This window comes from Miniopterus schreibersii, assembly GCF_964146895.1.
Source record: "Miniopterus schreibersii genome assembly, chromosome: 4".
Taxonomy (NCBI): Eukaryota; Metazoa; Chordata; class Mammalia; order Chiroptera; family Miniopteridae; genus Miniopterus; species Miniopterus schreibersii.
Genome location: NC_138105.1, coordinates 61735149 through 61978516, shown reverse-complemented (window position 1 = coordinate 61978516; position 243368 = coordinate 61735149). Strand labels below are relative to the sequence as shown.

General features: G+C 38.9%; 3 protein-coding genes and 2 pseudogenes across 20 annotated transcripts; 4 read left to right on the top strand and 1 right to left on the bottom strand.

Annotated features, from left to right (window-relative positions):
- Nucleotides 1-6013: 6013 nt before the first annotated feature.
- Nucleotides 6014-44516, bottom strand: FBXO16 (F-box protein 16). 10 transcript variants are annotated; one of them, XM_081135571.1, is made up of 11 exons: nt 44436-44516; nt 44087-44130; nt 40347-40482; nt 34412-34447; nt 26503-26547; nt 25566-25772; nt 23860-24024; nt 19341-19570; nt 16256-16358; nt 6874-6899; nt 6014-6379 (listed from the first exon to the last, which is right to left on the bottom strand). In XM_081135571.1, exons 3-11 carry the CDS (start codon nt 40443-40445, stop codon nt 6370-6372), a joined length of 921 nt encoding a protein of 306 aa, XP_080991697.1. In that variant the 5' UTR covers nt 40446-40482; nt 44087-44130; nt 44436-44516; the 3' UTR covers nt 6014-6369. The 10 variants fall into 10 exon arrangements, with proteins under 10 accessions (XP_080991697.1, XP_080991692.1, XP_080991690.1 ...); XM_081135566.1 differs by lacking the exon at nt 6874-6899 and having other exon boundaries at nt 26503-26544; XM_081135564.1 differs by lacking the exon at nt 6874-6899 and having other exon boundaries at nt 6015-6379.
- A 3268-nt stretch (nt 44517-47784) lies between these two features.
- On the top strand, nt 47785-115064 carry FZD3 (frizzled class receptor 3). Of its 2 annotated transcripts, XM_081134630.1 has the most exons (7): nt 47785-47930; nt 55719-56248; nt 69849-70045; nt 75823-76840; nt 102117-102265; nt 106213-106446; nt 112471-115064. In XM_081134630.1, the coding sequence occupies exons 2-7, from the start codon at nt 56060-56062 to the stop codon at nt 112682-112684; spliced, it is 2001 nt and encodes a 666-aa protein (XP_080990756.1). In that variant the 5' UTR covers nt 47785-47930; nt 55719-56059; the 3' UTR covers nt 112685-115064. The 2 variants fall into 2 exon arrangements, with proteins under 2 accessions (XP_080990756.1, XP_080990757.1); XM_081134631.1 differs by lacking the exon at nt 47785-47930 and having other exon boundaries at nt 55781-56248; nt 69849-70041.
- A 6025-nt stretch (nt 115065-121089) lies between these two features.
- LOC308555884 (FUN14 domain-containing protein 2 pseudogene) lies at nt 121090-124403 on the top strand (annotated as a pseudogene). Its single transcript has one exon. The product of its transcript is annotated as an FUN14 domain-containing protein 2 pseudogene (transcript).
- A 9730-nt stretch (nt 124404-134133) lies between these two features.
- Nucleotides 134134-137181, top strand: LOC308556277 (large ribosomal subunit protein eL29 pseudogene; annotated as a pseudogene). The gene is made up of 3 exons: nt 134134-134185; nt 134359-134887; nt 137152-137181. The product of its transcript is annotated as a large ribosomal subunit protein eL29 pseudogene (transcript).
- Nucleotides 137182-145170: 7989 nt separating this feature from the next.
- On the top strand, nt 145171-242905 carry EXTL3 (exostosin like glycosyltransferase 3). 6 transcript variants are annotated; one of them, XM_081135851.1, is made up of 8 exons: nt 145171-145278; nt 207457-207715; nt 209820-209912; nt 211487-214112; nt 223828-223955; nt 231455-231599; nt 237048-237176; nt 239749-242904. In XM_081135851.1, the coding sequence occupies exons 4-8, from the start codon at nt 211965-211967 to the stop codon at nt 239956-239958; spliced, it is 2760 nt and encodes a 919-aa protein (XP_080991977.1). In that variant the 5' UTR covers nt 145171-145278; nt 207457-207715; nt 209820-209912; nt 211487-211964; the 3' UTR covers nt 239959-242904. The 6 variants fall into 6 exon arrangements, with proteins under 6 accessions (XP_080991977.1, XP_080991976.1, XP_080991979.1 ...); XM_081135850.1 differs by lacking the exon at nt 207457-207715; XM_081135852.1 differs by lacking the exons at nt 145171-145278; nt 207457-207715 and adding an exon at nt 182548-182566.
- The last annotated feature ends 463 nt before the right edge of the window (nt 242906-243368 follow it).

Here is a 243368-nt window from a genome sequence, read left to right as displayed (position 1 = left end):
GGTTTTTGTAATGCATGTCAGTTGTATAGTCATTTTCTTTCTTGAAAATTGTCTTTCTTTTGGTTGATGGAATGAAATATATCAGAATTTCACCATGAGCAAGTTAGAGAAAACACCGCACTCCTGAGTAAATACTTTGGCCTCTTAGTCAGGGTTTTTCCAACCTTATCACTACTACTCCCCTTCATGAATCCCTGACTTCAAAGTTGTCTAATCTCTGTTCACATTTGATTTTTTTTTTTCTTTGCATAAACCATTCTGTCTCCCTGGAACTTTGTCCTGGCTCACGCCCGTCCATGCAAACCCCATCCAGCCTTAAAGGGCCAAAGCAACTCTCTAGTGGTGAACACTTCTAAAATAATGATCTCTCCTCTTCCAGTGGCAAGTGCATGGGGAAGGACAGATTGGTATACAGCACTGTTCTTCAGACATCAGAGGGTGTAAGAAACACCTGGAATCTTTCCAAAATGCAGAGCTTCGTGATTTGTTTGTTTTTGGTAAGAACATTGAAGTTCTACTCTCAGAAAATTTCAGTTGAACAACACAGTGTCATCAACTATAGTCACCATGTTATACATTAGGCCCACAGACCTTATTAATCTTACAGCTGGGAGTTTGTACCCTTTTTCCAACTTCTCCCTGTTTCCCCCAACCCCAGCCCTTGGCAAGTACTTTTCTACTTTCTGTTTCCATGAGTTTGATTTTTCAAAAGAGATTCCACATGGCCTTGGCCAGGTAGCTCCCTTGGCTAGAGCATCATCCCAATACACCAAAATTGTGGGTTTGAACCACAGTCAGAGGACATACAAGAATCAACCAATGAATGCATCAGTAAGTGGAACAACAAACTGATGTTTCTCTCTCTCCCTCCCTTCCCTTCTTTCTCTAAAATCAATTAAAAAAGATTCCACATATACGTGACACCACGCAGTAATTGTCTTTCTTTCTTTGCCTTATTTCACTTAGTATAATGCCCTCGAGGGAGATCCATGTGGCCACAGATGTAAGGATTTCCTTCTTTCTCATGGCTGAATAATATTCCATGTATATACATATATCACATCTTTTTTTATCCGTTTATCTGTTGATGGACACTTCATTTGTTTCCATATCTCGGCCATTGTAAACAGTATTGCAGTGAGCATGGGCATGTATATCATTTCTTCGGTATCCTTTTTCATTTCCTTTGGACATATACCCTGAAGTGGAATTGCTGGATCATATGGCAGTTCTATTTTTTTGAGGAACCTCCATACTGCTTTCCTTAGTGGCTGCACCATTTTACATCCCCACCAACAGTGTATAAGGGTTGGCTTTCCTCCAGATTCCCACCAGCACTTGTTCTCGCTTGTCTTTTTAATGGTGGCCATTCTAGCAGGTGTCAGGTAAAACCTCATTGTGGTTTTGGTTTGCATTTCCACCTTGTACCATGTGTCAGAAATCCCTTCCTTTTTGAGGCTGAATAATATTCCATTGTATGCACGAAGTACTACATTTTATCCATTCATCTGTCCATGGATGTTTGGGTTGCTGCCACCTTTTGGCTACTGTGAATAATGCTGCACAGATGTTTCTGAGTCCTTGCTTTCAATTATTTTGGGTTTATACTCAGAAGCGGAATTATTGGAATATGGTAATTCTATGTTTAACTTTTTGAGAAACCACCATAGTTTTCTACAGCAGCTGCAATTTCGCATTCCCACCAGCAACACACAAAGATTCCAATTCTTCACACCCTTGCCAACACTTGTTAGGTTGTGTTTTCAATAATAGCCGCCCTAATGGATGTAAAGGGGTTGGTTACTTTTTAAAATATGTCTCTTCCTTAAACTGTGAGTTCTTAAAAAACACCACACAGGTCTAGCTATCAGGGCCATACAAATATTTGTTTTATTGATTCGAATGGAATCAAAGACCTGAGCTGAATAAATATTTCCCTAAGGGTGCCGGTATAAATATTCAGAATTCCCCAAAGCCTCTCCCTCATAGCGCTAAGTGTTTTCACCAACACCAGTCATGTCTGAGTTTTCAATAGAGACCTAAAATGGGCAGAAAGGTTCGGTGCTCTGGGCTTAGATTAGAAGGAAAGGCGCGCCCTCCTGTGTCCTTTCCCTGCCAGTGTCAGAGAATAAAGAAGCCTGCTGAGAAAAGAACATTTCAGATCTTCCGATGACATCCCAGTGACAACGCTCAAACTCCAGTCATGTGCCTACTGCATAAAAGAAAATGTGAAAATGTGGAGAGAGTGAGACTGGTATCCTTTGAAGAATTCCAAATCTAGAAGAGATGGGGGAATAAAATGCATACAGAAATAACAACTATAAAAGACTACGGGTAAAATGGGTAGATTACTATGTGAATACAGAGGATTAAGACTTCGCAGGAGATAAGTAAATATTTACATTCAATTGTAAATCTGGCTGGTTAGAAAGAAGCTCGCGTTGGCACTGGGCAGCCTCCATGTGGGCACCACACAGGCCTAGCTATCAGGTCTCCATCGCCCCTCCTCAGGTTGGAGCTCACCTGAGCACTCCCTGCCTTTTGGAGGGAGGCCCTGGGATCTCATCCTGTGGCCCTTTCTCCCCTGTAGTGTCCTTCCCATCACTGCCTATCCTGGAGTGTCATCTCCCAACCCTCCTTTCCCTAAACCGGCTGTTGACTGGGAGTCTGTCTCCTCAGCTTCCCCTGGCTTTGGTGCTCGCAAAGATAGCTACATAGGTCCTCTGGCTTTAGGGTTTCTGCAGGTATTATCAGTGTGGGGACCAGTTACAAAGGATTAAGAAGCTCTCTTGCAATCCTTGCTCCTGGAAGCAGCCTTCAGCTGGCCTCTTAGAGCCCTACAGGGGGTAGAGCCCTTCCCTTGGTCTGCATCTTTTTCGAACACTGAATAAAGATGGGACCCAGGCAAGGGCAACGGATGTGACAAAATATCCAATCAGGTAGAAACTAGCGCCCCTTAGGGAAGCAGCACAGTGGAAAGAGTTCTTTAGGGCCAAACTCACAGAGCTCTGCCGTGGCCACCTGCAGCGAATACTTCATCCCTCATTCTGCAGCTACAAAATGGGGTGACAATGCCCACTTACCTACCTTCTAAGGTTCTTGAGAAGATTCAATAAGAAAGCACATAAATCATTTAGGGAGTATCTAGTACTTTCTTCCCCCAAACCCCCTCTTAGCCTGAAGTTTCTATAAATCTCATGGCTGTGCCCGAGACATCTGGGCCAGTGGCACAGCAACTCAGATTTTGAGGTCAACAAGAGCTGTATGGGGAGCGGAAGAAAAGCTGCTTTGTTTGTATTCTCGTGTAGGGTGGTGTGGGGAAGGGATTTCCAAACCATCCTAATGACTTCCCAAGACTTTTTCCAGTTGCCCAAACCAATAACCTGGGAGTCATCGTTGATTTCTCCCTGCCTCTCACCTCCCACACCTCTGTCTCTAAGTTCTGTTCCGTCTCCTTAAGATATCCTAAATCCTCTGGTTCTCGCCACCCCCCTCCATGATTTTACTTGAAGCCACCTCGGTCTCTTCCCCGAAACTGCAGTGGCTCCCTAACTGGCTTACAGTACTGCCCCTCTTCTTAATGACACAGCAGATAGAGATCTTTTTCAAGGCAATTCTTAACAAATCACTCCCCCGTTTAAGATCACCTATTGATTGCTCAACTATTTCCAAGGTAGTCTTAACCTCTTAGCTGGCTTGGTTCCTCTTGGGGCTCCTGCCTACTCGTCCACCTTGCTCTCTCACCAGTCCTGCCGCAAGCCCAGCTCCTTTATGCTCCAGCCATGCTAGTATTGAACACTCCACAGGTAAGGCATTTCCTGGAGGTGGGGTTTTTGAATGTTAAAACCAGGACTGTCCTGGGAAACCAGGATGGTGGTCGCCGTAGTTTTGCCTTGGGTCTTCGTGTATCTTATACTCCTCACCAAAACGTTTCCCCTTGTCTCTCCACCTCCTATTTCCTGCTCAATAGGACTCACCCTTGGTTTCTGCTTGGACATCGCTTCTGCAGCTCCCTATGGAGTGGTTTATTTGTCCCTCTAGGAGTTGGCAGAATCCTGGAGCTACAGGCCACCCGGCTTACACAGCTGCTCCTGGTCCCTGGGAGCCACATGAGGGCTCAGGCTCCAGGGAGAGGAAAACCTAAATGACAGCACCTGCTTTGCCCATGGAAAGATCACAAGGTCTCATTTGGGTGTGTTTTCTTTCTTCTCTGCCCCCAGGGCACGTGAGCTTCCCCCTGGTGGTGCAAACTAATCAATTGTGAGATGGTCATGTTTTGCCCTCCACTGACCATCTAGTCATCCAAACCACCATCCTCTACCATTGTGCCAGACCACTGTTTTAAACCATTATATGTGTGTGTGTGTGTGTATTACAGTATGTAGTACATGAACATAAGAGTTCAACATTACATGGTTGACAAACATTTCTTTTTCTATCATTTCTACCTTACTTAGGTAAATAAGTATCCTAGAATAATAATTCCTGGGACCTTGAAATGGTTATAAGACCTTAAATGGTTTAGTTTAAAATGTTTGACTAATATTTTTGCAGCTAAATAACATTTTATGTTTTCCAATAACTCTTTAAAGCCTATCCGTTGAATATCAATCATAATCCCACCTTTGGAGATGTACATATTTACCCCACTGTGCTGGGCATTCTTCGCTGTCCCGCTCACAGCCTTCCCTTCCCGACCACTCCTGGCCACAAGCCTCAGCCCCACTACCTGCCTCGGAGGCTGACACAGAAGAGCTGCATCCCCTGGGCATCTTTGTTGTGGACTTTCAGATGACATTGACCAAAGGGAAGTGCCAAAGGCTGGGGAGAGAGAGGGACTGAGTGTTCTCTCTCCCCGTCTCCTAGGCTGTGTTCCCCACCACATGGCACACATCCTATTGGGGGGCCTCTCCCCTGATTACAGCTCTCTCTGGGCTCTAGGAACAACATGTCCGTTCCCTTCTGCCTCTTCGGGCCAAAGGATGATAAAGGCTTCTGCAGTTGCTACTTCCTAGGTGCTTCAGCATCTCATCTTGATTCTCTTAATCCTGCCCAGTGTGTGTTATGGGGTGAGTTGTGCCTCCCCCCAAAGTTCCTATGTTGAAGCCCTAACCCTTAAGATTTCAGTATGTGACTGTCTTTGGAGATAGGGTCTTCAAAGAGGTAAGTAAGGCTCATTGAGGTCCTATGGGTGGACCCCAACCCAGTCTGATTTATGTCCTTATAATAAGGGGAGATTGGGACAAAGAGAGGGCACATGTGAGGACACAGTGAGGAGGCAGCCGTCTGCAAGCCAGGGAGAGAGGACTCAGGAGAAAACAGCCCTGATGACACCTTGATCTTGGACTTCCCAGTCTCCAGAACAGTGAGAAAATAAATGTCTGTTGTTTGTAAGCTGCCCACCTAAGGCATTTTTGTTATAGCAGCCTGAGTGGACTAAGACAGTGCTGCTTTGTTATGGAAGGCCTAGCAAATTAAGACACTGTGATAATTAGCCCCATTGTTAAATTGCTCAAGCAGCCTTGGAAGTGTGCTGAGTGCATCCTCCTGGGGCCCTACCCCATACACCTGATGTTACCAATGGTGCTGTTACTTGTCCCTTTATCAACCCCAAGGTACCTATCATCACATTTTCATCTACGTTTCTAAATATGCCAACATTTATGCCATGAATGCCTTTTGCTGAAATACTATAGAACTCACTTTCACAATAAGGTTCCTACACTGACAGTTCCCCCCTCCCTCCCTCCCTTCGACTTTGTATTGATTTTTAGACAGAGAGGAGGGAGAGAGAGAGAAACATCAATGTGAGAGCCAAACATCGATCGGCAGCCTCCTCCACACCTCCTACTGGGAATCAAGCCCAAAACCCTTCAGTGCATGGGACAAAATCCAATCAACTGAGCCACACCAGCCAGGGCCACCGACAGTTTCTATAGAGGAGCCAAGTAACATCAGTGCTCCAAGGTGTGGAGCATCTTGTCATTTTTATAAAAATCTTTTCACATTTTTTTAAATCCTCACCCAAGGATATGTTTTTATTGATTTTTAGAGAGAGGGAAAAGGGGGGAGAAAGAAAGAGAGAGAGGGAGGGAGGGAAACATCGTACTCGCCCTGACCGGGGATCCAACCCCCAAACTTTCAATGTACTGGATGAACTACAACCATCTGAGCCCCACAGGCCAGGGCTCTTTGCACATTTTTAAATCAGCTTCAGCTCTGGAGCCTGCATGGATGACCGAAGGCCAGAGTGTCTCTGAAGATGCTGCATGAGAACTTTCCTTGTTGCCTCGGTGGCTGGGAGCCCGGCCAGCCGATGAGGCCAAGCGAGCTGAGCCGGGACTTGCAGAGGGGAGCTGGGTTCTGCACTTAGGGATATCTAGGGAGGAAAAAGATATCATTAGAGTGAGCGTCATTAAAACATCAAAGGAAGCTGTGTAATTAAACTTATTTTAATGATGTAAAACAATTGTATAAAATCATAGGACTGGATGGGATTTATTGAGACTTCCCATTTTCACCACCCCTTATCCCCATGCAATCTTCACCTTGAGCTGCTAATAATAACTTCTTTCGTCTCCAGAGTGCTTCCATAACCATAATTTCATTTGAACCTCAGGGAAATTCTGCAAGGTAGGTAGGGAGGTATTAACACCTCCGTTTTACAAACAAATGAAACTGAGTAACAGGCAGGTTAAGTGCCAGCCCAAGTTCACAGAGTAGAAAGGCGTCAGGGCTGGGTCTGGAGACGTGTGATTCTTAGACCGTATGAGTACCAAGTGCCCATATTTTATACTCCCTACTAATTTGCACATGCACACATTCTTTCTAAAAAGGTAAATGTCACAGGCTGACCTTCCAACCAAAACTCACAGTGAGAAAGAATTTCTCCTTGACATCTGGCCGTGAGCAGGAAAGGGAAGGAGAGAAATAACATGAACTGAGCTGGCAGGGAACTTGTAAGTTCACCCTTATTTTGTCTCCTACTGTGTGCAGAGACATAAGGAGAATTGAGCAGATACACAGATCTGTAGCCTTCCCTGAGCACAACCCCCCTGCCATTACTCCAAATTCAGCTGGCAAGTCTCAGCAGTCAGATCATTTGTTACATCCCTCTAATGCTCTGAGATGTTTGCAACACACAGGGTCTCCATCAATCTGGGGAAAATTAGAAATTGCTTCAGCCAGTGACTGCTGTCTCCTCTCCTCTTCTCCAGAGAACCTGGCCTCTCTTATTCCACAAAGATGCACCACATCGACTGGGCCTGCCTCACGTGCTCTCTTCATTCCTTCTCTAAATATAACCTGTCCTTTGAGGCCCACCTTCTGCAAGAAGCTTGAGTGTCTTGACCCTCGGGGGTTTCTGCCTCAGCTGGATTCCTATCAAGGCCTCTGACTTAAGCATTGAACATATATATATGCTCTTGGCACTTAGTATTTGTTTCTGAACGTAATTATTTGTCTTCTGATGAAAACACAGGCTCCCTGAGAGCAAAGCTCGAATCTTCTACCTACTTCACTGAGTCTTTGGCTGCCTGCCTACAGTACATAGATCCATACATGGTTACTGATTTTTCTGGGGTTAAACATAGCAAGTCATTAGAATTGAAGAGGAAAGGGGAAAGAAATGGGAGAAATAATCTTTCCTGGGGTTCAGTGTTGAGATCAGCCCAGAGTAAGCATTTTCAGTGTAGTTCTAAGATCACTGTAAGGTAAGAGAACAAATAGACGTGCTCCTTTGTGCTATTTTAGTAACAATGAAAGTAGAACAATACCTGCTGCGTGAAGAAAAACCTAGCTCTCTGTGATTCAAGAATGGGCTAGTCACACCTCACCTGTAACAGTTTCTATTTTAATCCTATTACTGTGCAAAACTTATTTATCACTGCACTTGTGGAACCCCTTTTTCCTAAGCCCCCCAGGGAAGTTCACAGGCCCAGGCAGGCTCCTCAAGCTCTCCTTTGGCTCTGTGGCAGGTCCCAGGGACTACCCTCCACCTCCCCTCCTCTTAGTGATGGTCACCGCCTATCCAGATTGTGGGGTTTCTCTTCCCTTCAAGATGGGCGCAGGGAAGATGGTCTCCTTACGTCCACACTTCCCTGCTGTCGCCGAAAGCAAGTTCGTAAACCCTCTTCATTGTAAGTCTTTAATGTTCATCATTACAAGAGAAAAGACAAGAATTAAGGGGAAAACAGGGCACAAATCTGACAGTCCTGGATCTTGGTCTAGAGCATTGGACAATCTAGAAATAACTGGAAACTTTTTTTTTACCAGTGTTGGGTACGGGCCCCTGGTTCCTGGCACAGAGCTCCTAAAACCCGTGTGCATTCCTAAGTGATACAAATCAGTGCTTAAAGAACTTCCTCAGTCTCCCCGTGGTTGTAGTATAGGCCATTTAGAGAGGAACCATGCTGATAAATATCTGAGCTGTTTCCAATCTTTTGCTCTGACCAACAATGCTGGTATAAACAATCTTCCCATATGCGGAGGTCTGTCTGCTGTAGCCTGTTTCCTGATGGCTGATGGTGACAGCCGAGCAGTCTACCAGCTTTCCTAGTACTGGGGCATCATCACAAAGAGCGTTCCTTTCTCCAACCCATTCCTATGAAGAGGGGAGAACCGGGACATTTAAATATACTTCTCTTATCATTTCAACTTACTGCTATTCTTCTAGAGGTAGTTACACAGTAATGTCTCTACATGTTGTTATGTCTTTAAATGGAAGGACACAGGAGAATAGAAATGTAAGGCCATGCTTTATACCCAAGAATTCTCCAGGGTTCTGTTCTTGGCCCACTTCCTGGGCAGTCAGTGCCTAAATCTTCAATTGCTGGATATCTCTCTCTCATCCTGCACTCCTTCCTGAGGTCTTGGTTCATATGGTTAGCTCTCTTTTGACTCTGTTACCTCACACCTAGCATGTCCTGTTGTGTTTGTAGTCTCAGTAGTGGTGGCAGGAACATTAATACAATTGCTTAACGCAGACACCTAGGAGTTACATCCCCCCCACCCCCACCCCGCCGCCTGTAAGCATCTGGAGGGCAGAGACAATCTTGATAAGGTTGTACTCCTAGTGCCCAATCCATTGCTTGTAAACTACTTGTTGGATCAATGAGCAAACATACTAATGATTCCTCCTTTTTTCCATTTCAGAGCAATGGCTGAAACTACCGTGCAGGTGGACTTTGAAGCAGGGATAGAAAATTCCTGCCTTCAGGCTGGGTATCATTTTATTGTGATAATGGTGAGAGGCTGCTGACACTGACTGACCCAGGAAAGAGGAGGCTAGGGTCCAGGAAGGGCTATCAACAGGGCACGACTTGTAGGTGCCAGCTTCTAAGATACCTGTGTCTGTTACTCCCCAACTGGATTTTTTGTTATTGTTTTCCATTCATGTTATTTGCAGAAATTTGCAAATGATCATTGATACAAACAACACCATTGGATAAACCCATGAATAACTTAAGATCATAGATTAGGTAAAGGAGCATGTGGACATGAAAAAACATAAATACAGTATCAATGATGACAGTCCCTGCAACACGCCCCTTGTGCTTCTAGAAACACTGCCACCATCACCAGTAATAACTGCAAGTATCTGACTGCTGGGCATGGTACAGAGTCATATATTCATTCTTTCATTTCATCTTCCAAGTCTATGATATGATAAAGGAAGGGAAAGAAGGTGACAATCTTCACTTTGCAGGAGACTCCACCCAGGTCCCCCTTTTAAAAAAATCTACCCTCGACACTTTATTATGACTCTCAGTTCACGGGTGATGTGGTAAAAACTGTATATAAATATGGATTATTGGGTTTGCAAATCATAAAAGTTTGCAAATCATAAAAGTTTGTTTTGTTTTAGTCATAGGAACACAGCTTCAACTCACCCCTGTAAACTGCCTAAGCTTAGGCGGGGGTCTGCGTAATAAGGGCCACTGGTGGGGATATAGGCTCAGAGTACAGAGGAGATACCTGGGGAGGGCCCACTCGGGGGGTTTCCTTCTGAGAGGACAGTCTAAGAGGGGTGCCTACTCATCCTGCTTTCAGTAGAGTGGATGCTTAATCCCCAGAATGAAGCTGCTTCATGGACTTTCCCATCGGGGGATTCTGTGAGGAGGTTCCCTACCATCCTCCGCCTGCCTGGTAGCCCACCCAGTCACCCTTCCAGGGGGTCCCCTGCGTGAGTCAGTGCCTATGGGGGGGTGCTCCCCTTTCCCTTAGTTCACTCTGCTTCTGTGAGAAATAGAGGAAAGGTGTTAGGGAGAAATGATCAACACAGTTTTAAAGAAGCCTCAGGCCTTTGTTGTTGGTTTCTCATTTAAGTAACCTTGCGGTAAAACTGTCAGCTGTGGGGGAAGGCTAAGCAACTCTAGGCAGGGTTCAGAAACTCAAATCCAAGACTATGTGATGGACCATCAAGTAGCAGTGCGTTGCAACCAGAAAGCTCAAATGGTTGTTTATTAGTAGTGATTGTGAACTCATATTTCAAAACATCCATGTCTCAAAAAATTGCTTTCTACTATAGTTTGTGGTGAAATACTATATTACTAAATGTTATATATACACACACATATTCTACATACATACATGTACATTTTAAACCCCAGCAGTAACAGTGATTAAAATATGTCATAAATAATATGTATATAACAGATAATACGGCATAACTCATAAACAAAGGTCTCTTCTGGTAGATCCTGAAGAGAAGCCAATTTGTGTCAAATATTTGGTGTTTAACTCTTAAATAAAAACAAGTAGCCATTTGGCCCCAGTCTAAATATTCAGTGAAAAGAGAAGCAGGTACCATCACCCCTGTTGGAGACGCCAGGGTAATTTATTATCCTAACATGATAAAAAAGAGGCAACAAGACAGAACAAGCAAACTGGGCCCTTACAGACAGAGAAGAAACGCAGAGACTCTAAGTGGGGTGCTTCCCGAGAGTTCCTTTTGCCCCTGGGATTCTTAGCAGTTAGGCCTTTTCTTCTCTGAGGAACCAAAAATTAAGAACAAGCACTGTAGCTAGTAAGCAGTGGGTGCACAGGACAGAATTCATGGCACTGAGTCCAGCACCCACTCACTGTTGGCTGTAGATGACGTAGAAATGCAGGAACACACACACACACACACACACACACACACACACACACACACACACACACACACACCCACCCCCCCCCCCCCCCCCCCCCCCCCCCCCCGGCACAGGACAGTACAGAGGCCAGGCAGGAAAAGACAACATCTGGCTTACATTTCACACAGCTATGGATGCAACCGTATTTTACATAGTGGAAACTATGAGAGAGAGAAAAGACAAAGGGAAAAGATCAAGAAAACTGGGGAGCCCGGCCGGGCGTGGCTCAGTGGTTGAGCGGCGACCTAGGATCCAGGCGATCTGGGTTCGATTCCCTGTCAGGGCACACGCCCGGGTTGCGGGCTCGATCAGTGACTCTCTCATCATTGATGTTTCTATCTCTCTATCCCCCTCCTTTCCTCTCTCTGAAATCAATAAAGATATATTTAAAAAAAAGAAAAGAAAGAAAACTGGGGAGAAGTAAAGGCAAAAGCAAGAAAGAGCAGCTGATTCCGCAGGCTGGAGCCGCCTCCCGGCTGCCCTCTCAGTTGTCACCATCAGCCAGCTCTCACCTTTCCTGGTGTCGCAGCCTGTTGACCCGGTGTCATTCTCACTGTTGAGACTGCTGCTTTTTCCGCTACTGGCTACTATTTCCTGAACGCTTACTTTGAGCTGGGCACTGTGCTAAATGCCTCCCTCCCAACCCTGTGCGGTTAGTGTTGTTACTGATGCCGTTTCACAGATGGAAAACAGAGTTAATAACTTGGCCAAACTCACAGAGCAACTAAAATTGTGGTACTGGGCAATGAACCTAAGCTGTTTAAGTCCCAAACCTGTGCTCTTGGTCATCAAAGTGCAAAATAAGATGGTATGTCCAGAAGAACACAAAAATGTATTGTACTTAATATATACCTGGCATTTAGTTCTGACGACAATCATTATTCCCATTTAACAGATGAAGAAACAGAGGCTCAGAGAGGTTAAGTAACTTATCTAAAGTCGAACAGGTTAGTAAAAGAACCCAGGTCCCTCTGACTGCAAAGCCCATCTTCTTTCTTAATCTTCCTTCCCAATGGATTTCTCAAGAACTCCTCTGATTGAACTGAATAATTAAAAACCTCTCCTACAGATATTTTTAGTTCTGCACATCCAAAACAAACAAATATGATAAAACAAACACCTGGGGAGTTCACCGGAAATGGAAGTCTATTAAAGATTGCCTGCAAGGAAACCACTGCATCGTTTGTTTTGTAAATTCTTCTGTTTCAATTAATTATATCTTCTAAGGCTCAAAGAAAAAGATGAGCGAGAGGAGCCTGTTTATACTGCTTTATAAGTAAGAGTCATGGAATAATGGATCCACCTGATTATTCTGTGTAAAGTCGCCTCAGTCATAGCTGTGTCCCTCAGGTATCAGGAGAGAGGTGAGTGAATGTGGTAGGAAGCTGTGGGGTACATAGATCAGCTGTTGCCTGGAATGAACCTGAAGGATGCTGGAATCCGACTCTCATTTTATACACAGGAAAATGAAAACAGGAACCAGGAATCACCTTTGAGTATATTCCTTTCCCTCCTCTTTTGACCCAGAGAGGGGGGAAAAAAAGTGAGAAAGCTTAAAGAAGCATTTTAAATAATCAGAATCAAGTGATCCTGGAAAGAGGTGAAGAAGGTAAGTGCAGAGGCTGGAACTGGCAGGGCACAGGAAAAGATAAGGTCTTATCTAAAGCAATTAGAGTAAGCAGGCAATTAAAGGCTTTTGTTACTTGTCTTACAGTGAGTGCTCTGAAGCAGCAATCTCTGGAAATCCGTGCCCAAATCAGAACCTCGAAGTGAAGACGTCTTAACCTCCAAGCAAAGCTCAGTGAGAGACAAAAGGTATTTGTTTTTATACTTAACTTGGTAGGAAAAAGAAAAAAAAGGAACAGGAAACGAGATGTCAGCTGGGGTCCTCTGACTCCCATGTCAGGGCCTGGGAAGTCCAAAACCCTCAGCACACTGCCCCCCCCGCCCCCCCCGGGGGGGTTTTGTGAACTGTCCCAAAGGGGCTTTTGTTTTCGTGGCCTTCTAGACTTCTGAGGTCTTGCTTCTGTGTGTAAATTGAATAGAATTTACTATAGAGACGGAAGGCAGGGTTTACTCCCCAGCAACAGCAAGTGAATTTGATGGGAACTGGTGGCATTGCTATCTAACACCTTCCCACTCTCTCTCCTACCTCATCTCAGCCTCTCACCGTCAGGGGGCTTCTCTCTCCTCTTTCCTTCCCTGTCCATCTGCTCCCCCTCCCTTTCCCTCGCAGGAGCCAAACCCGACAAACCTCCCTAATCTCCAGCAGAGCAGGTTTCCCCTCCTCAAGGTGTCATCTCACTTTACTTGCTCATCAACAGCTCTCCCCCAAGGAGACACTCCTCCTCACCCCTCCCAAAGAGGAATTGTGGGGCCAGCTGTTAGGATTTTTTTTTTGAAGTTTTTTTTTTCACACCTTTACATGAGATGGGAAGATCTCTGGAGTTTAATTAAAATGATAGAGCTGAGACTAGACCTGGTAAACTGGCTCTACTGTGGTGTTTATATTTTTAAATTCCTTTGCTCTATATGGTATTTTATAATAATGAATATTTGGGCACTTCTTGATATGTATAGAATTTTAATAAACAATGTTCAAAATTGTAAAGCATTAGTGAGAAGATCTAGGCTTTATTCCTATCTTCCATCAATGATTCACACCAAAAGGTGGTTCAATGGAGCCGCTGCAACGAGGCAGCACTAGAACTGAACGCCTGCGAGGAAATCAGGTATCCTTTTAAGGGGTGGGATCTCAAAACTCAAACCTATGAAATAATAGAAAACATTATAAGCTCACAGCAATACTTGTCGATTTGAAGCTGTTTCCCTCAGAATGTTTCTCTTTTTAGACAGAACTCTAATATTGGAAGGCTCTAAGTCCTGAGAGGGGAAAAGTGAAGATGGTCCCGGTGGCCTAATAGCCACAGTCCTGGAGAGATGGCCTAAGGAATATTCTTTGTACTTTTACACTTCTGTGCTTTTTTTTCTCTTCCACCCTTTACATTCACAAAGCTTTAACTTCTCCAATATCACGTGCCCCCTTTTCTATTTATGGGGTGAGGTAGGGCAAGAAATACTCAGGCTTTCAGGTCTCAGGAACCTCTTGGGCAGACTTTGGGGGTCTGTCCCTCTCGTCTTTGCCTTTTAATGTGTTCTCCTAAGTTCTGCCTGTTCTCTAGTTTCTCTAGTCCCTCCTGAAATCCTCCTCAATACACCTGTCTAAATGCTATGAGAACCTTCTATCAAATGAATATGTAAATGTTGCCGTTGTAATGACATCTTGGCTGTAGAGTCCACCAAACTCTACAGCTGCAGTTGTCGGAGTTTTATTTACTCCCTACTCTCCTTGGTCCCCTACTTGAGTTTCAATATCCATTTCTTCTTCAGGCCCCACATCCAGAGTTTCTTCATTTTCTCAAGCATCTTGCACCACTTAGGAGGTTGCTTGTTTCCTAGGAGGTATGGGGCCTGCGGTGAGGACAAACTGCCACCTCGTGGAGAGGGGGCCTTGGCCACACTCACCCTGTGGCCCAAACAGCCAGTTATCACGGGAATCAGCATCCAGTCAAAGGTCCTCGCATACTTTTGGAGGGTTTAATTATGCCTATGTTTCTTAGCAAAACTACTAAACATAAATAGTGATTGTAATTAGTATATTTACATAAACAATACAAGTAGATCAATACAGTCACGCACTTCATTTATTAATAGCTTAATTGTTCTTTATCATTGTTTAATTTGTTCTGGTTTCCCTTTGGGCTTTAATTAGCAGTACAACTTGTAAAGTTTTTAATTTATAACAAATATTTTAACTTAAGCAAGCTCTGCTAGTATGTGACAGATGGTTAACGTCAAAAGCCCAAGGAGAAGGCTTCTGTTTAGCCTTTGGTTTTTGTTGTTATTGTTTTGCTTCTTAAGCCAGAGGAACGTTTGACTGTGCTGATAATTCATAAGCATATATCACCGTCAACTTCTATCGTCCTTCAGTCCCCTGATCTCCCCCAGATTTCTCTCCTACTCCTGGCTTCAGAGGGGCTAGGAAACCAGACAGAAGCATGCCTGAATGGCCTGTGTGATAAGCCTCATAAAGTTATTTTTCTCAATTAATGGTTTTCACTGACAATTTTACTGCTCTGCTTTAAGCATTCCCATTCCCTTGGGCATTTGTACATCTGCCTGTGATAAGCCTCATCCGGCCCAACAAAATTGGTCTCTCAGAATACAAACTGCCCTATTTTAAAAAGCTCATCTCTCTCTCTTTTTGAAACTAATAACACTTGAACATAAATTTAAACAGAAAGTAATAGGGCCTTAAAGCAGAACCATCAAAGTGATTTACTCGTGAGTACATACGCATTCTCCTCCCAGTCGACATCCATTTGATGTTCATTTTCCTTGCCTGTGTATCCTCAGCTTTTTTTCTAAATCTTTACTAATAATACGAACTTTTTATTCCACTCTTATTCCCTTCTACTTTGCACTAAAGACTCATATGTACTCAAAAGGATCCATTGGGGCCACAGAACCACAGTTTGGAAAACTTGGCTATGAAATGATAATGCTCCCTCGACACAATTACTGACTTTATTAGGTCGTCAATTAGCTATTTTTTTCATTAGGGAAAGAAAAGTTCTGAATTCACTTTTTCTGAAGTCACTTGAAATGCGCTGTTTTGATCATACTCCGCTGGTAGCAGAAAAGACATGGAAAGCGCACCTTTTTCTTAGGTCAGTGGAACCTTCACTCTATAGAGAAGTAATTTCTGTAGAGAGGTTTCTATAGCTCCTTCTATCCCACCCCCAAAAGGACTCGTAGCAGAATTAAAACCAAGTGATAACAATGTTCCCTTTCTATTGTATAGGTCTCAAAGCAGAAGCATACACATCAGTTCATCTAATCATTTCTTTTTTACATAGGTGAGAAAACGGGGGTCTCAGAGAGATTAAATAAAGGGCAAATCCAAGGTTACACAGCTTGTCAGTTAGTTTCAGAGAGCAGGATTTAAACCACCGCTTGATGATTCTGATTGAAAAAACAAATTAAGTTTCACAAATAGGATTAGAGGCCCAGCGATTTTCATTAACGTTATGATGGGGAATCTTGAAAGCAATACTCACCAGTGACTGTGCTTTTCTGAGCTTAGATCTGCCCTGCAATTTATTTCTCTTATCATGTGACTGTCGGCTGGGATCTGGGGTCATTTCTTGTCTTTTCTTTCTTCTGTAAGTTGGAAAGCATTGGAGAAATGACAAATAATCCTTTTAAAACTTTGTCCATTTGATTGTTCCTGTGATTTAAAAGATTATCTTCACTAAACTGGAAACAAGCCAAATGTCTATCAATAGAGAACTGGTTGAATAAACTCTACACCCACACAATGAAGTGTTATAAACTGTAAAAAGGAAGGCAGAATATTTCTAAATACAACTGTGGAGTGGTCTCCAGCATATATTGTTACACAAGAAAAGGAAAAGTGGATAAAGTGGTATGTACTGTATACTACTACTTATTTCAAAAAAGGGTGTGTGTGTGTATTTGTTAATTTTTTTCAAATGGAAGGATTACACCATAATGTTTTAAAAAATGGTTACCCATAAGTAGAATTCCCGTGTGACCCGATCAGGCACAAGGAACCGTATGGAAGGGTAGGAGCAGAAGCTAGACTTCTCCACACGTACTTTGTTTTGTTTATTTGACTTTGGAACCATCTCAGCCTTTCTCAAAATTGTAAAATAAAATGAAGGATGAAAATCTCTAAAATTTGAAAACAAAATGAAACGAATGATCTTGTCTATTGAGTTGGTGGCATTAGCACATGGAAGACTTACTTCCTGGGGCTTTAACACAGTAATCTGTCTGAATATTTTTAGTAGAATATATCCTAAGGACAAAAACATAGGCAAAAGAATCTTAAATTGTTTTCAGTAATCCTATTGTTTGTATTAATATTTGTTTTCTAAAACTATTATATATATTAGGATAAAGTAGGGATGAGCAAACCATAGCCCAGAGGCCAACTGCAGCCTGATGCCTATTTTTGTAAATAAAGTCTTATTGGAACATAGTCATGCTAATTTTTTGCCTATTGTCTATGGCTGTTTTCAGGCTACAATGGCAGAGTTGAGCAGTTGTGACATATGTTCTTCAAAGCCTAACATATTTGCTGTCTGGCCCTTTCCAGAAAAAGTTCACCTAAAGTAATGGATCTAGGCAATGATCATCAATGGCCACTAAAATCACAAAAAAAGAGAGACGAGAAATTATGTTCCTCATGATGGGAATACATGATCAATATCTACTCAAGCCTCTAGATCTTACCACCAGTATTGACAAATACAGGAGACAGAGGAACATGTGGTGTTGGGAGTACAATAGCAAAATTCAGAAAGTGAGAAGCTCTGTAGGATAAATGACTGATTTCTATCACAAACAAATTACAAGAGAAAGAAAGAAAGAAGGAAGAAGAAAAGAAGAGGGGATTAAAAAAAAAACACCTAAGTGACACATGGACCAAATGTAATATGGAGACTTTATTTGAAACCTGACTAAACACACTAACTGCTTAAAAATATGCACCCCCTATGTTCATAGCTAAGATCTGGAAACAGCCCAAGTGCCCATCAGTAGATAAATGCATAAAAAAACCTGTGGTACATTTACACAATGGAATACTATGCAGCTGTAAAAACGAAGGATCTCTTACCCTTTGAGACAGCATGGAGGGACCTGGAGGATATTATGCTAAGTGAAAAAAGCCAATTAGTGCCCGGCCGGGCATGGCTCAGCAGTTGAGTGTTGACCTAGGATCCAGGCGATCGGGGTTCAATTCCCTGTCAGGGCACATGCCCGGGTTGCGGGCTCAATCCCCAGTTGGGGGCGTGCAGGAGGCAGCCGATCAATGACTCTCATCATTGATGTTTCTCTCTCTCTCTCTCTCTCCCTCTCCCTTCCTCTCTCTGAAATCAATAAAGCTACATTAAAAAAAAAGAAAGAAAAAAGCCAATTAGAGAAAGACAAGTATCACATGATCTCACTCATATGTGGAATCTAATGAACAAAATAAACTGATGAACAAAATAGAACCAGAGACACGGGAGCATGGGACAGGTTGACGAATCTCAGAGGGAAGGGGGGGGGGGCAAATAACTTATATGCAAATATGCATAACCCAAGGACACAGACAATAGTGCTGTAGGCCTGGGGAGGGGGACAGGTGTGGGGTGGAAGGGGGGATATATGTAATACTTTGAACAATAAAAAAATTTTTTAAAAAAAGAATCGTGATGCCAACTGAACGATAAAAAATATCACTTATGAGACATTCAAGGAATAACTGACTTGATATTTAATTGATTCTATTAAGAAATCATTCATTGATTTAGATGTGATATGGTATCAAGTTATGGTTTTTAGGCAGAGTATTTTTTAAGGATATGAATTGAAACATGTATGAATGGAAAAATATGACATTTGGATTTGTCTCAAAAATAACCCAGGAAGGGCAGAGTGGGTGAAGAATAAATGAAACCAGATTGGTCACAAGTTGAAACCTGTTAATGGCTCCAGAGTGTACACACTGCTACTATCCTACGCTGCCTTGATGTTCGTCTGTTGAAATATGTTTTCATTCATTTTTACAGTCACCTAGTGCTCCACTGTGTGAATGAGCCATACATAATTTATTCAACAGTCTCCTATGTATGAGCATTTAAGTTATTTCCAATATTTTAAAATGATAAACTATGCTGCAAAAATATTCTTGTGCAGATATGGTATTTTCCAGGTTGATTCCTAGAAGTGGGATTGCTGGGTCAAAATGTAAATACATATGTATTTTTGCTAGATATTGTCAAATTTCCCTCCATAAAGTCTGCGCCAATTTCTATTCCCACCAGCAATGAGTAAATTCTATCAGCGTTTGCTCACAGCCTCACCAACAGAACACAGTAAAAAACTTTAATACTAAAAAAATACTAAAAGACACTGTAATGTTAAATCATTACAGCTATAAAATAAAATAAATCCCAATGAACAGGGTGAATTTACCAATTACAGTTCATTTACTTTTCTATTACTTTTTACTTCTAAGTATGGAAGAGCACTCGTATATTCACAGTAAGTTCTATTTTCATCTTTTCATATGGAAGCGCCAGCAAGTTGTTTCTAAAAGCAAACAAGTGAAGAAGGACATGGAGCTCTCACCCTTGCCAGGTCTGCTCGAAGGGGTCACAATTGTCCAGGTAATTGAAGCGAATGATATCAGTGGGATGCTTGTCAGAGGACCGCCAGGGTGGGAGTTCTTTCTCCCCTGGGTGATTCTTCTTTCTCAAAAAGGAAGATCGGAAAGCTGAGGAAGGTGACTGCTTTTCCTCTGGAGAGCTGCCAGTCACTGGTTGAACATCAGCAATCACAAATCCATCTTTAGGAGGAGTCTAGAAGGAGAAAATTAGTTATTTCTGTTCTTAAAACAAAGAATATCATGATCATCGTCATACCCACGATGGCAGTGACAATGGTGACAATGATTACAGCAGCCATCGACCCAGGAGTCCTTGCTCTGTGTCAGGCACTGTCTTGGGAAGTTTTCATGCATTATTTTATTTAACCTTCATAATAACTCTAAAAGGTAATCATTATTACTCCCATTTTATTTTTATTATTTTTTAAAATATATCTTTATTGATTTCAGAGAGAGGGAAGGAGAGGGAGAGAGAGATAGAAACATCAATGATGAGAGAGTCATTGATCGAGCCCGCAACCTGGGCATGTGCCCTGACCCGGAATCGAACCCCGATCACCTGGATCCTAGGCCGACGCTTAACCGCTGAGCCACGCCCGGCCGGGCTATTACTCCCATTTTAAAGAAGAGGAAACTGAAGATAGGATAAACCAATTAATTGTCCGGCTACTATATAAGTATTAAGACACAGGGTCAGAATTTGAATCCAGGACTGTCTTGACTCAAGTTCACGCACTGAAGCTGTCTATCGGCTACTGTCACCTCCTCTCCCGCATCAGTGTATAGTTTTTCCACAACTGTAATTAATTTATCCATTAAAATGTATACATTCAAAAAAAGTACTCCAGCCCTAATTACCTATAACCCATATAGACAATTTCAAGTTATATAGGGGTGGTCTATAGATTTTTATCAATTACCAAAACCTCATCCACTCCCCCCAAATACTTTTGCTTTAATTTCCTAAATTGAAAGTCTATTTTTGTATGTGAAATTCACAAGGTTTTATGGGGGTGTAGCCTAAGGGAAATGGTATTGGTATGTTGAGAAGCCATTAAAGGCTTAATTTCTGTTCTTTAAGAGATTAGGAAAGCTTTGCTTGGTGAATTGGTTTGTTTGAATTGCTTGTGAAAATTAAGAAATTCCCCAGTGCCTCCAAGCAGAATCAGTTAGTTTCTTATTCTTGTTTCAACTGCTCTTTGTATATATTTCTATTACAGGAGAGCACTTAGTACTCATTTATTTGTCTGTGTCCTAGGTCACTAGACTAGGCTCCTTGGAAGCATGGTTGGGATCACTGTACTCACAGCACCCAGAACATAACAGTTTTTAAAAAATATTTGTTCATTTAATGAATGATTATAGTCTGGTAGATTAAGAAGAGATTTTATATTTATATAACTGATAGCTCATTATTGGTTTACTAAGTAGTTTGTGCAGGTCTCATTTTGAATAAACATTTATTCCATTTCTCTGAGCTTATAACTGCATAAAATGTCTGCTTTGGCTAAAGGAAGTCTAGTTTAATACTACTGGGAATAAATAATACATGATAATAAAAATCAATTTCAGGGGAAAACATCAGGCATAAGTGATAGTGATTACATATAAGTAAACATCATTAATTCTGAAAAATACAAAATGCTTGACACTTTAACATAATGGGTAATAATGAAAACTGTGATGGCTCTTCTGTGTTAAGTAAACAAAATTTTTGTTCACTTAGTCTTTTTGAGAACTTTTAAAATCATGAATGTATGCTGATTTTTTTTGTTAAATACTTGTTTGCCTCTACTGAAATGATCACAAATCTTTTTTCTTTTATTCTGTGAATTACATTGATTGATTTTTTTTTTTTAATGTTTTACAGATTTGTGTGTCATCCTTGTGCGGGGGCCATGCTAATCTTCTCTGTATCGTTCCTATTTTAGTGTGTGTGCTGCCAAAGCGAGTATGATTGACTTTGAACATTGTGCCAACCTTACTCTCCTTGGATACATCCCATTTGGTCATCGTGTATTATACATTTCTGGATTTAATTTGCTAATATTTTAAAAAGATGTTTATGTCTGTGTTCATGAGGGATATGGTCTGTGGTCTTGTTTTGTTTTCTTGTAAAATCTCTATCTGGTTTTAGTATAAAGGTAATGAGTTCAGAAGTGTTCTCTTTTCCTCTATTTTCTGAAACAGTTTATGTAGAATTAGTATCTCTTCCTTAATGTGTGATAGAGTCTACCAATGAAGCTATTTGGGTCTGTAAGTTTTGTGGAATTTTTAAATTAAGAATTCAATTTTTAAATTGAAAAAGATTTGTTCATGTTTTCTACTTCTTATTGAGACTGTTTTGGTAATTTGTGGTTTCCAAGGATTGTCCATTTCATCTAGGTTGTTGAATTTAGGGACACAGAATTGTTCTTAATATTCTCTCATTAACTTTCTAATGTCTGCAGAATCTGTAGTGATGCCTCCCTCTTTCACCCCTGCTCCTAGTAATTTATGTGTTCTTTCTTTTTTCCCTTGATCAGTGTAGCTAGAAATGTATCAATTTTATGTTTTCAAAGCAGCAGCTCTGTTTTCATTGATTTTCTCTATTATTTATCTACTTTCCGTTTCATTGATCTCAGCTCTTTATTATTTCTTCCTTCTATCTACTTTGGGTTTAACTTACTCTTCTTTTTCTAGATGAAGCCTTTTTGAAATTATGTTTCTTAGAGCAGATAGTGTAGCCTTACAGACAGTTATAAAGATAATTCTAGTCCAGTCCTCTCATTTTAAGGTTGGAGTAACTAATATTAACCACTACCATCTACTTTTAAAATGTTTTGATGCCAGGTACAAAGTATTGGGGGGAAGGAGATGGTGACGGTGATTGAGGGAAGATAAATGATACTCTACTCTAGTGACTGACTGCCTGTGTGCACCATCAATGGAACAACCTCACAGGGAATTACGCAAATTATTCAAGTGTAGTGCTGCTGACAGTTGATTTTAAAATCATAGTCAGATGACTTTATTAACATTAGTCAGACGGTTTTATAACCTTAGTCTTTCTGACTAAGAAATAAAAATAGAATTACTAGCTGATTTTATTAACCTCTGTCCTTCTAATTTAGGTTTATTTCTTTAACAGGAAAACTAAAGTTTAATATAACTAAGTATTCCCTACAGAAATTTAACACTAAGCAAAGAGGTGGAAATTTTCTTGCATCAGAACTAGTCATTATTTTAAATATAGTTATGCAGAAATACTTTGTGGAAAAAGAGTTATTGCTGAAGACAAAGTATTGAAGTCAGTTTTATATATAATACTCAAAACCTCTTTCCATTCTACAAGTTGGCTAATCACTTTTCTCTCCTCTGCCCCACAACAGCCCAAGCTGCAGCAACTGAATGCCAGTCCCTGCCCACAAATAAAAATGAGAGTCAAGAAAAGCCTCATGAGAAAAGATGTCATAGCTACGGTAATTTTGAAAATAAGTTTTCCATCACTACAGTTTAAAATAAAATTTTTTAAAGAAATCCTCATGGAGCACACTAATTACTTAAATTAGAAACACTAGTTTTATCATTGCAATTGTGACAATATTAATTATGCATAGTTTATTACTATATTAAATGTAAATGGACTCTACTTTCAGAAAACACAATAAAACTAACCTAAATGGACAGTTTAGGGGTTGACTATTTGTATTTCAAAAGGATTCTTCAATTTTAAAAGGATTCACTGCAGCTTTATCATAGAATATGATACTCCTGTGGTTTTAAAAATCATTTAAAAATTTAATTTACACACAATTTTTCAGGAACTCATTTATTGTACAAAATGGTGCACAACTCTGCATGTGTACAGACCATGCCATAAATAAAAGGCTCATAAAAATTTTCCATAAGTTACCTAATTAACTGTGACTATAAAAATAAATATAAACACTGGTTATAATGCATAGAAAACCACTAGAAAAAATATTCTTGGATTATTTACTTTTTATGATTATATGTAGTGCTTTACATTGGTAGTTTCCAGCTTAGAAAGAACTTTAATATGCCCATTATCCCCTTCTCTAATTACAGATTTACTGGAAAACTTTTCCTCATAAATGATACAAAAATAAACTTCAGCTCACCTAGAAGAATCATAGAAAATTTGAATAAGTAGAAGTTGATGACCCATACACAACAAATACTGCACATTACCCACAGAATCTAGGTGTCAGAATTGTCAGGGGTGTGAGAGGCAGGGATATGAAAATCCAGAACCTGGACAGAGTGAGGAGCCCCACAGTCCTAACCTCCTGAGTGGAACTGTGGTTTGGGAGAGTCAGATGAAGGCTCTCAATGGACACAGATATCTTGACAAGGGCTGTCAGGTTCTCAGAAAAAGACCATTTTGAAGTCATAGTATACTGTGATCATTTAGTCTTAGTTCTTGAATTCCTAGATAGCTGATGCTGGTAAGTTTGTTGCTTTTTGCCCCACATTTACCTTAGGCTTGGTAACATGAAGTTCTTTCACCATTTGAATATAGTGCTTCTTCCATATACCCTGCTCAAAGGGAGTTGGAGAGAAATTGATGTACCAGTTAAACCGTAAACATTTGAGCATCCAGAGCTGATCCAGCTCAGTTAAATTCTTCCAGTGCCAGCTCACCTGGAAAAACGACAATTGGGGGGGACCTACTCAGTTTACATGTCTACTTTCTCTAGGTTTTAAGCTGTCATCCTGGACCCTAAATAACATTTTTGATATTTTCCTCCAATTTACAGCTTAAATAGTTACCTCCAACCTCAAGTGCTTCCTACCCATGCAAAATAATTTTCTTTAAATTCAAATTCAGACTTAGAATCTGAGGCAACATATATTTATTGAGCACCTAATAACCATCCTTATAACGACCTAAGGAAATAAATATAATTATTACTCTCATATTGCAAATGAGGAAACTGAGGCTCAGCTAGACTTTGGAATTTCCTGAAGGTTCCTGAATTTCATGTGGAAGTTATATGAGGGTTATAGAAACTCAGGTCTGCACATGGTATGCATCTGTTTTCCCTCCATTCTTACGATTTAACTAAATATAAATTTTATAAACAGAACACAAATATTGTTACTATATGGTGTGTCCCACATAGATTTTTTTAAAAGATTCCATAGAACACAAAATATTCGTCCTTTACATTCCATTTCCATAGCATTATGGTCAATCTCACACCCCCCACATATAGTAGAGGTGACTCTACTGTATGTAGCAGTATTTACAATAATTTATTCTAGGTTTTTAGTAAGTCTTGCTGGAAACTAGGGTCAAGTTCATATATAAACTTGAGACTAGGCATCTGTGTCTTAGCTATAAGAATTGCAAAGATGACTACTAACCTTCAAACCCAAATTTCATCCTTGGAAAACTGGCTACTTTTTCAAGATTAACTAAGTAATCATTTTAAACACCAAATAAATACATAAATAAATAGACAGACAGAACATTCTATAACGGGTCTTGCTATCCACACATCCATTTCTCTATCACCTCTCTTCCCCCCTCCCTCCGTCCACCACGCATTGAGTTCCTACTATGTTTAGCACTGTTTTACGGGCTGAACATGAGACAGGCAGGAGAGAGGAGGGCACAGTTAGAAGAAATAAGAGGTTCAGGGCTGGAAGAAGGAGAAGGGTTAGAGGACCTGATAGAGCCAGGCAGAAACAGAATTCGCATCCACTTTGTCCAACCCAGAATGAAGCAGCACCAACCTTAATCCCTATATGGTTAATTCACTCAGGAGTCAACGGAGAGGTGAGGTTTTAGAAGGAGGGGGTGGGGAGAAAAATTCCTGAATTGTTATTTTTTTCTTAGGTCGTATTTAGACTGGGGTATTTAAGCTAGGCTCCCCCCCCTCCCCCAAGCCGATAAGGTTTTTGTTTGTTTTTTTCAGGTTGAGGAATGAGAATTGAAAGGTAGATAGGAGCTTTCAAAACTATAAATAACACTCCCCCCCCAATATCTCTTTTTAAATAGCTCAAAGCTCATTGATATAAACAAAAGTTCCTACAGCATCTCATCAACATTATAATGAAGCAAAGTTACACAAAGTGATGTTATTTGAGGACCCGCTACATGTGCTTTTCTTCCCCTTAAGTTGCAGGGTTTCTAGGCTGTCCTTACACAATGCCCTGCACCGCTTCTTTGCCTTTACCTGTGCACAACGACAGAGGCTTCGGGGGTCCAGGAAAGAAAAGATGTATAAGGATAACACCCTTGGAAGCTTCGTAGTAAAATCCAGAGCTTCTGCTGGAAGCTTTTCCTGAAGCTTTCGACAGCAGAACTTTTGCTGTGACAGGGAGCAGCGTTCTAACAGGCCAGTCAGGATTCTTCTCCTTTGAGAGTCTGTCCATTTGTCAAACTGGGGGGGGGGGGGGGAGACAAAAGAAAATAAAAAACTCCACGTTTAATCTGACACCAGGGATTCATTATGAAAAAGAGATAAAAATGACAGAGAAGGTGAGTTTAGTAATTTATTCCTAATGAATAGCATGTATTTCTTTCCCTAATTAGTAAATTGCACATTTTGCCACCTACATGCCCTTTCTCACATTTATATGTGTGAACCTGTGCAAGATCTGAGTGTGCACAGAGTGCACTTGACCTCAGAACGTGCAGTTAATTAGAACAGTAGGTTGGGAGCTGGCGATATTCATGAACTGAGAAAACATATATTTATAACATAATTGTCAAGAGAAGGTGCCTGGGCAGCCCCTCTCCTCCCAAAGAGTTGTGTATTAGCTGGTAAGAGCTAAACTCAAAGACCAGAAACAAACCTTTGCATTCACAGTTGGAAATAAGGTATTACAATGCAAATATCCCTGAGAAGGGGAGCATATTGGGTTGAAGTCCCACTAATGTGTAAATGATTGATGTGATTGGAGAGGAATTAGCAATAAGAGGACCTGGATAAAAAGAATTTCAGGGACAAGAAGTAGATGCCAAAGTAAGCGGGGGCACACCAAACGTCGGTTACTTCACAATTTTCCCCAGAGATAACCCTAAATCAGTCCCAAGATCAGTGACTGATCAAAGATAAGAACTTGTGGGTTGGCTAAAACCCAATAGGAAGGCTCTACGGGAACACCTACCAGCTGAATGAGCCACTTTACCGGAGTCCAAATCTCTCTTTTCTTCTTTTGCCCATTAGAGAAAATAGAGAAGTTTGGGGTTACTTGTATTTTGTATACTATTGCATTTCACATATTTATTACAGCTATTATCAAGTAATCAGAATTTTATAATGAACTTTAGTTATACACTGACTAACTAAAAAGGCATATAAAGCAAAAATGTTGTAGTCAGCTTCATTCTAGCCATACAATGTATTTTTTTAATTAGTAGGAATACTTCTTGATTTAAACTATTCACTATTATAGATATATTCGATGACCCACAAATCTCACTTGTGAGACTATAATTCAAGAGGGGGAAATTCTAAAGTGAATCAAATACCAAAACTTTAACTTACAAATAAATGAATAAAATGTATTCAGGTGTGTTTCCTGATTTGTCCTATCCGTTTCTGTACAGTCCATATCTCCAACTTCTTTCTTTCGGGGTGGATTATTGGAATGAACAGAGAGAAGCCAGAATAGAATGGCTAGCGTCAGGGGAAGAGCCAGGCCCAAGAGGATGCACTGATCTATAAAATGAAGAGCCAAGGGGAGGTCAGAGGAGACAGAAGAGCTCTGGGGTTTGGCTTGTTGGGAGTTTGGGGATTGGCACTGTTGTTGCCTTGATAGCAGTTATAGAGTGTGAGTGAACTGAGGAACAAAGGAAGGAAATCTGAGAAGTATTAAGAGTTTTGAACTGGAAACTGGGATTTTTTTCATTGAGAGACAAAATGAAAATTGGAATTTTTAAATTACTTTCAGACAATGCGATGTGGCTCTGTAGAAACTGAGCTTCATGGGGACACAGGATGATTGCGGTTACAAAACAGTTTCCCTGAGATATTATCATCAATGCAAGAAATCAGAAAATAACCCAAAATGCCTAAAAGTAGGGGATCAGCCAAGCAAACTAATAGATCAATGGGATAAAAGAAAGTGTGGCATTAAGTTGATGGTGCATTTGGGAATGAGACCACTGGGTGTCTTATAATCTTCTGTTATATCTAATACTCATTAGAAATAAATTACTAAATCCCAGTTCCATCACTAACAACCTCTCTCAGCCTCAACTTCCTCATTTATACATTAATAATAATTATATCTACAGTGTAGGGGTATTGTGAGAAGTAAATAAAATAATATATGTATACAATTCCTAATAGAGCGCCTGACTCATTGTAGACGTGGCAGATATTATAATAAACTATCTTAGTGAAGTTAAAAATAATAAGTATGCAAGCTAAATCAATGTAAAAAGAAAACATATGCAAACAATTAAATTAAAAAGCATAAAATTACCATGTTCGTACATAGACAAGGATGGGAAATACATGGAAAGTGGCTGAGGTTTTCTCATCTACTTTCATTGATGCCCATTGAAAGAAAATGGGCTTAAATTGAAGGCGTGATTTAAAATGAATATAAAAGAACATTTGGATTATAAAGTGATGATGAAATCTATATGAGAAAACATGAAAACATTTTTCTTTAGAGGCTAAAAAGACAATTACTTTGGTTTCTCATTTCCCTGATTACAACAGGTCAAAGGTAATTTAAATTTGGCTCCAGTAAGTGTTCTTTGCCTCGAGGGATTTTCCTTTCTAATTGTGTTTGTTTAGGCGAACAGAAAACGAGTTTGCATTCCTTGAACTCCTACCAATTGAAAGTGATGACTCAGAAGGATGCTTAACAGTTGGGGAAAATCCCTTTGGCATTTAAAAGGTACTAGAAATAATTCAAAAAGTAAATAATCCATGGTAGTTAACTGTGCAGCAATTTGGTAATCTCCCACATCTCTTGCACCATCTCTCAAGGAAAAATACCCATAGCATAGTGGCCATCGATCCAATATGTGAGACTGGGGAACAGCTAGGACCATTTTCCTACCCTGGTATCATTTATGGTACCTCATTTCACACTTCACTTTTTACATTACATTATGTTATGTTATGTTAAATCCTATTTATATTTTATAATTACTTTAATGCCTTTTTAAAGGGCTTTCTTAACTCAACAGAACTGTGAAAATCCTATTTGCGTTGTAGTGGGAGTACTAGAAGGATTCTTGCTGCAGTTTCTGGAAGTGAGGACATTTGCTAGAGATGACATCCATTTAGCTCACACTGAATGGCAAGGCAAAGTTCATGGGGCGTGAGGGACTTTGATAAACTCCTCAGATAAAGAGGGAGGCTTGTTATTTTCTGCTTGTTGGTTATATTATCTTAATCCGGTTGAGTTCCTGAGGCCTATTGTCAAAAACTTAATTTCACAATTAAAGTATGAATATATTCTTGTTTTAAAAGTTTCAAATAGGTACGAATATAACCAAACATGAAAATCCTATTTAACCACTCCTCCTTATTAATTTTCACTCACTTCATTCCCCAGAAATAACTACTGTTCACAGTTTGATGTTTGTGCATCTCTATGCATTTACTTACACATATATCCATCATTAGGGAAGCAGTTAGATAAAGTAGAGTATACCCATTCTGTGGAATACTACACAGAAGTTCAAAAATCAAACAAAATATAGCCACAAGTAACCTGATATGTAATGAACTCCAGCGCGTATTGCTTTCTCGCTCATTCATGGTAGGATGGATATGCGATGATCTATTTACTCACTTTACTGCCAATATCATTTAGGTTATTTCTGATACAAAACCAGAACAAAACAAAACAAAAACTCTGCAATATCCTAGAACATGTTTCCTGTGAACATTTCTCTAGTACAGCTAAATGGAAATAGAATTACAGATTCAAAGGATATCTGCATTTAAAAATTTAATTGAGTCTGTCAAACTATCTTTTTTTTAAAAAAAAAGTATCTTTATTGATTTCAGAGAGAGGAAAGGAGAGAGACTTGAAACAACATCAATGATGAGAGTCACTGATCGGCTGCCTCCTGCACGCCCCCTACTGGGGATCGAGCCCGCAACCCGGGCATGTGTCCTGACCGGGAATCGAACCCTGATCGCCTGGACCCTAGGTGGATGCTCAACCACTGAGCCACGCCCGGCCAGGCTGTCAAACTATCTTTTAAACGTCTTTACCATTTTTATATTCCCTCCAATTGTATTTAAGCATATCCTCCTATTCACCAGCGAACCTTACTTGGATATTATCTGTCTCTTTAATTTCTGCCACATAAACATAGAGAGGAATTGGGTATCTCATTGTTTAATCTGTGCTTCTCTAATTTTAGTGGAATAGAGCATCTTTTATATGCTTATTGGCCATTTGTATATTGTCGTATATGTCTCATTCTTCTATTGGCCTATTATTCTGTATGAGTATTTGTATTTTTCTTATTGATTGTAGGAACTCTTTATATCTCCCAGATATTCATTTTTATCTAGCATGTAATTTGCAAAATATTTCCCAGTTTCTCTTTTGAATTTTAACTGTGATTATGTTTGCTTCTAGCAAGTTCAAAGTAATGCCATCTACTTTTTCAAATTCTTTATAATATTTCTGTTATTTCTGTTAACAACACAGAAGCTGAGAAAAATGTGAGATGCTTTCTTTTCAACTAAAATATTTCTGCTGTTATTTTCTGTTGAATGGGAAGCAATTTCTTTTCTAATGGATTGAAGGGCAGAGATTTGAGATAAGGGATTAAGTAGTAGCACGAATAGTAAAAGTAGAAGAGCCTTTCAGTTTCTTCTAATTATTTTGTTTGTTACTGTACAGATAGGATCATGTGCAAATGTGTGAACAAAAATGACATTCAATGGCCAAACAGAAAATACTTTTGCATTGTCTATCATTAAATAGGTTTCGTATTACACTTTACCTCATAATGTCCAGACTGTTTTTGAAAATGACTTTACTTCTAACACTAGATTGAGCTTTAAAACCAATACCTGACTCTTACAATGAAAATCCCAAGTAATGCTAAGTAAAAAGAAAAAAATTGGTATCCTTATTTCTCCATTCTTTTTTTTGAAAATGTATTTCTTATGTTATCAGTCTCTTATGGTGTCCATGAAATACACAAACAAAAAATCTACATGATCTAGTGAATTTAAAGAATAAGTTTGTTCTTGGGGGAAAAAGAAAAGTACTGAGTATCATTTATTCATTTAGATAATATTTATTAAATGCCTGGTAGTAACAAGGAATAGAACCATGTCTGCCCCCCATAGATAAGTCTACTGGAGAAGATAGATAATTGGTGATATTTGCAAATGTTTATTTCTATTAGTTATTGTAAAAGAAAAAATAAATAAGATCTTTTAAAATGTTTGAAGATCTTATCCAGGGTGAAATTAAAAATATTTAATAATTGGAAATGCCATCAACCAATCAAAACTGACAGAAATTAGTCAGCCACACCAAATACTGGCTGAACATTAGCCCTGGTTATATCAATTTAGGAATTTCCACTAATAGTAAGTGGAATGATGGCTGGTGTAAAAATAGTCATTCTACATAAGTCTCTTTTTAAGTTGTTGGTAACAGATGTAAAGTTAATTTAAAAACACATATAGAATACGAGAAAAACTCAGCGACATTTAAAATTTTTGATATTTTTAAAAATCCTTACAAAAGGACATGCTTAGGAGAGGTAGGAAGAGAGGGGGGTGGGGGGGGGGGAGAAAAACAGGTCAGGGATCAAACCTAAAACCCATGTATGTGCTCTGACTGGGAATCAAACTGGCAACCTTTTGGTGCACAGGACAACGCTCAACCAACTGAGCCATTCAAGCCAGGCATAAATTTTTGGTAATTTTAATTTCTTAACTTATTTAGTAAAGTTTTATTATTGTTTTGAATAGGTAATACATTCACATGATTAAAAATATCAAAAAGTGTGAAAAGCTATTCAGAAAAAAATTCTCTTCTATCCTGCTCAGGCTCACAGTTCCCTGTCATGGAGGAAAACAATGTTACCCCTTTTCTCGTGAATCCTTCCAGAGACATTCTATGATTTTTTTTTTCTGCTTAGGTTAATAAATATCTTTAGACTGAAGCTTGTAGTCCAACACAGATAAGAACTGGTGACCAACTAAGATAAACAAGAACAGTAAGAAATAGTACTTTATGTTAGTCTTAGTGCAATGGACTGAATGTTTGTGTCCCCCCCAAATCCATCTGGTGAAACCTAATCCCCAAGGTGATGGTACTAGGAGGTGGGGCCTTTGGAAGGTGATTAGGTCATAAGGGCAGAGCCCTCATGAATGGGACGAGTGTCCTTATAAAAGAGACCCAAGAGAGATCCCTCACCCCTTGGGCCATGTAAGGTTATAGTGAAACGGCAGACGTCTGTAACCCAGAGAGTGGGATCTCACCAGACACCGAATTTGCCAGGGCCTTGATTTTGAACTTCCTAGCCTTTAGAACTGTGAGAAATACATTTCTGTTGTTGATAAGCTGTATATTTTGTTATAGCAGCCTGAAAAGATTAAGACACTTAGAAAAATGAGTTTCAGTAACTCACAGGAAAGAACATACTGCCTACTGTTATATTCTGGGTCAGAGATGGTCCCTTAAGGAAAAAGGCTTTGTATGCTTTAAAGATGGACAGTTTTGCCTGGTCAGTGCGGCTCAGTTGGTTGAGTGTCCACCCATGCACCAAGAGGTCACCAGTTCAATTCCCGGTCAGGGGACATGCCGAGCTTGTGGGCTCGATCCCCAGTAGGGAACGTGCAGGAGGCAGCCAATCGATGTTTCTATCTCTTTCTCCCTCTCCCTTCCTCCCTCTCTAAAATCAATAAAGACATATTTTTTAAAAGATGGAATATTTCAAGTTTATTACATATATCAAGAATTAAAAATTCAAGTAGTTTTTTTTTAAAGAAATCCTGATTTATTTTTTAAATTGAAATATAACTCACACGCCATAAAATTCAGCATTTTGAGTGTACAATTCAGTAGTTTTTAGTATATTCACAAGGTTGTATAGCCATCACTATCTAATTCCAGGGCAGTTTTATTACCCCTCAAAAGAAATCTTGTACCCTTTACAGTCAATCTCTCTTCTCCTTGTCTTCTAGCCCCTAGAAACCACTAATCTTATTTTCTGTCAGTATGGATTTGCCTATTCTGGACTCTTCATGTAAACAGAATCATGTATTATGTGGCCTCTGTATCTGGTTTCTCTCACTTAGCATACTATTTTCAAGGATCATCCGTGCTGTGCCATGTATCAGTACTTTGTTGCTTTTCCTTACCCTTGCTTTAAAATGTTTTTGGTAAAATATACATGGCATAAAATTTACCATTTTAACCACTGTTAAGTGTAAAGTTTAGTGGCATTAAGTACATTCCCATGGTTGTGCAGCCATCACCATTACCCACCTACAGAACTTTTTCACCATCTCAAAGTGAAACTCTTGTACCCATTAAACAATAATTTCTCATCCTTTGGTAACCTCTATTCTATTGTCTGTCTCTATGAATCTGACTATTCTAGGTACCTTATTCAAGTGGAGTCATGCAACAATACTTGTCTTTTTGTGTCTGGCTTATTTCACTAAGCACAGTGCCTTCATATTTCACATAGCTTGTATCAGAATTTCCTTCTTTTTCAAGGCCGAATGATATTCCATTGTATGGATGTATCACCTTTTGTTTATTCATTCATAAGGTGATGGGTATTTGGGTGTTTGTAATTTTTGACTTATGAATAATGCTGCTATAAACATTCCTGTACAAGTTTTTGCATGACCATCTGTTTACAATTCTCCTAGGCTGTAGAGACTATGGGACTGTAGAGTAACTGGATGAGTAATAAACATTGCCCAGAGATAAATACTTTGATCATGACTCAGGGATGGACAATGACCACTGGGACTCAGTTTCTCCTTTGAGGAAAGAGTAAGAAAGTCTTCATTTGTATAAAGGATAGTTGTATCTTGTTAGATAAAAGCATAAAGTTGTTACTGTAACAACCTGAAGCATATGTATAAGGGTGTATGTGAATGCTAAGCAGCCACATGGATGAACTGTGTTGGTTATTTAGTTGTCTCTCAAATCCAAACTCACCTTTCTGCATTCTACCTTGTGAGTATAGAAGGCTGACTGACTCCCTGTTAAATGCTGCCAATGGGGAGGGCCGTCCTAGAGGAAAACTGAGGTAGTAAAGCTTTACTCCTTTGTTTCCTTGCTGTTCCTGGCAGCATCACCCTAACTCTTCACCCTGGCAGCAGCTGTTGATTCCAGTGTCTAATTTTTTCCACACTCACAGAACCATGGCACTTCCTCAGATATATAAGAATCAGCTGGCTGCTATTTACTTTATTCTTCAGAAGTCTGGGTTCCCAACAGGGCTGGCCCCAGCTCCATGAGGTCCTCTCTCTGAGGTATCAGTAAAGCTGGAAGAAGTTACTTCCTGCAGTTCTATCTCCATGGCACCTCACTGTTCCCTTTTTGTCTTTTCTGTTTTCCAAGGTTGTTTAACCAGTTCTATTTATTAAATTTAATTATGTCTGGGCCCTGGCTGGGTAGCTCATTTGGTTTAGAGCATCATTCTGATATGCCAAGGTTTCAGGTTTCAGGTTTCATCTCCAGTCAGGGCACATACAAGAAGCAATCAATGAATGCATAAATATGTGGAACAACAAATTGATGTTTCTCTCTCTCTCTCCCTCCCTTCTCTCTCTCAAATCAATAAATAAAAATTAAAAACAATAAATTTAATTATGTCTATTAAAATTACCAGTATAATTTCTATTTTCCTGATGACTGTAACTGTACAGAAAGTATCAGTAAAGCTTCTCAGGCTATGAGCAATTATCACTGATTACCTTATGTCCAAAATGAATTCTTTGGGCTCTATGGCAACTTAACATAATATAGAAGTAAGTATATTTTATCTGTTTCAAATATAGAACAACCAACAGCCAGGGCTAGAAATAAGTATATTTCAAATGGTTACCCATTTTCCAAGCAGAGCTCTTCTTTCTTCAAATACCTACAATAAATTAAAAAGAATGGAATGATTTCATAATTCATGGTTCAAAATACCCATTACAAGAAAGACATCATTAAAGTATCAATATATAAGTAGTCTTTTCCTTGTGCCAACTGAGTATAAAAAGATTACATTCCTGAGAAGGTACTTTACCTATTTTTAACTTGGGCAATGTATCTTTTTTCTCAGTTTCTGCATTGGAATAATTCATCTTAAAGCCATACTTTTTTAAAGGCAAGAAATAAAAAAAGAATGAAACTGTAAAGTAAAGTCAACTTTAGAATTTGAAAGGAGATGAAAAAACTGACAAAGAAAAAACAGGAAAATGGAGATCCTCCCCCCAAATATTTTCGTATCAATAGTTTGAGAACTTTGTGAAATTTATGAATTGTTTTTATACTTTGGTATATACACGTATCAGTGGGTATACATGTACTTATATGTTTGTAGGATTACAAATGTTTATGTGTGTGCCTCTGGGCTTACAATTCAGTGTTTATCTGTATAGGTCTGTTGTTATATGCTCTTTAGGACAAAAACCATGCCTTACACACCTTTCCATCTCCACTATAGAGCATTGTACACAGCATATCACAGGTACTCATGTTTGCTGGATTAAATGAATGTGGCAATGGATATACTTATGGATATACTGGTACACGTGAGTTATTTACCTGTTGGTGTAGAGGTGCTTTTCTGAGCATCAGTCATATGTGCATTTGAATGAGTGAGGAAGGGAAAACCAATGTGAGAATGTTTGGCACGGGAGGGAACTATGGAGAGAGGAAGCAAGAGAAAGCAATGAACAGATGTAAGTGTCTCTCTCACTCCCACACATACACTCTGTGAGCTTTCAAAATTGGAATAATTTTGATGGCTGCCAGATGAGAGGGGGGTAGGGCGATGGGTGAAAAAGGTGACGGGATTGAGAAGTACAAATTGGGAGTTACAGAAAGTCATGGGGATGTAAAGTAAGACAGGGAATATACTCAGTAATATTCTAATAACTCTGTGTGGTGTTAGATGGGTACAAGATTTATCAGGATGATCACTTAGTAAGTTATATAATGTCTAATCACTCAGGTGTACACCTGAAACTAATATAAAATTGTATGTCGGCTGTAATTGGAAAGTAAAAAAATGATTTAAATTTAAAAAATTGGAATCGATGTTTTCCCCTTCCTCTTAGTACTGCGTACATTCTCGAGCACTGCAAGAACATTCCTACTTGAAGAACAACTCAGGCCTATTTCCTCCCTTTTTGTGGAGGAGGGTGAGGAGCTGGTTTTATGCTTCTAACAGATTGTGCTTTCCTTCCTTTTTTTACACTCTCAATTCTAGTTCCAAAGGAATATAAAATGAGATTGAAATAATTGGTTCAACAACAAGCTTAAGGCCAGCAAAATGTCAGTTTTGTTCTTGGCCAGAGAATCTCACACATCACAGGTAGACATTTTTTTCACCTTAAAGAAGGAAAAAAATGCCCTTCTCTCCCTCCTCCCCCCTAATTAACTGCCACCTGAGCTACTAGGACCCTCAAATAGCAGCAACAGATAAACTTAGAATTTCCACATGAAAATAGAAGAGAATCAGATATTTCCTGAACTCCTCTCCTCTGTCTAACCAAATCCAATCAGTCATCTACCACCCAAACCAAGTTGTCAGCACCACTTTCCTGATGTCCAGGGACCTAGCTTCCCCCAACTCAGATACCGCTCATATGTGCTTACAGCGCACGCTCACTTGGTCTCTACAGGGTTTGCTAAGGCTCTCTAACTGTTTCTGTTCATTTTATCTTCCCATGGAGATTACAACCATTTTTCTCTACAAGCTCCACAGGTTCTGTGGCAGGACCTCAAAAAACACCTATTAACTGAACAACAACAAAAAAGCTTCAAAAGTCATAGGATATTAGATCTCAGAGAAATCCTAAAGATCTTTTTGCTTCATTTTCTTGTTTTAGAGAGGTCAACCAGAGGCCCAGCACGGTCACATTTATAGATTTTTAAAAATCACTGGTTGCAGGCTATCTGTTCCGCTCAACTCTGTACCTGGCTCCTCACTAGAACCTTGGTCTCCCCTAGCCCACCTTCCCATCCGATGCGCTTTGGCCTTACAGTGGGAGAAGAAAACTTTAGACCCCAAGACTACAATCTCCTTTCAAAAGGAGAATGGGATGACCATCATGGTGGCCAGTGACAATATGGACCACTGGAAACGAAGGGGCCCTGACTGGAAGCGGGGAGGAGAATCAGCTAGAAGGAGCAGGAAAGGAGTAAGGTGGAAGGTGAGGAGTGTTATTCAGGCTAAAACGATAGTTTTTAGAGGGCCAACCACCAAGTCTAAGCAGGGTCCAAGTGATAGTGGAGAAAATAAAGGGAATCAAGATTGCTAAGAGAGTCCCTGAGAACAGAGTCAGGAGGCTGTGCCTCAGTCCTCAGAGCTGTATGTATGTTGCTAAACCTGCTGCTAAACTAACCTCAAGGCTGAGTGATGAACATCCTGAAGCCACAAACATCCTGGGACAACTTCTACATGGACATATACGGACTTCACTTCCTTCCTTGTAGTGTCTGCCTCCCCCATTTGCATTCTGGAACTAACCAATCCCCGTGACCCTGCCAGCAATCCTTCATCTGCATGAAAGGGTTACATTTTGCAGTTCTCGCCTTTATAAACCCTTCCTTTGCTTGCATTCTCGAGTGCAGTCTGGGTTGCTACCTGAATCTGTGTCTATCGGATTGCAATCCTTTTGCTCAAATAAATGCTTTTTGTTCAGAAATGTTATTCAGGCTAAAACAATGAGTCTTCAAGGGGCCAGTGATCAAGTCTAAGCAGGGTCAAGCAAATCCGGTTCTTTATTAAAAAGCATCTAGACCCAAGTAGAAATTGACAGGAGTGAAGGGGGAGGAAAAACACTAAAGGAGCTGAGATCTGGTTCTGACTCTACCATAGACAAGAAATACAATTTGGGACAAATTATTTAATTGTCAGGTCCTCAGTCGGTCTTATATTCTCTGGTTTGGAGCAAGCCTTCATTTTAAAGATTTGCAACCATGTTCGCCTTAAAGAGCTAGAAGACAAAGGATTGATTTGAAATGGAAATATTAAAATGGATCTTCTTGCCCTGTAGAATGTTTCTAACACAGCTCGTTCAGAGCCTGCTGTTAAATCAAAATCCTACGTTGTTATTTCAGGCTATCGACACTGCCGTTAACATATTTCACTATGTGGCATCATTACAGTGTAGGAGTAAGATGTTAGGGGCTCCCAAATGACGACTGACTGATGGTAACTAGGTGCTTTTTCTCAGAACACCCTTTCAACATGTCCTGTACTACATCTGTGAGCCACACTAGAAAAGAAATGTTGGTTACTTTCAACTCAAATGCTAGATGGCCAAGAAATACATATACTTTTAAAACATTCCCCCTCTCAAAATTTACAGTGCCTGAATTATTTTGAAATCTGTTACATTTGCCTATATTGATGATGATGCTTTTTTAGGCAGCTGGATTTGAATTCAGTCTTTCTGTTTAAAGCCTTCAATGAAGGTAAAATCCTGTGACTCTTATTTTAGTCTGGGATGGTTACATATTTCATGTTTTACTGCAGAATAGAAGAAAATTAAAATGAAAACAAAAAACAGGGCGTCAAAATTACACTGATCATTGGTGACAAGTGCCCTGTTTTAGAACTGTAGAAAACCCCTTGAAATTATTGTATGGACACCTTCAGACCAGCTGTATCCTTGGCATCTATTTTTAATCTCTTTCATGTAGTCAGAATGTTAGGTCTGAAAGGGACCTTCAAGGTCATCTGATCCAACCTACTCATTTCATAAAGGAGGACAGCAAAGACCAGAGAAGGCAAGGGACTTACTCCAGTCATATGGGAAATTATTGGTACAGCTGATCTGGAACCAGAATGTTCAATTCCCAGAGTTGCTTACTGTTCTTTCTTTACTTGTATTTATATTTGTTTTTAGAATTATTTTAAAATTTGAAATTTTATTGCACTGTATAAAGTAAAAAATGAAAGCTCTTTTCTACCACTTCCCCTAATGATGTCCAACTCTGGTTGAAACCACTACTAACAGTTTGGTATATGCATATACAAACTCTGTGTGTGTGTCTTATTTACATTTATTCATATGCGGGGATTTTTAAAAATAATTTTACTCCAAACTAGAACTTAACTAAACCAAAAAATAAATTTTGGGGGGATAAAATTGGAGGTCTGAACGACAAAATAAATATTTCCAGAAATTATCATTCAATTTGAGGAAAGCTAGTCAAGAACCAAGATAAGACAATGCAATGCTTGCTGTAATATACTGCCCAGAATCCACTCCAGGACTGAAGGATTTATTCCACCCACCCCCCCCCCACCTGCTGGGAGTGCTACTGGCTGACAGTCATGAGCTTGAGAGATCTGCCTTGTCCAGGATCTTTAGGGTGGCTACAGGGTCAATGGAGGCCTTATTGAGAGTACATCACAGCTCAGCTTCTTCCTCTGCCCCAAACCTCCTCCCCTCCCCTCCCCTCCCCTCCCCTCCCCTCCCCTCCCCTCCCCTCCCCTCCCCTCCCCTCCCCTCCCCTCCCCTCCCCAGTGCTGATCTCCAAAAGCCCTCCCCAAGGAATACCCTACATGCCAATCTCAGAGACAGCTTCTCTAGCAACCCAGTCTACAGTAGGCCATCAGGCAATTAAGATACTCTCTTCTCTATAGCTCCTAAATTACTTAAGACTTCTAATTTTTCAAAGAAAATTTCTGAAATTCAAGGCATCCAATGAATATGTATTTCAATTTAAGTCACTTTTTCACACATGTGTAAAGCCTTCACCATTCTATGGGAAAACAGATTTCAAAACTAAACATTAAAGTTCTGGGTGTGGGGATGGGAAGCAGAGAAGCTGTTATATAAATTGTTGGAGAGCTAAGAGCACTGCAAACAGGTGATCAACAAATAATTGTTAAGCTGAATAAAAAAGACTTTCAATAGACCTATATTGTTCATGGCTAGATGACGGCTGATTCTCTCTCTTTCTCTCTGCCTTTTCTTTTGTTTCTCCTGGTCTCTCCTTTTCTATTCCTTATTTTTCTTTCCTTTATCATTTTTAGGGAACTCATCATAGACTACCCTCTGCTCTCTCATTCCTGGTGGTTCCAGCAGAGAAGCAGTGATAGAAGAAAAAAGGCATTTGGAGTGAGAGAGAGGAGCAATGACTGGAGGAAAGAACAAATCTAAGAAAGACATTTTCATCACAGGTAGCGACTCTGTGTCTATTGCCAGCCTTGCCCACGTAGCAAGGGCTCAATTAAAATTTTTTGAAAAAAACCCTTCATTTTTCATCCATTACACAATTCTAAACAATCACTGTTCACATTTTGATAAACAAACTTTTAATGCATTTATTTATTTATTTATTTATTTATTTATTTATTTATTTATTTCCATTGATTTTCAGAGAGAGTGGAAAGGAGGGGGAAGGGGGAGAGAGAGAGAGAAAGAGAGGAGAGAGAGAGAGAAACATCAATGTGAGAGAGACACATCGATTGGTTGCCTTCCTCATGTGCCCCTATCAGGGGCCAGCTCACAACCTTTGTGCAGGCTGATGCTCTAACCACCAAATCACGCCGGCCAGGGCTATTTATTTATTTTTTAATTGATTTTTTTTCTTGAGAGGGAGAGGGGGAGAGAAGGAGAGAGAGAGAGTTATTGTTCTACTTATTTATGCATTCCTTGGTTGATTCTTCTGTGTCCTGACCAGGGATCCAACCCACAACATTGGCATTTTGGGACAACACTCTAACCAACTGAGCAACCAGGCCAGGGAAATACCTTTTTTTTCTTTAAAGCATGGATGCAACTGATAAAATAGCTCTGGTCACTTACCCGGTCATTCAAAAGCTGATGGTTTAAGGGTGTCCAGGTACTCATCTTTGTCTGCATTTTGGGACCATCTGTGCTTTTTGGAGGTGCAAATGCCATCATGAAATAACTGGGTATTCTTCCATAAGAAAAACTATACCTATCAAAAGAAATGAATCATATAATCTTCAGACTACTAAAAATACTAATACCATATAATCTTTTAGTATGTTGAGAGAAACTGAGGGTAAGAACATTTATTGGGAGCACTTCATATGTCTGCTCAATTAAAGTTCATAACATTCTGGTGAGGTGGTAGCTTTTAATTCATTACATAGATAAAGAAATTGAAGCTTGTTTAAGTTACATGCTCTGCTCAAAATTATACAGACAGGAAGTGCTAGAACTGGAAATCAGACCCAGGTCTGTTTAACTCTACTTTCATTGGACCGTGGAGGGAAATCCAGAATTACTCCTAGCTAAGAACATACCATATTGGCCAGAAAGAAGAGGTATTTTATAATTTATAAAATTATAGTGCAATGTTAATCACTCCATCCTTGTCTCTTGTGACTTTCTTCCTCCCCCCTTAACTTTCTGATGTCCAGATTACACGGATTCTAGCTTGATACCATATTTAAGAAGTAGAATGATATAATATACACCACCAAGCCTTTGGAGATTGACAGATTTGGGTTTATTGGGGGAAATGTGCTATTTTTAAGTGCCCAGTATATGTCTGCCTTCATTTGAATAAAGCACTATAATTTCCATGAGGAATTACTTTTCCCTCATTGTTCAGAGTTTTCTGGGTTGATTAATCAAGGTGGTCTCCCCTTCCCCGGCCAAGAGGTGTTCACATGATGGAGGTAGGCCATTTGGACCAACACTGGCTTATCCTTACTTTACAGCTGAAGTGGTCATTGGAAGTAGCATTGGTGCTCTGTTAAGTTGTTCCTGCTGCCTCATTCCGCAGAAGCCTCTTGTCTTGTCCATTTTGTGAGCCACATGATATCCTTGCAATAAATTTCTTTTTTTGCTTCTGTTAGCAAGGATCTGTTTCTATTGCTTAAAACTAACATTTTTTACCTTGACAGGTTTGATCCTGGCTGTACAACTTAGTAGCTATATAACTTTTTGCAAGTCATTTAATCGACCTGAGCTTCAGTTTCCTCATTTGTAAAATAAGAATGTATATATCTACATTCAACTGCTGCTGTGAATATTAGACAATAGGGATCCAGGAGACTGCCTGACAGACAGGTGGCCTCAGTAAGTAGTAACTTCCTTGCAGCCTTTCGTAGAACTTCCTATCATTCACAGAGGGCCTCAGTACCTGTCCTTTAGAGAGGGCCATGACAAAACAGTTTAAGGTGGAAACCACTTGAAGCAGATTGATGGTAGTTCCAATGTATATCCTCCGTGTTTCTGCCTTCCTTCCTCTCTGAAGGTGGGTTTCATAGTGAAAGGCAGTGGTGATGACTAAGGGGATCAGGGCTTGCCTGCCTGATCTATGGGTTCCAAAAATTACCCTACAGTAGCAAGTATTGAATAATTTTAAAAAATAATTATTTTTTGGTTGATACGGGATTCCCCCAAATGCTAGATCTGAAATCTTTGAGGCTCTCACTTGATATGTAACATTATCTCTCAGGTTTAAGTTATAGCTGAAGATAAAGCCAATGTTTTCAAACCTCAGTGGCATCATTAGACAATACCTGCTGCCATAATACCACTGGAATAAAGGGGGCTCAGATTAGCCCTCATGTTCTTCTCGCCCCCCCCCCAACTGCTAATTATCTAAGTCACACATATTTAGCTAAGTTACAAAAGGCATAAGAAATTATTTCATTGCAGTATTACTAATTGGCAGCTATAAAAGTACATGTGAGCAGGAAAATTATAGATACAAAGCCTGGTCCCTGAGTCTAGATCTGCTCAGTTAAAAACTACATATTTCTTTTGTTGTTGTTATTTATTTACATTTGACCTTCCTTCTTATTAAACCCATTGTTTTAATTTTTTTTGGAGGGCCAAATAACTCTTTGAGAATGTGATGAAAGAGATGAATCTTGTCCCTAGAAAAATGCACATGAACATAAAATTTTGCTTACCCCAGGTTAAAAACTCCTGCTGTAAGCTGAGAAACTCTCTCTTTCCACTTCGTGTAGGAAAAGAGCTAGGCAAAAATGTTGAATTAGGACAAAGAAGCTTCTCTAGGGCCTCCCCAAGGGACCCTGCATTGGTTTTTGTTTTGTTTTGTTTCCTGGTTCCTCAAAGCTAGAAATAATTTGAACTAAGCTTTCTTCAAATCAACTTGAGGGAAATTGGTATCAGGAGATGGGCCTGGTGAGGAGAAACAGCCCTCTTGGTAATAAAGCCCTGCTGAAGCATGAAAATGGGGTGTTCTACCCTGTCTTTTGTCTTCATCCTTTAACAACTTTTCCCTTCTCCCTTCATACCAGAAGTTAGGCAGTGTGCGTATTTGCATGCACACACATGTTCACGGATAGACCACTCAGGGCTATTATAAAGACAGACACTTTCAGATAGTGTACACAAAAATAATTGCCCCACTCCATCAACAAGACAAAGCAAGTTGTCTCCCCCTCCTTCCACATACAAAGCTGCTGTTGCTTTTTTTGTGACCTCTTTCCTCCTTCATGGCTGTTCCTGAATGTTTGTCTTTAATTTTTCTTTGGATAAAAAGGAAGAAAGAGGGCCTATGGCTTTAGCTCCCAATGTATGGTTCTATTTCCATGTTTAACAGCAAGGATGGGTCCTCTGGTAAAGTTCCAGTGGCCATGCATCTCTAATTCTATCTTCCAAGCCATTCTCCACACATTACTCAGCTTTGCTTAGGACCTGTTAGGCCTGTATTAGAGGTACAAAGGCAAGAGTTTCTGCTTTAATGGAGCTTACTGTTAGAAAGTTTCCTTTCTTGACAAATAAAAATTATATGTATTTAAAGTGTACACAGTGATGTTCTGATATATGTATACATTGTGAAATGAGCTATCAAACTATTTAATTATTCCATCACCTCCTATAGTTACCATTTATTTGTGTGTGTGGTGAGAATACTTGAGATCTACTCTCTTAGCAAATTTCAAGTATACATTACATTATTATTAACTATAGTCACCATGCTGTACACTAGGTCTCCAGAACTTATTCATCTTATAACTGAAAGTTTGTACTCTTTGATTAATATCTACCCCCGCCCCACCTTGGTAACCACCATTCTACTTAAGGAGGTATTTTTTTAAAGACCAGCCAGTTGATCATGTCCCTTTTCAGCTCCAAACCCTTCAGAGGCTTGCTAACGGATACAGAATATCCAGGCTCCTGGGCATGCAATCTAGGGCCACTATGAATTTACCTCAATCTACCTTTTGAGCCTCGTTATCCTATCTCTCCCTTCCTGCACTATCTGCCCAGACGCACCGAACTTCTGATGCCTCAGACAAAAATAAATAAATAAAACTCTGATGCTTCTTTGCTTATGTGGTTTTCAGCTGCTCATGTGAATCTTAATCTCACACTACATAATAGATGCTCAATAAATATTTGTTAAATCAATTGAATGAATGAATGCAACAGTGGAGGGGATAGTTTAAGGATTAAAACCAGTGGAAACGTAGGGTGAAACTCAGAACATTATGAATTGAGCACTGGGATTATACTCAGGCTTATCAGTGTTTCGTTGGAGTTGACAGAGCAGCATAGAATTGAGTTTCTCTGCTAACATACAACTCACTCACCGTACACTGCAGTATCATCAGAGAAAGGGAACCTCAGATATTATCTGGAAAATACCAAGCAATAGGGTATGGTTAGATTTAAATACGAATTCATCTTACAGTCAACTAATTAGAATGCAAAAACTATAATACAATAAAAAGAGCTAGTGCTTGATAGGCACAGACATAATGATTTGTTGGTTGTTAATTTCCTAAGTATGAAGCACCTGGCACTTTCCCTGCAGCTGAAACGGAGCAAAATAGAATCCCCAGCAGCGCCGACAAGGCTTGTGAGAGACCCAGGAGGCTCTGAGAGTGAAGCTCGGGAAAGGGAGTCTCCATCTTTTCCATGCACTACCCACGGCCTCACCTCTGTTAGCTCGACTCCCTCTTCAAGCCTCAAGCGCCGGCGTTGCCATAGCTGCTTTTTCTTGGACTTGGCCCAGCCCCCACCCCCTGGCTTCCATGAGTCCAATCACCAGCTATAAATCCTTTCCCTGGGATCCGGGGTCTCTCAGGCAACAATGTGTGATCTCTTGATTGGCCAGGAGATCCGGGAGGGCTGGCTCCAAAATTAGGCTCAGGGATGTAACGAAAAAGTGCGAGCGCCAAGGTGGGAGGAACCGCAATCGCCCGAGGTAACGCCAAGGCGAGGAGGCACCCAGTCCTGACACCGGCAGTACCGAAAGCCCTCGTGCAAGACATATTTGTTTTCCAAATCAGGCCAACCTCCCGAGCATGCCCGGTTATATTGCTCCGGTCACTCCAAGCCTCGGAAAAAATAAACTCCGCTTTTCCAGGTTTTAAGAGTGGCCAACAGGTAAAAGAGGGCTGGAGGAAAAGGACTCCGCGACCGGCTCGGGGAAAGAACAGCACCTGCCACAGGAAGTGGGCGGACGTGGGAAAACCGGCAAACACGCCGACTCGCAAATGCTTCAACGTGAATTTTAATTGATCGGATTATTAAGGAATTCAGGCTGAGTGACAGATACATCGCGGAACCAGCAGATGGCATGCCTTAATAAGAATAACTCCTAACGTGGGAAATTTTACAATCCGTCGACTTTAATTAAATTTATTGAGAACCCGCCACGTAATCAAGGGCGGAGAATGCAAGGATTATAAAAAAAAACAACAAACAATCTAATGAGGAAGACTGGAAAATACAACGTGTAAATAATGTAAGGCCCCACAGTAATAACTGCTGTGATAAAACTATAAAGTGCTGGAGAATAACCCAAAATTCAAAATTTCAGACAGCCCCTTTAGTAAATGTAAAGCAGTTCTTATGGGCAGCAGCTAACAAAAAACAAAACAAAACAAAAAACACCCTCCCCCCAAGAAACAAAAAAGGCTTTCCTCTTTAAAATAGGTAAGCATATACTCTACTCCAACTTAAACAAATGTAAACCTTATGTTTGTATTGTTCCAGTTTTAAAATAGGCAGTGTTTGTGTATCTCCAAGTTAAAAAGAAACAGAAACGTGAAGCTCATAGAGATGGTTTATTTCCTTGAGTTAACTAAGGATCTCTAAGTGGCCAAACTGAAATTAGAAGCTAGGTTGTCTGAATTCCAGTGGTTTTTTCACATAACCAGGCTGTATGTATATGAATAAACAAAGGTGGTGGAGGGTGGCCTAGGGGAGGTATAGCGCTGTAATACTGAATTACCCTGTATTGCCAGTTAACATTTATGGTTTCAAAACGGGTTCATCCAGAAAGAGACCAGTTTTAACAACACACTGTAAGAGTGCTTGCTGTTGTCCTCTGTGAAAGTTCCCGCTCACTAAAGCCTTTCTATAGGTGATTACAACATGGAATGAAAGAGAGATGGGATCAAAGAGAGCATCGCACTTTATCCCTGTTGGATGTTAATATTTTTATCCCTGAAAGTAAGGTTCCTTTTGTCTGTCCTCTCAGCCAGCACCCTCTGAGCCTCCTCTTGTCCAGCACTTCATCAGTCTGACTGCTCGTCCCCCACACTTACTCCCCAGTCTGAATGACACCATTCACGCTGTGCTCCTTGTGAGCACGCCAGCTCAGCGTCTGTGATACTTCAACAGTACTCTTAAGCGAAACATTTCAAACATAAAATTTAGAGATTTGCATAAGAAAAACCCTTGTATTCCCACCAAGACTTTTAAAAATATTAACCTTTTTGTTTCCTGTGTCTGATTAATAGTTGAAACCCTTTTTGTGCACTTTCCAGATCTCATTCCCCTCGTGACCTGCCTAGAGGCAACCACTGTTATGAGAAATTGGTGTGTAACCTAATTGTCCATAAACAAGAGGGCTAGGTGTTCTTAAACAGGTATAGTAATTTACATATCTTGTAATTTGCTTTTTTCACTCAGTGTTATATTTCTGAGATTCAGTCATGTTGATACATTCAGTGATAATTTCTACATCTTTTCCACCTCCTCTTGTGAGCTCTGATATGTCCTACACCTGACAGTTTTCAAGACACTGTAAATTGCATAAAAATTCATATAGCTGCACATTTCCACAGGCTCCACAGATACAAGGAATCTGGAAGTGTATAAAGCAGGCACACATGGTTTTTCACATATGATATCTGCCTCCTCACTCACCCTCGGTAAAGGCAGTGTTGGCTCCACAAGACACATTGGCTTACTTAGAATCAGCCTAAAGATCAACATTACTTTAAAGGAAAAACAACTGGTACTGCACAAGTATATGTTTATTAGGAAAATTGAAAATGTCACTTTAGATCTTTTATTATGCTTTTCCCCATAGCTCACCTTTTGATGGGAAACTATACTTAAGGCTAAGCTTAATACTCAATATTTGTTTATTGAAAAATTGTGGTAAAATATACATAACATACCATTTACCATTTTAACCATGTTTAAGTGTACAGTTGAGCAATATTAAGTACGTTCACGTTCCTGTGTTACCGACAGAACAAAATGGTGCCTCTGAAGTCTAGGTTGAAAAGGGACACGAAAAGGAGGAGAAAGAAAGGTAGGTGAAATAGTGTAAAAGAACAGCTTTGGCCTTGAACGAATTCTAGGCTGCGTGGCTTTGGGTAAGTCATTTCATCTTTCTGGGCGTTCTTCTCCTCGTCTGAAAAAACGAGAGGTTGGATTTAGATGATGTTTAAACACATTTTCAGCCCTATAATTGTTTAGGTAGAAAATGAGAGGCGAAACATTTTCTAAGGCGCAAAAAGATGGGGAATGCCATCAATGACCACCACCTCCACCTGTTCACTAAGGTCTTGGCAAAGGGCCTGTGCACTGTCCCAGGGCAGGTCCCCTGCTGGCCGCTGCCTGAGCCTGGAGCTCTGCAACAAGCCAGCTGCCCACCTCCACCTGCGCTCGGCGCCACCCGGCGACCCGCCTCCCGACCACCTCCGACGCCCGAACCCGCGGGCCGCACATTTGTTCCCAGAACAGGTTTTGGCGGTCTGGCAATAACAGCATCACAGGCTGGGTCGGCGAGAGTCTCCGCGCTGTCTCAGCAGGGAAGAGAGGGGAGGCTCTGCAGAGAAGGCCGAGCACATTAATAAAAACGCTTTGCAGAGCGGCGAACGACTCCCCGGAGTTAGGACGGAGCGAAGCATCGCCCAGGGCGCCGGGCAGAGAAGCGCGGAGGCCGCCGAGTCGGCCCAGCGCAGCTCGGCTCGGCTCAAAATGGGAGCGCTCGGCCGACCGCGCACAGCGCGCCTGCGCAAGTACGTGCGCGCGCTCCCCCGGCCGCGCGCCCCGACGCTCGTGGAAGCTCGCGGTCGCTCCGAGGCGCGCGCCGGCGGTCCTCGCTCGCTCCGTTTACCTGAGGGACCAGCGGCCGTTCGCGTCCGGCGCTGCAGCCCCCGACTCGGAGCCTGGGCCCAGCCGTGTGAGGTGAGCCCCGAGGCGTGCGGTCTCCCGGCCGGGTTAGCGGGCAGAGGGGCGCGGGGCGTGTGGGGAGCGAGGAGGTGCCGCCGCGGCTGCCCGCTCCTCTCTAACCCTGTGCTGAGGAGCCACCAGCAGCCCCGCCGCCTCCTCCTCCTCCTCCTCCTCCTCCTCTGGGATCGTTATTCTCGTCGCGGCCAAAACAAAAGCTTTCGGCGCCGGGCTGTGGCGGGGGCTCGGAGGGGCTTCTCGGGATCGGCGGCGGTTCCGGGGGTTCAGGAGGAGCCGAGTTGGGGGCTAAGGGCTGAGGTGGGCAGATGCCCGGGGAGATTATTAACCCTCTTGCGTCCTCAGCCCGCGCTGGACAACCTGTGCGAGTGTAGATCGAGGCTGCCTCTCGGCCACCCCCGGCCCAAGCCCTCCTCGGGGGAACGTCCCCGGGGCCCCCCGCGGGAGCCCGCTGCCTGGGTCGGCGCCGCGGAGGCGTGTGGCGCTCCCCGCCGCCGGGAGCGTGGGTGGAGGACGCGGCCGCAGCCGGGGGAGGACAATGCACCGAGGGCTTCAGCGCCCGGGGCCCTTGGTGCCGGCCGGAGACCCCCGTTAGAATTTCCCCCTGCCCGGACCTCGTTTTCGCATTTGGCTGACCTCTCATTTCCAAACCCTAAAAGTTGGCCCTTCCATCCCATCAGTTTGCAAAAGTCGCTCTCCCTTCCCAGATGTGCTTCCCATGGCATGGGTGCTGCTGGGTAATTAGCAGATGGCCTCTGAAATAAAGGTGCTGTTACAATATTTCAAGACATTGTAACATCTTCCGAGAGGCTCTTTAAATCTCAGGAGTTAGGTGCCTTCTCCGTAAGAGAAAGAAGACCCCCCCCCCCCGCCGCCCCCCAGCCATTAATTTAGGCATAGGAGTAGACTTGAAGTTGACAAATAGCTACCCTATAGAAGAGGTCCAGTTTCTCACCCAGAATAAATGAAAATTTGAATTTCGGTGCTCTGCTGAATTTAGGCAGATGCAGCAGCAGAGCAGACTGGCGGTTCTATAAATGACTGCTGCATAAAAGTATCCAAACAAAATCTTAACTTTTTAAAAGTTTTGATAGACCTGTGATGTTCATTAATGGAAATTGGGTCACCTTGCAAAGCTAACAGGACAGGAGCAAGGAAACAAAGATCTGAGTGGCATTGGGGATGTTACCTCCCTCTTCAGCCTTCTTTTTAGCCTTTAGTGGTGTGCTACAGTCTAAGGAATAGATCCTTAGTTCTGTTATTAAGAAACACTCCTCAAGATAATGCTTTCCATCTGTACTTTTCAGCAAATCAATACTATCTTTTTCCTCCAGGAAAAAACAACATTTACTTGAACCACCAAACCACAACACAAAGGTGAAAAGATTCAGAGTTAGGAGAGTAGGAAAGAGGTATAAAAGCTTAACTGGGCGGGCTTGGAAGGTAGAGCAGAAGATAAAATAAAATTAAGATGCAGCGCTTCTTTTACCATGTTGCCTTTTATTTAGTGAAAGAGCATGTGCCTCCTCTGCCCACCAAGTGCTTTGAAACTATCAGGAAGACAAGTAATCCATAAAGCTACCATCCTACCTTCTCTTTCCCCCTACTTTTTTTTCATCCACTATTAATAGTCTCTACCTCCCTGTCTCTCCTAAATTTACAGCACTGTCCCATTAATACAAGGAGAAGAAAGGACTATGGACTCCGTTCCTCAGCTACGATATTCCCCTGAGCTTTATTTTGTGCTTTGAACATTTAGGTGTATCTTTTGGGGAGAGGGGCGGGGGATTCCAGGATTGAGATATGTGAAATAGGGAGAGTTGAGGGGAATTTAATAGTAAAGTTCACATTCTTTTTTTTTTGTATAGTACAATGTGAAAGCTTTATCATTGGGGAAGGAGAGATGAGTTTTTAACTCACAATAAGTTCTCTGTTTCCCTCTTGACGGGAAAAACATCTCTCTACCCAACTTAAATTTCATATTAGTTTGTTAGTAAAACCATGAGATTTTATATTCAGAACTCATTGTGAGCATATTGGTTTGTTGATGTTAGACTGATACTGATTTTTCTTTAGGAGACAGGTGGTAGGAAACAGCTCCCTCCACATCTTTGCCTTCTTTCACACGGAAGAGCAGTATTGGCCTCAAATTTTTTTATTCCTAGAATTGTAGAGTTATAGCTGCTTAAAGCTGAAGCTGCCCACAAGAAGAACAATAATACAAGTAAAAAAGAATGGTTTGGAAAATACATAGTGGAGAAATTATTCATTATAGATATTTGAAAAGATGTTCTGCAGGATTTGAGGAAAGGAAGACTTTTTAATAGTGACATTTCCATAGGGCTAGGAGTAAATGTTTGAAGAGTAAGAATTCTTCACTGGCTAGGAAGGAGTTTTAACTGACTGTGTGTTAGAAACGCTTCTCTCTCTTTGGTTTCCAGAGTTTTGTTTTCAGGTTAGTTTTAAAAGATATTCTGCTTTCTTTAGTCCTAAAATAATTTATAATTTGTAAATTGGGCTGGATTTTGATGCCCACCATTTTAATTTTGAACCTAGATGTATTTGTTTTTCCTGTTGTTGTTTCTTAAGTCCTATCACTTAGCATATTGAAAGATTAACTTATTCTAATCAGTAGATGACAAGATGGACTTTAAAAATTAGATTAAAAAATTAGATAAAGAAAGATAGAGAAGAGATACTCTGAGATTAATAGGAATCTAAGCCCTATGAATTAAATATGAAGTTATATAAACTTTCTTTTAGCAACAAGGAGGCAAATTTTGAGAATGAATTTATTTTTTAAAGAGTAGGATGTGGAAAACAAAAGGCCAAAGACCACATGGGTCACATGGGTTTTAGGAAAAGGACCGTAACACTTAAAGCAGTGAGTATGATCTGAGTGTATATTTTGTCTCTCTAACAAGACATTGTCCTTGAGAGAAGAAACTCTGTTAAAGGTAGTCAGTGCTAATTCTTGCAATGCATTCTTAGAAAACAACTCTGAAAGAAGACAAAGATTATTTGCTCCTGTTTCCACTGCAGAGCCACTGTATGTGAGGCAACCTTTCGACGGTATTTCTGAATTGGAAATGCAAAATGTTGTCTACATTTATAGGGTGTCAAAAAAATTAAATCTAAACTGAGAATGATGAAAGGGATCACTTTCTGTACAGAGAGTGTAAATTGGAATTGAATTGCTGAACATAATCTTTTGTTTCAGGACCCTCTTGACAAGCCCTCAGGGCCTGCTTTTGTCATTGTTTCTTCTGGGGATTCAGCCTGCTTTCCTCTTCGCAGTTGCCACCTCCTGTTCTTTGGGCCGGCTTCGCTGCCAGCCTGGGAAGACAGCTTTCCAAGATTATATCCCCTTCCCCTTCATTACTGTGTTTCAGGACAAATACTCATTTTAAGAACTTTTACTTTTTATCATCAAAAGAAAACTAGTAATTGGGGAATATCAGATTCCTGGTGTTATACAGTCATAAAAATTAAAATGTAGGTTTAAATGTATCTAGTAGTTTTTTGTTTTCCGATGGAATGATAATCAAGTAACTTAATCTGAAGTTAGTTTTCTAAATATCTTATATTCCTCTATGGAGAAGTGAATGTGCTTGTTTTCCCACAGGTATGGCATGAATAAATTGTTGCCACTCACTTTTTGCTGGCCCCTGGCCCCTAAAGCTGTTCACTCCAGTTTTGTTAACCCAGTAGGTCCCTTTATTTAGCTGAAATTCTGCAGATTCCTTTTAGTAAAAAATATAATATCAATAAGAACAACTGTTAACCTTTACTTAATGAGTTGCTGAATTTTGATAGTGTCTCTTGGGGTTCAGAATCTTCTCTGTAGCCTGTATGTTTAGAACTTCAACTTACGGCTTTTCCATAGATGACCCTACCTTTGGAAAAATGACTTTTGCTACCTACACTCATATGATCCTGATTAGAAGCAAATATTTCATTATGTTATTGAAGAGTAATTTGAAATATATATCAGAAGTTTTTTATTTTTTATATTTTTATTGATTTCAGAGAGAAGAAGGGAGAAGTAGAGAGACATAGAAATATCAATAATGAGAGAGTCATTGATTGGCTGCCTCCTGCACGCTCTCTAGGGATGGAGCCTGCAAGCTGAGCATGTGCCCTGACTGGGAATTGAACCCTGACCTTCTGGTTCATAGATCAGAGCTCAACCACTGAGCTGGACCAGCCAGAAGGTTTTTTTTATTTAAAAAATGTGTATCTCATTTGATTTAGCTGATAAGTGATATAATTTTTGTCAGTATTGAAAATCAGTTAATTATCTCATATATGCATTTTTATTATTAGTCAAACTGAACATCTTTTCATATGTTGGTTATTTGTATTTTTTTTTAATCCTTACCCGAGGATATTTTTTCCATTGCTTTTCAGAGAGAGTCAGGGGGCGAAGGGGAGAGAGCGAGAAAGAAGAGAGATAGATAGAAACATCAATGTGAGAGAGACACATTGATTGGTTGCCTCCCGCTCACGCACCGACTGGAGCCAGGGATTGAGCCTGCAACTGAGGTACGTACCCTTGGACAGAATCGAACCCTGGACTCTTCAGTCCATGATCCAATGCTCTAACCACTGAGCAAAACCATCTAGGGCAGCTATTTGTATTTCTTTTATAAATCATGTCCTTTTTCCATTTCTCTATTACAAGGTGTTATTCTTTAGCTGCTTTTATTTTTTTATATTCATTTTATGTATTATTTTTGCTAAGCATATAATTATATTCAAATATACTTATGCTCTTTTAAATTATTCTATTTCAGGACAGCATTTCTCAAAACATGACTTATGGAGCACTTATAACAGTACCTGAGATAATTGCTAGAATGTATGTCATTCTACAGAGATTCAGATTTCTTAGACTTAGGGGGGAAAATCTATGAATCTGCTACACATTAAAATTAGAAAACCTCTGATCTGGGCTTTTCTTTAATATTTCTGCTGTTTGTTTTTTTGTCTCACTGTATTAGACTTTTTTCTTCTTTATTTTAAGAATTATAAACCGCAGCCTTGATATATTAAGATTATTGTCCTAGCCTACCCTAACATAATAGATTTTTACAAAAGTATTGATATATGGTAATATGGATGTCGTAGGATATAAAGGAAGCTTATAAGATGGTAGGAAGTTTTACTTCCAAATGAGACAAAAGGAATAATTGAGAAGAAATCAGGTAAAATAGATGGAGTAGGAAAAAGTGTTAAGGAAATGTTTCATCTAGTTTTAAAGACCCAATGAGTTATTGCTTAGTTTCTTCCACAAGTTTTATATGGTAGTCTTCTTTGAACCATAAATTTGAAACCCATTACTTTTTGAAAAAATAGATTTATCCAGTGAAATATTTGAAATTCGTATCATTATATAGGGAGCAATGTTCCCTTTATTTTTTTTTAGTTGCAAGCAGATGAATATGCTATATAAGCAATAAACTACAAAGACTGAACTTATATGGATGTTTTAATACTGTAACCAAGGAAAGCTTTCAGTAGTTATTTGAGACATATTTAATGATATGCGTAATTGTTACTGTGTTGCATGGTCATTAAGCTTAAATACAAACGACTGTTTAATATCAGTTTTCTATAGCCAGACTTCACATTTCTGGGGCCAACTTGAAGGAGGAAAAAAAAATATGGCAGGCCAAGAAGCTTTTACAAAGATTTCTGATTTAGAGATTTTAGTATAGAGAAATTAGGCGTTTGGGGCAGGGAGTGCTCATAACTTTAGTGTTACTAATTCTAGAGGCCACAGACTTCCCTTTTTTCTTCCACTACTCAAAACCATCTACTAGAGGGAGAAATTCGGAAGATTTGGCCATTCCTTTACTTTCTCCAAGTAGTTTTTTCTGCCTAGTAACTAAAGGTTGGGATGCAGAGGTTCCTATCATTGATAGCGCACAAAGGACAGTTTCTTGCCCTGCTTAAGCCAGACCAATTCTAGGTCTCAAGGTCTAAGCTGTCATGAGCTTTAGTGTTTAAGTTGCCTAATTAACTTTGGTCTCTGAGAATTTCTGAACCTGATTTTCTCATGTTTTTCCAAACGAGGCTCTCTACAACCAACATTTCTATCTAATGCATGTGAAACAAAATGAAATAAAACCAAATTTAACATCCATCACTAAACCAAATGAAAGTATTATAACTTAGAATATGCTTTTTTCCTACCAGACCTGCTTTCCAATCCATCCACACCCTACCATCCCCAAATTAGATAAATATTTTTGCCCCTAGAAAAGTAGAGGCAAATCAAAAGATTCTAAAGCTTAGTGGAAACTAACTGGGAATCATTCCTATTCCTGCTTTGACTTTCTAGGGATAATTTCTGTACTCTGCAGCCTGGCTGTGTAATGAAACATCTCTTATCAAGTATTTCTGCATCTGTGTGTGGCACTAAATTTTTGTGCTATCTAAAAAGATATGCAATGTTGGGAAAATTTCCTGATATTACTTTCAGAGCCTTCTATTTGCCAGTTCAGTATAGGTTGAAGAAGGTAGCCTTTGTATGAACTGTAATTCAGTTGAAAAAAAAAACCCTACCTAGTGTTTGATGCTGCTTTATCAGTTATAGAATACTTTTACATACCTTACTGCTTAATTCACATCTAGATCATCCTTGTTAGAGAGACAGTATTTTTAGGAAAAAAATTCTGAGTTCAGAGAAGTTAAGTGATATGTTTCCATCTACTAAGAGGCTTGAACCCATGTCTTTTTTTTTTTTTTTAATTCTCACCTGAGGATATGTTTTTATTGATTCTTAAAGAGAGGGGGAAGGGGAGAGAGAGAGGAAAACATCGATGTGAGAGAGAAACATCAATAGATTGCCTCCCATACACACCCCGACCAGGGACTGAACCCACAACCTTTTCGTGTACGGGACAATGCTTTAAACAACTGAGCTACCCAGCCAGGGCTGAATCCATTTTTGTTTTATTTATATTTCATCTCTTTCAGATACCTCCTACTAATCAATTAATGTAAACATGCACTATTAATGATTAAAACACATGTAACAGCCGGCTGGCGTTGCGCAGCAGTTGAGCATCGACCCATGATCCAGGCCATTGCAGGTTCAATTCCCAGTCAGGGCACATGCCTGGGTTGCGGGCTCAATCCCCAGTCAGGCCTGCAGGAGGCAGCAGATCAATGACTCTCTTATTGATGTTTCTATCTCTCTCCCTCTCCCTTCCTCTCTGAGATCAATAAAGATATATTTTAAAAAAAAGTAATAAATTTTAAATTCAGTAGCTTAGATTATAAGTATGGCAGCTATTTAGATAAAATTTAGGACAACAGCATGAAATTTTTTTCAAAATGGGTCAGTTTCAGCTTGTAAATGAAAATTGCTATCAATATAGACAAATTAAACCATATGTTATATAAACAACTGAGAGAAGAAAAATTGCCTCTAAATGCTTTTAAATTTTTTTCAATTATAGTTGACATTTAATATTATTTTGTATTTTAAATGATGTTTAAGGATTGTTTTAGTATATAGCGTAAATGATAAGGTAGAAAAACTATACTATATCTTTATGAAATACCTATGTATTTTATCTATTTGGGCAGTATGATATCTCTCATCAAATGTTGCTTATTTTTCTTTCTGATAGTTTATTATAGTATAAAAATTCAACTATTTTGTATATTGATTTTCTGTCCTACAGCATTATTGAGCTCATCAAAGATTTTGTATCAAGTCCACAATATTTTGAGAGGAAATGACTAATTTATTCCATTTTTAAAACTACTTTTCAGATTTTTCAGTCAAAGGAAGAAATAGCTCTTCTCCTAAGATGGAATCTGTTGTTTGGGAATGTGGTTGATCAACTTGATATGTTGGCCAAATGTGCCCTATGTAATAAAATGAAAAGAAGAGACAACATGATGTCATTTTCCCGTATTGTGAAACCAAAAACAAATGCCTTTTGTGAGACCAAGCTAACAAACCTCTGACGGTGCAGAGTATTTAACTGTTTGAAGAACTTAATAGTAAGATATAGAAGAAGTACTTCTTCAAGCTGAGACCTGCAGGTGTACAAAGATAAATACATATTGAACAGGCCTCATCATCCAAATCTCATTCAGATCCAAGAAGGATGGCTATGAGTTGGATCGTCTTCTATCTTTGGCCGTTCACTATGTTTGTGGGACATATAGGTGGGCACAGTTTGTTTTCTTGTGAACCTATTACCTTGAGAATGTGCCAAGATTTGCCTTATAATACTACCTTCATGCCTAATCTTCTGAATCATTATGACCAGCAGACAGCAGCTTTAGCAATGGAGGTAAGACTTAATCTATTCTTTGACATATCTTAGAAAATGATTCTTATATTACTCTGTTAACTAATCTAATGAATGTATTTGATAAACAACGGGAAGAATATGTTGTTTTAAACTACATCTTGTACATTAAAAAGCTCTGTATTTAGGTTCAAACTAATAGTATGAAGAATTGATGTTTGGGGAATGTTACTTATTTTTTAGACACACTTTTATAAAGAAATTTGAAACATTGGAACATGGGAGATAATAGCCATTTAGAAGTTTAAAATTGCCCAAGTTATGATTACATCTTTTCTGTTATTTAGCTGATAATAAAATTTTAGATAAAGAGCAGAATATCCATATTATAGTCATTAAGTATTGATAGTAATGTGATTTTGAAAAATGAGTTCTTTTGTTCAGCCTTTAGGCTGGTGGTTTACAGTATTTGAATTTTCTAAAATGCTTAAAATGATTTCCTGGCCTTACCATGTTTATATCAGTGAGTGAGTGAGTGAGTGAGTGTGTGTGTGTGTGTGTGTGATGAACAATCACTCTGAAGCAACAAAAAAGTTTGTTGTGTGAATTATGTTCTTGACTCCTCAAGATTTTATGAAAATTTACTTGAGTTTTTCTAATGGTAATTTTTAGGGACTTATAATGATTTTACTTTAGAAACTATGACAAATTAATGGATATAGTTAATAATAGGTTTTAATTAAGTATGTATGTGTTTCTATATACTGGTTTTAGAATTGTGAACAAGGCAATGTTTGCCAGATAGAAACAAGGAGACAGTAAATGGTGGCAATAAGGAGCATAGGTTTTGAATTTGGACAGACCTGGCTTTGAATTCTAGCTCTCTCATTTTCTAGCTATATTACTTTGAGCAGGTTATGTGAACTTTTCTTATTATAGTTTATTTGCTTGTAAAATGGAGTTAATAATCATACAAGCTTTTGTAAGATACAAAATAAAAACACATGTATAAAGTACTTGGCACATGGTAAGTACTCTAAAAGTGATAGCCTTTACCATTTACCCATTTTCTCATATTGTGGCTATATAATACATATATAATTTACAGATAATGTTTTGTACTTTAGTCTTTAGTCCATTGTTACAGTGCCTTCAGCAAGTTGAAGCCTACATGTTTTGGAATTCTTCATTTTATAATAAAATTCAAAGGTTCATTACTTCCAAATAGATTAACATAAATCTGTCTGGGAAAATTTGTAGAAAGATTATTATTCATAGGTTTTGAAATTTGGAGGCATCTTATATATTCTAAATACTTGAAGATGTTACAGAGGTTGAACAAAGCATTTTCTGCTGTTCCTCTGACTACACAAGGTCTAACTAGTAAAGAGAGATTTGATATAGATTGACAGATTAGGATATATGAAAATAGGTATTGGTTTAATACAGTAATTTGGTTCCAGGCATGGTAGTCCCTGCTGTGCATTAAAGCCATCAGTTTTCTCACAAAAATAAATTGAAGTAGGAGGACCCTTGTTTCTAGTATCACTACAAGTTAGTATAACACCTCAGAAAGCAAATAGAGTGGAAAGAAGCAAGTCATAAAGATACTTGTACTGATTTGGGTTCACCTTTTGGTTGTGCCATGTAACTAAGACTTTGGTCTTAAGTCATTTAACATCCCTGAGTCTTAGTTTCTTCATTTGTGAAAAGACATTAACGAAAATATCTCGAAGGGCTGTTAGGATTAAATGAGAGATTTATAAATTAGATAGTACATTTCATGGAACACAATAGATGACCCACAAGTGTTGATTTTATTCCAAATTCCATTTCTAAATAGTCTGACAGAGAAAGTACTGGAAAGATGACGATGTGTTCTAAAGTGAACTTGTAGGCTCATGGAACATTCATAATGATGGCATGTTAAGCTGTCACTACCTTCTTCTCAAGTAGGCCCTTGTAGTCTAGATATTTTACTAGCAATGAGGTTGTCTCAGTTTGAAATTCACATATTCTAGGGACAGCACCTAAGTGGGTAATGCTTTCTAAGAGAAGGCTCTAGTGATTTGAAGTAATTAATATTGGGATAGTTGCTTGTAGCATGGCTGTCATATCAGGATAGTGCTGCTACACTGACAGAGTCATCTGACAGTTTGAGAGTGTAAAGTTTTTGTAATAGTAAAAGACTTGGATATTCAGCAAAGAATGCAACATACTTCCAGAGGGAAGTAAGGATTCTTGGGTCCTTACAGGGGCTTGTAAATGCTGATAACACCCTTCATCCAGGAACTTTGGATACATGCCTGCCAGCTTTTACCAGGAGCAAGTAATTGGAGCAGGTAATCCCAGTACATTCTTGAGTGTTCACTGTGGGACTTGGATTTAAAGGTGATTTCCTAGGTGTAACATCTTTCAGCAGCCTGCCTGTTTTATTCCTGTTCTGATGTTTGGTGAGTCAAAATAAGTGTTTGCAATAGAATAGTAAATGGCGGTAAGCTAAGAATGTACAGATGAGAGAAAGTGCAGGATCTGGATTATCCCAAATTTGATTATTCACGATCAACATGTTGGGTATTCTTTCATTGTACATAGAGGATTTCCAGTCTGTGTGTTCATTAAAATTGGGAAATGTTTAAATAATAGGGTATTAATTTATTAAGTTGGAAAAGAAGGTCCTTGCTGGTATATTTATTTCTCTACCCTACCTTCCAGAGCATGCACATCTATACACAGACATACACACACACTAAATATTTATAACTTCTTAACTTGATGTCTTTCTTTTCTCCTTGAGCATCAGTGGCTTTTGATAGAAAAAAAAATTCTCATTCCTGAATTTCTCAAACCATTTTGAGCTGTCCACCTTGCTAAGTAAATTTTTGGAAGCTGTATAGCATGGACAACAAATTGTCAGTAACTGTCTATACCAACCCAGATGTTATCAGGTATTTGTGACTTTAATGGTAATAAAAAGAGGTCTGAGTAGCCTTTTCTCCCATACTGAATAATTAAATTGACTAGGAAGGAAACAGTTTAGTGGAAAAAGCACTAGAATGGGGTGAGAAGACTTGTTTTCTGCTACTAACTAGTTTTGTGACTTTGTGCTGTTTTCCTCTAGGAAGTGAAGTTATCCTGTCCATTTTACAAGTTATTGTTGAGATAAAATGATATAGTAATATGTATATTAAAGACCTTTAAAAAGTTTAAGCGCTGTGTTGAATGCAGAGCATTAGTCTTTGTTGCCTGTCACCCTAATCTCTTTGATTGCTTGTCTACTCCTCTATAAACTAAACCTCTATAGGAAAATTATAGGAAAAACTCCTGGGATGGTTTGTGTTTGCTTCCATTTCTTGTTTCCTTTTGTCATTCTCAGTAAAGATTTTCTATAGCATGGGAATTTGGCAGTGGGATAGTTCTAGTGGGAACACAGAGCCTAAAAGCCTGCCTGAGCATCCTTGGTATCCTTTGTGGTTCATTAAGAATAAAGAATGTCTGGCCCTGCCAGGCATGGCTCCATGGTTGAGCATAGACCTAGGATCCAGGAGATCGTGGTTCGATTTCCAGTCAGGGCACATGCCCGGGTTGTGGGCTCGATCCCCAGTTGCAGGAGTCAGCCAATCAATGACTACTCTTTCATCATTGATGTTTGTATCTCTCTCTTTCTCCCGTCCTCTCTCTGAAATCAGTAAAGATATATTTAAAAAAATAATAATAACAAAGCATGTGTGAACCAGTCTCCCAGTTATCCAAACTCAAATTTTAGCTTTTTATTTCTCTAATTTTTTAATATGGAAAATTTCAGTTATATAGAAATATAGATAGAATAATGTAATGAATGCCATATACCCATTATCCAGCTTTAAAAATTATCAATTTATAGCTATTCTTGTTTCATTTATGACCTCACACCCAACTAGGTTACTTTGAAGCAAATCATAAGCACTATAATTTCATCCATGAATATTTCAATATGTATATATATAGTAAGGACTCTTTGAAAGTATATAAGCACCATATCTTTATCACTTCCTTTATCACTTCCATAATACCAAATCACTCTGGGCACTTCACAGTTTTTTTTATAGTTGACTTTTCAAATCAGGGTTCATGCATTGCATTCAATTGAAATGTCTTTTAAAGTCTCTTTTAATTTATAGTTTCTCCTTCCCTTTCCCCTTTCCAATTTTTCTTGTAATATGTTTGCCTTGTAGAATTTCCCATAGTTCTTCAGTTTGCTGATTGCATCCCTGTGGTGGTTATTTACTATGTTCCTCTGTCTCCTCTTATGATTTTTTTTTGGCGGAGTGTGGGGGAGAACACTTCATAGACATATAATATCTAGTCATTCTGTAATTTTAGCACCATCGAAGATGATTTCCTAGATCAATAATTAAAAAAAAAAATCTTTATTAATATCAGAGAGAGGAAGGGAGAGGGAGAAACATAAATGATGAGAGAGTCATTGATCCGCTGCCTCCTGCAGGCCCCCCTCCCCACCCCCCACCCCCCGAGGATCGAGCCTGCAACCCAGGCATGTGCCCTGACAGGGAATTGAACAGCGATCTCCTGGATCCTAGGTCGATGCTCAACCACTGAGCCACGCCTGGCTGGACTAGATCAGTAATTTTATTAGGGGTTTGCAAAATGGTGATATTCTTATCTATTATCATCATTTCTCAGCTGGAATACTCTATAAACTGAAGCGTCCTCTCTTTGACTACTAGACTGCTGAATTTTATGTACAGTTTGTATGAGAAAGACAGGCAAATACCTGATCATTCTTCTTTGTTAGTTTTTAGGATAAGTTGATTCCCAAGCAATCTCCAAAGGTGACCAGTGAGGTCTTTTTTTATAACGTATCATTATGAACTCATGGATTTTTAACATATTTGATGTGTTTCAATCCATTGCAGTTATTATTGGGGCTCAATCTGTTCCATCTTTGGTAGTGGGATCCTCTTCAAGGAAGTTCCTGAGTGTTTTTTACAGTACTCTAGTGGTTTCTAATAGCTTCCTTGCTTTCTGGTATGATCCAAGTCTATTTCATAAAATTCTGCCTCAAATCTTTGTTAATAAACAAACTTTAAGTAAATTTAATAACCTAGTTGGTTTTATTAAATGATTCATGACTAGGACAGCATCTTATCTAGCAAGCAGAGAGATATTCCCAGGGGTTATACAAGATGGAAGCCTTTTATAGTAAGGAGGGCAGGGCAAGGAAGTTATCAGCAAGGAATAATGAAAGTTCGTTGGAGGAAAGTAAGAATTTATAGGTGATTATGGCTTCTCATTGGTTCAGCAGCAGTGTTTCCATTGGCTGGCTAATTGCTGGGCAAGAAGAAAACCTTTCTCCTGCTGGAATAGTAAAGTAGATGTACTTCCTGTGCAAGTACCCGTTTCCAGTTGGTTGGGGCCTGTAACTGAATTAATTGACGCTGTAACTGAGTCCTCCTGTTTGGAGTAATTGGCAATGAGTAATAACAGCTTGAGAGTTCCCTCTAACAGGTCTTCCCAGCTCCAATTTTAATTGAAGTTTCCTTTATTAATTTTCACACCTTGAATCATTGTTTATCTAGGGGGCACTGATTTCTTTTAGTTGGAAATGATATTTAGAGACCACTATCTGCGTGCTAAGCCTCTTGATACTAGGTTGATCATTTTTAGGCCTTTTCATGGACAGAACTAGGAAATACTTTTTTTTTTTTTTTAAAGAAGTACATTATAAGCTTATACTGATACTTCCTATTCAAATAATATTGCAGAGTTTTTATTTAAATTTTATTTTTGTTTTTTATACTGAAGCTTTATTATAGACATACACTATAATTTCAGAATAATTGCAGTATCATTACCAACAATATGATTACTGAAAGCAATTTAAGATTTTTTTTGTACTTCCTTTTGTGCTTAAGGATATCTTTCAACAATGATGTATAGTCAAATACTGTGTTTTAAAGTTACTTAAATACTTCTTTCTGGTTAAACTCAATACACAGGTTCATATGTTCCATTTTGAGGAATGACTTAAATTTTTTTTTGGTTTGACGTATTTTATAGTTATGTTTTAAAATTTTATATATAGAGCCCTAGCCGGGTTTGGCTTAGTAGTTAGAGCATCGGCCTGTTGACTGAAGGGTCCTGGGTTCAATTCCAGCCCAGGGCATGTACCTCGGTTGCAGGCTCAGTCCCTGGCCCTGGTCAGGATGTGTGTGAGAGGCAACCAGTCGATGTGTGTGTCTCTCTCTCTTCCCCCTTCCACTCTCTCTGAAAAGCAGTGGAAAAAATATCCTCAGTGAGGATTAAAAAACCCCCACAAAAACAAACCAAAACAAAAAAACTTTATATATAGAACAAGGTACATTCAGAGAAGTCCAGTTTCTGGCCCTCTCACCTCCACCATGTTACTGTTTCACCTTAAAGGTAGTCATTTAAAAAATGTTTTTTGTTTATACTTCTACTAAAAAATTGTAAATATAACATTTATATAAAATGTTTTTATAATATTTGTCTATATATATTCTTTCACCTTTCTTTGATATAGTGTCATAATGTTTGTTTTCACTACATTTTTTGTTGTTAATCCTCACCTGAGGATATTTTTTCCATTGCTTTTTCAGAGAGAGAGGAGTGGGAGTGATGGCAGGAGCTGGAGAGAGAGATAGAGAAACATTGTTGTGAGAGAGACACATCGATTGGTTGCCTCCCGCATGTGTCCGACAAGGGCCGGGATCAAACCTGCAACTCAGGTTCGATTCTTGACCTGAAATTGAACCTGTGACTGTTTGGTGCACAGGCCGATGCTCTAACCATTGAGACACACCAGCCAGGGCACACTACCTTACTTCTTTCACTTACCAATATATCCTAGATACTCCATAGTAATACTTACAGATATTACTCAAAAAATATTTTGTAATTGTGGCAAAATATGCATGACATAAAATTTACCATTTCAACCTTTTTTAAGTGTATAGTTCAGTGGCATTAAGTGCATTCACTGTTAATGTATTCATCACCAATAAATATCCTTCTCCGGTACTTTTTCATTTTCCAAAACTGAAACTCTGTACCCATTAAACAATAACCCTCCATTCTTCTGTCCTCCAAGTACCTGGCTACCACCATTCTTTCTTTCTGAATTTGACTGCTCTAGGTACCTCATATAAGTGGAATCATACAATAGTAATCTTTTTGTGACTGGCTTATTTCACTTAGCATAATGTCTTCAAGGGTCATCCATGTAGCATCTGTCAAAATTTTCTTTCTTTTTAAGTCTGAATAATACTCCATTGTATGTATCTACCACACGTTTAGTTTATCCATTCATCTGTGGGACACTTGGGTTGCTTGTGCCTTTTGGCTATTGTAAATAATGCTACTATGAACATGGGTATACAAGTATCTGTTCCAATGTCTGCTTTCAATTTTTGGGAGTGTATACCCAAAAGTGAAATTGCTGGATCATATGATAATTTTAGGGGGAACCACCATACTGTTTCCCATAGCTGCTGCTCCATTTTACATACCTACCAGCAGTGCAAAGGATTCTAGTTTCTCCACATCCTCACGAACACTTGTTGTTGTTTTTTTCTGAACAATAGTTACCCTTATGGGTGTGAGGTTGTCCTTGATTTTTAAAATTCAGTTCCTACTGAAGGGTTATTTGCTGCTTTTTTGCTATTGAAAGCAGAGCCATCCTATTCATTTTTGTATACCCTGAACCTAATAGTACCTCACACACAGTAACTGCTAATATATGTTTAAATGAATTAATGAACTTTATAAACTGTGAATTCTATAAGAGGTGGTAGTATTCATGGTTATGGTTATGATGCTATACCTAACCACTTAATCTCCTGGGGTGGTAAATAGTAGTGTGCTTGGTGAGGATGGTGGTAATAGTAATCCTAACACCAAGGATACCACTTACCACTTATTGCTAGTGTGAACTAGTGTTTCGCTTTGTCCCCCCACCCCTTTTTTTGGTCTTTATTTTTAACATATGTGTTTGCACTTGTAAGTGGTGTAATTAAGCTAAAGAGTAAAACAACCAAATTTTACCATCTCTAGACCTTTCATGTTCCTTCTGCCTTAACACTCTCTTTTCCATCTTTGCCTGTCAAAATTCTGAGTTGTACTTAATACATTAATAAGTAGGAAAAAAATAGGGGTAGTAACAAAACATTTTGTATGGTATCATCCTGCCTTGGTTGAACACAGAAGTATGTATGTTCATGTAGAAAAAGTGATCTGAAAGGCTTTTCCCCAAGGATAGCAGTGGTTGTTCCTGAATTAGTACAGTTTATTCATGTCTTCTGTATTCTTCATTTAATGTATTTTTCTGATTTTCTGTAAGAAACCCTGTGCTTTTAAAAAATTTTATGTTATTTAATGTATCTTTATTGATTTCAGAGAGAGAAAGGGGGAGAGAGAGATAGAAACATCAATGATGAGAGTCATTGATTGGCTGCCTCATGCACACCCCCTGCCAGGGGTTGAACCCACAACCCAGGCATGTGCCCTGACTGGGAATTGAACCAGGATCTCCTGGATCATAGATTGATGCTCAACCACTGAGCCATGCCGGCCAGGCTACTTTGTGCTTTTAAAGTAATAAAATTAGTACAGAAACTTTATTTTTAAAAACTCAACAGTCTTTTTTGGTTTAGCTCCCAGTTGCAGTGCTTAAGACTCAGTATTTATTACATGTATTTTGATTGAATGACTGAAACTTAAGGAAGAACTTGGTAAATGCCATAAAGGCATAAAGTGCTTAGGAAATTCAAAAGAGAAGCTCTTATATGGAAGGCATCAGTTGCAGATGATATGTGAATTGGCCTTTGAAAGACATTTTTTTGTTGTTGCTGTTGTTTTTTTAGGGAATGGCATAATATACGCTTATGTACCAATAATTACTAACATTTTGTGGATAGTCTTTTTGGAAACGAAATTTCTTTGATTATATTCTTGAAATTCATGACTTAGAATACATGCATTATACAGCAGATTTACTCTTACTGTCTTTTGTTTAGGTTAATAATGTGTTTTTTTCCCCAACCAAACAACAATTTAGTGAGGTGGCTTGAGAAGCCTATTGTGTGACGGAGAAACCAGCCAAAATTAAGACGCTTCTGAACTGAAAAATGTACACACGGGTAGTGGATAATTAATTGCATTTAGTTATTTCTGACTTTAGGGGGAAACCAGCAGCTTTTAAAAATTTTAATTGATTTTCTTGTGCGGCAATTCACTTTAAAAGAATACCTTTTAAGTGAAAATTTGTTTTCATTTAAGTTAAGTGTGGTGGAATTTTGTTTGTCAAGTTTCATCTTTTGAGACGGACCATAATTAACAACTATTTATGACATTGGAAATATTAAAGTTTACTTCCTAAAGGAAAGTCAAATTTTATAGACTGCTTTGGGGACTCCCCTTTGACTTAAAAAAGATAAATATATTCCTGTGACAGTGGCATATTTCTGCAAACCAATCACTAAAAGACTATTGGAAAGCATATAATATGCTATTATGAGACATTTAAAATTATTAAAATTTGTAAAAGAAAAGGAAATCTATTGGGATTAAAGGTGTTTTACACACCTAGATTTTTTTTTTTATACAAAGTAATTATTAAAGTTTTGGACCTTTTCTCATTAGGAATGTTGTTACCAAAAAAAGGAGAGAGGTTTAAAAGGTATATTTAATCACTTAAAATTATTCTAAACTGTTGTTTTTTAATTTGTTTTTCTAATTTGGATCTGAAATAGAATGAATACCATTTTTTAATTTTCAAGGCCATTCCACATTTGGCTTCACACTTAATGAATTTAGTCATAATATTCCCAAACCCAGTAGGATACTATTTCTATGGTTACCAGACCCTTTGTAAAGTGACTAAGATTGGAATTCTGATTCTCATGAGTCAAATTTTGGCCTTTGACTCTGTCCCTTTCTCACACCCTTTGCTAAGCTTCGGCTGTTGCTATGCTTGAAGGCTTGTCAGCTAGCAGGTTCCTATGGTAACAGGAATGGAAATTTGAAAGAAGAAAGAGATTGGGAGCACAAAGGCTTGGTTGATTTGAATTTGAACAAAGAATGGAAGGTTCTATGTTGTGTACCTTTGTTGTGGAAACCAGAAATTTAATTTTAGAAAGTTACTTTTCAGTTTGTAAACTTCCTATACCTGGTTTTAATTTAGTGAACAAAAGTATTACTGTTTAAGGAATTACTCAATAAGAATCTTAAAATTTAATCAGCTAAAGATCCTTTTTCTACTTCATAGTGCTTTAATAGTATTGCTTATTTTATATATTTGTTTCCAACTTTACAGTATTCGAGCTACCTTATTTAATTTTTATTTAGCTGAGGTTAAAATTTGTTAGGGTTAAGGTCAAGGAAATTTGCTTATTTGAAAAATATTAATATTTTTGTTTTTATATAATGGCTTCGTTGAGGTTAATTTGTGTATAATAAACTGCACCCATTTGAAGTGTTTAATTCAAAGAGTTTTGAGAGATGTATGTACCCATGAAACCATCACCGCAATCAAGATATAGAGCATTTCCATCATCTCAAAATCCTCTTTGTGTCCCTTTGTAGTCCACACCCTGTTGACTCCTTGCTCCAAGCCACAACAGATCTGTGTTCTGTCACTATGGATTACTTTCATTTTCTAGACTTTTATATAAATGTAGTCATACAGTATCTACTTTTTTCTGTCTGATTTCTCTCACCTTGGATAATGATTTTGAGATTCATCCATGTTTTGTTTTGCTTTTTAAAACATTATTTCCATTGACTTTTCTTTCTCACTTGGCATTTGAGAACAGGGACTTTAGCAGATTTCCTCATGCCCATCAAGTAGGCCTTCTACAACTCTATTATAATTTGTAACTCTTCAGTAATCCCCTTTAAAGCTATCATTTACTGGGGTCTGTATGCTATTTTATGTATTATTATTTGTGTTATAAGGCTGTTTTAAACTTTTACTAAAGTTTAGAGAGGTTGTGTAGAACAGATTGATTAAGCTCAAGGACTTTGGATAAGAATGCCAAGGTTTGACCCTTGGCTCTTTGTGGCTATGTTGATCTTGGACAAATTAACTTTCTATGCTTTATTTCCTTCACATGTATTATAAAGTGGGATTAATAATCATAGTACCTAGTTTATGAGATTGTTGAGAGGGTTAATGAGATAATGTGTGTAAGGCACTTAGAACACTGCCTAGCCTATAGTGACTGTCAGTAAATGCTAGCTGAGATATAGCACAAGGTACCTGTAGCTAATATGTGACAGAAGCATAAACTTGTAGCTTTAGACTCAGTGCAAGCAGTGCAAAATGTCACTCAAATCAATTTTATAATTCATGATGGAGCTCACAGATGGAGGTTTTACTAACAGAGTAACTAACATAACAATATTGGATTGGTTGATATTTTATGTATTACTTAGTACCAAGCAAGATTGAGACTTGCTTAAGACATACATATACATATGTGTATGTGTGTGTGTACGTGTATGTATGTATATATGTATGTACAGACATCATCAGCATGTGACTATAATACATTTTTTTAACTTTTAATTTTAAAATAATTATAGACTCACAGGACATTACAAAAATAGCACAGGAGATTATCTGGTAATTCTGTATTTAACTTCTTGAGGAATCTCCAAACTCTTTTCCATAGCGGTTGCCCCATTTTACATAAACAATGTATAAGAGTTTCAATTTCTCCACAGCCTTTCAACACCTGTTATTATTATTTTCTTAATTATAGCTGTCCTACTGGGTGTGATATGGTAGCTCATTGTACTTCTCATTTTTACATTTCCCTAATGATTAATGGTGTTGAGCATCTTTTTATGTGCTTATTGGTTATTGCATAACTTCTTAAGAGAAATATCTGTTCAAGTTTTTGGCCTATTTAAAAAAATTGGGTTGTTTGTCTTTTTGTTGAGTTATAGGAGTTTATATATTCTGGATACTAGACCCGTATCAGATACCTCATTTACAAATATTTTCTTCCATTCTTAGGTTTGTCTGTTCAGTCTCATGTGTACTAAAGTGCCCTTTAATACACAAAACTTTTGATTTTGATGGAGTACAATTTATCTCTTTTTTCTTTTGTGTTTTTGGTGTCTCATCTAAGAAATCATTGCCAAATCCAAGGTTGTGAAGATTTACTTCAGTGTTTTCTTCTACAAGTTTCATAGATTTTGCTCTTATATTTAGGCTTTTGATGCATTTAGAGTTAAGTTTTGTAAATGGTGTAAAGCACAAGGGTCCAACTGTATTCTTTTGCTTGTGAAATTTTGTCTGTAGCCTAGCAAGACCACCAAAGCTCTAATGGCTTCTCAGTTTCCTAGCATCTGCCTAGGCAAATTTGATTCTCAGCTTCTTGCCTTATGCCCAGATTTAAAAAATGCCTCCTTCGAAATAGGGCTGCACAAATCAGGCCACCTCACCATGCTTCCCTGCTCTCTGGATTCTTGGTCTCTCTAGTTCTTTTCCTTCAACAGTTCTCCAATCGCTTTAAAAAGGTATTTTAAAACTTTTTTTCTGTATTTTAAAGTTTTTCTTGATGGAAACATTGGTTTAACACAAACTACTACTTCATACCTGGAAGTAATAGTAACATATAGTTTATTGCCACAAACAGTTTGTTGTATACTGGTTATCACATCCATTATACAGTTAACTTCTTTGACTTTGGTTTCTTTAAGTGACTCTTGCTTTTCTTGCATTGTGTATAGGAGATCTCTAGAAAATATATATCGGTGTAGAAATAAATTGATTTTTACTCAATAGGCATGGTGGTGAGAATATTTCTTATCAATTCAAAATCAGCAATGACTCAAACTATTATGTAAACAAGTGAAGAAATATATTTGATAGTCAGAAGCCCAGATGTACACTTCTTGGGATATTTGATCTGTTCCTGTGGTTATAATAATGATTTTAGTATGGTTTTATGTTTGGAGCCACTGTTTTTTTCTTTTTGTTTTCTTAATATCAACTTACAGTGTTAGCTCTGTTTACATCAGGTGATTTCAGAGTTTAAATAACTGTTTTGTTTTTTTTTTAATTTTTAACGTAACAATATGAGAAAAGGTGAGAGATCTTCCCTGCTTCTCACCCTCAAAATAACTATTAGTAAAACTACTCTCCCTCCCCTCCCCTTATCTTTCCCTTTTTGTCCTCTCTCCTTTTGATACATGTTAATTGACGAAAATACAGAAATACTTAAAAGGAAGAATATTAAAATCTTTTATAATCTCATCACCAAGTAGTAATTATTCTTTTGAGCATTTGGCAGATATCTTTTGTGGTTTTTCTTTGTAAAATGGATCATATTGTTATTAGCAGTTCTCAGCCTTGTCTTTTCATTAATATCACCTGTAACAATTAAAATATACATATAGATTCTGAGGTACATCTCAGATTTAACCAAATCAGAATTTGTAGGGGTAGGGCTAAGAGGGTTTATTTAATAAAACAAAAATCCTTCTTCAAAAAATTTTAATAACCTTCAGAAAAATTTTAAAACACAAAAATGAATAATGCATTATTGTATATAGAAAACTTTGATTTATATACAACTCTTTCTCTAATGATTCAATTTTAACTTTTTCCTAGCCATTCCACCCTATGGTGAATCTGGATTGTTCTCGGGATTTCCGGCCATTTCTTTGTGCACTCTATGCTCCTATTTGTATGGAATATGGACGTGTCACACTTCCCTGTCGTAGGCTGTGTCAGCGGGCTTACAGCGAGTGTTCAAAGCTTATGGAGATGTTTGGTGTTCCTTGGCCTGAAGATATGGAATGCAGTAGGTGCGAAAATCATATATTTTCATAGATCATTACTTGTGTTGCAGTATATTTAAAAAGTACTTGTCTTCTATCAGTTTTTTAAAACTTTTTTAAAGTACATATATTAGTCTTAATTTTGAACAGCAGTTTCATGGCCTCAGAATTACTCATTACCTTAGAAATTTGGAAGCACTAAATAAAAAGGTAGAAAAAGAGAGACATTATTTTGAAGAAATTTTTTGAAGAATTAAATTAAGGAAAACATAAGACATTCAGTTAATTTTTTCCCCCTTATTTTTTTTTTTCTGGTTATAAAAGTAATGCCATTTATGAAAATTAGAAAATACAGAGAAGAAAAATCATTTGTTCTGTCATCGTTAAATACCTTTAATGATTATTCTATAGGACTTAAATATCTTCATGATTTAAGTGTGTTAATGACTAAAGTAGTTCTGTTTTTCTGTCATATATTAATATACCCAACCTAGAAAATATCAGATGCTTTTCTAATCATTTCCAATATATAGATTGTAAGCATTTCCTAAAGGTTAGAGGATGTTTACTAGACAGTCTTATAGATTTGTATCAGAGAATATTATTATTAGTAGTAATGTATACAGTAGTAATACTGTATTTCTTAGGTAAAACTTTGTGCCTTTTTGTATTCTGAAATGTTTCAAGACTAAAGAATAATAAGAAGAGTATGTACGTACCTTTTATTTTCCTGCTTTATCCAATCTTAACATTTTGCAATATTTGCTTCTGATTTTTTCTTTTTAAAAAATAAAACAATACAGATGAAGTTGAAAATTTCTTCCTTGGAACAGACAAATCTTGACAGTGAACAGAGCTTATGTATTTTTTTCTTTGTGCTTAACACGATAGGGAACAGTTTAAAAAGTTTTATTTCTACTTCAAGATGCAGAAAAGTCAAACTGTACAAACTATAGACACAGAGATAGAATTAATTACTGGAGGGATAATAATGGCTTTACAATTTAAAATTAGATGTACCCGGCCAGGCATGGCTCAGCGGTTGAGCATCGACCTAGGATCCAGGTGATCGGGGTTCGATTCCCAGTCAGGGCACATGGCCAGGTTGTGGGCTCCATCCCCAGTCGGGGGCGTGCAGGAGGCAGCTGGTCAATGACTCTCTCATCACTGATGTTTCTATCTCTCTCCCTCTCCCTTCCTCTCTCTGAAATCAATAAATATATATATTTTAAAAATTAATAAAATTAAATGCTTGCCTCTATCAGTAATAAAAGGATAAAAATCGTGACATTGAGAGAAGAGGAAAAACGAAAAAAGCATACATTTTACTAGAATGGGAGGGCAAGCTCATGGGTGTACTAATAATAAAAAAGGAAATTAATGTTTTCTTTCTTAAAATAGGAAAAAAGAAAAATGAAATGGTACCTGTCTTGATTTCATTACCTTCTTTCTTCCCCAGAGATGAAGTAATCATTATATTAAATTTGTTGTTAATCATTTCTGTATTTGTTTTTATACTCTTACTACATATATATGTAGCAATAAACAACATAAAATTCTTTTACATGTACCTATGTTTGTATCTTTAGGTTTGGTTCATTCCCTTTAATTGCTATATAATGACCAGTTGTATTAATATCCTGTAGTTATTTAGCCATCTCCTAGGGATGGTCGTTTGGTTTATTTCCAGGCTTTTGCTATTATAAGCAACACTGCAATGAACATTCTTTTCTCTTTCGTGTTTAAAATTTTGTTTATCATCTTATAATAGCCCTTAGTGGTAGGTAAAAAGTAGGTGTTCTTACTCTCATTTGAGAGATGGAAATTTTAAGAAATAAAACACATTAATTTCTTGTAGTCAATTCACTGACATTTTGCTTTCTTATCCACTCTTTTCTCAAACACCTGATAATGTTTATAGTCCCTCTTTAGAAGTCTGTAAATGTCTTGGTATTTATAACAACAGTTATGAATTGACTGGGCCAGAATCCTATTTTATGTTTCTTGTATCTAGCTCTCATTGTTTAGTGGTTTTATTATGTTAATAGCTTACATACAAGCATAGAAATCTCATAACCTTTGTTTCTTTCTTTGTTTTGCTATGATTAAATCTATTTTATGTCCTCTCTATTGCCTGGGATTGCCTAACTTGGAAATCTTAAATTCTGGCAAGCTGGTCTTTCATAACAACTTTCCATTCTTTTATGTCTCTCATATTTTTGCCCCTACTGTACTCATCTTTGCTTCATGGACACCCCCAGACTTTTGGGGATTTTCCTTCTTTCCAATAGACCCCTTCCTGATCTTACTACTTATTTCCTTACTTTGCTTAAGCTTTGTGGTCCATCATTTGAAATAACACTTTTGCTAGCAGTTTTAATATATTCCTTCCACTGTACTTGTTCAAATACCCAACTGGGTTGATTCAACCAATTTTTTATAAATTACCTATGCTATTATTTAATGATTCTAACCATAGCAATTCTGTTTGCTGTTTGTCTTTGGTCAACAGGGAAATTTGTTCTTTCTTCTTAGCACCTATGCCAAACCTATAGTACTCATTTCACATCTGCATTTCGCTTTTATTCTATATTTGACCCTTATTCCCCTCAACCTCAGCCCATTCTCCTTTCCTGAAAATCAGTTAGGCCATCATATGTGAACCGTGTGGTCTGCTACATCTCAGACTAGCCCTTCCCAGTTTTCTTTCTTGGATCTTCTTCCTCTTTCTGACCCTTAAATATTGGTGCTTCTCAGAGTTCTGTTCCTGTTCTCTTTAATTCTACATGCTTTCCCTAGGTAATATCATCTTATTGATTTAACCTTTCATTCGTATACTGATGGTTCCTAAATCTAAATCTGTATCCTTGACATCTTCCTATCAAGTTCCAAATCTGTATAACCAGAGCCATTGGAAAATCCTAGCCTGAATTTGTCTCAGATACCTCAATTTCAACATGTCTAAAATTTATTCTATTCCTAGAACATTTTTTTATTCCCTAGAAGTCATCTTCCTCCTTCACTGACCTTAGCTTCCACATTGAATTAGTTATAAATCCCATTGCTTTGTCTTAATTTCATAGTTGTCACATTCTCACTGCCTTATATGGTTTTAATTTTGGCTCAACTGGTGTTATCTATCCCCATTTTGGCCCAGTTCATTCTGTCTTCCACACTGCTCCTGGTAGTCATCTTTCTAATTACTTGGGTTAGGGCTATATGAATATATTTATTAACAGTCATTAATTTAATAAATATTAATTGGATGTGTTCTGTGTGCTGTGTACTATTCTATGTTGAAGATGAGCAGTAAACAAAACATCTCTTTTATGGAGCTAAAATTCTAGTGGTGGGAGATAAATAGATAATGTCAGATGATTACAAATGCTATTAAGAAAGAGTAGAATTAGGTGATAGTGATACAATACAGGGAAGTAGAAGGACGCTGTTTTCTGTGGAGGCATTGGGGAAGGCCTTTTTGGTAAGGAGGCATTGGAACCAGGGACCTAAGTAAAATGAGAGAACAAATAATACAGATATCTAGGGAAGGACAGCCGAGGCAGAGGAAACAGAGGAGCAAGTTCAAAGGTTCTGAAGTGGAAGCATGCTTGGTATATTCAGAGAACAACAAGGAGACCAAAGGAGCTGGAGCCAAGTGAGTGAGGGAAAATGGAAAGATTATATAAGATCAGAAAAGTACTGGGGATGGAGGGAGTTTTGTTGCTCTAGTATGGAATTTGGATTTGACTGAGTGAGAAGGGAAGCCATTAGAGGATTTTGAGCTGAAGAAACATGACCATGAGCACAGGAGTGACTGCTGTGGAAGAAATCAATTGGAAGCCACTCCCAGAAGTCCAGGGAGAGGCACTGGTGTCTCAGACTGGGGGGCAGCAGTGGAGAAAAAGAGAAGTGGTCAGATTCTGGATGTATAACAAAGTAGAATGACAGGATTTGCTGGTAGATTCTGAGGTGTAAATGAGAGAGAAGGGACTTCAAAGATGACTCCAAGGCTTTTGACTCAGGCAACTAGAAGAATGGAATTATCACTTATGGAGATGGAGAAATCTAAGGAGTAGAAATCAAGAGTTTGGTTTTGGAAGGGTTAAAGAGTGAAGGGCATGTTTTTGTTGAATTGGCAGTTGGATATATACAAATACATCCGTAAAAATACGTAGTACTACTTTGCATGGTTTTAAATTTTGTCATTGTTTAAATATACATCCATACACAGAAACATACATATATAATTCTGCAACATGCTTACCTCTCCAACCTCATCTCTTGTCACAAGTCACACACACCTCATGCTCCAGCAATACTAAACACACTTTGTTCAAACCTCTATGCTTTTGCTCGAATTTCTTACTAAAATACTGTTTGGCATACTTCCAATACTGGCAAATATTGATTCCAAAATCTTGTGTTAAAGGACTTACTCTCTGAAGTCTTTTATAACCTCTTCCCCTAAAATTATTAATCCTTCTCTATATCATTTTATACTTTATATAGATTTTGATTGCTTCATGTATCACACTGCTGTATTTTGTGTTATCTTTTCAAGTATGTGTTTCCTTTTAGACTGAAGGGTAGAGATCCTGTTCTTTTGTCTATTTATGTTAAACTCCTACCATACTGCAAGATACTAATAAATGCCTGAATGCAGTAAGTTTCTGTCTTTTGGTTTGTAATCCCAAGCCCTGTGAAGAAAATAGTTTGTATTGAAAAAAAAAGATTAGTCTGCTACAGGATAAGGTTATGCATGCATTTGGCAAACAATATCAGTGATAGTGCCTTGGAAACTATTGGATGCATATAAACTAGTAAACAGTTAGTGGGAGTCTGAAGGCTTAGAAACTGCTACTGGCAAGAAAACTGAAGATGCAGGAAGTTCATGAGAATGGTACCCTTAGTCATGTAGGTATGTCTGCAGTACAACCCTATTTTCTTTGTCCTGCGGTTATGACACTTTTTGAAGTCTGTGGATCTGGGCAATTCTTAAAATGCAGATTTCTTGGGCCCTAACAGGTAAAGTGAAATATGATTTATGGTGGTGGGGACCAAGAATTTACTTTTTATAAGGACCTTAAGTTTTCTCATGTACTTCAAAGTTTGAGGATAACTAAATTAGAGAATGCAGTGGGTTTGAGAGAAATTAGGGATGGTAGGAATGAACTAGTTGATTTCAGAGACTTTAGAAGGCCTTTAATTAACCAATATGATAAGCAGAGAATGACTGAAAACGGAAAGAAAAAAACCTAAAAACCAAGCCACTTACAAGGATTTTTAATGCTAATCTATCTCAGAATACCTTGGGCCATGCATTTAGGGAATATTTTTAACTTTTATGTTTAAGTAAGTTCTGTTTGAGTCTAGCATAAATTGAGGACTGTACTGTAGTTAGACCAAAGTAACTTTTAGTTTCTATTTTGATGGAGCTATATATTTGTATTTATCTTATTTTATATATATGCTTATATTTTGAAATCCTCTAAACTCTGTGTTCTAAATAAATAGTTTATATATACACCTTTTATTGATGGCTATGCTTGACTGTTTTAAGAAAGAGTACTGTTTTTAAAGCTAAAACAAAATTAAGTATAAAACTTTTTCATTTTTGGTCAACTATGGAAAATCTAGTTCTATGGCCCACACAGAAGATATCACTATTTACTTTATTTCTCATTATTGTAATGTGCTCCAAGGACATAAGAATAAATAATAAGGTCACAGGTGCTAAATTTGGAAATCCAAATTGTTGGCAGATTTCCCAGTAAGTAAAATGGTTCTTATCTTGTATTTTATAGGTTCCCAGATTGTGATGAACCATACCCTCGACTTGTGGATCTGAATTTAGCTGGAGATCCTACTGAAGGAGCCCCAGTGGCAGTGCAGAGGGACTATGGTTTTTGGTGTCCCCGGGAGTTGAAAATTGATCCTGATCTTGGTTATTCTTTTTTGCACGTGCGTGATTGTTCACCTCCCTGTCCAAATATGTACTTCAGGAGAGAAGAACTTTCATTTGCTCGATATTTCATAGGATTGATTTCAATCATTTGCCTCTCTGCCACGTTGTTTACCTTTTTAACTTTTTTGATTGATGTCACAAGATTCCGTTATCCTGAAAGACCTATTATATTTTATGCAGTCTGCTACATGATGGTATCATTAATTTTCTTCATTGGGTTTTTGCTTGAGGACCGAGTAGCCTGCAATGCATCTAGCCCTGCACAGTATAAGGCTTCCACAGTGACACAAGGATCTCATAATAAAGCCTGTACCATGCTTTTTATGGTACTTTATTTTTTTACTATGGCTGGCAGCGTTTGGTGGGTAATTCTTACCATCACATGGTTCTTGGCAGCTGTGCCAAAGTGGGGTAGTGAAGCTATTGAGAAGAAAGCATTGCTATTTCACGCCAGTGCATGGGGCATCCCTGGAACTCTGACTATCATCCTTTTAGCGATGAATAAAATTGAAGGTGACAATATCAGTGGCGTGTGTTTTGTTGGCCTCTACGATGTTGATGCATTGAGATATTTTGTTCTTGCACCCCTCTGCCTATATGTGGTAGTTGGGGTTTCACTGCTTTTAGCTGGCATTATATCCCTAAACAGAGTTCGAATTGAGATTCCATTAGAAAAGGAGAACCAAGATAAATTGGTGAAGTTTATGATCCGGATTGGTGTTTTCAGCATTCTTTATCTCGTACCACTCTTGGTTGTAATTGGATGCTACTTTTATGAGCAAGCTTACCGTGGCATCTGGGAAACAACTTGGATACAAGAACGCTGCAGAGAATATCACATTCCATGTCCATATCAGGTAAGGGAAACCTTGTTCTAAATTTCAAAATGTGTAATAGTGAAAAGAAGTCATATTACTATAAAAAGCTGTGTGTTTTTTTTAAAAAAACTTCATGAACCTTCAACTTGTACATTAAAATTTTAAAGCAAAGATAATGAACAAATATATTGTAGTAAGAATGTCATACACATGTTTCTATAAACATCTTCCTTTTAAAAAATGACTTTTACCAGTCTAAGCTATGGGCTTTTAATCAATTTACTTCTGTTATTACAAAACAGTTGCTTGTTGATTCTTTAGAACTCCGCAGGTTTGAGGGGAAGAAGCACTTTACCAACTCTGATAAAAATGCACTGTCTTTTTGTAGAAATTTTACTGGTATTCAAAATAGGAATTAAATGTTTTGCAAAAATAATAGAATGCTGTTGTACAAACCAGTTTATCTCTTAATTGGCCTTGTTTTTTTCTCTTTTGCAAACTGAATATTTTGTGATTTACTTTTTTTTAGTTTAAAAAGATTAGATAATCATAATCCTAGAATCATAGAATTTTAGATCTAGAAAGAACTTTAGAGATCCTTTATTTAGGTTCCCTCTATAAAGTTCTTAAGCATCTGTCTCATTTGAGGCTTAGAAATGTATAGTAACTTGCTCACATTCATCTGGGATTTAGATCTTAGGAGAGAGTGGAACAAGGAAAGTAATTCAGAGGAGTTGATGCTAAGTATTTATCTCTCATCTTAAAACCTTTTCTGGAACCGTGCCACTAGCTATTACCCTCTCTTCTTCCTTTTAAGACAAGTTTTCTTAAAAGAGTTGTCTCCTGTTCATCGTGTTCCAGGTTTCCTGTTCTCGGAAGTGCACCAGCCACCCTTTCATCCACCCCAACCCTTATGTTTCTCTAATACCTTTTAAATGTCTTTCTTAAAGTACTTATGTATTATAGATAACTTTTACTTGTCTAGTTCCCCTACTAGATGGTGAACTCTCTGAAAGCAGGAACTTCTTTTTCATATTTTTGAATGCATATTCCGTAGGTTAGTAGATGATAGCATTGAGAAGGTGGGTGTTTAGATTGAGAAGAAGAGACGTAAGAAATGGTAACTGGTACTGGGGACAAGGAGTGTATGATTAGCACATAGTCAAGGCTCATAAATATTTGATGAGTAAAAATGCCAGTTCCCTTTATTTTGTGGTATAAATAGTTCTATACAAAATTGTATTTTTGTTACTGTATAAGTATTAGCTACTGGCTTTTAAAAAAATAAATTCAAAATGAAGAAACCCCAAAAAATTAATAATTGAAATTGTATTATACTTCTTAACAGAATTATGTATTAAAAACTCTTAATATGAATTTTCACATCTGAAGATAACTAATTGAATTTTGCCCCTAATGAGAGAGAAAGAGGTGGTTAAATTACATCATATGCTTCCCCATATGAGTTATCTAGGATTCCAAATATATATTGTCTTAGGGTTATTGAAGAAACAATGCTTAACTATGAAATAATGATCTAAAAAATACCAAACCTCAAACATGTAAATTATAGTAGTTGGGATGCTGCTATTTTTAAGACATTCCTAGAATTATTTTAGCATCTTTAGAAACAGTTTAAGCTACACAGGTATGTGTATGTATGTGCACATGTGTGCACACATACATTCCTTTATAGTCATAGGTTAAAAGTATTTTTCCAACATACAGAAATCTTTGATTTCCAACATACTGAAAAGAATAGAGAATGATATAATAACAATAGCATAGTTATTAAGCTATAAACTCTGGAGCAGGAACCCTGGGTTCTTATGTTACTTTCATTATTTACTACCTTTATAACCTTAGACCAGCTTCACCCCTCTCTGCTTCAGTTCCTCATCTGTAAAATGAATAATACAATCTAATAGTAATAGTATTAGATATAGATAGTAATAGAATCTACCTCCTAGGGTTGTTTTTAGGAACATACATGCAGACACTTAGAAGAGTGCCTGCTACCTAAGTGCTCAGATGTTAGCTTTATTACTCATTTTCTTCATTTATTGTTGCTGCTCTTGCTGTTTACATACATACATACGTATGTATATGTAAATAGAGGTGTTTCGTTAAACCATCCAGTATCAAGCTTTAGCAAATGCCATATTTGCTTCAGACTTTTCAAAGAAATCATATTACAGATATGGCTAAAAATTCCTGTGTAACTTTCCCCAGTCTTCTTTCTTTTCTTCCCTGTCCAGAGTTAACCATCATCCTGAATTTGGAGTGCTATTCCCATGAAAGTATAAATTACCAATGTGAATGTAGCTATGAAAAAATTTTGGTTTATATAGTATGTAAATGTTATAGTATACATCTGTTCTGTAACTTGATTTTTTAACTTAGCATTTAGTTTTTGACATGTATTTATGTTCATACTGTAGTTCATTTTAAAAATGATTCCTTTTAAGGAAGTTTATGTTAATATTTTAAATATATAGAAGTATAGAAAATAACAAACACCCATGTACTCATATAATGTTGAAATCTTAACATTATATTTTATCCACCTGGCTGGCTGGCTGTCTCTTATTAAATACAAAGCTAATGAATGCCTCTGTTCCCTTTCATATTTCCATTTCCTTTCCTTCTCCCTTCCTAGAGGTAACCCTTCTCATAAATGTGATATTTACCACTCTTCCTAATATTTTTATACTGAGGCTGAATATGTATCTATAAAACTTGCAATTCTGCAAAGTTTTAAAAATTCATATAAGAGAGGTAATTCTGTAGCTTGCTTTTTTTCACTTAGTTTTATGTTTTTAAGAATATAAATGTTGATATGTGTACCATTAACTTGTTACTTTCATATATTAGAGTAGTCTAATATATAAATATATTTCAATTTATTTACTCATTCTGTTGATGGGCATGTAGTTTCCAATTTTTTTGCTATTATAATCCATTTTGCAGTGAACGTTCTTGTAATACCAGTCTTCCCTGGACATGCCTAAGAATTTCCATGGGATATAAACCAAAAAATGAAATTGTTGCATTGTAAGATAGAGACATCTTCAACTCAAGTGGTTATTTTAATTTTACACTGAGTGCAGTGTGAGTTTGATGAGGTTGGACATGTTTTTGTATGTTTATTGGCTTTCTCTTCTGTGATTTGCCTATTTGTTACCTTTGTCCATTGCTCTGTTAGGTTATTTGCCTTTTGTTGTTGTCGTAATTTAAATATTTTTGGTATTAATTCTTTGTAATTTATTTCTATTGCCGATATCTTTTCCTGCTCTGTAGCTTGTCTTTTGTGTTTCCTTTGCCTTTTGTGTTTTAAAAAATCCTTCCTTGTTTCTGAAGTCTTAAATGTGGTCTGCCATATTTTTTCTAGCACTTTTTAAAATTTGAATTTTTCATTCATATGTCTAATTCCTTGAAATATATTTTTGCCTACATTATGAGTAACATGATTTTATTTTTCCATATGAATGCTTTCTGCACCATTTATCAAGTAGCCCTTCTGGATTGTAATGCAACCTCTGTCATATACAAGTTTCAGTTTTAGGCTCTTTTGTTCCATTGGTCTGTTTGTATAACCTTGTGTCAATTCTACATTTCCCCTATCTTCTTGTTCTTCAAAATTATTTTAGTCATTCTTGGCACTTTTTTATATGATTTTTAGAATCATATAAAATTTCTCCATGAAATATATTGTTGGGATTTTGATTGAACTTGTTTTTTATTTTAAATGAATGTGGGGAAAATTGCCATTTTTATAATACTGAGTTTTAATATATTTTTGTTTATTTATATATTCACTTGTTTCTGGGTACCTTAAGTTTTTGTTGCAGTTGTGAATAAGATATTTTTTCTATTACATTTTAAATTGGTTATTGCTGGTGTACAAGAATGCCATTGATTGATTTTTGTGTATTGATTTTATATTGATCATCCCTGCTGAACTCTTTTATTAGTTATAATTGTGTTTAGATTCTCTCAGATATTCTTTGTAAAAACCCTATTGTCTGCAAATAAGGACAACTTTTTCTCTTGCTTTGTTTCCAGTTCTTGTTTTATTTACGGTTTTTGCATCTGCATTAGTTCCCCATTATCCGCAGGGGATATGTTCCAAGATTCCCAGTGGAGGCTTGAAACTGCAGATAGTTCTAAACCCTATATATACTATTTTTTTTTCCTATACATACACACCTACGATAAAGTTTCATTTATAAATTGGTAACAGTAAGAGATTAACGATAATAAAATAGAACAGTTATAACAATTACTCAATTTTTTACTTAAAGGAAGCACTTTATAGTTTCTCTGACACATCAATAGTCAGCATCACTAATTCTTGCCCTTTGGGGTCATTATTAAGTAAAATAAGGGTGACTTGAACACAGCACTGTGATACTGAGATAGCTGACCTGATAACAGGTGGCTACTGAGTGACTATTGGGCAGGTGTTGTATGCAATGTGGAGATGTTGGACAAAAGGATGATTCATATCCTGGACAGGATGGAGCAGGACAGTGTGAGATTATATCACCCTACTCAGAAGTGTGCCATTTAAAACTTATAAATTACTTATTTCTGGAATTTTCTATTTAACATTTTCAGACCATGACTCACCACAGGTCATTGGAACTGCAGAAAGCCAAACTGGGGATAAGGGGAGACTACTGTATACTCAGGAGTGAGATAGATTGTGATAATTGTTGCTTTTCTGTACTGCCCTTGTCCAGTTTTGGTGTTGAGGTTATAATAGCTTCATAAAGTGAGGGGTTTTTTCCCCATTCTCTGAAACAGTTTTTATAATAAATAGGTCTCTCTGGTCTTTGAAAGGGTTGGTATATCCTCCCGTAAAAACTCTTGCATCATAGCATTTTTGAAGAAGAGAGAAGTTGTGGAAAGCACTAGGTTTTTAAAACTTACCATTTCACTTTCTTTAATAGTAATTGTTTTATTCAGGTCTTTTCTTCTTGAGGCGTTTTTGGGAATTTATATTTTTCTAGAAAAATATTTTTTCAAGTAAATTGGTATAAGGTTATTCACATTTTTTTATTTTGAAAATTGTTACTATTTCCTTTTTGGTTCCTAATATATATTCTTTCCCCCCCCCTCCGTTGATCAATCTACCAAAAGATTATCTTTTTAATTCAGTTATTTATGTTCTTACCTTACTTTCTTCCAACTGCTTTTCTTCAGAATTACAATTGACCCTTGAACAGTGTGGAGTTTATGGGCACCAGCCCCCACACAGTAAAAAATCTGCATATAACTTTTGACTCCCCCAAAACAATGCATACATACAGTCAGCAGCTGGTTGAGCCCACGGTTGTAAAACGGGATACAGAGGGCTGACCATATATTTATTGTAAAAAACCTGCATATAAAGTGTACTCACGTAGTTCAAACCTGTGTTGTTCAATGGTCAGCTGTATTTGTTTTTCAGGATTCTTGAAAATTCAACTCATGCATTGTGAATATTTCCTGATTTCTGAAGTGCATTTATTAGTCATTTGAAGTTTAGACAAAAAACCATTATTAACCATGTTGGTTACTTACTCAGTTTTCCATACTTGGCTCCAAACAACTTTATTTACTTACTTGTTTTTTTGGAGAACATTTTATTCATTCAAGTTGGGAAATCTCTAGCCTTTGTTCCTTCATAGAAAATTTTCCCATCCTGATGGAAGGAGGTGTTTTTCACATTTAACACCTCATAGATTAATATTCAGATACATGGATTTTTATTCACTGCACTATTTTTCTTTCCTAGTATTAGTATTAATTTTTTTCCCCCAGCATAAAAGTTCAGAGGCTGTTCTGGAAGACTGATGCAAGTATGATTAAAGCTTTATTCTGTGTATGAATCCCAAGAACTCCCTTGTGACTTTTGCTTTTCAATCTTAAGTAATAGATGTTGGGTTAAATCTGGCTTGTTCAAAAAGATAAAGTTTATAAAGTTTTATAAGTATGAACTGTTATTTTTATAAACTTCACTGTGTGTAAAATCTGTAATTTTATTTGATACCCACAACAACCTTATGATATAAATAGTATGGCTTCATTCCTGCCACTCTAAAGGGAGAAAGTTGAAGCAGAAAGAAATAATATGGCTTACCACAGAGTAAAGTGTAGCCTACCCAAACTAGACCCTACTGACAAATTATAGAGCCAGTCACCCAGGGTTTTATTGTTGTTTTTTAAATTGTAGTAAAGTATCCCCCATAAATGGTAACAAAATTTAACATTTTAACCATTTTTAAGTGTACAGCTCTGTGGCATTAAGTACATTTACATTTTTGTGCAACTTATCAGCACCATCCATCTCCGGATTTTTTCATCTTCCTAAACTGAAACTTTACTCATTAATAACTCCCCTTTCCTACCTGCCTCCCAGCCCCTGGCAGCCATCATTCTACTTAATGTCTCTATGAATTTGACTACAGGCATATCTCAGAGATATTGCAGGTTCATTTCCAGACGAGACCACTGCAATAAAGCAAGTATCACAATAAAGCAAGTCACAGGAATTTTTTGGTTTTCCTGTGCATATAAATTATGCTTACACTTGTACTGTAGTCTGTTAAGTGTACAGTGGCATTATGTCTTTAAAAAAAAAGTACATACCTTAATGAAAAATACTTTGTTGCTAAAAATGCTAACCATCATCTGAGCCTTCAGATAGTCAATCTTTTTGCTGGTGAAGGGTCTTACCTTCAGTTTGTAAAAAATGCATTATCTTTGAAGTACAATAAAATGAGGTATGCCTGTATAACTCTAGGTACCTCATTCAAGTGGTATCATACAATATTTGTCCTACTTTGATTTTTTAACATTCTAATATTAGAATTTTAATACTAGTTTTCATTCATGATTTTACTGAGAAGAATCTTACATAGACTTGTGAATTGAGTACCTGAGATATTAAATTCTTATTTGAAGTAATATCCACACATAATTGAACAAGATTTGCTATCACTGAACATGCCTAAAAGAATACTAGAAGGCTCTGATGATAATTTATTATGAGACATTTTTAAAATGTATTAAGCAGTGATGTTATCCTTAGAGTAGCCTGCTGGGTGACTTAGAGAATAATGTTTGTATATGTTTGCTTAAAAATCAGTGAGGTTGCTTATAGTCATTTCTTATATTATTGAAGGTTTCAGATATTTGAAAAATCAGTTTCAGAAGCAGTTGATCACATTGTTTCAAAATGTCAGTTGTGTTTAATGCAAATTGCATGTATTTAAGTCCATAATTTGAAGAAAAAATGGGCTTGTATAAAATATTTAAAAATATTTAAAATAGTATCCTTGCTGTAAACAAATTGACTGCTTAGATTTTAAAATACTTTATACTAACTGATTTTATCAAGAACACTTTTTAAAAATATATATTAAATAATCCTTGAGAAAGTAATATTTAATGCCTGAATCCAGAATTAATAATGAAATGTAGCCCAAGTTGTCAGAATAATGTCTATTTTACAATTTAAAATCAGTACAGTTTATGCCTAGAGTGCATTTCCATCTGATATATTATTTAACATATTAGTAATTTTTCAGGTACTTCGGGGGTTTTTTATTTAAAAGTAATTTCCTCGATTTAATGCCTTCTTAGAGGCTCAAAGCATTTTATGATAGAGTTACAAGTCTCAAAGGTTGTTGATCTTTCTACAAAAGCATTTCAATATAACAAACATAGTGTTTGGCTAAAAACATGGGTTTTAGCCCTGGCCGATGTGGCTCAGTTGGTTGAGCATCATCTCATTCGAGAGTTCCATTCCAGTCAGGGCACATGCCTGGGTTGCAGGTTTCGATCCCCCTGTCGGGGTGCATTCAGGGAGGTGGCCCATCCATGTTTCTCTCACACATTTCTCTCTTCCCCATCCCTCTCCCTCCCCCTCTCTTTCTTCCTCTCCCTGTAAAATCAATGAAATAAATAAAAGCATGGGCTTTAAAGGCATGGGTTTATGTCTTATTCTCTAACATTCTGAACCTCAGTTTCCCCATGTAAAATGCAGGAAATAATATGTTACCTATAGTAATATCTACCTCATGGGTGACTATAAAAATTAAAGGGGATTGTAAATTTAAATCTCTTACTAGAGTGCCTTGCACAAAGGAAAATTTCAATAGTCTGTTTCTACAGGTACATACTTCTTGAAGCTTGAAAAAGGATTACCCCTATATTCTGTACTAGAATGATAACTTTTTTCTTTTAAATACGGATTTTCAAAAGAGCACATTTTCTTTCCTAAAGTGACCCTTCATTTTTTTCATCTCTTTCATCCATCTAATGCAGTGCTATGTATCACCAAAGAAATTTTATACTAGAACCTGTGTCAGTAGTAGGAATGTGTTACCATAATACAAGCAGCTTAGCTAAGACTATCAAATTCACATTAGAGCCATTTGTAGAATTAAAAAAAAAAAATTTTTATAGAAAACAAACAAAAAATATTATTTGTATTCTTTCAGCAACACAAGGCAACCCATCTGTTGTTTATCTACTCTTGATTCAGAAAAACACAAAACTAGCAGAATAACATCAAATCTAACTTATGATTTTAGCTTCATTTTCTGATAATAGTGCTTCTCTTTACCAAGCAATTCCAAAAGGAATCATCATTGTTTATGAAAGGATCATGAGGGGAGTGGGTATGTTTTACACTTCCAACATTAGGGACAGTGAATATTTCTGTATAAATATATAGTGCTCCTAATTTTTTTCCTCTGCTATTAATATTTAAAGTGGTAAATATCCTGCCTATGACTTCCTAGTACCAAATTAATATTTCCTTAGAATTGTTTAGTGTCTATAATAGAGGAAAACAGTAAGAATTCCCTGAAAAAAAATATTCTAAATATCTTGTTTTATAGGAAAATATTATATTATAGAAATATAGAATAGTAAAGATTTATAGAAAACTGTCAATACTATTATAAGGTATACAGGTGTAAAATGCTGTCGAATGATACTTTTGGATAAATGTATTAAAACGTACAAGTTACTATTATTCTAGTCTCTGTTAAACAGAATAGCCTAAGCTATAAATTCAATTTAAGTCTTTTTTTTTAAAATATATCTTTTATTGATTTCAGAGAGAGGAAGGGAGAGGAGAAGAGAGAGATAGAAACATCAATGATGAGAGAGTCATTGATTGGCTGCTTCCTGCATGCCCCTGACTAGGGATCAATTTAAGTCTTAACTGCAGATATATCTGGTATACAAATGGTTTACACATTTTAGAAAAAATTTCAGTGTACCTGCCACAATCTGCAACAGGGCACAGAAAACTTTGTATAAAAGATCAGGTAGTAAATATTTTAGGCTTTGCCTGCCATATGGTTTTTGTTGCAAATATTCAACTCTGTTGATATAATACAAAAGCAGCCTTAGACAATAAATAAACAAATGGAATTGTTCCAATAAAACTTTATTTACTAAAACAGTTGCAGCAGATTAGGTCTATAGGCTGTAGTTTGTCAATCCCTGATCTATATAGCAATCATTATTCTATATCAATTTTGAAAGTTCATAACAGCAGTTGGTGACCTATGCCATTTTTCCGTCCCATGTAAATTGTCAGCTTCATTCTCATGACTGCTTTTAAGAATCAGCATTTTAGGCTATTTACAAAATGGTATTAAAAATATTCAGTATAGTCTAGTACTATTATATTGCTACAATAAATAAATAAAAATAAATTCTAGTACACCATTTTAAAGACATGCCAATAAACCATTTTCCAATAGTTTTTAAAGTCATCACCACACCAACTTAAGGAAATAATTTCAGTAGTTTATGGGAATTATAAAATAGAAGCAAAATAATATAATAATCATAGAAGCTTCTAGTTATTAAGTATTTACTATGCACCATGTTCTGAACTCAGCCATTATCTCATTTAATTCTCACTATAGCCCAGTAACTTAGATTGTACTCAATTTTACAAATATGGAAACTGAGTCTCATAGTTATACAACTTATCCAAATTCAAACAGTAAGTGATAGCTGGGATATGTCTTTCTGATTCCAAAGCTTACAGTCTTACCATCACTTTACACCTCTTGTTATGCAAAAAACAGGAGTATTTGGGAGACAATTTAGTCCTGGCTGTATCCCTGACTAGCTTTGTGTCTTTAGACTAGTCACTCTATAATTTCTTTACCTCTAAAATTAGGGGATTGGACTGAATAATGAACCTAGAAACTTCTCTCATAAACCGCAGGTTTTTCCCCTTCATTTATAAGACTCAATTACTAATGCAACAGCCATTTATTATATTACCATTATGACATATTGACAGTTGTTGAGGAAGCAAGATATAGCTCCTATCCTGAAGGAGTTTATAGTCTAGTAGGAGAAAATAAATATGGAAATCAGATCATTCTGTGACTAGAGTACATTTATGAGTTTTCACTCTTGTTCCTTTAAAAAATAAGGAGAAACCTAGTGAAAACACCTTAAAGAAAGTGATATTGATTATACTATGGCTAAAAATACAAAATTGTTTAATAAGTGTACAAAGACCAATTTAGGAGAGTACATTTATTTTTCCAGCACTTCCAATGAATATTCTTCATAGCCAAGTTAAAGTATGTCTTTTTAGAAGTTGGATAGGAAAAAATTCCCTGAGATCCTAAGGTTTAAAAGTGACCAGATAATTATTTTAACAATTTTTAAAATGTTTTGTCATCTTTACCCTCAAATAAAATATAGCACTTTAATCCCAAAGGGTAACTATGGAAAATTAAAAATGTGATGTCTTAAAATTATCACAAAATACAGCACTGCATGCAAGTACATGTTCCTGTGTGAACATTATAGACTGTATTTTGCGTATCTGATGGAAAGAGAATGGTGGCTATAATTCTGAAGCCCAAATCTTTGACTAGCTGCATACAGTACTGTTTACTTCAGTAGGGTGTATGTGCGTGTGTGTGTCTGTCTAGAGGAGTTCCTCTGTCCCCTTTTAACAAGAGAAAGGCCAGATTGTGTGCTTTATAAATTTTTGTTCTTGGTTTACTTCTGGTCTTGGTCCTATCTGAACCTTACTACTTGTACCATAATTGGAGAAAGTGAGTGATGGTCTGAAAATAACTTTTCCCCCTAGGGTTTATAGCTGAGCCTTCATAAGCTACCCTTTTCCATGCCTACTTTCTCCCTGGCCCCTCCCTAATTTTAGTAGCCCTTCCAATGGAAGGGACACATTAGCAAGGGGAAAAAGAGAAAAAGGATTATTAGAGTTTTTACCTAATCCTTTACAATTCTTTTCCTCCTACAAAATGTCCATCTGTTGGTACAGTGGCTTATTTGTCCTCTCTTAGGACTCTCTTTTGTTCTTGGCCCAGTTCAAACACCTGTCAGAGGTAGAACCAGGAGGTGAGATTTGAGTGCCTTCAGATATTAGAGAGTGCAATAAACAGATACCAGTTATGCTCAAAATAACTGACTTTTCAGATTAGCTGGCTTGCTAGGTTAGAAGATACTTCCCAGGACCTCTGTGAAGTAAATAAACTGATGACCAGTAGTACATGTTGGATGTTTGAGCTAGAATACTATTTTCTGGAATACCTGCATAGTTCTCTTCTTTACCAGTGGTTGTTAATGGTGTTTATTATGTCTATTCTAAAGTTATTATGTTTATTCTAAAACTTGTTTATGTCAGTAGTATGTATTATTACTTCAATATGGAGTTGAATTAAATTTCAGGTAAGCCAATGAAGTGTGGGTTGGAAAAGAAAGCATTGTTATTATTAAAACTAATCTTTTTAAAAAGATTATTATCGAAGTTCATATGGACAAGATGAATTGTCAGATATTTGAAGAGATAAAAATCTAGGATTTTATACTTAGATTGCTTTATGAGTATTTGAATTCTCTGTTCACTTTAAATAGAAACTGGAAATCACAGATGATGAATAAACTTGTAGAAAAACTAAACATGTAAGAAAAAACTGGAATACTAATTGGTAGACTGGAAAAAAAATAAAAAGGCCTTGACCTTACATAGATGATGAACTGTTTTAAGTGAAAATAAATGTGGGTTATTTTTGGTGATTTTTCTGTTACCTGACCTTTTATTTATTTATTTTTGTTCCTACTACTAACCACCTACCTGATCATGTCAAATATGAAATCTTCCATTTTATATCCTTTTATGAATACAAATATTCTATCAGTCACTTTACAAACTGTTAAGATCATTTAGTTCACTAATATTTTGTAAGTTCGCTAAAGATGTGCTAAGAAGTTTGTCTCAAAAAATATTAGGAAAATGATAAGCTCAAGTTCCATTTGACAGTATGACTCCTGACAGTATGTATGAATAGCAGCATCCACAAAGTCTGAACCAATAAAATCTGGAAAGAATACACTACATGATTTAGTGGAGATCTCCAAACTATGCCCCGCTTCAAAAATAAGCATGAATTAGAGCTAGCAGTAAGGATCTAAGACTGATTATGCAGAGGCTGTTAGGCAGAAGGGAGGGGAAAGGTCACCTAAGTGTGGTTGCTGTTGGTGGAAATGGAGACTTGGACCAGCTAGAAAGTTGAGAAAGGGAGCCAGGAACTCCTTTGTGAGCCTAAATCACCATGATCATAGGCTGAACTATTTACAGGTTAGTTGTACCTCCTGGCAATCAGCAGAAACAAATTGTTCCTGCAGGATTCCCATTCATTGTTTAACCAAATAGCACAATATAATGCCACCAAATACATGAGAAAGCAAGCCACTATGACTGAGAGTCATTGGACATAACATCAAACTTATATCAAAACTGCAGATATTGAAATTGTCAGATACCGAATAATAGTAAGTATATAATACTCGTAGAAGTAATAGTCACAAAGATTACCAGTCTACAAGAAATTACTTGGAATAAATAACAGTGTTTTAAAAAATTAGATATCCAGAAAGATAATTTTTGAAATAGAGACTCAATTGATGAATTTTTAAAATATAAAGCAGCCCAGCCAGGTGTGGCTCAGCGGTTGAGCATTGACCTCGGATCCAGGCGATCGGGGTTCGATTCCCAGTCAGGGCACATGCCCGGGTTGCGGGCTCTATCACTGACTGTCTCATCATTGATCTATCATTGATTCTATCTCTCTCTCTCCCTCTCCTTTCCTCTCTCAAATCAATAAAGATATATTTAATAAATAAAATATAAAGCAGTTTAGACTGCTCTTTGAAGAGAAATTAAACTAATATATGTAGGTGAAAATCAAGTTATCCAGAATGCAGCAAGAGAGACAAGGAAAATACGAAAGTGATGTTAAGAGTAATGGAGGACAATCCTGGCCAGTGTGGCTCAGTTCGTTGGAGCATCGGTCTGGTACACCAAAAGGTTGCAGGTTCGAATCCAGGTCAGGGCACATACCCAGCTTGCAGGTTTGATCCCTAGTTGGGGTGCATGTGGGAGGCAACCAATCGATGTTTCTCACATCAGTGTTCCTCTTTCTCCCTTCCTCTCCCTAAAAAATATTTTTAAAAAAGTAATGGGGCCCAGCTGGATGTCTCTCAGTGGTTGAGCACTGACCTAGGATCCAGGAGATCGGGGTTCGATTCCCAGTCAGGGCACATGCCCAGGTTGCAGGCTCCATCTCCAGTAGGGGACACGCAGGAGGCAGCCAATCAATGACTCTCTCATCATTGATGTTTCTATCTCTCGCTCCCTCTCCCTTCCTCTCTCTGAAATCAATAAAGATTTATTTTAAAAAAAAAGTAATGGGGGCCAAAATGAAAAGGCCTAATAGGAGTATAGTTAGAGTCTCAGGAGGGAGTTCCAGGAGAAGGGAATTGAGAGAATGTAGGAGAGACAATATTTAAAGAGATAATGACTGCAAATTTTCCAGAAATGTCGAACACATGAATTTGCAGATCAAAGAGGCATTATATACCCCTAGCAGGATAAATAAAAAATGTACACTATGGTGAAGCTGTGAAATGCCAAGGACAAAAATCTTGAATGCAGTCTCAAAGGAAGTACAGATCATCAAAAAAAGACCAGCACTTAAAAGGACAGCAGAGTTCTCAACAACAACAATGAAAGCCAGAAGACAGTATGATAATATCTTTAAAATACTGAGAGAAAAAGCTTTTCAACCAGGAATTCATACCTTGTGAAACTCGTAGGCATGGAGATGCACTGTCAGATTTCCTTCAAAGAAAGACTTGCTGCTCAGCTTCAGAAGTGTGGTCAGCAGCCACCCTTCAGCCACAGAGAGCTGCCCTCTCTGAGGTCATGTCCTTCCTGGGGCTGCCTGCAATGAGAGATTGTCAGGTGGGCTAAGAAGGCTGGCCTTTGTCCCAACATGAGACCCTCTAAATATCATTCACTCCAGAACAGCTCCCTACCAGTTTGGCAGAGGCTTTTCTGAATGCAAGGCAGGTCAACTTCCTCCTGTGCCCAATCTGTTTCCACTCCCATTTCCTTCACAGATACTATTCTCTCATAAACATCTTGCACCCCACATTTCATCTCTGAATCTTCTGGAAAATTCAACCTGTTCTCAAGAACATGGATAAATTAAATCCATTTTTATATAAATAAAAACAGTTCACCATCAAGTGACTTGTACTAAAGGAACTTCTAAAAGTTGTATTTCAAGAGGAATGAAAATGATCTCTGAAGAAAAGTAGATGTAAGAAGAAATGCAGAAATAAAGTTGTAAACATGTATATAAAGCTAAACAAATATTGTTTGTATAAAATACTAATAACAATGTAATTTGTGGGTTTAAAAAATACACCAAAAACCCAGTAGAAAAAAAAATAGGGCAAAATCTGTACATAGACCAGAATTGGGTTAATGCTGAAATGAATGATTTGCTTCAGAAATCAATTAATGGTGATCTAGAAATCCTGACAAAGTATGCTTCTCCACCCTCCTTTTTTTAAAAAAATCAGATTGGTAGTTTTTTGGCTTGTTGGGCATAACATCAAACTTAGATCATAACTGCAGATATTGAAATTGTCAGATATTTTATATTATTAACCCCTTATGAAATACATGATTTGCAAATATTTTCTCCCATTCAGTGGGCTTTTTTTTTTTTGCTTTTTTTTTTTTATGGTTTCCTGTGCTGTACAGAAGTTTTGTAGTTTGATATAGTCCCACTTGTTTATTTTTGCTTTTGTTGCCTTTCATGGTCTATGCCCTAAATAGTTTTTACAGGGCTGAAGGAGTTGATGTGTTATAGTAAGGCTTGGCAAAGTCTAAACCATGTTTTCTGTTTTATTGTTCTATACTTAATAAATTAATTAAAATTTTTTTTTTATTCTGCAGTTTATATTTGGAAGAGACTGGAACTTTTCAAAATGATCTGCCTTTGATTTGTTTTGGGGGGGAAACCAATAGTTTATTTTTTCATTTCAAAAAGGAAGGATTATGCTTTTCACATGATGAATGGGTGTCATTATACTGTGAATGAAGATTAGAGTTCTTTATGTGCATCAAGATTAAGCATAAATTCTACAGTTTTAAAAATACTTGTTTCCCAGTTATTATTGCATCCATACATTATTATAAAGTATATGTGTTCAGTAAGTATACTGTTCCATTTTCTAATTACTTCTAGCTCATAAGACAAATGACATCAGCGTGATCCTTTTTCCCTCAGGTATAACTTGGATGAAAGTTCAAGGTGTTGTCTTTTGCTTAATCTAACGTAACTTCTGAAGGAGTGAAAAATTTTATTTCATAATGTCATCAAAGCAAAGGAATTATAGAATAGAATTGAGATAACATTTCTGTTTTCATTTTAAGTTTTTGAGTAAACTGGCTCTAAGCCTTTTATTTCCCCATTTGTGAGTTTTCTCTGAGGTTAATTAAATACAGTGGTACCTTGGTTTTCGAATGTTATCTGTTCTGAAAGACCGTTCAAGTTCTGAAACTTTCAAAAATCGAGGGATCAACAGCCAACAGCCGGGCCTCAGGATCTTGCCCTCAGCAGAAGCCGTGTGGCATGTTCGACTGCCAAGGCGTGTTCGAAAACCGAAGCATTTACTTCCGAGTTTACGGCATTTGTAACCTGAAATGTTCATCAACGGAGACGTTCGAAAACCAAGGTACCACTGTAATAGGCACAATATATCCAAGTGTCATTATAAATCTTTGTGATAATCTGTGGTTACTTCTCTGAGCATTATGCGCTGTATCGGTTTCTTCTGAACCAGACAAACTTTATTTCCTGTCAATTTACTCATCAAGCCATTTTCTCATCTCTTTGCCTATCACTTGAGAAGTTATGTGTTCCTTAAGTAATGGAATAAATTTTGTTTTTTAATCTTTAAATGGATTCCCTCTAATAATAAAAGGAAAGCGTAGAAATTGAAATCCCAGCTTACTATACTTGTTTTTCACAGGGTTGCAAATAAATTGGTGGGCCAACGATAGGAGAAGATAAACTTAGGGAGTAAAAGGAAGATACACAGATATAGAACTAGGAGTGAATTATATCTAGTTAAAGAAGTGAATTACTTGCTAGCTTTTTACTTTAGTTACCCTATCTAATTTTGCTTTAATTTCAAAACTGTTGCCTCCCTGACAGGAACAAACTGTATTGTAATTGTAGGAGCCTTGACTTCCTTTTTGTCTTTTCTTTTTAAAAGGTATTATAAATGTTTCTGACATATAGATATGAATAAAGAATAACAGTATACATTGAATACTAATAGATATACCACCCATTTAATAAAGAAAACACTAACAAAACACCAGTTCCTCCTTTGTGATCCAATCTCCCTTCTAAACTATTGTCCAGGATTTGGAGTTTTGGTGTATTTACTTATATATTTACTCATATATTTTTCTAAATATTTAGTATTAGTTTGAGTATTTTAAAACTTTATAATGTCAAAGCTGTATATATATTTTGCAGCTTGCTTTTGTCATTCATTATGTTTGTGAGGTTTGTCTCTGGTAATATGTATGTGCTTATTTGCTTTCTCTGCTGTACAACATTATATTGTATGAATGTATCACGTTTGTTTGTTTTACTCTTAATGGATATTTAGGTTGTACCTTGTTTTTCCTCTATTATAAACAATTCTGCTCTGAATATTTTTGTGTATCCACATGAGTTTATAATATATACACCTAAAAAGGGAAATGTTGGTTCATAACATATGTGAATCTTCAATTTTACTGGATGCTGCCAGATTGCAAGTTGTTGAACCAATTTAAAACCTCACGTGAAAGTACAGCGAGTTCTCATTGTTTCACATCCTCATCATCAGTTGGTATCATCAGATGTTTTAATTTTTGCCAATCTTATTGGCGATCCTCATTGCTATTTAAATTTGTATTTTCCTGATTACTAATGAGATCGAACTTATGTTTATTAGCTATTTAGATTTCTGTAAATTGCTTGTTTATAAACACTTATGCTGGATTATAATTCTTTGTCCATTTTATGCATTACAGATATCTAGCTTGGCTTTTCACTTTTTAAATCATGCCCTTTGATCAGTAGAATTTAATGTATATATTATTTATTTATCTTTTTCTTGTGTGTTTTTTTTAATTGTATCTTCTTTAAGAATTCTCTACCCTAAGGTCATAAAAATATTCCTCTGCAGTTTTAAAATTTTGCTTTTCAGGTGTGGATTTTTAACCTGTAGGATTTATCACATCTGGTGTGAGGAGGAAATACTAATTTTTTAAATATGCAGATATTCAGTTAGTGCCATTTAATGACTAGTCCATCCTTTCTCCAGTGAACTGTAATGCTGCCTCACATATCAAGTTTCCATATGTGAAACTTCTTTCACTGTTCTTTTCCATGGTCTGTTTTTATCTTTGCTTACTCTTCTATCATTGTCTTAATTACTGTGGCATTATGGTAGGTCTTTATATCTGATAGGACAAGTAGGACTTTCCAAAACAGAATAAAAATGAAGACAGATAAAGCAGTGTATTATAAGTGCACAAAATATGCAATCAGAAGACCTCCGTTCTAGAACTGCTGTCACTTATCAACATGACAGATTCTGCATGAGCCTGATCAGTAATTTATTTTTATGTGGGCTTTGATGACCACAGACTCAGTATATGCCAACATTTTTAAATAAATCTATTTTTTAAAATGAAAGTAAACCTAATGCAATATGTGTCTCCATTAGTAAAGTATAGAAAGAAGCCAAGAACTCTGTCAACCTTATTCAAAGCCAAAGTCTCAGAAATAAGAAATTTAGGCTACCACAATAATCACAAGTATGCCCTTGGAGGGTTTCTTTTTTTACAATGCTTTTTCCCCTCTTTAGCATGAATAATTTTTTCTGTTTAATTAAAAAGAATTTAACCCCTGGGGTCTTTGATGGATTATGAATCTAAATTGGAAGAACTAAACATGGAAAATATTTTCCATATTATGATTGAATAAATTCATATTGCAAAATTCTGTTGATTAAAATTAGAGTGATGTTAGTGGAGATCAGTTGTTCTGAAGATAGTGAATGCAGGCTGTTAACAGCTCCCCAGACCATGTAGAAAAAGGACAGTAATCAAGATAGAGAGCTTACAGTGAATACAGGTAGTCTTCCTTCTCTGCCTAGGTTCCCTACAGTTCCCAGTAAATAGATCAAAGAAATATATCAGGATATATTTTAACATTAATAAGAGTATAGTGTGGGCTTTTGGGGGGGGCTTTTTTGTTGTTTTTAATGCTCACCCAAGGGTATTTTTTTCCATTGATTTTTAGAGAGAGTGGAAGGGAGGGAGGGAGGAGGGGAGAGAGAGAGAAACATCCATGCAAGACACATTGACCAGTTGCCTCCGGCATCTCACCGAGGCCAGGGACCAAACCTGCAACACAGGTTTGGCCCAATACTCTTAACTACTGAGCAACACCAGCCAGGGCAGGAATATAGTGTTTTTAAAGGACAATTATAAAAGAGTTTTAAAGTTTCTCACTTGTCCATTTTAATTATACAAGGAACTGAGATATTTAGTGGGGGTTTTCTCAAAAAAATTATAGGCATTTAGTTCGTTATAAGGTTATTTTAATAAAAACAACATTGTATTCCTTTATTTAAATATTTTCCTTTAATGAGTTTTGCCTTTATAGCTAGTACATATCCTATTTTACATACTAATTGCCTGAAATTTGGGGGGTTCCTTATGCGATTTATAAATAGATAGTAATGCATTGTCCTTCCTCTTTTTCCTTGTTTATAAGGGAAAACTTCTTTCCTTATAGCAGTAGCTTGACCATTCTTCCCCAGTGTCTTGGCCCTCTGGCTCCAACACTCTGCCTAATGGCACATTCACAAAACAGGTGTTGCTTAAGTTGCTTTCCCACTGTATTTCTTTCGTGGGCAGGTGCTGACTTGTTCACCCTGGAATTTTGGCTTTAACCAGAACTTTATAATACAAAATGTTCCATCCCTGTTTTCTAATTCACTGTACTTTCTTGCCTAATTGAAGGTTTTGGTGGTTGGTGTTATTGTTGATCTTGTTTTGAGCACTCCTCTTTAATTCAAGCATATCTATTATATAGATAATATTTCTAATTTATGAAAGAAAGTGCAATGCAGTTTAAAACACTATAAAAGTAGTGAGATATGGTGTCTCACCTAGGCTCTCTTTTTTTCCCCTGCCCCCTTTCCTGGATAATCTTATATATTCCCATAGTTTAGACTGTGTCACCCAACTTTGTTTCTGAGTTCCAGACATATCTATTTACATGATATTTTCATTTGGAAGTCTACAAGGCATTTCCAACTTAACGTATCTAAAATAGAACTCTTCATTTTTCTCCTTAAACCTTTTTCCTACATCCTATCTCCAGTTCTTCCCCATTCATTAAGTGGTACCGTCATCCAAAAGTTGCTCAGACTCAAATTTGGAGCCATCTTTGAGCCCTCTTTCTCACATATCACACACAACCCATCAACTTCTCACCACCTCCGTTTCTACCTTAGTCCAGGCCGATACTTCTAGTATGACCTTCCAATTCATCTACTTGCTTTTCAATTCCTGTTCCTTTACAATTTATTTCCAACACAGTAGCCTGGGTGATCTTTTCAAAAAATGAGATCATGTTGCTCCTTCAAACAAAACCCTCTGATGTCTCCCTATTACCTTTAGAATAAAAACCATGATTTTTACCATTACCTGCAGGACCATATATAATTTGGCCCCTCTCTACTGCTTTGCTTTATTTTCTACAATTCTCCTCTTGTGCTCAGCTCTAGCCATACCAGTCTCCTTCTTGTTCTTTGGAGATAACAATGGTTGTTGCTTTTCCTTCCACTTGAAATACTCCTACTGCAGAATATACTCCAAGTTCCTGCTTAAATGTCTTGTCTTTGGAGAGGCTTTTTCTCACCACTTTGATCTAAAATACATGCCCCATACACCACACCATATCCCAAAATGTTATTCCCTAATCTGCTTTAGTTCTGAGTTTATTACTATCTGAAATTATTAGATTTCTTTATTTCTTTGTTTATTGACAGTATTCCATGCTCACCCTTTCCATACCCTTCCCTAGAATGTAAGTTCAAAAGGGCAGGGCATTTTTTACTCATTTACTGGTATAGCTCTTGTAGCAGGACATATAGGCACTATGTATTTAAGTCACTGAATTAATTAGCTACATGACCTTGAGCAAATTGATTCACTTTTCCCAGACTTTGATTCCACATACGTAAATAAAGGGATTAGACTGTATACTGTCTCTGAAGAAGAGTATTTTAGACTGCAAATGGTCAGTCAATTGACTGCAGCCCCAGAGTCATTAAGTTCAAGCCCCCCATTTTATGTGATTTCACGAAGGTCACATTGTTTAGGCCAGTGCACTTTTCATGTCACACAGTACCTCTAATTCTTTGCTCAACTCTGATTAAACCTGCCACGATACTTCTTTGATTACAATTTTACTAGTTTTAATTTTTAGGTCCTTGGCCTCTTCATCTTCATTAAGCTACATTATTATATAAATTTATGTAAGCTATGTCTTTACATTTACAAATAATTTTCTTCAATCAGTCATTGTGTTCTCACTATTCATTGAATATAAGCAGATGTGACTTGAAGCATGCTTCTCAATGGTCACATTCTTCCCCTTCCATCACTTTTATAGGAACTTACTGTTTTTTGTGAGCCAAAAAAAATGTGTACAATCATGGTTAATGTGTATACTTCAACTGGTACTATAGATTTTTAAATCATGGAAAAGGAAAATAATTTTTGGAGCAAAATTAGATGTAATAAAAACTAGTCTCTAATTCCCCTAGGAAAAATTTCAAGATTATTAGGGTCATAGGCTGTTAGGATAAGCCTTAGAATTTACATATTCTAACTCCTTAATTTTCAGATGGGGAAATTTAAGTGTATAGCAGCATAGGAAACACTGGGATAAACAGATAAACAGTTCCTTATTTCAGGACTTCTCAGAGCCTTTTGTGTATGAATGTGCATGTGAATCTCCAAGGAAGGATTATAACATCCAAATTTTATTTTACCACAGAATATCTTATTGTGGATTACCTTTTAGTATCTTTTGGGACAGTAGCTTCATGTACCACATGTTTGAGCATTTATTAGGTGTCATGCACAGTTCTAAGTACTTTATATATTTTAACCCATTTGATATGCTACATATATTTGTTCTTTCTTAATATTATGTGAAAATCTATTGTTAAGAAGTAATGTGCCATAACAGAGAATGTAAGGAAGTCACAAGATGGTGTGTGTGTGTGTGTGTGTGTGTGTGTGTGTGTGTGTGTGTGTGTGTGTGTGAATGCAGAACATAAGTCTTGGACATTGATTCATTTATAATTCATCATAATGTTCTTTATCTAGTTGGTCATTTATTTATATAGCGTGCTTTAGATAGTTACAATAGTCACTGTAATACCATATATTAAATGTCAATTATGATTTTTGATAATTTCTTAGAGCAATTCATTTGTAGAACATTTATTGATACCTACTATAATCCATTTACATTGTATCACATGAGCTTTTGGCATTCCATTTATATGGTAAAAGTTTTTCTGGTTACATATGTTTTGTAAATGTTAATTATATACATATAATTTTCTCCACTTTAAAATATTCCTAAATGTCAGGGGAAAATTATTGTAAAACATGCTCAGAGGGAGAAAATGCCTTCCCATCAATATAACCACTATTTTCATTTTTCTGTATATTTTTATAATATTTTGGTAGCTACTCTTTGGAGATATGCACCCTTCTGCCTCTAGCCAATGAACCACACTTCTTGCTCTTGTGTGGTCCCTCTCCTTGAATTGGGCTGGCTCTGTGACTTCTTTTGATTAGTACAATGAGCAGAAGTGATTCTGCATGACCCTGAGGCTAAGTCTTAAGAAGTCTTGCAGCTTTTGCCAAGTTCCCTTAGAATGCTTGCTCTGGGAAAAGCCAGTCTTCAGTAAGAAGTAAGACTGCTCTGAAACAAGATGTATGGAATCCCAGGCTAGTCATAAGCTATGTGTGGTCAGGCTGCATGAAAGGAGGGAGGGAAAAAGAGGGAGAGAAATCCCCAGCCAGCTCCCACCTTTTTCAGCAATCCTAGCTGAGATGTCAGACATTTGAGTGAAGAAGCCATCTTATATGTCTGTTCAGCTCAGTCTTTTTTTAGGTAATTCTAGTCCCAGCTGTCATCTGACTGCAGCTACATTGAGAATCTGAGCGTCATTTAGCTGAGCCCAGTCAACTCACAGAACTGTCAGAGATGATAATAAATTCTTCTTTTAAGCCATTACATTTTGGTGTGGTTTCTTACACAGCAGTAGATACCTAGAACAATGTTTATTTATATACAAGCAAGTATATTACTCCCCCCCTTTTTTTACTCAAATGGTAGTTGTTATACACATTTTTCTTTTTTGTCATTTAACATCTAAAGAGAAACGCTTCGTCAGTATTTTTTATGACATAGGATGCCACTGATTGGATAAACCACAGTGTTTCTAATATTTTACTATTATTGCAGACATCTTTGTACATACATCATTTCACATATATGTGAATATTATATCTGTAGCATAAATTTTTAAAATAATTGCTTGATCAAAAGGTATAATTTTTTATTGAGATATAATTGACATACAAAAGTTTCACAAAGAGTGAACTTTTTATAAATATTGCCAAATTGTCTTTTACAGAGGTTGTATGAATTTATATTTTCATCTGCAATATATAAGAGTGTATTTCTCCACACATTTGCTAATACGATGTGCTATCTAATAGGCTAAAAAAATCATTATGTAATTGTAATTTTTAAAAAACTGAAGTTGCGCTCATATTTGTATTTAAATTTCTGTAAACTATCCACATAGTTTACCTATTTTTCTGTAGGTGGTAGATTTTTTTCTTATTTGTAATTCTTAATTAACAAAATTGGCTCCTTTATCTGCCATAATGTTTGCAACAATTTTATGTCTGCTCTTTTTATTGTCTTTTGGTTATGTTATGGAAGTTACGGCCATTTAAAATGCTGCGGTTTTATTGATGTATCTTCACTTTTATGATAGATTTATTTATGTTTACTTCTATGGCTTTTAGATTTTGTGTCATAGCTAGACAGTTTTTCTCTACCCTGAGAGTAAAGCTTTTATCTTGAACTTCATGGCTTCTTTTTGTTGTTTGATTTTTATTTTTTACATTTGAATTTTTTATCCAGTAGGAATTTATCTTGGTATGGGATATGGTATGTAATCTCTAGATTTATATATTTTTCCAGGTTTTTACTGTTTTGGTAATATGACTTGAAAGAAGAAATATTAATACCACTTGGGGAGAAACCTGACCAAAGAAATCTGGAATATATAATAAGTGCCTTTTCCCCCTTTTTGTTCGTTTTAGATGCTAAACTTCTAAGTGTCATGATTTAAAAAGAAATTTTGTGCTCTTATGTCTAGGATGAGGGGAAGATAACATTTTTCCTTTTTTTTAAAAAAATATATCTTTATTGATTTCAGAGAGAGGAAGGGAGAGGGAGAGAGAGAGATAGAAACATCAATGATGAGAGAGTCAACTGATCAGCTGCAGCTCGCACCTGGGCATGTGCCCTGACCGGGAATCGAACCCTGATCGCCTGGATCCTAGGTCGATGCTCAACCGTTGAGCCACGCCCGGCCAGGCCATTTTTGCTTTCTTATGTGACTGAAAATGTGCAGTATGAAGTTCCTCAAGAATAAAATTTTTACCTTGGAAGGGGTTTTTCATTTTTTTTATCTGGTTATTGATATATAAGAAAATTTGATCTTTGTATATTAATCTTGTCCAGCTTAATTACTGAACCTTTCATTGTTTCTTTCTTTTTCCCCCCCAGTTGATTCTCTTGGATCTTTTGGATAGTTTTATTGTCTCTCTGTTCCCAGTACTTACACTATGTTTTTAAGTTTTGCTTCTGGCAGGTATCTCATTGAATCGATTAGACTTCTGGAATGGTAGCTGTATTCTTTTTAGCTCCAGAGGATAGAACTAGGACAGATGGGAGGAACAGCTAGAGCTATTTGAACATGGAAGAAAAGCTGATGTGACAATATTAATGTCAGATAAAATACAATTTAAGGTGAAGAGTATTAATAAAGTAAAATAAGCAGCTAGAGCATTATTGTCAAGAATATAGGGAAGATTTGAACAACACAACTAATGGAAGTTGAACTAATACATATAGAAAATTTTGTACCCAACAAATAGAGAATATGTGTTATTTTTGAGCACATAAGGAATACTTAGAAAAATTGTGTCCTAAATCACAAAAGTCTCCAAAATTTAAGGTAACTAGAATCTATAGACCAGTTTCTCTTACCACAATAATTAAACTTGAGTCCAGCATTAAAACGAAATTTTTGAAAAACTCATCTGACAAAAAACTAGAAAATGCATTTACAAATAATTTATAGATTAAAGAGGAAGCTTGAAAAAAGTCAGAGTAAAGATGAAGTAGGCAGATGGAAAAGCATATTAAAGATAACAGTTTTTAAATATAGGAGTAGCAAAATTGGCCAGTATAGGTATTACTTGAGCCTCTATGTCTATTCATGGTTTATTTGGACATTAATGTTTTTTTTAGAAGGTGGCCAATCTGAGCTAATAAGAAAAACATAGGACTAAAAATATAGATTATAAATTTATCGTCAAATGTTCAGGAGTGTATCTTTCCATATAACCAGAAAATTAACTATAGAACTATACAAGTGAAAACATCAAATTGTAGAATTATTTTACTATTGTTTATTTTATTTTAAAGATTTTATAATGGCCTTTAATAGGTTCTTTTGATATGTTTAAGATATTTTTCTTTCCCTTCTTTAGGTCACTCAGATGAGTCGTCCAGACCTGATTCTCTTTCTGATGAAATACCTGATGGCTCTCATAGTTGGTATTCCCTCCATTTTTTGGGTTGGAAGCAAAAAGACATGCTTTGAATGGGCCAGTTTTTTTCATGGTCGTAGGAAAAAAGAGTAAGTTAAAGTAAAGTATCGCAATGTTTACAAACTTCACGTTCATGTAAATTTTTTTGTGTTGCTTACATTAAAATAATTTGTATTTGGAGGAAGTATTCCAATAAGATTGTAACTTCAGCTGCCATTAGTTAAGACTGACACAGTAGCATGTCTTAATTAAAAGCTAAAAACTTGGCCCTGGCTGGGTAGCTCAGTTGGTTAGTGTGTCATCCCGATTCGCCAAGGTTGTGGGTTCAATCTCTAGTCAGGGCACATACAAGAATCAACCAATGACTGCATCAATAAGTGGAACAACAAATTAATGTTTCTCAAATTAATTTTTTTTTAAATGCTAAAAACTTACTCTGAGAAGATAGCCAAGTAGAATTGGGCTTAAGATCCCTTCCTTACTAATTTAAAATATATGAAGAAAGGCCAATCTTTAGTTTTAAAAATTCAAATAATTTTCCTTAAAATTAAAAACAAATTAATGCTTTTATATATATTCTTATGTTACCCTCTTGATATATCTGTGAGGGTTGGTATGTATTATAATCTCTGTGTTACAGATGAGAAAACAGACACAGAGAGGTTAAGTGCCTTGACCAGAGTCACAGGTATTTGATTAGGCTTCTATTTCCAATTATTTATTGTTCTTCCAAATATACCATAAATGATTTAAAGAGATAGTATGTTATTCCATTCTGATGTAGTATACATTAAAGCCAAAATAGAAAAAGTTGTATCATTAGGTTAACATGAAATATGTTTAAGAAAGTATTTTAATTCAATTCCTAGTTGGCCACACTGCATAATTAGAGTATCGTGGTAACTATAAGACTTACCAAAGCAGTCTTTTGAGGGTATATTTAAGGAATCATTAATTTTTTGAACCCTTAGTTCATAAAATAAAACAAGACTCAGAATAAATCTTATATGAATACTATATCTAAATTCTAAGTTAGTGGAATCTATATAGGGTCCATGGAAAGCTCTTAAGATTTTATTTAAAATGTTGTGTCTTGTATGGGTTAATGTACCTTTACTATACAACTTAAAGTGCCTCAATAACAAAAATCTGTATTTTCTAAAATATTAGTAATTAACAGTTTTTATGAAACAGTTTAGATTGAAATAAAATAGTCACATTTTAAAAATACATATTCTGAGACTGCTACTAGTGATATCATATAATGTATTTCTCCTTTAAATACAGTTTCATAGGGAAAGAAGGGGAAAGATTTATTCAACAACAACAAAATGTATTTTCTAGGCATTGATCCATCCTTTAAAATGTCTTTATTGAATGCTTACTATGTGCCATGAACTATTTTGGGATGCCAGGTATTCAATAGCAAGCAAAACAGACCAAGTCCCTGCTTTCACTGAGTTTTCTTCTTTGTAGGATTTACTGTGATTTATCTGTGTATTTGTTGAAATATTTAAATATATTTTAATCACAGTAAAGCATAATGCTGAGGAAGGGGATTGAATTAAATATTCCTGGTCACCTCTGGACCATGCACAAACAATTCTGTATGGGGTTGTATTGGAAATTCCAGATAGAGCTAAACCCAACCTACCCTTATGGGGAATTATCCTAGTTATTGGGAGATCCTGGTTGGGCCAGAATCCTTTTCAAACTGATTAGAGTTCCCAAGGATCCTTTTAGTTGGTTTTCTGCAACCATGGATTCCCTACCCAACAAAGTCATTGTGATTCTCCCAGCTAGGACTATGCTCTGGGCTAGTTGGCAGCTCCGTATTCTGGAGCTCAAGAGTGTGAGCATCCTATAGCTATTTCTAGTGCTTGCCTGGTTTAACCTTTGAGAAATGACTATCAAGTAATCATAATAATGGCTACCAAATAACTGAGCACACCCTTTCCTACACATTTTATACATTATTAAATCATTTAATCTTCTAAACAACCTTGTGAGAGAGATCGTCATTTTACAGATAAGGTAAGTGAGGCTTGGAACCAAAGTTTCATAGCTAGTGAATGCTAGAATTAAAATTCAAACCCAAGCATTCTGACTGTAGACTCTAGTCTTTGCTCTTAACCCCTTTATTATACTGTGCTATAGAGATTGGCTTCTAAAACTGTGTTAATCAAATTAGTGTTCTCCCCCTAAGTGAAGCCACATTTAAGACTGCTTATGCTAATAATTCTGACACTGATTGAAATATTTTTAGAAATTTTCTTTTAGAATTGTCTGGGTAACATCACTTAATTTTTCTGGATCTTTGTTTTCTTATCTGTAAAATGAGGGGACAAACCTTCACCATTTGAAGGTGGATTAAATCTTTGGAACAATCAGAAATCAGTTTGAACCAAATTTTAAAACTAAATTTAGAAAATAAAGTCAGTAGTCAAGACTGACTTGGGATGTACATATATATGTATTGATGACAGAGGAACAAATACTGTATTTTTCTTAAAAACTATTCTTGTTCTTTCTTCTGTCTAGTTTTTGACACTTTGTTTTCAGGATATATGTAAACATTATTTTATCATTACTTTATGATTGGCTTCGAAGCCACTTTAAACTTAAGTTTGATCCCTGACTACTGGTTTTGTTGTGTGTCTTTTAGGAAGTCCATTAATCCCTTAGAACCTCAGTTTCTTCATCTATAAAATGAGAACCACAGTATACCTAATATCCTCTTAGAAGTACTCTCTCAGGACATTAGTTTCCATAATAAAAACATTATTAAGAAGGATAGCCCTGCCCGGTGTGGCTATTGGTTGGGTGTCATCCCGTGCACCAAAAGGTTGCTGCAGGTTCGATTTCTGGTCAGGGCACATTCCCGGGTTGTGGGCTCAATCCCCAGTAGGGGGCATGTAGGAGCAGCTGATCGATGTTTCTCTCTCTCTCCCTCTCCTTTCCTCTCTCTCTCTCAAAATCAATTTTTAAATTTTTTTTAAAAAAGGATCAAAGGAGAATGTATTTAAAATACCTGGTACAATGCAGGTACTCAACGAATAGTCTTCCTTCAGCCCTTCTACCCCAGCACTAAAAACAACAACAATGCCTTTGTAATTTGAAAAAAGAATATTTGCACTTTCTCACTATATGATGCAATCTTTACACATTGGAGTATTTTTGTAATGAAATTGTTAGCAAATTTTAGCTTTAACTGTGGTTCTCAAGTCAGTTACATAAACTGAGACACTGATCTTTGCAACTATTTAATTGGCTCTTTTATTAAATTAATTACTGCTTTGTTCATTGTCATAAGCATGTATCTGCATTTAACACTTTCATAGCAGATACACTTTCATAGCAGTTATAAACTTTTGCTCTTGACAGTAACTTATCCCCTTAAATTTTTTCCTTAAGCCTTTACGAACTTAACTATGTTTGCTTAAATTAATTTTTCATATGTTTTGTTCTAATTATGGCCACTCATGTTTATTCCAGCACTAGACAATTGCTTATGCTAGGAAATCAAGTTGTAGCCTTAAAACAACTGCTCTAACAAGTTAAAAAATGTATCTGTGCTACGATGAGGGCCTCCATTACTTCCATAAACCATGCAATAAAACAATCCCTCTACTTTTCTAGTAATACCTATTTAGGTGCTCATGCAAATCATAAAATTCTTTAGCTGAAAAGGACTTTTTAAAAGTTTTGAAATTGTACAACTTCATTTTATAGATAAGGAAAATGAAGGAAAGGAGGTAGTGACTTGCCTAAGATCACATATTTGGTGATAGAGTTGAAAGTAAAATTTTTATTTCCTTATTCTAGCACAGTCCTCTTTGCATCTATCACTTTAGAGGACAGATTGACATGAATTTCTGCAATATTCTTTCCTCTGCTAACAATGTCATATCTGCCCTAAAGACATTATGTGGAGAGCAATTAATTTAAAGAGTAACGTCAGTGTGTCACAAAAGTATTGTTTGTTAGTCTGTAGGAATGTTAATCTGTATCTTAAACTTAGAATTTTGTTGTCTAGGATAGTGAATGAGAGCAGACAGGTACTCCAAGAACCTGATTTTGCTCAGTCCCTCCTGAGGGATCCAAATACTCCTATTATAAGAAAATCAAGAGGAACGTCCACTCAAGGAACATCCACACATGCTTCTTCCACTCAGCTGGCTATGGTGGATGATCAGAGAAGCAAAGCAGGAAGTGTCCACAGCAAAGTGAGCAGCTACCACGGCAGCCTCCACAGATCCCGTGATGGCAGGTGAGTTTTACTGGTAGCTTAGTTTATTTCATGTGTTGAATTAGAGTTACACAGCTTAAGGAAGAGTAACCAATTCTGAAATAAAAGTCGAGCATTGTTAATTTTTTTTAAACTTTGCTAGGAACAGTTGTCACAGATCATGGCCCAACTTAAAGCCAGTCAAAGGAGTTTAGACTTGATGTAGTAAACAATATGGAGTCACCAAAGGGTATTCAGTAGGGAGAAGGCAGGATGAAATTGGTTATGTTAGTAAGATTAAATTAGCAAACAATTATGGATTACCTACTATATCAGCCACTGTTCTGGGAATACAGAGATGATTTAGGCATAATCTTTGTTTTTAATAAGTTCATGTCTATTAAGAAAGATAATGTAGTCACTGTTAGTGTTGTGGTTAAAAACATGGGGTTTGGAATGATAAGTTTCATTGACTGTAAAATGGAAAAAGTAATAATATCTGCCCCTTTAGGACTGTTGTAAAAAAATAAATGAGATAATATATCTAATTGCTTAGAACAGTGCCTGTCTCGGTAAGTGCCTGATAACTTCTGTTATTATTGTAAGTGAACAATTAAAGTAAAATATAAATATGATAGTACAGTTGGCCCTCTGTATCTGTGGGTTTTGCATTCAGGAATTTAACCAAATGCAGATCAGAAATATTGGGGAGAAAAGTGTTACTTTGTTGCTGACATGTACTATGTAGTTTGGCCTATGGTGTTTGTGTCTGCCCTGAACATGTACAGACTTTGTTGTCTTGTCATTATTCCCTAAACAGAACAGTAAAACAACTATTTACATAGCATTTACATTGTATTAGATATTATAAATAATCTAGAGATGATTTAAAGTATATAGGAGGATGTGTGTAGGCTATATGCAAATACACTATTTTGTATAAAGGTACTTGAGCATCCATAGATTTTAGTATCCGCTGGGGTCCTAGAACTAATCCCTGGTGGATACCAAGGGAAGACTGTATAGTCCAGAAGTTGGCAAACTTTTTCTACAAAGAGCCACATAGTAGATATTTTAGGCTTTGTGGGTCATATGATCTCTGTTGCAACTATTCATTTATGCTGTAAAAAATAAATGAGATAATATATCTAATTGCTTAGAACAGTGCCTGTCTCAGTAAGTGCATAGCATGAAAGCAGCCCTAGACAATATGTAGTCAAAATGGGAATGGCTATATTCCAGTAAAATTTTACTTATAAAAATAGGAAGGGCATAGGGTCAGAGAAAGCTTCACAGAGAGAATGAGAGAAAGGGATGTCTTATCTTGTTAAATTTGATAATGGAGACACTAGATTAGAAACTTCTTAGGAGCTTTGCAATAATTCAGTTGAGAGGTGTTGAAGGTTAATAGGAAAGTAATGGCAGTGGGAAGAGAGGAAGAACTAATCTGAAAAATATTTAGAAAGAAGAAAAGATAGGAATTGGTGATGGATTAATAGCAACTAGAGAGGATTATATCAAAGATTTTTATTTTATTTTACTTTTTTAAGATTTATAGTTTGGGAAACTGAAAGAATGAACATTCTTATGCCTAAAATAGCAAGCATTCTGTGTTAACTTTAAAGCACCTGTTTCTGCAACTGTCTGGTATCTTTTCAATCTCATCCCAGGCTTTCTGTCAATCTTCTCTGTCCTAATGTAGGATATAAGTCCTACACTTACTCTCTTTTTAGATCTTCTTGGAAGATCTTTGCCTTCTAAGTGGGTCAGCTACTCGTTTTGTGTTTTAAAAAGCAGCAGCCTTTCTTTGACTATGATATATTTTCTATCTTTTATTCATTTTTTTCCTTGCCAGATTTTGAAATGAAATTTTAAGTATTTCCTTTCCACCTATTCCATTCTTTATTTCTTGTGTATCTATTTATTTACTCCATCTTACCCACCTGAACTGTACCATGTTTTTAACCCCATTCAAAGATCTTTTCTCTTTCCTGCCTTTTCCCTTCCATTCAGCACTCCTATGTGAGAAACCTTCTAAGTGCTAGGGACCAAGAGATGGAAGACAGAAGAGTAAACAATCAGTTATAATACACTTTAATGGGCATAATCATATATATACAAGGTGCTTTAGGATCCCAGAGAAGAAAACCATCTAACTCATCGTGGAAAGTTTAAGACAACATTGTACTGCTACTTTGAGTAGGATTCAGAGGACACAGTTGGAAATTAATGACAGGGAAAGAGTATATACAGAGGCAAGGAGGACAGAAGGCAGTTAGATATTGGAGTATGGCTGCTGCATAATATGTACATTTAGGCATTTGTGGTGATAAAATCGGGTTTGTATTTGAGAACGATCACTTTGTCAACAGCATAGGAGAGGAGATTTTAAGTAAACCCAGTTGGGAAGTTTCTACATTAATTTAGGGGTCCTATCTTAAGTCACTCATAAGAGGGAGGGAGTCAGAGAGTCTTTTAGAATACATTATGTCAACACCATCCTCCATGAAATAACTATCAGCATTATTTGACATTTGATATTATTAGCCTTATCCTTTTCAATAATGTTTGAATATTTATAGTACAATACCTGTGCATATGGATGTGTTATTCTTTATATAAAGAGATATATAGGAGAAAGGTAAAGTGTAATTTCTGCATTCTGGGAACATATAACCTTATGGGAAAGATAAGACATTTATATAAGAACCAATTAAATAATAGTGCAAATCAGCATATAATGAAAACAGTGAGTGCTAGAGATGATTGATGTTATGGAACTTCAGAAAAGGGAAAGATCAGATTGGCCCATGAAAATATCTTAGAGAAGATAACTATGGTGAATGAATGGTAACAAAAGATAAGTTCATATTGAATAGAGAATTTCTGAAGGTAATTAAAAATAGGGAATTTCAGCCTCTGTAATCTGAGTGAAACTGGAGCTTAGAGAAGGAAGTTTATAATCATTAGTATAAGGAGATGGTAATTAAAATTGTGACATGGAATCCCTTAAGTCATAATAAAAAAAGAACACACCAAGAACAAGTCCTTGGTAAATACTTACAGTAATAATAATACAGGAAGAATAACCAGCATATGATTCAGAGAAAGTGCTTGTAGGCATATGAGGAAATCAGTAAAAATGTAGTGTCCTGGAATCCAGAGGATAGATTATAACTTCCTACAATGTCATTTCCTATCTCTCTGCTGAATCAAAATCATATTCGTCCTTTAAGATCTACTTAATTGCCATATCCATAGCAGTTAGTTAATTGCTTTTTAATCATTCTTTTGGAATGACCTATTTTTAATACAGTTTTCTTTCCTCAGCTAAGTTTGCAGCTTCTGGAGAATGAGAACTGCATTCTAGGAACATATAACCTTATGGGAAAGATAAGACATCTCTGTGTTTCTCCCACAGCATATAGCACAGTGCTAGGTATATGTATATATTAGGAGACAAATATATTTAATAACTAATGATTTTAGAAATAATGTGGGCATTTCCCAGAAATTCAGAGCCCAGAACTGTAACGGCAGCCTTCTAAGGGTGTTCTGTAACGTAGTGCGTGAACACTCACACTTAAGACTCCCTGCCATACCCAGCGCCTCAGACCACACTGAACCTAAAACTCTAAACAGGGATTTTCATAATTCCAAAAGCCATCTCATGGAGATTTCTTTTTTGCATCAGTTTTTAAGTTTACTTGTTAACACTATCTTTTGGCCATCTTTTTCTCATCATTTTATGGACACACACACACACACACACACACACAGACACACACGCACACACACACACACACACACACACACACACACACACCCCCTACACCTGCTTCTCAATACTCACTCTAGTCCAGACTCCTTGATGAATAATTGATCTTAGTGCTATGTAAAATAACATACACTAAGGTACTCTTACACATGTATGTCAACTTCAAATAATAAGTAATAGGTGGGTAGAAGAGAAGATGGGTAGAAAAGCAAGTGGATGAGTAGGTAGGTGGTGGTTTGGGAATGAGTGAGTAGGATGGTAAAAGTAGGTTACGAAAGGGGAAAGCTAGGGAATGCATAATGAGATGCTAGTGGAATTAAGATGAATTGAATTCTTTATATTAACGGTATCAAATAGTTTAGAGAATCAGAGAGAGTAATTCATCTTCAAGTTTCTTTCATTTGACTTTGTAATGCACCATATTATCTTTTCAGCAAATTAACTATCCTAATTGTTTTTTCCTAAACTTATATTAAGGTTAATGTACATTTTCATATTGTATGTTAGACGGTCACAGTGGTTTAAAGGATTGTCAAAAGATAAATAAACTTGGTAATTCCCACATATACAATTGAGATTAAATACTATAATTAAATTTATTTTTCTGGTGTAGTTGATTCCTAATTATCCATGGGTGGTTGTTTATATTCTAGAATTTTGTGGATAGCTATATATTTCACTTAAATAATTAGGCATGAGAACTCAATATAGTAATTTTTCTATGAAAAATGTATTCTTTGGGTCATACTTATAATTCGAAGACTTAGGTTTCATTTTAGAAAATACCCAATTCATATTTTTAAGTAGCAATTTTTAAAAAATTACCTTGATATTCCTAGAACTGCATCAGATTTTGTTTTTTTCATTTGCCATATTTACTTGAAACAGATACTTATGAAGTCATTGAAAGGTGAAAGATCTTCAAATTAGAATCTTTCACTCATTTTAGTGCAATCATTATTTTATTTAGCATTGTAATTATTTTACCAAACATGCAAATCAAATCTAAAACTGGAAACAAAAGACATACTTTCTTTTATAATTTTAAAAGAACTCAATTTTTAAAATCTATGATTTAATGAAAACATTATCTAACAAGCACTGCTGTAAAACTAGATCTCCTCAGTAGTGCATGAATCAATCTTTAAAATCTTTAAATTTTGTAAATTATTCATATTGAGTCTTAAAATTTGTTATAATTATGAAGGAATGATAAATGAATGCTTTAACATCCAATAGGTCTTCAGCTGCTTATGATTAGTTCTTTTGATGACTATTTAAAAAAAGAAATGACCTGCTATGTTCTTATTTTTAGAAACGTTACTTAAAATTTAATATATTAATTAAAGTTATAAATTATAGTCAGTTGTTTTCTTTGAGGTTTGTTATCCTAAATTAAATAGTTTTTACAAGAAAGTATACATATGAGTGTGAGTTTTCTGACCTGTGATGGGGCTCAGTGAGTCAGGATTGCAACAAAAGAAAATTTAATAGCTCCCCACTGCTGCCTTTCAAGATAAGTACAATAATGGAGGAGAAGACTGCCTGCAATAAGCAGTGTAACCCAGTTGACATACTCAAAAGCTGTGTCTTCGGTTAGGGGTACTGAGAGAATTTGCTTTAGCAGGAATATAAGTTACAGTGTGTTAGGATGTTGTTACCTATATTTAAGTAGATGTACCTTCTGTGAAATAGCATAGCATCCTCACAGCCCTGAAGAAAAATATTTAAGCCCATTTACAGTAGTTAATTCAACTGTTAACTGGGCTATGTGGAAAGAAGCTGTTGGCACATACTGTCATTGTTGCTTACCAGTTCATTCATCTTTGTTTTTCCTTTTTGGTTACACTAATTTCTCCTCTTAATTTTATATGCTCTCTCTTCCGAGTACTTTAGTAAAATTTTAGTTGCTGTACTTCTGATTATATCAATTTTCTAGACTCCCTGGGTCAATGCCATATTTCCTCTATTGTTGTTCCTCCTCTCCCTGAACTCACCCCATAACCCAAAACTCATTTGAATGAGAAAAGTTAACCTTAGCTTCTGTCCTTTTGCAAAGAATAGGACCTTAATTCTGAATCTAATGAGATTTTCTTCCCTTTTTTAGTTAGCCATATGAATAATTCTACCATGTTAATGAAATTATTGTAAATCATCAAAGGTGGGTTTTTTTTTCCCTTATTGGTTTCCAAATTATTTCACTTAATGCAGCATTTTCATGGAAAATTTTAGTGTTATTTTTCTTGTATGTTCTGTTACCTGCTTCAAAATAAACTCTCCTACATTAGGTACACTCCCTGCAGTTACAGAGGAATGGAAGAGAGACTACCTCATGGCAGCATGTCACGACTAACGGACCACTCCAGGCACAGTAGTTCTCATCGGCTCAATGAACAGTCACGACATAGCAGCATCCGAGATCTCAGTAATAATCCTATGACTCACATCACACATGGCACCAGCATGAACCGAGTTATTGAAGAAGATGGAACCAGTGCTTAAATTGTCCCGTCTAAGGTGGACCATTCATGCCATTTAAAAAGCAGATTTTATTCTTTGCCTTTGCATGACTGACTGCTGTAACTCACTGTTATCACGCGTTCAGTCAGGTGCAGATTGTGTCCATTGGAAACGTAAATTTTTGCTTTTTATATTGCATCAAACTTGGAACGTCAAGGCGTCCAAAATGCTAAGAATTATTTGTCTGGTAAGCATTTTTATAAATTCACTATTTTATATTTAGGAAAATCCTAAATGTGTGGTGACTGCTTTGTAGTGAACTTTCATATAATATCAACTAGCTGTGAGATAACATTCTGATTGTTCTGTTAATAAAACAAAATTTCAGAATTAAAGAATTTTCTATGCAAGGTTTATTTCCCAGATGAATGGTAGGACTTTGTAGTTTTATTTTCAGTAAGTGAAAAAGAACTGTGGTTTTAAACTGTAGGAGAATTTGATAAACCAGCAAGGGTATTTTAGCTAATAGAATATAAGATCAACAGAAGAATCGGATTAGTCTATTGAAGGCTCTTTCAAAATTCTATCAAAATAAATTTTATCCAGAGAGATACAGGATTAGGAGTATCAATGGGCATTTTTTTCCTGTAATTGAGCTGTTTTTTATTATTTTTGTAAATATTACTTTTACTTACAGTGTTTTTATAACTTACCCATATGCATGATAGAAAAATAATTTGTAGCCATCTTTCCCCATGTAGTAGTATTAATTCAGAGAGAACTTTATGTTCAGATCTGTTCCATGGAGGCATGTAATAAGATAAACATCACATACTATAAGGATTTTTGTGGTAACCACAATTACAAAATGGCAAAATGTTTTCTCTGTATTCATTGTTGTATTTTCCTACAGTGAGATGTGATCTTGCCAAAGCCACCAGATCTTGGCATCCAGGCCCCTCCTTATCAGTGAGTTGTCTGTACTTGCATTGCCCAGTAGCAAATAGGCTACAGCTTTTGCCCCCCACCCTTATATCTGTATTCAGATTCTGGATCAGTCTGGTTTACAGCTGAAATATATATAACCTAAGTCCAAAGTGGTGATTTATTTGGGGTATCTGAAAAATCACTGTAGCTAAATGAGGCATGATTAGTCTTGCTGTGAAATATCTTGTACTCTTAAAAATATCAATTCAAAAATGTTTGACATTTTGTCTTGTAATGTTTAAATAATTTACAGTAAAAACTGGTAACTGTATTATATATGAATTGATCAGCAGGGAAAGAAAAATTCTGGAAAATGCTGGATGTGCTATATAGAAAAACATTTTAAACAAGCATGCCTTCAACCCTGACTACAGGTAAGAATCACTTGGGGAACTTCTTATGCCCAAGCCTTCCTCTCATTCAGATGAGAATTGGTAGGTTTTTAAAGAAGCTTTCCAGATGATTCTAATTTGTAGCCAGGCTGCAGGCTGTTTTAAACTAACTTGCCCCTGATCATGATCTGATGGCATCTTATTATATCATGTGAAAATCTAGCTGGACTCAATATTATGCTTTTACATCACTACCTGATAAAGAATTGTTCTCCACTTTATTTGTCCATTATAAAATGTGGAATACTGACCCCACTCCTAAAAATTCTTATTCTGTAACTCAAAGGTGGTAAGACTTTAAAGTCTCTAGTTATAAAAATACCACAGTGATTCTTATGCAGGTAATCCAAGAATAACACCTTAAAAAATATTCTAGGCTCCAGAGAGGCCTGGCTTTGTCATATGCTGGCTTTTGACCTTTAAAAGGTCAACTTCTCTGAGCTTCAGTTCCCTTGTTTGTAAATGAAGTTAGAAGATAAATACCTACCTCACAAAGTTGTCAAATAGGGATCAAGTGAAAAATCATATGAAAGGTCTTTGAAAGCTGTAAATCATAAACTATAAGGGATTAAGATTATTGAGGATTTAAGAGATTTATTTGAGGGCTACTATAGTACATTCCTTGACATGTGTTTAGTTCATATGTACTTTTACACTCCTTTTTTTTTTTAAAAAAAAAGTACCAGAAAATTAGATATTGAAATGAAGCTTTTATCAGCTGAAATATGTGTAATTTGTTTGTATATCATGTTGTTTCTTTCAAAGTACATATATTAATATTTTTATTATTAATTCCTTATAAGATATATTTGAACATTTGGCCCAAAATGTTTTTTCCCGTCTTCATTGTCTTGCTCCTTGGAACTGGAGTTAGTGCTCAAGACAGACAGAGTGTGAATTCCCTCATAACTGACATTTAGTAAACCTTTTCTCTGAAGGCCAAATTTATAACAACTCATTTATAAATAAATTAGTAATTCATGAGGCTTTTGTCTGAGAATGTCTCCTGAGAACAGCATGAGAGGACCAACACAAACATTCAGAAACAAAAATAAGAAGTTAAAATAGAAGGTACCAATTTGAGCTCTAAGATGTTGTCAGTCATCGCCATCTGCATTAAATTATCAATTGCCAAGATGTTAATTGGTCTTCTTGTACAAGTGGCCAAGTATAGACAGTTAAGTGAACATCACTGAAAATCTTAACTTTGTGCTTCCTGATTTTATATATTCATTGTCATCTCTTAAATTAACTGTTAATATATATATAAATGCTATATTGACATTTCAGTTACTTCCAGTGTCTTAATTTTGTTCCACAGAATTTGCTTAATATTGTTAATTCATTGTTTTGAATAACAGTATTTAATTTGGGTCGTGTTGTTTATCAAACCAGTACTCCAAATTAATTTATTTTTAAGAGACAGTTGAACTATATGTATGTAGCAAAACAGCAATTTCAAGTTTCAACTAGCTTAAACCAACTTGAGCAAGTCTGGACAGCTTTCTTACCATATGTTTAATTTGTCTTGTGATTGGCATATGATAATGTTTACTGTTTCGTTTGTTCAGTAGACAACTGAGAAAATAATAGTGTTCTCTGAAATGTCAATATATAATCAAAAGGTTTTTGAAACATACTTTGATTTCATCATTATTGTATTTAATTTAATTTATTCAGTAATTAAAAGATCCAAGACAATATTAAGCTCAAAATAAAAATTAGTTTCAAAGAACAATTGATTAATAACTCAATAACTAGCACAGGGCTTAGTACATAGTAAATTTTTCAATAAATGAACGAATGAATAACTCATATCATGCAACTCACTTTTACCCTAACAGTGAGAGTCTCACTTCAAAAAAATTTGAAGGATCTGAATTTAAACTAAGTGAGATGAAGTCTGCTTTACCAAAATAACACGCAGCAAGTCATAAGAAACAAGTAAATTGTACCAAATGAAGCTTATTTCTCCTATAGTAACAGTTTATGTTACTATTTAAATTAAAGAAATATATATACAAACTTGTACCAATACTTTATATTAATTTTTAAAGGTGAAAGCTATTCTTAGAAGTATTTAGGCTCTTTTTGGTTTTATGTGAAGTTAGATCTTTGTGTATTAGTTGGGTGAATAAATGTGCAGGCAGCCCTTTCTTAGTAATGATTTTCTCTCTCTGCTGCTTCTTAGAGCAGATTTATAAAAATTCTAAGGATCTCTTCAAATTAGAAAATTTTTTCAACATTTTTAACCTACCTCATTAGTTTCTTTGTGATAATAGCTGGAAATAACTGAAATTACAACTACCTTGGTTTAGGCTATAGCCTCATGAAATAAAATGAACTACTTAAATTTTTTTGATAAAATAGAGGATCATTGGCTGAAGCTTAGAAAACATTAATACTAGAATTTCGCTCTGATGATAATTATACTGCTTTTGAAATGCCAAAGGTACATTTATATATATTATCATACTTGGATGACTTACATAGTCTAGTGTAATGAAAATTCCACTGGGCTTGGAATTCAAAGACCCATAATTATGATGTGAACTGGACAGGCCATTTAACTTCTCTTAGTCTCAATTTCTTCCATGTAAAATGAGGATAAAGCAATTTTTGGTCCCAACATACCTCACAGGATATTGTGAGGATCAAATGAGATAGCATGTGTTATGGTGCTCTGTAATCTATAAATTGCTCTACTTTTATGTTTCTGTTCAAATTTGGGGGTTGTAGAAAACAAGGATGTGGTCTTTAGTGGTATATAGCAGTAACAACGAAATAGGCAATTAGACTAGTATTCATTTGGTAAAATCTTTAAATCAATAGTCCAATTATCCTTTTAAAAATGAGGTTCTTTTTCAAGAGTAACTATGCCCTTAAATTGTGTTGGCTCTTTAATATATGTTATACCACAGTATGCTCTCAAATCTTATGGTGAATTTGTAGGTCACTTTCAACAGAAATTGGGGATCTCTATTATATGTTACCTTTAATATGGAATTATATAAAATTGTTTGACTTCACTGAAATTTGTAAGAAAAATATAAAGAGGAGTGTAGACCTTATAACTCTTTTTCTTTGAGGACTTTCATGTACCTAATTCTTTCTGATTTAGAACAACTTTTTAAAAGGTGATTACCGTAAGTTATTGGTTTTCATCACTGTGAAACTTTAAATTTTAAGTTATAACATTATCTTGTTTGTATGTTTGTATATATAATTTTTTAAACCTTCATAAAAGGTAAGGATTTCTCCCATTTTTTCTACATGTAAACACACAAAAGATAACATCTTTATAGAACCAAGATTTACAAAGGACCTCATGATTATTTTAAACTTCTTTATCCCTTTTTGCAACTGATTAAAATAAGAAAAAGCATTTACATTCAATTCTTAGTAGCTGTATAATTTTATAGACTATTCTTATATTATTTCTATTATACATGAAAAAATTATGTTGCCATCTCCTCATAATTTAAGTCTCTTCCCTTCCTTTTTATCCAGTTATATGAGTTTTGGGAAAGGAATAGGAAAACCAAGCAGCTTTTACCTCCCATCTGACTGTAATCAGTCTACTGGAGTTTTTTCCTAATTTTAAGATGTAATATAATTAGTTAATAAGCATATTTCTTGCTCTGTGATCTCTAATTAGTAAAATTGTTACTGTAAAGATAAAAGAAAGTTTCACTTATATTTTAGTCAGATACCATACCAGTACAACACTACTTCCTTTAAGAGTAGTTCAGTCTGTTTAAATGCATCAAAGTATAAGTTCCTTCAGATTATTTTTTTTTAAGAATCACCTTTCTCAGGAAACTTATTGTATCCTTTCTTGGACATTTTCATTGGTATGATAATACTGCTCATACCTTATTCCTATTTTATTGGCCACTGTCATCAGTTTAACCTAACAAAGAAACAAGTTTTTTATCTTGTAATTCAGATTTTGAGGATTCAGCATTCCATAATTTTGGTAGATACCATTCACTAGTAACATTAGTATTCATAAGACTGGTACTTTTCAAGCTTGTTATTTTATCATATTGCCCTGGGTTTTTATTATATAAGTCAGCTTGTTTATATTGCTAGCTTGCAAATATTTTTTGTGTGTTGTACTTAAAGGCTTAAAAGAAAAAAAACTTTAGAGTTAAATAATTTCTTTTTCCTAAATTGGCAGTTTTTTTAATGCTTAATAAAAATGTGTTACGTTATTCTTAAATACCACAAATATTGAGTGAGGAGACCTGATTTCTAGTTTTGCCTCTTCAACGAGCTGTGTAACTCTGGAGTTTTACCTCACGGAACCTTGCTGTCTCATCTGTAGATGAAGGAAACAAGGGCATTAGATTGGGTAGCCCAAATTCTACCTGTCTCTAATTTGGTTGTCCCTTGACCACTCTATAATCATTACTCGGGGTTTCCTTTTATTCTTGTTATTCTTTCCATGAGCTGTATTTACTAGATCAAGCTGTACTTTTAATGCAATATATTCTTAAATTGATAGGATTCGAACATGTTATTAACTTTGTTTTCCATTCATAATTTTAAGTAATTTTAAAGGAGGAAAATATATTATCTGTAATATCTGTAATATATTACAGGTAATAAAGTGAAAGGTTACATGACTTTTTTATGTAAAAAGTCTCCTAAAGCACCAATATAAGCACCTCAAATTTATATACAGAAAAAAAAAGTGACATATAAAATTTTGTGGTCTTTGTTCTCTAAATATGAATATAGCTAGTTAGCCTAAGCTTTAAATAAACTGCATTCAAGATAAAATCAGTGAACAAAGCAGTGATAACACTGTCCCACATTGCCAATTAAAAAGCTGTCAGGTTTTACCAACATTAAAATAATTATAAATTATAAAAGGAATTTCAGAGGAGCAGATTGAAACTTTTCTGTTCAAAAATTATTCTTAAGCTGGAGTTTTAGATTCATTGAGTAAATGCAGTTACCAGATTGCCATGGACATGCATATATCCTGCTATAAAATATTAAAGATAAATGTGGTTTGTTATTTTTAATTTTTTTTCTGGCTCTGCAGAAGATATTTCCATAAAGCATCATTAACTCTCTGATAAAATGTAGCGATTCCATTAGTTCATCTCTCAGCAGAATTCTCTTAGATTTGTGTTTTCTGAGAACCAGGTCAAGGAGGTTTCTGTTACTTTTAAAGATTATTGTCTTCTCTCTAATTGTCTGCATTAGCTCATACCAGTTTCTTGAACACTTTAGTCCATAGATTTGCAATCCAGTTATTGGGTTTGTGGTCTGATGAGTAGAGAGTAATAATGGAAAGTTGATATAGGACCCGGCTGGCATGGCTCAGCAGTTGAGCATCAACCTAGGATCCAGGAGATGGTGGTTTGATTCCCAGTCAGGGCACATGCCCAGGTTGCAGGCTCGATGGAGGGGGGGGGGGATGTCGCGCAGGAGGCAGCCAATCAATGACTCTCTCATCACTGATGTTTCTATCTCTCTCTCTCTCCATCTCCCTTCCTTTCTCTGAAATCAGTAAAGATATATTAAAAGAAAGAAAGAAAGTTGATATAGGTAGGCAAACTGGTTTCTGTGTGATTTCTTTGGTTATACTGATTCCTTGTCTTTGGTCAGCTCACTGATTCAGGCAGCTCTCCTGGCTTCCAGAAATTACATTAGATGCCCAGCTGCTCTCATTCAGACATGCCTGTATTACAATGTTATTTTAATTGCCTGTTTAAAAAAATCTTTATTTTCAGTTTTCTGGCTCTACATGTTTTATTACATTTGTTAAACTTGAATCTGATGTCCAAACATTTCTTTGAATATTTTCTGAGTTTTGATAATGGGATATTCTTTAAGATAAAGCAGATAATCCCAGAGTGATTTAATTTATATTATCCATCCACAATTTTTCTATTTCTCTACTTCTCCCCTCCCCAGTTTTGAAAAGAAAATTTATAAATGTCTTATTTCACTCCCTTATTCCTGTCTCAGATAATTTTCCCCTGAAATACTTTTGTCAGCAGAAACATTTAATATGAAATAATTCTATATTTCTGAGACAAGAACAACACAGTAATTCTTTACATTGAGTTGAGGTGAAAATGATATACTTGAAAGTAATATATTTTCTTTATATGTGAACTTAAAATTATTTTTAAAAATCGTGAAAAGGACTCTGATGTGAAAATATTAGTCTTGAAGTTCTCTTGTTATCAGGTGCTATTTCTACCATAGCTGTGAGCTATCAGAGTAAATCTGAATTCTTTATCATTTTTTTTTTACTTTGACTTCTCTAGAATTACCCCATTTCACATATCTTTAACACCAACTTCAAACAACTTTTCTGCTCTTATTTTCAAATGTCAAATTTTATTTTTGAGAGTTTTAATTTTTTCATTGAAGTTTACTTTGGCATGATAAAGATATCACCACCACCATCCCTCTCCCCCAGCCATAAAAAGAAAAGTTAATTTGACACTGTATTTGTTAATGTAAAGAACTATGGAAGTTGTTTCTTCACATTTAAAATTTTTAAATTAAGAAAATATTAACATTGCTGTGTTTTAATCTGATAGTGAAATTTGGGGGTTATTTATACAAATTTATGTATCTATAGTTAATAGTTATCAGTTATTTTACTTTCTGCAATATGCAATACCCAAAGCTCACATTTATTTAACTTGAGCTTTTTTTAAAGATATAAACACGGATATTTATTTAGAGAATATAACAAAATTTTAAAAGCTGATAAAATCGCAAATGTCAAAAAATCTAAAAAATATTATTTGTGTACTAATTAAATGCCTACCATATTTCTCTCTCTCTCTTTTTTTTTTTTTTTTTTGAGCCTTTTTTTGGTTTTGTTTTGTCTTGTTGTCTTAATGGTTGTACAGTGTTGTATGTGTTACATTATCATGGTCATCTCAACAGAAAACTCCTGTACATGAACTGTGGGGTTTTTTCCTGAGAATCAGGCTAAGGAAATTCTTACTGTGTGGTCATAGTTGGAAAATATTATTCTGAACTATGTGAAATTGCTGGTTTTGTTGGTCAAAGTAATCAAATGTTAGCAATTTCATAATATATATTTAAGAAACAACCAAACAAAAGATCTTTTAGAACATATTTGTTGACTTTCCATCCCAGCTCTTCTATCAGCCTGTCAGAGGCTTTATGAAGACTCAAACTATAGGTAGCCACAGGGATACCAAGAAAAACTTTGTTTTGTTGTTAAATTATCCAGTTTTCAAAGCTATTTTATCAAAAAGACTTTAGTAATTGAAACAAATAACTTTGGAGAACACATAAGTTACATAAGCTTTCATTAAGTCTTTGTGTACTTTTTAACCTTTCATAATCTGAGAGATTGTCATATATCAAAGGATTAGTCTGTAAATATCATTTAAAGGCAAAAAACCTCCCCCACATATCTAATATGGACTCAGATTTTACTAATTATAGCATTTTATCTTCTTGGTAGGCATTCTAAAATAAAATGGTGTTATATAGTCAACAAGTTTCCCTTAAAATGCCATTTAAAGATTTTTTATACCTATATTTCAGGTGATAAGAATAAAAGTATATGAGTATAAAAACATATAAAAATATGAAGCTTCTACACATGAAATCCCCAATTTTAGTTACAGCCGTGATCTTAAAGGTTGTAAATTGGGTTGTTCCAAACTCAGATGTTACATCTCCTCATATAAATAATATTATGAATAGTAGAGATAACAGGTTAGCTAACAAGTGCTGATCTAGTGCACTCCAGTATTAATCTGGGTGTCTTGGTTTGGGATAAAGTTTTATAGCAGAGAAAGCTTCTCTCTTAATAACTGGTACACTTCTTCCTGGGTGCTACCATGAGCTCTGCCCAGGCACATACCCTCTCCTTTACATTCCCCAGGATCTTCCTATCTGCCTTTTATCTCCAGTCTTCCTTATCTGTAACTTCCAAAGTATAACTTATCTCAAGTGTTACGAAGGAGGAAATTCGCTTTAGCTTATTCATATTCAAGTGTTAGTGACTGTGGCCCTTTTACCTCTCCTAAAGAAGAATCTGCATTTAAATGAACACATTATTGTCAGCACAAATTACTGTCAAGTAGTAGAATATTAAGCTTTAAAACAAAAGTGAAAATAGTGTTGGTGGGACTTTTGTGAGGCAAGAGATATTATTAAATGACCTAACTTGGGAATCTGCCCCTTTCACCAAACCCATGTGATGTCTGAAAGTGTTGTATATTTTCAGTGACCTTGAGGGAGGGAGCTAGTCATTTGTGTTTATGAGTTATATGAAGTCAGGGCCTTGCTGATCTATGTTTTTCAGTTTAAGGGCTGTGTCTGGAGTATCCTCGGTATCCATCACACACACTATTCTGAGCTGCTCTGTGTTTCAGTCTCAGTCAACCCTACCTTCCAAGTAGGCCTATCTTCCAGCTCCTCTCATTGATATTAAATTTACAGATGAACGCTGTCCATTCTTGTAAAAAAAAAAAAGTCTTCCTTTTGCTGTTATCAACAATAACTACCACCTTCTCTTTTTTCAAGAGATATAAAGGAAAAGGTAGTCCTTTCTCATTATTTTAAAAAACTATTATTTTTAAATAGCTGGCACTTACCAATTAGTTTACAAACCTGTTTTGAGTTAAATTGATGAGGTGATTCTAAAATTGATTCTAAAATTTTAATCTTGCTTTATCATATAACATCTAGTTAGAAAGTGTTTATGCTAAAACTTGTATTTTGTGGCATTAGTTCTTCATGTTTCTCTTTTATGTATTTAAAGTTGTTCATTTCCAAATGAGTGGAAAGTGACTGTTGTTGAGATGTGTATAGGGCAAGTGCACTGGATTAGAGCATGAACTGTATTTTCACATTAGCTGGATGTGCTTTGCACTCTGCTCTTGTAGATTTATTTTGTTTACAGTAGACTACTGTCAGTTTTTGTAAATGTTTTTAGCACTTTAACTGTGAGTGTACAAACTGGTTTTAAATGTAGTGGTTGTATATTTTGGTTATAAATTGGAAATTTTTAATAAAATAAAATAATTTGTTCTCTGTTTTGTTATTAGTACCTGATTGAATATAACTTTTAAATCATTTTCTAGACTCTTTAATATATTATACTGCTATTTTAAATTGTGATATTCTTGTAATATTACTTATTTTTCATTCATAATAACAGGATTCACATTAATCTGGAACACAGAAATATATAAACACACACCATCCTGTATCATATTTCTTTCTCTCACATTTACTTTGCCAATATAGGTAAGACCCATCCCTGTTCGTTGTCACATCCTCAGTACATGACACTACTAGGCACATAGGGGCTCAATAAATATCTGTTGCAAAACATGAGTAACATTGGACACAGCCGGGGCCTTGTGACGCAGGCGCAGGCGCGGGGCGGGGAGGGCCCGCCGGGCGCCCAGCCCGCCCTCTTCCGCGGGGCCGTGGGAATGGGAACATCTGCCCCGCCGCCCAGCCTGTCATCGCGAGACCAGCTCGCTGAGATGGCCGCGGGCCGTCAGGGGCGCCTTGAGTCGCCGGGCCGAACAGAATTAGCTAAAAGGCAGCCGTGGTGGCGCAAGCTGTTCGGGCAGGAATACGGGCCCGCGGATGAAGAGTACAGCGTGGCAACCCAGCTGCTCATTGGCGGCGTCACTGGATGGTGCACGGGTTTCATTTTCCAGAAGGTCGGGAAGTTGGCCGCGACCGCCGTGGGAGGCGGCTTTTTCCTGCTGCAGCTCGCAAACCACACGGGGTACATCAAAGTGGACTGGCAGCGCGTGGAGAAGGACGTGCAGAAAGCCAGGGAGCAGCTGACGACGCCCAAGAGCAACCACATTCCTGCCGAGGTGAAGACCAAAGCCGAGGAGGCCGTGGTGTTCGTGAAGAAGAACGTCATCGTGGCCGGCGGCTTTTTCGGAGGCTTTCTTCTTGGCATGGCCTCCTGAGGAGGACAGCCTCGCCTCCGTCGTTCCCGGCGGTTCCGCCTGCACCGCAGGACGGCCTCCTCTTCCTTCGCTTCTGCGCCCTGCCGACTGGTGTAGCTCATCCGCGCGGCTGCCGCAGGCATCCGTTGGAACAAACCGATGCGGCCCTACTGCGAGCCTCACGACAGCCGCGGCAGACAGTAGGCGCTCATTAGCTCTCCTCCCGGAACGCGCCCCGCGCCCCACTCCACGAGGCCGTAGGTCAGCAAGCGTGTTCCTTCCCCCATTTAAGGTACTTGCTAGAACATAGCACACGATGGCTCACCGTGGAGGGTGAGTGGGTTCCCGAGGGCCCCAGACTTGCTTTGGAACAGGAATAACAAGCACGTAGATAACTATGTGCTGCATGGAAAGGAACTGAATACCTTTGCCTTTAAGCATGAAAGGAAAAAAAAAAAGAAAAAGAATGCATTAAAATATCTATCAGTTTCCCAATAGGAAATCCTACTCACATAAGCAAATCCATTTTGGGTTTTTTTTGTTGTTTTTTGTTTTTGCATGAGAAGGCAGACCAGGATTTAAACTACGTTAGAGTTTCTTGCCTGGATCATACAGTTTTTAGTTGGAAGGGACCGTAGAGATCAGGTGGCTCAGTCTTCAACCCAGTACAAATTCTTCAAAACCATCTTCTATAAGCCTCTGCTTGAAAGATTTCAGTAACAGGAAGCTAACTGCTCTGTAAGGCCTTCCATTCCATTTTGAGACAGCTTAATTATTATAAAAGGCTTTCCGTATATTGAGTGGAAAATGTATTTCTTTGTTACCTTCACACATTGGTACTGCTATACGGATATACAGTAATTCCTTTACAGTATTATTATCTAAACATTTGAGAAAAACTATGCTATTTCCTCCCATTTTTTTCTATAGGCAAAACATGTCCTGTTCTCTCAATTCATGTCTTATTTTCCTCCTCTCTCTCATGGCTTCCTGTTAGACCTAGAAGTTGCCTTCCAAAAACTCCAGTTGTGAATGTTCCTCTTAAAATTTTCCACAGAACTGAGTATGTGTCTCCAGATTCTAGAAAATCAGTGAAGAATTCAGTGTATACTATATTCTGTACTGTACACTTCTGTTAAGTTTATTGCAGAAGAACAGGGCACTTTTTTTTTTTTTTACAATCATCTCCCTTTAATCATTGAACGGAGATGAAGATGTGTATATATACATTTTCATCCATTGTTCAAAATCTAATGTTTGCCGGTGAAGATCCAATATTTCTTTGGGGCACTGATTGATGACTATGTGCCAGGCAACGACCTCAGAAAGTCCGCACTATCCTGACACTTTAATTAAGGTGGAAAAATATCCTGATTTATTGTTATGTGGTTGCTAAATTTGAGGAGTTCACATTCAAAGGCAAGGGAGGAATTTCTGAGTGGTTTATTTTATGTTGATCATTAGCTAACTTTGTAGATCATTGTTGATCATTAGCAGATTGAGCAGTAATCAAATACTGGAGCACATAGATACACATGCATACAGTTTCTTCACCTATAAAATGAAAGTATTGGACTAAGCCAATGGCTTTTAGCTATGGGACTTTCTTATCAAAATAGTATGTGGAGGCCCTGGCCAGGTAGCTCAGTTGGTTAGAGAGTCATCTCGATACACCAAGGTTGTGGGTTCATTCCCCAGTCAGGGTGTATACAAGAATCAACCAATGAATGCATAAATAAGTGGAACAATACATTGATATTTCCCTCCCTCTCTCTAAAAATCAATTTAAAATATAGTATATGGAGTCTCAGTACATAAACAAAGACAGACTGTTTAAAGAGAAAGTGCCTAAAATCCCACTTACTTGGCCTAACCCTTCTCTCTCTTTCTCCCTCTACACTATAGCATCCCTTGAAGCACCTAGATGGAACTCCCATTTTAAAAATTATTAAATCTTTCTGTATCTTGACTGTGGTGGTCACACAAATCTACAAGTGATAAAATTGCACAGAACTACACACACACATATAAGTGAGTCTAAAACTGGTAAAATCTTAATAAAATAGATGGATTGTCTCTATGCCAATTTCTTGGTTTTGATATTGTACTCTAATTTCAAAAAATGTTACCACTGAGGAAAACTGAGTATTGGTGTTATTTCTTAAAACTGCATGTAAATCTATAATTATCTCAAAATATTTTGCTGACTCCTGGTCCAACCCAAGACATGACAAAACAGAGGCTCCGTTAGCTGGAAGGAAAGCCAGGACTAGGAAGCCACTTCCCCTAACTTTCAGAGAAGTTTGTTCTACTAGAACCAAGACTCTCACATTTTCTTTTGCATAAAAATCACCTGGGGAAGGGAGGGGAGGATATTATGAAAAAAAAAACCCCCACAATTCTCAGGCCCACTCCTCAGATATTTGGATTCATTGGGTCTGAGGTAGGACCCAGGAATCTGAATTTAAAAGCACACATGAACCCAGCCAGTGTGGCTCAGTGGTTGAGCGTCAGCCTATGAACCAGGAGGTCAGAGTTCAATTCCAAGTCAGGGCAAATGCCCAGGTTTCAGGCTCGATCCCCAGTAGGGGATGTACAGAAGGCAGCCGATCAAAGACTGACTCATCATTGATGTTTCTCTCTCCCTCTCTCCCTCTCCCTCTCTCTCCCTCTCCCTCTCTCTCAAATCAATAAAATTTTTTTTTTTTTTTTTTATAAAAAGGGCACACATGATTTTCATGCCTGTGGCCCAAGGACCACACTTTGAAAAAACATCTCATTGCCCTAGGCAACAAGTAAACCCTCTGTATGACAGAGAAATAGCAGGGGGTGATGAGTTGATTTGCATACTTCTCTCGTTTTTCCTTCCCCTTTGCCCAGAATCCCTTGCTAAGCAGCAGCTTGCCGGTGCCATGGGGTGGGCACTTGGGAAGTATGCAGACACCTGCCAGCTAGCCTAGTGGGCGCAGTGCAACTCTGGGGAGGTGGCGGGCCAGTGTTGAGTCAGCTTTACTAATGAGCATCCCTTGTTGACTGACTCCAGGGGAGGAACTCATTATTCACTTTTGGCCCAGAGCCTTCTCTTGTAGGACCGCAAATGAATAGATGCCATATGGCTTCCAGGTTCACCTCAGTGGAAAGAAGTGGAAAGATCATCAAAGCGACAGTTTAGTTCATGCTTCTCATTGAAAAGGGTCAGCTTAGCTGGAAGGAAGCTGTGGAGGCTGTTTGGCACAGAATTTTCACACTCGATCTCTTCCTTCTTCCTCAGTGCTTTACCCCTGCCCATCCCACCTTGATCCCTTGAATGGGGACATTGTTTGCTCCAAGTCATCCAAAAGAAAGCCTCTGTTCTTTTGATCAATTCTTCCCCTGCCACCAACCCACCCCAGCCCCACATGCTCAGGAAATATAACCCCTAAGAAAACAACACGAAGTTGAGAATATTATGTCCGGAGTTGCTGTTCCTGTAAAGGGGCTGGCCTAATCCAGAAACTTCATTTCTTATATTGTCCCCGCTCCAAACCCTTTACAGTACCTTTCTCTTGTAGCTCTTCATCTCTTGGTAAGAATTCTAGAACGAAAACCCTAGAGCCAAGTGCATATATTAGGAGTTAAAAATTAATTTGGAAAATAAGTTAGAATTTACGGAGCTCAACTCCAGAATGCTTTCCTTGGCCATCCCCAGCTGACACTCCAAGGAAAGGGAAGAGGCCTGGGGCAGAGATCGATTTAGATATTTTAGGTTGATGGTTGCAGTATAGATAGCCAACTTCTTTAATCATAAGACTACACTATACGCAAGTGCAGAAAGGGAGATTCTTCCCTCCCCTAGAAGAGGGAGGTTCCTTTCATTCCTTCCCAGTTCCTATAGCGCACAGGTACTGGAAGGGAGAGCAGCCTCAGCTTGTCCCTCTGGCAGCCTTTGCTCCTGCTGTCTGTCCATGACACCTAGGACTTCTCCTGACCCCGGAACAACTTCTGAGCTGACATCGTATTGACTGAAAAATGTTTTCATCTATGTGAATCCCTTCATTGAACAAAGGAGAGATGGGGGCCTTGAGAGGTGAATGACTTGCTAAGATTACACTGCTCAGCAGCATGGGTTTCCTCTTGATGTTACTCTAGAATGGCTCATGTCAATAAGTTTTAAGACCACGGTGCTCCCTTTTAACGAGGGTGGTACACTTGGATGAGAGAAAAGATGGGAAGAGGGGGTTAAACAGCACTGAGGAATGCTCATCTTCAAAGTTTAGCCCCAAGTTAGTCTAGGTGAGAGGGGATGGAAACTGATGTCAGCCCTTCTGTCTGCTGCTCCCTTTCTTTCCTTGTGGCTTTTCCTACCCATCTCTCCATCTTTCTGTCTCTGCTTCTTTCTCTTTGCTTCCACTTTTCCGTAGCCCTGTTTAGGCCAGTAGCTCTTAATCTATAATTCATGAATCCCTTGAATATAATATAAACATGCCCATTTTATGGGGAAAGGCCCATAGTTTCTCATATTCTCAAAGTGGACTGTGATGAGAAAAAAGTGAAGGACCATTATTCTGGACTTTGCCCCCCCTTTCCCTTAGGATTTCTGACTGTTGTATTGTTACCACCCTTCATCCCCCCGCCAATGTCTTTCCCGTCTCTCCTCTCATGCCTTCTCTCTTTCCTCTTCTCTTTGGTTTCTTGTTCAATGCTATGTTTCTTTTTTTTTTTCCATTCTGAAAACTGGCCATAATATGAAACTGAGTACTAATAATTGTCATGTGTTGAACAGTGTTCAGTAAATAAAGGTTTAGTTTCCCTAATTATGTTCCTAATTTTAAAAACCCCTAAATTGGATATTTTATATTTTCTTCTAAAATTTTTTCATGAGGAGTAATTGTTCGCTACTTTTTAACTTGTGGTCATTGATTTTTTTTCTCCCCTCTATGAACCCACAGCTGTGCGCGAGAACATAGAGCTTACTGACCTTGGTCTAGTTCGACATCTGGAGCATAATTGCTCCCCCTAGTGTCAGATTTTGAGATTGCACGCTGCGGGAATGAGGAAGGAAACCTAATGGCATTTGAGTCCGTGAACAGGATTCATTTTCAGCAGCTTGCTGGGCTGTCAGAACAGGTGGCTGCAGAGAGGCAGAGACAAACAGGAAGGTCTGACACCGTCATCTGAGCAATATGAGACTCTCCTTGACTGATCTCAACAATTAGAGTAGGTCTTGGATGCTCAAGAGTCTAGATTGTCATCCCACTTTTTGGTGTTTTGATGTTCTAATATACTAACATTCCAGTATTTTTGTTGGCATAATGCTGCCATCATAGTGTGTTTAAAATCTGAAACATTCACATCTTGAGAACTATTTAGAAAGTTAGGCACTATATTAATTTTCAAATGGAGTAAATTTTCTCATACCTATTTTTATATGTTCTATAATGTTCAAGAAGAGAAAAAAATAATTGATAAAGACTCGTTTGCAAGAATGAGTCTTAGTTTTCAAGACGTTTGAACAAGCAGAATGTGAACATTACACTATTGAAATTGATATAGATAACTTTGTGCTAAAATCTCCAGCTATATTTGACAAAAGTAATAAAGAGAAAAACAATTCGGACAAAAACTGTAATTCACAGTGAACAAAATGATTGCAGTCCCTGAAAAAGTGCATAAAGAATGTTTAAAAAGATATAAAACAACCAAAAATTTGTATAATTTGAAGATGGATTCAGAGGAAAATATTTGGAAATAGTTTATAACTGTTGTTTTCTTATTCTTCCCCCAAGCAGTGTAGAGTTAGAAAACACTTTTTCAGCAACTGGGAAAATTTGCACAAAATATATGTGAACAATGATACTAGTGGAGCTTTTTGTTTTTTAATGTTTCACACTTTTAAAGCTGAAACTATATTATTTTGTGTTCAATTTTGCATGCTTATTTTAATCGTCATTATTTTAGAATAATAAAATACCATTTATAAATATATATACTTTACTTGATGTATGTGTTTATAATTTTTAAAGTTGAAATGTATGAAAGTTTTGTTCCACTGATATTTAATTTCATAAATTCTGAACTTTAAAAAATTATATGTAATATGTGCTAAGCATTGTGCTAAATCCTTGGAACATATTGACTCATTTAATCCTCGCAATTCTCTTATCATCGCCATTCCACAGATGGGGAACATAGGGGAAGATTAAATAAATTTCCTAAGGTTACATCCGTGGTATTGGTTGAGCTAGGATTTGAACCCTGCAAGCTGGCTCCAAAATCAGTGCTCTTAAACACAGCATCATACAGCCTCTTCAAAAACGGAAACATTAGCATTTCAGTACTACATGGAAGAAATATCCATGTTTTGCTTTGCATCAGAACTATCATCACCAATTCAGGAGAAATATATTGCAAAAGCTTCACAAGTTCTCAATTCACAATTTCATCTGAGATGTAGTTTATAGATCATCAGTTCAATGCTTAAGAGGTTTGCTTCCAAAGTTTATAGGCAAGTAAGGCATACAGAGTAATAGCAGTCTTATCTATTCTTCTCAACTACCCTCTGAAGAAGGGATATCACCCCTGTCAAAAATGATTCCCAAGGGCACCTCACAGAGCCAGACGTTAAGTCTGAGAATGGCACTTAGGTGATGTGTGTCTGCCCCTGCACTCTCTGGCTGAGCACTTGCGTTATTTCTGTTAAGTGAATATGGGAAGAAAACAGGGAAGGCTGTGCCCAAGGGCCGTGGTCTCTAGTGAAGCATTTCCCGTTTGACCTGTAGTGATTGGCAAAATGTCACCTTGATGTTCGCAGACCGAGTGATAACCCAAGTTGGGGGCGCCTCTTGTTTGTTTGTCTCAGGACGATTTTTAGGCCATAAATGAAAATGTCTTCTCCTTCATTTCATGTTTCGCATGGTTTTTTCGTTTCTCTGGCCCCGAACTCTCTCCCCTTTCTTCGACCCTAGTCACCTCCAACCCTCCTTAGGTTCCTCTCCACCTTCACGCCCCCCTCCCTCTCGCCTACCCCTCTGTCCTACCCTCTGGCCCTCGCACATTTTCACCCAGTCTCCATTCCAACCCCGCACCCGCTCCTGTCTCAGAGAAGAGCCCCCGAGTCTATTGACCCCTAGTCCTTCCTTCTCCACGGGCTCTCCCTCCTCACACATTTCCCTCTGCCTTTCTTATTCAGTGGTGCCTCGATTTTCTGTCATCTGTTCTGGAGACCGTGCGAGTTCTGAAACATTCGAAAACCGAGGGATCACCAGCCGACAGCTGGGCCTCAGGATCTTGCCCTCAGTGGAAGCCACGTGGCATGTTCAGCTTCCGAGGCGTGTTCGAAAACCGAAGCGTTTCCTTCCCGGGTTTATGGCGTTCGTAACCCGAAATGTTCATCAACGGAGATGTTTGAAAACCGAGGCACCACTGTACATCTCTTCCGTGATGGAGATTCTATTTGAGATATGAAACTGCTCCTGAGAACCTGGGATTTGGGATCTTTGGTCTAAAAATCCTGGCATTAACCCTGCCCTTAAGATGCAAGTAAGATTGGTGTGAATGCCCGGGGGAGGGGGAGTCCAGAGGTTTGCCCTCATTTCCATGAATTCCTGATTCTGGCCTCTGCCTCACCATTAGTTTAGCTCACCCTGTAAGTGCCGTCTGTGCTCTGCCCAGTGTCCAGCATTCAGAAATGAGACTCAGCCTTTCCCTCTGTCTGTACCTAAAACCTACTTACAGGGGCATTTGTGTGAGGAACAGACTTGACTGAATGTTCAGGAGCAGGGGGTGGTGACAGTGCTTCAAGGCAAACGGCTTCGAATGCACATCAGAAATTTCTGTTTTTGAGAGCAGATTGATGGTTGCCGTGGGGCGGGGGCAGTGATGGGTGAAGGTGGTCAAAAGGGTACAAGCTTCCAGTTATGAGTAAGGTACAGCACAGTGACCAGAGTTACTGATAGTGTATTTGAAAGTTGCTATGAGACTAGATCTTAAAAGTTCTCACCACACACACACACAAAAGGTAACTATGGGAGGTGATGGATGTGTTAACCTTATTGTGGTAATCATTACACAGTATATATATGTATATATACATGTATCAAACTATCAGACTGTATGCCTTAAACTTACACAGTGTTGTGTGTCAGTCATATTTCAGTGAAGCTAAAGAGAAGAAGAAACTTCTGTTTTTAAAAGTCCCTCAGCCAGCGCTGGCCAGTGTGGCTCAGTTGGTTGGGCACTGTCCCATGCACTGAAGGGTTGCCGGTTGGATTCCTGGTCAGGGCACATGCTCACGTTGTGGGCTCAGTCCCCGGTAGGGGGCGTGCAGGAGGCAATCAGTGTTTCTCACGTCAATGTCTCTCTATCTCTCTTCTTCTTCCTTCTTCTCTCTCTAAAAAATTTTTTAAAAAAATCTTAAAAAAAGAAAAAAAAGAAAAGTCCCTCTGCCAGGTTGCCTGCCATTGATTCCTGGTCATTTCATTATTGCTCTGTCCACACAACCTCTTCATAGCTCTTCTCCTCCTGTTCCTATGACTGTCCCTCACATGCTTTTCCCCAGTTACCCTTGGGAACTACTGATTTCTTTTCTCTGTTTTACCAAGTAATTCAGCATTCCAGCCCGTTTTATTTTATTTTTTATTTATTATTATTTTAAAAATATATCTTTATTGATTTCAGAGAGAGGAAAGGAGAGGGAGAGAGAGAGATAGAAACATCAATAATGAGAGTCATTGATCGGCTGCCTCCTGCATGCCCCCGACTGGGGATCGAGCCTACAACCCAGGCATGTGCCCTGACGGGGAATTGAACCCCAATCGCCTGGATCCTAGGTCGATGCTCAACCACTGAGCCATGCCTGGCTGGGCCCAGCCCACTGTTTTAAAAGGGTAATAATCCATTTGTGGGTAGTAGAATCGATGCAGAGGGTCACAACCAGATTTTCTTTTAAATGAAATAGAATAGAAAATATGAATGTGTGCATGGTAAGAATAAGTATTATTTTGTGAATTATATACTACATAATTAATAAGGGTTGTAGTGGGTTTGTTTTTTTTTGTTTTTTTTTTTAAAGGAAACAACAAAAACACAAGTCTGTAAATACTTTCTGGCCCTAATGGGTAAACTTAGCATTAGGTCCACCCACCTTTCCTTGGCCATAACCATCAAATAGCTCAGCAGAATAAAAGGACCTGCCTTTGAACATGATCCATTCTTCTCAAAGGCTGTTAAAAATACACCCTACACTGGGTTCCCATTTCCTGACGTGGTGATTGCTCTGCCAGTTCTGAACATGATGTAATAAAGCAGAGAATGCTTTGGTCACTACCTATTTTTGCAACCAGTTTGACGCTGCTGTTTGAGTCAGGAACTTTGTAACATAATTTGGCACTGTCCAAATGTAAAGTTGTTGTTTGCTTGTCTGTTTGTTTCGTTATTCACTATTGTGCAGAACTGACAGCCATCTAGGGATGGGAGATGGAAGTCATCAATGGGAGTCTCAAGCCAGGAGGGAGAATATCTGTTCCTCACAGTATTTGGTAATTTTTTTTTATGGTAAAAAACAATGATGGCCTTTTAGGCCATATCAAAATGCTCCTATATCAAAGCAGCTGCGCCAAATTGTCACAAACCTGATAGAAAAGGGAGTGACAACAGGTGGGCCACCAGGCCTGAACCAAGTTGGTCCTTTCCACATGGGGCAGTATATTTGATTGCTGGCCAAGTAGACTGGAGGAAATAAATTTGTCAACTCATCTTTTTAAAGGAGTGTGGTGGGGTGGAGTGAATGGGAGTGGGAAGGAACCAATGTTTACTGAGCACCTACTGTATATGCCTGGCACTGTGTCTCGTTTAGCCCTCAAAACAGTCCTGCTGGTAGGTATTATCATACTTAATTTTGAAGATTTGGGAACTGAGAATCAGATTAAATGGCATGATTTTTGCCGTATTCCTGTTGTGGATTGTCTAAATAGTCCCACAATAATTCCCTGCAGAGCTGAATCAAAGGCAGGGCTATTGCAGCTCCCCAGACATCAGACTCTAAAGAGTATCCATGCCGTGCTGAAGTGTAAGATGGAAATGTTCTATTCCCAGCACTTCTTGTGGGGGAAAAGTAGAGTAAATACCTGTAAGAAATACTAGCTGCTGGGCTACTGGGGATGGGGTAAAGTTATAAATACCCCCTGGCTTCTAGATGGCCTTCTGGAGTGTGGGGTTCGGTCTGGTTAACACGGGGTTCTGGTTTGGTGAGTTGGTGTGCAGGGTTAAAGATAGAGCTGAATTCTTCAGGACAGCTGAGCAGGTGCCATGAGAGGGCGCCCTTCCCTACCTCTGGGAGCTTGACCCCTCCACATCAAGCCGTACTTCCCAATATCAAACAGGTTATTAAAAGACAGAGTTTGAGCTCTTGGGGTCCCAGGTGCTTCGGAAGCTGCCAGTTTGAGTGCAAACATAGCCAAGTCCAAGAACCACACCACACACAACCAGTTCTGAAAATGGCAGAGAAATAGATGGCGTCAAGAAACCCTGATCACAAAGATACAAATCTCTTAAAGGAGTGGACCCCAAGTTCCTGAGAAACACACTCTTTGCCAAGAAGTACAAGGGCCTGAAAAAGATACAGGCCGACAACGCCAAGGCCATGAGTGCACATGCCAAGGCTATCAAGGCCTTCAAAAATCCCAAGGAGGTCAAGCCCAAGATCCCAAAGGGCAGCAGCCAGCTGTAAGCGCAATGAACTTGCCTATGTCACTTACCCCAAGCTTGGGAAACGTCCTTGTACCTGCATGGCCAAGGATCTCAGGCTCTGCTGACCAAAGTCCAAGGCCAAGGCTCATACCAAGACCCAAGCTGCAGCTCCAGCTCTGGCTCCAGCTAAGGCTCAGGCTCCTAAAGGTGCCCAGGCCCCCCCAAGAAGGTTCCAGAGTAGAGGCCTCTTGCCTGCTGATGTGAGAAGGAAGGACTGGTGTCCCCTGGGCTGCATGGGGCTGGTGTTCTCTTGTGCTATTTTTACAAATAAACCTGAGGCCAGATCTGTCATCAATCAATCAATCAACCAATCAATAAGGGCTATGGGATTGAAGGCAAGGCAACCGCTAGCCTCCTGCCGTCCAGCCCTGGTTCCATCTGCCCTCACTTGCCTAGTCTCTCCACACATTCCTTTCATTTGTCCAGTCTAGCCCTCCCCCAGGGAAGCTTCGCCCCGCCCTCCACCCTCACCCCCTCCCGTTCTCTCTCTGTGAGTCATAAAGATAAATGAATCAAATCTCTCATAACTGCTTTTCTACTATTAGGAATTCTATAAATTACTGTGTATATAAATTGAGGTCATTTAGAAATTTTATGTCACTTTCACTTTGAGTAAATCCTTTCAGAATTTAGTGTTTCTGGAGATGGTTTTCCTGAGGAGAAATCAGCAAGCCCACCATACTACAATTCCAGCAAGGTTTTTTTTTTTTAACTTTTAGAATGACAGCCATGTAGTATAAAAATAAAGTTTCTCTCTTTTTTAAAATATCTTTATTGATTTCAGAGAGAAGAAGGGAGAGGGAGAGAGAGAGCAACATCAATGATGAGAGAGAGTTGTTGATCAGCTGCCTCCTGCACGCCCCCGACTGGGGATCGAGCCTGCAACCCAGGCATGTGCCCTGCCCGGGAATCGAACCTCGATCTCCTGGATCCTAGGTCGACGTTCAACCGCTGAGCCATGCCCGGCCGGGCTAAAGAATCAAATTTCTATATAAAAATGTATACATGAGTTTACCTTAATGGGAAAGGTTTTTTCCTAAAACAAAATCTAGCTTCTTCCAAGTTCCTTTTAAAAATTAAATAACCCAGAATGCTGTAGAAAATCCTTAGATCTTCACTGCACATTCTAAATGAAAGAAATGAGTGAGAAGATTGGGGCGGGGAGGGAATCACAGAGGGGTGTGGGGACAGAAAAAGAAGTAGAAAGAGAAGGAGGAGGACGCGGAGAGTGATGTGAGAAGGGATGAAAGGGTGAAGAAGAGGGAAAGGGAGAGAACAGAGGCACGGCGGGCACTGTACCGCATGCCCGTGGCATGGTGCTGGAGCTTTAAGGGGGGCTCTCCTTGACCCTGGGGTAGAATGTGAGAGCGAAGTCAGGGGGAAGCTGCTTCACCCCCCACCTTTCGCGGGGCACACGCTCGTCTCTCCCATCCACGGAGGAAGCTGCCAAGGGAAGGGCTGGGTGGATCCCTCCCCCAAGGTGAGTGTGCTTCCATCTGCCTGCTGCCCGCTTGCTTTGCACGTTTCTTCACATCACATGCTAACGGCGCCCACCGTATGCCATCCTGGCGCTAGTATGGGAGGAGGCAGACGAATTAGGATGCGGGGGGGGGGAGCACAGCTTGTTTCCTCTTTTGGAATTTGTGGAAACACGTGGGTTACTTTTTTTTTTTTTAATTTTAATATATTTTCTTATGTTTTAATTGAGGAATAACTTACATAAAGTGCATTAACCCTGACAGCTTTTCACATGTATATCAGGACCATGTAACTGCAAACCGTATTTTTAAAAATATATATGTTTTTATAGATTTGAGAGAGAGAGAGAGAGAGAGAGAGGAAGGGAGAGGGAGAGAGACAAACATAGATCAGCTGCCTCCTGCACGCCCCCTACTGGGGATCCGGCTCGAAACCCGGGCATGTGCCCTGACGGGAATTGAACTGTGACCTCCAGGTTCATGGGTCAACGCTCAACCTCTGAGCCACACTGGCTGGGCAAGGATGCCTTTTGTTTTTTCTTCTTGTCTGACCGCTGTGGCTAAGACTTCCAGCACGATGTTGAATAAGAGTGGTGGAAGCGGACACCCCTGTCTTGTCCCTGATCTTAGGGGGAATGCTTTTAGTTTTTGCCCATTGAGTATGCTGTTGGCTGTAGGTCTGTCATATACGGCCTTTATCATGTTGAGGTACGATCCCTCTATTCCCACTGTGCTGAGAATTTTTATCAAAAATGGGTTGTTGGATTTTGTTGAATGCTTTTTCCGTGTCTATTGATACGGCCATGTGATTTTTGTCTTTCAGTTTGTTTATGTGCTGCATTCATTGATTTTTGATTCATTACCCTGACCCTAGCAAATGTAGACATAAATACAGATTAAGCAAAGTTTACTGAATTTAACAGTTGGGAAGGCTTCCAGAATACCAGATAATATCAATTCTTAATGACCTTTGCCCTGGTTCTCAGGTGGAAACGTTGGACTATAGGTGGATCTAGGTGTTCAGGCTTGTCAGTGGCAGAGGCAGAAACAAAGCCCACTCCGGTGTCTCCTGTGCTGGATGGCAGAACCACAGAGCCGCTGTGCACACCCAGTGACCCCTTTCATCGGCAGTTTGGCCTGATGCCTGCAGATACCCTACCTGTCGCCGTCAGAGGAAAGAGGATGGGCAGGGATTCCCAAGCTCAGGCCTTGGGTATTGGCTCTGACACTGGAAACCAAAAGGAAAGAGAAGAATTATTAAGCACTTTTGGGTGTCAGGAACTGTGCCTTGCAGGTTATCTATCTTCATTTCCACATCCACCCTGTGAAATAATTTTTATTACCACTTTCCACATGAAGAAACAGGGGCTCTGATTGGTAAAATGACTTCTTCACGTTTGGGCATCAGGCCCAGATCTGTTTGATTCTATTATCCTGCATTGCCTCTCCTGTCCTGTGTCCTCGGGCCAGCCTTTTAACCTCTCTGGGCCAGGGTTTTTTCATTGATTAAATGGGACATAAAGTTGTTTTTATGGTCTCATTTAGCTCTAATATTCTGGATTCTAACTGCATTTAATTGGGTTTCATTTTTCCGTTTTCTAAGCGAGAGTTTTGAATCATACCGTATTGGAATGCCAGCCTGTGACGTTCACCCCTTCATGGTAAGAGCGGATAATGACCTTGTATTTGGAATGTCTGGCGCAAAGGGATTTGTTACCCCAGAAATGAAAGGCCACTTAGAAACAGAAAGGATACTGTCATAGCTTCTTTGTTCCCCCTTGTGTACAGCTCTTCATTTCTTCTTTTCTTTCTTTATGTCTGGAAAAGACTTCTCATTTTCTAAATCCTTATGCTTTGAAGACTAAGATTGCCAGAGGAATGTCAAAGGAGACATAGAATTAAATACAGAAGTGATTCTGTTCACTTCGAGCTGCAGAAGTGGCCCCTGCCACCCCAGGCCTCACGGTCCTGCCTCCTTTGTGAGAGCACAGGCTTGGCCAATGGCAAAGGGCAAAAGGCTCTTCCTTCACTGATGTTCGCCTGCCTGGGTCCAGAAGAGCATTCTGATGGCAGAGAGGAAAAGCAGCGCCAGTCTAGTGGCATCATATTTTGGTCAAAACCTATCTTGAGTGCATACATTATTTGGGGTTTTAATCTCATATTATAAACCCTTTGACAGCTGCCCATTTTATAACATGTTTTACAATTCTAGCAAGGAGAGTCTTCTCTCAGTATTCTTGACCAATTATTTACCCTGGTGAAATCTATTATCTTACTAATTTTTCATAACAGGTTCAACATTAAATTTTTTTAAAAAATATATCTTTATTGATTTCAGAGAGAGGAAAGGAGAGGGAGAGAGAGAGCTGGAAACATCAATGATGAGAGAGTTATTGATCGGCTGCAGCCCGCAACCCGGGCATGTGCCCTGACCGGGAATCGAACCCTGATCGCCTGGATCCTAGGTTGATGCTTAACTGCTGAGCCACGCCCAGCCGGGCTCAACATTAATTTTTAAAATCATGAATGGGTGTTGGGTTTTGTCAAATAAGTACTTTTTCTGCACATATTGATATGATCATATGACTTTTCTTCTTTAGTCTGTTGATATGTTGGAATACTTTGATTTTTGAATGTTGAAGTAGCCTTGGGTATGTGAAGTAGCCTGAGGTAAATCCCACTTGGTCATGGTGTATAATTCCTTTTGTACATTGTTGGATTCAATTTGCTAATAATTTGTTAAGGATTTTTTATTCTATGTTCATGAGAGATATTGGTTTGTAGTTTTCCTTTCTTATAATGTCTTTGCTGGTCTTGGTAGTAGGATAATGCTGTCCTCACAGAATTAATTAGGAAGTGTTCCCTTTGACTATTTTCTGGAAGGGATGATAGAAAATAAATATAGTATCTTCCTTAAATGTGTGTTAGAAATCATCAGTGAAACCAATCTGAGCCCAGTGCTTTAACTTTTAGAAGGCTATTAATTATTGATTCAATTTCTTTAATAGATAAAGGCCAATTTAGATTATATGTTTCTCCTTGTGTAAGTTTTGGTAGAAAGGAGTTTGGCAGAAAGACTTGTGTCTTTCAAGGAATTGATCCCTTTCATCTAAGTTGTCAAATTTGCAGGGATAGAATTATTCATAATATTTCTTTACTATCCTTTCAGTGTCCCTAGGATCAGTATTCACATTTTAAAAAATGTATTTAAATAATGTATTTATGTACTTTTAACATACATCAGATCTTTCATTTCTGATACTAGCAATTCATATCTTTTCTCTTTTTTTCTTGGTTATCCTGACCAGAGGTTTATCCATTTTATTGATTTTTTTCTTTAAGTCAGCTTTTGGTTTTGTTTTCTCTATTGATTTCCTGTTTTCAATTTCATTGATTTCTGCTCTAATTTTTGTCATTTCTTTTCTTCTTCTTACTTTGGATTTAATTTGCTCTTCTTTTTGGGTTTCCTGAGATTGAAGCTTAGATAACTAGTTTTAGATCTCTTTTCTTTTCTGAAATATGCATTCAATATTATAAATTCCCTCCAGCACTGTTTTCACCACATTTTACAAATTCTGATAAGTTGTACTGTATTTTCATTTTCATTTAGTTCAAAATATTTTAAAATTTCTGTTGAGACTTCTTCAACCTATGTGTTATTTAGAAGTGTGTTGTGTGACCTCCAAATATTTTATAAACTTTTAGCTATCTTTTGTTATTGATTTCTAGTTAAATTTCATTGTGTTTTGAGAGCATACTTTGTATGGTTTCAGTTTGTTGTGTTTTTTTAAAATTGTTAAGGTGTGTTTATGGCCCAGAATGTGCTCTATCTTGATCACTATTTCATGTGTGAGCTTGAGAAGAATGTGTATTCTGTTGTTGGGTGAAATAATTGATAGACATCAATTATATTTGGTTGACTGATGGTATTGTTGAGTTTAATTATACCATACTGATTTTCTGCCTGCTGCATCTGTCCATTTCTGATAGAGGGCGGTTGAAGTACCTAAAGTCCATTTTGCCTGAGATTCATACAGGTATTCTCTTGATTAGTGTTAGCATGATATATCTTTCTCCATTTCTTGGATTTTAAAAAATAATACATTGGATTATTGATCTGATGCCATATTTAGAAATTATTGATGAAATTATTACTGATGAATAATTACTGATGAAATTATTACTTCAGAAAATGTAACTATTCTTGCAAAAGTCAGTATACTACGCTATTTTCAATCATTCGTACCTTAGTATGAATTAGTATATAAGATCCTTTCAATAAACAGGTAAAGATAATTTTATGGGGAAGGAAATAGGGAAGTTGTAAGAGGTTAAGAGTCAGTAACTGAGAGAGGGAGATGGAAGCCCCCACAGGGAGGAAGGAGAGGCAGTCAGATACAAAAGGCAAATCTTAGGCTTTTCAAAGCTAATGTCTGAATGCCTTAGAGCTTTCCTTTCTAAGTGAACTCATCAGCAGTTGTGCACCGAGTGTGGACTTGGATATGGAAATGGAACTAGAAACACACGAGGGCTCCCAAGGATGACCGGGGTGACCACAATATCTTGTGGCTCCTCATAGTCTGTCTTAGAACTTGCTGTGGTTTCTCTCACCAGGCTGAGGAAATTGAGGGGAAGACAAAATTGATTTCCAGGCTTATTCCCCAAGGTTCCTTTTTGCTTCCTTCTTTTAGACACATCCACTTTTATCATGTCAAGCCCTTTCTGACTCAGGCTGTGTCTAGGTAGCACAGCGTGCCTAGATAGCTCAGCCCTAGGAACAGGACGTCCTTTCAAAGCCCACCGCCTGTCAGTGCTCGGTCCCGAGAGGATGTGTCCAGGCAGGACTGGCCTTTCAGCCAAGCTGAGTATGTGCTGTGTCTTGATGGAGTGCTTTGGGGGGTGCCAAGGTGGCCACATCCAAAAATTTCCTTTTCCACTCATGTCTAAAATTCTACCCTTAATGATTCATACCTGTTGTTAACCCCTGGTGTCTGGAAGGAAAAGACACAGAAGGAAGACCCTGGTGGTTTACTTCCTAATTTTGCTTGGGGATAACCCTTGATTAGAGTCATAAAGCGACTTCAGAGTGTACGAATTGGAATGTCTTACAACTTCCCAGTAAATGCTGAAAGAATTCAATACAAGGCCCCAAAGCTTTGGAGCTGGGAGAGAAAATCAAAGAGGCTTTCAGGGACTGTTTCTTAGGAGGCAGGTTAACAGCAGTGAGCTGGTTCTCACCTAAGTCAGGCTAGATCATGGCATTTCACATACGCGCGGTTGAACGGCGTTGTTTGTGTTCAGTATGCTGTATCGCTTACGCTCATTTAAAAGCATATGAAATAGAATTGCATGCGGGCACCCTCACTACCCCACCTTGTCTTTGTTTCACCAGGTTTATTATTATAGTAGTGACTTGCTAGCTTGGCTAAAGATCTGCTGAGTATTCAAATGACTACTTACTATAATCTCTCTTCTTCCCATTTATCTCCCATCAACCAATTCATATATACACACCCCACAGCAATCTACACATATTGTTACTTTCTGAGAATGGCTGCATGTGGGCATTTATGAGTATCGAATGTGGATCCATTTTACCACCCTTTGCTCAGCCCTCTCTCTAACTCCAGGATTACTGGAGCCTCCTAACCAGCCTCTTCAGGCTCCACTAAACACTCCCACTTTCATTATTCGGCCCAGGAAACATTCCTGGACACAGAGCTGGGCTTGGGCTCCTTTTCCACTATTTTCTACTTATAAAGGGTTCTCTAAGATAAATAGAAGTTAGCCAGGTCTACAATAGAAATAAGTTCTTATCATGTGGAGAGGAAACACATGTGCAGTGTATGCCAATGTTCAGAGCAGAATTATTCACAATAGCCTAAAGGTAGAAACAACCTAAGTGTCCATAAATAGATGAATGGAGAAACAAAATATGGTACAGCCATACAATGGAATATTATTCAGCCATGAAAAGGAAGGAAATTCTCACACATGCTACAACATGGGTGAACTTTGAAAATATTATGCTAAGTGGTAGAAGTCAGACACAAAAAGACAAATAGTGTATAATTTCATTTATATAAATATCTAGAATAGGCAAATTCATAGAGACAAAAAGCAGATTAGATATTAACAGGGGTTAGATGAAGTAGAAAGTGGGGTACAGAGTTAATAGGTACAGAGTTTCTGTTTAGGGTGATGAAAAATTATAGAAATAGTAGTGATGGTTACACAACATTGTGAATGTATTATGTCACTACATTCTACACTTAAAATAGTTAAAATAGCAAGTTTAATGTTACATGTATTTTGCCACAATAAAAAGATAGTAAAAACAAAAAAACCTGGGGGTTTAATAATAAAATCATACATGTGACTTAGATGCCAGACATGGGAATAGCCCCATAGAGCCCAGAAAAGAGTAAAAATAAATAGGAAGGTCTAGAATCAAGCAAACATAGCTTGTCTGGGAACAGCCACCTAGATAAAATGAAGTTACCAGGAGCAGAGTAGTAAGTAAAGATGAAGAAATGAGTAGAAGTCAGATCAGGAAAAACCCGTCTCCTGTGCAAAAGAGTGAAGTCTACCCAGGGAGGGGTTTTTAAACAAAAAGGAAAATATGTATGATTAGGTTTGCCTGTGAGAAAAGTCACTCTGGCAAGTGTGGCAGAGCAATGTTGAGCCCTGGCCACCATAGCTCAGTTGGTTGGAGTGTTGTCCTGTACACCAAAAGGTTGTGGGTTCGATTCTGGTGAGGGCACATACTTAGGTTGAGGGTTCCATCCCTGGTTGGGGCTCATACGAGAGGCAACCAATCAATGTTTTTTTTCTCTCTCTCTCTTCCTTCATCTCTCTCTAAAATCAATTAAAAAACATATTTTCAGGTGAGGATTTAAAAAAAATATAAGAACAATATTGAAAGCAGAGTGATGAGTTAGAACACTGCTGGGTTAGGCTACTTACTACGCAGGAAATACAGTAGTCCCCTCCCCTTATCCGCGGTTTCACTTTCTGTGGTTTTAGTTACCTGAGGTCAACACATAATCACAAGAAGAAGGGTGAGTGGAGTACAATAAGATATTTTGAGAGAGAGAGAGACCACATTCACATAACTTTCATTACAGATGTTGTTATAATTGTTCTATTTTACTATTAGTTATTGTTGTTAATCTCTTTATTGTGCCTAATTTATTAATTAAACTCTATCATAGGTATGTGAGTCTAGGAAAAAATATAGTGTATATAGGGTTCAGTCCTGTCTATGGTTTCAGCATCTACTGGGGGTCTTGGAATGCATCCCCCCCATAGGAAGGACTACCTGCACCATTTACAAGGCCCCTAATATCCAGTTTAAGTGACAGGAGACCCACCAAGTTGTTTTGGTTTGTTCCCTGCCTTCGAACAAGCTTAACTTGTTCTAACGGGAGCCCGCGTGTGTCCTCCACTGTGCTCAGCCTGACGCCCTGTCCCTAACCTGGGAGAGAGCCCATGTGGGGTTTGCTCCGTGACACGAATCATCTGCGTGAACCCTGGAAGCTCTAATCTAAATGTCTCTCTTCCTGGCAAGGTCCTCTCAGGAGAATCCCTATGCTTGGGAGAATGCCCTAAGGAGGAAATGAAGGAGGGGTGTTTCCGTCCAGTCCAGAACCTTCTGACAGCCTCACCTGAGCTGCCGCCTGCCTGGTCTCCTACCCGGGCTGCATGAGCTTCTCTTAGCTCTGGGAGAATTCGCTTCTTCCTGCCTGGTCCCCTTCCCCACTGCCCTGGAGGCTGTGTGTGGACCAACAACTTAGAAATGTCTGAAAGGTTATTTAATTAAAATAAAAGACCTTAAGCCCTGGCCGGGGTGGCACAGTTGGTTAGAGCGTGGTCCTGTACACCAAAAGGTTGTGAGTTTGATTCCCGGTCAGGGGTCAGGGCACATACCTAGGTTGCCTATAGGAGGCAACTGATGGATGTGTGTGTTTTTTTCTCTCTCTCTCCCTTCCCCTCTCTCTAAAAATCAATAAAAACATATCTCATGTGAGAATTAAAAATAATAATACAAAACAAAATAAAAGAATCTTGAGGCACATTAAACCCTAAGCTATTTACATTGCTCCCAAGTTTCTTTTACATTTGTCAACACATATTTTCACATACTTGGAATCATTGGCTGTGTGCTTTCTTGCGTTCTGTGTTTTTCATTTAACATTATTTGTTAGAAATATTCCTACATAGTGATAATGTTCACAGTGTTATTTCAATAGCTACATATTATTTCTGTGCTTTTCACATATTATTAGTCATTTGTTATTTTCTGATTTTTCACTATATTTTTGCATAATTTATCTTTTTTTTTATCCTTTTGAACTATTTCCTTGAGGTATATACCCAGAAGAGACAGTCCCGGATTGTACACTTTTGTAGTTCCTGTTACATATTAATCCATTCTTCTTTAGACAGATGGAGTCCATCTGTGGTTTCACCACAAATAAAACTAAGCGTGCAGATTTTCCCATCATCTCGACATCATTCAGCCTTACCATTTTAGAGTTATTTCCCCTCATTTAGAAAGCGTTCCCTAGTCTGAAAGTTGCTTTAGTTTTTTTACGTGTGTGGGAGGCTTCCCCAGGCACTTTTAAAGCACAGGGTTTATTTTTATCTCTTGCTGAGATTTGAGCGTTTCGCAGCAAACGTTAGCTCCCTGCAGCAGCCCTGTAGGTAGGTGGTCCGCCTTTCCGCTGGGCTGCAAGCCTCCCGAGCTCCTGACGCGCACCCCGGGCGCCCTTCGGAGCTGCGCCCACCAGGGGTCAGCGCAGGCTCGGTTTGGGGCTCTGGCTTCCCACAATGCACCGGGCCCTGGAGTCGGCGCGTCGGAAAGTGACGGAGCCGCGGCAGCGGAGGCCCAGCCACCGAGAGTTTGCTAGGCTCAGACCAGGATGCCGAGGGGCGGGGCTTCGGGGCGGGGCTACGAGGGGCGGAGTCTCGCAGGGGCGGGGCCGCATAGGGGCGGGGCCAGGGTCCGCCGCCGGCGCCGCCGCGGCCGCAGTCCCTCCCGCGGGAAGCCACAGGCGCTCAGGTCCGTCCTCGGCGGCGGCTGAGACCTCGCCACCTGGCGCTGCCGCAAGGTAGGGGCGGCGGGGGAGGGGGACGGTGTGTGAAGTCTTTTTCTTAGTTGTGCAAACGGGAAAAGTCTTCAGCTGCTAAAATGTGTAGAGCCGGGGCGACCAGGTTCGTCCGCAAACTCTTTTGTCTGCGCCCCTTCCTCCCCTTCCCGCGGGCCGCCGGGCTCTCGGGAAGCTGCTGAGGGGAGTTCGTGCGGCGGCAGGTTCAAGCTCTAGGCGCAGCCCTTCCTGTGTCCGGGCGAGCCCCGGGGGGCGGTGAGGATGCGCGAGGACTCGGGTCGGTGCGGGCTGGTTGCGAGGGTTCGTGAAGCACCCGAGGTCGGTCGGGGTCTGTTTCGCCGCGTGAGGCAGGGTCGCGAGCCCGGCCGGCTCAGGGACCTGAGTGGGCGGCGGTGTCACGTGTCCCGCCCGCGCCACCCTATCACGGGTGGCTGCCCTCAGGTTCTCACAGACCCACCGGGCACACCGCCCCCACAGCTGCTTGTAGTTCCTGCTGCGGCCACACGGCAGAGCCCCTCACAGCACAGCTGACCCTACTTTGGGGGTCCCCCCAACTTAGAGCTTTTCAAAAAAGTAAGGCTGGGCAGGTAGAAGCCCTGGAATTCGGGGCACCCGGGCTAGCTTAGGGCTGTTGGTGTCTGACCTCAGCTTGTTTCTGGGTCGCGCTGCGTGGCTCCGTCTGGCCAGCCTTGCTGCCTGTCACCCTAGCACCTCGGGGTGATAGCGCCCACCTGTAGTAATGCCAGCCCGAAAGCTCCAGGCTGCAGTGCTAAGGTGACCCCACCTTTGCCCACCTCTAAAGGCTCAGAGAAGCACTTCAGTCCTCTGGTCCCTATCCCCAATAAGTTATATTTTTACAGGTGTGTTTTTTCTTTAAAACCCTATATTATATACCCATTCCAATAAATATCGATTGATTTTACTTGTGAAATCCAAGCAGTTTCTTTTATTGTTTAGTAAAAAAAGGTTATAAGTAGGAAAACGACCTAAATGATATATTCTTCAGGTGAGCATGATCCTGAATAACAAATTAGCTGGTAGTAAGAGGCAGAAGATGGAAAATCAGGTAAGCTTGGTTCCAAAACATTTGTGCTGTTAAGAAGAGGTTGGGCCCAGCTGGTGTGGCTCAGTGGTTGAGTGCCATCCCAGGCACCAAGAGGCTGCCAGTTTGATTCCTGGTCAGGGCACAAGCTGGAGTTGGGGGCTCCATCCCTGGTGGGGGTGTGTGCAGGAGACAGCCAGTTCTCATAGATGTTTCTATCTCTCTTTTTCTCAAATCAGTAAAAACATTAAAAAAAAAAAAAAAGAGGTTGGACAATTATCTTTATTGTTCCTTCCAAATGTAAAATGCTATAAATGAACACAGATTCCTTTTTTTGTTGGACACACCTCTTGACTCAAGATAACAATCAAATGTAAGAAAATCCTTTCAAATTATTTCAAAACAGGTGCAATCACCTCACCTGTGCCCAAGGAAAGAATCTAGGATTTGTTAGGATTCGAAACCTTTGTTAAGCAGAATTTCTTAATGGTCCTTAACTCTATCTCTGGGTACTTGCCTTCAGAAGTGTCAGTTGTCTATCAAAATATGAAATTATGAATTGCTCATTATGTATAATTTCTATTTGGAAAGTACTTCCTATGTTTGACATTAATAGTCATTTAAAAGCATTGTGTAGTTGTGAGTAAAAATGGTACAAACCTTTAAAAGATTAAAAGCAAGAAAAACATTGTCTTTGCTAGTAGACATCCTCAGTTAGTGGCAATAAGTGCAAAAGATGAAACCAAAAGCTAAATAAGTTACTAATAGTCAAAGACACCCATAAGAACTAGAGGGCATTGTTTGAAGCTTAAAGAGGCAGTTTAAGGACATGTTAAAGATAACTTTGCACAGTGAGCAACCATCAGTGAGCCCATAGCCTCAAGAGATTCATGTGGAAAGACACTGACACAAGTGTCAGAAATATATAGACAAATTCATGGGTTCCCTAAAAATAAGCAGATCAGATGTTTCTCACATTAATTGTAAATAGTATGCACGTTAGGTTAATTTAAACAGTTGGCCCGTTGCTTTTACAACCTTCCAATGCCTTTATTATTTCAAAAAAGGCACAGCTGGCACAGTTCTTGCTTCTGAAAGAGGCAAATTGAAAAAACAACACTGACCTCTAGCCACAGGCTGACGTTTACAGGAGTTAGCACAAACAAGCAACTTATAATTTATTCATTTCTTGAGCAGATATTTGGCAAACACCTACTGGGTGCAAGACTGCACTCATTGCTTTAGCCCATTCCTGATGAAAAATAGCCATGGGTATGATTTCTTATTGGAGGCTGTGCCATCAGGACCATACAAGAGGGGCCTAGGATATTTCTCAGATGCTGAGGAAGCAAAAGCATCTCTCAGAAGAACCATGAAGACACGAGGAGCTCAGTTGAAAAACACACAACTTATTTTGGAGGGAGAAAGGAATAAAGTACCTAGAAATATTTCCCCTTTGGCCTCCAGCTTTGTGGTGCCAATTTTTAAAAAGCTGCTTATTATATTATGGTACTAATTATAACATTAATGATAGCAGTAACAAAATCATGGAGGTAAAGTGGCAAGATGTGAGGCTTGGAAAGATAAGAAATAAGACTGAAGATAGAGGTAGGGGTCAGATCACAGAAGGCCTGGTAAGGGTGAGGGGAGCCACTGAAAACTTTAGCAGGAGAGGGACAGGATCATAGCTGCTTTAGACAGCTCACCCTGAAGCCTGAGTGAAGGATAGACTTAAGAGGCCAGGAGGCAGGAAGAACTGTTAGGAGGCTGTAGCAGTGATTAGGAAAAAAATGAGAACTTAGCATTTATAGAATGCATTACCAATTTCAGCTTTCTCATACATCATTTCATTTGGTTTTCATAATGGTCCTTTGCAGTTAGTAGGGTAAGATTCATATATTCATTTTGTAAGTGCTTACCTCAGTGCTTTATGTACATCATCCCTGACCTTTCTAAAAACCCTATAAATTGGGTATTATTAGCCCACTTTACAGAAGTTGATATTGAGGCAAGGTAAGGAGCAGCCCCGGGCCCAGTGTCTAGTGCAGGACTCCTGAATAGCAGGTGGGTCCTGCTCCTCTAGAGAATGAGGCAAGACAACCCTTCCAGGCAAACCTACACCCTGGAAGCACCTCTCAGGAGTCAGCATGGCAGTAAGACCGCAGTGCCCAGCTTCTTAAGCACTTCTGTCTCTGCAAGAGTCCCATTGAACAGAACAGTGTGGCAGTTCCTCAAAATAGGAAACATAGAATTACCATGTGATCCAGCAGTTCCACTTCTGGGTATATACCCCAAAGAAGTAAAAGCAGGATCTCAAACCTGTTCATACAGCCATGTTCATGGCAACAAAAGGTGGAAAAAACTCAAGTGTCCTTGATGGAGGAATGGGTTAGCAAAATGTGGTATATACAGGCAATCAAATATTATTCAGCCTTAAAAAGGAAGGAAATTCTGACACATGCTACAACATGGATGAATTTTGAGGACATCATGCTAAGTGAAATCAGCAAGTCACAAAAGGACATACTGTATAATTCCACTTATAGTGGTCAGATTCATAGAAATGAAAAGTAGAATGGTGGTTGCCAGAGGCCAGGAGGAGAGGGGAACTGAGAGTTGCTGTTTAATGGGTACAGAGTTTCAGTTTGGAAAGATGAAGAGTTACGGAGATGGATGGCAGTGATTTATGTACACTAGCGTTTATGTGTTTAATGCGTCTGAACTGTACATTTAAAAATGGTTAAAATGCTACACTTTTTGTTATGTGTATTTCACCACCAAAAAAAGAAGTCACGTTGACATCATGTTATGAACAGATGACCGAAGTCCAGGTGCATGTGATAAATTACTGATAAGGAAGACTAGGAAATGCATTCCAAAGGTAAAACAGACATCTCATGAAACCCGCCCAAGAAAAGAACGCTAGCTGCATTCCTAGAGACAGATCACAGAAGCCTAAGGCTGGAAGGTATCAGAGATACTGGTTAGTGCCACCTTCATTTTTTACAGATGAGAACAGTGAGGCCCAGAGTTACTGAGTGATTTTCCCAGAGTTAGCAAGTTCAGACAAAGGGAGAATTCACAGCAAAAACCTGGCCTTTGCCTGATATGGACAAGGAACCACTTTGGGCTGACAGACAGAGGTATGCTCTGGTTTTCTTAGTTAAGCAGAAAGAGAAACCAAGTTTTCCGTTCTTTATCAGCCTTCCTGCAGCAAATTCAGGGGATTATAATTACTGAAGAAATTTGGGTGCTTAGAATTTGGTGTCTGGTTGCTGACTTTGTCTAGGTATATAGGTGGGAAAGTGGTGATGAGTCAGAGTTCATTCATTCATTCATTCATTCATTCATTCATTCATTCTCAAATATCCGAGGGACTGTGTTGTGCTAAATATCCTCTCCAGTTTCCAATTTTTCTGTCTAGTAACAACTGTCTGCCAGCTTTATTCTAGCTGTTCTGCCAGTCACCCTATGACATAAACTCCTAGTTATATAAACTTTCATTGGCTCCTGGAAAGGTGTTAGGGGAACAGGTAGAGTCAGAGGGGAGGTGATCTGAGGTGAAGTGGCAGGGTGTCAGATGTCAAAGAGAGTTGTGATTCCAATGAGGAAGCCACCCAGAGCTAACGGATTCTCATTAGGATGGGTGTCCAGGGCTATGGATGCAGAAGGCTTGGAGTGCTGCTCATGTAACTCACCCTTGGCACAGACCAAGTGTGGGGACTGCCTGGTGTTCTTAACGCCTGCATGGAGGATCAGAGTGATGCATGGAGACAAGCAGAGGTACAAAGAAAGAGGAAGAGATATAGAAGAGAGTGCAGCCTGGAAAAACCCTGATTTTCATGGAATGACATCTCCATCTTGTGGCTTATAAGGAGAAAGCCAGGTTGGCTCTTTACAACTATGTGCAAATTGTGAATAGTGTACTCCCCCTTTTTTAATCCTTACCGAGGATATGTTTTTATTGATTTTTAGAGAGGAAGGAGAGAGAGAGAGAGAGAGAGAAACTTCAATCGGTTGCCTCCCATATGCCCCCCGACTGGGATCGAACCTGCAACCTACGTATGTGCTCTGATTGGGAATTGAACCCTCAACCTTTTGGTGTACAGGATGATGTTCCAACCAACTGAGCCACCTTATCAGGGCAAGCCCCTTTTTAAAAAAATCCAGTATCTGGACCTGCCTGCTTCCAGGAGACCTGAGGTGTAGGATGCAAGGTAAAATATCACTTACAAAATCAGGCACTAGGGTAGTTTAGTAAAACAAGCACCATATTTGAAATTACTTAAGAAGGAGGGACCCAGCAGGAAAGGCACAGTGCCTGCCATATAAGAGACACACACAATATATTCTAGCTATTTTTAAAATTATAAAACATAAAAGTGGTCATAGCAGTGAAGCAGAAATAGAGCCTACCAGGCACCTGAGATGAGATGTTTTGGCATGGAATTTGGCTTTAGATTTCTTGGAAGCCACCATATAAAAGGAAGCAGGTTGGTTACATCATTTTCTTATTCTGGCAAGATAAAATATACAGATTCAATTATAGAGAAGACATTTTTTCCCCCCAGAACTAAATTCAAGGAAGGATTTATCACATGGGCTCCCTTGAATATAATTTTGAAGCTATATACAGTATCTTCAATAACATTTTATGAACAACTCTGAAAACTTCATGCAGATGAATGGTTTTAGAATGCAGCAGCACTCTACTTACCTTTGGTGCAAACTATCTGGAGTTATGAACGTGTAAAGTCTTTTTCTGTTAGAATGCCCCAGGGGTAGGGTTCTGGGAGCATCACTTTCAGGAAGTTACCTAAGGATGAGTCATCAGGAGAACCTGCGGAAGTGGGCAGAATTGGATAGCTGGGTGGGAAAAGGTCTGATTGTATTTGAGCTCTGTCATCTTTACTGTCCTCATGGGGTGGAGGATTCCCTGGCAGGAAACAAGAGTTAAGTGCTCAAATAGGCACTTAAGTTTTGAAATGAGAACAGAATAAGCCCTGTGCTACTTTTGTCACAAGATGCTAGGCTCTAGGAACATAAATGCCTGCTGCTGACAGGTAGACCAGCAGTTCACCACCAGCCAGTGAATATACTTCAGATAAACAGGAGGTTGTGATGTAGTGGGAAGGCCATGGACTTTGAAGTGAGATAAATATGGTTCAGCTACTAGCTCTGCTACTTAGTAGATATGTGATTTCACAAATGACGTAATTTTTCTGATCCTCAATGGGATATTAATACCTACCTTGCATGAGTCATTTTACTGATCAGAGATAAGATATATAAACAATAATAATAGTAGCTAACAATTATTGATGTGTGACTCAAGCGAAGCATTACATTAAGTGCTTTACACGCATTATTTCACTTATTCTTCAAAGCAGCTCTCTGTGGCACATACCACCTGGCACCTAGTAGGTGCTTAACACATGGTACATATTAGTATTATTGGTATCAGTTATAATAATAAATTAATCAGGTGAAAGTGAAAGAGGCCATCTTTGCCCTGGGAATTAGTGCCTAGAACAGAAGTCGGCAAACTCTAGGCCACAGGCCACATTTCTCTGTGTTGGGACAGTTGGTGAACTAAGAATGTTTTTTTGTTGTTTTTTTAAATTCTCACCTGAGGATATTTTTTTCCATTGCTTTTCAGAGAGAGTGGAAGGGGGGGGGGGGAGAGAGAGAGACATCAATGTGAGAGACCCATTGATTGGTTGCCTCCTGCACTTGCCCTGACCAGGGCCGGGTATCGAGCCTCCAACTGAGGTACGTGCCCTTGCCCGGAATCTAACCCCAGGACCCTTCAGTCTGCAGGCCGGTGCTCTAGCCACTGAGCCAAACTGACCAGGGCAAGAATGGTTTTTACATATTTAAATGGTTGAAAAAATCGAAAGAACAATAATATTTCATGACATATGAAAATGATATAAGCCCTGGGTGAGTAGCTCAGTTGGTTAGAGAGTTGTCCCAATACACCAAAGTTGAGGATTTGATCCCCAGTCAGGGCACATACAAGAAACCACCAATGAATGCATAAATAAGTGGAACAACAAATCCCTCTCTCCCCCCCCCCCCCAAGTCAATAAATTTAAAAAAAGAAAATGATATAAAATTCAAATTTCAATGTCCATAAATAAAGTTCTATTGCAACACAGCCATATCCTTTTGTTCACAAATTGTCTGTGGCTGCCTTCATGATACAACAGCAGAGTTGAGTAGTTGGTGACAGAAATACATATGGCCTGCAAAGCCTAAAATATTGACTGTGTGGCCCTTTATAGAAAGTGTTTTCTGACCCCCGAACTAGAATAGACTTCCAGGGGTCAGGGCAGCTGCAGAGCAGAAACTAAGCCAACCTCAGTGTAAGCAAGACTGCCCAGGGGTGCATATTAAGAGATGGGATCCAGAAAAGCAAAACTCCCATCACCCTCATCTCTGGGCCCGTGGACAAAAGACGTGGTAGGCTGTTCTAGGGCCAACGCAGACAGGTTGAGGAGAGAAAGAGGGCTTGGGCTGGACCACCTATCTCCGAGCTCAGCCAGTCTGGGACTAGAACTTATTGAAGATGTAGGCTGAAAAATCTGGGATGTGTGAGTTGTTGTTTTTTTTAATGTTACTGGTCTCATTGTCACCACTACAATAAAATTACCGTGATGGAAGCATAACCTGTGTCTCAATGTGGCCACATTAACCATGAACAACAGTGTCCGTTTTCATCCAGAACGAGGTTTGCGAGCCATTCATTTTTTTTTATGCCTGTTTTTGTTTGCTTTCAGTTCTGTGTTTGTTTGCTTTATCCTTTGTGTTTTAGCAAAAATTCTCTTTCAGAGATTCTAATCTTATCTAAGCTAGCCAGGGGAAAAAAGGATTGATTCACACCTGGGCCAGGATAAAGTCCAAACTTAACTGTTCTTAAGCCATACGGTGTCTGGCCTGGCCCCTTTTCACATGCCTAGACTCATTTTCTGATTGTTCCCTACACACCCTGTGCTATATATACTCATGCTGTGCAACTTACAGCCTCTGGGAGTAAGCCTGTTCCACATCTCATTTTTTTTTTTTTTTTTAATGTACACTGCTGCTCCCTCTGCTTTCCAACGCTGCACATCTTCCCTTCCTGGAAAATCCTCATTCTTTGAGACTGCTGAAATGTCACCTCCTCAGTCAGGCTTTCCCGACTCTTTCTGCCTATCCTGGAAGAGACGATCATGTCTGCCTCTTTGCCCCCCTTACCTGCTGTCACAGCACCTGTCGACCACTCTATTGGCATCAGTTGCTGAATCCTTCGAGGTTAGGGATGATGCCATCTTAGCACATCCCCGTGCTTCTGGGGCGTGGTAACCTAAGTGTGTGAAGGCTGAGAAGGAGAATCAGAGCATCCTGCAGGGCCAGGCGCGGCGAACTTTCTAGCTCAGGAACCTGGAAGAGATAGGTAAGGAATGGGGCAGATAAACGAAAACCCAGGCAAGGAAGGCCTAGGATGGCAAAGTTCCTGCTTGGGTTTTTGTTTTTCCCTTATGAAGAATATTGACTAATTCACTAGGAGATACCCTCTACTCTAAACTGCAACACTACTCAGAGCATCCCGTGTCACGCCTCTCTAAAGGTATATATCACAAGACTGCATTGCAATTTAAAGACATTTCAGGAAGGGCTGAGACAATATGGTCCAAAAACTTTGTCGATGATGAAACTATATGTAAGGTTACAACTTGAAAATACAGGGTGGGGCAAAAGTAGGTTACAGTTGTTCGTATGGCAAATACAATAGTTAATTAATAAATAATAATATAAGAATAAACTGTTTCTCGTACTCACAACTATAAACCTACTTTTGCCCCACCCTGCACACGCGGCTGGCCAGTGTGGCCAGTAGATGAGATCTTTCAAGTGCAGATGTCTCACATGAACTCTTATCACTCTCAACGGAAACTTAAGAGTCTTGACACTGAGAAGGACCTTATCTAGCAGCCTCTTGGTGTTTGGTATTTGCTCAACCCAAGGGTTATATGGCTCTTAAGGATTTGTTGCTGGTAACTTTGAGCTCTTAATTGGGTGACCACTGAGATCTCAGAGCCACAGTTTGAGTCTTGTTTTGTGTTTCAGACCCAGATTCATGATCGCATTCTAGCCTGCTGAGTCTCATCCGCCACTCTGGGCTCTGCCACACCACTTGGGAGATATCTTGGAGGTTTATCTCCATCAGGTTGGCAGTTTGCTCTGTCAGATTAGCAAATGAAACTCATTTTCAATCAGTAATGAAAACTATCCCAGTACTAACATTTTTCGTTTATAAAAGAGACCTTTTATAAATCAGACGTCTCACAATAATCAAACATTTACATTCAGATTCCATTCTTTCCTTGACTTACAACATTTTGGTAACACTGGGATGGCTTCTGTCATCAGGTGGGCCCTCCTAGTTTCCAGCCAATTCTATGTTTTCCTAGCTTTTCTCCTATTCTCCGCAGCAGTTTTTCAGACGGCTTCCATTCTCCTTAAAACTCCCACCCTCAGGCTCTCCTCACTCTTGGCAAATGGCCCTGCCTGCAACTTTATGGGGAAGACAAGAGGCCATCAGACAGTAACACCTTCAAGTTCCTGCTGCTCTGCTAAGAAATGTAGTTAATTCTGCAGGCACCCGTCTCTTTTTCTGCCCTGCTCCAGCAGAAGAGGAATCCTTCCCTTGAATTAGGGCCAGCCTTTCCATCCGTGCCTTGACCTATGCTCTTGACCTCCTCCCTTGTTCCTTCCCGGGGACCTCTCTCAGTTAATTATTCCCTCTCCTGCGTCCTGCTCATTAGCTTTTATACATTCTCCTCTCTCATCCATCTGAAAACACCTCCTTCTGGCAGCCCTCCCCTTCACAGCACAGCTCCTTGATTTAGAATTGTTTCCATTCACTGACCTTCCTCAGCGCAGCTCTTCAGTCTGGTGTTCACTCCCATCCCTCCGTTGAAACCTTCCACACAAAGGCCACCAGCAACCGCCTTGTTAAAGCCAATGCATCTGTCTTAGTGATTGTCTTACTTAATCTCTCAACAGCATTTGCCTTTACTGACCACATGCTTCTCTTTGGCCCTGTGCTTTCCTGGGCTTCTCCTCTTGCTTTTCTTTGGGCCATCTTCCTCAGGGCCATTTCTTCAGTGCTCGCTCTACCATGGGCTCTCTGCTCTCACTGTCCCCGCTCTTCCCGGAACTCTTTTGGTTCCAGGTGACAGAACCCCAACTCAGACTGAACTAAACAATCAATCCACCAAACCACCACCACCACCACCACCACCAACAAAAACAACAAAGGAAATGCATGATCCGTGTGCCTGGAAAAGTCCAGGGGTAGAGCCGGGGCAGCTGGTCCACAGAGGTGAAGTCAGGATGCCACAGACAGCCTCGCTCCCTGTCTCTCAGCTTCTTTCCCTCTGTGTGGCTCCATTCTCAGCAGCCTCTTTCCAAATGATGGCAAAGCGCCCGCCAGCAACAGCAGGCTTAGAGCCAATCCTTTTAGCAAAACACAATGGTACATTTTCTACCCAGTTTCTTAAGCTGGACATCTAGGCATCATCTTTGCCCCCTCTTTGCCCACATCTGCTTGATCACCAAGTCTTATACCAGCTTCTAAATCTCTCTCCGTCCCTGCTGTTCGTATTTCAAGTTCAGGTCACCGTCTTTTGTCTAGATTCCTGCAGTAGCCTCCCAGTGATTTTCTGCCCTGGGTCTTGCTGCCCTACAGTCTTTTCTTCGCATCACAGCCAGGGTCATCTTTTGGAAATGTTTATCTGATCCCATCACTTGCCTACACAAACCTTTGACAGGAAGCTAAAAGCAAAACTCCTTGTTCTGTTCTTACCATAAGGCCTTGAGTGACACAGCCACTGCTTGCTTCTGTTTTTGCTTCTCACTTCATCCCTTGTTCTGGATGGTTCAGCCACAGAGGCCAGGCTAGCCAGCTCTCTCCCACCATTTCGTGGAGTGCTCCCTCCTCCTGGACCACTTCCCTCCCGGCCCCCTTCCTAAATAACTTCCACGTATCCTTTTCAGGTCTCAACGTTAGATGTAGCTGTGCTGAGAAAAACATTCCCACACGGTATTGTGTGCAGACTCTTCCTGTTAGAACATTCTTCTTTTTCCTTCTTAGCACTTTGCACACTTTATCGTAATTGCTTATTAAATTTAATACGGTCTGTGAAGGCAGGTATTTCCCTTGTTTTGTGAAATATCCCTGGCATCAGAGTAGACACTTGAATATTTGTTGACTTGTAAAACAAAATGGAATGTGATTGGAATAGGTGATTTCCCCATTTCCTTCTAGATATTAGAGTCTGGGTTGATTATATTTGCTACTGGAAAATCTAAAAGTATAGTGTCTGCTGCTTTCCTTTTTTATATGCTTATTGGTCCTCCTTAGACAATAGTCAAGTTTTAGAACTGAAGAGAATCTTAGTAATCATGTAGTGCTAATTCATTTCATTTGACAGTATGGAAGAGGGAGCTTCGAGGGGCTCAGTAGTAACTTGTACAAACCATGGAGCTCTTTACATAATTGGACTAGAACTCAGAGCTCATGACTTTCAGTCCAGAGTGGCTATGATATCAGCACTTTTACCAGACTAGTGTAATATGATTTTTATATTAATTCAAAAGAATCTCATTGCCTCACATGTTTTACCTTTTAAAATGTACTCCCAAGTCCTGTACATGTCAGCAGGTTCTATCAGTTTTTTAGGATGAAAATTACTCACTGGTCTAGAGATGCCTAAATTATCCCCTAGAGTCTGTCCTCACAGGTCGGGTCAGGTCAGGTCAGGTTGGGTTGATATTGTATGTTGTTGGCGCTCTCACACACCACCACGAAAACCTGGAAGGTACACATTTGATTTAGTTGTTCTGCCATTTCACCTCAGAAGGGTAATTACCAAGGAGATGCCATCTGGATTTGATCTGAGGAACACGCATGTAGTATAAGAGAAGTAACAGACCTCTTTGTTTAACTCTTTGTGTGAACTGCTCTCCATTCCTTCTGGGAGGCTTACTGAGGGGCACCCATTAGGAATTAGGAGCTTGGAAAGAGAATTGCTTCTATAAAAACCATGTTGATGTTTGGAATAGACTGGGTAAGGGTGACATTCTAGAACTAATTAAAATAGAATTGGGTGTGAGTGAGAAAACACATGTTGGGAAAAATTTGTAGTTAATTTCTTAAATTTATTTTTAAAATTAAAATTTCAATTTATTAAAAATTTAAAAAGACATTTTTAAATTGAAATGTCTTTTAAATTGAAATGGCCAAAATGGAACCTGTTGATCAAAGCATTATGAGACTTCATTGAATGGACCTATTCCAAAAGGAAATTCCTTGAAAATTCCTCAAGCATTGACTTACAATAAAATGTTCAATGTATCTTTTCATTATGATCCCTTGCTTTACCTGATTATTTCAGTTACCTGCATTACCTACCCTTGTGCCTGTTGCATGTAGACTTGTTATGTGCTTCTGAGTCTTCTCGTGTAGTTATGATCTTGCTTTTGAACTAAAATTTAAGCTCCTCTAGGCCTAGGGCTAGACCTATGTATTTAATTTCTCCCCAATCTTACCATGGTGCCTAATGCAATGTTCTGTGTATGCTTTTGATGATGGAGTTTTATTTCCCTGATATGAGTGGGGCCAACCAGTCTCTCTCATTCAGGGTCAACATTGTTGTTTTGTTTTCATCTTTTCTCCTTTCTTCTTAACTTGGGGTTGTTGTGGGTTTTTGTTGTTGTTTGTTTTGTTTTCTGAAAAGAGAGAGAAAGGGAACATATAAGGAGATACTCAACCAACCAATCTCTATTGAGGGCTTGCCATGCATTTGCCATAGTTCTTGTTACTAAAAAAGAAACTAGAAATGAAGAGAAAGACAAGTTAAAAATGTATTTAAAACAGATGTTTGTGCTTAAATTAAAAAATTCCAAATGTAGCCCTTTGACCTAGCAAGTCTACTTCTGGAAATCTATCCTATGGAAATAATTGAACACAGGCAAAAAGATTTAGCTGTAACATGTTCATCGCAACCTTGTTTATGATGTGGAAGAATTAGGAACAACTTGAATTTTCAAACATGGGGACCTAACATATAATAAACACAGTGGAATTCCTCAGTTAAAAACAATGTGTTTACTGACATATGAAGATAGTTACAATTTATTACTTGGAAAACTTAAGTTATAAAATGTGTCCAGCTTTATCCCATTTGTATAAAAGGAAAATATACAAAAATAACTAGGAGGATATACATATAGATTATATGGTGATAATGAAATTAATTTTTTTCTCACCTGGGTTTAAAACTTTTCTACAATAAACTTCTATAAAGTTATTTTTAAATTAAAAACTGCTCCAAACAAAATGGTTTCTAGTAATGTCATTATTTTATATGACTTTTTTCTTCAGAAGTATTTTATTGTAAATGAATATGTTAATAGTTGAGGTCTTACGAAAAGGACGACACTGCTTTTACTTTCTTGCCTTGGCGCCACTTTTTCCTCAATGCAGGGGATTCCATATCTGCAGCTATGTTAAGTTGGAGTCTTGTTGGAAAAGAGCAGGTGACTGGGTTTTATTTCTAGTTTACTTACTAATTCTCTTTGTCCCTTGGGACATTAACTTCTTAGCTTTTTGTCCTGTAACTCTATAAAAGGTGGAGAACTCCCTGCTCATAACTGCCCCGCAGATGTACTGAAAATATGAGTGGTCCCCACTTGATTGGAACATGGCTGATCTCTGCTACAAAGCCATAGATATGTATAAGTACTTAATTAACAGTAATTCACTTATTGTTTAATTAGTAATAGTTCACCTGGCCACTCAGGATAACTCATCACTCTTATTGTCAAGTTAATTTTGAGCCATTACTTATTAATTGATTCAACAAATATCTGAAAACTGGCAAACTGGATTTAGATTCTGGCTCTTCCATTTAACTCTGTGAGCTTGGGGAAGTAAGTTAATTTCTCTGGGCCTCAGTTTCCTCATTTATAAAATGAATACTATAATACATTGTTTTCATAGGGATTAAATGAGAAACAAAATATATAATGCTCAGAAATGAATAGTATATAATACATAGTTGTAAGGATTAAATGAGAGACAAAATGTATAATGCTCAGAAATGAATAGTGTAATACATTGTTATTATAAGGATTAAATGAGATACCACATGTATAATGCCCAGCACAGAGTAAGCTCTCTGTAAATGGTAACTGTTAGATGCCTAATGTGTGCCAAATACTGAGATTCACATTCATTCAGTCAACACACATTTATTGAGTGCTTAGCATGTGCCAGACAGTGTTCTAGGTGCCTGGGTTATATCAGTGAACAAAACAGACGAAACAGACTTCCCTGCTATGGAGCTTATATCCTAGCAGCTGCAAGGGTTCAACACAATGTAGTCCAATCCGTGGTTATTGAGAATTACTATTATGACTATTAATGTATTATGTGCCAGCCACTATGTAAGTGATTTTCATATATAATCTTATTTTCTCATTAACCTGTGAGGTAAGGATTATTGTTGTTACTTGATAGTATGGAAACTGAGCATCAGAGTGGATATGTAAAGTAAGTTGAGAAACAAGGGGAGGAGCTGGAAATGCAAACCCAGGTTCTCTGACTCTAAAGCTCACTTTACCACCACACCTTCCTACCTTCACTTGGTGAGTCATTGGTGGCATTTATTTGTTTTTTCTTATGGTTCTGTCTTGACAGTCTTGCCAACACTTTTTGCTCTGCAGTGGGAGCAGTGAGGGAAAGAAATTTGATTTTCCTCATTTTGTATTAAAATACTTAATTATCTATGCAGGAAGAGATCAGAGAAAAAATAAATGACAGTTCTGCTTAGAGTGTTTCTTTGAATCAGTTAGGAATCACAGCTGACTCTCCTCCCTGTGCAGAAAAGAGGTCACAATTAGAGGGAGAGGTCAGGATGCAGTCTTGACAGAGGCGCATAGATGGCGGCAGGGGGAGACTCCCAGAGGAATTCCTTATGTTGTGCTGGTCGTCCTACCAGGCTAAGGTGAAGGAAGAGTTGATACCTCCTGTATACATCTAACGGTGTTGCATCTTCATTTCCTAGCTCAGAGTCTTTAGGAAAGATACGGCTCCTCCAGCTCTAAATATCCCCCTTCCCCTGCTGTTCTAAAATTGCCCAGCTATCTGGAATGTTCATGTCATCAAAGTAATGCTGGGTAAATACTGCTGGAATTTGAAAAATTATTGTTATGAAATCTTTCAAGTATTCAGAAAAGTACAAAGAATATCGTGTACTCACAGCTTAGTTTTGTCACATCTCAACATATTGCCTTTTTGCTCCAGTTCCTTTTTTTAAAAATAAAAAAAATATAGATGTAAGTCACATAGAGAAAGACAAATACCATTGATTTCACTTACGTGTGGAATCAAAAAAACAAAACAGGAACAAACAAAATTAAACAAAGTCATAGATACAGAGAACAAACTAATGGTTGCCAGAGGATTGGCTTGGGGAGATAAGGGAAAAGGGGTAGAGGTTTAATAAATACAAACTTTCGTTAAGTTCCACATATGAGTGAAGTCACATGGTGCTTGTCTTCCTCTGCCTGGCTTATTTCACTCAGCATAATGCTCTCCAGGCCCATCCATGCTGTCACAAAGGGTAACATTTTCTTCCTTTTTACAGCTGAGTAGTGTTCCACTGTGTAAATGTACCACAGCTTTTTTTTTTTTTTTTTAAATATGTCTTTATTGATTTCAGAGAGAGGAAAGGAGAGGGAGAGAGAGAGAAACATCAATGATGAGTCATTGATCGGCCCCCTCCTGCACGCCCCCGACTGGGGATAGAGCCTGCAACCCGGGCATGTGCCCTGACCAGGAATTGAACCCTGATCGCCTGGATCCTAGGCCTAGGTTGATGCTCAACCACTGAGCCACGCCCGGCCAGGCACCACAGCTTTTTTTATCCACTCATCTACGGATGGACACTTGGGCTGCTTCCACATCTTTGCTATTGTAAATAACATTGCAATGAGCATAGAGGTACTTATATTTTTTTAAATTAGTATTTCAAGTTTCTTCAGATAAATTCCCAGAAGTAGAATCGCTGGGTCATAAGGCAGCTCCATACTGATTTCCGAAGTGGCTGCACCAGTCTGCATCCCCACCAACAGTGCAGGAGGGCTCCCTTTTCTTCACACCCTCGCCAATACTTGTTGTTTGTTGATTTATTGATGGTAGTTACTCTGACAGGTGTAAGGTGATACCTCATTGTGGTTTTAATTTGCATCTCTCTGATGATTAGTGACATTGAGCATCTTTTCATGTGTCTCTTGGCCATCTGTATGTCCTCTTGGAGAAGTGTCTGTTCAGGTGTTTTGCCCATTTTTTAATTGGGTTGTTTGTGTTTTTGGTGTGAAATTTAACGAACAAACTGAACTACCAAGCAAAGTAGAGACAGACTCATAGATAGAGGGCAGGCAGACAGCTCTGGTGAGGGGTGTGTGTGTGTTAGGGGGTGGAGGTATTGAGCAAAAGAGGGAAAAAGAAAGAATTCATGGACCTGGACTACAGTGTGGTGATTGCGGGGCCAGGGGAGGGGCGGATGGAGGTGGAAGAGGGCATGGAGGGGAGAAATGGTGATGGGAAAAAATTAAATTAAAATTTAAAATATATTACTTAGCAAAAAGAAAAAGTACAAACTTTCTTTCTGCCCTGTCCAGTGTGGCTCAGTTGGTTGGGCATCGTCCAGCGCACTGAGAGGTTGCAGGTTCAATTCCGTCAGGGCACATGCTTCTGTTTTGGGCTTGATCCCCAGTAGGGGGCGTGTAGGATGCAGCTGATTGATATCTCTCTCTCTCTCTCTCTCTCTCTCTCAAACTCAATAAAAAAATCTTTAAAAATATACATAAGTAAAAATTCCTTCCATTCTTCAACCATATGCTTGTTTTTCTATATTTTCTTTCTAAAAGTTTTAAAATTTTTTGATTTTTCACATTAAGCGTGCAATCCATCTAGAATTTATCCTTTGATTGTTAGGAGGAAGGGATTCAGTTTTATTTTTCTTCCATATAGACAGTCAGTTGGTCTAGCACGTTTATTGTATAGTCTGCTCTTTCTCCACCGATGTATGTCCGTTTGATGCCAAGGCTCCATACAGCCAGGGGTTGATCAATCTCATTATCTGTTCCTGGACTAATATCACACTGTCTAAATACTATAACTTTTGTATGTCTTGACATCTCATAGGGAGAGGTGGCCCACCTTGTGTTTCTTTTTTCAGAAATATATGTTGTTATTCTTAATTCTTTGCTCTTCCATATGGATTTTAGAATCTGCTTATCTGGTACCTTAAAAAACGCTAATAGATACTTGATCTTGACTTCATCTAGACCACCATGCTTCTGTTTGCACTAAATATTATAACTTTATCCTTCCTAATAAACTTTCATAACAGTTTCTAATTGCTATGTTCACAGGTCAGGGAGCACAGATTACTTTTTTCTTTTTAAAAATAATTGTGATAAAATTGCATAACATACAATTTGCCATTTTAACCATTTGAACTTGACTCAAAAAATTTTTTCCCCAGGAAGATTTCATTGTTGAACCCATGCTCAATACTGCAATATTTTCTCTAGGCAAGCCTTCTGTCATATTCATATGACAGTCTGTATCACATAATAATATTGGACAAAATACTTCAGGGTCTTGACTTCCTAAAGCCCTATCTTTTCTTCATACCCAGATTTAGTCATAATTTTTCAAACATTCAAATTTACTGGCATATGCCACCCCACCCCCCATCAAGTTCAACAGTGTGCTGTGAGGATTGCCTAAGTTTCTACATTTTCCTAAATATTTAGGGAATTAGCATTCTCAAACCTTTCTGTCTCCTAAAATACAGAGTCCGGCTATCCCCAGTCCCAAGAAAGAATGATTCCAAAACTTCCCCTTCAGACAATGGTTCCACATCAAAACAGTGCTTACCAAGGAAAACCGAGAACATTCTCATAGGGAAAGAATGGCAGATCTTTAGGAGCCAAAGCGAGATGGGAGGAGGGGGGCAGATTTAGTCTTCTGGCCCTCTGCACCCCACTTGCATTTGTTCATTGACCTTTGTAGGGTTAGCACGAGCCCTCTAATATTAGAAGCATATATTGAATATTCCACTGATATTCCGGGCACTTGAAAATCTGTCACCTGATTTAATCTTCACAGTAAACCTGCAAGACAAATATTATTCCCATTGTGTAAGACAGCCTCAGAGAGATTGAGCAACTTTCGCTGGTCATGCAGTGACAGGGTTGGATTCAAACCCGAGCGTCCGGTTCCAAAACCCACCCTCTTGTCATTTTCCTAGTCTTGGCCTCATTAATCTTCTATGTTGGGACTAAAAATCATTCGTTCCTTCATAGGTATTTGGCAAACAAGGACGGAGGCATCCTATTTTTCTTTCTACTATTTACAGAATGACTCAGCCTGGTTATAATGGGGGCCTGACCAGGACACAGGTGTAGGGAGGAAGGAACTATTGATGTAGAAACAATAGTGTCTGTTGGTGAAAGGGGGGTGGAAAGGAGCAGGTGGTATGAAGATGAGTCAGGATGCAGGCTCATTGAGAACCATTCTTCCTTCTCGTGTATAAATGTATTCATTTTAGAGAAGCACCTGCCATTAAAAATGCTTTTCTCTGAGGCATTCTAGACCCCGGTTATTTATAATTTACTGGGTGTGAGCTCTCGGAAGGCCACGCCACAACCGTTTGGGTTTTGCTAAGGTGGAATGATCTTGAATTGTGTGCTGGCCGGCTGGAGTATAGGAAGGCAGGCCTGGCTTCTGAGAGCGTCCAGGCACAGGCCCAGCCTCTTCATCTCACCGCATAAAAAATTTAAAAAAAGTGACTCCCGTGAAGGTCTGAAATGTCATTTACATTTTTCAGTTTTACATTATTTCTTTTTACTGGAGTGGAGTAGCCTTTTGTTTCTTTGTTTCTTTTCTTTTTTTCTTTTTTTTTTCTTTTGGTCCCTCCAGCACCTGCCTTGTTCTGAGACCTTCTGCTGGTTCACTGGAACCGTGTGGTTCTAACAGGAACTGCCATGTCCTTGCAGTTGACTGGTGCAGGGTGTGACCTTCACTGGCCAATCAGAGACTCTTCTCAGGATTTTTGAGCTTGCAACCTGGAAAGGCTTGAGGAGCTCCTTGCCCTTGGGGATTCTTGACCTCTCTGTAGCCACATTTCCTGCCACGTGGAGAAGATGATGAAAAAAGCTGGCAGTGCCAAGCTGGTGTGACTCAGTGGTTGAGCGCTGACCCAGGAACCAAGAGGTCACAGTTTGGTTCTGGTCAGGGCACATTCCCGGGTTATGGGCTCGACTCCCAGCAGGGAGCGTGCAGGAGGCAGCCGGTGGATGATGTTGCTCTCATCGATGTTTCTCTCTCTCCCTCTCCCTTCCTCCTGTCTCTACAATGTGTGTGTGTGTGTGTGTGTGTGTGTAGGCTGGCAGTGAGAACCGTAAGGGCGAGGTGGACAAAGCTCTGGTGGTGTGTGTGTCCCTGGTTCCTGTTTTCGTGGAAGCCTCCTGCACCTGTCCTTTCCTAAATTTGGCTGCCCGACCATTCCTTGAATTCTGTCTCCGATGCACTCCCCTCTCTGTCTTTTGAGTGTCTGTCATTTACAATCAAAAGAACCCCGACTAATTAAGAAGGAAGTCTTGTGCAATAGTGCTGTTCCCACATTTGGGATCCAGGAAGGTTTTAGGATAGATCCCTTGCAAGTATCAAGATGCACTATATATGTTTTTCAAGCATCGAGGGGCTGGGTTTTGCAACTAACTTTACCGACTTTCCCTTAAATAAGACATTTGTTAAATGGTGGAAAACTTTGTTAGCCTCAGCTATGCCCAAATCTACTCAAGTAATTTGAATGGCAGTTTACTTTTCCCATGATTACTAAGGAGCGGAGGAAAAAAGTGGCCAAGTTTCAAGATGTACTTGTTAAGTTTCTGAGATGCGTAGGACCGTCATCATCATCGTTTGGATTTAGAGAGTGGAGGGAGGAAAGTGATTTGAAGGGGTACACATCAGGTTTCAAACCCAGTGGGAGGAAGACAGTGGGGAAGCATTGGCTCCTGGCTGATGCAGGCATCTCTTTAATGATTGCCCTTTCTTGCCCTTGAACCGTGGACAGCTCCACTCTGCCTGGCCTGACTAGGCAGGTCGCCCTGACCTACAGTCAGGTGGTATCTTCAGCACTATAGGAATTTTTTTTAAAGTTTGGTGTTCCGTAAACAATAAAAATAAGATGTAAAATCCTTATGCTACCTACCTGAGCTGAGCTTCCTTTACCTTTCAGTTTCTGTACTGCAGAAGAATAGTGGTTTGATTTGGTTTTTGATACATGCATTTTTCACATTGCATGCAACGTTTTTTGTTTTTTAAGAGTAATCTATACTCATTAAAGTTTTTCATTGGCAAGCACATCAAAGCATAAAGACGAGGAAAAAAAATCACCCATGATTACACAACTTGAAGCCAGCAGCATTCACATTTGGGCAGATTTCTCTGTGGTATTGGTGGGGAGTATTTTCCAAGCTTGACTTGGCCGCCAGCCAGACATCTGTCCCAGACTCTTTGACCTCCAGTGCTTCACTCCTCCCTTAATAGAAGTTTACTTAATCGACCCTGCCCTCCTCCTCCTGCCCTCCCATAGCAAAAATTAAAGCCAGCTGCTCGAGGATTCTGGTAACTGGTGCGGATGGCTGGTCATGAGCATCCTGATGACGGGAGGAATGGCTCTGGTGAGGGAGAGGTACCTGGCAGGGAGGCATGTCTGCCGGGCAGTGACTCAGAAACCCTGGGACACGATGGCACCCGCAGAAACAGCCCAGTGCTGCCAGTGCAGACACTGTGCTCTCCTCTCTTTTCCATTTCCCTGCTGTTGGCAGAGTTGGCCAAAGCTGAAGTCCAGGCTCCACAGGGTGGTGGCAAGAGGAGTCCCACAGAAACCAGCTTCCTCCTCAGTGAGCTAGGCCTCCTGAGGGCATGTTTGTTTTTTTTATTGTTCTCTTAGTTGTTTTGAATGGGAAGATACTCACGTGGTTAAAAATGTATCTGTGTTTTATAGAGCAAAACTCTCCCTCCTCTCCCCCCCCCTTCACCTTCTGGCAAGTTATTGCAAGTAATCAGCTTTTACTTTTTTGTGTGTTCTAATCTACAGTTTACTTATGAATATTTAAGCAAATACAAGTATATTCTGTATTCTTGTTTTCCCCTTCTTGTAAACAAAAGGATGTATTGTATACACATTTTCTGCACCTTGCTGGCTCCCCCAGACACACACACACACACTTAATATATCTTCGGGGTTTTAAACATATCTGTGCATTGAAAGCTTCCTCATGCATTTTTATACTTTCAAAATACTCCACTCTATATGTAGCATGATTTATTTAACCAGTCCTCTATTCAAGGGTATTTGAGCTCTCTCCAATCTTTTGTGATTTTGAATGATGCTGCAGTGAACAACTTTGTACATATAAGTTATTTCTTAAGTAAGCAGAAGGAGAAATCCCTAGCAGTTAAATTACTGGGTCAAAGGAGATATTTAGTTCTGATTTTGATCTCTGTGCCCCAGATTCTTTCCACGGGGGTTGTGTCGATTTATACTACCACCCAGAAAGAATGAGGATGCTTATTTCTCTTGGGGGGTTATTATATATTACTTACATGTTGCTTTGAATTGTTCTAAAGTTGTTTTAATTTGGAAGTTGTCTTCCCAACTAGGAGGCAAATTTATTGAGAGCAAGGGCCAAGCATTTTACTACTTTTGAATTGCATTCAAAATAAATAATATAACATGGCACCGTAGGAGCACAGTAAATTTGTTTTCAATGTGATTTGGGAGAATAAGCCAATTAAACGTTAATGATAAGAAGTTCTTATACTTGGTTCGAGTTCCACTGAACTGATTTCTCCCCCAACGTAGTTATTATGAGGCCTGTTTCAAGCAGTTATGGAATGAATGCTGAGATGAGGCGCTGTGATTTGGGCTTACAGATTCTCTTGCCTCAGTGTGGGCTCCTATCCAGGTTCATCCAGTGACTCCGCATCAGCAAGTCTAATCGCGTGCCTGTCCCATCACTTCTTTTCCTCAGCACGTGCCGGCACCTGCCCCATAGTGAGCAGGAGAACAAAGAGCTGCTTTTAAACTTTTTCTTTCTACTACGTATGTAAACATTCCGTCACTATAATTTAGTTTGCCTACATCCCAGTAGCGAGAAATGGACTAATTGTTTCTTTGTTCTCGCAGCTTCTCCTATACTGGCTTCACCCATATGCATTATCCTGTGTTGGTGTTCAGTGGTCTTCCAGCTATTTGGCTTGCATGTTCTCCAGAGGAATTCTGTAAAGTTACATGCCCCCTCACTCATTTACAGTCTGTATCTAAAATTTTATAAGTTTACATAGTTGTAAAGTACATATTTTATAGTGTGTGGTCAATATTGACCTTAAGAAATAATTGTTGAATATATATGTACACATCTGTGTGTGTGTTAAGCCCTTATACACACACAGATATTTGTTTATCAATTATACTAAAGAAATAGCCCTCTATTCTTATTTCTTCCTATTCCTATTTTAATGGGGATGCTTTTCTTTCTTTGCTTTTTGTTTACATACAATAAAATATGTCAACTTAAACTATGCAGTTTGATGAATTTTGGTAATTGTATATAATTGCACAGTCTCACCACAAAGCATATTCATATTGAGGCTATATTATAAGATACATATATATACACATAAATATATGTGTGTGTGTATATGTGTGTATATATATACATAATATGTTCATGTATTTATAATATAAAGCTTTATCATAAATATAAATGTACATATAGGTATGTATGCATGTAAATGGGTGTATATATATTAAAATATACACACCTAAATAGCCTTAATATGAATATATGTATAGTGCGTAAATGAATACATACATAGATAGCAATATATGTATCTATACATTTAGGTATATTCCTATCAAGACCTATATTATATAAATAATACATGCATATATTTTGTATATGTAGATTATATAAATAATATATTGTATATAATATAATATAAAATGTAAACATATATATATATATAAACTACAGATGTTAAACTATAGAGCCTTAACCTGAAATATATATAGATCCAGATGTGTGCATATATATGTATGTGTACGACACTCAAAACTTTTACATTATTCTTTTAAATGTATACAGAAGACTAATAGTGTTTGATACTCACATTAAAACAATACAGGAACAAGCTCTCCTTTAAATGAACATCAGAAATTTTTATCATTCCTTTTTCCCCTGAATTTGAATTTCCATTTCACTTTCCACACAGACTTTTCTCATGTACATTTTTATGCTTGAAAATTTTTTATTGGTTACCCTATTATACTGCAACAAAAAATGTATAAATTGATATTAATATTTTTATTTCCTGTGAATTTAAGTTCTATGATCATTGAATAATTTCTTCTGGTAGAATTATTATAATTAGTAGTAACACACTTGGTCAAAACAATAATATATATTTCAAATTAGTAAATTATTACGAAGTATAAAGTTGCATTTTACTGGAAATCTATCCCCTAATAAGAGAGATGGGCCTTTTATCACAATTAGTTTATGTATCTGGGCTTGATTATTACTCACTACTTGAGTGGTTCAGGGTTCAGCTTCAATTCAATTTCTCAGTGAAAGAGCAGAGGGATCTTATTCACATAAAAGTAGACAGAAATGAAAAGAATTCTGTTACAGCACTGTCAGTGAATTCTTTGAATTAATTCTGAGCTAAAAAATCCTATAGTGATCTAATGTAAGCACTTATTTCTAAGGCTCCATTAGTTTGCAACTCTACTGGGTCTCCTTCAGTTTTGTTGAACACAAAGAGCTGGAACTCCCCCGACTTGCAGAAGCATGTTTTACTCAGTCCTTGCAGTCATTTGTTGTCTCAGCACCAACACTGGTCGTTCCAACCCTCTTTGTTGGGGGCCCAGGGAAATGTGCCATAGTGAGACTAGGGTCAGTGAGGGTGTACTTTTCCATAAAGTGGAAGAAGGGCCCTTGGAGGAAAGGAGAATTGCTCATTCATCTCAACAATATCTCAGACAGCTAAATTGTTAAATTTATGTTGAATATCTGGAATTCTATTCCCTAAAACTGCTGGTGCCTCGTACCATGCAGAACAATCGCTATTTACTGAAACCCCTAATCTCTTCCACTTCATAGGAGCACTTTCTCAGACCTCCCTTTGGTGGAGCACATTGCAGATAGAGGCTATGGTCATCTCTTTTTTCCTGGCTGTGACAGGGCCAAGGAAATGGCTGTCATAGTCTTGTCACAGGATCCCAGACACTTGGGATCCAGATTCTCCCTAAACCTGAAAATGTAGACTCAAGAATATGGCTGCTTAGTGCATAAGAGTTACAAAGAGACTAGCCTTCTGGGAAAAGAGGAAGAAAATAATTAGGAAAATATTACTTTTTAAAAAAATGTTACCTTTTTAAAATACAGGTGGGCCCTGACCCACTGTTAGCTCAGTCTTCTACCTCAGCACTGTCCACAAGGTGGGTGTGTTTGCTTGTCCATTACAATGGATTCCCAAAGCCGATACTCAGTAGAAAGTAAAATTACATTTTATTGTGTGTGTTACAAAATTAGGGGTAAATAGAGAATACTCTGCCATTTTTGTAGTGGAACACACAGAAGATTGAAGACAAAGGACAGAAGTGGAGTAGGATTCTTGGAAATCATGGAGACTCAAATGTTTCTGCTTTTGATATCATCTCTAACTTCTCTACTCTCAGATAATAGCAGCAGAGGAAAAGCAACATTACCTAGGATATTACAGTGGGTGTCAAAATGAACGTGCTTCTTTTCCAGCAAGTCCCAACCCTGACTTCAGGTCCAGGACTGACAGTACAACAGAGCTGAAATCGTCAATGAGTCATTGAGTCGGAATCACCTCTACTGAAATGTCAAGTTACAGACATCCTGTAAAGGACTTTGGTAGAGGTGTTCGAAATAGTGCTGCTTTAGTGAAGTAGAAGTAAAAGCAGAAAACAGGTGATTTAGAAAGAAATATTTGTCCAGTGTCATATTAGTCAGGATTCTCCTGAGAAACAGAATCAATGGAAGATAAACACATAGACACATATATGTACAGGGTGTCCCCAAAAATGTAGACACACTTTAACAGCTGATAACTCAATTTTGAAAATGAAATGTGTTTTAATAAACACTGCCTTTATAATTATTCAAAGTGTGTGTAAACATTTTTTTGGGACACCCGATATATGTGTCTATACATACAGACAGTCCCCAACAAATGATGGTTTGACTTAGGGTTTTTTGACTGTACAATGGAGTGAAAGTGATTTGAATTCAGTCAAAACCCTACTTTGAATTCTGGTCTTCCCCTGACTAGCCATATGTGGTACCATACTCTCTCATGATGCTGGGCAGCAGCAGTGAGAGGATTGTGCCCAACTGTAGGCTCTGAGCACATTTAAGATAGACTAGGCTAAGCTATGATGTTTAGCAGGTTAGGTGCATTAAATGCATTTTTGACTCTACTATATTTTCAACTGACAATGGGTTTATTGGGATGTAAACCCATCATAAGCCGAGGAGCATCTGCATATACATCTACATAAAGAGATTCATCATAAGGATTGACTTACGCAGTTAGGGAGGTTGAGAAGTCCCAAGATCGACAGCCAGAGACCCCGGAGGGCTAATGGTCCAAAAGCCTACAGGCTTGAGACTAATAGCCAATGTTTCAGTTTGAGTCTGAAGGCAGGAAAAAGATCAGTGTGCCAGCTCAAGGCAGGCAGGCAGGTGGCAGGCAGGCAGAAAGAGCTCCTCTTACTCAGCCTTTTTGTTATATCCAGGCCTGCAGCTGATGGACGAGGCCAACCCACACAGGGAAGGGCGATCTGTTTTAGTCTACTGATTCAAATGTTAATCTCATCCAAAAAGACCCTCCCAAACACACCTAGAATCATGTTTCACCAAATATGTGGGCCTTGGGCCCTGTCTCCCCCTTTCCCCCAACCCCCTCCACCCCCCAACCCTGTCCAATTGACACATAAGATTAACATCCCAAATACCGCTTGGGATACCATTATTTTTGTATTTAATGGTATTTAATTCCCTTCAACTTTCAGAAGCGTAAAGGCGGGGAGAATAGCATGAGAGGAAATCCTTAGCTCTTTTCCTGACAGCACCACAGCTCCTGCTTCAAAAACTGGTTGGATCCTTTCCTCAGATTCACCCAATGCCAACGCGTCAGTCACTGAACCAGAAAAGAGTCATAAGAGTCGTAGTTGCTAAAATCCCTCTTCCCACTGGAACCCGAGGAGGATGGGAATTATAGGAGTGGCTTGTGTGTGCTGCAGTTATTTTTCAGAGAACAGTTTAGGACCCACGTTCCCCCTGCTTTTCCAACACTTAGCTTATCCACACTCAGCTGACGCTTTCCTCCCTTAAGTCGCTTGGCGGTGGCGGAGGTTGTTGAAGTGCGTAATTATAATGATTTTTTGCTTTCGTTACAATATGGCTTTCTTCAGACAGACCAGGTCAGGCCCTTTCGGTGGTACAGGTTGTCTCATTTTCAAAGTGTAGTGTCTGGTCCAGCAGCATCATTATCACCTGAGAATTTGTTAGAACTGTAAAAGTTTGGTGTGTCTCCCCCAAACCTACTAAATCAGAAATCTGCACTGTAACAAGCTTCCTGGGTGATTCTGGTGCATACTCAAAACCTGAGAACCGCTGGTCCAGTCTGTTTGCAGTTAAGATGCTCGGTGGTGATGTGTGTCTTGAAATTGAGCAAAAAGTGAAAAAGGCAACAAACCATGATCACCAAGAACTTTGGTGTCCTTTAGTGGTGCATTAGAGAAGGTAAGAATTAGTGTTCTTCTTTGAGAAGCATAGAACAGGCAAACCTGGATTGCTGAACCATTGAAACGCAGGTTATACTTCCTGTGGTTCAAATGCTGTGACACGGAGGAGAGAGAGGAGACTCATGCAAATAAATTTGCTATTGTGGTTGTGCCTTTTAGCATTTTCTTACCTCTGTCAGCTGACAGAATCTCTGAAGATTAGGTTAAAGAAGCTCGTGAAATGTGAACAGTATTTGAGCACACTTATTATTATTGTCAGCAACCAAAGGACTTACTGCTTCCTTGGCTCTGTTTAAAAAAAAAAAAATCTTCAAGCCCTGGCCGGCAGCTCAGTTGGTTAGAGCATCGTCCTGATATGCCAAGGTCTCGGATTTGCTCACTGGTCAGGGCACATATAAGAAGCAACCAATGGCCCTGGCTAGTGTGGCTCAGTTGGAGCCTCATCCTGTGCACCAGAAGGTCGTGGGTTTGATTCCTGGTCGGGGTGCATAAGGGAAGCAACCCTTGAATGTGTCTCTCACATCGATGTCTCTCTCTCTCCATGCCCCTCCTCCCTTTCCATCTCCCTCTTCTTTCCTTTTTCTAAAATCAATTTTTTTTTCCCAAAAGAGAAGTTTTCCAGGAAGACAAGCTGAAGTGGGAAGATATGTAGAAGGAAGGGCATATTGGAATCAGGCACCAGCGTGTGCCAAGAGACAAAGCTGTGAAACAGCACACGCTATTCCAAGACCTGGTGGTAACTGATATACTGAAGTACTATCAGTCGTACGTTTATGGAGGGGACTGAGGAAGGCAATCCAGAGGGGTAAGAAGCAGAGACGTGGAGTCCAGGCAGCACTCCTCAAATCGGTGTGCCTCAGAATCACCTGGAGAGGGTGCTAAAACACAGAGCATGGGCCCCCCCCACAGAGATTCTGACTCAGTAGGTCTGGGGTGGGCTGAGAGGTGCATTTGAAGTGCACTACCATGCAGTGCTGCTGCTGCTGGCCTGTGGCCACACTCTGGCCAACACCGGAATAGGCTAGAGAGTGGTCATTGGAGGGTAGGTTGAAGTTTCTGGGGATGTAAACACCTTGGGCATGTTTATAGCAGACACACAGAAATATTGGACATCCTGGAAAGAAAAGGGATGATTAATGAAGGAAACGCACAGACAAGATAAGAGGAACGGTACAAAAGGAAGAAGGAGGCGCCAGGGATGGTCACAGTAAAAATATCAAAGGGCTGTGGTGTCCACCTCAAAAACCAAAGCCCCTTTAAGTAAGATGATTTTCTTGCAGCTTCTCCTTCTGTTTTGTGTTTTTATCTCCTATCTCCCTGAGCTGCTGTTTACTTGACCTTTCGACTCCCCCACTGTGCCTAGGAGCCTTTGTCTCTGCCAAGATCCTCCAGCGCTGTCGCTTCCCCATGCAGAGACACAAAAAGAGATGACTCGCTGCAGATGACTGATGGGTAATGAATAGGCTCTCAGCAACACAAGGCATTTCAAGGATAAAGGGAAATTTCAAAAAAATGTTTGATCATTATTGCTAGAATTGTGTTTCTGCCACCTTCTTGCTGGAATTGCTGTCAAGCTGTCTGACAGCTCCCCTGGGATGTCACTCCCTGGTAATGCAGTCAGAGAGAGGAACAAAGACACAGCTCGCTCTCCTCTGCTCTCTAAAGCCTGCTTCCTTGTAGCCTCAGCGCCCTCAGACAAACTAGAGAAGCTTCAAAAATCACTTTGTATGATTAAAAAAGCAGCCACCACCACTCGGATGATAGCTGTGAGCAGCTCACTGTGAGTACAACAGAAATTTATTGAGGGCTATCACAGCACAAAGCACCATAAGAGGCACTAAGATCCAAAGCTCAGCAAAATACTGTTGAGATTCTGAGAGGGTCCTTCCTTTTCCAAGTCCCGGACCAGATGATATAGTTCGAGGAAACAGACCAGGATTAAAATGCCATCTTTCTTTAGGGTCGGGGGTGGGGTGGAGGGGGTCAATGGGGGAAAATACTGTCAATAATAAAGATAAAATTATATATATATATATGCACACACACACACATATAAATATAATCTTTCTTGCTGCTTAAAGATGTTCTGGAGAATGTAGCTTGGACTCAAGACCAAAATAGGCTTCCCATTTCTTTTCCCACGAATTAAACTTTCCGCCTAGTCAGAGGCAAAAATCACTGGGAACTGTTTTATCCGTTAAGGCATGAAGGAGAGAAGAAGACATACGGCCATTGGGACAGACATCTCTGAAAGAGAAATTCAAAAGCTGCCTGCACAGTGAGTGTGTGATGACCCTGTAGCTACTCTCATCAACCATATAAGTATTTTTTTTCTTCCTTGAGAAGGAAAGTGGGCAGATGGAAGGATGAAGCCGTTTCCAAGCTGGGGGTGGGGTGGGGTGGGGGGAGTGTTTCCTATATCCTTCATCAGAACAAGAAGAGCATGGTTTCTCCTACATGGTCCAGCCCTTTGAGCTCTTAACCTGTGGGTTTTATAATCAGACCTCTGTCCAACCAAGGATGGGGCTACCCTCCTGCAATATGCGTGTCGGAAGTGATAAGACAAACATCAGGGGGTTGTATTCCAGTCATCAAGAGCAATTTGGCTCTAACTTTCGTGAGCAACTCTCCCTTATAAACGTGGCACCTTTGTGCACCTGCCTGGGCCTAGCCGCGGGCTTTCAGCTTTGCCTGCAGAAGGTTCCATAAAGGGACAGAGCACTGCGTTGATTAAATTAACTCCAGTCCTATAAAACGCTCCAGATCAAAGGTTTATTTTCTGTTCTGGTTCTCATTTCGAGATGCCCAGCCGTGCTTTGCTGTGCGCTCAAATTGTAGCATCGGACTCCAGTCCTACCGAGCCAGCAACAGTAAGTGGCCTGGAGTTAGAATGCTCCTCCCATTCTTAAATCCCTAGGGGCAATTCAGGTTCCTTCCTCAGGAAGCTCTCAATCTACTAGAATTAGACAACCGCTTAAACAATTACAACCCAATCTAAGCATTTCAGGGTAAAAATAAAAACATTTACAGCAGCTTAGGGGGGCAGCATTCATTCTCTCTGAGAGAGAGGGAAAAGGTTTCACCTAAGTGATTTTTTAAAAACGTTTTGTTTTGAAAAAATTTTGTATTTACAGGAAAGTCGCAAGAATGGTAAACCTTCACTCAGACTCCCCAGTTAACATTGCTGTATTCTTTCTAGATCCACGTCCCACCCCACCGCCACATTATTATTGTTGCTGTTAATTTTGCTGGAACATTTTAAAGTTGCAGGCGTCATCATCCTTTGCCCCTAAATACCTCAGGATGTTTTTCTCAAGAACAGTGGATGTTCTCTGACATAGAACCCCAGTGCAATTTCTAAATTCAGGAAATTTAATATTGCTATAATGCCGTTAGAAAGAGTCCATTTTCACATTTCAGCACTTGTTTCAGTAATGCGTTTTACAGCAGCTTTCCCCCCAATCTAACATCAAACGCAGGTTTACACACTGCCTTTCATAGTCACGCTTCTTTTTCCTCCCCTTTCTTTTATGAGTTTATTTGAGCCAAAGGTTACGACAATTGCTGGGAAATAAGATCTCAAATGCTCCCAGTTGTCATGTTTCTTTCATCTCCTTTGATCATGAGCACATTTCCTCAGCCTGTTCCTCCCTCCCCTCCTCCCTCCCCCTCTTCCTCCCTCCCTCCTAACTTCCTTTGTTTTTTCATGACATGGACATTTTTAGAGCACAGGCCAGTTTGGTAAAATGTTCCTCAGTTTGGGTTGGTTTGATTGTTACTTCATGGTTACATTGCCTCATACTTTCATTTCCTTTTGAAATAATTTCAGATTTACATAAAAGCCAGAACTGTATAGTTTTACAACTTTTTTGTAATTTTCAAATGATTCTTACCCAGATTCACCAATTTTTAACCTTTTACCACATCCACATTTGTTACAATGTTCTCTCTCTCTCCCTTTTTGTGTGCTCATATGTGTACGTACATGTATAGAATAGTTTTTAACAAAATCTAAACCAGTAAAGAATAAGTGTCACCCTTTAAATGACAGCATAAAATTAAATAAATTCAAAAAATGGTATATTTAAGGTGTACAACATGATGATTTAATATACGTCTACATATTGAAACGATTGCTACAATCAAGCTAGCTAACATTTCCATTTCCTTAACCCAAAATAGTTATCATTTTTTCCTTCTTTGTCTTAAGAGCACCTGAAATCCAACCTCTTCGCCATCTGCCAGCATTAAATCCAGTATTATTAACTGTAGTCATTATGTTGTTAGAACTCTGGACTTACTCATCCTACATAACTGCAACTTTGTACCCTTTGACCGATAAGTCCCCATTTCTCCCACCTCCCTGCCCCTGTCAACCACCATTCTACTCTTTGCTTCTGTGTATTTTACGCTCTTAGATTCCACACATTAGGGAGTGAAAGGTTAAAGTTGGTGGTGCACGGACGGGCAGGCAAAATAGCCATCTCAGATGGCGAATGAAGAAAAATTGAATTTATTTAAGGGAAACGGGGTGGGGAACGGGGCTACACAGCACTGAGTCAAAGGGTATTGGGTCCATGATGTCAACAAAAATATACTTAGGGCTGTGAAAGAAGGAAGGTGCATGGAAGAGGTAGCAGGAGAGCCTAGGCTGGGCTGCTTTGGCTCACTGAGAAGTCAGAGAGAGAAGGGGCCTTGGAGACAGGTTCAGGGGCTGCTGCCGCCCATTGGTCCCCTGGTTGCAAGTCTCATGGGGTCCCCTCAGAGGGAAGAAAGGGGAAGGAGATGGCGCTGGCATGCACCCCAGTTGGGGAGCGTACACTGGGTCCTTTGTCCTGAGTGTATTAATCTCTTCCTTGCTGGTGGAAATCTTAGGGGAGTGTCTCAATAGAATATTCATCAGCTTTCCAGGTGTGCTTTTTCAGGGTTGTGGTCTCCACTGATTGGTAGGTGCCAGGGCAGGGGGTCATTAGTCAGTGTCGCTGGTCCTGGGGCAGCCATGGCGCCACTTGTCTGGTTTTGCTGCTTTTCTGGGCCTAGAGCTGAAGTACAACTGAGGCCTAGATGTTACTTTTAGGGAGGAAACGCTCAGGGGGTCTAAACCACATGACCAGCCGTATGCTAGGGGAGGACAGGTTACCCCGGGGACAAGGTTCTTGTTTTCCCAGTTTTGCCCCTTGCTAGGTGTCTGGGGCTTTCTGCCTGGTGAGTTTCTGTATGTGGCCCATCGTCATTGCTCTGCTCATGTCTGTCTAACTTGGAGGTCATGCAGTTTTTTAATTTTTGTGTCTGGCTTATTTCACTTAGTATAATGTCCTCCAGGTTCATCCATGTTGTCACAAATGTCAGAATATTCTTTTTTAAGGCTTAATAATATTCCATTGTCTATGTTTACATACATATAATACCACAATTTCTTTATCCATTTATCCATTGATAGACAATTAGTTTATGGTAGTTCTATTTTTTTTTTTTTTTTTTTTTTTGAGGGACCTCCAAACTGTTCTCCACAGTGGCTATACCAATTTACATTCACATCAGCAATCTCCAAGGGGTCCCTTTCTCCACACCCTCAGCAATATATGTCATCTTGTGTCTTTTTGGTAATAGCCATCCTAACAAGTGTGAGGTGATCATATCATGAGGTGGTTTGGATTGCATTTCCTGATGATTAGTAATGTTGAGTAATATACTTGTTGACCATTTATATGTTGTCTTTGGGAAAATGTCTATTTAGGTTTTTCCCCATTTTTTAATTGGATTGTTTGGATTTTGACACTGAGTTGTAGTTCTTTATATATTTTAGATAGTAACCCCTATCAGTTACATGGTTTGCAGATATTTTCTCCTAATCTATAGATCACCTTTTCATTTTATCAATTGTTTTCTTTGCCATGCAGAGGCTTTTTAGCTTATTTTTGCTTTTGTTGCCTGAGCTTTTGTTGCCATGTAAGTGACAGCTTTTGAAGTAAGCCTTTAGGGGAATGAAAAAGCTTGCCAGTTGGAACAAAAGAACTTGGGTGTGAGAAGGGAATTACAACCAGAGGGATCAGGATGTATGAGATATAAGCCAGTATGTACAAGAAGTAGCTGGTGAACAGCCACTTTTTTTTTGGGGGGTAACTGGGCTGGGAGAGAAGGGACCAAAAAGGCAGTTGGAACTTGTCATATTAAGGAATTCAAGCTTTGTTCCATAGGTAAAAAGAAAATGTTGAAGATTTTAAAGCAAAGAGATGATAGTATCACATTTATTTTCTAGAAAAATTAACTCTAGCGCCATTTGGAGCAGAAGGGGCTAGAGAGACCAGCTAGGTGGATATTGCATTACACCAAGTGATGAAGACCTGAAGGAGGGGATGCAAGGGAATGTTTGCTGAATTCCTGCTATGTGCCAGCCATTTTGCAAATGATATCTCATTTAATGATCACAAAAACCTGAGGTCAGAGAGGTTAAGTAATTTGGCCAAGAACAGTCACAGTAAGATTGTGGCATAGTAACTGTTTGAATCCAGGTCCACGTGACTCTTAAGCCCGCTGTGAATCACAGTGGGGTCATGAGGGATGGAGCGGGACTGCGAGGGAGCCGTAGGATTCTGGAGGAAGCATTGTCTGATAGCCAGTTGGACACACTGGACAAGGGACACAGGAAAGATAACAGCTGATGTTAATGATGAAAATGATTACTGGGGAAAGGAAAGACTTGGGGAAGGTAGAGAAAATGATGGTTTTGTAACAGGCTCTGTAAATTTGGTTTGGTTGGCTAGGTTTACGAAACACCTAGTACAAGATACGTAGCGGGCAGTTTGGCTCAAGAGCTTAGAAGAAAAGTCTAGGTTCAAGTTAGAGTTATGGGTGCTGAAGTCATGGGTGTGCTTACTCAGGGAGTGCTGAGTGAGAACAGAGGTGGCTAAGGCAGAGTCCTGGACACACTAACAAGTAAAAGGCAACGGAGAAAGGAGAGTTAGTGAAGAAAAGAGAAGGAGTGGAAAGAGAGCAGTGTCATAAGATCAGACCATTTCAAGGCCATTGACCAGGACTACCAGGTAATGCAGAAGAATTCCAAGAGGAGGTCTGAAAAGATTCAGTGGGATTAATGCATGAGGTTACCTTAATGAGAGCAATTTCGGGAGATTGGCAGGAACCAGCCTTCTGGGGATAACAGAGTGAATAGTGGTAGAGGAAGTGGACATAGAGTAGAGATTACTCTTTCAAGGATTGCAGTGAAGGAAGGTGATGATAGCAGTTAACGTTCATGAGGGTTTACTGTTTATTTGCCAGGCACTGGGGCTAACAGTTCACGCTCATTACCAGAATAATCCTTACAATACTCCTATGAGGTAGGTACTATTATTATCACCATTTTCTGATGCAGGAAGTATAGCCGAGAGTGTGTGGAGAAGTTAAGCAATATGTCCAAGGTTATACCACAAGTACATAGTAGAACCAGGACTCTAAGTCTTCCTGAGTTCACAGCTGGTGTTGTAAGATGGTGGTAGTTTGGGCCGAGTCTGTGTATAAGTGGCGGGGGGAGATCCAAGTAAGGAGGATATTGCCTATACCTATCAAAGAGAGAATATTGATGGATCAAGGTCTAGAGGATGGCTATTAGATCACATTAAAAAAACTAAAAAAACCCCGAGTGCCCAGTTTTGAACATTTCTTTGTCAAAGGCCAGAACACATGAGAGAAGAATCCATGAATGTGGGCCCAGGTGTCAGCTAAGGTAGCGTTCTTGCCCGCCCGGGCGTGGCTCAGCGGTTGAGCTTCGACCCAGGATCCAGGTGACCAGGGTTCGATTCCCGGTCAGGGCACATGCCCGGGTTGCGGGCTCGATCAATGACTCTCTCATCATTGATGTTTCTCTCTCTCCTTTCCTCTCTCTGAAATTAATAAAGATATATTAAAAAAAAATAAGGTAGCATTCTTTTTAGAGATGTAAGTGAAATTGGCTTAAGTCCCCATTTCACATCAATTGGGAATTTCTGTGCCAAGACTTCTGTTAATTCCTGGAAGCTCATCGTACGGTTTCTTTGGCTTTTGTGTTTCTGCTTCCCCTGAATTCTTCATCTCAGTTGTAACTCATTCCTTGGGCCCACACTGACCATGTTGTGGAACTCAGACCCGCCTCCTCCCTCATCTTTTTTCCTTGATTTTACCCCAAAATCACTCACATGAGGCATTTGTCATGTGTACGATATTACTGAAGGCTTAGGGGATTCCAGATCCTTAGCAACACAAACAATGTTAAGCCCAGTAACAGATATTTCTAGTTTAAACAGGCTTTCAGCTCCCCCATCTCTGGGACTCTCTCCCCAAGCTTGAACCTCCCACGCTGTTATGTGAGCCGCAGCTCTCCTGACCCCCCTCTCATTTCCTCTCCTCTTTGCTCTCTTTCAGTCCTCATATTCTTGGTCTTTTTTTTTTTAAAAAAAATGTAATCTGTATAGTTATCTCATTGTTTCACAGCTTTATTGTAAGTCAAACTTTCTTCTTCCGTACTTCAAGTGTCATTATCACAGGAGCGTCCTCAATAAGGCATTTTCTGTCCCTAAGAGGTACTCTGGCATTAGCTACAATAATAATTTTTTTCACCTCAGTACTTATAGGTGGGTTTAAAGGTAGGAAGAGGGAATTTAAGAGGTCACGTCAGTAGCTTCTGTTTTCTCAATGTCTATGAGATATGCCCCTCTGTGGAGGTAGGGATGGGTCTAGGAAAGATTTGACAGCTAAGGTGAGGGAATCTGTCAGTAAAAATTTACCAGATTTCTAAAATATCATAAAATACCATATTTACATAGAATGATTCCTTTAAGCTTACAAACCTGTAGAATTGATTCCCTTGCTAGAGATGGATTATCTAGTTTACTGAGTACTGTAGTTGGTAAGGGAAAAGCTGAAAAAGCAACAGAGGAGAAAAGCAGTGTAAATAAACCGAAGCCAGGGTAATGGAGGCCACAGTCCTTGCTAATCCTCTCTCTCCCCCAACATAGGCACATACACATGTGAAGCGGTTTTGGCATTACACTGGGGCTAGAGAGCTGTTCATCTTGCAGCTGAAAAAGAACAGAGAAGTTACATTAGTTACTTCTTGTTCCATAACAAATACCTCACACTTAGTCATTTAAACCCAACTGTTTATTATCTCACAATTTCTGTAGGTCGGTAATTCAGGAGTTGGCTTAGTTGGGTGGTTCTGGTTCAGGGTCTTTTGTGAGGTTGCTGTCATCTGAAGGCTTGACTGGAGCTGGAGGTTCTGTTTCCAGCCTCACTCATAGGCTGTTGGCAGGAAGGCTCCATCCCTCACCACAGGGGCCTCCAGAGTGTTGCTGGTGACATAACCTGGCAGCTAGCTCCTTCCAGAGTGAGGGATTGAAGAGAGAGAGAGAGCAACCACGGTGAAAGCTGAAATGCTTTGTATAAGTTAATCTCAGGAGTGACATACCCTCACTTTTGCTCTATGGGTCACAGAGACCATCCCTGGTACAGGGTGGGAGGGGACTACATGAAGGTATGAATGCCAGGGAACAGGGACCATTGGGGACATTTTGGAGTCTGGTCATCATAGGAGTTTTTCCAAAAACGTGTGTGTGTGTGGGGGGGGGGGTATGTGCATATTTAAAAATGCCATGAAGACTGGTAGTTTGCCAATTTTTAGATTTAATGGACCAGTAATATAAAAAATAATTGGCGAGGGAGGGGCAAAATAGGTATGTTTCAGTATTGCTTTATGTAGGGAAGATAAAGATGCCGCCCAGCCGGGCATGGCTCAGCGATTGAGCATCGACCTAGGGTCCAGGAGATTGCGGTTTGATTCCCGGTCAGGGCACATGCCCTGCTTGCGGGCTCGATCCCCAGTCGAGGGCGTGCAGAAGGCAGCCGATCAGTGATGACTCTCTCATCATTGATGTTTTTATCTCTCTCTCCCTCTCCCTCCCTCTCTCTGAAATCAATGGAGATATATTTTTAAAAAAGAAAAGAAAAAGATGCCACTTACCATCATTATAATTTAATAAAAAACACATTTAACACAAGAACGGCAGGAAGACATAATCTCAAAATAAAGGACAGCCCTTTCAATTGAATAAATTTAGCTTTATTAAAAACTCACTAACTTGCCTTTGCTTTTCTCATTTAACTGTGAACTGATGAAAACTTCATCCTGTCCTTGTCCACAGACTGTCATTCAGGAACCACTAAGACAGACATGGAATGCTCTAGTACCTTTAGAGATGACTATGAGAATCATGTGGAAACACATACTAGTCCATTCAAAGTAAGTGAAAGAAGAAGAAATGGAAATGATCGATATGAACAGAGCAATTTTATAAAATTTTGCTCTTGAGCTGGAAGGAAACCACAGAGTTGGCAAATAGTTAATGTATCACTTTTTATGATATTTTTGCTATTAATTGGTGTTCCTACTAATATTTAGATGTTTAGTGTTTAAGTTAATTAAATAGGAAATATAAGAGGAAAATATTGAGCATCATTGCATCATAGTTAAATGGAAGTAATACAAGTACAGAGTGGTATTTGAACTTTTAAAGTATTTTCATTTTTAATTAGTATATTTCACATAGTTAACATATTTTTGGATTATACTCATCATTTATGTCAGCCATTCTTTTTCTAAATAATCACCTTCACTTTATAGATACTCTTTTTTTCATAACCTGCACAATGTAATCACATATGTCCCTTTTTACAAGAGTATGAAATATCTGATACTGTACATGAGAGATGAGCTTTGGGTTGTCAGTTTTAGACCCGAGCATTGATGGATTTGTAGAAATGTGATCACATTTTTATTTTGTTCCATTTTTGACCTGTGGCATAACATTTGCAAGGCTGAAAGCTTGGGTTGAAGGGATTAATATTTATTTTGTTTTGGGATTGTCTGGGTCCTACTAGAATCATGCTCTCACCATGGAGGTTGAGAAATAATTTTGAGCAACAATTAGGAAATCAGAAAATTTTTCTTTTCAATAAAATCTTGTTGTAAACCTTCATGAATTGGTTTAAAATCTACACATTTTTCTTCTGAAAATATGGTTGTTAGAAACTACAGGTTTGTTTTTTTTTAAATAGGTAAACTCCATATGTTATTAACAAGTTATATATTTTGAAAGTTTTTAGCATGATTACTTTGGGAATCATGATTACTTTCAGTTTTGACTTGAAAGTCAAATTGGTTAACTAAGAAGTTAATTGATGTGCTTTAAGTACCTCTGTGACATCTTGCCAATTTTCAGTTAGAATGCTTTGTTTACACGAGATATTTTTAAATAAAAGTAGTGAGCTGTTGATTTTTCAAAACTATGGGTAACTTTTTTTTGGTGACAGTCCTGGAGTCATAGAGCTGCATATAAATATGACATTGGAACACAGCCATCAACACTCTGCATAATTTTTCTTCTTTTCTCTGGTTATAGCTCTCATTACACTAAGTTCTTCAACCAGTCAGACATGCCATGTTGTGACATGTTGTGTCTAACTGAACGCATTTTAGCTACTCACTGGCATAATGTAGGGTAAGTGTTAGGTGCCTCTATGGTTGCCTTTGGAAACATTTGTATCTTTATTTGGAACTTCCCAGAGCAAGCTTAGGAAATTTTGATGACATTTTAACAACTACTGGTCCTCAAACGTGACTACCTTTGCAAAGCTGTGCTGACAGGGTGGGCAAAGAACAAAAACTCATAGGGGAGAAGGCTCTCTAAGGAAGGAGGGACCTTAGAGACAGATACCTTATATTTCAGGGACAAGAGCTAATTTTTAGAATTGTAATTGGTCATTACAGATTAGATATTTTATGTAGATAACAGGTTTGAATTGGGCTTTCTGATGTGAAACTAATACAAAATTTACTATGACGTGAGGTGGTGAGTTAGCAAATTCGTTTTTGACAATAATATGTGCTTTGTTTTAGAGCTTATGTTAATTCTTACTACAAATTATATGCAAACCACCCAAAATGTCCCTCCTTTTGCTGACTAAAAAACAGCCTCTTTTAAACGGTAACCTCAAAACAAGGACTTTCAGAGTGAGCCATTTTGTAGGCTAATGAGTGCTATCTGTGGAGGCTTAGAAGGTGACCTTTTGTCTTTTTGGTATTGATGGACCGAAGAGAAGAGTAACCTTGGAACTCTAATCTAGAAACTGTCATGCATTGTTCTAATTATAAGCCACAGATTGCTCAATCATTTTTATATAATAAGGATTTGATGTAGCGGCTGTCAGCACTATCTTTTAAAATCAAAGCATTACAGATAGACAAGTTCTTGTCTGACTTAAACTCACTGGTAATTCCTGAATCATACTTTTTGAAGGTTGCTGGGGGTCAACAATGGCTTGGTTGTGATTGACTAGAAAGACTGGCTGCGTGGATTGTGGGTCTGGCAGCTTTCACCATGGAAAATGACCACTGGCACCTCCCTCCCTAGGACTTGAAGTAACTTTTATCATCAGTTTCTCCTTCCATAGGGCTAAAATCCCCTTCTCCTGAATAATCACATTTTTGAGAAGAGTAGGTAATCAGTGGGGACCCTGTAAGAGAGTGTTTTGCTTAAAATCTGTAAAATAAACAATTTCCTGGTAAGAGAACAGTCTTCTTTAATATATAATTGGTCACACTATATGCATTTTATATTTCTTTAACATCTCTAACTCAAACTATAATTCCCTTGTGAAAGAAAGAAATGCTTACCAACCTATTTAGACAGCCAATCTTTTAATCTTTTGTATGCTTTATACATTTGAATTAATTTAAAACAAAATCAGATGCCTCTGTTAAATCCATGAGTGCAGCATATAATTCACATTGCCGTTTTCAGCATTTCTCTTGCATTGCCATGTAGTATAGTTAGTAAAATTTCAGGCTCTGGAGTCAGACTGCTTGGGACCAAATCCTGGCACCATCACTTACCAGGTGTGTGATATGGGCAAGTTACTTAACCTCTCTGGGCTTCAGTCTTCTCATCTGTGAAATGGGACTTGTTACTGTGTAGGGTTCCTAGAGAACTAAATGAAATGATATGTGCCACAAACAGAAACCTTTTCACACTAGCTTACATAGTAAGGCTTTTACTTAGTAAGGCTACATGAACAATCTCATGGCTCCCCTGTGACAGCTGGAACACATGTGTACAAGAACTGGAAAGTGAGCAGCCTTTGAGGTCGAGTCTCCCTCCATCTCCCACAGTTTGGTTTGTTTCCTTCTGTGTGTGGGCTCTGTTTTCCGCAGACCAGCTTTCTTAGCTTATCAGTGGGCATATATCCAGAAATTCTTTCCTCCAAATCTATACAAGTTATTAGATGAATCACCCTCCATCACCTGACTTGGCTTCACAGTGTCTTGCTCCCAAGTTTCCAGGAGAGAGGAAGTCCAGTCATCTGGTGCTGGAGGGGAGGACGCCATGTGGTAAGAATGGTGGCTCTTTCCAAAGGCCGATGGTGGCTTAGGGTCTCTAAGAAGGTGGTATAATAGTGGAGGTGGGAATGGCAATAATTGGCAACTCAATGATAATCATGGTGAGAATGTTCAAGGGTGATTAAAAGCTTGCTTTGACCATTAATTACTTATTTAAAAAAAATCTTTTTATTGAAGGATAATATACCTATAGAAAAAAAGATATGGTAAGTGTACAGCTTAATGAATTTTGACAAACTGAACACACCTGTGTAACTAGCACCCAGCTCAAGAAACAGAGAATCACTAGCACCCATGTGGTTCCTTTTACTCCCCTCTAGTCACTCCTCCTTAAGGGTAGATTAGTTTTGTCTGTTTTTATATTTTATATTAATGGAATCATACCCTATGTACTTTTTTGTGTCTGGCTTCTTTTGCTTAACATTGTTTGTAAGATTCATCAATATCGTATATATTTGTGGAGCATTCATTCTCATTGCTGTACTCCATTGTGTGAACACACTATACCTGATCTCACCGCTGATGGACATTGGGCAGGTTTCTGTCTTTGTCAGTTCCTAATGGTGCTGCTATGAACTTGTTTTGTTGAAAATGTATACGTGACTACTAATTACTTTTACCACAAGAGGTATATGTAGGGTGTGGTGAATTATATTTCATCACATATGATTGAATTGATGGTCTCTTTTTTTTTTCCCCCCCAATGACCCATTCCATCCCGTCCCACCCTCCTTGATGGTATCTTATGGATGAATATTGTTATGCTTTTTATCTGTTGATTTTTAAAAAAAAATATATCTTTATTGATTTCAGAGAGAGGAAAGGAGAGGGAGAGAGAGAGATAGAAACATCAATGATGAGAGAGTCATTGATCGGCTGCCTAGCCCACAACCCAGGCATGTGCCCTGACCGGGAATCGAACCCTGATCTCCTGGATCCTAGGTCAATGCTCAACCGCTGAGCCACGCCTGGCTGGGCTGTTGATTTCTTATCATTTTATGTTGTGACTTTCATGATATGAGGACAGGTTATTACTTTAAACATTTTGTATACATGAAAGAACCTTGATTTATTTTGATAGGGGCTCAACTGTTTGTTGATGGAATGAATGAACAAATGAACGGTGTATGCCTCCTTTTTTGGGGAAAAAGCCCTATATACAGGAGAGGTTCCAAATGCATGCTTCGGCAGAGCTCATTGATTGAGGGATGGAGAAGGGAATCTAAGCAAGGCCAATCATGTCTTTTCTGGGAATTTATGATATATAACCAAAAGAAGGAGATTGGGCTCTGCTGAGCCCCTATGACTGTGATCTAGAGAGAAGACCCCGTAGGCTACTGTTGTTTGGTACCAAAGGCACACTGGTTTCTGCTCTTTTCTGCTTCCTTGAAGCAGATAAATATCTACATGTATGACTGTCAAAAAACAGTGCGAAGCTAGTTTAAGTTCCAGAATGCAAAGTGAGACAGTAAGCGTCATAAAAAGTCATACTGTTGAGAGACCAGTGAAGACTAGCTTCATCATGTATCCTGTTGCCTTAGCTTGCTTTCTTGAGGAGAGCTATTGTAAATGTGATTGTATTTTCCAAGCTAGAATCTGCAATATTAAGGCAACAGTTCAGGAGAGCAGTAATGAGGACTTGAACTAAGGAAGCAGTTTTGGGGCTGCAGAGGAGATATCACAGGTAAAGGATTTTTAAGTTTAAAAACTGATTTAATGGGGGGAGGGAGGTGTAAAGAGAGAAGTCAAAGATGGTGCTAGGGTTTGCGTTTCTGTGTTAGGAAAGATGATGGTAACACCGTGATAAATAAGGGCATTTTGAGGAGTGGCAGATGGAGAAGGGATAAAGATGAGTTCAGTGTGGCATATACTAAGTTCCTGGTGGGACAACCCGACTTTTTTCTGGTCAAGAATATTGCCTCTGGAAGTTAGGAAGACTTGGAGTTCCATCTGTACTTTGCATCTCACTCTGTGATCTTGGGCGCTTTATTCAGTTAGCTCGCTGTACGGATTAAAACGAGACAGTGCCTATGAAGGGCTTCGCGTATTGCCTGGCAATTAAGTATTCACAAGATATGTATTAATGGGGTGTTGACGGGATGACGTCTGCCGTGCAACTGGAAAACAGGGACTAGAGTGTGGCAGCTCATGAGGGTTCTGCCTAGAGGAGGTGGTGATGCGAGGAAGCTGATTGAAACGGGCAAGGAAGAGAGTGTGGAGAGGAAAAAAGAAGGCAGCCCAAGTCATGTTCAGTTGGAGAGATGAACTGTTGGAGAGGAAGAAGGAGAATCAGGGGAGGTGGAGACAGGCTCACAAGATACCATGGAGGCGGAGGGCGGTCAGCAGCAGCCGGGCTCCCGGGAACTTAAGGACACACCAAGTTTTGGTTGGGTATCTTTTTCCTTCCTAAAGGTGGACTGTCGATAGAATAAAATAAACTGACGTAAGGGGCAACAATGTGTGAAGTCACTCAGATGCGTAAGACTTTCGGGCTGGGCCCTCTAGGCAGCAGCTAGCTGTCTGCAGGCCCTGGAAGCACAGCGGGGCGGTGAACCAGCACCTGGTAATTCTTCCTGGCTTCTCCCGTTGGGTCTCGCCCACACTGCCGGGCTTGTGCCTGCTGCACAGACCTCTGGAGGGAAGCCAAGAAGACGAACTGGAGAGAGAGAGAGAGAGAGAGAATCTTAGGCAATTCAGGATATTGGCAACAGTTTCCCCCATGTTCATTTCCTGGAATGCTTTTGATTTTTTAAAAATTGCTTCCCTCTCTCCGACTTTCCTCAACAAGAGGGGTAAAAGTTAGAAAGTGGTTGTTTTCGTACATATGTGGCGGTGGTGGGACTTTGTTTCAAAGTTAGGTTATAGAAATAAAGGGGAAGGAAGAGAAGAGACTGAGGTGTGAGCGCAAAGAAAAATAGGGGAGGGGGGAGAGTAAGGAGATGTCAGGAAAGAGAGAACAAAGGGGAGGATCAGAAAGAGGAGGGGCTGATGGGGACAGAGATGAGTGTGCTCTGGAAAACAGGTTGCTAGGCTCTTGACGGTTTTGTTTTCCAAATGGAATCCTTAGTCCAAACTGTCCCCTGTGGGAAATGAAGCAATCTGCGGTGTTTTGTGGGCCTCCTAGCGCGAGCCTGGGCCTGGGCCCCACGGAGAAGGGTGTGTGGATGGGATGTGGCGGCTGTGGAGCCAGGCTGGGGGATGCCGTCCCTTGGAGCACCAGACCACCCAAGCACAGGGACAGGAGCCAGCCCTTGGCCTTGGCCCTCCCCAGCTTCTCCAGGCCCTGGTGTGGTTTGGGTTCCCTGGTTACAAAACCCTGGAGTAGAAGCCCTTCCCTTTGGGGTTTAAAAAACATGTAAACAAAACAAAACAAAAAACAAACCCACAGCACACTGAAGACAATTTGATCTTACATTATAGTGCAGCTACAGATTTTAAATCATGGCTTTAACTCATTCCTGAGTTAACAATAATGATCAGGGAGGGTGTCTCAGGATTGCTCGAGTTCATTCATCCATCCCCGGCGCTTCAGTTCTCCAAAAAGCCTTGTCCCAGCCTTGCCAGTGGGGAGGTAGACAGCCACATGGTGTCTTAGGACTGTAGAATATGTGCACTTTTTGGTTCACAGGGCTTGGCTCTAAGTTTTTCAAACGGTTCCTCTCAGTTTTGGTTGATTATTGCCACACGACTGGATGAATCTCTTGTTTTTTGCAAAGCCCGGGTGTTTTTCCCCCTAAGCATTCCTGCTGCACAGCCTGCGTGTGCGTGTGCAAGTGTTCACAGCGTTTCAAAAGTGCAGACCATGGCTGGAGACCAGCCCGCTCAGTTAGGAGGGCCTTTCCTATGGGCATGGGTTTATTTTCAGACGTGAATTTCCCCGGCCGAGGCTCCCGAGCGGGAACCCGGTCCAGAGCAGCCGGGAGCGTGTTCTCGGCCCGCTGTGCGGGGTTTTCCGAGAGGCCCTCGCGGCCTTTCCGGGGCTGGCCCCGCTCCCCCGCAGCGCCCTAGCTTCCCGCCGCATTTCCCACAATCCCTGGCAGGGCCGCGGCTCCAGGCCCGGCCAGTCTCGCGTCAGAGCCGAGGCGCTGTCCGGAAAGTGTCGAAGGCCGCCGCTCCGCGACTCCCGAGCGCCCGGTTCGGCCATTTCCGGCCCGGCGCACTTCGGCAAGTTCCGCAGTCACTTGTCGGAAATGGCTGCCCGCCGGCAGGGGGAGCGGAGGACCCTGCGGGGCCTGGAAGGCGGGCAGCAGGCGGGGAGAGCGGCTTTTGGGAACCCGAGTTTCGCACGGGAGGCGGCAGCTGCTCGTCCCTGAACTGGAAGCCGGTAGGACTCCTGGTGGCAGCGGCGGCGGGAGCCCCGAGAGAGGCGGGGGGCGGCGGCCCGGAAGGGGTTCGTGGTAGGGATCTCGGGGCTGGCCCCCCGCGCAGGGCACCGGGCAGCAGGCAGACCGGGGCCGCCGGAGCCCATGGGAGGCTGCTGCCCAGCGCGGGAGGGGCTTGCAGCCTTGGAGTAGGCCTTCCCAGATGGCTTGGGAGCCTGGGGAGGGGGCCTCCGGGGCTTTAGCCACCAGTGAGGAGGGTTAACGGGTCTCGGTGGGGCTTTAAACATGACCTCCCCACCCCCACACGCCCCCGGTTTGGTTGCCTCGCACCCACTTCCATTCCTTTTTCTGAAAGCTCGGCTTCAGCTGTGCAGCCTCTTATGCGCCTGAAGCCCTCCACCCTTCCTTCGCCCCCCTGTATTTGTCCAACGGCTTGTGTGGAGCATCTGCTGTCGATGAAGGGGCTTTCCCCGCTTCCCCCCTCCTGTTTTCCCTGTGCGCACACTCGTCTGCTTTGCGCTGCGCTCACACAGTCGCCTGCAGCTGCTGTTTCTCGGGCTCCCATCGCCAGGCTCCCCTCCTTTCATGATGAATAGCCGCTGCCTGTGGAAGGGTCCAGGTGCTGCTGTCTAGTGCATCTGGGGCTCTGGTGCCCAGGCCCGGGCTCTGTAGCGACGGGCCGGGCGCTGCTTGGGCTGCAGAGTGCATGTCTACACGACTGAAATCTTAGCCGAGTACCCGACGCGCGCTGCAGGAGGATAGTACAAATTCGGAGCCCTTTGGAGACAGGCAGGGCTGCCAGACTGCAGCTAGAGTGTTAAGCTCTTCTCCACATTGAGCCAGTGGCTCAGTTCCTTTTCAGATACCTGTGGCGATTAAACGACTTGAATTTGGTGGATTTCTCCTCCTAACCTGGACTTTCTCTTCTTTCCTTTTCAAAAATTCTAAAGGCCTCAGCAAGTCCTCTTGGTTGGACTCCTAAGGAGGAGGAAACACAGAACACAGGTCCCCGCGTCCCCCCTCTTCCCCTCCCGCCCCCATATGTGCGTTACTTAGAGGCATCTTTAGCATTTCTTCTTACTTTATCCTGTTCTTCCAATTTAGGTAGGTTCACTTTTGAAGGCTGGGTTCTCCATGTGTCCTTTTGTTTTTAAAACGTCTTTGTGTGTTACAGTCATGCAGGCTGTCTACATCTTCCCTACTTTGCTCAACAATTAGTCTTGCACTCTGATACGGTTATTACTGTATAGTAACCTGTGGGGCCTTGATAGTCTTGAGTGAAGCTAAGCATTCTCAACAACTTACTTAGTTGGGAGACTTTTAAATATTTCATGATGAAAGAAAAGCCATCTTCTTAAACTCTTATTGGCTGTGTTAAAAATACCTTATCCTGTGGGGAGCCTGAGGAATCCTCATAAGTATTCATAAGTATGTAGGAAACTAGCTTAAATGCTTTCTGGAAGAGAATTAGAATTGTGGATCTTCAGCATACTTGAAACATTATTTAATACCTGAAGATATGGTCAGTGCTCTTATGTGGCATACCTAGGAACCAAAAGTTTGACAAGCATATATGATCATTTCTCCACTCCTCATTTTCTGGAGGGGTGGTGACTGGCATTAAATGTTTGGTGCGTAGTTGGAATCTCTTAATGAGTAGGCCTCAGAGTTTTAACCTATGAATGAAAAGACTAAGTGAACAGACTAGAGAGAAAGGAGTCATGGTTAACCCTGAGAAATAGAGTTCTAAGAGAGTTGGGAAAGTTCAAAGGATGGTTTGAAGCCATCAGAAGAATGTAGGGGGATTGGATAAGGACACGCCTTTTGCCTCAGGACACTAGGCTAGCTGTTGAGTGAAAAGTCACCAAAGGGCAGTGTAGGAGTGAGGTGGTGGCAATGGTATTTGGGGGTCCCTAACTGAGGAGGAACTGGTAAGTAGTCTCCTGGTGTAGGGTTGAAAATATTGCCTGAAACAGTAGTAGAGTTAGGTATTAGGACAAAAATGAAGATTCCTCCAGATCTATTGTTGGCAGAGATTTGGGTGACTCTGCATATAGTTGTTTCAGAGTGAAGCAAAGAATATGAGTCATTCACAAAGTCCTAAAACTGTGCACTAATTTCTGCTGGATATTAAGTTTAGCTTAGAAATCTTTGTATTAATTAAAAAATTCTCTTTACATACTCTTATTTCCATTTTATTTTTGTCTCTTAATTTTTGGTAACTTTCTTTTGAACACCTGTAATGATAGCGTAACTAAGAGGAAAGAAAGAATTTTTCATGTATTTGTAGGTTCCATAACGGTGGTGGAGCTCAGGTAGGGTGAGTTTGAGAACTCAAGAGGGACAGAGGTAGGCTCACCTATAAGCATTATCTTTTTCTGCTGGAACCAGCCTACACTCCTTGTATAGTTAGAAGTTTTCAGATCTCTTTGGCGATGTTACTAGGTGGAAGAGAAGCAGGATTAGATTTTTGTGTGATCTTGAGTAAATAAGAGGAGTAGGGAGACTCCATTTAGTGACATATTTACCTCCCCTATACTTAGGCCATAATGTTTAGTGTAGGATTTTGCTCACATGCACCAGTATGACCCATGAAAATCCCAGGGATGGAGACATAGGAAGATGAACTATGTCTCAGCATTCAGCCGCCTCTGTGGTTTATAACCTGAGAGTATTTTTACAGAAAAGTAGGTAAACTTTTTCTGTAAAGGGCCAAATAGTAACTATTTTAGGCTTTGCAGCTATTCAGTTCTGCTGTTGTAGAGTGAAAGTAGCATCATATACTTAATACATATATACAGTACATATATACATACAATCCATAACCGAATGAGCAAGGCTATGTTCCAATGTAACTTGATTTACAAAACAGGCAGCTGGCTGTAGTTTGCCATTGCCTGTGCTAGAGTATCACCTCCTCAAACATGTCATTACTTTTGTTTATTCCTCCATTTGACTGTGTCCAATACCTTTTAGACTGGTCAATGACATTAAAGATTAACATCCTGGATGTTTGCTTTGGTGACTGTTTTCTTTGCTATCCTATCTTTTTATATTGTCATTTTAACCCACTTCTCCAACTTCCTTTTAAACATTTTTTTTTCAAAAAATATTTGATACTCTGAAGGAGGAATAAAAAAATGAATTAGGTTGGCAATATGCCCTTAGCCTGGTATAATAAGAGAGAGAAGACATAAATACATTATGATGGTAGATTACAATGTCTTAAATCACTGTAGTTCTTTTCCATCATATAATTTTTTTCATGTAGACTTTGATCTTGAACTCTGAAAGAGATAGGAGGCTAAATGTTACAAAATTTCTTTTTTTTTTTTGAGGGGGAAGGAAGGTAGGAAAGAAAACTGAAACTTGCAGAGGCTTAGTTATTTGACGAGGTTAGATGTAGTAAGTGGCAGCATTTTTTAACTGACCAATAATATTTACTGATCTGTCCCTATTTGAATACTTACACTGATGTGAACTTCCCTGGACAACCTTTTCTAATTTATAGACTAGTTTTTAGGAGGCTTTTCCTTATTGAGCTGCAGTTTGCCTCTATGATTGACAACTTTCAGGGCCATATTGAAAAGTCTATTCATATTCTACATTCCAGGTCTTCAAATGTTGGAGATTAGCCATCATGTCTCTTCTTTTCCTAGGTCTTCTATTCCTCAGGCTAAATATTCCCGTTTCCTTCAGATGTTTCTTATTTGACAGTTTCAAATACCCTCACCAACTCCTTAGTCCTCTGTGCTCCATTTACTTAGTTAATATAGTATTCAGTATACAGTGTCACCTAAAAGAGTACAGAGTAGACAGCAACCTTAACTCCTTTGTTTTTGACACTATTTGTTTAAAAAAAACCCAGAAAAATAAAGTGATAGCTTTTGTTCTAAGCAGTCATTTTTTTTTTTTTTTTTAAATATGTTTTTATTGATTTTAGAGAGAGGAAAGGAGAGAGAGAGAGAGAAACATCAATGATGAGAGAGAAGAGAGTCATTGATAGGCTGCCTCCTGCATGCTCCCCACCCAGGATCCAGCTGCAGCCTGGGCATGTGCCCTGACTGGGAATAGGACCTCTTGGTTCATAGGTGGACATTCAACCACTGAGCCGTGCCGGCTGGGCAGCAGTCATGTCTTCTCGACACACTGGAATTATACTCAACTGAAACCACAACTCTGTGTGTACGTGCTGCTGTTAAACTAAATCATTTCCGTGTCTGTAGTTTGTGGATGTAAGTGTTGAACTTTGCCTTCCTCGCTATGAAATTTTATCTGTTTAGATATCCCAGATTCCAAAAATCTTTTGTATCCTGGTTTTTTCCAGCCTTGACTTACTCTTTCTAGCATGACGACTTTTCTTTTTTTCTGAAGTAGAGCTGTAAAATACAGTATGAAGACACTGTGGCTTAGAATGGAGAAAATAGTTGATGAGGACTCAAACCATTATTGATGGATTCAGTGGAAAATTAAGAGATGAGGGCTTTCAAGGAAGGCACTATGCTTGAAGTCTTAGAGGTGAAACAAAAAGAAGTCTTGGGAATAGCCCTGCTGCCTTGAGTTGATATGTTGGTAATGTTCCCCCCCCCCCAATAAAACAGATATGTATGTGCTTTCTGTGTGCAAGGCAGTTATAAGTCAGTGGGGTCCTAGATTCTAAAAGCATCTTCGAGGTCGTCTAGTCCAACCCTGTATGAGTTTAAGAAGAATAAGGAGCGTGTGAGTGAACAAGGACAAGGAATTGTGAAGTTAGGGGATGTGATGAATCAGAAGGGAGGTAATGATAAAGGGGTGGCAAAACCGAAGCCTCAAGCTGAAGTGGCCCATGAAGGGTGAAGGAGGATGGCAGAGTCATCAAGCTGATTTATGTTTGGCTTAGCAAACTTTTACTTCATTTTTCTGTTTCATTTAGGGTTGGTGGCCTAGGGCAGTAATGATACCAATTAGTGTATGCTTCCATAGCATAAAATAAAAAATCACGTTTTCTTGAGAAACAGGAACCTTAGAGAAATTTGTTTACTCTGTAGGCACTTGCACATCAAGTTGACTGTTCTGGGAAGATACTTTAGCGCAACCCATCTGAAGACCTTATTTTTAAAAAACCCTGCTTTTACCCCATCCATCCCTTATAGTTAAGTCTGTATTTTCACTTAACATTATATTGTGAACATTTCCCATTTTATTTAAAATGATTGAAAAGCTGTTGACAGCATGATAGTCATATTAATGACATGGATTTGTCATACTTTATATTTAACCTTGCTTCTTATTCTTGGACATTTAATTTATAGTCTTTTTGGCTATTATAAAGAATGCTGTGGTGATTACACCTTTATAATACAAATCTTTGTTCGCATAGAATATATTCCTAGTAAGTGAAATTGCTGGGTTGAAGATAAGAACATTTTAAAGACTTTTGTTACAAGAGGCACATTACTTTTTGGTTTATCTTCTACTAATACAGTATAAAAACACCTGTTACACTGCAGCTGCCAGCATAGTACAGACATGTACTGTGCCTTATTAAATGGTAGACTTTGTAAGGGTTTAGTGTGAATATTCTTGAAGCCAAATATTTGTTCTCATTCATGATTCTTTCTTAAGAATAGTTTCTGGAAATGGGATTGTAAAGTCAAAGGGTAGGCACAGTTTCAAGGCTTACTGCCAAACACTTACTGCCAAAGTGTTCTCCAGTAAGGTGTGCTGTTTTCACTCCCAACAGCAGAGTGTGGAAATGTTACCCTTGCCCCTGGATAGCACCAGATACTATAATTTTACAGTTCTTGGCTGATTTATAGATGGAAGATGTCACTGATTCTTGTTTTAAATGTACACTTCTATGATTGCTAGGATGATTAAACATTTAAAAATGTTTATCATTTGGGTCCCTTCTTTTTGTTTAATTTCCTTTGACCACTGTTGTATTGTCTTTACTTCTGTTAAAACAATGCCATCTTGCAAATGCTTCCACTAGTCTTTTCATTGAATCTAAACTTTTTTTCTTATATATAGAAGCCTTTGATACTTATGTAGTAAAATCTGTAGAACTTTTTTTTTTTTTTTTAATGGATTCTGTTTTTTCCTGGAATTGCTGTAAAAGTGGCTGTACTTGCCTGGCAAGTGATTCAGTAGTTGAGCATCAACCCATGGACCTGGAGGTCACATTTCCATTTCCTGTCAGGGCACATGCCTGGGTTTCAGGTTCCATCCCCAGTAGGGGGTATGCAGGAGGCAGTCAGTCGATGATTCTCTCTCATCATTGATGTTTCTCTCTCCCTTCCTCTCTCTGAAATCCATAAAAACATAAATATTTTTAAAAAGTGGCCGTACTTATCTTGAGGTGAAATTACTTATATGTATTCCTTTTGTTCTTTTTATGGTTTCATTTATTACAGTTACCTCTTGAATCCATCTGGGACTTAGTTTTGGATTTGGTTTGTCATGCAGGAGCCTGACTTTTATTTTTTCCCCAAGAGTTCATTGTCACCTTACTTACTGAAAAATCTAGTGTGCTCTACTTTATTATTTTCCCCCCATTTTGGTAACTTTTTATTTTCAAATAATTTAACACTTATGGTAAAGTTGTAAGAGTAGAATAAGGAATTTCCACATACTTTTCACCCACATTTCCCAATTTTAGCATTTTGTCACATTTACTTTCTCTCTGTCCCTCTCTGGTGCTAATTCAGTGCCAACAGGAATCCCTGGTTTGGGGTGTAGTCAAGAAGGAAACTATTCAGTGCAAACAACTCAGTTGTGATATGGCACAACTGTAAGAAGAACATCGCTGTGGAACAGCTCAATAGTGTTACGGCTCAATTATGAAGCCTCACAGCTGCCAGGGAGCCTGGGGCCAGGCCCCTCTCTGGCTAGACAGCTCTGCTCTGGTCTGCTCCACTCTACTCTTCCCTGCCTGTTCTCTGCTCTGGCCCAGCAAGGTACCTTTGGTGTTTCATCTTTGGTGGTTCAACCTCAGCCAGGGAAAGGCAGTCTTCTGTGGCAAGGGAAAATGGTTTTCTGAACCTGAGGCAACTGACTTATATAGATAGAAGTCCCAGCCTCTAGACCCTGATTGGTCCTCATGCTAATGAGGGCTCCAAATCTTCACAGTTTGGTCCAAAAGGCACTGTCCTGATTGGTCAGAATGGATCTACTCTGATTGTTCGGTGAAGATGCCGATGGGGGATATAGCTGTGCAGCTCCAATTGGATAGGGAAAGTCTCAGTCCTGTTGGTTGAAATGTAATTCCAGGAACTCCTTTTTAAGGGCTGGCTCAGACGTCAGGAACATAGTGCAGGCAGGCCAGGTCAGTGCAGCTTTCTCTCTGAAGTGCAGTTTGCATGAGGGGCCCCTGTTTAGAAACAGCTGCTAGGCTCTGCTTTTAAATTGTACCAGTAAATTAGACCAGTAAACCACCAAGAGCCCTTCTCAGTAGATATCTTCTTTCTGAGGGTCCATAGTATATAATTTTTATACCTTGTTTCTCATCAACCTGTTACCAGTGAATCTCAGCATCCATTGCTGAATCTTTCCTGAAACAATTATTAATTTGATGGTCACTAAATGACAGTTTTAAAAAATTTCCATCATTCTGCCATTCCTGTATATTTATTAGGTGGAATTCTACTTCAAATTAATAATTTTTCCTTCTTCCTCTTTATATAATCAGTCATCTATTTCAGTATGAATACATGCTTTCTCATTTATTGGGAGATAATTTGTTGGTATTATTATTTATTTAGATAGCCAAAGTGTCCCAGATTTATCCTGTGGGAGCTGGATCCCTTCAAATTGGATCCAGTGTCCTTTTTTTATATGCCCTACTTTTCTTTGAGAACATCTTTGCTTTCTGCTAAAAGAAGATTTTCCAGGCTCATTTTTGCTTTACTTGTCCAGTCCTGAAATCAGCTGCTTATTCAAGGAGACTTCTTAGATCAGGTATTCACACTGATACCTCCAGTTCCAATGGAACACTACAAGTTTTATTCTAATCTTCCTTCACTTCTATATTTGTAAGACGTTACGTTAGCATTGAGAAAACCAGTTTGATCTTCTGCCCAGACCACTAACTCTCCATATCAGCAACGAGGCTGTTTTACATTTATCATTCATATGTTCACTGGAACATAGTGTGCTGTACTTTGAAGTGACTGTAGCAAGATAACATTTTTCTTTTTTTTTCAAATAGGTTTTTATTGATTTTTTAGAGAGAGAGGAAGGGAGGGAGAGAGAGAGAGGCATGATGTGAGAGAGAAACATTGATCACTTGTCTCTGTAGGCACCCTGACCAGGGACTGAATCCTCAACCTGGCATGTGCCCTGACTGGGAATCAAACCAGTGACCCTTCAGTGTGTGGGACGGTGCTTAACCAACTGAGCCACAATGGCCAGGTCAATATTTTTCTTAATTACAAAAATAATACATGCTTATTGTAAAATGAATGAAGACAAAATGATTCCTTTAAGTAAACAAGTTGTAAATATGTGAGTAGCAGGGTACAGGTCAGACAGACCTAAATTTGTATCTGGGCACCTCAGTTTGCTTGCTGTATGGCCTTGAACAAGTTTTACCTAGCTCAGTGATTCACACTTCTTTATCTGTAAGTGAAATAATATCTACAGTATCTACCTCCAGACGGTCGATGTGAGGATTAAGTGAGATAACATATGTAAAATGTGTATCTCAAGTACATTATAAATATAGTTATAACAAATGGAGAGTCCCTCCTACCCCCAGCATCTTCCAAAGGTGTATGATGTAGTCTGTAGACTTCCTATATGAATAAGGTATATTGTTGTTTGTTTTACTTAGTTGTCTATAATTACATTGATTCAGATGTCATCAGTCTGATTGGAGATTGCCATTAGTTCTTTGTTAGACCAGTGGTTTTGTGTTAGAGTTGTATGCTTTGCGTTAAAATAACCTGGGAGCTTTGTCAGAATACAGGCACCTGGACCCACACTTGGGAATTCTGATTCAGTTAATGTTGGGTGGGTCTGGGCTTACCATTTGAAAAAATACTTAGGTGAGTTGTGACTCTGAATTGTAACTAGCTAAAAACTGACTGGTGAGACAATACAATTTGGATTTGTGGGATGTTATCAAACTGGTGGGAAGGGAAACACATAAGAAGTGGCATAATTTTCAAATTGAGGACCTGTTCTGGGAGGTGAGTATTCCAGGTTCTGACTAAACAGATGATTTAGGTTAATCAATAGTCTTAGTTTACTTGTTAATACCTATATAGAACTGAGCAGTGGAAAGGAATGCTTATAACTTATTGATGAGTTCCTTTTGTGTATTTTTTTTATTTATTTGCTAGTGGCATTTGTGAAACATCTTTGTATTAGAAATCTGCTCTTGAGCCCAAAGAATATTTGTTTTCCCCTTCCTAAAAGCCCTGTAATAAGGATGTCTCAACTTTGTGGTTCTGTGACTGCATCATAATCTTTACTCTCAACTCAGTATGTCAGTGCACAACCAGTTTTTCTCACCTGATTTTAGTTTTTAATTGCTGACAGTTTCCTGCAGACATACCTTATTTTATTGATCTTTGATTTATTGCATTTCGTAGATGATGTGCTTTTTTACAAATTGAAGACAAAACCCTCCACTAGCAAAAAGATTACAGCTTGCTTTATTCTAGTGGTCTGGAACCAAACCTGCAATATCTCTGAAGTATGCCTGTATTTCCTTATTTTACAAGTAGGTTAAGTTTATCCAGTTAATAAACTACTGTGGTTATTGTATTGTGGAAAACATGTGGCTTTGCTCGCTTGTAACTTTTGAATTGCATATAAATTCAGCTCTTACAAGTCATTCTTTATCTACAGTTAACTTCCCTAGAAAGTGCCTTTTGTTGTTTTGAACAATTCAAGGCAGAGTCTTATAATAGTGATAGTATTGGGAAATATGTTTTAGTGCTTTCTGATTTCTGAAGTAGGTACTACTTCACCAAAATAGGCTGTTTGCCATGCTTAGTAGGAAATCAGGAAATGATGTTCTTTTGGGATGTTTGCATTTGAAAAAACAAAACCAAACATCTGAAATACTGCTTTCAACAACCTTACTGAGATGATTTCCTGTACAGAACTATCTTAACCTAATTTGAAGGGCTTGTGGCAGTGGATGTAACAGCAACAATATGCATATAGTTCTGTAGAACCTGCATCAGAGTGGTAATGGATTTGTGCCTGTTCCATAGGCCATTTTTTAAAATTTAAATATATCTTCAATTGATTTCAGAGAAAGGGAGGGAGAGGGAGAGGGAGAGAGAGATAGAAACATCAATGATGAGAAAGTTGTCATTGATCGGCTTCCTCCTGCACTCCCCTAACTGGGGATCGAGCCCGCAGCCTGGGCATGTGCCCTGAACCGGAATTGAACCGAGATCTCCTGGATCCTAGGTCTATGCTCAACCGCTGAGCCATGCCCAGCCTGGCACATAGGCCATTTTTGACTTAAATGAATAAGAGAAAATAGTACTACACATGCACAGATACACAGGTAGGTCATAGGTACACAGGCAAAGGTATTTAGCTCTGAGTATATGTTTTCTTGGTTTAGATGTTGATGTAAGAAACATCCAAACCTATAGAGAATTTTTATGAGTTTATTTGAGCCAAACTGATGACAATTGCTGGGAAACAAGCCCTCAACTGATTGAGAAAATGCTCTGGAAATGGCAGTTTTGCATCTTCTTTTATACATTAGAGTCGAAGGAGGAGCCGTAAGGAGCTTACGTGGAATCCACTGGTGGAGGATTAAGGGGACTGGAGATAGCAAAGCAGAAACGTCTCTGGGATTGGATAGAAGGCTAAATCGAGAAACACATACTCCTTTTACATTGTGGGTACAGGATAGTTAATTAAATTTACAGCACTTTGAGAGATGGTACATGAGGAACGAGATAACAATGAAGGGTCCTGGTCCTGTGCTCTGGCGCAGTGGTTGTACCCTGAGGGGTCTGGAAATGAATATTACTCTTACATTTCAAAGGCATGTTACCCTTACATTTTAAGGTGTATTATTGAGGGATAAAAAAGCTGTGGTACACAATGAAATTTACTATGTGGCTGTAAAAAAGAAGGATCTATTACCCTGCATGGAGGGGCCTGGAGATTATTATGCTAAGGAAAACAATCCAGGCAGAGAAAGACAAATATCACATGATCTCACTTATATGTGGAATCTAATGAAGAAAATAAACTGACAAATAAAATAGAACCAGTGGCATGGAAACATGGAACAGACTGAGGAATCTCAGAAGGAAGGGGGTAGGGGGTCAGGAAGAGATTAACCTAAGAATTTATATGCATATATGCATTGCCCATGGACACAGACAGTAAGGTGGTGGTGAAGGACTGGGGTGGGGTGGGAACTGAGTGGAGGAGGGCAATGGGGGAAAAAGGAGGATACCTGTAACACTCAGCAATAAAGATTAAAAAAATAAGAAGAAAAGAAAAAAAGATATGTTATCTTAGATGCAAAAAGACAACAGACAAGCTCACTTAAGGTAGAGAGTGACCTTTGTCAAGGAAGCTACAGACCTAGGACATGACCACCTGCCATGTTAGGAATTTTAGTTAGGAATTTTTATGTTCAGACCGTCCTATGTGGTTACTTTTGGTTTCTGAATTTGTAAGGCCCACCAATCAGGCCTCCTCTGAGCTTGTCAGGTTTAGTATGTGGTCCCATTTTCATCCACATAGAAAAATGCTTTAATTATGAATATAGAGGTGGCTTTAGGTTTTGAAGTACTATTGCCATGTGTTTTTAATTTTAATCAATCTTTGTCCCATCGCTTCAGTGGAGCAGTAGTAATATGGATAATCTAAAAGTAATTTATGCATGATGTGTACTGTGTTTCTTGAGTTACTATCACAGGAATTTTTCCATAATAATTAAGTCATTGAACGTGTGGGCCTTAGAGTTAGAGTTGCTTTGATTTGAATCCAAGTATTACTCAATATGTTTGACCTTGGGCAAATTATCTTTGTGCTTTGGTTTCTTCATGTACAAAATGGGAATAATAGTAGTACCTACTTCATAGGATTGTTGTGAAGATTAACTATGTTAAGGTATGTAATAGGTTTAACTTGACATACCTTAAAAATTTGATAAATGTTAGCTATTATAATTATTTAAAATATTCAAGTCAGTTGGTTGCATTTGGGAGCATCTGGAAAGTGTCTAGCTTTTCTTTCTTTTGCCCCATTTTCCCTTCACATCTTTCAAATGCAATGCATAACAGCAGTCCAGATGGAACCAGCAATTCCCTTATTTTTTCCCTTCTGCTTTCTTTCTCTCTTTTACGGAGTGTTTTACTTTCGTTCAGTTCAGTTTAGTTTAGTTTTGCTTCTGTATGAAGAAAGTTACACAACTTTATTGAAAGGCATTAACACCCAAATAAACAGAGATATTCCAAATCCATGATAGGAAGTTTTAATATCAGAGTGTTTTAGTTTTAAGAGAAGAAAAGTCAGTAGGATGGTTGTTATATCAAAAAACTCTTGAAAGTAAGGTCCTGACCACAGGTAATGTTCCTGTGACAGAGTTTGCCTTTGTGATAAGGAATGTTAGAAGAGAAGGCTCTGTAACATAGAGTTGATGATAGAGGGCATTGGCATGTTGAGAAGATGAAGGGAGAGTGTACTATATGCAGAATTCTGAATTGTAGCTCTACCTCAGTTGACTTCTCAGTTCACCATTTGACATCTGAATTATTTACCATTTTAGCTTTCCAGGAACACAGCTTATTTTAAGCCCTTGAATGGTTAGCAGGTCAAGAACTTTACTTTCCATTTTTGAACAAACGTCGTTTTTCATTAGGGAAAGAGTAAAGAGGAGGGCATCAGCCATGATCTGAATGGAAAATCTCTAACTGTGTACAAGTATTTTGACTTTTTTTTTCCTCTTTGCTGGGAGAAGACAGTACTGTGACCTTATGCTCCTAGGAAATGTACCTTTGCTGCCATTGGAACATTAAGGTGTAGATGTCTGTGTTGTTTACCACTGAAAAGATGTATGAGGAGGGAGGTCAAGGTTAGAGAGGTAAATTTGAAAGTAATCCATTTAGGGAGGCTAATCGAAGCTAATTGGCAAGCTCTAATAAGTGAAGACAGAGAAAGAAGAGTGCAAAAGACAAACCCATGAGGAACAACTGTATTTAAGGAGCGGTGAAAGGAACCAAAGAAAGATCTGTTGGGATGGAGAACCAAGAGAATGGGCAAGTAAAAAATATAAAATACATAGCCCTGGCTGGGTAGCTCAGTTGGTTAGCATTGTCCTGATATGCCAAGATTTCGGGTGTGATTCCTGGTCAGGGCACATACAAGAATCAATCAATGAATGTATAAAGAAGTGGAACAACAAATCGGTGTTTCTTTCTCTCTGTCTCCCCCTCCTCTGTCCCTCTCCCCTTCCCTTCCCTTCCATACTTTCTAAAAATCAGTGGAAAAAATATCATTGGGTGAGGATTAGCAACAGCAACAAATACATATATACACATACATATAATGTATGATATATGATATGTAATATATAATATACAAATTAATTTAATATGAGATATGGGGGTGGTGTGAATGTCCAAACACTGATAGGAGGAATAAACAAAATTGTGAATAAATGGAGAGAATTATCATGATTCTGGATATGATTATATTAAAATAACACTTCCCTACTTAAATTAACACTTCTCTCTTAAATGCAATGTAATTTAATACTCTTTACATGTTATTGAATTCTGTTCACTAATATTTTAAGTACTTTTGTGCCTATATTCATGAGAGATACTTGACTATAGTTCTTTTTGTTTTTCAGTGCTGTCTTAGTCTGGTTTTGGTATCAGGGTAATGCTAGATTTATAAAAATGAACTTGGAAGTCTTCCCTCCTCTGGAAGAGATGTGTAGAATAAGTGTTTATTCTTCAAATATTTAGTAGAATTCTCCAGTGAAAGCGTCTGGGGCGGGAGATTTTGGGGAGTTTTAAAATTATAAAGTCAATTTAATAGTTATATTGGGTGAATTGTGGTAGTTTACATTTTTTAAGGAATTGGTCCATTTCACTTAAATCGTTAAATTTATGTTTGGAGTTGTTCATAGTCTTCTCGTTATCTTTTTGATGCCTGTATGGAGGAGGAACAGACTTTCCTCTACACTCAGGTTCTTTTGGCTGGCCTAATAATCAAATAGACTTGAGACAGATTAGCAAGAGAAAATAACCAAATTTAATACATACATCTGTGTAGGAAACTGGTATACATGAGAGAGTTAGAGACCCTACATGCAAGAGAGGTTCCAGGACTGAAAGGGAAAATAGGTATATAAGACATCCCAATCTAGGGATGAGGGCTTCAAAGGGTAGTTTCAGGATGATAAGAGCAGCTGCTTAGTAAATAGAGGTTTATTCTTCCCTATAGATAGGTTAAAAGAGGCTGTCTCTGGTAATCTCTTACTATGGCAAGGTGGTTAAAGGAGGAGCAGAAGTTACTTTTGAGCCTGAAGCTAAATTTGCCCTTAGCTGAAAACAATTAGCATACCACAGAAGCACATTTTGGGGTGATTTGTTCTGAACTCCCACATCTGCAGGGACTATAGTGATACCCCTTGTTTCATTCCTGATGTTGGTAATTTGTATCTTTCCCTTTTCTTTTTCTTTATCTGTCTTGCAGGTTTGTCAAAATTCTTGACAAATCCCTTTGTTTTACTGAGTTTTTTCCTTTTTTTTCTGTTACTTCATTGATTTCTGCTCTTTATTGTTTGCTTCCTTCGGCTTGCTTTATTCTTCTTCTAGGTTCTTGGAATAGGAGCTATATACTCAGTAACCCTAGAGTAGAAATAAAGTAGAAAGCCTGCTACAGTAACCCTAGAGTAGTAGGATTATTGATTTGAGACTTTGTCTTTTCTATTGTAAGCATTTCATACGTAGATTTTCCTGTCAGCACTGCTTTAGCTGTGGCCCACAAATTTTTATCTATAGTAAACTATTTAATCTCTCCAATAACCCTGGAAGTAGGTATGGATATTCAACGTAACTGTAAGGAGGAAATAATGAAACATTCCTAAATTCTCAAAGCTGAGTGCTAAGCCAGATAGTCCAGCTGCAAGTCCAGTGGCCTTCAAGCCTCCTCTTGTAGGTTGTAGGCAGTGGGAATAGTACCAGGTATTAGACCAGTCAGTGGTGCCTGGGTCCTCTGTCCTAAGGGTTTTAAGGGTGGAGATTTTAGGAGAGGTCCCAGGGCAAGATTTCAATAGAATATACGGTAGTTTCAGGTGTGTCCTTTCAGGGTCTCAGTCTCCACTGGTTGACTGGTTGGCACCAGGGCAGGGATCATTATTCAATGCAGCTGGTCCTGAGGTCAGCTGTGGGGTAACTTCTCTGGTTTTGCGGCTTTTCTGGGCCTGGAGCTGAAATACAACTGAGGCCTAGATGTTATTTCTGGGGAGGAAAGGTCAGGGGGTTTAACCTGAATGACCAATTATATGCTAGGGGAGGAAAGGCCACCCTGAGGACGAGGTCCCACCCTACAGTTGTCATTTGTTAGACACCCAGGACTTTCTACTCTCTGTACCTGGCCCATCGTCCTTGCTCTGCTCATGTCTATCTAACTGCCTACCACACTCTAGATGTGAAATTCTCTCTTTTTATTTTGCAATATTTATTTTCCTTGAATCAAGACAGTATAGGCTCCAAATCTCAGACTTGATTGAGAATGAAAATGTCAACTAAGACTATCAACTATCATTATGTATTGGGCAGTTACCTGGTACTTAGAACCCGTATTCTGTAGAGGGACTTCAAAAGTGGTAAGAAAGCCTGGCCAGGCATAGCTCAGTGGTTGAGTATCAGCCTAGGATCCAGGAGATCGGGGTTTGATTCCCGGTCAGGGCACATGCCTGGGTTACGGGCTTGATCCCCAGTTGGTGCAGGAGGCAGCCAATCAGTGATGACTCTCTCATCATTGATGTTTCTCTCTCTCCCCCTCTCCCTTCCTCTCTGAAATCAATAAAAAATATATTTAAAAAAAAAGTGAGAAAAATAGTATTTCTCTATGAAGAGCTATTAATCCAACTGAAGAGAAATAAATTCCTTAAATGAAACTAATGAACAGTTAAGTTCTGAATTCCCTGATATTGGGAGTTTAGAGAGCTGAAAAATCCAGTGTAGTTGGAAGAGACTTTATGAAAGAGGTAAGACTTTATTTTTATTTTTTAAAAAATTTATTGATTTTTAAAGAGGGGGAAGGGAGAGAAACATTGGTTTGTTGTTTCACGTATTTATGCATTCATTGGTTGCCTCTTTTATGTGCCCTGACCTGGGATCAAACCTGCAACCTTGGCATATTGGAACTATGCTCTAACAGATTGAGCTACCTGGCCAGGGTGAAAGAGGTAAGACTTTAAATGGCCCCAGAGTATAAGTGGATATGTGGAAAAGAGGAGGAATATCATTCCAAGTGTCTGTCAGTGAGTCTCTTGTGAAAGTGAGATGGGGAAGATTGGAGAAAGAGCACAACTGGAGATAGCTCCTTTTGTGCATCGGAATAGTGCTTAAGTCATGATTTGAAAGTATGTGGCCCCGTTTAAACAGTGGATGGGTAGCACAGACTGATTATAGAGGATCTTGAAAGTCAGGCAGAAGAGTGATATCAGCAGGGAACTAATGTGGTAGAGAGCAGTTTTAAAAACAGAAAAATTGGCGTGGCGGGAGTGGCTCAGTTGGTTGAACATCATCCTGTGAATCGAAAGGTTTGATGGCTCAATTCTAAGTCAGGGCACGTACCTCGGTTGTGGGTTCGATCCCTGGTCAGGGATCACATACAGAAGGCATCTGATTGATGTTTCTCTCTCACATTGATGTTTCTTTCTCTCTTCCCTCTTCCTCTCTCTTAAGCATGTCCTTGGGTGAGGATTTAAAAAAAAGAAAAGAGCCAGGCTGGATGTGGCTCAGCGGTTGAGCATCTACCTAGGATCCAGGCATTCGGGGTTCGATTCCCAGTCAGGGCATATGCCTGGGTTACGGTCTTGATCTCCAGTCAGGGGCGTGCAGGAGGCAGCTGATCAATGACTCTCTCATCATGAGTTGATGTTTCTTTTTCTCTCTCTCTCCCTCTCTTTTCCTCTCTCTGAAATCAATAAAGATATATTTTAAAAAAGAAAAGAAAAATTGGCAAAACGTGAACTGGTAGTACTTGGAAAGAGAAATACAGGTGCTCAATAAGCAAAAATTGTTTGACCTCCAATAGTACAGAAGGGTAAATTAAAACAACAGAATGATGTTTTATCTTTTAAACTGTCAAGTTAAAGATGACATTCAATTGGATTAAGTTATTAATGCTTAACTTTAGCAATAGACTAAAAAATCTTAGTGACTTAACATAACAGTTTATTTCTGTCTCACTCCACAGTTTGCTGTGGATCGGTGGCTCTCCTCCAGCAGTGACTCGGGTCTGGATTGCTTCTATGTGCCAGTTCAAGTTTTAGAGTTTTTTGCTGTTAGTCTCTCTGGTGCTGGGAAGAAGAAAGAATCCATACTTGTTCTTAACTGCCTTGTACTGGAAATGACACATGACTTCTACTCACATTCCCTTTGGCAAGAACTAGTCTTTTGGCTCCAGCCAAACTATAAGGCAGAATGAGAAATGTAGGGGAGCAAATAGATACTTGGTGAGCAGTAACCATTTCTGTCACACCATTATTGGAAAATTATTGGGAAATGGATGCTCTCTGTATTGCTGGGGGGAGGATAGATGATCATCTTTCTAGTAGACAGTGATTTTAAAGATGGTAAGATATTCTTGCTCTGACCCAGCATTTCATGTTAAAAATTATTTCCAAGGAAATAACCATGGATGTCTGCAAAGATTACTGCAAGAATAGTTGTTATACCATTGATTATCATTAAAAATTGAAAACAGCTTAAATGTGTAACAGAAGGGGATTGGTTAAATAAATTATGGTCTTTCTATATCGTGGGATGATACCCAACTATTAATGATCATGAAGTAGACTCTCTAGTGATGTGAGATGTTAGACTGTTCTTGATATAAGTGAAAAAAATCAGATTAAGCATGTATATTCATGTGCAGACAAAAGACTGGAAGAAATCTCTGGTTTTGGCAAAACAGCAGACTAGATAAATACATATATAAATCCTGTGCTACAAAATGCATATTATATTCTCGAGGAAGAAGGGTATATCCTCGTTAAAATAAAAAAGTGAGGTGAGATCAGGGGAAGTTGGGGATTGAAAAGCAACTGAAGAGCAATCTGATGTGACAGCCCCATAGGGTGTTTGTCAGTCTTAGTAACTTGTGTTTTAGTTTCCACAGAGACGAGCAAAAGCCTTGGGCCTTTGAGTGTTAGAACTGAGACACCAGAGAAAAGTATGGATTTTCGAAGGACTGAACCTTCACTAAAGGAGTAGATAGACTAGTGAGCACGCAGAGATGTTTTTCTTTGCATGGACCCTGGATTGGTTGATGAAGGGAATATCCACTGAGAACTCATGACCATGAGCTTCCCTTCACATGGGTTTTGTTCAGATTTACAAATTGTTCAGATTTGTAGTACCTGTAGGGCTGGGAGAATCTCCTGATTGAAAATTGACATAAAAAGTGGTCTAAGGCTAATAATATGACAGAAGTATCTGGAAAACAAACTGTTCTAGAGGGATATACCCTCAACCCAGACCACATAGATTTCCCAGAAACAAAGCACTACCAAAAATGAACTTAATACAGAATTGTAACGCATGTGAGGAAACAGTCCACTATTCCTTATGAGCAAGAATCAGCTGATAAAAATAAACACATGAAGGGAAGGAGTAGAAAACATGAGAATAGGTGCTATCATAAAAATAAGCCCCCCCCCCCCCAAAAAAAAGCCAGTAGAACTTCTGAAAATGGAAAATAGTTGCTGAAATTAAAACCCAGTGGGTAGGATAAGCAGCAGCTTAGACACAGAAGAATTAATGAAGTAGATCAGGAGTTGCCAAACTATGGCATGTGGGGTAAATCTGGGTTGTGGCTTGTTTTTAATAGACTGCATGGTAAGAATAGTTTGTACATTTTTGTTTTTATATTTTATTAAATATGTTTTTATTGATTTTTTTTTTTTTTTGAGAGGAAGGTGGAGGGAGGGAAAGAGGAGGTGGGGGGAGGGGAGAGAGAGAGAGATTGAGATTGAGATTGAGATTGAGATTGAGCTTGGTTGGATTGGCTGCCTTTGCACACCCCCTACTGGGGATCAAGCTTGAAACCTGCAACCCAGGCATGTGCCCTGACCAGGAATCTAACTGCCATCTCTTGGATCCTAGGTCGATGCTTAACTGCTAAGCCACGCTGGCCAGGCAGTCTCCATCATTTTAGTGTCAACACCAGTTCACAACCAGTTTTATTTCATCTGTAACTCCAAACACTTCTCACCATTCCCATCCTGTTTATTTTGAAGCCAGTTCCAGATAAATCATTTCCTCTGTAAATGGCTTAGTATATACTTCTGTATTTCAGGGATTTGGTTTGTACATAGATAACCATATATCTGGATGGTTTGCCTTCGAGAGTGCCAGTTTATGCCTGGTGTCCAGTGTATTTGTTAGTAGTGCCCCTTTTCACTTAAAAGAGGTCTCTGTTTCTTTGGACATTAAATTCTGTGGTCATCTTATACATAAGGGAAGCCTTTTCATAGTGGACAGTAAATAAATTCTTTAATAGAACTTTCAGTATTGAGTATTTTTCTAATAGCTTGTCACTTTTTAATTTTCTATCAGGACAGCAAGCCCTGGAGTTCACTATTTCAAGATATTATGTGCTAAAGTATAATGCAGCATCAGTCAAAGAAAGGAAGGATCCTGAAACATATGGTAAGGAGGGAGTGAATGAGCAGAGCTGCCTTGATTATGCCTTCCTTTTCTCCTCCGCTCCATTCTGTCTTTAATATGATTTGATCATAAATGCAGAGAATATTCTTTTGAAAACAAAAAGATTTTAACATTTGAATTAAAAAACAATAAAAGGATAGTGCTTTAGAAATATTAACCTACATTCTTTGGGATATTTGGTCAACTGTTAATTATCCAAGTTTAGGTCATCCAAATTAGGTTTTTCATGATCCATATTTTTTTGTTTTTGTTGTCCTTATCTCTTGCTCTACTTACTCAAGCCTTTTAGTAATATTGTCATCCACTTTAATTTTTATTTAAAGGGAGAAAAGACTGTCAGTCCTTTAATAATTATACTTGTTGAACAAAGGTAGAAGCTAGAGAAAGTAATTATCTGTGAAGTACTACTTATTTTATACTGCCTTGTAGTAGTACCCTTTTTATTTGTTTGTATCTTATATCTTAGGCTAAAGGAATTTCCATGAGATCAAGGAGTACTTTACATTTTAGAATCTCCCACAGTTATATTTAGCATGTCTTAGACATGTTAAGTGTATGGTGTAAATACTTTTTGGAGGGAATTGGGAGTATTCTTTGGCACAGCGAGTGAAATCGGGAGTATTCTTTGGCACAGCATATTATGAATTCAGTTCTAGATACGTTGAGTTTGAGGTGAAATTAAATGAAAAGCTTTTGTAGCTTGTGATAGTAAAGTTTGGTAAGAGAACAGGACTGGGAATGTTGTTTCAAGATTTATTAGCCCAAAGTACCATCACATCCTCTATTATTTATTTTCATAGCAACACAATATATTGTGTTTTCTCCATACACCTATCTCCATTTTGGGAGATTAGGAAACTGAGGCATAAGATCTGATAGCATATCTGTCTCCAAAGGATAAGAAATACTGCCCCTCATTTCTAAGTATAATGTTCTTTCTAAAAGACCAAGTTACTATTTATATTTTAAGAAGGAGCACATGATGTCTACTAACAGATGATAAATGACAAGCAAATTGGGAAATACATTTTGTGTCTGGATTACTGCACCTCAAAGGAGTTCTCTTCAACTCTTTTCATCTCTGAATGTAACAAACTGCTTACAGAGGTGTGTGTTTTTAAGTAGCTCAAAAGGAGACTTTCATGTTAATTGTGAACATAGCTACCATGGCTGGATAGGAAAGTGTTTGTTCTCAACTAAACTCGATACCTAAGTCTAGAATAACAAAATGTTGCAAGCATCTTGGCCCTCTGTTGAATGTAGTTGATCATCATTTTATAGGGCTCTAATACTGCTCTGTATCCAGTTAAATAGGAAGAAGGGTGTGTGTGTGTATGTGTAAACTGAAGATGGTTCTGGACTTATCCATTTCTTATTAATCACAAATAAAAATATCCATACTAAACAAACCCTACTACGTTGGACTTAAAATGTTCTGTGAGACACACCAGTGTTCCATTTGATAAGATTTAAGGATTTTATAGAAGTGGACTGGGGACGGGCAGGGTTGTTGAACATGTATCTTCAAAACTCACACGGTTTTCTTTCTTTTACAGGTTTGATTGTTGGCAATGACATCGATAACAGGCTGGCATTTAGTTCTGTCTGAACCAGCTACTTTATAACTGTGAATAGTAACTATGCATATTTGTTGGTCAGCAAAACCAAGGAACAAGAGCTATGGCCATTGAAAAAGTCTATCTGAGTCCAGGTTATTTTTCCTGGGTTTCATCATCAGGGACCTCGTTTTCATCTCATCAACAATGTGGTACCTTTTACCATTTGATAAAGATTAAGGACATGTTCTTTGGTCAACAACCAGAACTTAAAATCTGCTGGAATAGAGTCAGAGACCATTTCAACTACAGCTGAGGAAAATGAAGTTTCCCTTTTATTTGGTGCCTTGTACAGGGAACACACTAACTTTTATGGCAACTCGTGAGTAAAAAGAGATTGAGTTTTGCCTAATAGAAACTCATGGTTATGGCGAGTGACCCAACGTGATCAGAGGGGGCAAGAGCCACAGAGGAACTCATGACAGGCTATACCATGTTGCGGAATGGGGGCGTGGGGAATGGAGGTCAAACCTGTATGTTACGGTGGTCCAATCGTATCCGACTCACGTGGCTCAGTTTTACACTCTTCATCATTCTGGTTTTCTTCCCCCTCATTGCTCACTATTATCTCACCACCCTGGATGAAGCTGATGAGGCCGGCAAGCGGATTTTTGGCCCACGGGCTGGTAATGAACTGTGCGAGGTAAAGCACGTGCTGGATCTTTGCCGAATTCGTGAGTCTGTAAGTGAAGAGCTCTTGCAGCTGGAAGCCAAGCGGCAAGAGCTGAACAGTGAAATTGCCAAGCTGAACCTGAAGATTGAAGCCTGTAAGAAGAGTATTGAGAATGCCAAACAAGACCTGCTTCAACTTAAGAATGTCATCAGCCAGACTGAGCATTCTTACAAGGAGCTGATGGCCCAAAATCAGCCCAAACTTTCTCTGCCCATCCGGTTGCTCCCAGAGAAGGACGATGCTGGCCTTCCTCCCCCAAAGGTCATCCGGGGTTGCCGGCTGCACAATTGTTTTGATTATTCTCGCTGCCCTCTCACCTCTGGTTTTCCAGTCTATGTTTATGACAGTGACCAATTTGCCTTTGGTAGCTACCTGGATCCCTTGGTCAAGCAGGCTTTTCAGGCTACAGCACGAGCCAACGTCTATGTTACAGAAAATGCGGACATTGCCTGCCTCTATGTGGTATTAGTGGGAGAGATGCAGGAGCCAGTAGTGCTGCGGCCTGCTGAGTTTGAGAAGCATTTGTATTCTCTACCACATTGGCGGACAGATGGACACAACCATGTCATCATCAATCTGTCACGGAAGTCAGATACGCAGAACTTACTATATAATGTCAGTATAGGCCGTGCCATGGTGGCCCAGTCCACTTTCTATGCTGCCCAGTACAGACTTGGCTTTGACTTGGTAGTATCACCACTAGTCCATGCCATGTCAGAGCCCAACTTCATGGAAATCCCACCACAGGTGCCAGTTAAGAGGAAATATCTCTTCACCTTCCAGGGTGAAAAGATTGAATCACTGAGATCTAGCCTTCAGGAGGCCCGATCCTTTGAAGAAGAAATGGAGGGTGACCCCCCAGCTGACTATGATGATCGTATCATTGCCACCCTAAAGGCTGTACAGGACAGCAAGCTAGATCAGGTCCTGGTAGAATTTACCTGCAAAAACCAGCCTAAACCCAGTCTACCTACTGAATGGGCACTGTGTGGAGAGCGAGAGGACCGCTTAGAATTACTGAAGCTTTCCACCTTTGCCCTCATTATCACTCCTGGGGACCCTCACTTGGTTATTTCATCTGGGTGTGCAACACGGCTCTTTGAGGCCCTGGAAGTTGGTGCTGTCCCAGTTGTGCTGGGGGAGCAAGTCCAGCTTCCTTACCATGACATGCTGCAGTGGAATGAGGCAGCCCTAGTGGTGCCCAAGCCACGTGTTACTGAGGTTCACTTCCTGTTACGAAGTCTCTCGGACAGTGATCTACTGGCTATGAGGCGGCAAGGCCGCTTTCTCTGGGAGACTTACTTCTCGACCGCTGACAGTATTTTCAATACCGTGCTGGCTATGATTAGGACTCGCATACAGATCCCAGCCGCTCCCATCCGGGAAGAGGCAGCAGCTGAGATTCCTCATCGTTCAGGCAAGGCAGCTGGGACAGACCCCAACATGGCTGACAATGGGGACCTGGACCTGGGGCCAGTAGAAACTGAGCCACCTTATGCCTCGCCCAAATACCTCCGCAACTTTACTTTGACTGTCACTGACTTTTACCGCAGCTGGAACTCTGCTCCAGGGCCTTTCCATCTTTTCCCCCACACCCCCTTTGACCCTGTGTTACCCTCAGAGGCCAAATTCTTGGGCTCAGGGACTGGATTTCGGCCGATTGGTGGTGGAGCTGGGGGTTCTGGCAAGGAGTTTCAGGCAGCACTCGGAGGCAATGTTCCACGGGAGCAGTTCACGGTAGTGATGTTGACTTATGAGCGGGAGGAAGTGCTTATGAACTCTTTAGAGAGGTTGAATGGCCTCCCTTACCTGAACAAGGTGGTGGTGGTGTGGAATTCTCCCAAACTACCATCAGAAGACCTTCTGTGGCCTGACATTGGCGTCCCTATCATGGTAATAGAAAAATGAGCAGTTTGTTTTATTGCATGAAATAGTGTTTCACTCTTAATCCCTTTTCTATATACATATAGATATATACTTTTTTAACGTGTATAGGTATTTTTCCTCATGCAATTTCTGCTTGCTTCCTTTTAAGTCTTTTCAGGCCTTACCAGTTCCATCTCTGCTACACCCTAAATCTTCTAAGACTCTCCAAAACTAAAATTGATACTAGCCTCATGAAGGCTTATGAAACCCCTTGAGTTACCCCATAGATTTTGTTCTGTGTCATAACAAAAATGATGATGAGATTGATGATGAAAAGCTAACCTTTAAGAAGCAGCACTTATGATCTAGGCAATGTAATGTAGCATTTATAGAACTTATTATCGTGATTTCTTCATTTTATGTCTATGGAAGCTGAGGCCTGGAGAGGTTATTTTGCTCAAAGTCATGATGAGTAATGGAGGAGCTGAGCTTTAGTATGTCTGATTCCAGAAGCTGCATTTTAAATCACCTCCCAAAGGATTTAGGAAGAAGACCTATTCCATTTACCAGGATATTATAGAAGTCTTTTGGAAAACGAGTCAGGGTTTTATATTTGGGAGTTGGCGATCCCGAACCTTTCCTGTAGTCACTTGTAGGTTCTTTCTCATTTTTATTTGTCATGGTTAGGATGTTGTATTTTACAGGAAAAATATAGCCAAATATGCAGGATAGGGCTTTGGTTCTGAGTATTTTGTTTACCCACCTTCTGATGTAAATTAGACAATTTAGAAGATTACCCATTTCTCTTAAATGTGAGGCCTTAGAGCAGGTCTTAAGCAAATGTCCAACTACTTATTCTGCAGCATAGGTACTTTCCAGAAAACAAAGTAGTAAAGAAGGGCAGAAGATCTGATGAGCCATTTGTTGCTAGAAACTTGCTTACGAAAATTAGTTTTTAGGACGAATTTGTCTGGAAGAGAAATGTTTGGGTTAGACCAGTTTTTAAAAAATATATTTCATCAGCTCAGCAGGTGTGGCTCAGTGGCTGAGCATCGACCTATGATCTAGGAGGTCGTGGTTTGATTCCCAGTCAGGGCACATGCCGGTGTTGCTGGCTCTATCCCCAATGGGGGCTGTGCAGGAGGCAGCTGATCGATGACTGTCATTATTGATGTTTCTACCTCTCCCTCTCCTTCTCTGAAATCAATAAAAATATATTTATAAAAATATATATATTTCATTGAGGAACTAATTCATGTGAAATATTTTCTAAGCAGCAGCGTGATATAATAGAAAAGTATGAATTTTGACGTGCTTTCTTTATAGACCTGAGATTAAATAGTCATTTTGTGATCTTTGATAAATTAATTACCTTCTTTGACTTTAAGATTAAAGAGGAATCAAAGATAATACAAGTAGAGAATCTAGAAAGATGCCCAATTATTGATTCCTACTTATTTATGCTGAAGGAGTATGGATGCTCTGCCTATATTATGGACAGCTTTGACTCACTTCGCTAATAAAGGCTTCTTGTGTCCTCTTTATAATTTCCCTTTGTGTCATAGCTGTTACTGCCTACTTCTGTACAAATCTTTGTTTTAAATTTTCTTTCTTACTACTGCTGCTACTTGCTTACTACTGCTAACCTTTATTGTATTTTATTTAATTGAATTTATAATCTGAGGCTATTCAAGACTGTGTAGGGTTCTAAAAAATTTTGATCCCAGAATTTATCTTGTATATCAAGAAAAGTGATATAAATGGAGAGATTTCTTTCTAGACTTCCACCCAAGTAAATTTTGCTTTTTTCCCCCTCAGTTACTAATTTTTGAATGTCATTGAAATAAAAAAAAACAACACACAAACTTGTTCTGTGAAAGGTAGATGCTGCTCAAACAGGACAATAAAGTAGCCTTTATTTTCCATTTTTCCTGAGTTTCCTTTGAATTCGATAGGGATGTAGAGAAGCTGATGCCACCCCTGTTAACAATGTCTGAAATTCGTCAGGGAACTTACCAGAACTAATCCTTTCTTTTAACTCTGGTGGGAAATAAGTAGCCCTCTTTGATTATTGGGCAGCTCATTGCAATAATACAATGCCTAGAGGGAAAATGCCAGAAACTTTCCAAAAAGAGAAAACAGTTTCAAGCTAGAGAATTTCACTCAATCCTCTAAATATTTTGTCTTTGCTTTGTATTAAAGAGAGACAGGTTTTTGGGTCAGCAGTTGAATTGTTGACCTCTTGGGAATAGAGCCAACACTACCCAGGTATCAGAGCTAAGAGAGACTGGCAACACTCTCCCTTGTGGAAAAGGGTGCTATTATGAGACATCTCAGAGTGTTTTTTCCACCTAGGATGCAGACATACCCTATCCATTACATTATAGTTAGCAGGTCTTCATAAAGTTAGCAGCCAGGTGGTTCCCAGGCAATCTCTCAGATTTCAGTCTTTCAGGGAAAATGATTTGAGATGAGCATATTGGCTGAATGAATCAACCCAGGAACCTGCATGCCATTTCAGAAAATCCTGGACAGTTTGTGCTTCTCTTATGCTCAGATTCCCATCTAAGCAATAGGGACAAATGCTAGGTATTTGTTGGCTAGAAATCTATTGAGCCCTAAGTATTTGAGTAGGGAGATTGCCTTAGGGGTACCTACTGGGATTTATATATTAAAATTCCTCATTCTTTACTATTATTTACATAACAAAGGGGAAACTATATCGAATCTGGTTTGGAGTAAATGTGATATTCACTGACATCATTCCTGGACACTCCTGCCCCAAATGCTTTAAGTAAAGAGAATTTCAGTTCAAATGGGATAGGACCTGGGCAAGGTGACAGGATTCCACAGAGAGAGATGGGGGTAGTATCACCTGTTGAAGTAGATCTCTCACCTGAATGATGTAGGGCTTCTGAGCAGAGGTGGTAATGGGTGACTGCTCTTTCTGTTTCTTGCCTGTTTTGTAAACAGTTGAATCAGGTTCCTTAGCTCCTGGAGTATAACAACAAAGAATATCTAATGGAAGTCAAATGGAGAGTAGTGTTGTGCCAAGGGATTTGAAGGCTAGTTTTGAAAAAAACCCATTAATAGCTGGGGGAACACCACTTTCATTCATCTTGAAGATGTTCCACTGTTTCCAGGCAGCCATTGTTTCTGACGATATGTCAATGGAGTTTCAAATTTTTGTTTTTCTATATGTAATGTATTGTTTTTCTCTGGTTACTTCCAAGATTGTTTTCCTTGTATTTGATGGTTAGCAATGTGAGTATGATGTGCCTTAGCATGGTTCTCTTTGATTGTTATTCTGATTGGGGTTCACTTGAATTTGTTCATTATGTTTCTCATCGTATTATGAGGAAATTTTATTTATTATTATTTAGATACTTTTTTTCTGCCCCATTCTTTCCCTATTCTCCTTTGGGAACTCCATTATATGTATAATAGACATTTTGATGTCCCACAGTTCTCAGTGGCTCTGTTCATTTCTTTAAAATATTTTTAGTTTTGATAATTTCTGTTAATCCATCATCAAGGGCACTGACTTTTGTGTCCACTTTAATCTAGTCAGTTAAGATAGTCCAGTCAGTTTTAAATGTAAGATACTATATTTTCCATTTCCCACATTTCCATATATGTGTGTGTGTGTGTGTGTGTGTGTGTGTATGTATATACTTTAATCCTCACCTAAGGATATCTTTTCCATTGCTTTTCAGAGAGAGTGGAAAGGAGAGGGAGGGAGGGAGAGAGAGGGAAAGAAACATCGATGTGAGAGAGGCACATTGATTGGTTACTTCCAGCACCCACCTTGACCAGGGCTTGGGATCGAGCCTCCAACTGAGGTATGTGCTCTTGGCTGGAATTGAACCCAGGATCCTTCATTCCACGGGCTGACGCTATAAACACTGAGCCAAATTGGCTAGGGAGCGCATTTCCATATTTTTTAAGTAATAGTTTCTGTTTTTCTGCTGAGATTTCCTTTTTTCTCCCCATTCTGAGTATACTTTACTTCATTGAGTATAAATAATGATAGCTACTTTAACATTTTTGCCTACTTTAACAACTGATTCCAACATATGAGTTTTTTGGGGATTTGTTCTTATTGATTTTCTTTTTTCTTGAGGACTGGGTCATGATTTTCTGGTTCAAATAACTTTATATTAACCCCTACACATTGTGAATGTTATATTGTGAAGACTTTGGATTTTGTTTTTTTTTTCCTCTGAAAAGTGTTGATATTTTAATTTTCGTAGGCAATTAATTTAGACTTTACCTGGTCTGCTTATGAACAGCACCAAGCATGCCTGGTTTTGGTGTGGACCAGAGACTGGGTAGTTTATACACAGTTGGCGTTCCTCTTGTCTGGCTCACTCCTTTCTGGAACCTACTTTCTTTCAGGGGCTGTGGTTGCCCCTAGCTCTTCCCTCTTATTCTTCAGGCTAGAAAGACTTGGGTGTCATATGTGAGTTTAAGTTGTGGTGACAACTCTGGCCTACTCTCAGGATAAAAGCAAGTGATTCTCCCCATGTTGGTAATTTCTTTCTAAATTTCAGCTCTCCTCTATAATTTGCCACCTCTGTTCACTGTCTAGTACCTTCAGGTTATTATTATTATTTTTTGGTATTTTTCCCCAGGGTTTTCCCCATCTGTAGGAGGATGGGGTCTGGTAGGAGCTTATTCAGCATTCCTGGAAGCAGAAACCTCCAAGTGATCTCTTGTTGGGGTCTGGTAGGAGCTTATTCAGCATTCCTGGAAGCAGAAACCTCCAAGTGATCTCTTGTTGGGGTCTGGTAGGAGCTTATTCAGCATTCCTGGAAGCAGAAACCTCCAAGTGATCTCTTGTTGAGTCTTAGTCTCATCCAAAATTTTGGTTTGAGTTATTACTTTATTCTGACCAGTTAACACATCTTTCCCACTCTGCTGGATATTCTGGAAAATAGTTATAAATACAGTGGCCTTGTTGAGCATTCTGTGGAAATGAAAACATCAAAATCTGTCCTCTTTGAGTTTTAAAACTTGGACTGTTACGGAAGGGGACATCTTTCGGTTATTAACAGTATAGTCTTGCTCATTCAAAACATTGCTCATCTTTACACTGTATGCTCATGTCTCAGTTTTGTGACAGCCAGTTCCTTGATTCTTAATTTTTATTTCTTTTCTCCATAAAGGGTACAGCTGATTTACACAGGGTTCCTGGGAAGGCCTCTTTGAAGAGGTGACATTTGAGCAGAAGCTTGAATGAAGTGAGAGAATGGGCCATGTAAATTCTGGAGGAACATACAGAGAATGGCAAGTGCAAGAAGCTTGTCATGTTCAAGACATGGCAAGAGTACCCAGTGTATCCAGGGTAGAGTGATTGAGGGGAGATTTTGAAAGAAGGTTGGAGAAAGCAGAGGCCAGCACATGTAGGAAGATATAGGCCATGGTAAGGAGTCTAGATTTTATTTCATGCGTGTTGGGGTACCATTGGAGGGTTTTAGTAATATGATATGTATGGGGCTATGGGAAAAAGAGCAGAAACAGTTCAAAGGCTATTGCAGTAGCCTAGGTGAGTGGTGTTGGCAACTTGGACCAGTGCAGTAGTGATAGATGGTAACTTCAGAGATAAGCATATCACACCACCTGGTAGACTCTAATGTCTTTGTGGAAGTAGTAAGGCCACAATGCACCATTTTTCCTCAAATGAAAACTATCTAGAGATATGAGATTATTTTTCATTGCCCTTTTCCCTCCCTTTCAGCCCTTAATATTAGAATTTAAAAAGGAGAGTTCTGTTGGGGGAACTTAATGTCATGCCAGAGTAGTGATTTTAATACTATTTCCCTAGTAGTATACTAAGGAAAAAAGAAGGAAGCCTGGAAGAGAAGCTGGTTATGTAGTAAACTTGGTGTCATTAATATTCAGGCTTGAGCCTCTGCCAATTGGGCTGTTAAAGGCTTTACTTCTGGCTAGACCTCAGCAAGAGTAGAGAATTCTAAAGGCTGATTTCTTAGAAAGTTGATATGCTTTATTTATTTATTATTTTTTAAATATTTTTATTGATTTCAGAGAGAGGAAGGGAGAGACACAGAGAAAGAGAAACATCAGTGATGAGAGATTCATTGATCAACTGCCAGGGATCAAGCCCACAACCCAGGCATGTGCCCTAACTGGGAATTGAACCACGATCTGGATCGTAGGTCCATGCACAACCACTGAGCAACACCAGCCGGGCCAAATATTTGTCTTTTGTCCTTCTGATTTTGGTCCCAGAATGGATAATGGGTGGTTTGCTGATCTTTTTCTAACTTTCAAGCACTATAGCTTTGAAGTAAAATTGTTTGAAGAAAGGTGCCCCCCCCCTTTGTATTTGCAGACTTTGTATGGTTAGAAATTTCTTTTCATTTATGGGGGAAAGGTGACTGTCCTTAAATAATGAGCTACATTTATTCTTGGAAGTTTGCTTTACTGTCTCCTGGTGGTTGACTCTAAATTAGGGTGTCTCAGCAGTGGCACCAGGGACCTTTTGGGCTGGATAATTCTTTGTTGTGGGGGGCTGTCCTGTGCTATGTAGGATTTAGCAGCATCCCTGGCCTCTGCTCAATAAATATAAGTAGCTCACTTCTCCCCTGCTGCAGTTGTGATAACTAAAAATATCCACAGACATTGTCACATGTCTCCTGGAGGGCAGAAATCACTTCTAGTTGAGAACCACTGCTCTAATTTTTTACAGCAGACTTATTGACCACAGTTATTTGTGAGTTAACCACAAGCAAGCTGCTGCAGTACTTGATGTTGTGTTTCTGTGAATCCTTAAGGCTTTTTTTTTTTGTTCTGATGGCTATTGCTTCACTTCCCTAATCCTGAAAGTTGCTGTCATCCCATCCAGAGAGTTGTGCCAGGGCAAGTAGAGGTAGTATGCGCACTGCACGTATTCCTGGGACCCATAGCAGTTGTTCTTAATGGACTTTAATAAGCTTGCTCAATAAATTGGATGTCAAATCTAGGCCAAAACTCATTTGGTATTAGAACTTTTGGTCTCTCTAAATCTTCTAAAGGACAAGTAGGTTCTCTTGACTTGATTTACATTGTAAATGAGAGAAAATTTTGGATACACTCTAGGTATCTCATCACGATCATTTTAGGTTTTTGTTATTTCTTGCTTTTAGATTAAGAATTAGGTTGTTGATAGGATTGTGAAGTTTGGTTGGCAAACAACTTCAGTTTTTGCATTCAACATATGGCTATGTTGATTTAGTAAGAGGTTGCATGCTTAAACGTTTGCACAGCTAGTAAGTGGTGGAATTGAAATTTGAACTCAAACTTTTCTGATTGACTCCAAAGCTAGGCTTTTAAAAGTCTCTGTACCAGTGCCTCTCAAAATTTGACATGCATAGGAGTCACCTGGGGATCTTGTTAAACTGTAGGTTTTGACTTCGTAGTTTTGGGGATAGGCCTGCAATTCTGCATTTTAACACAGTCCGAGGTGATGTCTGCCTTGCTGGTCTTTGAATTACACCTGAGTACTGAAACTGTGTGCTGTGTTCCTGGATTACTAATTTTGCTGTAGCTAATCCTCCTGGTGATTAACCCACAAAATCGGTAATGTATAGTGGCATAGTCAAGAATTGGATTTTTCAGTTATTTTGTCTTATATTTTAAGCTGTGTGTATTCACTGCTAGAGTTGAGGGAGCTTTGTTCACCTGAACCTGCAGAATTGTAGTTCTGTATTAAGCGAATAGTAGGCATGTTAGTAAAGTGAATAATCTGAGTGAGGGTAGTTTGGGAATGTTTGCATGAACAACTACCACAGTCCATTGATTCTAAGGTGGATGTTATTTTACATTTTAACATTCTGAACTCAGGTGTGTCTTAAGATTGATGGCGTTTTACCATTGCCGCAGTTGGCTTTTGGCCTCTGCTACTTCTGGCCACCTTCCCACTCTCTGGGGAATGGAGCCCAGCAGCTACTTCACTGTGTACTTGGCCGATACCCTCTCCTCTTTTCCCTGATCCAGGCTTCAGTGCCTTTGTTCTGTCACTGCTGTATCTGAGCCTGGGATTCTGGGCTACAAGCTCAGGGATTTTTATACTGGTCAAATGTGCTGTAGGGCAAGATGGATTTCTGTGTCTTATTGCTTAGCTCTGACATCTGTTCTATGTAGTAGCAAATCTATTACAGGTCCTGCCTTGTCTTGACTTGGGAGGAACTCCTCTGGGGCTGAGGCAGTATTAAAAAGCTCTTTAATAAACATATAAACTATTTTGTGTATTTTCTTATTTAGCAGCATTTTTCTTTTTTGATGATACACAAATTAATAATGCATTTGCCTCGGGACTTTAGTTTAACGAGATTTATAAATATAAGATTAGCAGAAAAAGACTGATTTGGAGTTAGAAGGTAGGACTTAGAGTCTTGCTCTGCCACTTGCTAGTTGTCCATGTATAAAGTGAGAGGTGGACTGGATGATCTCTGAGGTCCTTCTGCCTCTTAAGTAATTGGATTCTGAGTGTGCTGGAATGAATTAATTGAATTAATTGAAGTACAAGGACTTTGTGTTAAGAACATAGAAGTGATTAATTTTGACAAGGGGAGGGTAGTGGCAGGAAACCTCTAGCTGGGTATCCGGGGAGAGAATAATTTTGGTAGAAAAATAGGAGAAAGAATATTTTAAGCTGAAGAAACAATACTCATGAGGTCATGGAAATACTTTTGAAATCATTTATAAACTTTTAGACCCTGAATATAATTACATTCGTCGTGCTAGGTAGAGGTTATCCTCAGTACAAGTGAAACATTCTGTTGAGAGTAAGATTACCCACCCTGGCTTTCTAAAAAGATCACTCCTCCAGAAGCTCTCTGTTTCTGGTTTTTGAGAATAATATGATGGTTTCTCACTAGTTGGATTAATTAGATATAGATACTATAAAAATAAAATGAGCTGTCAAAGACAGAGAATGGTTATGCTTGTTTATTTGTATATTAGGGGGCAAGGTGAATAACAGCTACTACCTACACTGTCATAAACTGTGCTTATCTGACATAGGGCTTAAATACAGTTTTAAAGTGGTTCTGTTTGGCACTCATCTTTGTTTGATGAAGAAAATACTGCTTTGCACATATGGGTCACTTCGGATACAGATTCTTTGAATTGGGATTTGCTGTGGACACAAAAACTGTTAGTTTTACTGAGTTTAGGTACACCTTGAGAGAAAGCTTTTGTATGTGTAGTCAGTGCTGCAGGTAGAAATTGCAAAGGTGAAGTAATTAACCTCAATAGTATAGGCAGTCCTTTGTTTTTTAAAATAAATTTAAAAAAGCCTTAAAATTACTCAGAAATGACATAGACTCAACAGATTTCTGAGTTGGTTTTGAAATTTATGAGCAACCCGGGGCGGGTGGATTCCAGAGTAGGGAATCATAATTTCAGTTCGGCTGTGCCACCTTGTGTTCTCTTGGGAAAGTTATTTTTTATTTTGTTAGACTGTGTGTATCACATGTGTAAAATACTCCTCAGCTTTAGCTTGTTTCACAAGGAAATTAGTTAGCAAATAAGGCTTAAAATGTGAAATCCTCATCCGCTACTTAATTATAAGACAGTTTTTATTCCTGAAAGTCAGGTGCTAGATTATACAAGTGGTAGGTAACCAGGCAAGATTACTCAGTAAATTTAGCCCAGTCTCCTTTGTCCTAAAGGCGATTTTGGTTTTGCATTCTGTAATGCAGCACTGATCATTAGTGTTTTTCCTTCCTTTTTACAGGTGGTCCGTACTGAGAAGAACAGTTTGAATAATCGGTTCTTGCCCTGGAATGAAATTGAGACAGAGGCCATCTTGTCTATTGATGATGATGCTCACCTCCGCCATGATGAGATCATGTTTGGGTTTCGGTGAGGAGCTGATTTTCAATCAAGAAACACTTTAATTTGCAAGTGACAAAACCCAAGTCAACCTGAATCAGGCAGCCAAATGAATTTCTTGGCTGATAGTAACTGGCCGAGAAATCCTTAGAGGTAGTAAGGGCTGATTTAAGACGAGCTGGATCCAGGGTCTTAGGTGATGTTGGAGAACTCCATTTCTCTTTATCTCTAGGTTCTGCTTTCCTCTGTGTTGCCTTTGCTCCCATATAAGCTCTTCCCCTGAGGCCAGGGAGAAGGAATTCTTTGATTGGCTAGACCAGGGTTGCCTTCCTGCCCTTGGAGTAGATCATCTTCTAACTGAAAACCACATCGACTGAGAATGGAGGCAAAGGGTAGTTCCCTAAAGGAAATGTGAGGCAGGCAGAAACATGTTGCTGTGTATTGGGGCAATAGAACAGTGCCAGAATCCTGGGGCCTGAAAGATTTGAGCAATGATGGGGTTGGATGCAAGGATCCAGGAGGAAAGATAGGGGGAGGAAGAGGTGGTTATGATGAATGACATTTGTTGAACCTATACTGTGTGCCAGAGACTGAGCACTTTGATATATCTCATTAATCATTCTAAAACTTGATGTAAGTTGTAGTTGTCTCCATTTTACGCAGTAGTAAATTGAGACCCAAGAGAAAACTGTGAAACTAGAAAGTAACTAACAGAGCTGGAATTCTAACACAGGTTTGTCTCACTCAAGAACTTCCACTCAACCACTAAACTATACCTTTAAAAAAAAATTTAGTTTGAGCTTAAATATTCATTACATTCTCTTACATGTAATGTTGAGGGATCATTACATGTAAGAGAATGGAGTAGGTCAGGCTACTCAAAGGTGTCATGGGCTGGTATGCTGGCCCATGGACAGTTTATTGCCTGTCCACAGTAAGGTAAGTTCTAAAATTGAGGGTAAGCACTTAAAAACTTTTAAAGCAAGTTGACAGAGTGACATCCAGGTGTTTGATCATTTATCTTGCAATTCACTTTTGGTAAAATTTATTGCATGTAATTCATACATTATGTAATTCACTCATTTGAATATACCATTTAAGCTCACCATCATTGATGTTTCTATCTCCCTACCTCCCTCTCTCTGAAATCAATAAAAACATATTTAATAAATAAATATACCACTCAGTGGTTTTCAGTACATGTACAAAGTTGTGTAACCGTAACCATAGTCTAGTTTATTTATTTATTTACTTATTTATTTTAAATATATCTTTATATTGACTTCAGAGGGAGGGAGCGAGAGAGATAGAAGCATCAGTGATGAGAGAGAGTCATTGATCGACTGCCTCCTGCACACCGCCCACAGGGAATTGAACCTGCAACCTGGGCATGTGCCCTGACTGGGAATCAAACCTCGATCTCCTGGATCCTAGGTTGATGCTCAACCTCTGAGCCACGCCTGGCTGGGCAACCATAGTCTATTTTAGAAATCTTCATTACCACCACAAGAAACTCTGTCCTTAGCATTTCCCTCCAACTCCTCTAAGCCCTAGGCAACCATTCATCTGTTGTGAACATTTCATATAAATGGTACCATAAAATAAGTTCCCTTTTGTAACTGGTTTCTTTCACTTAACATAGTGTTTTCAGGGTTCATTCATCTTGTAGCATGTGCCAGTACTTCATTCATTTTGTATGGATAGACACAGTTTAACCATTTATCCGTTGATAGACATTTGGGTCATTTCTGCTTCTTGGCTATTGTGAATAATGCTTCTATGACTTCATGTACAAATTTTGTATGAACACTTTCTTTCTCTTGGACATATACTTAGGAATGGAATTGCTGGATCTCATGGTAACTCTTTAACATTTTGAGGAACTGCTAGACTGCACCATTTTATGTTGCCATCAGTAGTGTATAAGGATTGTAGTTTCTCTACATTCTTGTCAATACTTATTTTCTGTTTGTTATTTATAGTTACCCTACTGGGTTGTGAAGTGGTATTTCAGTATAGTTTTGATTTGCATTTCCCTAGTGACTAATGATGAACATTTTTTCATGTGCTTAGTGAGCATTTGTATATCTTTGGAGAAATGTCTGTTCAGACCCTTTGCCCATTGTTATTTGGGTTTTCTTTGTACTACCGAGTTGTAAGAGTTCTTTATATGTTCTAGATACAAGTCCCTTATCTGAGGTGAGATTTACAAATATTTTCTCTCATCCTCTGGGTTGTCTTTTCACTTTCTTGATGGCACAGAAATTTCATTTTTATGAAGTACAGCTTATTTTCTTTGGTTGTTTGTGTTTTTGGTGTTATATTTAAGAAACCATGCAATTCACTTTTATTGAATTTACGAAAGTGTTAATCCACAATAAATCGGGAAAATTACTTCACCACAGATAGTTTGAGAAGCACTGGAGTAGATTTCCTTTGAGACCTTGTTCAAATTAAGTATGGATCCAAGATGGAGAACTCTTCTTTGTGCCTGTATTGCTTACACTAAAAACCTGACCTACCTAGCTTGCAGGCTTCCTTTGGTTTCCATTAATAAGTACAGATATTCAGATGAAAGGAGCAGCAGCTTTATTGCTGTATTTGTCTCAGATCCAGTTATAAACAATTACTTGACACATTTCCGAGAAAGTAGAACATCTTTTCTTTCTCTCCTCCACCCAACTTTCACATTTCCTTTGACCTCCTCCTACTATATTATTGAGGCAAGAGTCTGTTGTTAGCTATAATAAAAATCCCATTGAACTGGATGGAGTGTGTTCCTTTGTACCATGATCATAAATAGCCAGCTCTCTCTCTGTTTTTGTGAAACAAGGAAAGCCATGTGATGATTCCAGAAATGGTCTTTGCCAATACAATTGTCGTCATTGATGGTAGTGGTGTATTTCTGATAGAGTGTAGTGCAGTTTTGAGCATGTTTGGGAGCTATGAACAGTGTCGTGGGATGTTAGGAGAATTGCCAATCACCTCTAGATCCCAAGAATGATTTAGATAAGGGATCTTGCTTTGATGAGTTTATTAAGATAGCTGGCAGCATCAGTTATTTTATGTGGCTTTTTTTGTTTTTTTTTTTTTTTAAATTAAAAGAGAGAGAAAGAGAAAGAAACATTGATTTGTTGTTCCACTTACTCATTGGTGATTCTTGTATGTGCCCTGGCTGGGGATCGAACCTGCAAACTTGGTGTATTGGATGATGCTTTAACCAACCGAACTACCCGGCCAGGGAGACCTTTGAACTTTTCCATTCGTCAGCAGATTTCCAAGTGGTGAGAGAATAATGGGAAGCCTTTTAATGTCTCTCTTAACTATCATTGGAAATTTAAGATTTAGCCCTGGTTATAGAACTGGTAGATTATCTCTGGCTCTACATTCTAACCTTTTATCACCCCGACTCTTCTCATTCATTTGGGCATCCTTTGATCTAAAAGCTCTATTTTATTAATCTCCCCAGATTTCTTATTTCACCTGAATGGGAATGAAACAGACTGAGGTTCAAAAGGAAAGGGCAGGTATAACAAAAATTCTTCCCTCTGGCAAAAGGTAAAATGGATCTTGGCTGACTTCAGGTCATGTAGCAAAGAAAGAGGCAGACATGTTCTTATGGAACAGATAAAACAAAGGGGACCCAAGAAAACTGAAAACATATATCCATGCAAAAAGCAGTACGTGAATGTTCATAGCAGCATTGTTTATAATAACCAACAAATATAAACAAACACAAAGGGAGAAATATTATGATTTAACTTACATGAGGCATCTAGAGTAGTCAGATTCAGAGACAGAAAGTAGAATGGTGGTTGCTAGGGGCTGGAGGAAAACAGAAATGGGGAGTTAGTGTTTAATGGGTACAGAGTTTCAGTTTGGGAAGATGAAAAGTTTTAGAGATGGATGGTGGTAATAGTTGTAAAACAGTGTTAATGTACTTAATGCCACTGAACTGTATGCTTAAAATGGTTAAAATGGTAAGTTTTATATTACATATATTTTACCCCACAGAAAAATCGGTTGTCAAAAAACATGAAAGTGTGAACAACCCAAATATTCATCACCTAATGAATGGATAACCCAAATGTGATGTATTCGCACAATAGAATATTATTTGGCAATAAAAAGGAATGAAGTACTGACTATGCTACGACATGGGTGAACCTTGAAAATGGGCTAGTGAAAGAAGTCAGTTGTGAAGAGCCACATATTGTATGATTCCAATTATATGAAATGTTCATAATGGGCAAATCCCTGGAGACAGAAAATAGTGGTTTCTATGAACTGGGGAATTAGGGAGTGACTGCTAATGGTTTTGGGGTTTCTTTTTGGAATGATGAAAATATTCTGAAATTAGTGGTGATGGTTGCATAACTCTGTGAATATACTAAAACCCAATGAGTTGTACATTTTTAAATGAGTGAGTGCTGTGGTATGTGATTTATAGCTCAAAATTTTTATTTTTAAAAAAGGAGACAATGTAAGCTTAGGAAATGGTATGGGTTTGTGGACTAGAAAATAGTTTCTCTTTTTGGATTCAAGTATCTCTTTCTTCTTGAACCTAAAGCTTTCGAATTCTGCAACTGAACCTGACATTGATTGTTTTCGCTGTACTTCATGGCTCTGCTTTAGGAGTTTTATTTAGTTTTATCTTCCAAAGGGAGTTAACAAAAATTTTTTTTCTTTACCATGGTTTAGTGTAGGTTTTCTAAATATGGGTAGGAGGAAAAGGCTTACATATTATCATAATGTAAGAAACATGGGATTTGGAAAATAAACTCTTATCTAGTCAGGGAGCAAACAAATCTCACCTTACATTTTTATACATTCTTCGATTATTAGTTGATTTTATACTTTATTTTCTCACTGCATTCAAATCATTTGGTTCTTAATGATCCAGGGGGAAAAACATGGAAGTATAACCAACAAGGATGAGAATGCCTCTTTCTATGATAAAATCCATATTACTTTAATATCCTATAATACCTTAAGTAGTTTGTGATCTTTATTTCCCAACCATTTTGCCTGAGTTTTGAAGATCAGAAAATTAGTTTTAAATTAAACATTAATAGTAACATGACCTTTTGCTTCATTTGGGTAATTTATGGATAAAGAAGGTGAAGGGATTAGTTAAAGAAAATATATGCATACCCCATGGACACAGACAGTAGTTTGGTAAAGGCCAGGAGAGGGGGAGGTGGTCGTGGGTGGAGGGGGCAGAAGTGGGGGATGCAGTACATGCAATAATGTCAATGTTAAAAACTTGTAATTAAAAAAGTTGTTTTGAATCACACAGACTTGCACAAAAATATTTATTATTTGGGCTGTCAATATACATACATATATTTACTTAACTGACTATATTAATATAGAAATGATGTAAATAATCTGCCAGAGTTCATACCCTGAAAAGGTTGAATTGATGCACTTGTTTCAAAGGTGGTAGTATTTAAATTTGAATGTTAACAGAAGGATATTAGCTATGGTTTAGATTCTTCAGTGGAATAGTATCTTGATTTCATTTATTTTAAAATTTGTTTTTAATTGTTTGGTGAAGTTGTGTTTACCCAGTGAATTTTCTTTGTTTTTAAGTTTTAACTATAAATTACCTTTGAAACTTGCCCCCTAACATAGTGTGTAGGTAACTGTTATTCTTTTTACACACTCAAAGGATAATTTATTAAAGGGCAGGTATGCCAAAAGCATGATCTATGATACAGCAGATAGATTAAAAATATTTAGTGCAGCATAATTTTGAATATAATGTTAAGGAACTGGTTGTGTGTAACACTTTTAAGTGTAAATTGTTAGCATTATATATAATCAGTATTTTTAAATGCCTGACTTTCAAATATCTGTTGAGACCATGCTATCTTATACTCTTGAAACATCGTCCCAGGAATTTAAGCTTTTAAGTTTATCTCATGTCATTGCTTCCACATTGATTTTTTTTCTTTATTACTTAATAGAAAATTAACATCTGGTCAGCCATCTCATGGTTGACAGCCTTTAACAAATTAAGTATGTTACCTTTTGATACCACGTAGCAAATGAGATTTTGCTTTATTAGGAACTGTCTATATTATATTAAATCAGCCACATCAGGTGACTGAAATATGCAGTTTCCCATCCTTTCTCCCGATGATATTTCAGGACTGGTAGGAGCAATAGGTATTTGCAAAGATCAGAATTTTTAGGAGTATTGTTGTAACATTTGGTTATGCCAGTAGTACTTACTAGCTATCTTTAAATCTGGATATGTCAAATTATATTACAAAAACATCTTACAGCTTTTTTAGGTTAGTAATTTGGAGTCAGTTTTAGGGGATAAATTTGGATAGAGGTTGGGGTTTGGTTTGGGTAGGAGGTGGCAGAAAGCCCATCTAGAAGACTGTTATGTTGTTATACAAGTGTGGTTTTTCATCTGTTGGACTAGATTAGCTGCTTTCAAACTTAAGAGGAGAAGAATTCTTTTGAAATGAAATTGTATGTGTTTTAGGAATTGAAGTTCCATGTAAGTGCTGAGGGAGTTTCTCTGGCAGTTTAAATCTCCGTTTGGGGGTGAGGTGGAGTAGGAGGTGATGGTTCACTGTTTACAGACCTGGAAGCACTCTGCAGGGTGTCGGGTGCTGTAGAGCAGAAATGCTTTCAGCTTCAGGATTTTAGCCTGGGAAACTAGGGAACTGGTTCTGTTTGTTCTGTCTTACCTTTAAGTTTGGGGATGATATAAAAATTTATCCTGGAAACAGTGAATTTTCAGTTTATTTCTTGCATTTATGAAATCTTTTATTTATATGGTCCTGTAGACCACTTCTTTTTATGGTGCAGGTCTCTTCCTCAGCTCTGCTCAAATCAGGAGTTAATTAAGACTGTTGGACCTTACAGAGACTTGACTTGGGGTGGTGAACACAATAAGGTGTACAGATGTGTTGTAGAATTGTGCATCTGAAACCTGTACAATTTTGTTAACCAGTGTCACCCCAATAAATTCAATAAAAAAGACTTGTTGGACCTTACTCGCACAAGAGCAGCAGTCTCCTGTGGTTAGACCAGTGGTCTCTCAGCTTCTTTTACAGTGTAGTCACTCAGTAAAAGAAAAGTATGCAGTATACATCAGTTATATACAAGTCCTAGTGTACTAATATAGCATGCTCATTAAAAACAAGATTTTTGATAAAAAATAAATAGAAGTAGAAATTGATATCTTTTTCCTGCTTCTTAGCAGAATGCTGTGCATCCCATGTTATTCCATCTTGTTCTTTCTGTAAGGGCTGGAAAGGTGCTGGCTGCCAGGAATTAGAGGAGCAATAATGATAAGCAGGTGCTTGTTAAGGAAGCTACATGTGGCACTTTTTATTTGTTTTTATCCTATTTGACTTGTGACTGATTTTGTTATTTAAAAAAACAACAAAGGAAAAAAGTAACCCAAGGACCAGAGCCTGCAAGATATAGGCAGTAATTTTCAACGATTCTGATAGTCTTAGAGCTTTTTACTTAGGTGTGTGCATATATTTGTGTTTTTTGAGGGTGTGGAGAGAAGCACGGGACCGCATTGTGGGTTTCCCTGGCCGTTACCATGCGTGGGACATCCCTCATCAGTCCTGGCTCTACAATTCCAATTACTCCTGTGAGCTGTCCATGGTGCTGACAGGTGCTGCCTTCTTTCACAAGGTAAGAAAAAGTTTGGTAAGAATGGCATGAACTTGGTAAGAGTTGAGCCTTTATGTGGTAGTGGAATGCTGCCCTAAATTCATCTCTCCTAGTGCTTCTTATATGTCCTTTTTATGCTAGAATTAAGTTATTTCTGTTTTTAAAGACAATGATCAAGATGCTTAGAGCAACTCTGGAATAAAAAGTCAGGATGAGAAGGCTGTCTATACAATTCCATGTAGGCCATTAGGAAAATAAGTTCATGTTTCTGGGCCTTACCTCCCCCTCTGTAAAACTGAGAGCATTGTGTTAAACTACCATCCAGTATCAACATTGCCATTCTAGATGTGGCCTGGCCAACAGAGGGCTGAGCCAGGCACTCTTCTGACTCAGGCTAGCCACCACTCTTCTAAGCCCCACCACAAGCCTCTGTCTATTGTGGCTCTGTATTCTTTTTGATTCTGTAGAGCTTGTAAACTTCACCATGCTTCACATCCCGATTTTCATGGAATATCCAAAATGCAGACCCCTCCAGTTGTTACTCCTCTCCTGTACTGTTATTGCTAAACTGTTCTGTTTTTGTTTGTTTGCTCCTGACTCATCTTCTCTCAATTTCTCGTCTGTTCTATAAAGTAGCCACTGGCTACTTGTGACTGTTGAGCACTTGACATTGGCTAGTCAGTATTGAGATGTGCTGTAAAGTACTTAAAGAAGGCAAACTATCTCAATAATTTTTCATATTGATTTATGCTAAAATGCAGTTATTTTTGGATACACTGGGTTAAGTAAAATATATACTAATTAATTTTACTGTTTCTTTTTGCTTTTAAAAATGTGGCTACTGGAAAATTTAAAATAATGTGTCACCCACATTATGTTTCCATTGGATAGTGCTGCTCTGTACTTTTCCTCCGAGTTCCTTCCTCTGGGCTCCGAAGAATCCCTGTTCTCAGACAACCAAATTGCCTACACCCCACAAAACACCTCTCCTGTCTCCTTGACCTGATTGAAACCTGACTTTTCTCTGAGGACAGTGCTTCCCCTTTAGCCCGTTCTTGTGTTTCTTTCATGAATAGGGATTGAGGCTACTCATCTCCTCAGATTTGTACTTTGGATCAGGGAAAGTATAGAGAACTATTTTCACTGCTTACCAACGACACTTCAAGACAATTCTCAGCGATATAAAATCTCACTTGAGGCTCATGGCATCTGTCTTGTTGCTGCCATCTACTAGCCTTGTAATCGTTCCCTCACGGTTGTGAAGGATGTTAGCACCTGGCCTGTCATCTTAATCTCCACTTCATGCTGTCTGTCATTCTGGGTGACTTCATTGCTCTTATGGGAGACCCATCACCACACTGTCTTCCCCATAAATGTTGGAGTATATCAGGGTTCTAGCCTTATCTAGTACGCTTCATACTTTGTGTTTTTCTTCTACATTCTCTCATGATCTCAAAAGTCTTGCGGCTTTTCTTAGCACCTATAAGCTGGTGATTTCTGTATATATATTTCAGCCTTGGCTCTTCCTTGAGATCTGTACTCGTCTAATTGTTTTCAAGACAACCCCTGTATATCCCTCTGGTACTTCAAATTGAATTTTTCCCCAAAGAGCTCACCATCTCCCACCCCCCTTCAATTCCCTCAACTCTTTTGTCCCTCATATATTTCATATCTCAGATGGTGGCATCTTGCAATTCATCTCAAATAGAATCTTGAAAGTTATCTTACTAGGGACATTTTGAAACAGCCTAATAAGTCATTAAACTTTCAGGTTTTTTTTTTTTTAAAGTGTAATGTGTGAAGCTGATATGCTCATCCCATTCTTGAACCTTGCCCTTGTGCTTATTTTCCAAACGTGGATGGGCTTTGGTTGGGCTGGGATTTGCAAATAGGATTAGAGAGCATCTGGCTGAAAAACCATACCTAACTGAGAGTCATTTATTTCACACTGGTCATCTGAGGAAGAGCCACCAATTTTAGCTGTGTCTGCTCATATCTTGAGAATTTGTCTCCTGAAAAGTCTCCCTTCTCAATTCTCTGATTGCTCTATAAAAGTTACAATAGTCAGATCTCTTTACTTTCAAGTAGTAAATAATTTACTTAATAAAACTTAGGTGTGTTTTTTCTGTTTGAAATTCTAGAGCAGAGGTCACAGACTGACAGCTCTCAAGCCTTCTGTGGCTTACAGAAATGTTATTTTACAAAAAGATCTGGACCTTAATGAAAATGAAGATCAGGTCGGGTCATACCGGGGTAGTGTTTCTGCCTGGCACCAACTGGCTGGAGCTGCGTAGCCACTTTTCCCAGTACATGAACATGGATGTGCTTATTTGCCCCATGACTTTATTTTTCTTACACCCATTTCTTTAAAATGTATCTTACTTATTTGCCTTACTTGTTGGATCCTTGAGAGTAATTAAGTTGGTCATTCCCTAATCTGGAACAGTTTTTGTGTGTGTTTTTTTCAATTACAGTTGACATTCAATATTATATGAGTTTCTGGTGTACAACATATTGGTTAGAGATTTAGATAGCATACTAAGTGGTCACCCCCACAAGTCTAGTACCCATCTGACACCATACCTAGTTATTACAGTATCATGACTATGTTCCCTATGCTGTACTTTATATCCCAGTGACTATTTTGTAATTGCCAATTAGTACTTCTCAATCCCTTCACCTTATTCACCAAGCCCCCTCCCATCTGGCAGTTAATTAGTTCTCTGTATCTATGAGTTGGTTTCTGTTTTGTTTGTTCTTGTATTTTGTTTCTTAGACTCCACATATAAGTGAAATCGTATGGTGTTTATCTTTCTCTGTCTGACTTATTTCACTTAGCATAATACCCTCTAGTGGAGCAATCAAGTTGTTTTATTGTAAGTGCCTATCAATAAAAATTTTGAACCTTTACTTCACAAATATGTATATTTATTTATGAATTATATTAATATATGTGTACTACCTAGAAACTTTTGTAAGGTTGAGATAAAAATGAAATAAAGTTTCAAAATATTCTCACTAAGTTCTTAAATTTTAGTGAAAGCAATGTGATTGTGTGTTATTATTTTTGAAAATCTTTTTTTTAAAATGAGGTTTATTCCTTTTTTTTTTTAAAACACATCTTTATTGATTTCAGAGAGAGGAAGGGAGAGGGGGAGAGAGAGAGAGAAACATCAATGATGAGAGAGTCATTGATTGGCTGCCTCCTGCATGATCCCTGAGATCAAGCCCATAACCAGGGCATGTGCCCTGACCCAGAATCAAACCTCGATCTCCTCCTGGATCATAGGTTGATTCTCAAACCCTGAGCCTTGCCAGCTGGGCTACGCTTGAAAATCTTGATTTAACTCTGTGTGTTATGGCAAGTCAGAGGTCTGTTTCTAAATTAAGCATATTTTTGATTCTTGATTTTGATTACTGTCCCTGGAAAAAATACCTAATGGCTGGGCTTGCTAAGTCATTACAGTCATCAGTTTGGTAGCATGTTGCTGAAATCGACTAGAATTTCTATCTTCTATAGTGCCATTCAGTATTTTAGCAAACTAATGAGAAGGTGTTACATTTTTATATTTAAGAGTAGGTTCATAGCAACTTTTCATTTAGGAGATTTTTAAGCGGATTACAGGAGTTTCTTCTGTGTTGTTAAAATGTATAGGTATGAAAGTTTTTATAGATTTTCATAAATTATTTTTGGCATCACAATCACATAATAATGAAAATACTTTTAAACATTTATTTTCATGGTTTCTCCATTTTTAAAAGGCAGTTCTTTTTGTTATAATTTCACCTTTCTCTTGATGAAGATATGGGTTGTGTTTAATAAATATTTTCTCATTAGCATACTAATGACAGTCACTGGCCATTTAAAGGGTCAACAAATTTTAATCATCTGTCTTTTTCTAAACAAAAAATGTAGAATTTATCTTTTAAGTTCACCATCTCTTAAGTACTTTGCTACCAAACCAGCAAACCACTGTGTACTACAGAAATTGTATGATCAGTTTTTTTACTACATAGATTTCCACAGTTAAGGTAATAAAATACATAAATCAGTTTCATTGGGCACACCTATTCCTTCATCATCATCATATTGCAACACATCACAGTTAAATGTACCATTTTATAGCATTTGCCCATTTCTGTGGTGTAAATATTACTGTGGCTGATTTCAAGTTACTGACATGAGTCACTGAACGTGTAGCTGGGAAGAGATGGGCATTTGCACATTGTTGTATAGTATTTTCACCATATAGATATGATAGACATAAGTAACCTCAACATAACAAAATTTAATGAATAATAGTAAAATATAGCAAGTTAATTAAGAAATGATGAGCTATAAGTTGTTATTTTTAAAATTAACTTTAAGTTTGTGTAATTATATTTTTAATAATGGCTGTTTTTCATAACAAGCTCACAAAATTCCTAAATAGTCTCACAAAGTTTCTGAAAATTTAGCAGTCAGCATTCATGAGCAGGCATGAGCCCACTTTAGCATACCACTTTGTGGGCCTTGCAGGACATTTCAGAACTTAGGATTTTACTCTGAATGAAATGGGAAGTCACTGAGTTTAGAGCAGCAATTTTCAACCTTCTTCATCTTACAGTACACATAAGCTAATTACTAAAATTTTGCAGCATGCCAAAAAATACGTATTTTTTGCCAGTCTGACAGAAAAATAGGTATAATTTTGATTCATTCACACCAGGTGGCCATTATTGTGTTGCCTGTTGTCATTTTTTATTTGACAGTCTAAAGGAGAAGAGGTCAGTGCCCCTGACTAGTCAGGTTATTGCATGTTTTAAAAATTACTGCATCACATCTGTTGAAAATCGCTGATTTAGAGTAAAAGAGTGACATGTTCAGTTGGACTTGTGTTTTAACATGATCACTCTGCTGTGCTGAGAGTGGACTGTAGGGAAGAAAATATGGCAGCAGGGAGACTATTTAGATAGTTTGAGTAATCCAGGCAAGAGATGATGGTGGCTTGTAGTAGGGAGGCCAGTGACAATGGTGAGAAGTGATTAGATTCTAGAATGTGTAAGTGAGGCACTGAGGGACTGGATATTTCATGGCTCAGTGACTTACTGAGAAGTCAGAAGGTAGCTAGGCTCTCTTCCTCATTTATCACATATTGCCAATGTCAGAGATAGAATGTTGAACTGAACCACTGTCTGACCTGATCTGACAAATCTTTATATTGTAAAACCACTGAGATACCAAGGAGATTAAATGAAATTGCAATTCTCAAAGGGGGTGATAATGGCAATTTGGAAAGGGTAATTATTCATTGCAGATTTGCCTTGCAGGGTGTTAAGCATCCCTGGCCCCAACTCCCTAAATGCCAGTGATTGCTACCCCCCTCCCCCCACTTTCTAACAGTACCTAGATCCACACACATTTTTTTATGAAAGCCAAAGAAGTGTGGCCTCTAACAGAGTATGTGATTCTTTTTCTATCCCTGACAGTATTATGCCTACCTGTATTCTTACGTGATGCCCCAGGCCATCCGAGATATGGTGGATGAATACATCAACTGTGAGGACATTGCCATGAACTTCCTTGTCTCCCACATCACTCGGAAACCTCCCATCAAGGTGAGGGTTCCACTACTGATGGGTCTGGGGTGCATGCATACTGAATTCACTTAGTTTGCAATAGTGCAGTATGTAACCCTACTCAGAGTCCTCATCTGATGGGGACAATGATACTGTCAACCGAAAAAGGATTGTCTTAAGGTTAAATGAGTTAATACAGGGGCTTTTTTTTTTTTTTTTTAATATGTTTTTACATGCCCTGGGAATCTTAACTGGTGACATCCTGGTGCATGGGTAGACGCTCAACCACTGAGCCACATACTCGGGTTGTGGGCTTGATCCTCAGTGGGGGATGTGGGGGGGCCAGCTGCTCGATGATTCTAATTGATGTTTCTCTCTCTCTCTCTCCCTTCCTCACTCTGAAATCAATAAAAACATTTTGTTTTTTTAAAAAAATACAGGGGCTCTTCACTCCTAAGGCATAAAGTGTATAGAACTCAAGAGAGTTTGGAAGTTGGTTGGGAAAACTGTTCCATCTTAAATTTTTACTAATCTAACTGAAACTTAGCATTTTCACCAGTTAGGACACAGGCTACAATTCATAAGAGCCTTTGCAGTAACTGTGATTTTTCACCAGTGGAACTCAGAGACATTTTCATATCACATTTGCTGCCACATCAAAAAGTGTCACTTATGTTCATCACTGCTTTGAAGTTTTGGCTGTCGGTCAACAGGGATAAATACAAAACAAGTTCCATAAGTGAGCTTGAACAGAGCCAGGCACAGCAGGTGAAAGATTCCAAAGCCCCACTTAGTGCCCGGCCCACAGGGTATTCTGCTGTGCGCAGTGTGGCAAGTTCTGTTCTGTGGTCCTGGCAGACTGATACAGTTCCTACTAGCTTTCTGCCCCCTGGTGGCCCGGAGCTCTCTTTTTCTGAACCTAAACTTCCCAGCCTGAAGCTACACAGAGGGGACTGCCAGAGGCAGAGGGCTCTCTGATGAGGGTGAGAGGGCAGTCTGCCTGAGAACTCATGGTTCTTCCACACCACCTCCACCCGAGGCGGGGCAGTGTAGAGAGCACCTGGCTTCTGGGAGGCAGAGGTGCAGCTCTTGGAGCAGGAAGGAGTTCAGCTGGAAGAAGGATAGGAAGTCAGTGTCTTTTTCTGTTCCAAGATCACTTTGCTGGTTTTAAATTTTGTGTAAGTGGAATCATACAGTATCACTTCTCCATGTCTCTTAATCTTGCTTTCATATATATTTTTTAAAGCCTTTTGTCAGTATTTTCTATTTGGGGTAATTATTTTCATCACTAACATTTTCTCCATGCTTGTCAATTGAGTGTCTGATTTTATTCAATATGCTTTTCATTTCTATTGTTCTATTTGGTTCCTTTTCATAGCCAGTAGGACTTTTTAAATAGTCCCTTGTTTCTTTCATTAAACTTTGAGAAATCCTTCAAAATTGTATTATAATATACACATTTATTGTTGCAGTTACTGTTTTGGGGTCTGATTCCTTTGTTTGTTTCTCCAGATTGCTCCCTCATGTGGCTCATTCCCATTTTTAACTTTTGATTGCGAGGTCATATGCTTTGGGATTTTACTTGTGGTGTTTCTTTGAAGTCTGAGTTTACACCGGAGAGGATTTGCATTTCCTTCTGTTGTATGCCTGGGGTCACTGTCTACTTGAGACCTGTGTGAGCTAAGTTAGCATTTTGGGGCTTTTCAGGACACACAGCAACATAAATTCTAGCCTCAGAGGTGCTGTTTCTTTCTCTGCTTAGGGCCAAGACTTAGAAGAAAACATTTCCTTCCCGTCTCTCTTTGTGGGGCTGCCTCCATCCCACGCAGTGTTTGGGTCCAGTGGGTCCCAGGGTTTCTAACAGTCTCCACTCTGACTTCATAGCTCTTGCCTCCGAGCCTGATAAAGACCCCATGCTCCTGGCTACCCCACTAGATTCAGGCTTTTTTGTTCTTTTGGCCTCTAAGGATTTTATTTTTCATCACAAGCTCAGACATATATATAAAGAGATGTGTATGTGTTTTACCCTATTTTCAGGTGTTCTGTGCTGGGGGCCTGTGTTACTTGGTCGGCCACATTGTGATGCTTTCTGTTATTGTCTACACTTTCCTAGTTGCTTGAAACTCCCTGATACTGATACTAACTACTGAACTGTGATATGACCCCTTTCCCATGTCTTTACATAAAATTTTCTTAAACATTTGTTAATGGATGTGTAGTATTTTATAATTATTTAACTAGTGCCCTTTGGATGGGTAGTTTTCCAGTATTTTGCTATTAAAAACTGATGAAACAACTTTATACCTACATTTTGCTGTGCAGCCAAGAAGAATACTAGAAGCAGTTCCTGAGACAGGTAACACAACATTTTAAGGCTTCTGCTATCTATTAAGCATAGGCCGTTTGGAGAGAGCCCCTTCTCTAATGCTGTAGATACATCCATGGCAGGCAGACAGCCCCGGGCACTGGCCCTAACTCCTGCGTGAATGAATGTGGCTGTCAGGTCTGTGCCTTCACTGGGGAAGTGGAAGCATCGATTGGTTAAGCTGCGGGTTTTCTGTCAGTGTGAGCACCTGTGATCCTCACTCTGCTCCTCCTCCTCTGTTCCCAGGTGACCTCACGGTGGACTTTCCGCTGCCCAGGATGCCCTCAAGCCCTGTCACACGATGATTCCCACTTTCACGAGCGGCACAAATGTATCAACTTCTTTGTCAAGGTGTATGGCTATATGCCCCTACTGTACACTCAGTTCAGGGTGGACTCTGTGCTCTTCAAGACCCGCCTGCCTCATGACAAGACCAAGTGCTTCAAGTTCATCTAGGGACACTGCAGGTTTGGGGAGAGGATGAGCAGAGGGAGGGAGGTGGCTCCTAAGGTTCCTAGACATTGAAGGACCCCAGGGACATCCACTGTGTGGGTGGCCCAGACCCTCTGCTGGAAGAGGCAGCAGGAAGAGTGGGAAGGAAATGGTTGCCTTTCTCTTGAAGCTGCCACGCTGGGCCTGGAACCCAGCCAGAGGGCTCTGGGGCTCCCTACACAGGGCACTGACTGATAGCTCACACTGAGGACATGGGGACTCTGGAGAGTCACTCACACAGCTCATAAGCCCAGGACAGCTGGTTTGTGGTTTTTAAATCCAGTAACAGCTATTATTATTATTTAAAAAGAAGTTTCAGATTTGCCATTCAAGGCTTATTTATATATATATGTGTGTATATATACATATATATGTGTGTATATATATGCACACACACACTCACATACATATACATATTCGTATATATATATTTGGGGGGAATTTGAAATTTCTGCTTATCTCACAAAGTGAGGGGCCCACCAAGGCTCCTGATGTTCTCTTGGCGGAGATGGACCCTGGCCTTATGGTATCTGGGGCATCCTTAAAGATCATCTCCATTCTCCCCAGGGCCATCTTCATGCAGAAACAAAAAAGGGCCATGCTGGCCCTCATGGGGCCCTGGACGAGATAAGACCTGTCTCTTTGTTCCTTCTTCCTTTCTGCTGCCAGCCAGCACCTGTAACTCGTGTCTCCTCTCGCCTGGGTCCTTGGGGAGGGAGGACCTGCATCTTTGGTAACAGTTGAGCCTCCTTGTGCTGGGGCAGTGGTGGTTGAGGAGTCGTCATGAGGTTACGCTGTTCCAGGACTTGTCCCTGCTCTCCCTTTCTCTTCCCTGTTGGAACCAGAAGAATGAGGGAGGAAGGGGAAACAAAGGCAGCACTCCCAAGTGGCTCTTTTGTCCAGCCCTCCTTTTATAAACATGTGCTTTGGCTTCAGGCTTTCCTGAGGGTTGTGTTGTATGTGAGAGAACAGAAAACAGATCGGCTGCACTCCAGGTGTGGTCTGAAGTGGTTTGCAGGTGGGCCTTCCCTCTGTGACTTAGAAAAGTGAGTCTCCTTTGCGGCTCCCCACCCGGCTGGCCGGTGAGTCGTACACAAGGCATCTGCCTTGGGATAAATACCTTGGTGAAATTCACCTTCCCCTCCACCTTTGTTTGGACCTATGTAGTATGTTACCCGTAGTTTTGGCTCCCTAATGCCTGGTTGTTCCAGGACACCCTGAGGCTTGGTATGTGCCAGAACAACAGGAGGAACTGATCTGTTATGATCAGCTCCAATCCAGCCTAAAATTTCACAGGGATTTTCACCCACATTACCACTTTCCTTGGGTTTAAATTTCTATTCCCTGGGCTGAGATGGAAATAAGCTAATTTTTCTTTTGGTGGTAGCAGCAGTAGAAGAGGGTGTTAGTGGCGTTTGGCAGGGATTTAGCCCATGACTTCTACCATTTTCTGGACCCCACTTCCTTCCAGGGAAGTTGAGTATAGCTGGTTTTCTGCACCTGAACAAAAGCTCAGGTCTGTCCTGGTCATGCACATGCCTTAAACCAGTGCTGTCTTCCCCAGACCTTGACTTCCTGTGCTTCTATTTCTTGGGGGCACATTCTCCTGTGGTCTGCCTGTACCAGTGGGTTCTCTTCAAGTATCATTTTGAAGCCAGGCTCTGTCCTATAGATACCACCCCACCGTAGGGCTAGCTTGACCTAAGGAACCTCTCTGCAGGCAAACAGGACCAGGGCTGCTCCCAGGACTGGTGGTGTCCTCCAGGGGTCCTCATGGGCACCTTTTCTTTGCCCTCCTGAGGCAATTACCCTTCTCAGCAACCCAGCAAAGGGGTCCAGACTCCCTGCATCCCAGCTTTCTCACACACTTTCTTTGACTTCTGACTTTGTTCTGTTTAGTAGTAGCCTTCTTCCCTCTGGGAAGCCAAAGAGTGTGGTGTTTTGAGCTATGTATGTGGCTGCTATTTTTATCTTGTTTATTTTAATGTGAGGAACTTATAAACTGCTCTTCAGTGGGGCCTGGTGGGAGACGAGCAGTCTGTGGTAGGACCCCCTTTCATGGAGCCAGGTTGTTGGGTCCCTGTAGGCTGTTGGATCAGGAGTAGCTGAACGGTCTGAGATCATGGAGAGCATCAGAGTGTGCTGTAGGCCAGGTTATGGTGTCAGAGCTTCAAACAAGGATAGCTCTGTTTGGACCTGAATGGACACTAGCATGAAGGACCCCAACAGCAGGCGCTGGTGGACACTAAGAAAACAGTTCTTAAGGGACACCCCTCAGTAGCAAGAAGCAGGGCAGTTGGACCTTTCAGGTTGCTTGGTTAGGTGCTCCTGGAGGATGGCTGCTGGTTTTGAAAGGTGGCTTAGGGAAAGGCCCCTCTCTGTGCTTAGAACGCCTTTGGTGCTGGTCAGTCACCTTGGGAAACCCGGATGTCGCCTACACCACCTGTGACTCACCTGGAACATGAAACAGCTCTGAAGATCCACATGGGTTTCCTCGGCTGTCGAAGATAACACCTGGTTGCCTGGTCTTTGCTCCTGGGCCCAGGACATCCTTGCTCTCAGCCAGCTTGCCCTTCACCATGAGGGGCATCCCAAGTGAGAGCCTCCCAAGGTGCTTGTCAGGCCGTTCTGCACTGTGCACCTCTGGCGGTGTTCTCTGTCTGGTGTGGGCTGCACCTCCATCCAGGGCCTGCGTGCTGGGTTGGGGGTCCTGTCCGCGTGGAGGGGGTAACCTCTTCAGTAGCTGCCTGCCTGCGTGCTCAGGGAGTGCCTAGTTTGAAATGATACTTTGAAGGGGGAAGCTCCCTGATATCCAGGCCAAGTCCTTCCACCCCTCCCTTTCCAGTCACGAGCACAATGGTCTGATGGATTTTTATAAAAAAAAATAAAATACATGGAGACTAACCCAAGCAGCTTGGAGGTCTTTTGTGGTTTTCCTCTGCAAGGACAGAAGAGTGACCTGACCCCAGGTGATACTGCAAACAGTACGGACACGGACGGCCTGGCATGTGTTCGTTCCTGCGATGACTAGTCATTTCATGACACAGAGAGGAAGTTAGGTGTCATTGAACTGGTTTGAGTGGGATGTGGGATGGCATGTGGTATATATGCCATCTTTATTTTTTCATGGTAATTTAAAAAGTGTGGGCGTGGTGCCGTGCTGGGGAGCTCGTGTGTGCACATTCCCAGTGCAGAGGAGCGGGCTTGCCTAGAATGACCTGGGGTTGATCTAGAGCAGGGGTGGGGAACATCCGGCCCGAGGGCCTTATACAGGCTGAGAAATCATTTGGTCTGGCCCTGCCAAGGCAACCGCAGGCAGGACTCAAAATTCAATAAATCTAGGAGCTTTTTTTCATAGCTAATTTTTAAGTTCA

Bases quoted from the DNA above. Each gene is read 5' to 3' on its own strand.
- FBXO16 (XM_081135564.1), bottom strand. From the start codon at position 40,445: ATGATGGCATTTGCACCTCCAAAAAGCACAGATGGTCCCAAAATGCAG. The intron at 26,548-34,411 runs GTAACCATTTGA...AATGGGCAAAAG, and splicing joins GAGCTCTGCTTGGAAAATGG to AAGAAAAGAGAGATTTGGAC. The intron at 24,025-25,565 runs GTAAAGGCAAAG...TCGTTTTTCCAG, and splicing joins GCCTCTGTCGTTGTGCACAG to GTGAGCTGGCACTGGAAGAA.
- EXTL3 (XM_081135855.1), top strand. From the start codon at position 211,965: ATGACAGGCTATACCATGTTGCGGAATGGGGGCGTGGGGAATGGAGGT. The intron at 223,956-231,454 runs GTGAGGAGCTGA...GTGTTTTTTGAG, and splicing joins GAGATCATGTTTGGGTTTCG to GGTGTGGAGAGAAGCACGGG. The intron at 231,600-237,047 runs GTAAGAAAAAGT...TATCCCTGACAG, and splicing joins GTGCTGCCTTCTTTCACAAG to TATTATGCCTACCTGTATTC.
- FZD3 (XM_081134630.1), top strand. From the start codon at position 56,060: ATGGCTATGAGTTGGATCGTCTTCTATCTTTGGCCGTTCACTATGTTT. The intron at 56,249-69,848 runs GTAAGACTTAAT...ACTTTTTCCTAG, and splicing joins CAGCAGCTTTAGCAATGGAG to CCATTCCACCCTATGGTGAA. The intron at 70,046-75,822 runs GTGCGAAAATCA...TGTATTTTATAG, and splicing joins GAAGATATGGAATGCAGTAG to GTTCCCAGATTGTGATGAAC.